The sequence below is a fragment of the Equus asinus genome, chromosome 22 (genome assembly GCF_041296235.1).
Source record: "Equus asinus isolate D_3611 breed Donkey chromosome 22, EquAss-T2T_v2, whole genome shotgun sequence".
In the NCBI taxonomy this organism is placed as follows: Eukaryota; Metazoa; Chordata; class Mammalia; order Perissodactyla; family Equidae; genus Equus; species Equus asinus.
Genome location: NC_091811.1, coordinates 49,847,506 through 50,132,343, shown reverse-complemented (window position 1 = coordinate 50,132,343; position 284,838 = coordinate 49,847,506). Strand labels below are relative to the sequence as shown.

The 284,838-nt window shown below is 44.6% G+C and overlaps 8 protein-coding genes, 3 long non-coding RNA genes and 2 pseudogenes across 27 annotated transcripts; 9 read left to right on the top strand and 4 right to left on the bottom strand.

The window, feature by feature from the left end:
* The first annotated feature begins 12,011 nt into the window (after positions 1 to 12,011).
* Positions 12,012 to 12,968, top strand: LOC106836893 (olfactory receptor 10AD1-like). Its single transcript, XM_044755741.2, has one exon. The coding sequence runs from the start codon at positions 12,012 to 12,014 to the stop codon at positions 12,966 to 12,968; it is 957 nt and encodes a 318-aa protein (XP_044611676.2).
* Positions 12,969 to 31,392: 18,424 nt separating this feature from the next.
* Positions 31,393 to 32,339, top strand: OR10AD1 (olfactory receptor family 10 subfamily AD member 1). Its single transcript, XM_014850123.3, is given in 2 exon segments — positions 31,393 to 31,660; positions 31,663 to 32,339. Coding segments are annotated over 2 exon segments (945 nt in total).
* A 13,514-nt stretch (positions 32,340 to 45,853) lies between these two features.
* Positions 45,854 to 48,258, bottom strand: CCDC184 (coiled-coil domain containing 184). Its single transcript, XM_014850041.3, has one exon. It carries the CDS (start codon positions 47,657 to 47,659, stop codon positions 47,072 to 47,074), a length of 588 nt encoding a protein of 195 aa, XP_014705527.1. The 5' UTR covers positions 47,660 to 48,258; the 3' UTR covers positions 45,854 to 47,071.
* A 12,437-nt stretch (positions 48,259 to 60,695) lies between these two features.
* On the bottom strand, positions 60,696 to 73,463 carry LOC106836895 (ERO1-like protein alpha; annotated as a pseudogene).
* A 49-nt stretch (positions 73,464 to 73,512) lies between these two features.
* Positions 73,513 to 82,369, top strand: ASB8 (ankyrin repeat and SOCS box containing 8). Of its 5 annotated transcripts, none has more exons than XM_014850049.3 (4): positions 73,513 to 73,667; positions 76,671 to 76,830; positions 78,505 to 78,609; positions 80,467 to 82,368. In XM_014850049.3, the coding sequence occupies exons 2-4, from the start codon at positions 76,702 to 76,704 to the stop codon at positions 81,097 to 81,099; spliced, it is 867 nt and encodes a 288-aa protein (XP_014705535.1). In that variant the 5' UTR covers positions 73,513 to 73,667; positions 76,671 to 76,701; the 3' UTR covers positions 81,100 to 82,368. The 5 variants fall into 5 exon arrangements, with proteins under 5 accessions (XP_014705535.1, XP_014705534.1, XP_044612299.1 ...); XM_014850048.3 differs by having other exon boundaries at positions 73,517 to 73,667; positions 76,667 to 76,830; positions 80,467 to 82,369; XM_070494393.1 differs by having other exon boundaries at positions 73,622 to 74,009; positions 76,667 to 76,830.
* Positions 82,370 to 83,449: 1,080 nt separating this feature from the next.
* Positions 83,450 to 127,393, bottom strand: PFKM (phosphofructokinase, muscle). Of its 3 annotated transcripts, none has more exons than XM_070494388.1 (23): positions 126,759 to 127,393; positions 104,749 to 104,841; positions 98,039 to 98,112; positions 97,112 to 97,189; positions 95,541 to 95,730; positions 95,148 to 95,313; positions 94,095 to 94,139; positions 93,524 to 93,632; positions 93,315 to 93,410; positions 92,982 to 93,074; positions 92,227 to 92,352; positions 90,730 to 90,794; positions 90,170 to 90,233; positions 89,213 to 89,362; positions 88,719 to 88,789; positions 88,247 to 88,334; positions 88,021 to 88,173; positions 87,357 to 87,521; positions 86,240 to 86,301; positions 85,895 to 86,006; positions 84,421 to 84,520; positions 84,234 to 84,339; positions 83,450 to 83,991 (listed from the first exon to the last, which is right to left on the bottom strand). In XM_070494388.1, the coding sequence occupies exons 2-23, from the start codon at positions 104,831 to 104,833 to the stop codon at positions 83,847 to 83,849; spliced, it is 2,343 nt and encodes a 780-aa protein (XP_070350489.1). In that variant the 5' UTR covers positions 104,834 to 104,841; positions 126,759 to 127,393; the 3' UTR covers positions 83,450 to 83,846. The 3 variants fall into 3 exon arrangements, with proteins under 3 accessions (XP_070350489.1, XP_070350487.1, XP_070350488.1); XM_070494386.1 differs by lacking the exon at positions 126,759 to 127,393 and adding an exon at positions 107,962 to 108,260; XM_070494387.1 differs by lacking the exon at positions 126,759 to 127,393 and adding an exon at positions 107,945 to 108,013.
* Positions 125,837 to 174,268, top strand: SENP1 (SUMO specific peptidase 1). Of its 6 annotated transcripts, none has more exons than XM_044756363.2 (19): positions 126,009 to 126,144; positions 130,151 to 130,198; positions 131,652 to 131,782; positions 132,821 to 132,905; positions 133,766 to 133,807; positions 138,092 to 138,251; positions 142,562 to 142,733; positions 150,183 to 150,286; positions 150,369 to 150,655; positions 152,452 to 152,506; positions 156,461 to 156,499; positions 157,330 to 157,414; positions 157,632 to 157,787; positions 158,731 to 158,862; positions 170,257 to 170,460; positions 171,312 to 171,391; positions 172,304 to 172,388; positions 172,912 to 173,007; positions 173,946 to 174,267. In XM_044756363.2, the coding sequence occupies exons 2-19, from the start codon at positions 130,195 to 130,197 to the stop codon at positions 174,006 to 174,008; spliced, it is 1,980 nt and encodes a 659-aa protein (XP_044612298.2). In that variant the 5' UTR covers positions 126,009 to 126,144; positions 130,151 to 130,194; the 3' UTR covers positions 174,009 to 174,267. The 6 variants fall into 6 exon arrangements, with proteins under 6 accessions (XP_070350492.1, XP_044612298.2, XP_014705529.3 ...); XM_044756362.2 differs by lacking the exon at positions 126,009 to 126,144 and adding an exon at positions 126,595 to 126,721; XM_070494391.1 differs by lacking the exon at positions 133,766 to 133,807 and having other exon boundaries at positions 125,837 to 126,144; positions 173,946 to 174,268.
* On the top strand, positions 145,995 to 146,797 carry LOC139041562 (serine/threonine/tyrosine-interacting protein pseudogene; annotated as a pseudogene).
* A 40,007-nt stretch (positions 174,269 to 214,275) lies between the features above and the next one.
* On the top strand, positions 214,276 to 245,684 carry COL2A1 (collagen type II alpha 1 chain). 2 transcript variants are annotated; one of them, XM_014850050.3, is made up of 54 exons: positions 214,276 to 214,501; positions 218,633 to 218,839; positions 220,316 to 220,332; positions 220,563 to 220,595; positions 220,699 to 220,731; positions 220,830 to 220,883; positions 221,018 to 221,119; positions 222,118 to 222,195; positions 222,827 to 222,871; positions 222,970 to 223,023; positions 223,447 to 223,500; positions 224,245 to 224,298; positions 224,708 to 224,761; positions 224,888 to 224,941; positions 225,245 to 225,289; positions 225,845 to 225,898; positions 228,553 to 228,597; positions 229,054 to 229,107; positions 230,661 to 230,759; positions 231,044 to 231,088; positions 231,179 to 231,277; positions 231,451 to 231,504; positions 231,899 to 232,006; positions 232,399 to 232,452; positions 232,538 to 232,636; positions 232,840 to 232,893; positions 233,348 to 233,446; positions 233,812 to 233,865; positions 234,235 to 234,288; positions 234,645 to 234,698; positions 234,904 to 234,957; positions 235,196 to 235,240; positions 235,442 to 235,540; positions 235,759 to 235,866; positions 236,193 to 236,246; positions 236,562 to 236,615; positions 237,015 to 237,068; positions 237,461 to 237,514; positions 237,830 to 237,937; positions 238,557 to 238,610; positions 239,082 to 239,135; positions 239,879 to 240,040; positions 240,298 to 240,405; positions 240,547 to 240,654; positions 240,982 to 241,035; positions 241,207 to 241,314; positions 241,541 to 241,594; positions 241,749 to 241,856; positions 242,141 to 242,194; positions 242,638 to 242,745; positions 243,049 to 243,337; positions 243,792 to 243,979; positions 244,305 to 244,547; positions 245,096 to 245,684. In XM_014850050.3, the coding sequence occupies exons 1-54, from the start codon at positions 214,417 to 214,419 to the stop codon at positions 245,240 to 245,242; spliced, it is 4,464 nt and encodes a 1,487-aa protein (XP_014705536.1). In that variant the 5' UTR covers positions 214,276 to 214,416; the 3' UTR covers positions 245,243 to 245,684. The 2 variants fall into 2 exon arrangements, with proteins under 2 accessions (XP_014705536.1, XP_070350635.1); XM_070494534.1 differs by lacking the exon at positions 218,633 to 218,839 and having other exon boundaries at positions 245,096 to 245,452.
* Positions 245,685 to 249,064: 3,380 nt separating this feature from the next.
* Positions 249,065 to 254,607, bottom strand: TMEM106C (transmembrane protein 106C). 4 transcript variants are annotated; one of them, XM_014850055.3, is made up of 8 exons: positions 254,483 to 254,607; positions 253,744 to 253,955; positions 252,798 to 252,861; positions 252,159 to 252,318; positions 251,926 to 252,066; positions 251,430 to 251,479; positions 250,688 to 250,741; positions 249,065 to 249,815 (listed from the first exon to the last, which is right to left on the bottom strand). In XM_014850055.3, exons 2-8 carry the CDS (start codon positions 253,925 to 253,927, stop codon positions 249,719 to 249,721), a joined length of 750 nt encoding a protein of 249 aa, XP_014705541.1. In that variant the 5' UTR covers positions 253,928 to 253,955; positions 254,483 to 254,607; the 3' UTR covers positions 249,065 to 249,718. The 4 variants fall into 4 exon arrangements, with proteins under 4 accessions (XP_014705541.1, XP_014705542.1, XP_014705538.1 ...); XM_014850056.3 differs by having other exon boundaries at positions 254,487 to 254,602; XM_014850052.2 differs by having other exon boundaries at positions 254,378 to 254,548.
* A 3-nt stretch (positions 254,608 to 254,610) lies between these two features.
* LOC106836839 (uncharacterized) lies at positions 254,611 to 284,416 on the top strand. 2 transcript variants are annotated; one of them, XR_011496789.1, is made up of 5 exons: positions 254,611 to 254,765; positions 271,506 to 271,725; positions 279,504 to 279,561; positions 280,637 to 280,727; positions 282,133 to 284,416. It is a non-coding gene; the product is annotated as an uncharacterized lncRNA (long non-coding RNA). The 2 variants fall into 2 exon arrangements; XR_011496790.1 differs by having other exon boundaries at positions 254,620 to 254,765; positions 271,491 to 271,725.
* Positions 257,322 to 259,890, top strand: LOC139041510 (uncharacterized). Its single transcript, XR_011496792.1, has 3 exons — positions 257,322 to 257,452; positions 257,849 to 257,882; positions 259,765 to 259,890. It is a non-coding gene; the product is annotated as an uncharacterized lncRNA (long non-coding RNA).
* LOC139041509 (uncharacterized) lies at positions 261,497 to 265,306 on the top strand. Its single transcript, XR_011496791.1, has 3 exons — positions 261,497 to 261,721; positions 263,139 to 263,226; positions 265,177 to 265,306. It is a non-coding gene; the product is annotated as an uncharacterized lncRNA (long non-coding RNA).
* Positions 284,417 to 284,838: the final 422 nt, after the last annotated feature.

Below are 284,838 nucleotides of genomic sequence, written 5' to 3'. Positions count from 1 at the left end.
CATTTGTGCTTGTCTCTCAGTCCACTTGCCTGCATGAATAGTTTTCCGTTTATCTGCGTTTCTTCTTTCCTGCTCCTTTGAAAAACGATGACTGATGGGTCTCAAAGTAGTTTCTGAATATATTACAAAATAAGGTAAATAACATGAAGATTTATTTTTTCTCAGATCTAAAGAATAAATAAAATGAAAAGGAAGTAGGGCAAGGAGTCAGAGATGGGAAAGGAGTTTAATCTGCTATACAAAAGAATTTCCTGATACAGAAAAGTGATTTTTTTTAAATCATAGTTTCTACCCAGGAATTTTCCGTGGCCGTGGAATATTGGTTCAAGACCTTAAAAGATATCTTCCAACATATGATGTGCAAAGAAGAAAAAAGGGAGAAGAGAAGTAGAGGAGAAGGTAATATTAAGTGTCTTTTTCCATTGTCAATTAATCTTTACACCCACCAATGAGTCAGAGAGGTTATCCCAAAATGCTATTAGTTAAGTGGTAAAGTGAGATGTTAGCACTGGTTTATCTAATTCCAAATCCTAAGCTTTTTCTACACATTTGCCATATAAATGTGAGTTTCACATGTAGATGTTGGGTCTCAAAAAAGTATCTATTTCACCTCTTTATACTATCTATTTCATGGACCAGATAACTCTGTAGTTCTTACCAAGACTTTCAGATGTGACTATTTTATCTCCTTATCTTCATGTTTCTGATTATTTTTACAATCAGTACAATTCTTCAAGACAGCATAAATGACACCATAGTTCACATTAACCACGGCTGTTAAGACTGCTGGAAGAGCCAGCTAATGCTCAGTTTTACCTTCATCAATCACAAGGTCCTTTGGAATAATTTCCTACAAACCCATCTTGTACAAATTCCCAAACTCTTACTATTCGGGGACTAATTATTCTATGTGTGGATTAACTGGTCACCTTTTCATCCTGTATTCCTTCTACTTTTTAGGGTGTTTTTGGAAGCAGGGAGGGAGGAGGGTTTGGGGGGCTTGGGGACTTTGGTTTTTCCCAAATTATTTAAACCCTCTTCTAGGAGTGGCTATTGTCAGGAGGAGGAATGTATTCTCGGATTTATTTGGTTTTTGCTTTATATATAGTTTAGATTGTGACTCTGGCGGGGAGACTATGAACAATTATCAAGTATTTTAGTGGAAAGGATAAGTCTATGTGGGATCCATCTAGAATTAAGAAAATAGGTTAGGGGCCGGCCCTGTGGCCAAATAGTTGTTTGCATGCTCCACTGCTGAGGCCCAGGGTTTCACTGGTTCAGATCCTGGGTGCGGACATGGCACCGTTCATCAGGCCATGCTGAGGTGGCATCCCACATGCCACGACTAGAAGGACCCACAACTAAAATATAAAGCTATGTGCTGGGGGAATTTGGGGGGAAAAAGCAGGAAAAAAAAAAGAAGATTGGCAACAGTTGTTAGCTCAGGGGCCAATCTTTAAAAGAAAAAAACAAGAAACTATATTAAAATAAAGATCTAAAATAAGGTTATCTGTACTGTCTCTCATTCATGTGGATGCCAGAGAAGTATCCTTGTGACTAGAGCTTATGCTTCTGTCTTCTTCATATAGTAAAGATCTGTCATGCCAAACAAGGGCCCTCACAATGTCAGTCAGACCTTCTTTAGATATGTAGTTCAGGGTCCCTCAACTGCAGAGAGATGGAGACTGCTGTGGATCCAACTATAAGAGTGCAGAGTCTAAAATAGGCAGAGAAAATGGAAAGAAAACACATTTACCTTGAAAAATGTCTAGATTACATGACAAAAAATATTATTATAATTTAACAGGTTTGTTAAATTTGTCTACCACATGGTAAAGAAAAGACTGAACATAAATCTCAACATTTGCTGAAGCTGGGACAATGTATTTGCTCCATAATAAATGTAGATTAGACCTAGCCAGGCATTTGATAGCAGTATCCCTTTGAATTCCCATAAAAATCCCAAAATCTATTTAGATATTTATTCCACCATGGCCTAAAGGGAAGAAACTAAGTATCCTAAAACCAATTCTCCTGTGAGCCTAATGATTAATTTTCTCAATGACAGGTTCATCTAAAATTCATATTCATTAAATTAATAACATCTTGTGTTAATTAGATGATTTCAGGTCTTTCAGACTTTTCTATTTTTGCATCTGTTTAGGGGGCTGTCTTTATTTCTCTTAATTTTGATGACTAGGAAATCATCTTAGAATATGGTTGTCTAAAGTTCAAATGTCTAACAATTATTGAATTTGATGGACTTTTAATTACACCATGAGTTTAACTCTTCTAAATCATTTTAATCCTTTGAGATGTGTACTTTTAGGCATCTCAAGATTCTTTTAGTCAAAGCCATTTCTCACTTTATTTTCTTAATTGCAATGAAATGGAAGCATGTTGAAGACAATAATCTTGATCACTTGCTATTTCCCAAGTGTCTAAAACAGGGCCTGGCCCATAACAGGCTCTTAATGAGTACTTGTTGAGTGAATGAATAAATTAGATATTTATTAAGTTGACATTCCTTTTTAATATTCTCAATATATTTTAATTACATACATATGTAACTATGTATTTATTAAACAAACGTAATACACAATATTTGCTCAGTTTAAGAGGGGTATTTTAAACACTAAGAGTAGGAAGATTTATGGGTAAATGAGAAGTGTGTTTTCTTTGGTACACTTTATAACAGCTAAATTATAGAATAATAATATTATTACATATAATATCACTTTCTAACTTAAAAATGTGTATAAAGAAATATATAAAAGTAGTTAATGCTGAGTTTTAAATAAATAGAAAATAGACAACACCAAAAAAAAAAAATACATCTTTCTTAGCTCTACCATCTATAAGCAGCCACTCTTAACATTTTGGTGAACTTCCAAATTTTTATCGATACAAAGGAAATTTTTTTTAATTAATGTTGGCATGAGTATACCAAATATACTGGTTTATATTTTGCTTTTTGTTTCATTTAAAATTATAATAAGTATTGTTGAAAGTATTCAACATTATTACACAGAGTTCACAAACAATTTTAATGATTGCATAGTATTTTATTAGTTTAATTTTCTATGATGTAATTAACCATTCCCCTATTTTGCCTTATTTTTTGCTACTATTAATAATGCTATAATTTTCAATTTTGAATATAAAGCTTTTTTCTCAATTGGTAATTAATTTCTTAGAGTGAATTATAAAAATTGTTGAATCTATTCACATTTAGTAAACTTATATAGCAGTTCATGCCAGGAACTATTCCAAAAACTTCCCGAGTATTGACTCATGTAATCCTTGTAATAATTCAATAATGCAACTACCATCATTATTGTTCTCATCTTAGAGATAAGGAGACTGAGGCACGTTAATTTAAATCACCTCAGTTTACACAGTTGGTAAGTGGAGAAGTCAGGATTTCAATCCAGGTAATTGGACTCCAGGGCCTGTGTGATTTAAGGGAACTTACACTAAAAGGAATGAACGTTTTTAAAGCTTTTGAAACATATTGCTAAACTGCCTTCCAGTCAAGAGTACCAGTTAACCAGGACTGATGTTATAATTTTAAATTGTTTTTGGTTTAACGGATCAGAGGTGGTATCTAATTGTTTTAAAATTGTTGTTTGATCACTAATGGGTTTGAATGCTTTTGGATGGATTTTCCACTTCTAAGAAATATGAGTTCTTGTCCTTTTATCTCTTAAGATCTTGGTGTTTTTGATGAGCTCTTTACAGAATAAATTTAATATATCTTTGCCTCTTGTATTTGCATATTTTTCTAATCAGTTACTTGTTTAAAAAAGCAAGGTAGCTTTTTATTTTTGGTTATATGAAAGTTTTCTGTTTGATGTAGTCAAATCTATCTTTCTCTTTGTGATTTCTTGTATAACAAAGAAAACCAAGAAGCTCAAGTTCCTGGTGGTCAGATAGATAATGCAACGGAGTGATAATTGGGAGTCTTGAGAGTGGGAAGAACTTGAGGCTCGTCCAAGCAGGGAAACCACCACCAAACTCCAGTTAGTTGCTAATGAGAAAGGCACAGTATGTTGGGGCCAGCCTGGTGGCACAGCAGTTAAGTTCGCACGTTCCGCTTGTCTGCGGCCTGGGGTTCCCAGTTCAGATCCCGGGTGCAGACATGGCACTGCTTGGCAAAAGCCATGCTGTGGTAGGCGTCCCACGTATAGAGTAGAGGAAGATGGGCATGGATGTTAGCTCAGCGCCAGTCTTCCTCAGCAAAAAGAGGGGGATTGGCAGTAGTTAGCTCAGGGCTAATCTTCCTCAAAAAAAAAAAAAAAAACGGAAAGGCACAGTATGGCAAGATCTTCTGATTGGTTTTCCCCAAGAAGCTAGAATCTAGATTTTTATGGGATATATCCTCAGAGGAAAGACTGCAGGCTTCATAAAATGCACCTGTGAAGGCTAGAGGGCTGATGACTTATTACCTTAGGCTCAGAAGCGCCCCTTCATTCAAATTCAGTTTTATTTTCTTCCAGTTTTTCTGTGGGTTTTTGAAATATATTCAAAATTTTATACAACTCTCATTAGGTTGTGGTATGAAGCATCTAGTTGCTTCCTTAAAGCAAACTAAAGGAAAGGGAGTGATTTACATTTTTCAGTTCTCTTCCCTTTCCCTCAGGTTTCTTTCTTTCCTTCTTGGAAAGCAGAAGGAGCAATGAAATAATGAAGAAATATTAAACATTAGGATGGTTGTTTCTCTAACTTTAAAGGAACAACTGTCCCTTTTGCTCTTTATGATGGACTCATATTGAATGCTCTCATTTTCTGATTAATAGAATATAGTATGCTAGTTTCTTTGAACTTAAGGCAGAAGTGTCCATAGATAAATTAGAATTTAAAACTCCTTGAAATGCGCAAAAGAAAGCTAAATATAGAAAGGGAGAAGTACAGGAAGTAATGCAAAATTTTCAAAGAGAATTAAAACAATCTAATCATGTGTTAAATATTGCAAATTTGATAAATATAAATTTCAGGCAGATTTCAGTTAGTGGATTGTATAGTTTGAAAGTGACCAACAAAAACAACACTGTTTAAATATTCATTTATCTATTCAAAAATTGTTAATCAAAAGTTTACTCTGTGCTAGAGAATCTGTAGATATTTTTGTCTGTTATGATCCTGTGGTTATTTTTCCCTCACTGTTTTGTCCCTGGGATTGATTCTATGTTAATGAATGCAAACATTTAAATCAGAATTATACCAGCAGCAATGAATTCTTGATATGAAATTACTCTTTTTTCTTAAACCATCACCACAATTAATATAATGAATATATTCATGATCACCTGGAATTTCCTTGTGTCCTTTTGTAATCTCTCCCACTTACCCTTATCTCCCTGCCCCCACCCCAGGCAAGCACTGCTCTGCTGATATGAAATTACTTTTAATAATTAATTCCATTTACCCTAATTAATTCCTTGATCAGTTTTCTAGTACAGTGCTTAAAATATTTCCAATCTTGTCATGTGCATAAAAATACTGAAATTATTTTCATCCAGACTAATTCATTTATGTTTAACTTGTCAGCACAGTTCTATTACATCAGTCTTTTGTCCAAATCGAATTTTACCATAATAGCTTCTGCTACTCTGCATTTTCTTTTGTGGGCATTATTTTTATCCAGTCCAATTTTCCCAGATCAAAATGTGTAGATTTAAATCTAACCACATACAGGTCACCTATTATCAGTCTAATTTTGCATTCTTTATTTCTATCAGTTATATTTAGTATTTATTTCTAGGCTAATCCATGATAAAATTGTTAAATAGCTCAGTATTGGTCTATTGCCGAGAATTGTCTGTTATAAAGCCAATTTAATTCTTCCGATTATTTTTGGGGCCTCGTATAAACTGTCCACAGCACTTTGGCTCAAAGAGCAAGTAATAGGATCAAAAGAGTTTATTTCTAAAAAAACAATTAAGCTATTTTTATTAAAAGAAAGGGGGGGAAATGCTAAGTTATTGGGGAAGGCTTTGCTAAGGAGGTGGCATATGATCTGCATCACAAAGATGAGAAAGAATCCACCAGATAACAAAAGGGGTGGAGGACATTACACAGAAAATGACCAGCATGTGTAAAAGCCGGGAGGCAAGAAGGAATGGAATGTGTGCATAGTAGGCACCAAATAAAACCTGAATGAGCAAATGAATGGGTTTGTGTATGGTAAATAGTAACTGGAGTGTAGGGTGCATTAAGTTGGTGGAGGTGGTTGAAATGAGAGAATGAAAGGCTAATTGGATATGGAGATGAGTGAGGGAGAGTGGAAGAGGTCACCCAGTCTCCCACTTAAATGAGTGGATGTATCTTGATGCTATTAAACAAGAAAGCAAACACACAAAGAAGCACAGGCTCCAGTCTACTCTTTGCTTTTGGGCTATTTTGAGCTTAAATGAGACCTGATGCACTGGAATCTGTCCAGTTTCCAAAGACCAAGGAAAAGATTTTTCCTTACTCCTAGATCGGTTACTTTGATGCTTTCAAATCCCTCATTAAAGTCAGTAAAGTAGTCTTTCCATCAAACCTAATACTCTTGTTGCACCTACCTGTTTCCTGTTGTTCTGTCCTGTGAGAGTTGGAGAATAATTGTTCACCATATTTGAATAGGAGTATTTCCCTGAATCTTTTTTCTTAACCTCCTAAATCTCTCTTTTCAGTGTTCTTCTGATTCAATACCTTCCATAATAAATAATTCTTTGTTTCAGAGGTGATCTGATCAGTCTGTCAGCCAGGGGTATTATATACATTAAACTTTTTAAAATGCACAATATATGTGCTCATTTAGTGCTTATTATACATTCCTCCATGTCTCCAATCCATTTCTTCTTTAGTTTTTTTTTTCTTATTTCTGAAAACTTTTAAAGATAATGAGGACATAAGGATAGCAAAGCCTGGTCAAAGGGCCCATAAATATCTAGCTTGAGGAAAAAAGCTAAAATAGTTAGTAAACGTATTCAAATGTCAAAGGGATTTCCCCTTCATAATCAATCATTATTTACCATGGATTAAATTCAAAGAATGAGGAACATAACCCTAAGGCAATATGGATTATAACATATGTGTGTGTCTATACATGTGTACGTATTCCTGATTAAATGGGACATCAATTAATAGTATAACCTACAGGAGGTAGTGGCATCTCTGCCCTGGGCACCTTGGTATAGTTGAAAAGGTATTCTAAGGACTTAAAAGCCCTGGTCCAAGTCTCATTACTTTCATTTTTTAGCTATACGACCTTGGGCAAGTTACTTTAGCTCTCTGATCCTCAATTTCTTCATCTGTAAAATAGTGATAGTATCTACTTCATAGGATTTTTGTAAGAGTTAAATGGAATAATACATGTGAATATGCTTTGTAAACTATAAATTACTATAAATGGGTAAAGAATTTTTATCTAAGTATACATTCATCAGGAATGATTTGAGAGATTTCATGTGAGGGATTATATAAGCTAACAGGGGCACCATCTCTTCCAGTGAGGACCCCACATCAGATGTCCTCCCTGGGCTAGCTCACCCTCAGGCTCCATGAGATTGTCTTTCTTACTTATTGCAGGAATTTGGTGACAAACAGACCATTTCCAGCCACAGCAACAGAATGAGGTAAGACATAATTTCCACAAGATTGTCCCATTTTATGTATTACTATAATATATGTAACTAGTGCCCAACTGAGTGATATTTAGGTTATTTCTAGAGCGAAGATGAACAGTGGGGTTGGAAGTATTTCCTATAACGTTAGTCTCTCCTATTGGGAGAAGTTTAGGTAGAAATTCTGGCCTCCCTCTAGGCTGAGGCAGAAATATTAAGAGAGAGGGAGAAATTCACCTTACTCCTAGAAATATCTTCTGCAAATAATGATAATTCTGCCCTTTATTTTTCATTCCAGTGGCATACTGGGGGCAGTTGGTACCAGTTTTCAAGAGGCAATTGTTAAATTTTCAGGAATTTTGAGAACTGGTTTTTAAATACAGCTGCTATAAACAAATTATATAAACTTACTGCTAAATAAATTATATTACAAAAGAAAGGTAATAAATACTCAAAATTCATCACTTCCTAAGTTTTTTCACTACATTTTAATATTATCTGTACTCTTGAGGTTATTTACATCTCTGATAGCTATATGGTTGGAAAACCCAAGTAGAAGTGACCTAATGTGCATCCCTTTCTAACTCCATATTGAGTGGTGTCACACTTCTAGCTTGAAATAGGTCATGGTGGGAGTATTTACACCATGGAAATTGGCAAATGCTACAAATCAGGGCCCTTCCCAGAGCCATCTCTTAAAACACTTACCAACACACCACTCCTTTAATTCATTTGTCAATACTTTGGCTAGTATTTGTAGGACATCCCAAAGCCTGAAGCTGGGGACATTTTAAAACGCTTTAAGTGACTCTAATGTGAAGCCTAGGTTCAGAACTACTGCATTTCATTCATTTACTCAGAATACCAGTTTAATTTGCTTTCTATCTTTTCTTTAATGAATTTTAACGATTTATATTTACCTATAAAGTTATCTTTTCCTCCAGACTTCCAAACTGATGGTCATAGGGTTTTGCAAAGTACCGTTGCACAATTATTTTCATTTTCTTTGTGGCTGTGATTATTTCAACTTTTTAATTTCTAAAATTTGTATATTTGTGCTTTCTTCCCCCATCTAATTTTTTTTTTGCTGTTATTAGGTTTGCTGTTACTAGTTTGTCTATTTTATTGGCTTTTTCAAAGCACCAATTCTTGAATTTATTTATTGACTCTACTCTTTTCCTGTTTTTGTATTCAATTATTTCTCCTTTGATCTTTACATATTGTCCCTATCTGGTCTTCCTTAGATTAATTTTGTTTATCTGCTTCTAACCTCTTGAGCTTTTCATTTTGTTTCCTTTCATTTCATTTATCTTTCTTCCTTTTTGTTAAGTAATAGAAGTATTTCAGGCTATTAACTTTTCCTTTACCAAATAGCTGTGTATAGTATCTATTAATATATGCTACTTTTTATTAGTAGTATTTTTTAATAGTCTTCAATTGCTGTTTTGATTTCCTGTTTAATTTAAGAGTTTTGTTTTTCAGTTTTTAAGTAGGTGGGATTATTTTCATAATCCTGTCTAGGTGTATTGTCACAGAATCACTTCTGCGTTAGTTGGACAATCCTTCTAAAACATCCGCTTGATCTTAACTGAACGCGTGTATCACTAGGCACTTGAAAAACGAAAAGCAACTGATACGTTGAATTTAATAAACAGAAAAAGAAGTGGCGCCAGCTGCCTTTCCATCCCGGGCAGATTGACTTCCTGGATTGAACCTTCCTCTTGGGAAGGACGTGCTTGAGACTCAACGCGCCAGAATCCCAGGTGTGTGATCAGGAGTCAGGCCTCTTTCATTGCTTCCCTTACCTGCTCCTGACTATCAGAAGCAAGTCTACTCTAAAGTCATTACATTATGCAAGAGTCAGCAAACATTTTCAATAAGGGCCAGATAGTGAATATTTTAGGCTTTGCGTGTTGGGTTACTAATATTGCATGGAACATATTTATAATAAAAGATTAGTCATTATTTGTCTGAAAATGTCATGTAACTGGGTCTGTTATATTTTTATTTGCTAAATCTGACAACCCTGTTTGCATACTATATGGTCTCTGTGGCAACCACGCAGCTCTGCCATTGTAGTGGGAAAAGAATTAGAGACAATACATAAGCAAATGGGTGTGGCTATGTTCCAATAGAACTTTCATTATAAAAATAGTCAGTGGACTATATTTGGCTTGAGGGCCATAGTTTGTCCACCCCTACATTAAACCAGAAGTTTTAAATGTCCAATGTGCATCAGAATCACATGGAGGGAGTGTCAAAACAGTGATTGCTGGGCCCCATCCTCCGAGTTTATGATTCAGGAGATCTGGGGGAAACTCAATAATCTGTGTTTCTATCAAGTTCCCAGGTGATGTTGCTGCTGCCTCTGGTCTGTGGACCACACTTTGAGTATCGCTGCATTAGCAGAAATGCCTACTGCCTTATTATTCCTAAAACCCACTCAGAGGAACCTAGGCTTATTTATTATTATTCGTTCAAAGACTTCATCAATCTTATGAGACAAAAAATTTTAAGTGTTGAAATTTGAATATTCTCATGGCCAGAACTTCCTGACCAGCAGGACTTCCTTAACATATATATGGTACCTTTAAGCTTATTACGAAAAGTCACTCCCTCTCAGAGAAGGATTAGAAAAAAGGCACCACTTCCTCTGAACTCATACAACCCCTACCAGGGTACATAGGTTGGTAAGTTGAGCAGAGGCTGCATTTCAGCATTCACTGTTCCCTTCAGGAAACTTTGTGTAGTGCACAAACTGCACAACACTCCTGACAGCCCTGCTGATCAGAAGAATGTTATCTATGATTTATTTATCAAAACAGCACATTCTAAATTTAAAATATTCAGTAAGAGTTTACTTCTTTCCTTGATGTTAAAAAAGAAAGCAAATGATATTCTTTTTTTTTTTCCACTTGGATTTGACAGAGTTTTTCAGCTTTATTGAAGTATAATTCATAAAATTAGAAGATATTTAAAGTGTACAATGTGATGAGAAATAATATTCTAAAGGAAAATCCTATATACAAGCCAACACCTGTGCTCTTTTTCTCACACCTCAAGGAGAGAAAAGAAACAGAATTTTAAGAAATCTCCTCTATACAGAAATTTAAGAATTTTAACGCCTCATTGTAGTGTGGTGAATATGTTATGAACTGTGTTGGCTCTTTGGAATTCATTTAAGGTTTCTTTATACTCTAATATATGAACAGTATTTGCAAATGTTCCATGACCCTTCAAAGGGTCCATTCCCTCTATGGAGGCAATAGAGTTTGAAATATAAAGCTTATAAATGTATATTTTTTGTTAATATTATCCATATGTTATAAGGATTCTCTATTTTCTAACTTATCCCCCTGATCTAATGACTTGGTATATTTATAATCTCCAGGAGGTCAGGGAGGAAGTCCTCACACATGATTTTATATCCCAGGTACTTAGCTCAATAAACGGAGCACAGTGGGCACTCAGCTATTAAATGAATAAATTATTTTTCGCTGTAAATTGGGGTGGAGTGCAATTGTTCCCAGTTCCCCATTCAAATAAAAAGATGAAATTTTAGCCTTTTTGCTTTCTCCCTATTGGACTTTTAGCAGATCCCCCAACCTGGAATCAGCAACTGCTGCATTTCTTCCTGAAGATACACTTCTCGCCAACAGTTAAGTTCTTATGGCAGGTTCTACTCAAGCCTTGGGTTGGTCTTAAAAGCTTTTAAATATAAACAGAAAAACAATCACTGAAAAGAAAAACTAAAATATTGAAGTGGTTTCTCTCTGAGTGATTCTTTTTATTTATTTATTTTTGCTTTTGTTTTTTGGTTTTCCAGATGTTCCCCAATGAGCAGGCATTACTTTGATAGTTAAGACAACAAATAAAGTTTATAATTAGAAGTATTAATAATTTTTTCTCTGGTATTTCCATTCTCTGGTTAGAGTTCTACTCATTAAGATTCTACAGAAAAAGTAAATTCTAAATGGAAAAGCCATTAACATTTAAAGAGCCCTCTCAGATTTTCTCTGAGTCTTCCCTTCAACATTTCCTGCAAGGTTTGTCACATGGTTCCTAGATCCTTCACCATCTTGTTTGTCTCTGAACATAGTCCCATTGGTGGATAATCGTTTAAAATAGAGGTCCCAGAACTGGGTACAATATTTCAAGTGTAGCTTGATCCACACAAAGTACAATAGGATCTCCCTTGGTTCATTATATGGTTCCACTATTGCAGCCTACAATAGCACCGGCATTTTTTGGTGCCAACGACACTGCTGACCCACATAGAGTTTGCTGAAATTCCTGTTTTTTTATTCCTTTGTCCTCTCTGTTTTTATACACATGGGCAGCACCTATGCACAACTATCTCATCTGTGTTTTTCCTGTCCTCCCTCCTCAAGCAGGCCCCAGATGGTGGACCTAAGGAACGGGAGCACAGTGACAGAGTTTATCCTTGTGGGCTTTGAGCAGAGCTCCCCTTCCACTCAGGCATTGCTCTTTGCTGTCTTCCTAGCCCTCTACAGCCTTGCCATGGCCATGAATGGCCTCATCATCTTCATCACTTGGACAGACCCCAGGCTCAACAGCCCCATGTACTTCTTCCTTGGCCACCTGTCCTTCCTGGATGTCTGCTTCATCACCACCACCATCCCACAGATGCTGATCCACCTGGTGGTCCAGAACCACACTCTCTCCTTTGCCTCCTGCTTGACCCAGATGTATCTGGTTTTTGGTGTGGGTGTGGCCGAGTGCATCCTCTTGGCTTTTATGGCCTATGACCGTTATGTTGCTATCTGCCACCCTCTTAGCTATGCCCAGATCATGAGCTGGCATGTCTGTATGGGACTGGTGAGTACTGCCTGGTTCTTTGGGCTGATCAATGGCATCCTGCTTGATTACATGACATTTCGTGGTCCATTCTGTAGAGACAACCACATAGAAAACTTCTTCTGTGAGGCCCCCATCGTGATCACTCTCTCTTGTGGAGACCCCCAGTTTAGTCTGAGAGTGATCTTTGCTGATGCTATTGTGGTGCTGCTGAGCCCCATGGTGCTCATTGTCATCTCCTATGCCCGCATCCTGGCCTCCATCCTCAGCAGAACCTCCTCCTCAGGTCGGGGAAAGACCTTCTCTACTTGCGCCTCCCATCTGACTGTGGTCGTCTTTTTCTACACCTCAGCCATGTTCTCGTACATGAACTCCCGCAGCACGCATGGCCCTGACAAAGACAAGCCTTTCTCCCTCCTCTACACCGTCATCACCCCCATGTGCAACCCCATCATCTACAGTTTTCGAAACAAGGAAATGAAGGGGGCCATGGTGAGGGCCCTTGGGAGGACCAGCCTTGCTCAGGCAGAGTCCATCTAGCTGGAAGGCTCCCGGAGGGGAAGCTCCCTCCCCCTGGATTATCTCTCCCCTAGCACTGACAAGTGGGAAACTCACTGAGCTGAAAAACTTCAGGAAAGAACATTCATGTCTTTCTTTCCACTAGCAGCAGACCTGGACGTTCTTGTTGAGACTGAGAGCCACAAGGAAAACAAAGAGATATGCAGAGATAGGGAAAAAGCAATTGATTGAAGAAATATGCTGTGAGGTATGTGATACAATCCCTAAATGGTGGCCCCAAAATTCTTCAAGAAAGCTCTCAGAAGAAAATAAGAACTGATTAATGGAATTTCGTTACTTCTCAAATGCAGCAAGAGGAGGAGCTGTATGCCAAATATATGTGGATTATTAATGAGGAGAAGGAAGGGCAGAAGCAAGAACAGGGAGACTGAGAAGAGCACCCATTTGCCCAGGTTGTAAACTAGGGGTAAGAGTTATAGAGCAAAATCTCCTAGAGTCAAGGAAGCTTTGAGTGACAACTGCATTGTACAAGAAAATAAAAAGAGCAGTTTAACTTGTTTGCACATTTATTTGCCTCCACTTAAAAATGTTGTGACTAGGCTGGAGGCATGTTGTGCAATTTAAATGTATGCTTTATTGTTTTCATGAAGATTCCTTCCTACCTCTCATTTTACTTACTACTACGTTTCCTGAGACTCTCTACTCACATCTCTATCTTCTTTCCCTCCTACCCCTATTCTGTTACCTAAAGTCTAGAGCAGGGGTTCTCAGTGGGGATAATTTTCTCCCCTGAGGGTATTTGGCAATGTCTGAAGACATTTTGGGGTTGCCAAAACTAGAGGAGGGAGCATGCTACTGGTATCCTACAGTAGGTAGAGGCCAGGGATGCTGCTGAATATCCTACAATACATAGGATAGTCACCACAATAAAGAATTATGTGGCCTGAAATGTCAATAGGGCTGAAGTTGAGTAACCCTGGTCTGGAGATGAGGTATTAAAAGGGCAGAATTAGGAAAATAATGAGAAGTATTGATATGGGAAGAGAAGAGATAGGAAGAAATCTAGAAGAATTTAGGATACAGACTTCTATTCACAAAGCCATTTTCTGGTCAACTGTGGGGAGCTTTCTGCTGACACTGCCACGGCAACGATCTGTATAAGTAGTTGTGACAAAACCTTCTCTAAAATCTTTTGTCTAAAATCTAAAATGTTTGTCTCTATCTGAGCCTACCTCTACCTCTCTGGTTTTCTCAAGTTACAGAACTTTTCCTACCCAATTACGCCCTTCTGTCTGCCACTAGCATAGACTACTACTTAAATTAGGCCTTTTCCTGTTACTTCAAAGCAAACTTCATCCACCTAGCAGTCATCCTTCCCTTGTTCCCACCAATCTCACATTCCTGCCTCGCTCAGGCCCACTCCTCATCATTTCCCACCCACTTTCATTTGCAGTGGGACTCCTACAAATGCCATTTTAGTGCAACCTGTGGAAACCATGTGCCTTCTTATGGAAATAGTCCCTAGAATTTCAACATTTTTTTCTCATTCACTTTACCAATATCCGTCTTTTACCAATGCTTATATTTCCTCGCCCATATGCTCCAACCACCCTGAAGGGCCTGTTCTACCTTTCATATGTGCTGGATATTTTCTTTTGCCCCTCTAGAAGTACATATACACCTTCTCCCCCTGATCTCTGTCGTGGTAGACAGACCTTGGTTGACTGCCTCAATGGACTTCATTGCCTTCTAGGTTCTAGTTGGGTTCAACCAATATGAGTTATTTAGTAGGATAGATTAAGGCAGAAGGAGAGTGAATGAGGATGTTGATTCTCCTGGCTCCTTCCCTGATGTCCCAGAGCCTCTGTCAGGTGGCCTTTTCCTACAGCTCCCTTCCCTGCCCCTGTAAGGTAGTACCTGCTCCCTGCTCTTGAGAGCCCAGGATGCCTCACCAACCCTCTTTGATTCCCCTTAAGCCTGTCCACTTGGGAAGCCCCCTCGTTGGTCATATTTAAGTGTGCCAGTTATTTCCTCCCAGCATGCTGCCTGATTCAGTAACAGGTACCCAGCACATATCACCAAAAACAAATGGAAAATATCTCAAAATAGACCATATGCTAGTCCATAAAGCAAATCTCAAAATATTTCAAGGAATTAAAATCATACAGACCATGTTCTCTGACCATAATGCAGTTAAGTTAGAAATCAGCATCAAAAAGATAACTGGTAGGGCTGGCCCCATGGTGTAGTGGTTAAGTTTGGAGCACTCCACTTCAGCAGCCCAGCTTCATGGGTTTGGATCCAGGGCATGAACCTACACCACTTGTCAGCCATGCTGTGGTGGCATCCCACACATAAAGCGGAGGAAGATTACCACAGATGTTAGCTCAAGGCTAATCTTCCTCAAGCAAAAAAAGAGGAAGATTAGCAACAGACGTTAGCTCATGGCTAATCTTCCCCAGAAAAAAAAAATAAAGATAACTGGAAAGAAACCCATATGTTTGCAATTTAAGAAACATAATTCTAATTAACCTACAGACCAAAGAATGAATTATAAGTCTAGTCCAACATGGAAAGGGTAAAGGGCTTAGAAGTTGTCGCTCTCACCCTTTAAAAATGAAAAAGAGGTGAGGAAACTGAAAATGAACAACACTTTCAGATCCATCAGAGAACTGAGGTCACAGGAACTACCATCCCAAAAACTGGGAGACAGATGAACACAGAGAACCATAGCTTCCTGGGAGCAGAAGCTGCACCTGGAGCCTGATCAGAACATTTAAAGGGAAATTGACTAATTCATGGGAGCTGAGCTTGGGCTAGCTGGAGTGATAAAAACTCCCAGAGGCCCACCTTTAAGGAGGCCTCATAGTTTCGTCAGTTTTGCTTCCAGCATCCCAAACCAGATTCTCAGGGTGAAGATCAGAAAAAAAGTCCTTGTGTACTTCAGCAGGGGGCAAGGAAAAGTAACCATTCTAAAATAAACCCAGAGAGCTCTGTTCTCCTTAATAGCCTGCCCTCAAGGAAAACTATTTTATGAGAACCCAACCAACATGCAGAAGGATCCAAGAAAAAAAACAGCTGAGAAGCACTCATGAAGGTCACAGCCCAGGGATATAGGCTCACTAGAAGAATGAGACCTGATCATAGGACTGTACGATGTTCCCACTGCCCCCATACCTTACCACCACATCAACAGGGCTGCAGGATTTCAAGGGTTATAGCTGAAAGAACGACAATCCTCAGATTCTATTTAAGAAGGAGTCTCTAGGGAAAGAAAAAGACAACAGCAGAGGCAAAAACAAAAGGACATTTTGGCCTCTGACAACACAGCTACAACAAACGTTAAACACAGCCTAACATCTAACCAGAACAACATAAAACCTCCCACTAAAGGCCTATTTACCTCACTTACTTTCACCTCATAGCTCATGTTTAGCTTCCAACAAAAGAATTGATTATAATAAAAATTAGAAAATTTTACAAACACAAAAATAATAACGAAACTACATACAATTTTATGGGATGTAGCTACAGCAGTATTTTCTTTTATTAGGAAAAAAAGAAAAGTTAAAAAGTAACAAATTAAATTACCAACTTAATCACAGAATAATGGATTATGCTAGGAAAGTAGAAGGAAGAAAAATGCATATAATAGATTGATTCAACCAAAGCCGAAGATTGATTAAATTAATACAGTGAGAAGAAATTAATAATTGTATAGGCCTGGGGCATGACTGATCAAAAATAAATACACTTAAACAAGAAAGAAAGGGGCACATAACTACATGTGTTGCAGACTGAATTACAAGAGGGCCTTTTGTTTCTAATATTGATGTGCCAGATAACTTGGACCACCTATCTCACTAAGAACAACCAAAAGCTGGACAAATATTTTAAAACATCTACTTGAAGGCATTAAAGCACTAAAAAAGGCAGTGAAAACCTTCAGAGTCACGATCCAGGAACATTCAATCTGCATTTAAGCAGATTAGACACAGCTGATAAAAGAATTAGTAATGTGAGAGCTGTGTCATAAAGATGAAAGAAAGAATGGATAGAGCAAAAACAACATTTGAAGAGCAACAGCCAAGAATTTTCCAAAAACTAAAAAAGACATCAGTCCACAGATTTAAAATGTCCTAAACACCTCCCAAAATATGTTATTTATAAAAAGAAAAACACACCCGAGCACATCATTAAAATTTCTGAAAATGAAAGACAAAGAGAAAAACTTAACAGCCACCTGAATAAACAGACAGATTCCCTTCAAAGGAACCACAATTAGATTGACAACTATCTTCTCAACAATGAAAGTCAAAATATAGAATTTATCTTATATAAAACTCCATTGTCGCAGACTAGAGAGGGTTTGGAAGTCAAAGACAATGCTCCAGCTGGCCTGGAAGAAAGCAAACGTCCACGCTGTGAACTGCTGTTGTGGGCCATGTGGCAAGGAACTGTGGGCAGCCTCTAGGAGCTGAGAGCAATACTTGACTGACAGCTAGCAAGAAGACAGGAATCTCAGTGGTACAACTGCAGAGAAATGGATTTTTCCAACAACTAGTGAGCTGGAAAGAGGACCCTGAGCCTCAAATGAGAATCACAGCCTGGCTGACAGTTTGATTTCAGCCTGGTGAAACCCTGGGCAGAAGAGCCAGCTAACCATACCCCAGACTCCTGACCCAAGGAAATTGTAAGATAATAAATTTGCTTTATGTTAAGCCGCTGAATTTGCGGTGATTTGTTACACAGCAACAGAAAACTAATACAAGTTTTTAAAACTCTAAGAGAATGCTATGGAAAAATTTATGACATTGAATCTGCTAATTTAGATGACTTGCAAATTACTAGAAAATATTATTTTCCAAAACAGACAGAAGAAGAAATAGAAAACATGAACACACCTATAAGCATGAAATTAAATCAGCAATTAAAAAACATTTCCATAAATAAAGAACCAGACACACAATTTGAAAATAAATACTACCAACCATGGGAAAAAATTCTAATTTTAGATATACTGAAACAGAGGAAAAGACAACTTTTAAATGATAACTTTGATACAAAAACTTGATGAAGACAAAATAAGCTAATCTCACTCATGAACATGGTCACAAAATTCCTGAACAAAATTATCTCCCACAAGGTATTGAAAAGATAATACCTTATACCATGAACAAAATCATGCCTATCCCAATAATTCAAAGTTGATTTAACATCAGAAAATGAATTAATATAAATCACTACACTAACAGACAAATGAAGAAAAACTGCACAATCATCTCAAGTGATATGAGCAAAGCATCTATTTTATTGAAAATTCACACCTGTTTATAATTTTTTTAAAAAACACCTCTCAGCAGACCAGGATTAGAATTGGACTTTCTTAAGCTATTAAAGTGATTATACACCAAAATTCTACAGCAAACATTATCCTTAATACAGAAACATTGAAATTACCATTAGATCATAAACAAGGCTAGGGTAACCATTTTTCCCCATATGTTCAAGATTGTATTGAAGGTCCTAGACAGTACAATAAAGCAAGGGAAGGAGATAAATGGTATAAGAATCAGAAATGAAAAAGCAAAACTGTGTTTATTTACAGATGATATGATTGTCTTCATAGAAAAACTAAAGGAATACACAGATAATTTATTAAAATTAATGAAATTTAACAAGGTTACTGGATCCAAAATCAATATGCAAAAATCAATTGCATTTCTATATCCCAGAAAACAAATTAGAAAATTAAATTTTTAAGATACCATTTTAAATAGTATCCAAAATATAAAGTACATAGGAATAACCCAAATGAAAAAGGCTACTCTTTCATGGAGAGATGCATATAAATGTATGGAATGTCGCTAGAGAAAATCTGCATAAATCAAAATATAGAGACTTGCCTCACATAACATTAGTAGATTTAACAACTCTCTGCCTTAATGGCTCTTTTTTTTTTAAAGATTGGCACCTGAGCTAACAACCGTTGCCAATCTTTTTTTTTTTTTCTGCTTTCTTCTCCCTGAATCCCCCCAGTATATAGTTGTATATTTTAGCTGTGGGTCCTTCTAGTTGTGCTATGTGGGACACCACCTCAACGTGGCCTGACGAGCGGTGCCATGTCCGTGCCCAGGATCCAACCCTGTGAAACCGGAGCGGGTGAACTTAACCACTCGGCCTCAGGGCCGGCCCCTTAATGGCTCTTGAAGTTATACCACTTTGGAACATCTCTTTTTTTGGTATAATTATTTTTTCATCCAAATTTGAATTGCACATCATGTTTGGATTAGAATTCTATCAATAAAATGCTGTGGACCAGAGGTTATAGGGAAGTGAGGAAACCAGTAATGGTACAGAAATAAATGCTTTCAAAGAGCTTGACAAGTTTGCTTTTTTCTGGGAGTTTTTGAGTGGATATCTGAAGATCATCAAAAATCTGTACTGCAAAAGTCAATTTCCTGAAGCTTAGCTTTTGTGCCTTATGCTTAAAAATCATGCTTTCCTCCAAACTGAGTTATGTTACAAAAATGCCCCAATTATATTAGATTTTGTGAGACCCAGGCTTGGAGATGGTGGTGGAGGTACATGGCAGGGTGGGGAGAAAAAAGCCATCCCTGTCTTTTAGAATGAGTCAAGACACAAGCATCATAAACTTCATCTGTACAGGAGTCCAAGCACTCCAGGAGTGGAGAGAAGAGCTGCAGAGGACTGAGAGAGTGAGTGAATTACTGAAGTTCATTGGTTATGCACAATCTAATTCAGTACTAGGCAGGATTCTGGGTGGATCAGGGGAAAGAAGGTTATTCCAGATTTGAAGAACAGAACTGTGATAATGAAGAGGTAGAGGATGGGGGTTAGAAGGGGAGCACGTTATCAAATATGAATGCTCCATCAGGAGAGCTTTTGACTGTTTACCACCCTATCAGCAGCACTTAATAAGGTGACTGGCGCAGAGTGGGTGCTCAGCCAATATTTACTGTTGTGTTGAACATATGATGAAATGGAAAAATATTGAATTGGGGGCACAAGAATGGTACCTAAGTCATCAGAAACCCTAACTAGAAAATTAATTCAAAATAAAATTGGGAAATAGGTAGACAAGAGCTGAAGGGCTCCCAGATTTGAAGCTGAGGACATAGGGATAATGATACTTGCCAGGCTCCTTTATCAACTCATCTGGTAAACAGAACAGAACTTTTCTGGGAAAACCCAAGACTATTCTAGACCTTCCCAGCCACTTGCTACGGACATAGCCTCACAAGGGAGCCTTGGAATGAACTGGTAGGAGACTATCTCCAGGGAACCAGTTAGAATGGTAAGTCTTCAAGAAGAGATAGTTGGCCTTATTACAAGTGACTCCCAACAGTAACCAGTTAGAAGCTCATGCCTGCCTGAGTGTGTGTGTGGGGTGTGTGTGTGTGTGTGTGTGTACAGAAGGAGCCCACACTCCCTGCCCTATAAATGAGCAGCTGGTTCGCAGCAGAATTCACTGCAGCCTCACTGTGGATCCCTCCTCTGGGCCTGAGATCAACACAGCCAATGTCATCACCTATGTGTGCCGAAGCCTGTGGAGAAGGTCAGTGAGTATGCTCACTTCTGCAGTGAAAGGTGACCCTGACTCTGTTAGCATTAGTCAGAGATGAACACCCCCTGGCTCGCTCGGTGAGCGCCTGTGTTCAGATCACACCAGGGCTCTGCACACAGTGGCCATGGAGGAGATGTCACAGATCTTGACTCCGTTAGCATCCACTTTGTTCCATCTCTCCGTCTCTAGATGCCTGGCTCTGTCTCTGCTTTTGCAACTCTATCTAGCTGGTCTGTTCTCTGGATCTCCCTTTCAAGTTTCCATCAGACTCTCGGAGCCTACCCACCTGCCCTCCTGGCTCTGGCTGAGGGGCAGATCACTTGAATGTGTCTGACAGGGCCAGACTGGTTTGCAAAGACCTGTCTCCAGTTGCTGCAGGGAGGAAGACAATCCAGAAGCTTGATCTCTTGTTCCCAGAGCTTGAGGGAGCTGAGTCCAAGTATCTGGGTATTTAGTTCTGATTCCACATCACCACGGCGCCGTGCCCAGCCTGCCTAGTCAGCCTCTCAGTCTCTTTTCCATGTTTGGCCTTTCTTGTTCTCATTTTTTTTCTACGCCTAGTTTTGGGTTCTTCGTGTCTATGTCTCTTTATGTACCTATCTATATCCCTCCCCTAAAGGTCCATCACTTTTCCACAAATCAACCATCTTGTCACATGTTCACACTTTTCCTATCTCCCTCTATTTCAATCTCTCTAATTCTCTCTTTGCCTTTAACACTTTTCTTTCTTTTTTGGTTGGTGGAAGTGGTCTCTCTCCACTATCTTGAGGATTACTTTTTCTCATTTCTTTCTTTTTCAACCTTCTTCTTTATGTTCGTGCATGTCAGTATTTTCTATTTATCTGACTTTTTTTCTTGTTCCCTGGAGAAAGAGAGGCTGAGAAGTGACTCAAGGATGGTCCTCTCTTAGAGATTGTGATACAGAGCTTAAGGTCCATATTTTTTGCAATGTTTCTGGAAGCCAGAGTAAGAGAAAATGGGACTTCAATATATTGGGGGGAAAACCTGAGTTAGATGGAAAGACTCTCCTGGCAGGGAGAAGCAGGAATCATTAGGATGGGTTATAAAGGGTGGATGAGATCCTCTCGTCTCTCTACGTGTCTGCAGGGCTGGTTTGGCTTCCAAGAGGGAAGCTTGCCAAGTATTTTCAGTATTCTTTCCACATGTGCAGTGAAACTATAGGGAAAGGGAGAGGTAACAGAGATCACAACTAATGTTTATTTATTGACAATCTGTGCCAACCACTAATTACATATCACTTTAGTTATTGCTCATTTTATAGGAGAAAAAATTGAGACTCAGCTAGCCAATTCCACATTCCAGTAAGTGACAATCCTGAGGTTGAATTTCGGGTATGCCTGCCTCCAGAGTCCCTGTACTTTACCCCATGCTTCACTGCTTCCCTTTAAAATGATGAGATCAGGTTTCAGGTGTGGGTTTTGAATCTCCAAATATATAACTGTTCACGTCCTAAAATCATCTATTTCTTAGTCCAGGAATCTCTGTGTTTCAGCTTTTTTCTCTTCTATCCTATTGACACACATTCCTCTCTCTCTCTCTCTCTCTCTCTCTCATTATCCCTCACTTTTTCTCTCTCTTTATTCTCTTCTCTAAGCTATTTAGAGCCATTCCAATTTTTTTTCAGGCATTTTAAATAGCAAAATAGCTCAGATTAATTAATGCCACGGAACAGATGAAGTAATCCAATCCACTGATGTTCAATAATTCTCCTTGATTACTAAATTCTCCTCCCCAATTTCTTATTCATCCATCTTTGGACATATACATAGGCCCTGAATATTCAGAGAAAGATCATTATGGGTACCCTTGCATATCATTTCCTCTCTCTTCCCCTTGGTTTTCTGGTTGTTTTGCTCTTTGTTTTTAAGTCTTCATATTGAGGGTGGCTGTGAGACGGGAGAGGAGCAGCAAATCAGCCTGGTTTCATTACAGCTTCTGATGGATTAGTAAATTCGCTTTAGGGCTCAGCTGGTGAAAGAATAGGGACGATGGAAGGAGATCAGGTCTGAAGAGTTGGAGGGAGGCACAATATGGAGTTAGAACCTCAGTATCAAATGAAATTGAGGTTATTTCTGTATTTCCATTATTTATAGTTTCTCCCATTAGTACAGATCAACAAGAAGGTTCTTCCAGGAGAGTTTGTGACCTACATTTACCTTTTGGACATCACAGGGATCTGGCTCACCCCAGGCATCTGGTACGCCCAACCTTGGCACATTTATAACACTTGGCCCTGGCCAGGCCATCATCAGGAGCTGCAGGTATTTCAGACATCCTCAGTTTCAGAGAGTTATAGAGAAATTGAAGTGGCTCCAGCAGCAAAGAGGCAGATGAAACAAAAGACGGAAGAAGACTGAGAGAGAAACGATGAGAGAATTTAGAACATTTCTACAACTTAACTCAATTGGATAAATCTCTATTGCAAGCCAATTATTGGCAAGACACCATGAGGAGCAAAGAGTCTTACTCAGCGGCCATCATGCTTAGGAAAAGGGAAATAGGAATAAATTTAAAATAGAGAAGAGAGGAAAAGGGGAGCCCTATAGAAATACTTTTGGAGTGAGTTTGTAAGACATTGTGATGGGTTGCTAAATTGTAAAAGACTTGCCAGCAGAGGCCTCCAGGGTCTCACGCTAGGGATTAGTTGTCCTTCCTTAAAAGTCGTTTACCTCTGTCCTCCAAATGTCCTTCCAACCATGAATCCATATGCTTTTGTTTATACAACTTTATTTGGTAATACTTGGCAAAAATTTATTACCTGTTGTCTACCAATTTCATTCCTAAATTCCTCAGAGTTCATGTAAATGTGGTAGTGAAAATCATGGAGTTCCAAAGTTACATCTCAGATTTTTAAATCTTTAAAAATGCCATAATTCCAGGGCATTCTGAATAATATATAAAATCATGAGGGAAAACAATTATTCTTTTCTGACCATTTAAGGATTTGGTCAAAGCCTGAATTTCTAATGACAGAGCCAGTGCAATAGGACAGAGTGTCAGAAAGGCCTGGAGGACAAGGGCTCTGATCTTACAAGGTCTTCCTAATTTCTCTCCTTTTTGCTTCTGGAGAAGGGTCTCACTGTAGTTTTCACTCTTTCTGACACTCCTGATGTGAGACACCACCCATCTAGATAAAACTGCTTGGTTCTCTCCCTGCACAGATAGGTGGCAAAATCTTCCAAACAACCCTGCAACTTGTGCATTCTCTCTGATCTCTGGCCATAGATGACCCCAGTCTTGCTAACAGAGATCTCTGTAGATCCTGGTTGCCCTTCTGTTTTAACAGGGCTAATTCCGGGCTCATCCCTCATTGATTTCTAGGACTTGTCATTCTGTCTGTAGTTTTGAATGATTAATGGCCCTACTTTTGCTTTTTGAAATCTGATTTCTAAATTCTGTTCATTTTACCATTTAGTAAAAAGGTATATGTCCTCTCATTCTTGGTTAACAAAAAGAAATTGATTATGTAGAGTTCACCACTTTAGGGTGAACTATACATTCTCTGAGCCGGAATCAGGAGGATTGTTCATCCTGGAATCAAAGGACGCCTTTGCCTGCTTCACACAGGCTGCCTGTTAATATAATCTTATTTGGCTGGAAGAATTTTCAGAGATGAAGGAGGGAATACAAGCCTTTTAAATCCTAAGTGCTGGCTTTTAGTTCTCAGCTTGAGAAGCAAGAGAAATCTTCACTCAATTCTCAAATAAGCCCCAATGAATTTACATTTTTTATTTTATATATTTGATTTCAAAATTATTGACTATTGGCTATTATGGAATTTGGTACCTCCAATCTATCCACACATTGTCAAATTGGGGACAAGAATTACTATCTTTCTTAATAAAGATTGAAGAGACTGCTTTTCATCACTGAGTCTTTCCTTTATATCATGATAATCACATATTCACTAATAATTCAATTTACTAAAAGAACATCTTTTTATGGCTACTTTCAGCCTCTTAAAGTCTTCCCCAAAGTTTAGGTATAATTTTAACCCAATCTGAAGACTTTCTGGGCTTAATTCATGTTCTCACTTAATTGACCATTTTTTTCTTTTACAAAGACTCCGTTTTCTAAGAACAACCTCTTTGAATCTGTCAGTCATTAGCAGATATTTTTTCTTCTTATCCACATTTTTCCTGAGTATTTTATTATGTCATTACTCTTGAGACTCCCCAGTATTTTAGTGAAGCCAAATTAGAGCTCTTAACCATATCATATTATATTTAACTTATAAAATATCCGTACCTTCAACTGTGCTGCATGTTCTGCCAGAACTTACCAATGCTTAGGAAATACATTTTTAATTTATAGATTCACTTTTTAAGAGGCTTCAGGCATTTTGAGGATTACTGACATTTCAAAAGTAAATGTGGGGCTGGCCCATGGCGGAGTGGTTAAGTTTATGGGCTCCACTTCATGGCCCGGGGTTTCGCTGGTTCAGGTCCTGGGTATGAACACGGCGCCGCTCATCAGGCCATGCTGAGTCAGCATCCCACATAGCACAACCAGAGGCACTCACAACTAGAATATACAACTATTTCCCAGGGGGCTTTGGGGAGAACAAAAAGAAAAAAAAGATTGGCAACAGTTGTTAGCTCAAATGCCAATCTTTAAAAAATAAAAAAAGTAAATGTCCTAATTAATTTTTTTATATATCCCGTGACCTAGAAAAGGGAACAGTAAATTAAAATGTGTTGAGCACCTTTCCTATTGTAGATACTGTTCTGTGTGATTTACATGTACATATATATATATACACACACATTTTTTGATTGAATGAATGAATTTTCTCTTAATCGTCACAACAACCCTACAGACAAACACATTTTTCTTCATTTTACAAATGAGAAAACAGGTTTATAAGAGTTGATTTCTAAAGTTGATGTCACTGGCAACATTAAATAATGTAGAAAATTGGAACTCAAATGGTGATTTATCCTACTATTCTTTGAACAAATATATATTGAACAACTGCTATATGCTAGGCAATGTGCCTGGAACTAGGAATGTAAAATCTCTATAGTTAAGGAGTTCATAATATAGAGGGGAAGACATTATAGCAGGTAGTGAGTGTTTCCTCTAGCAGAGGCAAGAACAAGGGCAACTTCAGATGGGCTGGCATGGGCAAGAGTTACTGAAGGCTTTGCTATGCATGCAAGAGTGGAGGTTGGTCTTGTAGAAGCAGAACTTTGTCAAATGGAGAAAATGTGTGTAGAGTGAATTCCAAGATGAGAGAATAGCATACACAAAGACTTGCAGGCTTAAAAAACCATGGTGTGTTAGGGAAACATAAGTTATAGCTGGAGTATAGGGGGTCTGTAGGAGAGCAGGGGAAGATAAAGAATATTTATCAGCACTTAATAGCAATATAATATGGAGGCCGGAAAGAGGGGAGTGGAAGATGTCTTCTTAGTTTCTGACTTAGGTTACTAAGGATCCAATTAATACCATTAACTAAGGAAGGAGATTAGGACGAGGAGTCATGGATCCTCCTGGAGGCACTGATAACTGTGCAAGCTGCTGTCTGTCATTTGTCTTTGTACTGGACCAAAATTGACACACTGGAACTAGTGTGTCATTGAAATAGTCTCAAAAACCTACAAAGCAGAAAGTTATACCCCTTATCTGGTCATATCATTATTTAAAAGCCCTTGTGGGACAGGAAGTTCCTCTAGCTACCATTTCTGCTTATCCTAATCTTGAAAGAAATGGAAAACCACTGGTCACCATAAAGGTATTTCCCAAGATGAACTTCTTTAAGTGCCTTCAAGCTCCATGTTTAGTGGGGTTTTTTTAGTTCTGCCACCTCGTCCCACTTCCGTTTCCAGTAAAAAATATTAGTATTCTCTCTAGGCAAGGTCTATTTATTCATATGGCCAGAAGCACTGCCTCCATGGTGGTTTAGAATGTCATTTTCTGAACTTTTATCATAAATATGCTATTTAATTACTCATCTTGTTGCACGCTCCTCCTCACTCCAACTCAGTTCTCTATTTTCTTAGGTCAGTTTATTCTCATTTTAATTGTGATGGCAATTTTGGCATATGGGTCCAGGGAAAAGCAACAGGGAGGCTTCTCAGCTACTTTTAGCATTGTACGCCTTAGGCTGCTAAGTGGCCCAGGAAAAGAAGCTCACCGTGTGGTCCACCCCAAACATGAGAGCTAGGATCCCTCTTACACAAGAGTTGGGAGGCAAAGGCCCAGACAATAACAAACTATTTGCCTGGACTTCTCCTTTGAGACCTCCTGGGGGTAGCTATAGTCTCAAGAGGATCGTAATGGTGGAATTGAGTGCTCAATCATCTCTTGATCATTCTCATAGGAGATACTTTTCAGGAAACATTTCAGGGAGATACAAGAGTACTTTCATTTTCAGTCTAAAGAAGAAAAGTCTATGGGAACTTGTGACTGCAAATCTCTAAATCATGTTCTTTACCCCTTTTGAATTCCAACTGCCTTTAAGAAGTTGATTAAACTGTGGAGTCTCCAAGAAAAATGCTCTCACGCACACAACTGTTCCTACAATATTTCAGAGATGCACGGACACTCTGAAACATATCTATTGATTCCCTACAGGTCCATGAACCCCAGAATAAATATATCTACCATAAAGGTTTTCCACCCAGAAAAATGATGCTTTTCTGCTGTAATGTCAGGAAATGATGTATTTAATAAAAAAAATAAGGGATTAGAGTATACAGAAGAGAAACCAGCTTTCAAGCTGTGTAAGATCTGAACTTACTAGAGGCACATTTTAATCAAAGCATACCTGCACGAAGACAGCCAAGCTTCACAGAGGCTGAAGCTTTCTAAGAGAAGAAGTGACATGATTTAAACAAGGCTGGTGAGTTTGTTCACAATGTCAGTGAACCAACCTCCTTCCTAAAACAAACTTACTCTACAGAATAAATAAACAATACAATGCTGTATTATATTTTCTTTCCTGTGGTCATAGCATGCTGGGAAAGCAACAGAAATATTGCGGCTAACTGTTGAAATTATTCAATAGTGTCCTGCTCCTCTTCAGTAAATGTGACAGGAATCAGAGTCTTACGTTATAATGAGACATTTTCCCACCACTCTAGTCTACAATAGCACACTTTGTTCATTGTGCTCCTGTGGTCATGGATGTAGACTTCTTTCCCTTAACTCACTAGCACTGTACTTTGAGAATTCAACATACGTGTATCAGCAGAATTCTTCCTTCTTAAGATCTGCCAGACATTATTGTAACTCATAGTTTCTTTTTGCTATAATGAAAGCTCTATCATATTTCTTTGTTTACAGTTTTATTTCCATATATGTGATAATATTACTGATAATTGTTTGAGACTTTGAGGGGGTCTAGTAAATAACACTACTCGTCACATCTGAATCAACTAAGAAACAAGACAGAGTCTGCAGATGGAGGCTAAAATATCTCCCTTATTAATAACAAAGCAGATATTCAAGTAATTGGACTTCCTAATGCAGAAGCAGAGTTAGACAGACAAATAGACTTATTCCTCTGTAACTGGCATCACAGCACAACCACAGAGCCTCCCCGAACAGGAGTAGAACCTACCCTGGAGAAGGCTACTCACAAGGGGAAGGCAAAAGGAAAGGAATAGAACACATGTGCTCGGTTTCACCTTCTAAGATCACCAATCAGACAAGCCACTCCAGCTCCCATAAGATGGTGTGAATGAAGGAGAAAAGAAAGGTCAGTGGTGTGATGCTATTACAGTTCCATTCACATGGAAGGAAACAACAGGAATATGGAAGAAGTGATTCCCCACCCTACCCCACCCCTAACAGTATTGACATTGTATTCTCTTACCTCATTAAGTCTATGGTTAACCAGGGGTGTAGTCTATTAAGACAGTCCTACTTCCGCTTTCATGTGGCTGCTCTTCCGATGCAAATCATTGCTCTGTTGAGAGGCTCTTGGAAGTTTTGGGCAGTTCTATTTTGCTTGCAGATGGTTCTAAAATGAATCAGAACAGTAAGTTAATTAAATCAACTCTGAAGCCAGTTTACCCCCCACAACTGAAAATTCATTCCTTATTCTTTTCTCCTTGCCAAACTGTATTCAGCTACATTGTCCAGTATAACAGAGGTTCTTAAATGACGTCAAATTACATCATTAAATTGCAATAATAAATTGGAGGTTCAAATATCATGATGTGTGCTAACTACTTTATAAACTATTGTTAATTTAAATGAGATGACAGCCCTTTGACTCTTTAAATAAAAAACCCAAGGAGTCATGTGTGGTTATTTATTTTATTGCTGTACCCTTGGCAGAAGAAAATCAATGATCCTCTTCTGGTTTAACTTGCTTATCCTCACAAGTATGTATACCTTTCAGAAAACAGAAAGATATCAACTTAAATATTATCATGACTGTAATTAAGACCACCAATAAAAATTACATTTTAGAGGTTCAAGATGAGTTTTAGAGCACATAAGCAACAATTTCTGATGTCCAGTCTCAGAAGAGTCTTTGTCAGAAATAATATTTTCTAGGACATGTTTTGTGGTACAGAATGATATGATCTTATTTGCAGCTACAGGAGAATGAATGTTTTCTTCTTGTTGCTGGTATTTCTTCAACTAACAGTTAAGAGGACACATGATTTCAAGTCCAGGTGCTAGAATTCAATTAGCACTGATGGAAAAAAAAAATCCTGAGAAGGTCAAAACATACACTATGAAAAAGTGGGGGAAAAATAAGACTTTTAACAAATGGAATATGTGACATGTAAAGTTTCACACCTATTCTATAAAGTGCAGTACACGCATAACTTAGTAATATTATTTAAGTAGACATTTATCACCTATGTATAAATGTCGAAGAGCTAACAAGGTCATCAGAGACAATTTCTCTTCCACAGTGGCCCACCAGTTCAGACCATCCTCCCTGGACCAGTTCTTCTTCAAACACAATGAAATTTTTTCTGTTATTTGCCAGAGTGATTCAGTGACAAACATCGTTACCAACCAACAGAATGAGGTAGGATGTGATTTTCAGAGTATTGTCCCATTTATTTATACAAATGCTTGATTGGTTAACCCCTAATGGTAGTTAACAAAGCACTAGATGCCAGGTACCACAGAATATTCTTTCTGGTACGATGAACCACTAATAAGCATTTATACTCCTGTAGATCCTAGTGATTCCTCAGGTCCAACTTCAGTTTCTTCTTGGACAAATCCCAGCTGTGTGGAGTATAGCTCATTGACTTCTCTTGCCCAGACTCTGACCTCAGCCCCAATGTGTCCACTGGGCCCAGAATTCCAAGCCACATCTTGGGTTAAACAGCGCTCTCTGCCCCTCCCTGCCCTTTCTGAGCCCCAAAAGGAGAAGTTTCAGGTATAAGTTCTGGAGAAGCATCCCACAGTAGAGATGATGGGAACAACCTACTGCCCAAAAACTGCCTTGACCTATCAGGAAATCACGAAGAGGAAATTCAGGGGTAAAAGGAGTGGCAGTAATGGGGTAGGTATCTTCTAAAATTAAGATAGGCAACATGATAGATTTAAAGACATGGAGAAGAGAGGGGAGTTTAATCAGAGATGGCTGAATGGCAGACACTCCTCACCAAAGATGAGAAAGAGAGCGGGAGAATAAAACAGGGAGAAGCAGAAGTAAGTGGAAAAAGGGAGAAAAAGACTAACAGAGGGGGGAAAGTGAGGGTGTGTAGAAAAGGGAGTGGGAGAAGAGAAAACGAAGAAGAGGGGTTGGCAGAGCTGAAAGTTAAGAAGGAATATGCCAACCATCTATAAGCATCTGAAAGTGGAAGGGATCTGATATATCTTAACTCCAAAACATAATGACTTCCTAAAAGTTACGATAGTGAGAAAAGAGCATGAGAATTCTGAATGCTCATTCTCTGAAGATGGAAAAAGAAAAAGACTTACCCCTGGAAGCAAAGGAACGGCTTAAAATTCTCCGAAGATTATTCAGTAAGATTGAATTTGTGTGCTGCTCATAGCTTCCCTTTTCTCATCCGGAAAGCTGGATCCTTCCACCCCATGGCGTGTAGCCCTAGGTTCCAACTGCACCAGGAAAACTGTCTCCTGTTAGGAAGCAGACAAGAGCTCACAACCAAGCCCCATCTCCAGCATGCACCGCATGGGTGGGTGATGCAGCAGCAGAACCCCTGGGAGAGTGAGTCTGGAGAGAGGTGGGATGATTGGGAAGAGCTAAGCATGACTGTTTCCAGAGGTATGCAAATCATTTTTACCTAAAGGACAATCCTGAGGGTTAGAATATTTTTATTTTTCTCTGGAAATTCAACCCATTTATTATGTTAAATAGGTACACTAAGACGGAGGATTTTTTTCTTCTAGAAAAATACGTCTTCAAATATTTCTCAAGTGCTTCCTAAATATGCTTATCCGTAAGCTGATAGCCACCATACCCTCCCCTCAAACTCTCCATTCTTCAGTCTTTAAACCTTTGTTCATTAGACATGGGTTATGGACCCAACTATCTTATTTTTCACCTCTGACTACTTCTTGGTTAATGGCTAATCCCTCAATATTGAGGTCCGTGGAGCAGATGGAGGACTTCACTTGAGACCTGATCAAATCTGAGTAAATTGTAACCATCACTTCCTTAATTTTTGATATTATGATTCTATGTATGCAGCCTATGGTGAACCTGGCATTTCACTGCCCGATAACACTGCCAATTACATAGAGTTTATTAAAGATCCAAAATATTTACCACCACTCATCCTTCTTATTCTTTTATAGCTGATTTCTGGGCCCAAGTGAGTAACTTACATTACCCTACAGCTAAGTTTCTTCTGCTTTTCCTGTCCTCCTTCCTCAAGCAGGCCCCAGATGGTGGACCTAAGGAACAGGAGCACAGTGACAGAGTTTATCCTCGTGGGCTTTGAGCAGAGCTCCCATTCCACTCGGGCATTGCTCTTTGCTGTCTTCCTAGCCCTCTACAGCCTTGCTATGGCCATGAATGGCCTCATCATCTTCATCACTTGGACACACCCAAGGCTTAACAGCCCCATGTACTTCTTCCTTGGCCATCTCTCCTTCCTAGATGTTTGCTTCATCACCACCACTACCCCACAGATGCTGATCCACCTGGTGGTCAGAACCACATTGTCTCCTTTGTCTCTTGCATGACCCAGATGTACTTGGTCTTCTGTGTGGGTGTGGCTGAGTGCATCCTCTTGGCTTTTATGGCCTATGACCGTTATGTTGCTATCTGCCACCCTCTTAGCTATGCCCAGATCATGAGCTGGCATGTCTGTATGGGACTGGTGAGTACTGCCTGGTTCTTTGGGCTGATCAATGGCATCCTGCTTGATTACATGACATTTCGTGGTCCATTCTGTAGAGACAACCACATAGAAAACTTCTTCTGTGAGGCCCCCATCGTGATCACTCTCTCTTGTGGAGACCCCCAGTTTAGTCTGAGAGTGATCTTTGCTGATGCTATTGTGGTGCTGCTGAGCCCCATGGTGCTCATTGTCATCTCCTATGCCCGCATCCTGGCCTCCATCCTCAGCAGAGCCTCCTCCTCAGGTCGGGGAAAGGCCTTCTCTACTTGCGCCTCCCATCTGACTGTGGTCGTCTTTTTCCACACCTCAGCCGTGTTCTCGTACATGAACCCCCGCAGCACGCATGGCCCTGACAAAGACAAGCCTTTCTCCCTCATCTACACCGTCATCACCCCCATGTGCAACCCCATCATCTACAGTTTTCGAAACAAGGAAATGAAGGGGGCCATGGTGAGGGCCCTTGGGAGGACCAGCCTGGGCCAGACATAGTCTTTGTAGCCAGCAGCCTCCTGGAATGGAAGCTCCTTCCTCCAACCCTGGCAGAAGGGTAACTCTCCAACACTGAAAGGCTCCAGGAAAGGGCATTCATAGCTTCCTTTATACTAGCATCAGACCTGGAAGTTCCTACTGATGCCTAATGCTCATCTGTCTGACTTCACTTCTAGCATTGTTTTCTCTTGGACTTTCCTCGGGAGAATTGGAGACTTTCCTGAATTTTTTCCTTCTAAGTTCTCACAACAGGATCTGATAAATACATAAGTGCACTTAATTCTATTTTATTTTATTCGTGTAGTATTTTTACATGCTACTCCCAGCCTGAGTTCTGCTTATACATTGAGGAGTAAACTCTTTTTCTCTTTCAATGTATCACTTTAGCCTGTTTTTCTTTCTCACATTCCACTCTCGCTTTCTGAATCTGCCCTCAGCCAGTCCATTCCTGTATGAGAAAAAGTAGGGGAAGAAGTAAGAAAAAGGATGTTAGGGAGCAGTGTTGACCTTAAGGAAAGTCAGTTAGATAAAAGAAGAAAAACCAAGGATCAGCGGCCTGAACTCCATCTTCTTAGCCTCCACTAGCCCATGAAGGAGGATTTTTTGTGGCATTAAATTGCCAAAACTGCATCCAATTTATGTTTCTGCTTGTGTGTTGTTAGGGATGGGCAAGTGGGAGAGGCCAGGGTGTCAAATCTCTTCCCTACATTCTCTAGTTTCCTTAAGTAACATGACTGCTTGATCTTTCCCTTCAGATCCAAGTAGTAAGTGCTTCTACCAAGCTTCTCAGATTATCAGTTTCCTTCTCTGTTATCCTTACCTCAATTTAATTTCTCTCTCCCTACTGCCTTCCTTTCTCTCAACTATCTTTCATTTCATTCAGCTCTAACCTATTCCACTTTACCTCCTCCTCTTCAGTGGATCCATTTCATTCCCTGTGCTTTAAGGAACACCTCTCCACACTACCTCCACCATTGCAGAAGCCTTTCAATTTGCAACCCTGATCTCTCTGGCTTCTCTCCGTAACCAAACCTAGCATCCCTTGAGAGGGCATTATATTCACAGCTGTTTTCTTTCTTTGAAAATTGCATCTTTCTCATGCCCCTTTCATGACAGAAAGGAAAGAAAAGAGAGAGCCCATTAGGTTCTGGTGTTACTCCCGTAAGATGAACGCACCTCATTTAGGATGCCCTCAAACAGATCTACTACCCTTGCCACATCCTGAACATCACGTACTACCCTCTGCAGTGACTTAAAGCAGTAGCTTCAGTCCACAGAGCTCTAATCTTTTGAGTCCAAATGGGTGAATCTCTAGATATCAGAGGACATGTGACAAGCACTTCTTAGCGAGGAGGGAGAAATGAGACGTCACTGTAATCAAGAAAAAAACAGTAAGCGCAGAACCTAAAGATTTCCATTATCAAAGAAAAATTACACCACGCAAAGTTAAACAGGCAAGAAAGACTTTATTTCAGACTACTGCATTAGGAGATTGAACTCAACTCTGCTGAAGCAAGTGGCTGCAGAGTTTTTACGAGCTTGGTAGGGGAGATCGTAGGCCACCTGGACGTGGTCACTGGTCTTACCCAAAGGAAAAGTAAGCTTACAGGTGGTAGGTTTACAAGTTGGAGCAAGGCGCCCACTGAAGTTAGGCTCCTACCCTGCCACAGAGTCTAGGAAATAGGGGTGCTATCTTCCTTGAGGATTACATGTCAAAGGGATGGCTCCCAGGTCCTTGAGAAAGACATTCCTCCCCCTCCCCCCCACCCCTGTCTTAAAACTGGCAAGAGGCTTCTAAGATTTATACATATTTCAAAGGGGCAGAGAAAGAATTTGTAATTACAAGTTTTCCAAAGTAATTGCTCTGAGAAAAGGGAGGTCAGGGGCCTACAGTCAAGAAGAAACCTGTCTGAAGTTTAGTCAAGTGGAAATAGGAATATTAAGGCCTTCTTGGTCACCATGGAGAACAAAAAAAGGTTTATTTTTCCCCCTAAGATCTCAGCTTCTCCAAGTTAGAAAATTCCTGTCTCAAAGAATCTTTAAAAGTAAAAAAAAAAAAAAAATAGTGAAGGAAAGAAGAAAGGAAGAAAGGAAACAGAGAGGAAAGGGTGCTTTTTAAAAAGTTTTCTGAGAAATAATATCTTAGCTTTACACTTGCCCAGCACTGTTGCAGGCTGACATCATAAACAAGACACAGTTCCACCTTTCAAGTTCAAAGTCTACTAGGGCAGACAAGAACCAAAAACGGTAGCACAAAGGGCAAACATTATAAGAGGCCTATACAAATGCATTGGGAGGACAGTTAACAACAGCAGCTCACATTTATTAAGCACATATGTTCTAACAGCTTTGCGTTTAATCCTCGCAAAACCCTTGACGTACTAGGATTACCTCCATTCTGAGATGCAGAACTCGGGCTGAGAGAGGTTAAGTAAAAATCGCTCAAAATCACGCCGCATTTCAAACGATGCAGCCACGATTCTAACTCGGGTACCTGTCCCTGAGCCTGCACTCCTAAAGAGGTAATCGAATAACTGTCCCAAGAATGGGGCAGGCTTTATAGTGAGGAGGTGATATTAGAACTAAGCCTTAAAGAATGAACAGTAAATTGCAAGGTGGAAAACGGAGGGAGGGGATGCTAGAAGCCGGGGATAAGTAATTCCACGCAAGAGAACTGCCTTCGTTGTAGAAACGGTGCGTTCAACATGGGTGGGAGGGAGTGAGTAGGGCCAGGAATGCGGGAAAATCAGGCTGAGTGACCTAGAACTGTCTTCTCAAGGGCGAGCACTTTCTCGTTTGTTGCCCTGGGCTCCAGGAACCCTGCTTCTTCCGCACAAGAAGCCGCAGCCCCGGCCGCGTCCCTCCTGCCGGAGCTTCTGCCCTGGGCCCTGGGCCCGGGAGGCACACGAAGAGCCCCCAGGGACCTCGAAAACCCATGTAAATACAATAACCAGGAGCCACCCTGAAGTGCGCGTCCCTTGCCGGTCTCTTCTCATTTCCAGATACAAAGTCACCTGTCGCCGGGGGGCGCCCGACCAGGCTCCATGGGCCGAAAATGTGGGAGGAGAACCCAAGAATTCTATCCATGGTCCCCACGCAACCCGCCTTCACACCGCGGCCTGGCCCTCGGCTCCCTCACGTCTAAAGACGACGGCATGTTTCCCGGCCCAGTTCGGCGCCGCATCCCCCATCTAGCGAGGAGGCCCTGGGCCCTGACCTGGTGACAACCGAAAGAGGAGCTGGGCGTGGTCTGCGCGAAGAATCTGAGGCCAATCCCCAGCCTCTCGGATCGCCGCCATGGCAACCAATGAGCGCCTGCTCCTCGGTCCCCCGCCCGGGCCGGATCGCACGAACGCGACCGCCTCTAGGAAACACCAGCTATTCTGGGAGCCTCCGCGGCCACCCGCCCCCGCTGGAGATGCAGACCTTGGGCCTGGGATACCCTCCCAGCCGAGTGGAACTGCTGAAACGCCGCGCCCCTTTGGCGGAGGACGGGATGGGATGGGATGGGATGGGGGCGGAGCAAGGCTGGAGGCAGGCCTGAGCGGAGATCTTTACCAATCACTTCGAGTCACCTAGCTCCCAGCCTTGTCCACGGATCCGTGGCCTAATTCTTTCCACGTGATAGACCCTTTTAACGAATTGCATAATTGTTGGGCTCCTCTTCCCTCTTTTGGACAACGGCAGTGTTCTCTGAGCTTCCTTTCCTTTCCTGTTACCCACTTCAGGAGGCCTTCCCTGACCCCTCCCCCTTTCTGGGTTTGCTAGACTTCTTTGAGTTCCCTTCATAACCTATGCGTTTTCCTGACGCTGAACTCTTTCTTATTTTTCTGTCTTCTCCACTAGTCTGTAATTCATTTTTGAGTCCTTAGCACAGTCCCTGGCCATAGGAGGTGTTCAATAAAATTTTAAGCAGAATCCTGCTGTACTCCCCAAATAAAAGCAAAGCTGTTCTGATGGGAGTGGAGAGAGAGTGTCCAGAGCCCTGAACTCCCAAGGAAGTCCTTGAGGCACCTATTGTTAGTGACTTCAGCTGAAATATTCAGTTTAATATACAGAAGTATGCTTTACCCAGGACATGAAAATTAAATGTATCTAGAGCCTCCAAGAGCACTCTTAAGAGTCTCATCTTTTGGGACTTCCAATCTGATTACATGTGTTTCTTTTTATTTTCCAGTCTAAAGACCTAGATATCTGCTCGCATCTTCAGATCAATGCCTCACCTTCTTCACCCAGCTCTGGGCTTGGAGGCTGACCTGCAGGGACCGTGTCAACAGTTTCCCTTACCTCTGGCTTTCTATTGGGTTTGGCCAATGAGAAGCATAGGCAGAAGACCAGAGGGAAGTAGGAGTGTGAACTTAGGGTATGCAATCCTCTGGCTCTTGCCTTGCGGGGATTGTGGCAGGCCTACCTGTGTCTCTTTACTAAAGTCTCAGGTCCTGTCACGTGGCCCTCTCTACCCCGTTCTCTATTTCTAAGTTCTGGAACTGCCACCTTCTATTACCTCTTCAGGCTTAGCTCCTCTAATACAGGGTACTGTCCTCCCCTTGTGCTTTCCCTATACCCCAGCCACACCTTCGTAAATAATCCTTCATTAAACCCTCCTCAAACTGTCTTAATTTGAGTACGCCATCTTTTTCCTGAGGATACCCTGATACAAGACCGTTCTTTTTTACTGAGATAATGGAAACAGTTATCTCAAATGGAAACATTCCAAAGGCTATATGATGTAGTAGAAAGACCATGGGCTTTGAAGTTAGACAAAACTGGGCCTCCTGTCATTCAATCATTCATTAATTTGACAAATGTTCCCCTATTAGCTGCAGTAGACATTTTAGAGAGTGCTGTGGCCCACAGCCCATTCTCTGAGAACCTTCTTCTCTCACAGGGGTGAGGCCTGGCAATCGAGTTAGCACCAAGGTACACTCACCCCCCACCATCACCACAATCAATGCAGCTGAGCTGGAGTAATTTGAGTCCTCTTTCCTAGGAGTTTGAAATTGGTATGCTATGGGATGTGAGTCATTTCTCCGCTGGAACAGGCAGACACTCAAGCTAGGCAGCAGTTGTCTTCTCCCCTGTATGTGAAGAAGCAAAGAAACATGATGGGCAGAGAGAATAGGTTGAAGTCAGAGTACGGAGGAAAGCAGAGAGAGAAGACCATGTTTCCAGAGAAAGACCCTGAGATAGTGGCTGCCCTGTTTCGGTCAGCTTTGGAGGCCCAGTTGCTTTCTTGCTCTAGGGTTTTGTGGGATAGCCTTGCATCCTTATAATAAACTGTTTTTTCCTCACAACTATTACAAATGGGTTTCTATGTCTTACAACCAAAAACGTTTTAACTGAGACAATACCTACCTCAGTGTAGTTATGAGGAGTAAACGAGATAAAGTATTTCAGGCACCTAAATCAGCACCTCCAAAAATGTTACTTTCTCCCTTCCAGCTGTAAATAGCACCCCATATGCCCTGAGCATCAGACTTACCTGTTCTTTATACTTCTTATTCGGAATAACAAGCCCATTTGGCTGTTAATGTCTTTGCAAATGTTTCCTCATTCCAGCTTTTCCTTTTCAAAGTGCTGTTCTGTTCATGTTCTAGGTGCCGATGTATTTGTGTTTTGCTATGTTTTGTTTTGAAGTTTTTTGTTCCTCTAAGGATTGAGTTAATCATACTCCTTGGTTCATGACACATTATCATCGGTCCCGGCAAAGAAAGGCCCTCTTGCTTTATGTCTGCCTTTCTTTCTTTTATCCTTACACCCTTTATCTCCACTCCCACTTCCCTCCCACGATAGGCAATTTTCTAATGTTCTTAATATGTATATTTCTGTTTAAAGGTGTTATCGGAAGTTATTTTGTAGGCATGTATTTTTAAATGTACTCCAAATCTACTGAGTTATATGTTTCATTCTGTGTCTTACTTTTTTCACTAAGTGCTGGTTTTCATCTCCATTCACATTGCCAGATGCTACCATTTAATCTGTTACTTCACACTGAGGCCTGGTATTCCCTGGTGTGCACTCACTGCACTGTAACTATCCACTTCAGCGAGGAGCGCCCACGTTGCCCCAACTCCACGCCACTACAAATAACCCTGCACTGAGCATCCTCATATCAGTCCCATTATGGCCTTGTAAAGGATTTGCTTTATCTTATTTGGGAGAGGAATTGCTGGGCTATAGGGTATGAATATATTTAATGTGTCCAAGTAATGCCAGATTGCTTTCCAGAAGTGGTGGAACCAATCTTGCAGCAGTGCAAGATTCTGTATTTCTACATCCTTGAGAACGTTTGTAATTCTCTGATTTCTAATTTTTGCTGGTTTCATAGGTGTAAACTGATATCTCACTGTTAGTTTAACTTGCATTTGATTACTAATGGTTTTGATCAAATTTTCATATGCATATTAGCTTTTTCCTATTCTGTAAATTGCCTGTGACATCTTTTGCACCTTTTTTTCTATCGGGTTGCTGTCTTTTCCTGTTCATTTGCAGAAGTTCCCTGTTTATTCTAGGATGATATTACATCCTTGTCAGTTTTAGACAAAGCACATATTTTCTTCACTCTGCCATCTGACTAGTGACTTTGTCCATAGTGCTCTTCATAGAACATCTTTGTTTTGTAATCAAATTCCTCAGTTTTTGCCATGGTTTGTGCTTTTGAAAGTGTTGAAACATGTGGACTACTCTCTTAGTTATGCCTGCTCTCTGCCTCACATCTCTAAAATCTGATTTCATTGGAGAGGTCCCTGTAGTCATTCCATCCACTTCTCTTCACTGGACTCCAAAGTAATTGCACTGACTGAATTTCATTCTTAAGGGAATCCCATCTTCCTTGAGTTTCAAGCTGTGGAAACCATGTCTTCTAATTATTTGAAGTCAGTCTTCCCAAAGCCCTGGACACACTTCTCACCTTATCTCCTTGGCTATCAGGAAGAACCAAAATGGCATAGTTCCTTTCTCTCAAGATTTCCCTCACTCCCATTTCACTAATCAATTCCATCTTTGTGGGTCAGAATTAGACCCAGAATCACAGTCTCTGCTCTGCCATTTTCTTCCTTCGGAAGGATTATATCACGTTAAATCAACTTCCCCCTCACTTCTGGATTTGGCTTTGTGCCAGTTTTGTGATTTGTTCCTGGGATCTATAATCCACTTTATCTGTTTTGACAGACTCTAGTGCATTTTTGCAATGATATCACTTCTTTTCCTCTCCTCTATCATCACCTAAATAATTCTTTTCTTGCTTCCATTCTCAAGGATATAAAATCCCATACAAGACTCTATCTTTGTGATGTTAAGTGCTATTCTGTCTTTCCTTTTATCGTTTTCCTTTTTTTAAAATTTTATTTTATTCCTCTTACTTCTTTTCATCTCTTTTCTTCTTTTCTTCTTCCCTCTCTGCCCTTTTGCTTCCTCCTTTCCCTTCTGAATTTTACAAGTGCTGAGGGCAAGGGCTGACTTTCTGCAGATCACAGCAAAGCTGCTGCTTCCGTCCCAGAAGAAGGTTCCCCATGAACAAGTCGTGTGTGTCACGTGACTGGCAATTCCTTTCCAGTTGCACATCAGACCCCAGTTCTGTTTCTTTGGAGCAATGTACTGCCCTTTTTTCACTGCTGTGTTCCAGGAGTCCCATCCAACCAGGTCTCTTCATATCTGTGAGATTTGCTTTCCCTCATTGTATAAAATCTCAAGTTCTATTTGTACATTACCTGTATTTTGCGCATTGGTGTAGAGGCCATAAGTGCTGTTTTTCCCAACCCCTTTCTACTTACTTTTTCTGGAGAATTACAGGATGCCACGTCTGCTACTGCTTTTCTTCCAATGTCATACTTGATGTCCTCTGTAGTATACAATTTTGTGGGTCTTCTCAGCATTTTTTTTTTCACTTTTGTCCTCTCCATTTTATCTTGTCATCCCCATTCCCTGACCCCCAGCACATACACATCATTCCCATTTTAAAATTGAAGTCTTTTTAATTCAGTTGACAATGCTCACAGAAAACAAATTTTCCCTCCAATTTTCTGAGAAGCACTCTGTCTTAATACAAGAACATATCGTTATCTCATCATTAGATAGTGAGCAACTGAAGGGCAGGGACCATGACTTCTTGGAATCTAACCCAGCGCCTCCCACCTTCCATGAAACATAGTAGGCAGTTGGTAAATACTTGCTGGCAGTCATGGTTCCCTTTTTGGATGTCTTTTTCCATCATGTTTCTAAGAATAAGTCACTTTCTCTAGAAGGAATTTTGACTTTCCCTTCTTATTCTCAAAGCTAAATCCAAGCCACCATAAGCTTCCCTCAGCACATTGTAACCACTTACAGCAGAGTACGGTGTGTTTCTGTTTAATGGGGGAAAAAGCCTACTGATCTATAATTCAGATGAACAGGATTCTGGTCCTAATGCTGTCATTAACTGTGCAAGCTTGGCATGTCATCCCATCTATTTCTTTAGTTATAGGAAATGACATAATTAATATTTATTCACTTAAGTCTTCTTAGAAGGAGACTAGACTTTTTAATAAAGTACTTCGGAAAGAAAGAAGGTAAATTTTCCCCACCCGGGGGACTAAATGTGAAACTATTTTTCTCAAAATAAGTGGAAGAATTTCCTTGTTATTCTGGAGCAGGCAGGAGGAGGAAGAGAGTAAAAGAAGGAGAGGGTGGAGGAGCCTGTGAAAGGCATAAGCTCCTCCACGGGAACTTTCTTTGTCATCACTCCCCACTCTATTTTTTTATTCAAGTTGAGAGCAAAAATTTTAAAATGCATAGTAGAGTTGTATTTCTTATGGAAACCAGTAAAAGTGTGGCTTTATGTGTCCCAGAGTTGATAAGGAGTCAAACTGAGGCACTTGCAAGGACTCAGGGGTGTGGATACAGAGGGAAGCAAAAGCAAAATAAACCATAGGACACTGCAGAAATTGTATGGAATGTTGTGGAATTCCAAGATTTTGGAATTTGAATTGGGGCCAAATTTAATCAGATCTCTAAGAGACATGAGCAGTCTCTTCAGATATCTGAGTTATATATAAAATGGCTAGATGATCATCACTAAGGTTTCTTTCAGCAATAACATTTTTGAAGATTCTAGTGATAGTGACATTTTTTTTATTTCAACCTCTAAAATCTTAAAATAAAATCTTAAAATAAAAGTAAGTAAAAATATAGTACTTGTCCCATAAAGAGATATGAACAAAAAGATCTGGACATTTAAAGGAGGAAGAGATCACAGTAGGAAAGGACCCATGAAGGAAGGAGCATTTGAGAAGGGCCTTAAGAACTGGTAGGATTCCAACTGGCAGAGACAGAATGGAGTAGAAAGAGTAAAGAGAATGAACAAAGAATCAGATGGAGGGAAATGGGTATTTCTGGGGAATGGTGAATAGCATATTTTGACTATAGGGTTTGTTAACCTTTCTTGGCTTTATATACCCCTTTAAGAATTTGATGAAAGCTATAAACTCAATTTCTAGAAATAAAATCACAAATTCATAATCAAAAAGTTTTCCATGCTATTTCTGGGGATTTCCCATTTACAGGTAGCTTAGGAGAGAGAACAGGGAAAAGCAGCCTTGCTGGACACCCCATGAGAAGCTGGTGCCAGTGACTGAGGCTGCAGAAATCCCTTTTCTGGAGGAGAGATTTGTATCTGACTGCACTTGGGAAGAATGATGAAGAGAAATGGAATCAACGGCCAGGGGGTACACATCCAGTAGACTCATCCAGAGATTAAAAGAGCTGAGATATCTTTAGGAATCATTTCTAGCTGACTGGATATGGGCTGCTAACTGATGGGATAGTGGCTAGAAAATGTACCTGGGAAGTGAAATGTACAGCTAAAAAAGTATGCCAGGGCTTTATTACGGGAGACCTTGACTCCCCCTACCACCAGATTTTATGCTTAATCCAGGAGGTAATGGCAGCATGATGCAGATTTCAGAGGAGAATGAGTGTTCAGAGCTGTAGTTTAGAAAGGTTAATCTGTAGGATTATAGGTGTGTGAGAGGCCGGGCAAAACCAGTTAGGAGTTCATTGCAGTTGATTTTTATATTCTTCAAATAAATTCTATTTATTCAGTTTCCCCGGTCTGCCCCCACCACCCACTATTTGGCAGACAGCCAGGCCTTGAGTAAGTATTTGGTAGTGCTCGCCTAATTGAAAGCCATAAATTCACTTTGAGGGTCCCCTTGTAATGTCCCTATTCCTCGCCAGGTGGCACCATTACGGCATTATCTACAGGGCAGGCTTCCTTCTATAAATAAGCACAGTGCTTCCAAGCAGAAAGGCTGTGTTTCTGAGGGAATTCACCTTCTGGCGACAGTCTAGAAGTGGGGGGGAAATGGTAGCTGGAATAAAGGATTCAAGAGTCTTCCTTTCTTACTTTTGTATCATTTCTTATTGTAGCAGAGTATCTCGGCCAAATTTCTATTCCCAGGCATGTAGCTGGGGAAAGATGCTTAGGAAAACCTGTCTTTTCAAAGATGCAGTTTTCTGTCTGGCAAGAAGAACAGACTTCAGTCTACTTGGGAATGAACTGTTCCTTGATCCTTGGAAAACTTCTAGGTGAGCTATGTTGTTATACATATCAAGCAGGGATCATGTTCGGTGGTGATAGTGAGGTCACATAAAACTGCATATTTATGTTAGAGGCCAGAGTGCATCTCTTAGAGAAATAACTGTTTCTCTAGAACTAATTTTAGTTGTACCAGGCTAAAGTTGTAGCTTATTTCCACGAAGTTGTGTGTGTTTTCATTTTGAGGTTAAGAGCGAACCCTGAGAGATTTCCCTTAGACTGATGAGAGACGGGAGTGCCCGAAACTGAACGAGCTATGATGAGTCACACGCAGTGCTGTGTTGGCCCCACACATCAAGGGCAGCACAAAGTAGTGGAGGGGACCCCCTCACCTCTGTACCTCGGCAGTGGTCTGGCAAACTCCAAGTGCTAGAAGACTTGGAAGTGATGGGAGACAGGACTCTTAGCACATTCTAATGGGTGTCAGTATAATTTGAATTTGTTGAATTGGTGGTAAGTAATCAGATTTACGTGAAGATTTCAGTTCAGTGTAGAAAATACTCTGGAGGTCCCAGAAGGCAACGGCGTATTGCCAGTTCAGTCCAGTACCAGCTCAGGCTGAGTCATTCCTTCTCTGGAAGTTTTCAAGTTAAAAAGCCTCATTACCCTTTAGCTCAGTGATTCTTACCTTTTCACTTAATTCTTACCGTTAAGAATTAAGTTGAAACAATGGATCTTCTCTCTAGAGAATGTACGTACTTACGTGATTTTGCATTCAATTTCAAGGGGCTATAGCCCCCTGAAGTGCAGTGGTATTCCATCCATGGGTCCAGGGTTAGGAATCTCACCTGAAACTCACTCATCAGGAGCGTTCCAAAGGAGAAATGCAAGACGAGAGTGAGGAATAGCGAGGAAGATGGAGGTGGGAGACCAACCTGTGCTGGATCCTTGTAAGATGCTGGTGCAAGGGCCTGAAGAAAGCTGAAGAATCACTTTTTCTGGGGAGATTTTTATCTATTTGGACTTGGGAGGAATAGCTAGAGAACTTCTAGGAGGCCCTGGGCTAAAGGACTGATACACATTTAGGACAGTGGGCATAGGAAGGGGAACTGAAATGGAGTCAAGGGTTAAAGGGCTCAATCAGACCTTTCTACGAGATTAAAGGGTTAAGCTGCCTTGGGATTCACGTCAGACTCTGCAGAATCTGAGCTCCTGGGAACAGCAAAGAGGCACAAGAATGGAGCTGTGTTAGGGAATATCTAGGAGCATCGGCTTCTTCCTCTCAAGGAGGAGGTCCAGAAGGCTATCTTCTCAGTGCCATTATTGTATTATCATCACTACACTCTGAGAAGGGTCACTAACCAAAACCCAAACTGCAATTTCTTGTTCTAGCTGAGAAGGTGAAAAGTGACTAAAACTAACATGATTTCCTTTTCAGGACTCTTGGACTCTTGATGGGGGAAATAAGGGATCTCCTTCTCTGATGATCCAAATAATAGAGCAATGAGTGATTCCAATCTAGGGTTCTTTAAGTCAGAGACCTGGGTTTAATTCCTGGTCCTGCCAAGTACTAGCTGTGCGACCTTGAGCAAGTCTTGGAGTCTGTTTCTGAAACTGTTAAGTGGAAATAATAATCGTGCCTACTTCCTATGGTTGGTTGTTGGGAGATAAAATCGGGCACAGTGCCTGGTACACAGTAAGTGCACAATAAATGATAGCTGTCATTGTTGTTATTGGTGCTGAATGCCAGAACTATAACAGGAATCTCTCTCCTAGCCCTCAGGGACACTTCCCCACTAATATACTTTAGCTCTGCTCTCTAGGGCCCCAGCATACATGCCCCAAACACTGCACAACTCAAGGCTTCCTCTGGTCATCCTGTGTGTATGGGGCTGGGCCCCAAGACCTTTTTTGGCCCATAATTACAAGACATTTATGATGAAGAGGCCCATGTCAGCTTGGGAATCTCATCATCCCCCCACTTGACTATCCTGAAGGATAATGGTTCTTTAGATAGGAAAGGAGACTATAAAAAAACAGTTTCTAGAAACTTCCCTAGGTAGTTTTGTTTTCCTAGAAGAGCCAGTCACCATCATCATCCCCTCCCCATCCCAAGAGAACTATAAGAAAACTAACATTTGCACAAGACTTCCTAGGGGTCTTAGCTATTTTTCTCCCCAACAACTTTTTGTCCTCATTTTACACAGAAACTAAGTCTCAAGCAGGAAACCAAGTTTCAAGCAGTCATTCGGTGTTGGAACAGATTCAAGCCCTGATCTGTCATTCCAGAGCTCTTTCCACCTCTCTGCAGCAACCAACAGCAAGGATACAGACACACACACACACACACACACATACGAGCACATACACATGCTTACTCATACATACACATGCATGCACACACCCAGCACACCAGCTCATTCTTCTCCCAAATTTTGTTTGGGGCAGCCTTGGGAAATCTCTAACGCCCAAGGGAGCAGACCAGAGCTGATGTCAGTCTAAGCTCCCTGGGGAACACCTTACCAGCATTCTCCACTAGAGGCCTGAGGCAGTTATTGTGGTTTCCTTTGTGATGTGTCACTCTACTCCCAGAGATCCCCGGCAATCCCTCCCAAATAATACCACCTCCTTAACCCTCCCATAGAACAGGTGGCATGCCTGCCATTCCAGGACTCAGATTTGGAAACCATTTCCCAGGGGTCAGGTGCTTCACTGCAAAGAAGTCTCTTGTACATCTTGAGTTCTGGCTACTAAAAACCCTTGTTAGTTTGTTAGTTTGGGAGTCTCAATACATACTCTCCCCTTCCCAAGTCCAGCTTGAGGGTCAAGGTCCAGGACAGAAGGGAAAGCAGATAGAGTTGGCATTGTGTGTCCCAACCTGGACAGGGATGGTTAACTCCTTGAAACTGGAGGCAAGGAGAGAGGAGGGAAGCCCTGGTCCATGCAGTGGGCCCAGAAGCCCCACCCTGACATGCCCCTAGTACCAGTCAGCAAGGAGGGGAGATGACGCCTCTTTATTAAGGTTCACACCAAGGAAAGCATTGAGAAGGAATACAAAGAGGAGGAGAAAGGGCACACAGAGTCACCACTTGAGGTGGGAGGCACATCATTTAAGAACCTCAGGACAGCCACATGCTCCATGCCCTGGTTGTGGGGGGAAAGAAGAAAAGAGAGGAGAAAGTGCCATGATAGCCTGGGGCTCACAACAGGGTCTGAAGCCCCCTGAACCTAACACGAGAGCCACAAGCCCTGCCCCTCAGGGCTCACACACTACTACACAAGTCAACACACATAACACACACAGGACATTATGGAGGCAACACCGAGAGGCAGCGGGCAGGGACATATTGACAGAAAAAGGAACTGAAGTTAAGCAGGTATAGCCAATAGAGAGACAGTTTTTGGCTGCGGCCCCAAGAGTCCCTCAAACGTCCCCTAAATCTGGGCTGTTGCTGAGCACCCTCAAGTCTCTGCCTGTGAACTGGGCTCTTTGTTCTCTAAGCCCCAGTGAGTGGATAAAGCAATCCCAGGTGAAGTCAGTGACAAGGCAGGATCCGCTCTGCATGCAAAATCCTAGAGGTTGAGCTATATTGTCTTCATGCACATTCACAGCCAGCTCCTCCCAGCCCAGGGGCCCTTGAACCCCATTCACCCAGATTCCTAGGGCTGCAGTTCCCTCCTCAAGCTTCCTTTACCAATCAGCAGCCGCAGAGATCTGTGAGGGGGAGAGGCTTCTGCAGAGCGCTGAATATCTTGGATTTCAGCAGAAGGGTAAATTTTCTGTTGCCAGAACAGAATACCCCCAATTCCTTAATTCCTAGGTAAATCGTTAAGAGATTATTTGCCATAGTCCTAGATAAGTCCTTTTTCAGAATAGAAAAAGCAGGATTTTATTTACACAATTCAGGGGTTCTCCTGTTGACGGGGGAGGGGGAAAGGGCAGGGTAGGGGATGGATGGGAGTCCAGAGGTGGGGCGCTTCCTCTCCCGGAACCTCACCTTTCGCAGTTTGCTACATCTCGCTTGGTTAGGCAGAAAGAATTCTTGATGCTCCCAAAGTCCTTCACCCTATAATCCTTCCTTGAGGGAGTCTCTCTCTGCCTGACCCACAAGAGCAGCGGTCGGAGTAAAGCACGCTGCACAGCGCAGTTCAGTCCCTTCCGTCATGCACTCGGAAACCCAAAGCCAGCCCAGGAAAGTAGCGCCCCCTCCGAGTCCCCTCACAGAGAGGCCTCGCCCTCCAGCTGCAGCAGGGTGATGTCGGGCAGATCGAGGGGCTCCACAAGTGGCCCGTCCCCCACAAGGAGACCAGCAGAGGGGCTCTCGGGGCGCTCACAGTGACTAGTGGGTGTGGCGGACCTGGGCATCTCCTTCTCTTCTTCGTCATCGTCCTCCTCGTCCTCAGGATCGCGACCCAGTAAACCGCCGTCCCCGATCCCAGGCGAAGGGGTTTCCGTCTCTTGGGGGACCCCCGGGAAGCTCCCCTTGCCGCCGACCACGCCCAGGCCGCCCTGGCGGGGCGCGATGGTCATAATCCGGCACATGGAGACGATGGCCCGCTGGTTGGCGCACACGTCGTCCGAGAGCACCTGGATGTGAGAGGCCTGCTCGTCCAGGGCCCCCCGCATGGCTCTCACGTCCTCAAACAGGGCCTGCAGCTGGGCCTTCAGGTGCTCCATCAGTTCCTTCATGCCGCCGTTGTACTCCCCGGAGATCACGTCCCCCACGGCAGGCACGGTGGACACCTCCAGAGGTGCCGGCATTTCGCCGCCGTCCTTGGTCATGATCTCCAGCAGACCGTCCTCCATTGAATGGCAGAAACGGGCGGCGGCGGCTGTGGGTCCGGTCCAGCCCGGCGTCCCGGGTGGGGGAGGGGGTGGGGAGGGGAAGAGGTCCTCAAAGGGGCGAGGAGGAGCCGAGGGAAGAGGAGGCTCCCGAGAGGGGCGGGGAGCCGGCGTGAGGAGTCGAGTCCCGGGGGAAGGGCGCGGGCTGGATGGGCGGAGGCCGGGAAGCGCCGGCGGGACGAGTACCCGGCGAGAGTCCCAGGGCCAGCGTCTCTCCGACTCGCCCCAGGGCGAAAGCGCCCTGCCCTCCTCGCCTCCTGAATTGCGCCTGTGTCAGCACCGCCCTCCGGCCGCCAGAGCAGCAAGTGCCGGCCGGTTCCCTGAGTCACAAAAGCGCTCGCGGAGGGGCCCGGGTGGAGGCTGAGACCAGCAGCGGGTCCGCCTCGGGACTCCCCCAGCCATCAACGGGCAGCGCCCGCGAGTGTGGTCGGAGCGGCAGGGGCGGGTCTCCCAGCCGCGCCGCGGATGCTCCTCTGTTTCCAAGGCGACGCACAGCACGTAAATGACGTGTGTCTCCATAGCAACCAGGAAGTAGAGAAAAGGGAGGATGATCTGGAAGCTGCAGTGGGGTTCTGGAGTCTGAGCTGACGGGTGGGGCGGGCGGGGAGGGGACGCTGCAGTGACCTCAGCTGAGGCTGGAAAGAGCGTGTGGCTGCAGTATTTAATAGGGAAGCATGAGAGAGCAATTTGCTGCATAAACCCTCAGGTCTGGGAGAGATCGTCCCTCCACCAGGCTGGAAGTATCCTGAATAAACCCTGAAGTGACTGCCTTGGAAGGATTTTCACCCGCCTGCAATCCTTTTTCAGAAGAGGGCGCTACAGCCGGGTCCTGCTTCTCTGTCCTCCAGCCGTCCGCAGGAGAGCAGAGAGGGTAGAGAGGCCGACGCTAATAATCCCAGACTTGAGCTGGGGCACAGTGGCGCCCTGGAGCCGGCCCCGCCCGGCGTTGGCGATGCAGAGGCCCGGGAGGGTACTACGGAGGTTTCCCCTCTCCCTTCGGCTTCTGCAGTAAATCAGCCCCCTCACTGTAGATGGCACAGGAGCTGAGAAGGGATGGGATTCCCTCCCGTATGAGACCCAACCGCTCCTACCCGGGGCTCTGGGAGTTTTTCCAGGATGGCAAGGCAAAGTACTTAAATTTTGAGAACGAAAGCTCCATACAGGCAGAGATTTTTGGCTCCTCTGCGCCCTCCATCACGGAATCCCCAGCACCTAAAATAGTGCCTGGCGCGTAGTAAGTACGTAAATGCTCAATACATTTGTTGAATGAATACTTTTAACAAGAACCATTGTATCCCATTCCTTCATCTAGAACTGTCCACCTACACGTAGTGGATTTTAGGAGACCTGAATTCGGTTTTGTTTCTGCCACTTATTAATTCAGAGACCTTGAATAAATCGTTTTCCTGATGTGTTAGGGGATTGGACTGGATAATCTATTATTATTATTTCTAACCCTGAATTACAGTCTGCATCAGCTAACAGGTGAAAGGGGATGGATGCGATGGATGGGGGCGGGGGGACTGTGTGTGAGGGTAATTCCCCCTCCGCAGGCCTAGTGCCCCTGTACAGACTGCATACACTGATGTCTCAGCCTTTGTGACGACTCCTTTCCCTATTTGAGGGATGGAGCGGGAGGAGAGAAGGAGGAAGAAAAATAGAGTTTAATATATTTACAGATGACTTCAGATTAAGAAACAAACAGCACCTGGGCAGCAGTATACTAACTAATAATGACTTTAATTAATTGGAGACACCAAGTGGTCAGAAAGCAAAAGTGAAATTCACAAGAGCAAATCTGGAGAGGAGAAACAAACCATATTACTTCAAGATGGGCAAAAGCTAGGTATGGGTGAGCGTTTTGAATACTAGTGGTTCAACCATAGCAAATGATTTACCTTGGGGTTTCCCTGGTTGCATACTCTAGTGCTGAAGAGTGGGGATGGCCCAGAGAAACTTTTGTGGCACTAAAGAACTGTTTGGCCTATGCCTGTCTTGCTGCTATTGAAATAGAAATGAGTGGGGAAATGGTCTAAACAGCAGAATGTTTAATCTAAGGCCTTGCTGATATAATAAAGTATTATGTAGCCATTAGAAATTTGATTTCCCAAAACAAATATATGAACAAATTAAAAACCCAGAGTATTGAATTTTCTAAAACAAATGGTTCGGTGCTGTTTTCTTGCTCCTTCCTCCCTTCGTTCCACAAACTTGAGGTGCTCTCACCTTAGTTATTGCTCCTGCCTCCACTGTGTGCCCCACAGGTTATTCCTGAAGTTCAGGAGAAGACAGAAATGCTTTTCGTTGATTTTCCTAAGCACAGCCAAAGTGGGCTGGTATTTACAAAAAGCCTTTACCAAAAAACTATAGGAAAACTAGAAACAGAGACAAGATGCAAAAAAACAGCTGAGCTTACACAGCACAAGTTTCTGATCCTACTACAGCAAGCGTGTTCTCAGCACTTACAGGTTCAACCCTCCGTTCATCCTTCCTAGGAGAGCTCTGTTGCAGCCAGAAAAGACTGGCATGACTTTCATTTTTTTTGTCTGGGTCTGTTACTTCACATCTCTTGACCAGCACTTCACATGGATGATTTCATCTTGCCAGCTCTTTCACCCTTCAGGTGGGTCCCTGCCTTCTACCTACAAGAAATGATCCTGTCCCCAGTATAAGGCCTCCCATTTTAGCCTTAGCCATACATTAAACATAGCCCCCAGACCGTAGGAGCTGAGTTATGCCATCATACAAGGCCCTTTGCCACTATTGTTGAGGATACCATGTATGTCAAGGCTTTCAGCATAGGATTACATCATGCTGCCCAGAGGCACTGGCATGAAGTCTGCTGAGAGTACAGGGAGTCTGAGCCTAGAGGGAGGGGGAAGTATTGGAGAAGGAGGAAAGAACATAGGAAACAGGTGCAGAGATCAAGGGGTGTGGCTGATCCCATCAAGTTCCAGGTCAGACATTTGAGAGCCAAGAGTGGGTGAGAACTGGGGGAGTGGACTAGTAGCAGAACTTGAAAATATAAGGAGGAGATTATTGGTGCTTTAGATTCAGAACCAGATCATTTTAGGAATGCTGTATGGAAAATGAGACAAGGGAAAATAGGAGAAAGGTCTAGTCTCAGTAAATAAGGGGGACAGATGCAGAGTGTGAAGCAGAGCCTCAGAAGCTGGCTGGGTTACAGGGCTGGGCCCTCTGGATGCCAATGCCCTAGGATTTGTTGGGTGGGTCTATTCCCAAGCAAAAGGGGGCTAAATTGGTACTCTGGCCATGTCACTAGAGTATTCACACATAGCAAGTATGCCACATAACAAGAAAAATAAGCCCTGATGTTCCTTTTCTGCTCTTTGCCTTCCTGTTTTCCTCTGGGCATCACCTTAGCTATTACATTCCTTTATCCTAGTCTCATCAGCCAATGGGAGGAAGAGATGCCAAGCTGCATAGATATAGGTCTCTGTCAGGTACATCTAGTTCCAAACATCTCATTCTCACTAAAGGTGTGATTCTTAGCAGTCTTTGTCATTTTCCTCTATCTTGTGTTTATCTTGTGTCCAGTCTCTACTTTATATAGCTGGTGTACTTTTTTGCCCTATAAATGTAACAGTCATGATGAAGACGCTCACTTGACTTAGATCCAGAATGATGATCAAAATCAAGGAGCAGCTGACTGCTGCACCTTAGGGTCACAATCCTAGACAATACTCCCCAAATGTAAATTTATGAAGCTGAGCTGCCTTGTGGCCCACCTCAGCATGATATCACATTCAAAAGAAACACATCCAATCACCAAAAAGAATTAAAAAGCAATTCAGATTTTAATTGTAGCCTCTGGTAAAACTCTTAAGGGATTTAGATTCTTAGCACGGTGCAAAACATCTTAAACTTCTCTTCCCTCCTTCTCTATTGACCTCACACCTTATGGCATAGCTATGGCTGCCATTCTGTCTCCTTTCTCCCCAAATACCCCCAAACTTTCTCTCAAGCCTGGCCCTTGCTTTTTTGCTCCCGCATACCCTTCACCTCCTGGATATTTTCTTTTCCTCTTCTGCTAGAAGAAGCTCCTTGTCCTTGTTTCAGCTCCTTTGCTTCTGTCCTTCATTCCCCTGATTTGCACAGGGACCAGAACAATGACAGGGGTCTCCTTCTTAGAGGATAAGAAAGGCTGAGAGGCTGAGAATATTCTATTGTTGTGGGACTTGTCTGTCACATAGACTAAATTTTCTCAGCATGAGAGAGTGGTTTGCCTGGTGTTACAACCAACCTGGTTTGCCCATCTACTCCACACTTGTACAGAAACGGGCATGGTAGTTTGCAAGGACTCTCAGCCCTTGGGAGCCTCTGACTGAAGATGGGTTCCAACTGTCCACACTCTCAACAGTCTTTAGTGTCACACACATGGCCATGTGGTGAGCCACACACACACACCTCAGTTAAGACCTGAACTGGACTTTCAGTTGCTAGCTCTTTGCCCTCAAACTATTTTTAGGAGTCTTAAAGGCCACCCCTCCCCTGTTTCTTTCTCTTCCATATTAACTTTACTCAGAGCAAGAATTCCAGAGGACCTTCCAACTTCTCACACAGTCTGAATTTCTGCTGAAAATAACCAGTCATTCCAATTAAACTTGTTTTGCTGGTGTTCACCCTCTCACCCCTTTCTGTATTGCCCACTGCAACAGCCTTTCTTATGTCAACACTTGCAGAGGACTTTTCCCTGCCTGAGTGCATCTTCACTCGTCTATCCTGCGCCACTCTGACATAATTAGTTTCAGTCCTAGTGTTTCTGGGTAGGTGGCCACAGACACAGGCATTCGGAGCTCTGGAGCTACCCATGACCTCTGAGGTACAGGGCCTTATGTACCCTCCATCCGTTCCTTATATTTTCTCCCCCCAGGAAATTGCCAACAGCTCAGGGTCTGGTGTGGCCCCAAGTCATAGTCCTCCTCAGGCATTGATAATGCTGTACCACCTGAGAACACTCACAATTTCTGGCATCATGGGGCAATTTTGCTAGACAAATTGCTTCTCTCAAAGTATCAGTTGAGTTTGGAGGAAATTATGTCCAAGTATGTGGGCACGGTATGGACTGTGGTATGTCTACCACAGACTTCCCTTCCATTTAAAAGAGTGTTTCTCAATACTGACTTATGCAAACTTCCAGGCCCCTTCTCACTTGTCATATCTTGAGGAAGTCTGTGGTATTCTGTTGTAGACGATTCAAACAGAATTTTGTAGGTCTCACTCTTACTAATACATGAGTTACACGTTCTCCATACCTCTCAGAGGCCCTAAAAATACTATCAAAAATGGTTTCTACCACTTCCCTTTTGCTACAAGGTGGTATCCCAAGGACCAGCAAGGCACTGTCAACTGCAGTTTAGCAGCCACTGTGAGGGTGCACTCTGGTTCTAGTCAACACACACAAATGGGGAGTATACTAGTATTTATGATGGTATCATGAATAGGGCCCCCAAAATGTAACCCACATCTTCAAAGTACCAGTAACAGTGCTGGATCTTAGGCAAAAGTGAGACAGGCCCTTCCCCCAACTTTTCCACCCTGAACCCCCTGTTTTAAGAGGTCTTGCATGAAAGCAGCTCCATCTTCTATGGTCAACCACATGTTTCCAGTTATAGGCACAATGCCTGCTTTGAAGTGAGAGTTATCATCTACCCCCTCCCCGACGTGAACCCCCAGCGGCGTATTCTACCACTCTCACCAGCAAAGTCTCAAAGATATTGGGGCCAAGTTTTAGTCAGAACCTGAAGTCAGAGGACTGCATGCTCTCCGCTCCCCTCAGTGTTGTTTGAGAATGGGATGATGCCAAGCCCGTATCCCCATCCTGTCTGTCAAGGAGAACTCCTGATTCTACTACTAGAGATGAGCTCAAAAAAGTACCCTGCTACTGGTTATAAGATTGGCAGCTAACTGGGAAGGGATATTCTGAATAGAAAGGTTACTATGCTTTAAAGCTGGTGTTTCTCTTCCCTTTGAGTTCCTGAACTGGCAGACTAGTAATTTAGGGTAATGTTAGGCCAGGGTACTTTTTATAAATAATATTTTTATAAATTTTTATAAATAAAATTGAGGCTTTTTTGTCCCTTGTTTGTGCCTTCCCTACTTCTGTTCTAAAACCAACCCAAACAAAAACTCTCCATATCAATCAAATATATAACAAAGGAGATATAAAGATCGGTCTTTCCAGGAGAGTAAAACCAAACATCAAACATGAATCAGAAAACAATATTCTAGGAATTGAGATTAGTCTTTAAATAACCTTAGTAGGACAATTTCAGTAATAGCTGATATTCTCAGTATGCTGTCTGGGTCTCTAAGAAGCAGAGGGCAATTTCATGTGAAGTTCACTGATGACTGCCCAGACCAAATGCATTAAACTGGGACTCAGTTCCCCTCAGGGGGTTATCCTGAGTCACACACCCAATCTCCTATTTGTCCCAGCTCATCCATCACCATATCACACACTTGCTTCCAGTTGCTTCTTATATATTAATAATCAATTCTCTCTTATTGATGGCATTAGTGGCTTTTGCCGCTCAGCAAAATAATGAGTACCATCCCAGATACCTCCAGGGGTGACTGATAATAAACTGCCCACAATTTCACATTATTAGAACATTGAAACCACTAGTGTGTAAATTGTAATGAGATCTGTGGGACAGAAAGCCTCTCTGCTTCATGCTTGTGGACTTTTATTACTGTTTCGGGGGATATTGTTTTCATAGGAAAGACTGATTATGCACAAAGATTCTCAAGAGATGAGCATGGAGCACAGAGATGATGCCAGGGCTATAATTTGAGTCTAAGGTCTAATGGAAGAAAGGAAATAATCAACAGAGATGTGAGAGAGAAGGAAAAGCTAGAAAGAGCTTCTCAGTAGATTTTTAACTCTGAAATGAGCTAGCACAGAGGGTAGAGAGCAGCATTGTTCCCAGATTCCACCGTGAGGGCAAGAGGCAGGATGAGGCATTTAAGTAAGATTTCTTAAAGAACTTCTCAAGGGTGATGGATACGTGAGAGGAAGGAGCCTAAACTCCTTTCCAGGAGGACTTGAAAACAGGAGAATCTTACTTGTCTGAGAATGGCTTGGAAAGAAATAGATTTATTTACCCTCGAAAGCAGCTTTGTGATCTTTTGGCACCTGACTGCCCACGTTTAACCACAAACCCGAAGTAGAAGAAAAAGTGTAAATCTCATGATGCTGGCTTGTGTCTCCTCTTGGGAAATACAGTTGAATCTGTCTGCAGCCCATCCTCCCGGAGACAGGCACAACTGGAGTCCAGGCAATCGCCCTTCCCCGGCCCGCGGCCACATGCCCCTCCCCACTTTGAAGCCAGCGGAAGTCTGGGCACTTTTTCCTCAATCGCCCGCTCCAATCCCCAACCTAGTCTCACATGAGCATGAGGAATTCGTGTATGAGTAATGCTGCTTCAGAGAAGAGAAAACTGGGGCTTCTAGAAAGAGGAGGGTCTCTCATCCCACCACTGCACTACCTGACTCTTTGCCTTTATGCTGTACTGCCCACAAAACTTGGCTGTAAATTAAATTACAAAACATCAAATTTTAACATTTTCTAGGAAATAATTATATTTACAAAATTGTAAATAAGCTCCTTCACTCTCCTCTGGTTTTCCACCAAACCCCTCTTCCCCCGTTGCTGATTCACCTCCCTCTCTCTCAAAACCAAATGGATGACTCTAACTTCCTAGTTTTCTCTTCTCTTCCTACCACCACCTCCACCCCAACCACACACTGTCCGATAACAGACGAATACACAAAAATCAACAAACCCAGAATTCTCCCCAGCAAGGAGAAAGAAGCTGACCATCTCCAAAGAAGTTGGAACAATTTAAAAAGCTGATAAATTTAAAAATCTAGAATTGTGTTGCCTAAGTTAATTGGCAATGCTATAGCAACTTGTAAAAATTCAAAGACCTAATGTGCCTATAGACCTTTAGAGTTCATAAAGCCCTTTCACATCTCTTAATGCACTTGAACTTCACAATGTAGCACGACATAGATGCTGTTATTAGGTCCATTTTACAGAGGAGAAAACTGAGGCACAGAGCAGTTAGGTGACTTGTCCACGATTACTCAACAGGAGAGGGGAAGTCAGCTTTTCTGACTTGGGAGCCCCTGTTCTTTCCATTCTCCCATTTCCATTCAGATCGGTGCACATGTATTTCTTCTTTTCCCAAATGACAAGAGACGCAATTCAGAAAGAGCTAAGAACCTAGGGTTAAGTTTGTAGCTTAACTTTGCCTGCTGCCAAATTTAGAAGTCACTGACCTTCTTTCAAAACAGTGGAGGTTTCAAATCAGTGGAGAAAATATGGATTATTTAGTAAAAGCATCGAAGATAACTAGGAAGCTACTGGGGGGAAAAGACACTTGTATCCAATACCTCACTTTAATCACAAAAACAAATTCCAAGCAGATTAAAGACTTGAACATGAAAATGAAGCCATAAAAAAACTTAAAAGAAGACATGAGTCTTTTTTCTTTTTCTGTTTGGAATTATTAAGAATTTCAAGATGGTGATAGGAGAGTGTTAAACCAAGAGTGAGCTCTTCTGAGGGTGGGACCCCCACGTGACTGCACGAGCCACATGCCCATGGAGCTGTCCCTGTTGGTGGGTTTTTACTAATGACAACAAACACATGTAAACACATGCACAAGTCTCTAAGCTGGTATATAATTAACCAGAAATTCACATTGAAAACTTAATAATTTGACCTTACAAAAAAGTGAAAACATTTGTGGCAGTTTCCAATATACTTCCTGAGAATTCACTTATTTACCATAACTGACAGAGAAAATATTGTAATTCGTTACAGCACCTGGGCCAACTGATGAAGGGGGTGTTTTGGGTGACCTGTCTTGAAATGATTGTGTGTTTTGAAAATAGGAAGATTGCCATAGTCTCTGATACCCACAGGTATACCTCTAGTCCGTTCCCTCCTCCGCATTTCTGCCAGCAACGCCGTGCTTCAGGCCCTGGTTGCCTCCTGCCGGGAGGGTTGTAACAGCTCCTCTCTCAGCCTTTCCAATGCCCCTGCCCTTCTGTCTCCTCTCTGTGCTCCATCTCCTCCTGGCAGTTAGAAGAATCTACCTAAAATTCAGATTTGAGCCCTTTCACAATCCAGCTTAAAATATTCCCAAGGCTTCCCATAGCTTCCAGCCTCATTTTTTCCCACCACTTTCTGCCTCACGGTTTGCCTTACACCCATACACCCACCCAGCACACTTTCAGGCCTCTATACCTTTATTCATGCTCTTCTCTTTGTTTAAAATGCCTTTCTCACCTTACTTTTTCTCTTTCCTTTTCTTTTGGACTTTTATTAATTGTGAAATATTACACAAACGCATAGAAGTAAATAAACATACAAGTACAATTTAATGAATAAAGGCAATAGATGTATAATCGCTACCTAGGAACAGAGTGTTGCAAGCGTCTTCCCTCCCCTCCCCAGAGTTCCCCACTGCGGCGCTGGAGTCAAAACTCTCTCTCTCTCCTATGAGACACCACTATCTTGATTGTCAGGATAATAATTTTCTTGCTTATCTTTATGTTTTATCACATATTTATACAACCCTAAACAGTATAGTGCAATTTTGCCTGTTTTTGAACATTATACAGAAGGAATCACAAAGAATTTATACTTTTGAACTTTATGTGAATGATATCACACAATTTATCGTTTTGTCTTGCTTCTTTTTCACAACATCATCTTTCTAAAAATCATCAGTGTTTTGGGGACACCTCTGCTTTGTTCATTTTCATTGTTCTACTGTATTCCATTGTATGAATGTCCTGCAGTGTATTTATCAGCATTCTACTGTAGATGGACATTTCAGTTGTTTTCAAATTTAGGCTATTATCAGCAGTGCTGCTATGAATATTCTAGCACGTGTCTCTTGGTGCACACACCAGAAGTTTTTCTAAAGTTCATATGTATGATGGACTTGCTGAATCATAGGGTATGCTTATCTTCAGCTCTACTAGGAAATATCAAATTGTTTTCAAAAGTGGTCGTAATAATTTACATTCCACCATCAGGGTAAAAGTTTTCATTACTCCACATTCTCTCCAACACTTGATATTGTCAAACTTTTAATTATTAATCTCTCTGATATAAGCCCAAGTGCCTAGAACAGTACCTAGCTCATAGTAAGCGTGCATTAAATATTTGTTGAATAAATTAATATTTCTTAATTTCCAAACATGAGAATTTTCTGGTTGTCTTTTTGTTATTAATTAATAACTTAAACCCATTGTAGTTGAAAAACTCTTTCTGTTCAATATCAACCTCTTGAAATTTTCCTAATAGATAAGTTTTTTGTTTATAATTGTTACGTATATGCCCCATGAAAGAAAATGTGCTCTGCATTTTTTGGATGCAAGGTTTAAATATATCCATTAGTACAAATTTATAAATTGTAAGTGATTTTGTCTACTTATATTATAAATCACTAAGAAGGGGTTATAATAATCTTCCACTGTGTTTGTGAATTTATCCTTCTGATAAATGTTTTGTAGTTCTGATAATTTTTCCTTTATATATTCTGGTGCTATGTTGTAAGTGTAATTTAAAATTTTAAATTGTCATATTTTCCTGGTGAACTGAATTATTTTCATTATTATGTGGTTTTCTTGTTCACTAATAACGATTTTTGCCTTAGAGTCAATTTTCACTGATATTAATATAGCTGCCCCAGCTTTCTTTTGAATGAGGTGCACGATGGATCCTTTTTCATTCCTCCACTTTCAACCTCTGTTTCCTTAAGTTTTAAGTATATTTCTGGTAGATAGCATACAGTCAGATTTTGTTTTGTTTTGCTTTTTATCCGTTTTGGCAGCCTTTGTCTTTTATCTAGAGCACTCAGTCCAATTATATTTAATATTAATAAAATTAGTGTTTAGGTTTAAACTGTATTTCTGGATTTATCTATTTCTCATTTCTTTTAAGTATTGCTTCCTATTTGGTGAAGCTCTTTTATTCGATGTTTAACAATTTGGGATTGTTATGTCCTTTTGCTGAACTGACCACTTTATCATTATGAAATGGCTTTTCTTTATTCCTGGTAATACTCATTGCTCTAACGTTCACTTAGTCTGATATTAATGAAGTCATTTCAGCTTTTTTTACATTGAAGTTTGCATGGTATATGTTTTCCATTTTTTTCCTTTTGTCATATATGTGCCTTTATGTTTAAAGTGGGTTTCCTATAGACAGAATATACTTGGATCTTACTTTTTATCCAACCTGACTATCTCTACCCTTTCACTGGCATGCTCAGACCATTTACATTTATTAGAATTATTGATAAGATTGGATTTCAATCTATCATCTTACTGTTTATTTTCTACTTGTCCCATCTGTTCTTTGTTTCTTTTTTCTTATTTCCATTCCAATGTTTAGGTTAATTGAATATTAAAATGATTCCTTTTTACCTCCACTATTGGCTTATTAGCTCTTCCTCTTCTTTTCTTTCTTTTGTTTTGTTGCTGTTGTTATTATTGCTTTAGAACAGTTCTTTCCAATAGAATTTTCTGTGTTGATAGCAGTGTTCCATATCTGCACTGTCCAGTATGGTAACCACTAGCCACATATGGGTATTGAATACTTGAAGTGTGTCTAGTATGACTAAGGCAATAAATTTTTAATTTTCTCTAATTTTAATTTTAATAGCCACATGTGGCAAGTAGCTATTGTATTGAACAGCGCAGCTTGAGAATTTACAATATACATGTTTAACTTATCACAATCTACCTTCAAATAGTGTAAGAACCTTACGATAATGTATTTCCATTTCCTTCCTTAGGTCTTCTGTGTTTTTATTGTCATACATACTACTTCTTCATATGCTAAAATCCCAAGTGCATTTTCATTATTTTCACTTTAGTCATTTATCTTTTCAAGAGATTAAAATGTGAGAAAAAATTTTTTAATGTTTTTCCTATATATTTATCACTGCTCACGTTCTCGATTCATTTGTGTTGATCCAAATTTTTTATGTGTTATTTTTCTTCTGCCTGAAGAACTTCCTTTAACATTTCATCTTTTGTTTGCTTAAAATAGCCTTTATTTTACCTATATTTTTGAGAGAGATTTTTGCTAGGTTAAAACTTCTGGGTTGACCTTGTCTTCTGCTTTGCATAACTTTTATAAGAAATCTGCTGGCATTATTTTCTTTGTTCCTTTATAGCAGAATGGCAGACTTTTCTGTAAAGGGCCAGATAGTAAATCTTTCAGGCTTTGCAAGCCATACAAGCTTTTTAGGCTGTTGCGACTAGTCAACTCTGCCACTGTAGCACAGAAACAGCCATCGCAAATACGTAAATGAATGTGTGGAGCTGTGTTCCAACTAAACGTTATTTATAGAAACAAGAGGTAGGCTAGATTTGATCCATGGGCTGTAGTTTGCTAATCCCTGTTCTATATGTAATATGTGTTTTTTATCTACCTGCTTTTAGAATTTTTCCTTTACCCTTGGTTTTAGCAGTTTGATTATCATGTGCCTTGGCACGTTTTTAAGTTTATTCTACCTGGATTTCATTGAGCTTTCAAATTTGGAAATTTTTTAGCCATTAGTTATTTAAATAATTTTTTAGCCCCTGACTCTTCTGAAACTTCAGTTACACGTATGTTAAATTGCTTGATATGTGTCCCAGGTCATTTTTGCTCTGATCCTTTCTTGTTCAATCTTTTTTCTTTCTGTACTTCATTTTTGTTTCTATTTCTATGTTTTCAAGTTCTCTAATCTTTTCTTCTGTAGTCTATATAATTTGCTATATTTCCTCCTGTGAAAATTTTAAATTTTATTCATTTTTTAATTTTGACAATCCTGATTTTATTCAATATTAAGCTTTAAAATTTGTGCCATATTATCAAGGTATTACTTTGACTTACAATCATATTTTACAATTTAAACTCAACACAATTACAAAATAAAACTATTTACTTAAACAATATAATTTTTCTCTAATAAAAATAGCTTTATATAACAAGTTTGACTTCAAATTGTCATTACATTTCCACTCTTTGGCCCCCATTGTCCAGAGACAGGCACATTTCAACTCATTTCTTTAACGAATATTTTACAACAAGTTCTTAAAGTTTTCCATTTCTTTCACACTGTAGAAATTCTTCCAAATCCATTAAACAATGATACTATTTCTTCTCTGGTTAGATGGAATTCATAAGTGGGCCCACTTTCTGGCATGTTTGCTGTCAAGTTCTCTGAAAACAAAACCTTCAAAGCAGTGCCCAGATCTGAGTCTGAATGTTTTCCTACAGTCGACATTTAAACCAACCAACATAATCCATAATTTTTGAAACATTTCTATAATGCAGCCTAAAGTCTGCCTTTGGTTAGCTTGCTCCTTCTTCTATCCCAAGCGAAAAAAAAAGAAAAAAAAATGAATTCCATAAGACTGCAAAAGAAATGATTTGACGTCATGAAATATTTCCAGAGTAACTTTGTCTTCTGAATCTTAAACTTCATTTCTAGTGAATAAATGGAAATCTGGGTGCTCATAGAATCCTAGCACTTTAGATAAAAGCTTTAATTCTTTTACGAGGAGAAAATACAAGTTCTTGAGCCTTCTCAGACCTTCCCTTTCAGCATTCCATCAAAACTCATTTCTTTTCCAAACAGATATAGTAAAGGCTATCTTGCGCTTAAATGCACATTAATGCTTGCATTTAGACCAGATATATGTCTGTGGAATACCCCTTTTTTTTGCACAGAGACCTTGTAGCCATCTGTGAAAAATATTCTCTTCATGTTTCCCTTAACTGGAAGCCAAAATATTTAAAGTTATTTTAATTGTCTGTGACTTGAAACAGTTTTCTTCATAGATGATGATATTCCCTATCTTCCAAGTATCTTGTCCCTCATAGCTGTGTAGTGCTCAGGGTGAAGAACAATCTACATATGCAGCATCAGAGTACCATATGTCATCAGCTTCACAGAAGTCGTCTGAGGACTCATCACGCTTGGCCCACTGCGGAGCAGTCTTCCGCGTTTCCTCACCCGGAGATTCACTCACAGCTCCAAGTCATCCAGCTTGTTCATATTTTTCAGTGAAATTATTGCCTTCTTCAGAATACCTGTAGCTTGCAGATTTAATTTAAACACTAGAGTTTTAACTTTATCGATTTTACATTTTATTACTTCTTACACCGAATTTATTTGCTTTATCCTGTGATAGACATAAAACAGTTTCGTGATACTAGCATTAGTACTGACAATAAAACTACAAAGGAGGGGCTGGCCCCGTGGCCGAGCGGTTAAGTTCGCGCGCTCCGCTGCAGGCGGCCCAGTGTTTCCTTGGTTCGAATCCTGGGCGCGGACATGGCACTGCTCATCAGACCACGCTGAGGCAGCGTCCCACATGCCACAACTAGAAGAACCCACAACGAAGAATACACAACTATGTACCGGGGGGCTTTGGGGAGAAAAAGGAAAAAATAAATATTTTTTAAAAAATGCTATTAAAAAGAAACTACAAAGGAAATTTAAGCATTCTTTGCAGTTTGTTTTGTTCTTAGAATAGATCCCACTAAGGAAGGACGAAGTCCTGTGTTCAAAAGTCATTTGAAACAAATCCTTCTTTTCAGTTGTTACTGAACTCATACTCACCACTTAGATTCATTTGTTTTCCATTTTAAGGATTGCTTTTTTTCTCTTATTTTGGTTTAATTTACTTTTTGAATATGTAAAATAATTGCATGATTCTAAAGTCAAAGCTACATAAAAAGGGAGACTCAGAGGAGTCTCCCTTCCATTTCTATCCGTTGACCCCAGTTCCCCCCTCACCTCCTACAAATAACCATTTTTATTAGTTTCTGGATTATCCTTCAATGTTTCATTTTGTGCAAAAAGAAGCTATCATATACACCGCTCTGTACCTTGCCTTACATAATATATGGTAATGATCATTCTATAGCAACATATAAAAATAGTCCTCATTATGTTCATAGCTTCATAATACTCCACTATGTACCATAGTTTAACTATTCAGCACCTCCCTGTTAATCGTGTTTCTAGTCTTTTGCCATTAGAAATAATGCCACAGTGAATAACCTTGTGCAGATGTACTTTTAGTACAGATTCCTAGAAAATGTGGTTGCTGTGTTAAAGGGTGAATGCATCTATTCGTAATTTTGCTAGAGAGCACCAAATTCCCTCCTTAGGAGCTGTATCTTCCTACACTTCCCCCAGTAGCATATCAGTGAGTCTCTTTCCCAGACCTTTGCCAACAAAATATGCTCTCAGACTTTTGTTTTTTTGCCAACATAGTAAGAAATGCTATCTCAATGTAATATAATTTGCTTTTCTTTTTTGAGTGAGTTGAATATGTTTTACTCTTTTGACAGCTACTTGATGAATCTTTTTATAACTATCTGTTTGTGTCTTGTGCTCATTTTTCCACTGGATTTATGTCTTTTTATTTCTAGGAACTCTTTATATATTAGAGAGATTAACTTTTTCCTGTGGTATAAGTTGCAAATATTTTGTCCAGTGAATCATTTGTCTTTGGCCTTACTTATGGATTTGGGCCATGGCATTTAAAAAAAATATTTAATATAATAGAATTTATGTCTTTTTTGATTTTAGATTTTGAGTCATAGAAATGCTTTCCCCACTACCCCTGTGAGTGATTATACAGAAATATACCCATGTTTTCTTCTATAATTGTTTGCCATTTTGTTACATTTGGTTAACTGACCCATGTGGAGTTTATCTTGGTGTGCAGTATAAGCTATGGAGCCAGTCTTACCTTTTTGCAAATGGTACCCAGTTGTCTCAATAGCATTTATTTAAAAGTCCATTTTTACCATTGTTTTTCAATGTCTTTATCATATATTAAATTCCTTTATGTACTGGATTACTGCCTAGACTTTCTATTATGTTCTACTAGTGTGCTTATCTGTTCATGCGCCAGTTCTACCCCATTTAAATTATGTAGGCTTTATAGTATTTTAAATGTCTGGTAAAACTGGCCCCTCCTCATTGCTCTTCTTTTCAGAGTTTTCCTGGATGTTCTTGTTTATTTTTTCCAAAAGAACTTAAAAATCAATTTGTCCAACTAAAAAAATAAAATAAAAAACTTGAAATTTTTATTGGAATTATGTTACATTTACAAATTCACTTAGGGTATGTCTTTCATTTGCTCAAGTCTACTTTTGTGTCTTTGGGGAGTATTATAAAGTTTTCCTCATAGAGTTTTACATATTTTTTGTGAACTGTGTCCCCAGGAGTTTTATAATTATGGTTTCTGTTACAAATGGGATCTTGATGTTCTTTTCTATGTTGTCTTCTAACTGGTTTTCCTTATATCTATGAGGCCTATTGTGACTTGGCAAATTCTGTGAATTGCTTTCATACCCTGCTACTTTACTGAATCATATTGTTTGCAATAGTTTTTCCATTCATTTGCTTTCATTTTCTAGACACATCATCATATTGTCTACAATGCTCATATATCTAATTGCTTTCTCTGTAGCAATGCTGTGGCAAATACCTCCAACCCCATATTAGATGTATAGGTTAGTAGACATTCTTGTTTTGTTTCAGACATTAGCAGGAATGCCTCAGGTGTTTTCCCATGAAAATTGTAAGTAAATAAGATGCTGGTAAGCAAGATGCTTTATGATGTTAGAAAATACTCTTTTATTCCTCTTTGGAAGTTATTTTTTATGGGGAATACATCTTGAATTTTCTCAAATGTTTTTCCAGCATCTATGGAGATAATTATAAGAACTTTCTTCTTATATATAATAATATTATTAAATATATTCATGTCTTTTCTAACACTGAACTATCTTCGCATTCCTGAAACAATTTTCACTTGGTCCTGACATATCACGCTGTTTGATTCCATTTGCTATATTTTATTAGGATTTTTGCATTGATGTTCATGAATAACATTGGTCTGTACTTTTCTCTTTCGTGCAATCCTTAGCAGATTTGGGGTTCAATGCTATATTTATCTCATTAAATAATTTTTGAAGTTGTCCTTTTTCTATGATTTGGCATAGAATTAGGATTATAGGTCTTTAAAAAATCCCATTTGAAACCAAGTTGGATACTCTTAGGGAGATTTTTAAAAAATATTCTATCCAGTATTTTAATTGTTTTCAGCAGAATGGCTGCTCTAAAAAAGCTATTCCTTCTTCTTCTTTTTTTTTTTTTTTTTTTAAAGATTTTATTCTTTTCCTTTTTCTCCCCAAAGCTCCCCCAGTACATAGTTGTATTATATTCTTTGTTGTGGGTCCTTCTAGTTGTGGTATGTGGGACGCTGCCTCAGCGTGGTTTGGTGAGCAGTGCCATGTCCGCGCCCAGGATTCGAACCAAGGAAACACTGGGCCGCCTGCAGCGGAGCGCGCGAACCTAACCACTTGGCCACGGGGCCAGCCCCTATTCCTTCTTTTTCCTGGGGAAAAAAACTCCCACCTTTCTTTACCTTATTTACTCTTTCTAATCCTTCAAGACATTGTTCAGTCATAATCTCCTCTAAAAATTCTTCTCTGAACCTCCCCAGGTTGTGCTAAGGTGCCTTTTTTCTGGACTCCTGCTGGACATTATTCATTCTTGCAGAGCTATATTCCACTGAAATAATCCATTAATGGTATCATTATGCTCCATTCACCAAATTTTCTTGGCCAGAATCCTGTATTGCCTCCACTTTTTAAATTCCAGTGTCTAGTGACAAACACAGTACCCGACATATAGTAGGAGCCTCAATAAATATTTGATGAACTGATCTTTGATCAGATTTCTCTCTCTCTCTCTCTCTCTCACACACACACACACACACACACACATACACACACACATTCTCTTTCTTCTCCAGTTCTATCTTTGTAAATGGCTCCTCAATTCATCCAGGAGCACACAGCAAAAATCTAGGAGTCATTCTTAGCAAACTGTACCCCACGCCCCAACTTCACCTTGTCCCATCAATTCTTACTTTAAAAACACTTCAAATTCATCCACTTCTCTCCGTTTATATGGCCACCACCCTAGTCCAAGCACTGTCACTTTTTGCCTCAATCACTTAACTGCTGTTTTCCCTATTTTAATCCTTGCTCTACCCCTTCTATAATCTATTCTTCATCAGAAAGCCAAAGTGATCCTTTAAAAACACAGATGTGATTGTATCACTTGAATAAAACCTATCAATAGCTTCTTATTCTTTTAGGATAAAGTTTAGAATCCTTAACATGTCCCCCAAGACCCTGCCTGATCAGGAGCACCCCTACCTTTCCAGCCTAAACTTGTGCCCTTCACCTCCTTATCATTCTGGCCTCTTTCTCCTCTTCCAACTTCCTAAGCTCCTTCCCTCTAGGAGTCTTTGAACACTCTTGTCCACTTGCTGGAAGGCCCCCTCCCTGCACCTCCTCCATATAACCTTTGATCTGGTTATATCCATTCACCTCCCAGGTCTGTGCTCAGGGACGTTTTCCTGGACCTCCCAGTCTTCTTGAAGCCCTCTAAGGAATGTCATATTGCCCTCCACACTTTTCCTGCATAGAACTTATCACTATTGTGGTTATTTATACATTCAGGTGATTGTTTATCTAATGTTTATTTCTCACACTAAACTATAATTTCCCTTGAGCCAGGGACTGTGTTGATCTTATTTTCAGCTGGATTTTCAGCATCTATCAAAACAAACAGCACAGTAATAGAATTTAATAAGTATTTGTTGAATGAAAGGATGAATGAATGAATGAACAAAAGAACCGATGATTGAACTCTGAGCAAGGAGCCTGAAGGAATAAGTTCTCTATTTCCCCTCCAGGAGGAGACACATTCCTACTGGAAACAGCATGGGCCTCAAGAGAGCACAACATTCTGAGGTCAACCATAACCTGCTTCTCAAGCCCCTGAAATTGATTCAGAGAATCCAATCATTTTCTTGCTAGTCGGACCCTCCAGGTCCGTCTGGACCATCCAATGGTACCAGGCAAGTGGGCATTTCCTCTGTTAATTTCCGCCCCTTGAACAATCTTACAATTTCTTCCGCCAGAGTTTATGTACTCCGGTCTCTGTTTGGTAGGTAATTTAGCTATTACTGCCCACATTCTTGGAAAAATAGTATGATGTATGTGTAATTTAAATATTATCATTAACATTGTTATTTGTTATTATCATTACCATTGTTATTTGTATTTTACTATAATTTTTTTTTCAAAATCCCTTGGGTAATCTTTCCCTATGAAGTCTCAAGATGTTTTAAAGTTATCCTGAGAGTGGACATTGGTAACTTGTAAGGCGAAAAAGTAACAAGGTATTGATTAAAAGCTAGTTAAAAAAAAAAAACAGTGATTCATAAGTTTCCCTGAGACATGGGAAAAGTCAAAATGAAAAAGAGAAAGAGCAGAGTTTGAGTATGGAGAGCGTGTCTGGTTCTGAGCAGTTTCTGAGAGAAGTCCTTGTCTGATCATGATGCCACGTCTGGGGAGATGACCCCTGCTGCACATTAACGCTGTTCTTTTCTCTGCTGAATTAGTTCCTCCAGGACAAGATTTAAGTGGATAAAAAGTTTCATGAGGCTTACATTATATTTCTCGAACTTTTTTTTTCCCCTTGCTCTATTTCCAAAGTTCTCTTTCAATTTTCCTTTTAACTGTGCCTCTGACTTCTTCCTCGGGCATCCCACTACTCCTGTCTTTGGGAGATCAGTTTGCTTTAGTTCAATTGAGTTTGCACTTATCTCACACCTGCTGTGTGTTTGGGACTGTGCCATGGGGGGAGGTGAGTGCAGGAAATCTGAGTCTCTGCCCTAGCGGCGCTCACAGTGTAACTGGGAGGACCAGATATTTGGTAACCTCCTGGAACAAATACGAAATACAGAGATGACATAGATAAAAAACAACATTTACATAGTTTACAAAACAACTTTTCACAAACGTGATCTAAGTTTTGAGAAATTAACCATTTGGTAGGTGTTGTTACTCTCACCCTATTGTACAGAACAGTAGACTGAGACTTAGATAATGTAACTTGCTTAGACAGGTAAAGTAACCAGAGCTACTGTCAGAACTGGAACCTTGGTCCCTATGGTGTTTGCATGATTTTACACTGTTTTTAAAACAAGCAATACGCTTGTAAGTGATAACCCTAAAAATTGAAGAAATTCAAAGTAAAGAGAAATACACTATTACATTGAGGGAAAGCTATTTTTTTGCAGCTAGTCTGACATGTGGATCTTATTTTTCACCCTACTTTGTTAATTTTGACTGATTCCCTCTCTCTCCTTCACTCTTGGGGCATCTCAAACTTCCTTTTGTTTTTTTTCTTTTTCTTTGGTGATGGAAGAAGAGCTGGTTTGGAAGGAATCACTCCTTACTTGTCACCTTTCTCTAGGAAGGGTGTCAGGAAAACTTTGCCATCAACATCAGTCACATGGCTCCTGAAGACAGACAAGGCCATTTTAGACAGATTAGAAATTGATGAGTTCTGGCCAGAAGTCAGAAAATTTATTGTGAAAGCCTCATGGTACCACTTAAGAGAGGTTGTGAGGCAGAATTCCTTTCCTCCCGCACACCATCACTCTAGAGGGTCACACTCAACATCAGGAAAGGGTTTGGAGCCAGCAGGTGAAAAAAGGAGTTTTCCACTCCAAAAAGGAATTGCACAAAAGCCTGTGGCCATTAAATAGCTACAATGCTTAAAGAGCAAGACACTCAGATCTGTAACTTACGACAGCTCAATCGCATCCACCCACAGAGACTGGATATTAATATGTGTTGAACAGTGATAGCAGCAATCATTACAAGCAAAACATCGTTATCAAATTTCTAGTTCAAGTTTGCGCCAAGGTCTGAAAATAGGAACACTGGTTGTACTGTCAATCAACACCATCTAATGAGCACTTCTTGAGAGCAGAACTAGAATTAGCAGAGGAGAGAAGAAAAATAAAAGTCTTAGGAAAGAAAAAACACATTTTAAAAAATCAAAAACAACTCAGGGAATCACTTGTAATCAAAACATGAAGATCAGTAATAACAAACCAAAATGTACGGAGATGGAGTTGGGATGTTGAATGCAAGAGCCATGGTATGTGCTCAAAACACCACTCTATTTTTCGGCTTTTATCATCTTTTAAAAACATTTATTGGGAGGAGATAATCTTCCCCTGCCCTTGGATGGAAAATTGGACAGATTCCCTGACTTTTTCTTCAATAATTGACAATCTTTTAAGTAACAGTCACTTTAAGTCAAAAAAGAGTCTTGATTTTGTAACTGGAATGTGTTGAGTTCAAGAGAGTAATCAAATACTTCGGTCTTCATTCTAAGGTACTAGTCTGAGACTTCTCCCTCTCTCCTTCCCCCACGTAAGGCCCCCTGTGTCTGGTGGCTGCTTGCCTTCAGCTTTCTCCTCAACTTATCTCCTCCCTGACTAGTTAACTGCTATTTGATCTGCTCTGTAAAAGTGGGAGGAGGCAGGACAGCTAAGGAGATAGGGCGGTTCTGTTTTGATGGGATGAGTTTGCACTACCCGGGCTAGCAGATGGTTAAAGTTGACTCCTTTTCTTGTAGGGTTCTTTTAAAGGTTCTTTGGAGATTCCCATCATCAGATACCTCTCACTTGAGTCCCTTTGGCCTAGACAGATGCCGGTGGTTGCCTGCGAGAACCTCTGTGGGTTCTAGGATTCCTGTGTTCATCAATAGCTTCTGGTCACTGGGTCCCTCCACACCTCTAGACAGCCCTTTTGAATAGACCAAAGGTAACCCCATGCTGACCGTCCTCTATGTGGCCCATATCTGTCCAGGGAAACATTTACACATTCATCACCCTGACCGAATCTTGGGGTGCTGGTGAGTCCCAGTGCAGCCAGCCCTGCTTTGTGGCTACCTCCTTCTTTAATTTCTAGGCAAGAGTCAGTGCAGTTCTCTGTGTTTTACACCTATGGGAAACAATGTCCAAGCTCTCTGGTCCCACAGAAGCCCCTCTTTAGGCTTGAGCAGAAGGATGCAGCACGAGCACTGCCTCTCACTCTGGGTGGAAAGAGAGTGGGAACAGCACAAACAAATTTCTCCACAAGAAACCTCTTCACAGACCCTTTCTTTCCACACTCTCTTGATCTCACCATGAAATAGAGCTGTTCTTCAACATTGACTTAGTACATAAAAACTTTACTGAAATAATTATCTTTAATTGAAATCAACTATCTGCAAATCTGTCCCAAACCTTAATATTAAGGAATTGTGTCTCTCCATCTCTGTCTTCCCTGTACTGCTGAGCCCAGAGCCTGGAGCGAGGCAGGCCCAGTAAATGTTTGATGGATGTATGAATGAAAGAATCTGAAACCTCCTTTAGTTGTGCAGTGGGTTCTCAGAGACACTATAAAATAATCTTTATGGATGGCTTCTTTCATCACTTCTTGGAACACTAATTATTCTTATATTTATAAGATGCTGGGAGTTTCCCAGAATTTACATACCTCAGCATTTACCAACCAAGAAAATTTGAGAGATGAGACAACGCAGGGAAAAAAATTCTTCTTTTTTGAAGGAAGAAATGGATACATAAACATGAGATAGTTCAGGTTTTTAGAAAACTTATGGGATGTAAAATCAAACTTTCTCAGAAAAAATTTCCCTGAAAGCTGCAAGAACTGTGAATATTGTCTGAGTAGTTTATTTCAAAACCCTAAAGCTGGACAGAGCAACAAAGAAATGAAAAATTAGAATTAAAATATTTGGGTAAATGCTAATGTGTTAAGTATAGGTGATGGATATAAGAAGTTCATCGCACTATTCTGTCTAGTTTTTTGGTCTGCGTGAACATTTTTATAATACAAATAACATTAAAAAATTGAAGCAGGGAATCACTGCTGTCTTTACCCGCTTTAGAAACGACCTATCAGAAGAAGCAACAATGGAACAGAAACTATGTGGACTTTACCACCCTATAATGAAGCCTTCACAGGTCCCATTAATCTAGCAGTATTATGATAGCCATAAAGTCGTTCTTACTTGGACTAGGGATTAAAAATTTTGGAAGCAAAAATTTTTGCTTAGGAATTAGGTGGATTCTGAAGTTATAGAAATAGAAGGATGTTTAGAGATTATTTCAGCCAGTGCTGTCAGTTTACAAATGATAAAGCTGATTCCCAAAGAAATGGAATGAAATAACTATCACTCTCAGAGGCAGAACAAAAACTTAGGTCTTCTGTACTCTGGTTTCTCTTTCTACCACCCTGGTTGGTATATGACATTGAACAAGAGCTGCCAAGGCATGAAACCTCAGAGAAGGGATGGATGCCACCCCTCAGGTGCAGTACTTTCATTTGCTGGGTCCTTTGACTCTATCATTTCTGCTGATCTGACCAGCGGTGACGACCTCCTTCTTTTGTGCAGTGTATTGTCTGAGAGAGTGGTGGGCCCACTAGAGCTAGACTTCATAAGATGAAAGCCAGAGAAGCAGTCACCAACCCCTCAACAGGTCAGTGGTGTGAAGCTTGTGCCCCACTATGAGAAAGCTATGGGTGGTGCCAAGCAGAGCATCTCCTTACTGGATCGAGAGAGAGGGAGACTTAGCAGACCTGGGCCCACGGCATCATGGAATGAAATTTATTACATTTCTGCTTCTCACCTCATTAATTCCCCAGCCAAGTAGAATCCAGGGGCATCTGGGGGAGAATATACCATTGGGCTAGGTTGACGAAAATGATCCATAACCAATCTATAAATCAAAACTGGTGTGAGTTTATTATGAGCCAACCCCGAGGACCATATGGCCCAGGAGAGTCCTTTCAGAAAGGAAGGGACCACTCCAAAGAAGCAAGGAGCACAAAGTGGTTATATACTGTCAAAGAGCATATATCACATATGATTGGAACATCCCTTTTATAATAGTCATGAGATTGCTTTGCTGGCACGGCAATTCAGTGAACACAGCAGGTCAGTGGTCACAAGGTGGGTGGTCACGAGGTGAGTACAGCAGGTCACCAATTAATCTTTCGGGAGAGATGCTTATCCTTAAAGAAATGCCAATGTAGGGGAAGTTACATCCTTGTCTTTAAAGGCATTGTTCTTGTCTTTGGGACATAGTAAATATTTAAAGCAGATATAAAATGCATGCTCAACAGGCCATGTTAGGCCCCTTTGGAAAAACAAGGTCAGGCCAAATTAGTTTTAACTCAAATGACTTCCTCATATACTCCAATATATCCTATAGCTTTTCATTTATTTATCAGGCATTAATGTGAGTCATACAGTGCTACACACAAGGATGGGAGTTTGAGAGGTACTGGATGAAATGTTAAGTCTGGACAGGCATGTGGGCAGCTTGATTTTTCCTATGATCTTCCCTACTGGTGGCCAGGAAGAACTTAGGTTCACAGAATGAACTCCCCATCTTGGATAAGCACCAACACAGATATCTCTTGGCCCTGTGTTTGAAGGTTGAATATTCTTTAGGGCCCTGATACAGATTTCTGGTTTACAAGCAATGGGCACAGAAGCAAACTGTTTCAATTCACTGAATTTGATCAAATGCCTTAGAGCAGTTTGGGTAATTGAAGATGGAGAACTCTAGTCTCCATATAATCTCATTCAGCTTCCTGCAAGCTTCACCAAGTAAATTTATGAATTAAAAATAATGTAGTTAATATGTCGCTACAGCTTTAAGCCAACTCCCCAGACCCTCTCTCAATCAGATGGCTGCTTCTAAGGCCCTCTTCCACGGAGCTGCCAGTGACCAAAGCAGCCTTTAATCCAGTCTGGAATTGATGGTTTGCAGGTTGAATGTTGCCTGCTTTTAAGAATGATTCTTAAAAAAAAAAAAAAGTTACCAATATTTGCAATTTGGGAGAATTCACTTTTTTAAAAAATCTGGTCTTTAGCTTCTTTTGAAAAATTGGACAATCTCACCATAGCAGAGCTGCTGGAGGTAGGTAGGACACCTTCCCGAATGGCAAAAATCCTTTGTGTTTGGGACTCAGAGGAAACTCACTCCTCAGACAAGACGTAAACCATCCAGCCCCTCACTGACGTACATGAACTACCTGGGCCCTGCTTTACTCTCAAACTGGTTAGGTTTTGTTGCTTAGAGCAAGCTTTGAGGAGTGGGTGCTGGGGCACTCTTGGTTGAACGGGCTGCCTGGTAGATCACAGCGCGAAGTCTGCCTTTGCCCGCTGCTTCACTCTTTACATGCACCACTGTGTGCTGCTGGCTTGGAAATGTTTACATGTTTGCATGGAAAGTAAATCACTCAGAGGTGTCAGCTTCTCTCTGGGTGGGAGGGGTTACTGTCGGCAATGTGCGTCTTTTTCAGGCCTCAACATCTGGGCTAGTACACCTCTTGGGTGGTTATCTTTCTTTGGTATAGTTCCCTTTGAGGGAGGGCGGACAATATCCAGGAGGGTTCCGAGAAGCATCGATGCCTTCCAATATTATGAATAATGCTGGAAGTCTCTTTTATTTGCCAAAGACACCTCTAACTAACAGTTTAGTCTCCTATACAACTGAACCAGTGTAGCGAGGGTGGGAATAATCTGAGAATGAGGTGCCCAGGCAGATCTCTGATGGAGACAGTGGGAGGCAGCGCAGGGCACGCATGGCCCCATGCAGGCCTGGTCCTCCAGGCGCAGCCCCACAGAGTCGGTCCAACAGCCCGGCCGGTGAGGTTTTCGTCCACTTCAGCCGATCCGACCCCAGGGCTGCTGCCGAGAGGGCCACATCTTGCCTGCGCGCAAAGCCTGTGGACGAGGCGAGAAAGCATCGCGTTAACTGGGCCTAAGTAGGCTGGAGGCTGCTTCAGGAGTCTGCGCAGTCGCGTCCCGCCTACGGACACTGGTCGGTGCGCAGGCGCCCTTCCTAGTCGTGCTTTGCATCCTGTAAACAGAGGGCCCTGCTGGGGACAACTTCTGCTTCCGGGTCACGCCTTGACAGCGGCTTTCAAGAGCCAGCTCAGCCCCGCGGTTCGGTGAGTGCGGCCCGCTGGGGGAATAGCTGCAGCCAGGTTCCCTAACCCGGGGCACCTCGCCCAGTAACGCTTCCTCCACTCCCCGCTCGGGTCCGCGAGCCCTCGAGGCGGAGACATCGTTCCCGGCCTTGGGAGATCGGGGCGGGGGTTGGTCCTCTTCTGGGGCTCCCCTGGCGCAGATTGCGCGACCCCTTTTCAGTACTGGCCCCAGGAGACCTGCCGGGATTGCTGCGATCTTTGGCGCGCCCATGTGGAAAGTGACACCACTTGTCGCATTTAGTGCCCTTGCCCTCGCCCCTTAGCCTCGGCGAGACGAAGCTGCCGCGAGCCCTCCCCCAGCAGGTGCGGTGGGATTGGGGGCGCCGCTGGCTGGGCCGAGGGTCTCCCCGGCCGGGCGGGAGCCGGGGCCTCACTAGCACCAGAGCTGTTGAATGTCGTCTCTCTCCCACTTTGCTTCTAGCTTCGCAGTTAAAACCCCTTGGTGTTTTCTCTGGATCGAAGTGAAAGAAAACGGGAGAGAGAGGGCTTTCAGCTCCAGCATACGAAAGGGGCCACTTGGGGTCAAAGCGTGCACGGGCTACTGTCCAGAGATAGGTCGAGTTTAGATTTCCTTGACCCTTGCTGACAGTGAGTGTTGTCATGGTGCTCCGAAGTTTCACTCTTCACTGGGATCTTCGAGGCAGCAGCAGAGGACCAGTGGTCATATTCTGACTTAGGAGGCTTAGCCTGGAGTCCAAGGCGCCCCGAACATGATTGCAGGGTTTAGTTTCTTCAGATTACCGTCGCCCCGAAACGGTGAACAGCACCACTTTGGTCTAAGCCTTCCACTTTAGATGCTCTGCCTTCTGCCCCCATTCTTGGAATCGCTGACTCAAATGCACCTCTGCCTTTTTTTCCTTCTTCCTTGCAATAAAGAAGTATAAGATACAGACCCTTGTCTCTGAGGAGTTTAGTGGCTGTTGGAGAGATTAAAACATATGCCAAGTCTAAGCTATCTCGAAAATTTCAAAGAGACATATAAACAAATGTATAAGCTTATTCATTCATAGCAAAGTAGGGGAGGATACCCAATAATCATTGACACCTCTGAATTGAATATTTTTAACTTGTTTTCTATTAATTAGTACTATATATATTTTAAACAGATAAATGGCTACTGATTAGCAAAATAGAAACTATTAGAGTCTATAGTACGTTACAGAAGGTATAAGGAGGTACTCCAAAATAATTTTAGGATTTTTCCCTAGTAATCATCATATGCATAACAGGCTTAATTACTGCAAGTCTTGAATTTTTTAGGATCTAAAGTAATAAGCTTTCCATTGGTTCAACAGATATTTATTGAGAACCTGCCATGTGCCAGGCACTATTGAAAATAACAGTGTATTTACCCCCAAGGAGCTTATAGTTTAATAAGAACACAGATTCCTTAACACTTAACCTGTCATGTGCCAGGCACTATTGAAAATAACAGTGTATTTACTCCCAAGGAGCTTATAGTTTAATAAGAACACAGATTCCTTAACACTTAACCTGTCATGTGCCAGGCACTATTGAAAATAACAGTGTATTTACCCCCAAGGAGCTTATAGTTTAATAAGAACACAGATTCCTTAACACTTACGTCTAGAGAGCTGATACTGCATACTATATTTTCTCTAAAGTTTTTTTTTTTTTAAGGAAGATTAGCCCTAAGCTAACTACTGCCAATCCTCCTCTTTTTGCTGAGGAAGACTGGCCCTGAGCTAACATCCGTGCCCATCTTCCTCTATTTTCTATGTGGGACGGCTACTACAGCATGGCTTTTGCCAAGCGGTGCCATGTCCGCACCCGGGATCCGAACTCACGAACCCCGGGCTGCAGAGAAGCGGAACGTTCGAACTTAACCGCTGCGCCATCGGGCCAGCCCCTTCTCTGAAGTTTTTGATAAAGGTTTTTCATAGAAATGCTCCACCTGGTTTGCTGTAATTTTAAATGTTCCCCAACTGGTGTATTGCTCTTATACAGTCAAATCTTTTACCAGAGTTGAATTTAAGTGTACTGCATTATTTTCTTCTATCCTAGAACTGTCATGTTGTAGTTTCAACATATATTTGCCCAAATCCGTTTCTCAGTTGTCACAAATGGCCAGTTATTGAAATTTTTAATTCATTTTGCACTCTTAAATCTGCTTGTTTTCCTACAACTGCAACCATGTGTCATTGTTGTGAACTTTGAATTTTTTTTCTAATTTTATATAGTCACTCCAGAGTAATTATACTTTTGCATTCCTTCCTTATTTTAGACTATTACCTCAAATATTTCCCATTTTTTTCTTTGCTGAAGACATTTAAAACTAATTCACAGTTGCCTTATCATTATTAACATAGATGTATTTGTTCCATAGCTTTTCCCTCTCTTCTCACAGGTAACAATCACTTCCATACCCTTCCATCCGTCAATCAACCAATATTTATTAAATACCTCTTTTTGTGAGACTCTGTGGCTGGACTTACATGGGCAAAAAAGTAGAAGACAAGGGCCTTGACTTTCGATTGATTACAATTTAAACGGAAAACAATATGAACATAACTACAGTGCAAGGCCAAATGTAACCAGTAACTAAAGGTGGTGCTGATAATAAAGACCACAAAATTCAGAGGAGGAAAAGAGCATCTCATGGCATCTTCAGCCTTTAAACACTCCCCTTCCTTGCCAGGTTTTATTTTTACACTACACAGCTCCATGGGGATCTTTGGGCCTCTTGGGGAAAGCTTATGCTAGATCGGCTCAGAGAACAGAACTGCGATTCTGAGAGTCAGAGCATTTATGTCCAGGTTTACCCAGCTCCCAAGCAACTATTATAATCTATCTCCTTATGATTAAGAAAAAATGATATTCGTTAATCATCGATCTCTTTGAAATCTGCTTTTAGTATTGGGAAGGCCTCAGAGAACTCCTAACTCTAAGGACAGGTATGCTCAGTGATATTGTGAATGCCTAAAACTTCTTCGTTTCAGGCAGTTTGGAGCATGTGAACATAATCTGAACCTTGATGAGTTCCAGTATGTGGTATATTATGCAGAGTATTCAGAGCAAATACTCTCTCTCAGAGCGCTTGATCCGAACAATCGCTGCCATTCGGTCCTTCCCACATGATAATGTAGAGGACCTCATCAGAGGGGTGAGTGTGTTGTTATTGACACGAGAGTCCTTTGGGAGGTGAAGTGGGAAGGTTCCTGGGGAATCCTAGTAGATTACAGATTTGCAGTTTTGACTCAGCACAAGATCACAAGGAGTTGTACAGTCTTCCTAAATGTATTAACTTGACCATTAAAATATATTTTCCCTATGTTTTGCTTCTCCTCCCTTCTCCCTTTTGCTTTGTGCATCTGATATTTTCTTCGGGAAATATGTTCTAGATAACCCTGGTCTCCTGTTCTTTGTAAGATCTCCGTTTGGCTATGGTGCTTATGGGATCCAGCAAGCTCAGTCTTCTACACATGCAGTACAAAGGGAGGAGGGAGGCGAGCAAAGCAGAAGTGGTTTTCAGATCTTTGTGGTTTACAATAATTACGTGGAGAGATATCACTTGCCTTCTCTCTTAACAACAGCTGCCACTTCTAGTTCTCTAGAGAATATCAACCCCTAAGATGCATGGTAACTTTTAAGAAAACATCTTAACTATTTGCTGTCTAACCATTGCTATTGATCAATTCTGTTACATGACTAGTATCCTAGAAGGTCTTCGATACCTTTTTCTGTATATTATTCCTGTTGAAGAGAAGTTACAGGGTAATTTTTTGATCACTAGAAAATGCATCCAGATGGTTACTTCTGTACATTTTTTTTAACAACTTTAGAATCCTTATTTATAACCTGGAGCTCTGTAGCTGCTTCAGAGTTGTGTGGCACAGCTGTGAGAAGAAAGTCATACAGCATCAGCTCGTTCTCAGCAGAAGTGGGATCAGAAGACTCGGCAGTAGAAACTCTGTCACGTTCTAATTCTAGCTCTGCTGCTGAGTCATCTAGTGACTTTGGTCTGACTGTAGTATCTCCATCTCCTTTATCATATTTGAAATAGAAGTACCAGCAGGGGCTAGGTGGCAGAGAATGCTCATACTAAGAGGCTACTTTGAAGATATTTGTAAACAAAAAGATCTGGTTATGATGACCTTACTATTAGTGATGGTCATCTGTTGAACAGCAGAAAGAGCATGACAGTTCTCCTGGCTTCAGTCTGACAGACTCACTTTCCTGACTTTTTCAGAACCTGGTGGCCATAGAAATTGGATTGCTTTTCCACCTTTCCTGCCTGATGATAAGGTTCTGACTACTTTTACCATAAGGTTATGTCCTCAGTGATGTCCAAATGATCATCTGGCAGGCTACCTTGTGGAGAAACTTAATAGCTACCTTGTGAAGAAACTTAACAACTTGATCTAAGGAATTGACAGTTCCTTTCATTCATCTTCAGTGTATTCTCCTGGTTTGGATATTAGCATTACAATATTTAATTACAGTCATGCATTGCTTAATGATGGGGATATGTTCTGAGAAATGCATTATTAGGCAATTACAAACCTAGATGGTGTAGCCTACCACACATGTAGACTACATGGTACCAATCTTACGGGACCATGGTGGTTATGGGACCACTGTTGTATATACAGTCTGTCGTTGACTGAAATGTCGTTATGTGGCACATGACTGTAACAGGAATAGAAACTGGGACCAGTGGTATGTTTACAGTATGGTCAGAGTTAGAACCCTCCTTCCTCCTGGACTCAGTGCTTAGTCTCATCCTGCTTGGTGAGCCAATGCTGAGCACACTGATTGAAGTTTCCTCTGCCCATAGGGAGCAGATGTGAACTGCACCCACGGCACACTGAAGCCCCTGCACTGTGCCTGCATGGTGTCAGATGCTGACTGTGTGGAGTTACTCCTGGAAAAAGGAGCCGAGGTAATGTTTTTAACACTGTCACAGTAATGATTTACTAAAACCTGAGCTTCACATATTCTTAAAATTTCTTGTCTCTTCTCCCATCTCTTCCCACTTTCTGGCTCATGGTAACATCAGCATAGCCAATATTAAAGCCAAAAATAACGATAAATATAAGAAGAAATGATCCTCAGGATTTCATTACTTCGCCTTTCTTTCTTAATGCTGTTCATGGCTCCGGGAAGAGGGAATTTTATCTCCCCTTTCTCTCCCAGCCTTCCTTCTGGGGTTGTTTATATTTCCATTTAATCCTCTCATTGCCCGCTGGACTGTCCAGGAGCTGTAAGTGCAGAGGCCCCTCGACTCTGATTAAATGTAAACCATTCGAGACCTGCCATGAGACGAGCACTTCTAATACCACTGTCCCTGGGAGATAAATATCATTAGGCAATCCCTTCCTCGGGACTGGGCCATTTGTGCCATTTCCACCCACGAATTATGTTCTGTTTTAGTATATCTTGTTCCTGTTTTCTTTCTAATGTGAGCATCTTAACATAAAAAACAGATTAATTTATGTTGGCATTAGCAAGAAGCAGCATAATACAATAAATGATTAAAAGAATAGACTCCGGTGTCAGACTTCATGGATTTGAATTCCAGCTCTGTCACTTCCAGCTGTGTGACCTTGAACAAATTATCTAACCTTTCTTTCCCTCAGTTTCCCCATCTGTAAAATGGTGATGATATGTTATCTTCTTCATAAGGTTGTAAAAGTGTTTAGAACACTAGCATGTAGTAATTGCTAAGTAAGTACTTGTTAAATAAATTAGCAGTTTGGACTATTTGTGAGCAATCCCAAAGGTGCATATACTGAAGCGCTAATTTGAATCAGATTTGCCGTGAAGATGATGTACTGTCCCCAAACACACTGGTCAGTAAGCCTAAGGGGCCAGCCCCCAGCATCCTCATCTCCACACAGCCGTGTTATGCTCTACTTTTCATTATCTATTCCATAACTTTTGTGAGTGACCTTGAGATGAAAGCCAGTGACTGACATCAATGATGAAAGTGAAAATATCCTGGGAGAAAAAAGTTTTGGCTAAATAGAAGGTTAAACTCAGTTAAATCAGTTTTCTTTATTGCATTTTATAAGGGAAGATAATGTGCTACTTATAAATTTGGGTTTGAAGTCTTTGTAGTCTTCAAAGCTTATGGGTGATGTTGAGTTTTAGCAGCCAGCTGCTTTTCCAGCATTGGCAGATTTGTGCTCTTTCCTCCACATGCTTCCATCTAGGTTGTCTTGTGACCCCATGGCATATTTTTTGCTAGGGGCTGGCTTGGATTAACAATTTGAGCTTCTGTACATGGATAAAGAGCACAGCAAAGCTATATGGGCAGAGCTCTGGCCTCATTATTTTTCAGCCTGGTTGCCATTAGTCACAGGATACAGAGTGAGTCGGGATAAGTAATATATTCCAAAACCTTTACTCTGGCTAGTAAATTCAAGCTGCTGTCCAATAAATGTCTGAGTAGTGTCAAAGACATAGTCTTCATCTTCTCTTTCTTTACCCCTTACTCCATGGTAGAGATTCTAGTGAATAGTAACTAAGAACATAGCAGCAAAAACTAAATAATGTAGGCCAGCTAATCAAGGCACGTGAGAGTGTTGGTTGTTTTGGGGACAGTTCCTTTCCTGTTTGCTAAGCTCTTGTCATATCTCCCTCTTGATCAGCAGGACTCCCTGGGAAGTGCTTGTTGACTCTCTTATTCAGAAAATTACACAGCAAAGGTAGTGGATAAACACATGCAAGCTTCTCTGCCTGCCTATCTTCCTCCTAGTAGTCTATCTATTGTAATATAGTTCCTCCCTCTTTACAGGTGAATGCCCTAGATGGTTACAACCGAACAGCCCTCCACTATGCAGCTGAGAAAGATGAGGCTTGTGTGGAGGTTCTGTTGGAGTATGGTGCAAACCCCAATGCACTGGATGGCAACCGAGACACTCCACTCCACTGGGCAGCCTTTAAGAACAATGCTGAGTGTGTGCGGGCCCTCCTAGAGAGTGGGGCCTCTGTCAATGCCCTGGATTACAACAATGATACCCCGCTCAGCTGGGCTGCCATGAAGGGAAATCTTGAGAGCGTCAGCATCCTTCTTGATTATGGGGCAGAGGTCAGAGTCATCAACCTAAAAGGCCAGACACCTATCTCCCGCCTGGTGGCTCTGCTAGTCAGGGGACTTGGAACTGAGAAAGAGGACTCTTGCTTTGAGCTCCTCCACAGAGCAGTTGGACACTTTGAATTAAGGAAAAATGGCACCATGCCACGAGAAGTGGCCAAAGACCAGCAGCTATGTGAAAAACTCACTGTTCTGTGCTCAGCCCCAGGAACACTAAAAACTCTCTCGCGCTACGCTGTGCGCCGTAGCCTGGGACTTCAGTATCTGCCAGATGCGGTGAAGGGCCTTCCACTGCCAGCTTCTCTGAAGGAGTACCTGTTACTCGTAGAATAGGCTGGAGGAGATATTTGCATCATCACGCAGAGAACTCTGGGTGAGGCTTTTGCCTGTAGTACTGTCTGTCTGTCCTGAAAACAGGAAAAGCTGTTGTTCCTGTTGTGTGGTTTCTATTTCAAGGCAACGTGTCCCAACAGTAACATCTACATCACCTCCCCTCCCCAAACCAACAACCAAACAACAACAAAATCCCCCACTTTTATTTTCTGTTTATTGCTTTCATGGCTTTTTATATTGTACTCTGCAAAAGAAGAGGTCTCCCCCACCAACCCCTTTAGGGAAAAAGTCAACAGTGCAACTGAATTTCTCTAGGGAGATGGAGAGTATTTAGAAGGTGTGTTTGGTTTTCCTTTGGGGACATGATTAATGTTCAGAAGAATCCTTCTAGAAGCATTTTAGTTGATCTGTGAAGAAGTTTAAGAAAACTTCAGCTAACAATTTCAGCCCAAAGATGAAGATACTACGTCAAATGGTGTGCAGATTCAGAACTGGGCTGGATGACAGCCCTAGAGGGCCACATCAGGGGGCGTTCGGAAGAGACTGGCTCCCCTTCTCGCCATCCAGCAGCCTTTGCCTCTTTTCCACGGGTGTGCCCAAGGGTTACAGTTCAGCAAGTTCATTTCAGAAAGATTGTCTTGCTGCTTTCCACACAGTAGAAGAGACAGCAGGTTCTGAGCAGTCCTAAGAACTTTTCTTCTAGCGCAGTTCTCTCTCTTCCTGAAAGCCAGTTTGCCCTAATGGCTTCGCCGGCATTTCCGGAACCACAGGCAGAGCAATCTGCTCTAGGGGAGGAGAGGGGCTGGCCTGCCTTTTCCTGTGGTCTTCATTCTCCACAGGAAGCTCTGCTAAGAATTTGGAGTTATTTTTCTTTCTGTTGTTTTGGAACCTTTGCTTTTTACTGATCTATACAAGGCGTTGGTGGAGGGGGTAGACTTGGGGAGTGGGGCAAGAGCATTCTAAGAGCTGCTTTTGAGATGGCCCACCTACCCCGAAAGGATCTACTTTAGTGAACTATACTTAGTCAACAGTACTCTTCCTTTTCATGTTCCTAAACTAGATCAAATTATTACTGATCTTAGATGACCTGTATGCAAATTTGAAAAACTTTTCTTTTTTTTACAACTGATTGGGAACTACAAATAAAAATGAACGGAGTCTGCTGACACAGCTAATTTGAAAAAGTATGTCTGCTTTTGTCCTTTTGCTGTTGGTGTTTTTTGCTCACTTAAGAAAAAAAGAAATAAACACTTCTAAAAGCAAGTCTGGCACTTTCTACTGTTCCTACTTTCTCCATATCATTTTATCACCCTGAGCCCCAGTGTCCTCAGCTCTGAAATGGGGTTGGCACCACCGCCCTCATAGGCTCTGTTGAGGACTCAGTGATAACAGTGCTTGACATTTATTGTTAATTTCCCTTCCCCTTAAAGAATGTACACAGAACATTTGGCGGCTTGAATTCTGGACTCTGACAAGCCTTCTCAGTCACTATTTAGAACTGTTCTCGGGGCACAGCGGGTATAGTTTGGACAGCCAGCAAAACTGGTGTACCAGAGAGAATCCCTCTCCCACCCCTGGTAAAACCTTGACCCTCGCCTGCTTCCTCAAGCAAGTGAGACTGGCTGGGGAGGAATACGTATGCCTGTGTTGGGAGCCAGGATCTGGTTACCGGAGGCTAATCTTAAACCTGCCATTGACAGGGCACCATCCTGTCAATTTGGGGTATAATCTGTAGTCCCAATCCTGAAGACCAACTGCCTTACATGGGCACTTGGCTATGAGGAGGGAAAAGCTATTGTTATGGAAGAAAAAACAAACTGAGCTGAATAAGAACTAACAACTTCCCAAAGCAGTACTTCAACCAACCCACCAAACCAAGTCCAGACTAGGTGTCTCTATTTCCCAGGCTTTCAAAATGTACATATCTCCCCATAAACGGAGTCTGGCTTTCATCCAGGAAGAACAGGGGGAAAATTGAGAAGGAAGAACCCTGGGTTGTCAGAGGAGGGGTAGAGATTGTGGGATGACTGGAAAAAAGCAACCCTGGGTAATGGGTACACGATCAAGAGGTGAAATACAACCTTATGCCAAAGGGATACTGGAGCATCCTGTTGGTGGCAGAGGAAGCAGGAGAGAGTAGTGTGGGAGGAGGGTAAGGACTGTGTATTGTGTTCTAGGACCCTGTGTGCCAGGTCAAGTGATGCTGCAGAAAAATAATCCAAGAGGTAGAGAGAAGTACACGGGGTGCTCACGTGGGCTGCATTTCCCAGGTGTGTCAGGGCAGAGTCTGGGGCTTGGGGCTGAAAGTGTTACATTCCACTTGTGAAGATGATAACAGGAGAACCAAAAGCACAGTGACCAGTTGGCATTTATTAGTGTAGTTATTGTCTGTCACTGTAGTAAAAGTACTAGAGGAACCAAGACTTTGTTATCACAAAGAAATAAATAAAGCTTATTTTTAGGAAAATTCTAACCGAGTAACTGAAATCTAGCAGTGGCACTAGAGGAGCCCAGCCTTGTGTGATGGAGGAAACTGGGGTAGAAGTCTTGATAAATTCTACCTAAAAGGAGCTTCCACTCACTGCCCCCTGCCCTAGCTCCCTGGGCAGAGCTGATCATGGCTGCAATTACAGAATAAAAGGAAACCTAATGAAAAATGAGCTAAACACTTGAGAATACGTGGACTTGGATCTACCAGGGGGTGAGCTGACCATGATCAGACAATCCGTTCCTCTCACTCCAGAGGTTTAGGCAGGAGCTTCTCCAGACCGCTTCCGACTGATGTGCTCCAGGTGGGCGTGCTCTGATGTATCCAGGTCAATCTCATACTTGGCTAGGATCTTGAGGATGGGCCTCAGCTTCAGCCACCACTGTTCCTTGGGGATGCGGTGCCTACAGAGGAATGAGGAAGAAATGGTTTAATCTTTCAGCACCCCAGCCAACTTCTATCAAAGGCTTATGGGAAGAGGTTGAGCAGAAGAGGCTACATTTAGGGCACTGGCATCAGATCTGAAGTAGGTATGCCTACAGGTGTTACTCCTAAGAGAGAAAGATTGACGACAGTGCACAGGCTGGGAAGAGTAGATCTTGAAACAGCCAGGGAGGGAACCACTCCAGAAAGGAGATGTACTCACTCGAAATCCGTCTGTTCCTTCAGCTCAGTCACTGGTTGAAAGACCAGGGCCCTCTTACGCATCCCCAGAACACAGCCTGAGTCTGGGGTATTGGCAAAGATCCGCCCTGCAATAAGGGATGGTCAGTCAGCTTCTATACTGGGGAACCAGGCCCTGTGGAGGGGGCTCACCCTCTTATCCCACCTACCATTACGGTAACTCTCTTTGATTTTCCCAGACATCCAGTTCATAGCCTTGGCACCCATCTTAGTGGCAAAATTCCTATCAAATGGAGTTGGGCTCCCACCCTGGAAAAAGAATCATAAAAATTACAGAGGGAAGGATTCTAATGAAGTGGCAGAGATACCTGAATACACAGAGAAAAAGGAAAGAATGGGCCCCTGGCTTATAGCCAGAAACGGGAATCCAAAAGTCTAACTATGAAAGGAAATCCTAAAGCAGGGCTGGGAACCAGGGCAAGCTGGCCCAGCGTATTTGGCCATTTACCAGGTATGAGAGTAACTAGTTAGTTAAAGGGGATGGCTGGTCTCACAATTGCCTCTTCTAGCTCCATAGTTGCCAGATCCTGTTCATTTTACTTCTGGTTTTGTTGGCCACTCAGTCAATTCCCTGCCCTTCTTCAGCCTAGCAGCTTTTGTTGGTCACCATCAGCGATGACATGGAACTGTTCCTTGTGACCCAGTCTGGATGCCCTTGCTAGCACCTTAGAATAATACAAAACATCATGCAGAATTTTCTCTGAACTAAGGCAAAGTAAGTGGGAAAGTGGAAAGGAAGGACAAACAGGAAATAGGTCTTCATACATTATCCAGTAGCACCCCATTCCTGCAGGGGCTGATAAGCTCATACAAACTGAGATATTGGGAATTGATCTATGGGGAGAGAGAGGCCAAAGGTCATCAGTGCCTAAGAGGCATCAGCTGGAGACATCTGGAACGGGAGAGGCCTTAGATCACTAGTACAATCTGTGAGTGAGGCCTACCTTGGGGGAAGATTGAATGTGGGTGGTAGAAAGGAATTCCTTTGCCCTTGAAATCTCAGTTAGTGGAGATGGAGCCTAACACCAGCAAGGTGCCTGCACTTGTTCCACAGGTTCCTCATAGAAGGCAGCATGCAAGGTGTGGTGGGAAGAGCACTGGACAAGCTCATTCTAATTGTCACCCAAGCTAGATGAGTGTCCCTGAAAAAATTATTTCTCCTCTCTGGGCCTCATTTTCTTCATCTGAATCAGTGGTTCTCAACTGGAGACAATTTTACTCTCCCTCCCCCCAGGGGATATTAGGCAATATCTGGAGACATTGTTTAGTTGTATAACTTGGGAGGAAGGTGCTACTGGCATCTAGGAGGTAGAGTCCAAGGATGCTACTAAACCATCCTACAACGCACGGAACAGCCACCCACAACAAAAGAATTATCCAGCCCAAAATGGCAATAATGCCAAGGTTGAGAAACCTTGCCCTAAATGAAGAGGATGGACCACATAATCTCTAAGGCCATTTCCAGGACAAAGATGTTTTGATTCTATGACTGTAGAAGATTGCAGGCCCATGCTCTATGGTGGCACTGAGAGCCTCCAGCAGATCAGAGGCCAGTGGGAACCCCAATAGCTATTGGGGGTTGTGGCTGCCTGGTGAAGGCCATGACTGGGGTGTCTTCCCTACCTGCTGCATGTGGCCAAGCACATTCTTCCTGCTGTCGAAGATGCCCTTCCCCTCCTCAGAGTACAGGTTGAAAATGAAGTCAGTGCTATAGTTCTCATTGCACTTCTCATTCCTGCCAGATGGAAACCAAAAGCCTGTGACTTCGGTTGCCTCCCCATCCCTCCACTCCCTCTCTCCCTTTGTAGGTTTTGTTCTTCCCTTTTCTATCTCCTCCCCTGGTTCAGGTTCTCTCCCTCTGTATCCACAGATTCCTCAGGGTGTCCCAAGCATGGACCCATTCTGTGGGCTAGGGCCAAGCCTGACTACTTTCTCTCTTTACTTAGGAACAAATCATGGATGAGGTACCTTAACACCAAGCCCCTTTTCACAGTTGTTTTCATCTTTTGCACCAGATGTTCAACATTCACCTGAAAATGAAACAGTACGTCCTAAGCCTAGCTGGGGGTGGATAAGGTTGGGCAAATGCATAGATCTCTTCTTCCCCGCAGGCCTCTCCAGGAGGGGAGAGCCACATGGAAGGGGCTGTTTACAGTCAAGGGCCTGAACTGGGCCAAATCCTTTAAGAAGTTCAGTACAGACTGAAATTTAAACAAAGGCTCCCTATGAGAAAGGCACAACTAGAAAAGGTAAAGTTCGAGACAGCTGTGGTAACCATTACTTTTCAGACCCTTTCTACCCACTCCCAATTTCCCTTTCCAGGGGTTTCTGGTTCCCCTTCTCTCAGAGGGCCGACTCTGCTCTCAGTGTCAATCTTTAAGTGGGTGGCTTGTATGTACAGCAGTGATTCACCTGGGAGGAACCAGCCCCTGCATTCGAGCTGGGGGTGAAGGTGGAAGACACCCACCCTCCACTCTTGGCAAGGGTTGGCTGGGTTCCTGGATTAGGGAGTTCCCTCCACCCGCTGCCCTCCACTTTGTAGCTCTTTTTCCTCCAGTGAACTGGGATCTTGGAAAATAAGGATCATATGGTCACCCTGTGAAACAGCAGTCATAGCCCCAGCCAGAGGTGAAAGAGGATCCCCCTCAAAAATGGAATGAGAAGGATCTGCTTTGGTAGCAAGGGAATCTGGAGGGCAGCAAGATACAGTAGAAAGATCACCGACTTTCTGAGTCAGTTAAACTACCTACTCAGGAGTTTAGAAAAGTTTTTTAATCTCTCTAAACCTTTCTCATCTGTGATATGGAGATAATATCTCCCCTGCACGTCTGTTGTGAATATAAGATGCAAAAGTGCATGTAAAGGGCTTAGCAGCATGCCGTCCCTCAAAGAGATGGTTCCCTCACAGCTGCGGTCATCGTGCAAGGTCACCGGGGATGCCAGCTCTGTGCTCTGTCTAGTCTCCTCGCAGGACTCCACAGACCAACTGGGTCTGTCCTCATCTTGAGCTCAGGTGTCTGTAGGGACAGTGGGGACAGACATGGGCAGGGGAGAGCTATGTAGCAGGCTCCGGGTAGCCATCTACCTGCAGGTCTCGAATGGTGAATGGCTCCTCGAAAATGTAGGCTGCATCGGCTCCAGCTGCCAGTCCTGCCATGGTAGCCAGGTAGCCACAGTAGCCACCCATGGTTTCAATGATAAACACTCGACGCTTGGTACCTGCTGCTGACTGCTTGATGCGGTCACAGGTCTGCACAGACAATGGGTCCCAGTCAGAAAGACAGGGCCAGAGATCTGATTCTTGTCACTTTTCTGGCCCTTGCCACAACCCCACTCTGGAACTACATCCTCCCCAGGCCAGCAGGGCCCCTGCACCTCATCAAGTTCTTGCTTTCAGGGACAGCAGACACATGCCAACCACACTGTGAACTCCTCTCTGGGGAAGGAAGTTGTACCTACCCCTTCTGTTGCTCAGAGTAGGGAAATGAGGCTGTATGACCTCAGAAAGGAAAGAACATCTGGTATACAGAGTACGGATGCATTTCTAGGTGAGAGGACTCACACAGCAAGGAGAACGAACACCACATGTGGTTAAATAATGTCTGTGTAAATGCCTGGGCCTGAAGAAGCACTTTTCAAACACTGCCATTCGGTTGGGGCATAACAAATAGCTCACTTTCCAGGACCAGACTCGGTCCAGGGACTATGCTCCCGGCCAGAAGGCCCAGGAAGTGGAGGGGAGCTCTCACCATGCAGATAGTATTGAGTGCGGTGTCAGCCCCCACGCTGAAGTCTGAGCCAGGGACGTTGTTGGAGACCGTGGCAGGGATGACCACAAACGGGATGCAGAGCTCGTCGTACTGCTTCCTGCCCTCCATCAGCTCCAGGCCCCCTGTGTAAGCCTGAGGAGAAAAGGGCAGTGAGTGGAGAGGGAAAGGTGGGAGGGAGAGAGGGAGAAACAGGAAGGGCACTCACCTCGAAGCCCCCAACGATGATCAGGCCTTGAATGTTGAACTTAGTGATGTTGGCACTGATCTGCTCGAAGCTCTTCCTGGGTAGCGTCCTAGTTGATTGAGCGGGGGGTGGTGTGAGGTAGTGGAATTTGGGGAAGACACAGCAAAATTAGCAAAATTGAGCGAGAAAAATGCTAGAAAGCTGAAGGTGCTTTATTTATAATTTCCTGACTTGTGCCCACTCCCCTACCCCACCTCTTACCCCTGTCCAAGGACACACACGGGGCTCTAAATCCCAGAGCTGCTATTAGATATCTGAACTGGCACGTGTGCCCTCACGGATGCACATGACGTGAGCTTGTGGGCTGAGAGGTGTTCACCACGAGACAAGCATGGTGGTCAGAGCAGACCCTGACCTAATGAACTGACATCCAATTTCCAAGGGACACCTTTAAGGGGTGGTTAGGAGGAGGTGCTCCTGTAATGCCACTTACCTTTTAGTCCCAAGTTTAGAACCCCCTTGGCCAGTCCAGCCACCAACGTAGCTCCAGCCAGCTTCCTCAATCTGCAGGGAAAGGCCACACAGGTCTACGTCGTGGACTGACACCACTTCTTGAGTTTAGACCCCGCCCGATACGCCCTGGTTGGAAGAGGAAGCATCAGCTTTTGCCCAGCTCACTGAACCTCTTCCACCCTCACTGCTCATTCACAGACAGAAAGCACCTACTTATGCTGGGCACGGTGCGGAGCTTTGGGATAGAGAATTAAATAAGACGTGTTGTTTGGAAAGGGTTCACATCAGCAGCTTCTGTCTGTTCCTACTACCCTAAAATTAAATATCTACTTCTGCTTGAACCCTGAGAGGAGAGAAAGGGGGTGACGGACAGAGGAAGGAAAGAGAACGGACAGGTCACCTGCTACCCTCCTCGTCCCCGTGACTGCTCCTTGGCCCCCAGGTGTGCACCCTCCTTCCTCTGAGTCCCCGTACCTGGCCCTTGGCCAGGCCCTCGAAGCCATCATGCACAACCAGCACTCGGTTGCCCTGGATGAGGCCAATTCTCACAGTGGAGCGGACGGCAGCATTCATCCCTGCGGCTGGGGCCCCCACATTCATCACAGCCACTGTATGTGCGCCACTCTGTGGAGAAGGAAGCAGAGAGGGAGCAGGGGAAAGAGGGAAACAGAAATGCCAGCGGGGGCGGGGGGCAGGCCAGTAGGGGAGGCTGAACTCTGAGGCCCTTATGGTCCTGGGATCAGGACATCTGCCTGACAACCCACACCCCTCTCCCAGGGAACGCCAGCCCAGCTTGCTCCCTCATGCAATGGAAGGAAATTCTACCACAAGTCAATAAATAAAGCTGCTGTCCTGGAGCCCAGACACTGTGATATAAAGAATAAGAGGCCTTCCAGAGCAGCGTTTCCTGAAGCGTGATCCTTGGACCACCTGTATGAAAATCCACCTAGAGAGCCTGTTAAATGCGCAGATTCCCGGCCTGTATCCAGAGCTGAATCTCCTCTGAGGGAGGGGCCCGGGAATCTGCATGTTTAATAAGCAACCCAGATAATTCCAGTGTGCACTAAATATTGAGAACTGCTACTCCAGTAGAGGAGGTGGCTTAAATACACTTAAGACATGCTTATTCCAGAGTTTCCCAGAAGAAATAATACACAAGCTCTCTTTTCCATTCCTTGCGTGCTATCTTGTCAGCCCTGAACTGGATGTGGGTCTTGGGTTGGAGACATTAAGGGCACACTAAGACCATGGGGCTGGGACCTGGAGTGGCTAAGAGAAAATTATTTTAGTAGGGTTAGGAGCTCAGCACTGAAGATTACAGGGGGGCAAAGAAGTTGGCAAGGCTGTAGGTTGTACAGATTACAGGTAGCACTTCATAAAAGGAGACTGGGGGAGGCAGAGGGTCAAGGGGAGAGAGCACCTTGACAGTACCTTAGAAACAGGGGGTCTGATGTGAGCCAGAAGCTTGTATACCTCCCAGTTGTTCATGAAGCTCCTGTAAAAGGTACAAAGAGAGAGAGGTGTCTTCAGGCCACTCCCCTCAGCCAGGAGCCAAGGGGATCTGGTCTGAAGTTTTGCTCCTGGCATGAGGTTTTATGGAACAAACCTCTAAGGACAAAACTGGGGCACAGCAGGCATTGGGCAGGGGCTGCCAAGGGGCTACTCCTGATCAGGCACCCCCTGAGCACTCTGCTCCCAGGCATGGTGCTCAGCACAAGAGACCGCCCCTCGCCTGGAGAACTCATCATCCAGCTGGGTCCACACACAGGAATAACGATTATAAAAGGCAGGGAGTCCAGGAGAGCACCCCTGGGATGAACTGAGCCTCCTGGTCACCACACAGCTAATTCTTTTGGGGAAGAAACTGTTGCAGAGACAATATGAAGAGGAAGGGGCAGAGGCTCCTATTTTGGGTCTGGAGTTATGTCGATTTTTGGCTTCATTCCAGCATCTGATTTCTGTGGCTAGCGAGCTTCCAGTCATTTCCTTACCGGCCTCTCAGCTTCATGGCCTCATCAAATTTCCTCTCAGCCATGGCCTTGGTCACATCTTTGGTCTGAGGGAGAAGCACAGCAGCAGTCATGACTCCAGGGTGAGGGTCCTGCACAGCAGGATTTCCATCCCATGGTGAGACTCCACCATCTCTGGGCTTGTGGCTGGATCCTGCCCTCTCTGCACCCCACCTTTTCTATGCTCCCGAAACTTTCACACAAGGAGAAATATCTTTGTTTTTCCTTAATTTTCTGAATAATGAGCAGCAAAAGAAAAGGATTGATTCAATGCTCTATTAGAATATGAGCAGAGTGGAGGAGCCCTCAAAGGGCAAATATCATCTTCCTCCATTCAATACCCAGAGCCCCAGCCTTAAAGAAGCTTCTGAAGGGGCCCAGCCCAGTGGCACAGTGGTTAAGTTTGTGCACTTTGCTTTGGTGGCCCATGGTTCACAGGTTTGGATCCTGGGTATGGACCTACACACTGCTCATCAAGCCATGCTGTGGCAGCATCCCACATACAAAATAGAGGAAGACTGGCAGAGATGTTAGCTCAGCAACAATCTTCCTCAAGCGCAAAGAGGAAGATTGGCAACAGAAGTAAGCTCAGGGACAATCTTCCTCACCAAAAAAAAAACAACAAAGAAAGAAAAAAGAAACCTCTGAGTTAATGAGTACACAAAGAAGATGCTGCAGATACACCAGTCAGGAAGAAAGGCTGGTCCTTGCATGTGCTTCCCGACTACTGATTTCTGCTGTGTGTGCCAGTGCTTCAGCTTTGGGACTGTTAGAGACACAGTTCCAAGCAAGGTGGAGCTTGTCTGGGCTGTAGGTCATTAGACCTCCCAAGTCACAGAGAGAAGCAGGCTAGGAGATGGGGAAGCAGCCCTGAGCACTCAGACCAACCCTGAGAATCGGGCCAGACACCTCACTCCCAGCCACACTGCTCACTCTGTGGTATCCAAGGAGCGATTCCTTTATAAGAGGTACCGTTCCCTGAGCACACAGCATTTCCAGGTACTACATCAGACCTCCTGCATATCTTCCCTCCAATCCTTATAATAACCCACAGGGTGAGCATTAGTAACCTCAGGTTGGTCAGAGAATCATGTGCAAGGTAGAAATCATAGAGAGATATAAGCTGCCCAGCCGGATCCTAACAATATCCCCGTGCTTTTAATAAAGTTTGGAAAGAGATTGCATTTCTCCTCCTACAAAGACACAATGAAAGGTGTTGAAATTGGATATTATGAGATACTGGGTCTCATTACTAGGTAGGATGGAGAGTCTCCCATCTTCTTTGGGCACATTTTCCAGATGGCTACAGCTCCAGGCAAAGCCCACTGTGATCTTGCTCCATATGTCTCTCACTACACCATACTGCCTTTCCATCTGCTCCTGTCCCAGAGACCTTGGAAGTCAGTCTGTTTCCCAATAAGCTCCAGCTCAGACAGGGGCTTAGGGCTGTTAGGAAGGGGGATTGGGGTCAGTACTCACCACCTGGACACACTCCATGAGGGGCAGCCGCACAGCCTGATTACCAGAGAGGCTAACCACACAGGCTGGGGTGTCTGGGGTCGCCTCCAAAAGTGCCATCACTGCTTCCACACCCATCCTGCTGCCCTGCAGGAATCCAGAGAACAAAGACAGTCTGGTTCAGGCCGCCCCATCCTGGCTTGGCTGAAAAACCAGGCACTCAAGGCCCTTTCCAAATCACAGGGTTGAGTTCCACATTTAAGGACTGCGGCCAAGAACTTCCGGGGCTTTCCCTCCCCACCCAGATTTCATCTAAAGCTTGATGACTCTTTGTCCTCTTGCCATGAGAACCCCAAGGATTCTACCTGACTCCAGAGAAACATATCCACTATAGTAATCCAGGGGATCACTGGGGCTTAATAAGATCTTATTGATAAAACAAGGAAGGATAGCGCCTTTCTCTTCCAGTGAAGGTAGCGTAAGGGGGTTCAAACTGAGTGTCTGAAGTCAGATCTTAGTGATTTCACTAATGCTCAAAGCTCTAAGATCTTAGATCTCACCATTAGGGGAGCCTACAGTTTCCAGTCACCTTTAACGACAGAAAAGAGCTCTTGAGAGTATGAGAACAGGTCAAAGGCCACTATAGTCCAGCGGCTGGTGACAGGGCAGCATGACCAATGGTTTAAGAATTTGAGCTCATGACATGCAGTACTTCCTGGAAAGAACAGCAAGTCGAGGGTCCTAAGGTGTGAGGGCCACAGAGTCCCATGACTTACCAGGATCCGGTCAAAGGCTGACGGGGTCCCACCTCGCTGTACATGCCCCAAGACGGTGACCCGGGTGTCATATCCCAGACGCTTTACCACCAGCTGAAGGGACCAAGAAAGAGACAGAGAGCGATAGAGAGTCAAGGAGAGAAAACAAGCAGAGACTCAGACAAACCAGGGACGACTTAGCCTCTTATCTTGTAATGATTCCTGGAGGGGAGGAGACCGGGGGCAGGAAACCTGGGAGTGATGTGCAGAGAGACTAAGGGGCGACTCAGAAATCCCCGGGGAATGGGGCCAGGGGTGGGAAGGAGGCAGAGGCCTCTCCGGCTTCATACTAACATCCTTGATGGATTCTGAGGTGATTGGTTTCCCATTCTTGTCAATCGCACCCTCAGCCACAATGATGATGTTGAGACGAGAACCACGGGTCCTTGTCTGGTGGAACAAGGAGAAAAATTGTCAGTGTTATGAAACTGATGAACAGGAGAGGAATCATCAGTGGAATGGGGTGAGGCATTTTTTTTGAAGGCAAAATAAAATGACAGTACCTCACTGAGCCGACGACAAAGATGATCCTCCCAGTCATCATCTGGTGGACATTCAGGAATAAAAACCCAGTCGGCCCCACAGGAGAGAGAGGTGACAAGGGCCAGGTATCTGTGATGAGAGCCAGAAGCATCACGTGGGGAGCTACCCTCCACAAATAGCCTCGCCCATACCCAACGAGTTCGCCTGGTCCCCACAGCTGGTGAAAGGTCAGAGGAGCCTCCATCTCATTCTCGGGCTGAGAGTGACAGTACCACTGGGACAGCTTCTCAACGAGGTTCTGTCCCTGAGGAGCACCTTCTACTCGGGCTCACTGGCCGCACTGGCTTCCGATCTCAGAGCACTGTCTGTTCTTTCACATCGCACGTGTGTCTGTGCATGTACACACATGTACACATGTGCACAGGTGGGTATGTGAGGGAGGTGGAATCGAGACAAGGAAAGGGGGCCACATCAAGAAGAGTATGTACACCTCCTGATCTACCACCACTGGGAGACCCCTCTGGACTCTCCCGGGAAGAGGAAAGGCCTATCACTGGTTCACCGGATAAGTTCACAAGATGGGGGTCTTACCCACAGTGCCGGCCCATCACCTCTAACACGAACGTCCTCTGGTGGCTGAAAGAGACAGACATAGGACTTATACAGTGCAAGTGTCCCTATGGCCGGGATCAAGCCACCGCCCACATCTAGGACAAGTAACCTCTCTGGGGGATGCATTTATGCTGCAAGGCCTTCCAGCAGGTTTCCTACGAGACCGGGAACATTTTAGCCACAGGGTGGCTAAAACACAGCAGTAAAAGGTGTCAATACTGAGGCTCTGCTCCAGGGAGGGATGGGGTCCGGGAAGGGAAGGAGAGAAAGGGAAAAGACATGGAGAAGAGAGGACTTGATGAAGCTGGAATCCTCTAGGATTACCCTGGGGTGCACTGTGACCCTCCATCCTCCCATTCTCCTACATTGGCTCCCCCACGTCCCCTAACCTCTGAGCATGGTGGTGACGGCCTCTACAATCTCAAGGACATCACTGGAAAGGGAGGCTCAGGTTTTGGGCTCCCTGGATCTGTCTCAGTCTGGACAGTAGTCATTTAGGAGACCCCAGAGGGATGACAGACCTCCGAGCTTCCTGTTTGGACAGTGGACTAGATAGTGGCAAGAGGCAAATCTCACAGTATTTAGAGAGTGGCGCAATTTCAGCGCTCTAGGGGTAACTCTTAGTGAGAACTAGTGCTCTGGGGGCTGGCCCCGTGGCCAAGTGGTTAAATTCCATCCGCTCCCCTTCGGCAGACCGGGGTTCGCTGGTTCAGATCCTGAGTGTGGACCTAGCACTGCTCATCAAGCCACGCTGAGGCAGCGTCCCATAGAGAGGAACTGGAGGAACCTACAACTAGGATATACAACTACGTACTGGGGAGCTTTGGGGAGAAAAAAAAAAACAAGAGGAAGATTGGCAACAGATGTTGGCTCAGGGCCAATCTTCCTCAAAAACAAAAGTGCTCTGGCCCTGGAAAACTGGTCATTAGAGTCACCATAGCTCAAACACTTCAGTCTTCTCTAGCCCCTAGCCCTTTAGCCTATCCCAGCTGCCATCCTCCCACGCCGCCCCCCTCCCACCAGCCCCCTTACCTCTGAGCAGTAGTAGTGATGGCGTCTACAATCTCTATGATCCGGTGCAGGGCAGAGTCAGTGCCAATGGTCATATCAGTGCCGCAAAAGTCATTGTCAATTGAGCCAACCAGGCCCACGATGTTCAGGTAGTTGGACTTCGTAGCCTCCTCAGCTGTGATCTTACCTGACAACGGAAAGCAAACCAGGAGCCACCAGGTGAGGCACCTGGCACACCTAAAGAGCAGACGACTGGAGACAGAAGGAACTGCAGCCAACGGGAATTGTAAGCAATGGCAGAAAAATGAGGACAAAGCCTGCCTATTTGTGTCTGGGTAATGATTCTCTCCATCGGGAGGAAAGGGGGGTACGTGTGCACATGCACAAACAATACTGATGAGAACAACATCTCACCCGCTTTCTGGAGGTCACTCAACAAGTCACTCCACTCAGAACGGAAGGTGTCAGCCCCAGTGAGGCTACCATCGCCCCCAATGACACACAGGTTGGTAATCCCAAGCTTCACCAGGTTGTGGGCAGCTCGGAGTCGTCCCTCTCGTTCCCGAAAGTCCTTGCACCGGGCACTTCCAATCACTGTGCCACCCTTTGGGGAAGAGGTAGAAGTCAGCTACCCGGATGACACAGCCAAATTTGGGCTCAACACGCTAAGATATTCCCTATTCCAACACTGTGATGGGCTGTCATAACCATGTGACTCTCTAGGAAGTTTCCTGACATCCTTAAGAGTCATCCGTCCTTCTAAAGGAAGGGGAAATGATGCTGGCTGAGATTTCATAGGGTCATTCCTATAGTCTACTACACCTTTTAGAAGACTGCTGATATCAGCCCATTTCATTGAAGGCTTTGTAAGCAAAGTGATTACCCTCAAAGAGAACAATACATGCCTGTCGGCTTTGGAATAACCTCCATCTTTCACATCTTCTTAGAAGTGTAAGAAGTAGCAGCGACTTCAGTCTATGGAAATTCTCCCTAGAGCCTGACATTATTGGATTGTGTTCATCCCAATGTGCTTGGTGGTATTATTTTCCCCTCTCTAACACACTGTGATTTCTAATTGTAACCAGGCACCGCTAATCCTTTCCCCTTTCCTTCTTGGCATCTTTGGTGCTAGCAGAAGGAGTCACAATATCCAAGTATTCACAGGAAAAACAGCTCTGAGTATAGAAGAGCTTTCTGGATATAGAAAGCCTTAAATTCCCAGCAGCTTATGGATATCCCAAGAGAAGTGAGTATACTTATGGTTCTTGCAAATCATATAAGCTCCTGGCATCCATGACTTTGGGGGTATTGATGCTGGCTCATTCTCAGACTACTCTGTGGCAGGCACCATTGCCTATATAGAACATTCACTAAGCACTGCACATTAAATTCTTTCCCATGTATTTTTAGGAGATTGAGGTAAAGAATGGGGATACAAATGTAATTTGTAGATTTTTCAGTAAGTCAGAAAATGGGTAAATAGTGACAGAGGGAAAGGAGCAAAAAGGATTGTGGATACAATCAGGATAATCTTGGGGTTTTTTTTTAACTCTAAAAGGCTCTCTTGGTTCCTTCTTCCCTTAAACAGTCTGGTCTCAGGTCGCCTCATCACATGAGGACTGGCACACTGCAGCTCTACCTCTGGCTCTGGCCCCAGGCCTCTGGTAAGGTTATTTTCAGGGCCAGACCTTTCCCATGAACCCAGAGCAGGCCTTGCTTATGTGCCAGTTCCTCAAGCCTTGCCTATGACCTTTTGATAAAGAGCAAACCGTCCTGTGATCACATCCCCAACCCACATCCCACCCCAGGAAACCAGGCTGATGTTTTCAAATGCAAAGAGTAAAGGGCACACACAGCCGCTCTCTTGTCACGGAATCCCTTCACATCAAACCACGTGGCAGGGAACTTGGGAAACCATGATCCCAAACCAGAGTGGGGTGAGACAAGGGCAGACAAATATGGGACAGGAGTCCTCTGGAACATACCAGCTGAAGCATCATCGAAACGCTCTCCCAGGTGGCCTCCCTGATGTGGTCTCCACCATCCACCAGGCCTTGATAACCCTGCGGGGCACATTATACCCATTCAGCCTCCGCTAGCCTTCCCCCTAAACTCCCAGGATTAAGACAGGATCCCTGGGAAGAAGTTCTCTGAGAATCAAGTCACCTCCCCCCATGACTGAGTCCTGGACGTTCATGAGACTATTAGATTTAACACAGTCCAAGGAAGGAGATGTCACCTTTTTCAATACCCTCTTCTAGTTTCTCTCATTCTTGAAACATCAGGATGTCCTTCCTAACATTTAATGTTAATTCCTCTTGTTTTTGGCTCATCCCATTTCCTCCAGTCTGCTTCTCAGGGGAACTAGATAACAGATGGTTTTGATAACACAGGATAAAGAGAGGGGATGTTGGAGGGGAGGAGGGAGAGAAATGTGACTTGAAAAGATAAGAGACTACAAAACTTGAGAGAAGGCAGCTAAACCTCACAGAAAGAGGAGTGAACAAACAATAAGGAGGGAAGGAGAGAAGGGTATCAAAGAGGAGTTAGGACCTCAGAAAGTTAGGCAAACTACAGAAACCCAGTGAGATGCTTCCCTCCTAAGGCTATGTCTCTGGATATACTAAATTTGCCGTGAAATACTCACTCATTTCAGCTTCTCTCTCTGTTTAGGGAAGCTGAAGAGAAAAGAGAGAGTAACTTCCTCCTTTAAATTGAACAGGCAACATGAGGACCCAGTGTGGAGACCCTTAAGTCCCACCATCATTACTGGAGACAAGAGTGGGGAGGAGTGACTCATGAAGATAGGGAGCCCAGACAAAGCAATGTAAATGGGAGGTAAGGAAAGAGAAAGTGGGGAGGTGGAGCAGAAAACAGAGAAGGAATGATGGAGAACAAAGTAGAGAACCAACCTCATGGACAAAGAAGACACGGGCACCAGTGAAGATACCAACTCGAACCACAGCCCTGACAGCAGCATTCATACCTGCAAGGAGGAAAGAAAGAAGTCAGGGAGAGCTTACTCCTAAGAAAAGCAACCTTGGACTCCACGATATGAGACTGTCCTTTTCTGAGGCTTTTCTCTGAATCTAGAATATTCCTCTCATCAAGTTTTCTGGACTCCCCACTAACACTGAATTATTGTGTTCAATGATAATGTAGCTCTAGATATGCTCATTCATCTCGCCCCCTGCAAAAAAAATCCTGTCTTTCCTAAGACCTTTCCTTGCCAGGACAATCTGGAGAATAATAATCCTAAATGCTTATTGTGGGGTTAGACACTGCTAAATGCTTGCCAAACGTCATCTCATTTAATCCTATCCACACCCCGGGGTTGCCTCCATTTTACAGATTTGGAAATTAAAGTTCAAAGAGGTTAAGGTCACAGAGCTAGTATTCTTAGAAATCTCAGATTCGAATGCAAGTCCTAAAATGCTTAAACCAACTCCTTGACCTTCATGCTATGCTTGCCTAATCCCAATGGCTGTACTAGGTTTTCCTTGCCTTCTACACTGAATCCAGACATCCAGCTTTAATAGGCTTTTCGAGACAAAGATAACGACTCTCTGAGGCTCAGTGACCTGACCAGTCCCAATCTGCTCGTGAGTGTGTCCATTACTGGCTGGTGGATTCTCCCATCTCCACACATACACAGCTTTTTAGTGTCCTCTGGGTTGGTGCATGTCCCAAGTGTACCACTCAGTTGAGATTCCCTGGCTCCTATACTACCAGAAGAGGCTGTGACCAAGTGTACAGGCAGAATTATGGAGACTCTGTGCTCTCACTGCCTCCTCCTGTGACCCTATCTATAAGGTGTGTACAAGGAACTTAAAAATTACACTGTAAATTATTCTGTTTCCACTGGAAGAAACAATTAGAACTAACAGAGAGAGGACAGCCTTTCCCCTTTTTCCCATATGAGTATTATCCCTCTCCTGGTAGCTACTCAGTGACAAGAACTGTCTCTCCAAGAATACTGTGGAGGAGCTCACCTGTCACAACACACAACACGTGGTGGAAGTTGTGGACACTTCCATATTAGACACAATGCTAGTGACACTGCGCTAAGCAGGGCTTCATTGGTGAGAGATAGGAAACATTCCTGGGTCTTGACCCTGGTAACCCTGTCCTACCTTGGAATATGAGGAGGGGCTCATGGTGATGCTCAGGGAATCTTAGACCCATGATGGATTAATTTGTTGTGAACCATTTTAGCTACCCTCCCTCAGACACCCCAGTACAAATTTTTGTTTCAATCTAAAATCTATTCATATGGTTAGGTTAAGGTTAGCTTAAGGTAAATCTATCCTTAACCCTGCCTGGAGAAATATCATATACCAGTGAGCACTTGAGAAGTCAGTAATTCAAAAAATCTGCAGCAACAGAGTAAAATCCATCATGAACTACTGCATAATCCAAAGCTATCTGAAATGGAATAGAATCAAAGAGACCAGAATGTCTGTTTTGGGTTTTTTTTTCCTTGCAGGTTAACAAAGGTTGGTACTATATGGTTATGAGCTCCAAATCAAATTCAAGGTCCCAGTCACTCACTGAACAAATATTTACTGAATAGCTACCATGTTCCTGGCACTATGTAGGCACTGGGCATACAGTAGTGAACAATACTGAGTCTGAGAATATAAAGATAAGGACTTGGTAATGGTCCTCAAGACTTGCGCAGAATTATAATATGGACCCTTATGAAAGAGATTTGTACAAAATACAGTGAACAAGGAGAAGGAGCATCTAAGCTACCAGGAGGATGTCAGGGAAGTTCACACAGAAAAGACAGCATTTGTCCTCAGACCTAAAAGACAATTTCCTTTTAAATGTTTTTGTCAGGTGGATAATTTGTGGGGAGAGTGCTCTAGGTGGAGGGAATAGCACAAATAAAAGTGAAGGCCAAAAAACAACTTTAGGTAATTCAGTATTATGAAGAACAAAATGTAAGATAGGAAGTGGTGAGAGATGAAGCTACAGGGGTGGGCAGGCCCCTGTGTGCCACATGAGGAAGTCTGGCTTTTATTCTACAGGCCAGGGTTTGATTGGGGATCCATGAGTGATGGTTCCAGGGAATCCATGAACTCCATTAAACCATATGAAAAGTTTTGTGGGCATAGGCATTTCATCCGGGAGAAGGTCCACAGCTATCATTTGATTCTTAAAGGGGTCTGTGACCTAAAAAAAACCAGTTGCAAATAATGGAGAATCTTGGAAGAATTTTGAGAGTGGAGGGACGTGATTAGATCTCCATAGCAGAAAGATCACTCTGGCAGCAATGTGGAGAACAGACTGAAAGAGGTGACTCTAGGATTAGGTGGCTATCTGGCAGCCTAGACAGAAAATGATGAGGGCCTAGACTGGGAGAATGGCATTTGGGACAAAACAGAATACCGGACAGGGGACATCTAGGAAACAGAAGCAACAGAACTTACATCTAATTGGCAATGTGATTAGATTTCAAGGCACTGGAGAGGAAGAAAGAAATGCCCCATGACTGACTTAGGCAAAGGGTAAAACTGTGGTGCAATTAACTGAGGCAGGTTTTGATTTGGGAAGGTAGGGGTAGGGATGATACGTTCATATTTGGATATGTTGAGTTTGAAATTCCTGTTGGACATCCACGCGGACTTCGAAGAGACTGTCTCAAGAGAATATCTAGAATTAGAAGGTACAATGGCAAGGAATGGAACCCTGAGGAAAACCAACATTGAAGGAATGGGCAAGGAAAGAGGGATTCCATGAAGAAAACTAATAAGGAGCAGTAAGAAAGACAAAAAGAGAACCAGGACTTAGCAATGTCTTGGAAGCCAAAGAGGACACTTCCAAGAAGCAGGCATAGTGCCAAATGCTTCTGATAATTGATCTAAGGTAAGGATTGGAAGGTTGGACTTGTGAACAAGAGGTCGTTGGTGAGCACTGATGTCAATGCTCACTCATGACATCACTGAGGCAAAGCCTCATAAAGTCTAGAAGTCTAAGTTCACTGTCAAATTGAAGGAATCAAAACTGAAAATTCTGAGAAGGGAGAGAGCTTCTCAGAAGCTTTAAGAAAAGCCTGTGTGTAAGAAAAGAACAAGGACAGAGTCAATGCAAAGCCATTAATGCTTTAAATTAAACTCAACTCAATAAGACCAAAACAGGTATGAAACTATTACTTGTTTGTTTATTTTCTAGACTTTCACAAGGCCTGTGGAATTCTCTATCAGATAGCTGGAGTTCTGGAGTATGAATTTGTAATCTTAAGAAGTAAGGAAAAAACATTCTTCTGAAATGTATAGGTTTGAATGCTGTTTCCTGCTCCCAAGCTGAGTAAGGGTAGAGGAGAAAAGATTTAAGAAAAACAAATGACTTAGAAGGTTTTAAGTGTAAAGCAAACAATAAATAGATGATGATGGACAGTAAATATCCAAATCCATTGGGCCAAAAGAAAATCCCACAAAAAAAGAAGATTCTCTTTTCTCCTCCCACTGCCTTCTTCCTACCTCAACACTCCCAACCTCCAGAGGTCAACCTTCTTACCTCTAAATTGGATATTTGAGTGTTTTCCTAGAAATCAAGTTTTCGGACTCCCTCTGTGGCTCTGTACCTGTGACTCAAAACCCTAGTTGTCTACAAATAATAGACTGGGATGCACACATAGCTTACACTAGAGAGTCCCAGCAATTCTCCTATCTAACATAACTGGCCTGTTCTGGCCCCAGGCCAGTCCTGGCCAGGCTCTCCTTGGCTGTTCCATGTTGCCCTAAATAACCTTCTATGAGCAGCTGTCTCACTTATTAGAAGCAAGACGATGGATAAGATTACAGGCACCATCCAGGGGGTATTCTGGGTACAGTCAGGAGGCACTCTGGAGAACATCAGAAGCACGCACTTTGGAGTCTCCAATTACAGCTTGTAGGGAAGAGGCTTTAGGGAGAAGAACTGTGGGTGATGGGATTCTACGAGATGAGACAGAAAAAACTGATTAATGACTTGGTCACTACCTTTTTGAAAGCAGAAGCTAAAAAGTTTCTTTCTACCTTAACTGAACTTTGAATAAGAAAAAAAGTTATTTAATTCCAACATGAGGAACAGATGTTTGTTAGCTGTGAATTATACTTTCTGATAGATTTGTAATTAAAAATTATAAATCTTAGAATAGCAATCCAGACAAGTAATAGAATCCCTGTTCCTGTAAACCTTTAAAAACAGGATAAGCATGTATTTGGAATGGACCGCCTCTGTGAAGACAGAGAGCTAGAGCAGATGACTAAAGTCCTTTCCAGCAGAATATGCTGAATTCATAAGGCCAAATGTGGTAAGGTTTAGGGTGGCTGGGGCCTTTCCTCAGCTAAAAAGGGAATTAGGATTTGATATCTAGTCAGCCCAGCTTCTGAGCTGAGGATTTCTCATTGCTCACCACTCTTCTACTTTCAGAGGTTATTAGCTTTGCTAAACTCAGGGAATGACAGAGCCCAATTTCACTTTCCCATGTGACCCATAGGAAGACTTTAGGGAAAAATCATTCCTGTGCCTTCTCCCTGGGAGAACTAGGGACCATCAAATTTAACTTTGGGCAGGCCACTTCCGTATTTGAGCTGAGCTTCCAGTTGGGACCTCTCAGCTCTATGTTGGGTTTTCTGTTTTACTTCCTTGCCTCCCTAGAATTTCATCTTCTATCGCCTTCGGTCCCTACCGACATGCCCCTGTGATGTTCTGTGGACTTGCAGGGGGATACTTTCCTGGGTACACTATGCCTGCCACAGAATCCCGAGGCCTTGGTCCAGCTGGGTCCTCTAGAGATCAGCTTATCAGTTGCCCCTGCCTGCATGGAAGCAGGTGACGGTCTCTGCTGAGGCTCAGAAGCTGGAAGGGCTCTGCTCCTCTTAGACCCAAGTGAAATCCTAGGCCTCTCTTTTTGTTTTACTTCTTTCCCTCTCCAGAGAGCTCTGCTTTTTCATGATTTCATAACTCTGTGTGCCTCACTTGGATTTTTTAGCAGGCTCTCGTTTCCTCTAATCTGACGATCCAATTCCACAGGCCATCCTACCAAGGTTTTAGGATCAACATTCAGAGTTTACATGGAAGAACTCAGCTCTGGCATGGGATTCTTTCCAGGAGAGAAGAGAGAAGCGACAGAAGCCAGGTCACCAGTCTCTGCAGCCTCAAGTAGGGTCTGCATTCCTAATCCAGCCACTATTCCTAAACTCAGGACTCTGCCCTCCTTCCTCAGTGTCCTCATTCTAGCATTCTCCTAGTCATAATATACATCACAATTATAATTAAATAAACATTAGCTTAAAAGTATACCTAAAGTCCAGCTCTACAAATATACCAATAAGAAGGATCATAAGAGCAAAGACAATGTGTAACTTTTCTATTGATATATCCCTAGCACCTACCATCCTGCTTGGCATATAGCAGATGCTCAGTAATTCACTCTTTATTTAATTAGTAATTCATTTATTGAGTACTTACAATGTACCAGGCACTGTTCTAAGCACTTTACTTAAATGAAGAGTTCAGTTTCTATCCTTTCGTTATATAAGTGGATTCTACTTGCTGGTAAGGCACACTTAACTATTGTTATTTATGCGCCTTACATAAGAATTCTAGTAATGTATGATATCTTTTCTCATTAAACTCATTCCCAAAAGAAATCAACTTCTTCACGACACATGAGACAAGGCTCGATACAAAGTGGGTGCCGAACACAAAGTCTAGGAGAGTCTAGAGACAGGGGTGCAGGGAAGGGGGAGACAAGCTGAAATCTCTTTCTTTCCCTCTTTTTCTCATCACTGTCTCCATGTCTTGGTATCCCTTTCAAAGGGATTTTGCCTCTCTTCAACACATTATAAATTAAAATATATAAGATCATCAAAGGAGAAAAAGAGTTTAAAAAAATTACACATCTCCTATCTCCCACTTCATTTTTCCCTATAAGTGATTTTTCTGACTCCTGAGTTTCTTGGACTCAATCCAGAGATGGGTTCTCTCTGGCTTTGCTTTCTGCCCACCATGGGTCTGTCCTGATTAACTGCTGCTGTTGCTGTTTGCCTGGACTAAACGGATAGAAGGGGAGGAAAGGCCAGAGAAAGCAGAGTGTGAAGCAGAACTGTGTGTACTGGAAGGAAATGTGCTGTAAGAGGAGGTGCCTGACCCTGCTCAGTGCAGGAACTCGGCAGACGTCAGAGTGGATACCTACAGATCTAGCAGGGCCCACCAAATACCACTTCTGGGTCTCCCCCTTTTCCCATCATTTCCAATGTACTTGAAGTGGATCCACCTACTGCCTTCTCAACAATTTTCTCTCTTTAATCTCTTTTTTCCAATGTTGCCTGAGAAAACAGCAGTCTTTCAGGTACCAGAGGACCAAAATGGTCCCAAATCTTCAGAGAAACTTAGAAAGAAATTTTATGAAGATTTGAGTAAATAAAAATAGAGCAAATAAAATCCAAAAGCACTTGGGGACTTAGACCAGATAGAGATTTTTAGGAAAGCCCAGGATTCCAGTGTGAATCTACAACCGGAGGATATTAAGGAAGATAGTTCTGTTCTACAGGATAAGAGAGTCAAGAAACTCAAGGGGGCCTACTAGCCATGTTTTTTGTCCCTTGCCAAGCAGGGCCCTCCTCCATACCTTGGGCATCTCCACCAGAGGTTAACACGGCGATGGCTTTGCCGATCCCCAGGGTTTTGGCTGCATGGTGCTCTTCATGGGTCATGATCCACTCTAGAATTCAAGAAAACGATCAGTTAAGACACAGCCAAACCAAGGCTCTACAAGCTCAGGAAATGGCTCTGTTAGACTGGCTAGAGCCAGGTTCTCCCACTGTTCTAAGTCTGGGCTTTGCAGGCTGGGAGCTTTGGACTTCTTCCAGAAGAGAGCCACACCCCTGCAGAGTGACAAGCTGAAATGTCACAGTAATCAAGCCCAAGACTGCAGAAGTCCTGGCTAATCCCTCCCATCCCAATTGGAGCCTATTTGGAGAATAAGCTAAGGTCAAGGAGAAGTTAGCCTCAAGGATTCGTCCCTTTTAATGAAGGGAAGGGCTGTTGCAGAGGATAAGAATTAGACAAGGTTTGGGCACTGACTGAGAACCAGCAAAGTGGAAGCAGAAAAGTCAGGGTATGTTAGGTTATGGTTAATGTTAGGGTTGAGCGTTATGGAATTGGGCTAAGTTGGAACTGGAGTTTGAGGTTACAAAGGCACATTAGAACTTGGGCAAATTAATGTTTCAGGCTCCGGAATGGTTAGGGACTTTCTACGGCTTTCCCCATCCCTCTCAGGCTCTCTGCTTCCTGAGTAGCTCTTGATTCTTTATCTTCAGGCCTGGCCCCTCACACTACATGCTATCAAATGGGAAGAGTAACACAAAGTTAGTGCCACATATACACAGATATGTACACATGCCATGTGAACACCTACATATTTTTGTCTTTAGGGCTTTATTCCTCTCAAAGGAACACACAAGACATACTTCTATATCCATAAAATGCCAGTAGAATCACCACTCTCCCAGTTATCCAGGCTAAAATACATTATTTTTAAATTTATCTCCTCCTTAGTCTCAGAATCAAAACAGTTACTAAATCCTATTATCTTCCCCTCTTATTATCTCCCCCTCTTATTATCTCCCCTTAGCTTTCTTGTCCTTTCTATCTTCACTGCCTCCTTCCACCTGAATTGCTTACTACAATAGCTGGTCTCTCTCTGCTTGTTTCCTTTCTCCACTCTATTAGAGACACAAAATAAACCTCCAGGGGAAGGTCATAGGCCCCTGAGGCCTCAGTGGAAAGAGGATTCATTCACATAAACAGGGATTGCTGACCTTTAAGCACAGCTCATGTTTCTGCTGTTAATCTGGGGAAATCAAGGTAGCTGCTGATAAAGACATAGGTCACAAAAACACACAAACCCACACACATGCCAACAAAATACATGCAATGAGACACTCATGAAGCCATACATACACAAACACACATAGTGTTATGAAAAGACACAGATTCACAGACACACTACATATATAATCAGTGCTGATAGATAAAGTCCAAACTTCTTGGGTTGGCATTCCATGATCTAGCCCTTTCCTAGAGCTGCAACCTTAGCTCCTGCGAATTCTCTGCTTCATCATCACTTGAACATTACTTGCTCCCTCCCCCACTTTTGTGCCTAGGCACACTGCATCCCTTGTCCAGGAGGCCACCCTGGCCCTTCCCACAGATCTATATCCCACTCTATCATTTAAGACCAGAGCTAGTTACACTCCTATTAAACCTATGAAGCCTTCACTGATTACCACAGGTCAAGGAGGGCTTCTTTTTGGATGTCCTCTATTCACTATTGATAATCACCATCAATATTGTCTGGAACTGATTCATTCATTTAGCACTTAGTTACTACTTTATGTGGTATTTTAATTGCTTATGGTGTACTGAAGAGAAGGTTGGACTAGCTCAGGGATCGGCCACCTACAGCCCACGGGCCAAATCCAGCTCTCCTCAGGTTATTGCATGGCAGCAAACCAGGAAAGGTTTTTACATTTTTAAATGGTTAGAAAAACAATTTCATGACATGTGAAAATTATATGAAATTCAAATTTCAGTGTCCACATCACTCCCATTCTTTCACGTATTATCTACGGCTGCTTTTGTGCTACGACAGCAGAGCAGATCATTGTGACAGAGACCAGATAGGCCGCAAAGCCTAAAACATTTACTACCTGGTCTTTCACAAAAAAAGTCTGCAGACCTCTGGACTACGTGATTGCTAAAGTCATTTCCCCTTGCTAGACTGAAAACTCCTCCAGGGAGGGACCATGTTCATTTTTTAAAACTCTCCCACAGCCTACCAGAGCCTAGCAAAGTCTGTGCATGCAGCATGAGTTCAATCAATCCTTGTTAGAAGCATGAGTGAAATGATGAACAACACAAAATGCACACAAATATCTGGAAAATGTAAAATATGCTTGGATACAGATATAGCTCCAAATTCTCTCTACTTCTAACACACAGATACAAATAGGACTTAAGAAAGCATATGGTGACAAATAGTGAGAGGAATATAAACACACACGGATAAAGACACTCTCCTATTTAGAGTGTTCCATGTCCCAGTTTCTGCGGTCTCAGAAAAAGAAAGACTAAGTGGCTGGTGCCAAGAAGAAGGCAAAAATTTGGAAAAGAAAGAACAAAACATACGAATGAGTATGCAGATCCCTTTCCCCTGAGTTTTGCCTTCTCATTGACTCTGGGAGCTCATCACTGATAGAAATCCACACAGGGATCTTCCACCCCTGGAGGCCTCAGTGGATGGTCAGGAGTGCTGACCTGCAGAAAAACAGCTCAGATTCTTCTCTTGCCTCTCTAAGACCATTATAGAAGCACAGGACAAAGAAATGTGCGCAGACTCATATATAAGTATCCTTTACAGACCCACAGTGACACACACGTAGAAATACACAGACACATATTAAAACCTATCACGTGTGTAGGTAAGCACGCGGGAGGGAGAAACACAGAGAGGCAGCATCATCGGTGCACTGATTTGAATTGGATGAGTGCCAGGATAAGAGTCAGGCAGCCAAGGGCAACGAGGGCCGAACACCACCCACCCATCCCTGATTCCCAGGGAATGGGGCAGTGCGTGCAAGTCGAGGACATGAGCCAAAGGGCTAGGATTCTTCACGACTGCCCTACCCATCCCCCCATCTAGGCTCCTGCTTCTAATGTCATACCACCTCTTCTTTTCCCTTCTGCTCCTTTCAGTTCTCCCCTCGCCTCCTGCCAGCACGTTCATTCCCACCTTGCTCTCAGCTTTCCCCCTCGCTCTTTACCCAAGAGCCCCTCTTGCCTTTCAGTCCTAGCTTTCCTCCGCCGCGGCTTCCTTGCAGACTGTCCTTGGGGAAGGGGGAGGGGAGCTTGGCGAACACGGGGAGGAGCCAGGTGGAGGCAACAAGGGAGGGGAAAGAGGAGAGGCTTCCCAACCTCCACTAGCCGATGCTGGCCAGAAGGCTCCACCTCCGCCTGCTCGCCTTTCTCCTCCCCTTCCTCCGCCCCCTAAGAACACAGTTCAGCTTCGGCGTCGGCTTAGTTTCTTCACTCCCCAGAGGGTTCTGGGGTCCCCACATCTATCTTGGGAGCCATCAACTCCTGTATACAGTGGGAATCAGAAAGTATTTAGTTACTTCCCTTATTGTCAGCAAAGACAACTTCTTCCTAGCCTGGACTGCGTGAGACTTCTTGCATTCAAACATCCTCAGCAACTAATAATAAACCTCTCCCTCTGATCCTGTCCATTGTCTCCCAGATCCATCAATCTTTGAACAAACATTTATTGGAATGTGTGTGCCAGGTTTGGTATTAGGTGCTGAGAGAGGAAAAGATAAATGAAACAGAGTCTCTACCCTTGAGGAACACTGAACACTGGTATTTTTCTATAGAGGGACCTCAAAAACTCCTTCTACATATGTAAATGTGAAATACAGAAAATACAGAAAAGCTGGATAGGAATGGGAGTACCAAGAGGCAAGAACACTGCTGTGATAGTCTCTTCTCAAGCCTGCAGTTGGAGGAGGTGCAGGATTCTGACAGTGAAGCAAGCATATCTGTCGGGCTACAAAGCGAACATGATCCACTCTGCGAACATAGGTCAAGTACTCCCAGAGCAAGAGGTGATCCTTTATTCAGATCCTTTTTACTCCTTCCTCTGCTCCACCCATGTCTGTTTCAATGCCTCTCCACAGTCATGTCTCTTCTCCTTGCTGTTTCTACTGCCCTTCCTCTTGCTTACTTTTGTCTCTTCCCCTGCACATTCTGGCTGCAAACATAAGAATACAAGTGACTAGAAAATAAAACCATTTGACCACACAAAATAACTTTTGTGCTATAAATGTTGCCATCAAAAAAGTGAAAAGACGACCCATAGAATGGGAGAAAATATGTGTAAATCATATATCTGGTAACGGACCTGTATCCAGAATATATAAATAACTTGCAACTCAATAATAAAAAGATAATAGCCCAATTAAAAAATGGGAAAAAGATCTGAGCAGATACCTCACCAAAGAAGATACACAGATAGCAAATAAACACATGAAATGATACTTAACATCGCACGTCATTAGAAAACTGCAAATTAAAACAAGTGAGATGCCACAACTATTAGAATGGCTAAAATCCAAAAAACAAACAAAAAAACCCCCAAACTTGACAATACTAAATGCTGACAAGAATGTGGAGGAACAAGAAGTCTCATTCTTTCTTGGTGGGAATACAATGTGATACCGTCACTTTAAAAGACAGTTCAGCAGTTTCTTACAAAGCTAAATATAGTCCTACTATATGATCCAGCAATCACACTCCTAAGTATTTACAATGAGTTGAAAACTACATTCACACAAAAACCTGCCCATGAATGTTTACAGCAGCTTTATTCATAATTGCCAAAAACTGGAAGCAACGAAAATGTCCCTCAAATGGTGAATGGATAAATGAATTGTGGTACCTCCATACAACGAAATATTATTCAGCAATAAAAAGAAATTACCTATCAAGCCAAGAAAAGACCTGGAGGAAACTTAAATACATACTGCTTAGTGAAAGAAGCCAGCCTGAAAAGGATACATACTGTATGGTTCCAACTGTATGACATTCTGGAAAAGGTGAAACTATAGAGACAGTAAAAAGATCAGTGGTTGCCAAGGGCTTGGGGTGGAGAGGGAGGAATAAATAGGTGAAGCACAGGGGATTTTTAGGGCAGTGAAACTATTCTGTATGATGCTGTAATGGTGGGTACATGACATTATGTATTTGTCAAAACTCACAGAACCATACAACACAAATAGTGAACTCTAATGTAAACTATGGACTTTAGTCAATGATAATGTATCGATATTGGTTCATCAATTGTAAAAAAATGTACCAAACCAATGCAAGATGTTAATAATAGGGGAAACTGAGCAGAGGAGAGAGAGGATATATGGAAACTTTCTATACAATCTGCTCAGTTTTCTGTAAGCCTAAAACTTCTCTAACAAATAAAGTCTATTAATTTAAAAAATATATTCTGTTCAGTGAAATATCAAATAACATTGCGAATATTAAAAACAAAATAAAAGCAGGCAAGGGTTTGAATAGACATTTCTCTAAAAATATACAAATAACTGATAAGCACATGAAAAGATACTTAACATCACTAATCATTAGGGAAATGCAAATCAAAATCACAATGAAATTCTGTCTCACACCTATTAAGATAGCTATTATCAAAAAAAAAAAGGAAAATAGTAAGTGTTGGAGAAGATGTGGACAAATGGGAACTCTTGTGTTTTGCTGGTGGGAATGTAAAATGATGTAGTGACTATGGAAAACAGTTTGGCAGTTCCTCAAAATGTCAGAGTTACTGTATGGCCCAGCAATTCCACTCCTAGGTATATATCCAAGGAAAATGAAAACGTATGTACACACAGAAAGATGTGTACACCAATATTTACAGCAGCATCATTCATAATAGGCAAAAAAAAAAAAAAAAAAAAAATGGAAACAGCCCAAATGGCCATCAACTGATGAGTGGATAAATAAAATGTGGCATATCCATACAATATAATATTACTTGGCAATAAAAGAAATGAAGCACCAGTACTTGCTGCAACATGGATGAACATCAAAAACATTGTGCTAAGTGGAAGAAGCCACTCGCAAAAGACCACATATCACATGATTCCATTTATATGAAATGTCCAGAATAGGCAAATCTTTAGAGACAGAAAGTAGACTAGCAGTTGCCTAGGGCTGCGGGGAAATGAGGAGTGACTTCTAATGAGTACAGGATCTCTTTTGTGGGTAATAAAAATATGCTAAACTTAGAGTGGCGGCACCATTCTACAAATATACTAAACACCATTGAATTGCATACTTTCAAATTTTAATGAAGTTGAGCTTATCAATTCTTTCTTTTACAGATCATGTCTTTGTTGTTATATCTAAAAAGGCATCACCCAAGGTCATCTAAGTTTTCTTCTATGTATCTTCTAGAAGTTTTAAGTTTTACATTTTACATTTAAGTCTATGGTCCACTTAGAGTTAGTTTTTGTGAAGGGCATAAGGTCTGTGTCTACATTCATGGATGTCCCATCACCATTTGTTGAAGAGACTATCTTTGCTCCATTGTATTGCCTTGGCTCCTTTGTCAAAGATCAGTTGACTATATTTATGGGGGTCTGTCCCTGGGCTCCTTATTCTGTCCTGTTGATCTATTTGTCTATTCTTTTGCCAATACCACACTGTCTTGATTACTGTAGCTTTTTTTCTTAGTTAGCCTGCTAGAGATGTATAGATTTTATTGATCTTTTCAAAGAACGAGCTTTTGGTTTTATTGATTTTCTCTGTTGACCTCCTGTTTTCAATTTTATTGATTTCTGCTCTAATTCTTATTATTTCTTTTTTTCTGCTTACTTTGGATTTAACTTGCTCTTTTATAGTTTCCTAAGGTGAAAACTTAGATTACTGATTTTAGATTTTCTTCTTTTCAAATATACACATTCAATGCTATGAATTTCCCTCTAAGCATTGCTTCTGCTGCATCCCACAAATTTTAAGTTGTATTTTCATTTTTATTTAGTTCAAAATATTTTTAAGTTTCTCTTGAGATTTCTTCTTCAATTCATGTGTTATTTACAAGTGTGTTGTTTAATCTCCACATATTTGGTGATTTTCCAGTTATCTTTTTGTCATTGGTTTCTAGTTTAATTGTAGTCTAAAAGCAGACATTGTAGGATTTCTGTTCTTTTAAATTACTTAAGGTGTGTTTTATGGCCCAGAATGTGATCTATCTTGGTGAATGTTCCATATGAGCTTAAGAAAAAGCTGCTGTATTCTGCTGTTGTTAGATGAAATGTTGGTGTCAATTATATCCAGTTGATTGATGGTGTTGTTGAATTCAACTATGTCCTTACTTATTTTCTGTCTGCTGGATCTATCCATTTCTGAGACAAGGATGTTGAAGTCTCCAATTCTGATAGTGGATTTATCTATTTCTCCTTGCAGTTCTATCAGTTTTGCCTCACATAGTTTGATGCTGTGTTGTTAGTGCACAGACATTAAGACTTGTTATAGGGGCTGGCCCCATGGCTGAGTGGTTAAGTTCATGCACTCTGCTTTGGTGGCCCAGGAGTTCATCGGTTTGGATCCTAGGTATGGACCTACACACTGCTCATGAGGCCATGCTGTGGCAGCACCCCACACAGAAGAACCAGAATGACTTACAACTAGGATATGCAACTATGTACTGGGGCTTTGGGGAGAAAAAAAAAAAAAGCAGTTTAAAAAAACAAAATTGGGGGCCAGCCCAGTGGTGCAGTGGTTAAGTTCACACGTTCCGCTTTGGTGGCCCGGGGTTCACTGGTTCAGACCCCGGGTGCAGACATGGCACTGCTTGGCAAGCCATGCTGTGGTAGGCGTCCCACATATAAAGAAGAGGAAGATGGGCACCAATGCTAGCTCAGGGCCAGTCTTCCTCATCAAAAAGAGGAGGATTGTCGGCAGATGTTAGCTCAGGGCTGATTTTCCTCAAAAAAAAATAATAAAATAAAAAATGAATAAAAAGAATTTGTATATCTTCTTGGAGAATTGACCTCTTTATCATTATGCAATGCCCTTCTTATCCCTGATAACTTTCCTTACTTTGAAGTCTACTCTGTCCGTAATTAATATAGCTACCCCTGTTTTCTTTTCATTAGTGTTAGCATGGTATATTTTTCTCCCTCCATTTACTTTTAATCTATATGTGTCTTTATATTTAAAGTGGGTTTCTTGTAGATAACATACAGTAGAGTCATGTTTTTATCTACTCTGACAATCTGTCTTTTAATTGGTGCATTTAGACCACTGACATTCAAAGTGATCATTGATATGGTTCAATTAATATCTACCATATTTGTTACTGTTTTCTATTTGTTGCCTTTGTTCTTATTTTTGTCTTCCACTCTTTTTCTGCCTTTTGTGGTTTTAATTGAGCATTTTATATGGTTCCATTTTCTCTCCTTTCTTAGCATATCAGTTATACTTCTTCTTTTACTTTTTTTTAATGGTTGCCCTAGAGTTTGCAATATACATTTATAAATAATCCATGTCCACTTTCAGATAACACTATAAAGCTTCATGGGTAGTGTGAATACCTTATAATAATGAAATAATCCTATTTCCTCCCTCTAATCCCTTGTATCATTGCTGTCATTCATTTCACTTATATATAAAAATACATAAGCATGTATAGATATATGATAGATACATGAACATACATAATAAAATACATTGTTGCTATTATTATTTTGAACAAATTGTTATATGTTAGATCAACTAAAAATAAGGAAAAATAAAAGTTTTTATTGTACCTTCACTTATTCTTTCTTTGATACTCATCCTTTCTTTGTGTAGACCTGAGTTTCTGACCTATATTATTTTCTTTCTCTCTAAAGAACTTCTTTTAACATTTCTTGCAAGGCAGGTCTACCGGCAACAAATTCTCTCAGCTTATGTTTGTCTGAGAAAGTCTTTATTTCTCCTTTGTTTTTGAAGGATACTTTCACAGGGTACAGAATTCTAGGTTGGTGGATTTTTCTCTCAACACTTTAAATATTTCACTCCACTCTTGCTTTCATGGTTTCTGAGAAGTCAGACGTAATTCTTATCTTTGTTCCTCCATAGGTAAGGTGCTTTTTCCCTCTGGCTTCTTTCAGGGCTTTTTTTTAATCTTTGATTTTCTGTAATTTGAAAATGATATGCCTAGGTGTAGTTTTGTTTTGTTTTGTCTTTGCATTTATCTTGTTTGGTGTTCTCTGAGATTCCTGAATCTATGGTTTGATGCCTGACATTAACTTGGGGAAATTCTCAGTTATTATTGTTTCAAGTATTTCTTCTGTTCCTTTCTCTCTCTCTTTTCCTTGTGGTATCCCCATTTCATGTATGTTACATCTGTGTAGTTGTCCCACAGTCCTTGGATATTCTGTTCTATTTTTTTCAGTTCTTTGTTTTCTTTGTTTTTTGGTTTTTGAGGATTATATTGATATATCATCTAACTCAGATATTCTTTCTTCAGCCATGTCCAGTCTACTAATAGGCCCATGAAAGGTATTTTTCATTTCTTTTACAGTGTTTTTTATCTCTGGCATTTATTTCTGGTTCTTTCTTAGGATTTCCATCTCTGCTTACATTGCCCACCTGTTCTTACATACCACCTATTTTATCCATTAGAGTCCTTAGCACATTAATCATAGGTGTTTTAAATTCTCAGTCTGATAATTCCAACGTCCCTGCCATGTCTGGTTCTGACACTTGCCCTGTCTCTTAAAATTGTGTTTTTTGCCTTTTTATATGCCTTATAATTTTTCTTGATAGCCAGATGTACCAGGTAAAAGGAAGAGCTGTAAATAGGCCTTTAGTAATGTGGTGCTAAGGTGTGAGGGGAGGGGAGGCATTCCATAGTCCTATGATTAGGTTTCAGTCTTTTACTGAGCCCATGCCTCTGGACTGTGAACTTCACAATAGTTTCTCTGGTTTTCTCTCCCCACTTAGGTGGGACAGGAGGGCTAGAGGGGGCTGGAGTTGGGTATTTCCCTTCCTCAGGTCAGTTAGTCTCTGATGATATCCCAGCAAGTTAGGCTCTACTTAGCCAATCTCCCCTGAAAGCAAGACTTATTAAGAACAGAGTGCTCTGGTGTATTTCAAAATGGTTCCTTTCCTCCTTCCCCTGCCAGAAGCCTGAGGGGATTTTTCTCTAATATTTACTGTGGGTATCTGGTCGAGTTCCTGAAAGTAAATCTTCCAGGATTGTGGGGCCCCCTTTCGACTGGGTCTCCCTGTAGTTTTTAACTCCCAGAGTTGTCTGCATTGAGCTTCCAGCAATTTGTCAATTACGGTTCAGCTTTTCCTACCCCATTATTGGTTCCCAAGGAGGTTTCTGCTGGTGGGTCTCTGCTCAGGTAAGCCGCGATGAACTACATTCACCTCTCTCCAATTTAGGGGTGAGCAGTTTGCTCTGTGCCTTCCCCTCTCTTATGGATCCAAGAAGAGTTGTTAATTTTTCAATCTTTTTACTTTTACTTATTGTTAGGTTAGAGTGGCGACTTCCAAGGTCCCTACATGGGGAACCAGAAAACAGAAGTCCAAATTAAACACTTTAAATGGGTGAATTTTATGATATGTGAATTATATCTCAATAAAGCTGTTTTTAAAACTTGAAAAAGAAAAAGCTGGAAAAGGCCCCCACACATTATGGGGTTTCTAACTCCAACATGAAGATAAAGGCTGAAACCTGAGAGTCAATCCATCCCTTCCCCCTCTACCTGCTGCCAACTCCGGTGTCTTCATTGAAAGTGTTCTTAATGTATTACTGCATTAAGGAGTCTACTTTAATTAGGTGAAGGCAAGGAAGCGTCGTTCAGTTACTCAAAGCCTTATCCCAAGACACCTGATCATGTGGATCCCTTTTTCTGTCCCAGGATCAGTCATCCTCAGGAGTTTCCAGAAAACTAAATGAGCACAAATCAAGAAAAAAATCCTCTCAAAAGGCACCTAGCGAACCTTCAGGTCAGTTGGGGGTGGGAGTCCCAGAAAAGAAGAATTTTCTCAGACGTACTTAGGCCTCACCTATGGTTATCTTAGTGCAATCCCCGAACTTGAAGATGTTACTTTCTGCAAGTTAAACAGTAAAAACCAACACAAAATAGAGAGTAGCTAATGGAAGAAATATGTCATTTTAACAAATGGCTGTAAATGTCTTCAAGATAAGAATCTGGACAAACCTCTATTCATTATTAATTCATTTATACATTGAACAAATATTTATTGAGGACTCATTATGTGCCAACCACCGTTCCAGGTACTGAGGTATAATAAGCACTCATGGAGTTTATAATCTAGAGGGACTATCAAAGTTTCATAGGAAGTTTACATTTCATTAGACCTGGGATATAATTGAAGAATTAACTCAATTAAAAATTTTAATGTATCAAATTCTTATGATACAAATACGCTAGTTGAAGATAAATGGAGAAAAACAAATAGGACCTGGATAGTAAGAATTTGGCAGTGTTTATTTAGTACTGTTTGAGAGAAAGACACCAATGCATACAAATATTGCAGCATTAGAGATATGGATGATATGATGAAACAGTGATACCTCCTTAAAAATGGATTTTCCTTAATTTTAATCCTAAACTCCAAGACAATACATTTTACTTATTCCTAATTTTCTGTTTATCAAACAACTTTTAAATTTCAAATATAGTTTCCCAGGAACCTTAATAACATGGAAGGGGCACTTTAGCTGGCAATGGTTGACTTATCTTACGAATCAAAATTTGGATGCATAATTTGATGGTGGACTGATGATAGGGAAAAATATTTGAAATCTGAGCAGTTCCAGAAAACATAGTATCTGTAAAATCCTCATCTCTCTAATGGGGGAGGCTGAGAAGCATCCCCTCAGGGCAGGGTGTTGGTGCATGAAGCCTACAGGTAAACACAGTATGATGACTATGGAAGAGTGTGTTGAAGAAGGGGTCTAAACACTGCCGTGCAAGCTAGGATGCCTAAGGAAAGCGTCAGGAGTAGCGTACAGCCTAGCAGAGTTGGAGGACCCAGAATCACAAGGGCAAAGCAGCAAGTTAGATAGTCAAAGGAGAGACAGCACCAACAAATTCTCGAGGCAACCAAACTAAGGCAGTATCTGAATTTATACTCATCCTAAGATTATTTTCATTGCTGGTATGGTTTAATGGGGCTGAAAAGAACACTCTGGGCCCTTCCTCTAGAGGAGAAAGCTAAAATGTCATGGGTTTGTACTGGAAAAGAACATGGGGCCCTCTGATACGCTTCTCAAGAGGCCTTACATCCATTCTAATAACTCGAGTATAGGAATTAGCTAGGGTACTGCTGGAAATCTAGAACTTTGTCCAAAATATAATCATTTTCCTTCAGCTGTTGAGGTTGGTAGCTGGAATTCAAGATGTGACAGATTTTTGGGACCCCCCTCTCCCTGGTCTAATAGGTGAATCCAGCAAGCAAACTGCATAGGCTTTAAGTCAGTACAATAGAAATCCATGGTTAAGCAGCCATGCACGCTATCTTCAGCTTGTGTCAAAATGACCTTTCAACCCCACACCTCATCACTGAAGACACCAGCTAGACAGATCCACAACAGGAAGAGATAAAGGGGTACCTCACTCTCGCATTTCCCAGCTGCATTTCTTAGAGATTGAGGGAATAATTAACCACGCTGGTCCTTGCCTCCCTCCACACATAGATAATGTCAGCATCTCTGAACTTGTTTGATGTATAACCAAGGAATTCTTCTTTATGTTACCTTCAATGTATTGTCTAGAGAAAAGCCCAGATGTACTCTATTCTTTTTCCTTTTTTTGCCATATATGAAATCTAGTCATAAGTTTTTTTCTTTTCCTCTTCCCTACATATACACTACTTTGAGAAAGAGATATAAGCTGTACTTCAACTCACACACCTTGGAGCAGTTCCTTCGGAGCACTTTGTTGACCTGTTTTCTTGGGGTTCGAACCCCTCATGTTGATTATTGAATAAACTCCTTCACTGATATCACCTAGACTCTTTATGTCAGTCAACAATGTTTAGGGGACTTGGCAGAGAGTGAGGGAAAAAAAGGACTGACCCCATAAGAAGGTCAGTTGGACTCAGAAAGCCATGTGATCAAATGCCACTATTCCTCCTACCTTGTACTACTTGGTGGTGGTCTTTCTTGTTTTCAGCATGTCAGGTAAAGCTAATGTGCACAGAGAGAGTAAAATGATATCTCACCTAATATGTCATAACTTGGTACCAAGAATGAAAGTCATATTCTTTATATTGATCCTCACTATACAGGAAGGGGTTTAGAAGGTCCTCTTAGGCTTCCCAGAGGTTTCCAGGTATCAGTCAGCTATTAGGATGTTGGCATGAAGTCCAGGCAAACAGTAGGGACAAAAGTTATGATTATTATGAAAGAAGGCATTCTAGAGGAGAGAAGTATAAGATGTCTAAAGGGAACTCTGCAGTAGCTAGATACGAAGAGCACTTGAGTAAAGCAGCTGAGGTATTCTAAAGTTCCTGGTTCAGATGCTCTGACCATTAACCCTGTTAAGTAGTAGATAGGTAAATGAAGATGTAGAGAGCTTTAGACAGCACTCTCCAAAGCAGGATAAAATAGACATTACTGCCAGGAAGTTGAGTAGTTCACAAAGACAGAGGATCTCTTTGACAATGATTACCAATGGCTAGCAGAGATGGGGGGGCAATAAGGAGGATGTTGTATGCCATACTTATGAGTCCATTCACTACCACTAGGACATGTCATGACTACTGAGTGGGTACAAGATCTATTTAGACCGCTGTGATGAGAAGATGATGTTGATGATGCTAGTGATGGTGTGCCAGGACATTTAGCAATGAGAAGTAGGTAGGACAGTCATCCAGGTGTGACTCTAACCCAGAAGAGCAGGAAATATCATACCATAGGTTTCATGTATTCAGTCAACAAATCCTGAGCACCTATTGCATGTTAGGCACTGTTCCAGACTCAAGGAGATCCAGGATGGGGGAAAAAACTGTCTGTCCTCATGGAGCTTACATTCTGGTGAGCAAAGCAGATAATAACTTAGTCAAGTAGTGATAAGGCTCTGATGAAGAATAAAGCATGGTAAAGAAGCAGAGTGACAAGGGTGCTATCTTAAGTAGGGTGGCCTGGAAAAACCTTGTTGAGATGACATTCTCAGAGGAGATCTGAATGAGAGAGAAAACCATGCTACCACTTGAAGGGACATTTTCAGATAGGGAGAATAGCACATGCAAAAGTTCTGAGTCAGGAACAAGCAGGAGTGTCATACCAGAGGAGCACCAAGTTTCCTTTGGACTAGAACCAGAATAGCAAATGGGCTACAATGACTTCATGGGTTGATGTTGTGGAGCATATGCAGCAATTAGGTATGGGCCTCCCTCTGGGTTGAAACAAATTTCTCTGTGGTCCTCTCACTTCTATACTACCTCTGGATTTAATGTAGCCATTACTTGGCTAATATTCTATTACCTGTTTTCCTCCATTAAAATGTAAGCTCCATGAGGACAGACCATGGGTATAGGCATGAAGTCACTGTCTGCACTGGAAAGCCATCTTTAGCTCTAGCTGGGATTGGATGACCTATGAAGATAGAGCAGCCTCTACTAGCCACTAATATTAAAGTTTCTGACACAGGGTACTGGCTTAAGACAATGTGCCTCAGTTCCAGTCCAGCAGATACCTGTCAGAAATGCAAATTATTGGGCCTACTGAATCAAAAACTCTGGGGGTGGGGCACAGCAATGTGGTTTAACAAGTCCTCTAGGTTATTCTGATGCATGATAAAGGTTGAGAACCATCGTTCTAAGCTGGGGAGGTTCGAAAACACCATCACTTGAAGAATAAATCTGCACTCCTCAAAGGCGTGGATGGCTTCAAAGGTGTCATTTCCACCTATTAGGATCAACTTCTTGAGAAAGCTAGCTCAAGGAAGAGGTCACAGGTAACAAGATGACTCCTACTGCAGGTTGAAGGTACCACTTTCAAGTCTTCAGGGCAGAAGTAAAGAAACTCTTCAGCTGAAGTATGCAGCCTCAAGCTTGGACCAGATAAACTTATTTAAAGAATTAAGCTTTTGGGGATATCAAAGCAGAGAAGACGATCATTATATAAGACAATCCTGGGAGTCTTCCACTTCAAATATGCTAACACCTCATTAGGCATAATGTGGAAGGCTCAGCTGTTTAGTAAGTTCATGGTCTAAGGAATATACCTTTAGTCTCTTAAATACATTTCCCTGGGTTAAGTGAGAAGGAGTTTAATAGGGGACTACCCAGAGTAAGGTGGTCCAAGAGCATATATAAGATCATCTCCATTAATCAATGGAAGATGAAAAAAGTGTTCCACAAGTCAACTGGTATCCTTGCATATATGACTGGAAGAAGAGCATCTATAAGGCTATTTTCCCACTCAATGATCTTCCCAATTCAGTTGACATTATAAGAGGATGAGAGTTTTAGCTTCAGGAAAACTCAAGTTCTCTGGAGCTGGTCCTGGAAGGTTGGGATCAGGAGGTCAATACCGAATGGTGATTAAGACAATCTTGATAGAGGCAGAATTCCCACTGATTTTCCTTCACCAAGAGTACAGGTTCTTGGATCACTATAACATAGCATCTCTATAAGGAGAATCTTGTCTCTGATGCACAAAGCAAGTATACCTGCTTGGAAGGAACTGGGGTGTGGGCAGCAATCATCTCTACATATCAGTTGCAATCAGTGTTGGAGTAACTTTTCATCGTGGTATGCACAAACCACCTAGGTGTGAGTGTACTGTCAAAGGAACAGAAGGGTGGTGGGGGCATGGACAATGCTGATGACAGATAGCCTAGATGAAGTAAGGTTTTATGCTTCCGGGGAGAAACTGTGAACAGGTGGCAGATGGGTGTAACATTACTATCTTGGCATGCTCCCCAATTTGCAGCCCAATAAGAAGTAGTCTCAGGCGTCACAGATTACCCAAGGCAGGTTGCCCATCAGTGAACACGAGAAGTTTATGCACAGGAGAGACTTCAGGTCTAGTGGGCAGGTAAATTTGCTGGAGCAGAGCCTGGCCCACAAAGCTGCCTGCTGCCCCTGAGCCTTTGTCCTAGAGGTAGTTTTCTCACACTCTTGGCTATCTGGGAATGCTAACCACTTCTTTTTTACAAACGTTAGGGGCCTAGATGACTCACTGCCTTGCTGTGCCCCAATGCAGGACCAAATGGCTTCCTTATGTTGGGAATCGATCCTCTATAGGCCAGATACACACACACACACACACACACACACACACACACACAGGCAGAGTTGTCTGTACCGATGGGCAGGGAGTTGGAGAAAATAGCAGCTGCAGCTGCTTCCCTGCCAGGTGTGAGACTAGAAACAAAATGTATTCCATTTTTCTTGAGGACTAGAGCTCAGCATCTCTCTATATAGCTTCACTTAGAGCAAGGAGCAGAACGTCCAGGAGGGAGTCCCTATAAATTTTTCAGGCTGTCAGCAACAGCAGAGGGACATCAGGCCAGGGTTTTGGGGTGTTTTGGCATCAGTAGCTCTTGGCTCATCTCTGCTAATCATGCTATTTGATGGCATGACTTCCTTACTCCTGCCCTATAGGGCTGCATTGCCTAGATGTGAGGAATGGAGCAAGGCAGTGGCATTATCCATTCCACCAGAGCAGATAACCACTCTTGTCCCCTCTAATCCATACTCAAGCCAGGACCTTAAATGATCTTTTGAAAACCCAAATATGACCTGTCACTCTTCAGTGATTTCCCATAGCTCAGGAGTGGTAGGAACTAGAAGGCATAGCATGATTTGGCTCTTACACTAATCTTATAGTTCACTCTCCAGCTACTCTTCCCATCACACAAGTCGTACAGGCCTTCTCTCTTCTTCCAATGAGCCAAACTCCTCCTTTCAGAGCCTATCGTCCCTTTTTCCAGAAGGCTCTTCTTCCCCCGTTGCCTGGCTAATGAATACACACCTCTCAGGTCTTCCTGAGAAGGGGTTTTTCTGCCTTCTCAGGCCAGATTAGGTCCCCTGTTTTACATTCTGATTACATGGCATTATTTTCCTTCATTGCACTAGCACCATTCTAGAAATCTAACCACGTGTGAGTATGTGATCACTCTCTGACTCTCACAAGACTATAAACGTCATGAAGGAAGGCAGTGTGCCTGTTTTGTTTACTACTTTATTCCCAGCGCCAAGTACAGTGCCTGACACAGTATGTGCTCAACAAATTTTCTTGGAAGAAATGAAAAGAAGGAGGGACAGGAGGAAGGAAAGGGGGGGAAGGAAGGAAGAAAGAAGGAGGGAATGAAAGAGGGAAGCAGGCAAGGACAAAGGCAGAAAAGAAGGAATGGAGGTACCAGTAGGGCTAATTGGGATGATATTTGCTTCTCCATCTCTAGTGGGAAAGCTGGAAGGGTTAAATGTAGCTCTTACCTGCAGCCTCAATGCTTAAAGGCAGAAGTTTAACATCAGAATTTTGTCCATGAGGTAATGCTGAGTTCAAACCACAGAAGCAGGTCCAAATGGATCATCAGAGCAAAGGGGGTCTGAGATGAGTATTAGGTATAGAGCAAAATGAGAACGGGAAAAGAAGAGGAGGGAAAATAAGAAATAAGCTATACAAATTCAGGAAACTGTAGGACAAGGCCATCAGCTGGGCTTATTTCTTGAACCTAGCAGCTTTTTATGCATGGGCAAAGCAAGTCTGATTAAAGGGACACAGACCACACACAATTGCCATATATAGATGTATATTGCTCCAAAAACTTTTTTGGTATTCTTCTATATAAGCCATTTTCTTGTGAGTCTGGTTAACTCTGGGTACACTATTAAGACTGAGTTAAGTTAGAGTTTATGTCATTTCAAAGCTTAGGACTGGATCTTGGGCCATGGTGCCCTGCCTACATGCTGGAGCTCAGTGAAGCTCTGCCTGAGCAGTCAGAGCTCCCTTTCTACATCTCCATGGCATCCTCCTTTGAAATTCAACATTTAGGAAGGCAACCATACTCGCCCTACACCACCAACAGTGAAATTCAACATTTTGAACCAAAGTTATCAAGCTCTTAACTTACACAATGTCTCATCTCCATTCTTGTTCGTCAGCTTCTGGGGGACAGGGAAAGTGTTTTCTCATCTCCTACTGAGCCCAGTACAATGACTTCAAATAGTAAGTGCTCAAAAATTATTGAATAAATATTGCTATATATTTCATAAGTTCTGGGAGTGATGACTCCAATGAATTTAACTTTTTGAGGAAAACCCCTTTAGACCTGAATTCATTCTGAAAATATAAGGAGCTGGACTAAATAATCTCTAAGACACTTCCAAACTATAAACTACTGGGACAACGATAAGGTTATGTCATATATTTTTTTCAGTCTCTCTATCATTTCTACTATATTATTGGGCACATAGTGGGAACTCAATAAATATTTGCAGTAAGCTGACTCCAATATAGATGTACTTGAGTTGAGAAGAAACACAAAGATGTGTTTCTGAAGTTTCACATAAACTGCTTATGAGTTGAACACTACTTAAAATATACAAGAGAAATTTATTAAATGGATTCCTAAGGTGAACTTTTCATTTTTTTATAATTACCACTTTTTTTTTTTCTGGGAAAGATTCACCCTGAGCTAATACCTGTTGTGAATCTTCCTCTATCTTTTTTTTTTTTTCTCCCCAAAGCCCCAGCACATAGTTGTATATTCTAGTTGTAAGTCATTCTAGTTCTTCTATGTGAGCCACCGCCCCAGCATGGCAACCGACAGACGAGTGGTGCGGTTCCGTGCCCAGGAACCAAACCTGGGCTGCTGAAGCAGAGCATGCTGAACTTTAACCACTAGGCCTTTAGGGCTCACTCATAAGGTGAACATTTTTTACAATATTTGGAATCACTGTGTAATATAATAACTCCTTAATTTAATCCTCACACTTTTGCTTATCAAGGTTGCTGATAATAGGAAAAACCAGATTAGTAGCTTATAGTTATGAGGGAGCCAGTTGACTTACTGTGGACTAAATTAAGCTATTCCTCATAGAGAAAGTGTCCCTCTTTCTATATTTTCCTAGATGATCTCCTCTCTCTCTCTCTCTCTCTCTCTCTCTCACACACACACACACACACACACACACACACACACATATACTTTCTACCTTGTCTTAACTCATAAATTTTGTAGGTCTATTCTAATTTATAATGCTGGGCATAAACTTTTCATTTTCCAATACTCCTGTCCATATTCCTCCCCCTTGTTTAACCACATGCCTCACCATTTTTCAAAACATGTATGCCTTCCATGGTGTCTGGAGCATCCACAGTATCTAGAATCTTCGAGGCGTCTGTCTCAGGTGGTGGCTTTTGTATGAGCATGCTGGAAGTTGAAGCTTCCCCAGCTGAGAAGCAATACCTCTAGGTCACCCTCAAGGAGGGATTCAGGGAAGGGAGTGCTCTTTATTCTCTTATTTTCTCTATGACTCTCAGCTGTCCAGGGCCTTTTCCCCACAAATCCAATGAAAAACTAGTGAACTGACAACTCTTCTTAACAACAATCTTACTTCAAAATGTTCTACTCCTTTCACATAAATGGGGGGAAAAGCAAAACACACAACTAGATACTTTGAGACTGGGGTGGAAGAGAAGGCCATTTTTGGGGCGGACTCTATTTATCTCTTTTGAAGAGTCAATTGCAATGGTGACAAGGACTCCCACAGATGAGCCAGGAAAGGTTGAAATAATTCACAAAGGACAGACAAATCAACTACCAGGTCATGGGCTATACATTTTGTTCTCCTTCAACTCTCAAGTCCTCCTTATCTGCCTGGTGTTTACTCCCACATACCAGGCCAAAAATCTCACCAAAATCTACTTGTACAAGGAAAAGACACGATTCAGTGACAAATACTTTATCATAGTGGAGATGGAATAAACAACGTCAGCTGACCCCTAAAGCCTGTCTTTACACTAGTAATTCTCACATCCTGTATTGAGACTTCCTGCAAGAGAACCCAATCTGTCACTGGAGTATTATCAGGAGACAATGGTACCTGTTCTCTGAGGAGTCCTGACTAATTGGCGAGATTGAATCACACACATGAAAAATTTCAGATGTAATTCCTCTTTACGCATGGCTGTCTCCTGGAAATAGAGACAGAGTTTAATCCAAATGAACATATCTGTGGAACAATTAAGATGGACAAAACTGACATGGACCAGGTATGCTCAATATTAATGGGCCTTAGGAATGACAGTATAAAATATCAGCATATAAAGTGATACAAATAATCTACTTTTATATAGTTGACAGGGCAGGATCCCCTGAACTGGGTAAGCGTCTCCTTTTTCCAGCTGCTGAAAGTATCTAAAAGGCTGGGGGCTTCCAGAGGCTTCCCTTCTTCAGTCTGAGCTCAGATTGTGCCTGTCATCTGGCTCTAGAATGCCTGCTCAGAAGCATTTCTCCAAGACTTTTACACAGAGCCCATCAAGTTGAAGGGCCTCGTAAACAGTCTGAATGAACAGACATATCACTTCCCATTATTTTCTCTTAAAACATATGACAGATTACAGGTTAGTCAGTTCAGTTCCAGGAAAACACCAGGACCATTTAGTTCTTCACAGGTCAGATTCCTGGGTCCTTTCCTATTTTCACTCAGAAAAGTAAATAGTTTTTCTCACACCTCTGCCCGTGTTTCAAACTCCTCCAGGGCTCTGGAAGGTTACCTGTTTCCAGAGTCTAACCTAAGCCAATCCCAAACTGCTTCCCCCCTCCCCCCCGGAATAGTCAATCAAGCATAACATGGTGCAAAGAGTATAGGACTGCCGGTTAAGAAACTTGTTTCCTAGTCCCATATCTGCGATGCACTTTCTAACTCTGGGAAATAACTTCACTTCTCTGAACCTGTCAGACTAAAATATCTCCAATAACCTCTACCAGCAGTAAGATCTGGGATTCTCAATAAAACACGATATAGCCTGGGCTCGATTTAGCTCTCAGGTCAAGGCGGCCAACATATTCCCGCAGATCAAGAGCCACAATGAGAAGCTGCCATGGCAACTGGAGGGTAAGGAAATCGCCGGGCGGAACCAGAAAGCGGAGGGTGAGGGAGTCGAGGGAACAGAGAAAAGCGAAGGACGAAGGGCACACTAACAAGAAAAAGCTCAAACTGAAAAGGGAACAGCGAAATTATGACTACAGCCTTAGATGCTCCCTTGGCTTCTCCGGCCTCGCCACACTGCGCAGGCGTTCCGGCGGTCCTCAACTCTGCTCTTTGACCTACCGCCCCACCCCCCCCTCCTCCGCGGCCACCTAGCGGCTCTTCCGGTGTTGTGGAGGCGGTTCCGGTTCGCGGCGGTTCCCGGGTTTTGCGTTCCGCGCCCGGCCGGAAACCCCTTCGCATAGCAGCCGGTTCCGGTTCGGTGAGTGGCGGCGGGAAGCTGGGGGAGGGGTGAGGATGGAGGGAGCCTGGGCCGGGAGGCAGTGCCGGTCCGGGCCCGGCAGCCTGGGTTGGGCTGGGCGGAAGCGGGGATTCCTGTGGGGACGGCGCTTTTTCCTCTGCCCCGCCCCCTGGGACCACCTCCCCTCCCCCCTGCTGTCGGCCGCCCGCGACGGGGTCGGCGGCCGTTAGCTAGGCTTCTCGAGGCCGTTCCTTCAGGCCGCCTTCTCCCGGGCGGGAGAGAGGCCGTGTCCCTGCCGCTCCCGCAGGCCCCAGCCCCGCGCCCAGCCCCGCTTGCGGGGAGAGGGCCGGTTGGGATTTCGGGGCTTTCCCGCCGGAGCAGCGTCTTCTCTCAAGGGAAGGCTGTTTCCGCCGGGAAGCTCGGCTTTCTGTTACACCTGCTTCGCCTCCCGCCTTCCGTGAGACCTGAACGCTATTCCTCAGCTACTTCGGCGTCTCACGTAAACATTGCTCCAACTCTTTTACTCTGTGGTGTCTCCCTGAGCTGTGATATCGCTAGTGCCACCAGCAGAAAGAAACGTCCGGACCCTCCTGCCCAGGTTATGAAAATCCCCTTAACGGCCCCCGTTTGCTTACCTGGCTCATCGCCTCCCGGTAATTCCCTTGAACCGTCCCTCTCTTGGTGAACCCCAACGGGATCTCTCTGGATGTCTGTCCAGCTTCTCCTGAGCTTGGTGATTTCTGTTTATCGGCGCCTCTGCAGTATTTCCACTATCTTGTGGGCAATAACTTGCTCCTTTATCGCTTTCAAGTCAGCCTTGTTAAAGTCATTTCACTTCACGTTTGGTACACTTACTATATCTGGGGTGGTGGTGATTCTTGTAAAATTTGTATAAAGGCTTTCCATAGGCTACCAACTATCTGACTTGGGGTCCTTGTTCTAATTGGGTGTTCTGGATGGAGTAGGTGGCATCGTCTCCTAAATCTTTATAAAGATAGTTTGTGTGAAGGACTCGTGTTGAAATACAGATTACACTGAATTTGAAATTACAGTTAAAGTGAAACCTTAAGCATCTTTTTAAGCATGATCCCTTAACCTTCTAACAATTTAGAGACTCCCTTCCTTTTTTTTTTCCCCCCTAGTCCCTTTTTGGAAGCCTCATTCATTTTTATCTTGAGAAGCCTCATGTATTTTTACCTCATTTCAATTAATTATCCTGACTGCAAAGATGGTCTTCATCTCCCCGGTCTGATGAGTTAAGTCTAGAGGGATCAAATAGATTCAAAAACAGGTTCTGCTACTTCAGGCGAAGGTGATGTAACTCTTGGCTACTGCTTTGAAGTGTTACCTTTTCTTCCCACGACTCCCACACCTCCTACCCATTGCACCAGTTTTATTGTTTTGCTGTGTCTGTTTATGGATCTGGTTTCCCCCAGTAGACAGTGAGCTGCTCAGCAGCAGTGACCAGTTCTTACTCATCTTTGTATCCCCAATGCCCTGCGTATACTTAGTGCACAGTAAGTGTTTGTGTAGGAAAGAAGTTGAATACTTAGTGTTAAGGTGTTTGAGTGTTACAGTGTTTAAAGTGTTAAAAGACCAATTGAGAGAGGTTACATGTAAAAATATGAAAAACAGAAACAAATACATGATGATATAATACAAACTGTATCACATACATGATTGTTTTCCGGGTTTCAGAGTAGGGTGTTTCACATGATCACATCCACACCCTTCTCCTGTCACAAATTATTCCAACCACATCTTGGTCCTGGATAAAGCTAACTGCACAATGCCTCTCCTCAATCTATGTTTTCTAGTAACTTCATCATAGCTGTAAAGATTCTCTTTTATAATCACCTCTTTGAATATATGTAAGCTTGTAAATGTTTTACCATACTTGTTACATTCTGTTGCTTTCAGGACTTTGCCATCTCTTTTTTTCTTTCAGATTTCCTATTATCTTGTGTTCAGCTACTAACCTGACTTCACCTGAATACCTGTAACTGCATATGTTCTTTCAGTAAATTAAATGACCCATGTGAACTAGGAAATGAGTTGTTAGAATACTTTTCTTAAAAGCAAAATATTCTTATGCTTGCAAGAATTTTGTGGCATCAGAGATTCCAGATCCAGCATTTCATGTTGAATCTTGGGGTAGAATATCTCTTCTCCCAGTGTAATTGCAAAGTGGCAAAAGGAAAGTACCATAAGCATGCTGAAGAAGGTGGATATATTTGTATTAAAATGTAAATGTGGGGCTTTTTTTTTTTTTGAGGAAGATTAGCTCTGAGCTAATATCTGCTGCCAATCCTCCCCTTTTTGCTGAGGAAGACTGGCCCTGAGCTAACATCCGTGCCCATCTTCCTCTACTTTCTATGTGGGATGCCTGCCACAGCATGGCTTTTCCCAAGCGGTGCCATGTCCGCACCCGGGATCCGAACCGGCGAACCCTGGACTGCCGAAGCAGAACGTCCGCACTTAACCACCGCGCCAACGGGCTGGCCCCTAAATGTGGAGCTTTAATTATTAAAATTATAAATCAGTGTGGATTCCCCAGAGTTAGCTAGTAGTTACTTTTATGTTGCCAAAGTGTATGAATCCTTGAATGAGGATGTGTTAAAGGATGTGAAGTTTTGTGGTGTTTATTGAAAAGCACATTTGCTTGGGAGTTAGGATGCCTGGATTTTTGTCTTCCTTTTGACCTGTGTGATTTCAAGCAAGTCACTTAATCCCTCTGGACATAATCTCTAAAATTCTTCGATTTCTTGCTTACTCCCCTCTTCCCATCTATCTTAGCAGTGCAAAGGAGGTTAACATGGGATTGTTCTACTAGGCACCAGGCTTTTAAATTGACATTCTTAATACAACAAAAAAGACTAGAGTGAAATAGGAAAAAGCCACTGCTGTTTTATTGGTTGATAGGATTTTTTTTTCCTTAATCTGGGACCCAGGGAATTCTACTTTATTTATTAAAAATGAAAGAAAGGGAAAGAAAAACCTGGAGAATTTCTATGTAGAAGCCTTTGGTTAAGTTAAGCATTTGGAAACATTTGAGACCTAAATGTAAGATTTAAATTCTTTGGGAGTCCTCCCTGGCAAGACTAGGTAATCAGATGATTACTCTACTTAATCAGTAGCTGCGCCAAGAAAAGCTCAAGCAGCCGTCCTTAGTGTGCACACTTCATTATTGGGACTATAAAGAATACCTGTTATCATCATCCAGTCTCAGCAAATTGAAGCCCTGATATTGCTACGTAGTTGACGAAGTGTTCAGTCTTTTAAAAGTATGGTGATAAGTCAGATTATGAAAATATACAAGTGTGACTATTACCATCCCTCATCTCCTCCTCATGGAAATCTGCCAAGAAGCATGTGTGCCAAGGGTATGTTTATTAAACTATTCCCGGCAACTAGGCCTTTAACTTCCCTTTTCTGTGAAAATTAGATACATTAGAGGAGGAAGTAATTTCATATAGCAAAGAGGCTTTGATTTGTAGCAGTTTGATTAATGATAAGGGAGAAAGTACTTAGTGCAACTGAGAAGTATTCCTTGATTGTCCTCAGAATATTTGGCCGCTGAGTAAGACGTATGGAAGAGAAGTGTCAATAGGACCACCACAAGATCTATGACTTGTGTATAAAATGGTTTAGCGTGAAGTAATAGAGCAATGGATTTGGAAGAATTTCTAGGTTATAATTTCAGAGTAGTCACTAACTAACTTTATGACCATATGCAAATTAATCTCCAAAAGTTTGACTCGTCCAGCTTGCTTCTTGCTGTAATACTCTGATTCTGTGGATAGTCCGTAATTGCTGTTTAGTATAGCATGGGTTACAGAAATGCTTAGAACTACCTCAGGCTAGTTTTAGTTTCCATTCACTTCCCATCAAGTCAGCTTTCCTTACCACCTTATATTTTTCTCCACTAAGAATACAAATATCACTTGTGAATGGCTTCCTGTTGTATAATTATTTGAAATAGATGTTTCAGAATGTAACATTTCTGTTTTCTTTCTTTTTTTTACAGGACTTTGTATCTTTGCTAAAGTCAGTGATGTGAAAAGACCTGACATGGGTAAGACTAACTGTGAAGTATTCCTTCAATCTTTTAGTTACTCTGATTAATTAAGCTGGAGTGAAAGAATGGGTTTTCCTAACATTTTCAGTATTTGCATCTTTGTGCTTAACAATAATTTTAAGGGAGATCTCATGCTAATTATGTATACCAAACAATTTTCTTTTGGTTGGAACATTGTTTATAGTGTCATTTGGGAGCATTTTCTCATTCCTTGTATTGAGAAAGCTAAATACACACTAGCAAACATTTACTATATGCAAGGCCCTGTTTTAAGTGCTTAAAATATATTAATTCATTTAATATTTAAAATTGCCTTGCAAGGGCAGCTAATAGTACCTACAATATAGGTACTGTTATTATCTCCATTATGTCAACAAGGAAACTGAGACCCAGAGGTTAAGAAACTTGGCTAGGGTCACACAACTATAAGTGGCAGCGCCAGGATTTAAACTCAGGCAGCCTGGTTCCAGAGTCCTTGTTCTTTAGCACCATGTTATACTGCCTTCTATATGATAAATTGTTTGAATAAGGTAAATTTTTTAATTTCATTTAGCTAGTGGCATTGAGAATTAATTGTGAGTGGAACGTTTTCCACTATTCATAGTATTTTTATGTCTGTAAAGGGGATCAATACAGGTCAGGACTAGTAGCCAATTTAGGAATAAGTTGAAAAATTTGTACAGTTAGATCTTATGACATCCCATACGCTCCTTTTAAATTCACATTGGTCTTCTCTCTACTTTCTGTTTTTCCCTTTTGCTTAGTCTACCTTCTCTCTCCCCTGGTTGGTTGTTTCCCTTTTCTGTCATTGCTGATGCCAGTGTAAGTCACTGAGTTCCCTTACTCTCATTCGTTCCTATATAGTTCTTTTATAGTAACAAAGGTCTCAAAAATGGTTTTAAAGTAAGTTTCTGCCATAGTGATTTAGTAATTGAGCTGATATCTGTTAAGAGCTATATAAATAAATTATGCTTTTTGCTGAAAAAAATTTGCACTTGGGTAAATTTTTACAGCACCTTTCTGAGTTAAAACAGAAAATAAATCAATGTTAACAGTGTTTATGTCTGAATGGTGAAATTTTTTCCCCGTGTTTTTAATATTTAAGATTTTTTCCCCACAGTTAAAACATTCAGAAATTTCTTTTGGGAAAATTGCATTGTTTTTAAAACTTTGAATTAAGCTCTTTTTATACTAGTACAAGTTTTGAACTATTTGGTAGATGATCTCAGTGAATTCCAAATAAGCCATTTTCTGCACATGGACACCTTTTTTTTGACAATGACATTTTGAGATTTCTTGCCAGTGGTTAGTTATGAAGGAGAGGTTTTATTTGACTGTAGAGTGTAGAGATGTTCTTGGGGAAGCATTGTTATTAGGTGAAAATGTGATTCATGGGAAAGTACTTCCTGAGGAATTATGTGACTTGAACTAATCTGGACTCTTTCCCCAGATGATATTGCTGATAGGATGAAGATGGATGCTGGAGAAGTAACTTTAGTGAACCACAACTCCATATTCAAAACCCATCTCCTGTCACACACAGGTTTTCCAGAGGACCAGCTTTCACTTTCTGACCATCAGGTTAGGAATAGTTTTCTTCTGTTAATTATATTACCTTTTTAAAATCAATAATTTTGGTGTTTGGAATTCTATTTGATATATTAAAGTTAAGACAAGAACTAGGCTGTGCATGAGTTCTTTGAGAACTGTGCCTTTTAGAAAACTCTGTATTATTCCTCTGAATATTACAGTTACCAATACACAGATTAGTGTTCTTTCAACCTAGTGTCTAAAAAATGCTGAGCATTAAATGGGGGTAAATATGTAAATATACAGTAGCTCTGAGATTTCTCTGTGCTATAAAGCTTAGTTTCTGAAAGGACCAGCAGCAGCAGCATCACCCGTGAGCTTGTTAGAAATGCAGAATCTCAGGCTTTACCCCAGACCTACTGAATCAGAATCTACATTTTAAAAATTCTCCAGCTGATTTATATGCGCATTAAAATTTGAGGAGCACTATTAATAAAGCAGTCTTTCTCAGGAGGAAAGCCATTACTGATTCGGATGAGACAATTCTTTGCTGTGTGAATCTGTCCCAACTATAGCAGAATGTTTAGCAACCTTGGCCCCTGGGCACTAAATACCTGTAGCATCTGCCCCCAGTAATCATTCTGATAACTGAATATCTACAGATTTCCAGATTTATGCTGGAGTGCAGCACTAACCCTGATTAAGAACTATCTCTGTAAATTTATCAAAAGAATCAAAAACAGGTTGATTTTGTCAGCCTGTTTGACATATGATATAACTCTCTTTCAAAACAGGGTATACTACTAAATGCATATTTACCTTCAAATGAGCATTCTTTGAATTAAGTTGTATAAGAAATATTTTGCCCATTTTCCCCCTTGAAGCCTCGATCATTTCATCAGATTGTGTGTGTGTTTTCCTTTCTTATTAGTATGTAGCTTAATTTATTTATAATATGTATAAATATAACTATATTGAGTTCTGAAGTATGTCGTAATGTTGTTTAATGATGTATTTTTCCTAGTATAAATTTTTATTCCATTTTATTGTCAAAAATATGATTTAAGAAAGGTCTTCTGCTTTCTTTAGATTTTGCCTTCCAGGCAAGGAAATTTGGACCGATCTTATACATGTTCTACGAGAAGTGCAGCTTATAATCCAAATTATTATTCAGGTATGACACATTACTTGGAGTCAAGGCATTTATACCTTTTGGATTTCTTCCTAGCAAATTCTTTATGTTTACCATCTCTAAAAGTAAAAACATTATCAAAAGCAAAATGGTATTTACTCCACTAAAACATCATTTTAATAAGTTTTATGTGTGTGTGTATGTGGTTGCTATAATACTTTACTGATCTAGTCTCAACCAAGTATTTTCTGATGAAAAAGTTTTTTTGGCATCCATTCTCCTACTTGTTCATTATGTCATTATAAAAAGCAATTTGTTTTTGGCTTTTTTTTTTGGATATATGTATGTGATGTAAAGGATATTTATTTTGTATGGATTTAAAGTACAGACCTAGCCTGTTTCTATTCTGCTTGAAACCATAAATCCTGAAAATTTATCTCTGTGCTCAAGCTTGTCCCTCTGTCAGGGCAGGAAATGTTAATAACATATTTCTATCTAGCACCTGCCACAGCCATGCTTGCGTATTCAAGGACTTGCCTATTCAGCTTGTGATCCATGACAGAAGTCAGCATTCTCTAGGCTATTCCTAGCCCCTGGCCTGCCTGACTTTCATCTGCCCCTTTCCTAAGGTTTAGGTCTCCAATGATCTTCTGCCTCTGTCTTGGGGGAAAGGAAATTAAGAGTTTTTTGTTGATTAGCTTCCTGGAGGTATGACCCAGGAAGATTATAGTGGTCTTCTTGTATCTTTTCACTCCTGATGCTTTAATCTCTTCACCTTGCCACAAGTATGGGAATACTAGTAATACCATTGAACTTGCCCCAATGGGATTTTTATAAGAATAAATTGAGATAATAAATATGAAATGCAAATAATAATTATTGTTGTTATTTGGCTTCCTCAGGATTCTTTGTCAGCAAGATGAGATCTCCTCCCCTAAAAAGACGTTAGTATGATGCTCTTTTAGATTTATATTATATTCAAATGTCATTTAGGTGGGTGGTACTTTACCCTGGGCACTGGGTTTCCTCTTCTGGGATGGGAAATGGTCTCCACCTGATATGTGCAAATTTGTATAGAAAAATCAGTCAATTTGCTCAGAAAGTAACTCTGCCATCGTTATTATTGAAAAGGCCTTTCTGATGAGCAGAGAGCCTGAAATCTGATTTGATAGCTCATGGTTAATCGTAGGGGAAGGTAGTTGAGTGGATAATGAAATAAGATCCTTAATTTTTTCATTTGAACTCAGGCTGTGTTTGCTTATAATTTCATATGTTGATTTACCATTGGCCAGAATATTTACTTTTAGTTTATAATAAATGCTTAATAATAAGCAATTATATATAAAAAATTTCACTCAAAATCTCCTGACTATAACTCTACTCTTACTTAACTCTGTGGCCTTTTCTGATTTTTATCTGTGTGTACTTGCATGGTATACATTGTATGATTCGAAACATATAATCTTTTTTCAGCCCAATGTTTTTGTTTTTATTTTTCCATCTGTTTACATTAGTCTTCATATTTACCTTTTTCTGTTAATTTCTAATAATCCATGGAATTGATATGCACATTCACAATGCTTTACGTGCAATTCAAAATCCCAAAAGCTCTGAAAACCAAAAATTTTTTCACGATTCATTTGGCATCAAAACCTGAGCTGACCTGAATTCATTTCTTAGCAAAGACCTATGTAAACTGACATGAAGCTATTTACGTTTTGTGTTTTATTTTTTTATCTTTGTAAGTATGAGTATACATTTCATTGTAGATATATCAATATGTTTGATTACAGGGTGCTGCTTCGGATTATACTTGGAAGCATTATATAGTAGTGTATACCAGGTTATCTTTCTAAAATTCCAGAACTTTTTAATTCACAAACATGACTGGGCCAAAGGGGCCGTGATTTAGGATACTGGGCCTGTGCCTTCATTTGCTTCATTATTTCCCTTGGTTTAAGTCCCCTCACCTCACCATGTTCAGCTGTCATAACTGACATGACTTAAAGACATTTGCATGTATATAGCTGTTTTCTTTTAAATTTCAGTAGACCCTTGATATTCACTAAGGATGTATCTGAGATCATCTCAAATCCTCATGATCTTGACTGTGATGATATTTAACCAGTTTCTTGGCTTTCTACTCAGTTACATGATTCTTGAGTTACATTTTTCCTACATTTGTCCTCATACCACAAATTGATCCCCATATCAAAATCTTACACTGAAGGTTTATCTCTCACTTGAAGGCCATTTTTTTAGGAAAAGAAAAAAAATTACTTTATAACAGTTACTGTATACATGATGATGAATAGAAGTAACAGCAGTGACTAATAAAGCCGTATCATGATAGGGCTGCTGAGCTGTTAGATCCGTTCTCTAAATTATAGCCTGAAGCAGAGGATTCAGATTTGTGCCTCTACCAAATTTCATCTAGTCCCTGACCAAGCAAACTTACATGTCACAGACCTCCAAGGTTGCTCCATAACAGTCAGAATTTTAAATCTGTGAATGCCAAGGGTCTATAAACTTTTTTCTTATAGTAAAACCTTTAATTCAAATCTAGTTTTTACTGTGTACTTTAACTTTCTTCCTTTGCCACACCCATTCCAGTTCGTTGCAAGTCCTGCAGAATTTGATCTCTGGTATCTCTTTTGGATCTATTCTTTTTTGATAATGCCCACGTTGATGTCTGTGGTCAGTCACCCCTAGCCTTTCCTCTTGATTGGGCTAGACGTGGGTCCCCAGTTTACCTGCCTTAGTCTTCTCATTCTGACTGTATTGGTATTTGTCTCCTCTCTCACCTTGCTGTCCTCTTCTCCACCAAGATGAAAGCAAATATAGGAAAGGCCCAAACCTTAGAATTTAGGGTCTGGAGCTTCCCATTTACTGCTTTACTGAATCTGCCTCTCTATAGCAAGCTTTTTAAAAATCTGCTTCTTAATCCACTCAAGATTAGACTATTAAAAACATTGACTTTTTAAAAAGAAATTTTAGAATTTAGAAAAATGCGAGACTTCTACTTTAACAACTTAGTGCTAGTCTGACTTCAAGAACTCTTGATTTTATTAAGAGCGCAATTGAAAAGCAAACTAAAACTTTTTAAATCCTAAACAAAGAAAAATAAGTTAAGATGAAAAGAAATTATTTTGCTCATGCTTAGAATCATTATCAATGTCTTTTCTTTAGAAAATATGTTAAATTAGGTTGCCAAACTGGCATTCGGAAGGTAAGATGATTTAAAGCATTCTGCTGTTTACAATAACTAAGTAAATCCAAAAGTTAACAGGAACGACTGATGGTTACTTTCATAGTAAGTGATTGCCTGACACACTTTTTTAAAAATATCAAGTTTATTTCATTGTGTCCATAAAAGTATTTCGTGTCCTTGTAGAAAATTTGTAGAGAAAAGAAGAAAAATACCCATCAGTCTATCATTGGAACACAACCAAAATTAAATTTTTGGTATATTTCCTTATAGTTTTGTGTGTATGTGCACATAATAAGTAATCTTATTTGTGGCATTTGCAATCTGATTTCTTAATGATGGCAGAATACCAGTTTAAACCATCACTAAAAAAAGAATGTCTGCAGCCCCCTTTGGTCCCTATCTGGCTTTGCTTGATCGTGTCAGCAATAGAGGACTAGTCAGTGATTTCATTGAGTGGGAATGGAATCACCTTATTCTGGTTAAACAGACTGCCTGATTCTGTGCTTTTCCCTTGCATTTTAAAGCTGAAACCTGTGTCAAATGCCATTGAGGATGCTACTCTGGCTTATCTTTGCTCTCAAATTTCACACTTGTCAGGGTAGTTTGCATTTTTGGTAGACTTACTCCTCAAGTTTGAGTAGACATCTCTGGTTATATCATTCCCTAATCAAATTCTGGCAAAAAGAGTGTGAGAGACAAAGATTTCTACTGTTATTACTTTGCATTTAAAAGATAATTTTATGGTCCTTTAATGAGACTCATTTTCACTAGCCTCATATCTCTATCCTTAAAGTAAAAGTAATAGATGCTAAGCATAGATATTGATTGCAAAGGAAAAAGATTATTCATTTTGACAATAAATTTTAATTTAATTAGTAGATGAGGTTCATCTACTGTGAATCAACTGGTACTAATACCACCCTGACTACTTCTTTTTTTCTCTTATTTACTCTAAATCCTGATAAACCTGATCAACTAAAAAAAAAAAAACACAAAACTTATATTTTTGTCGGGTGCCTTACTTTTTGGATAGAGTATCAAAAGCTGCATTAAATATTTTAAATAATATAAATATATGATATTGTGCAAAGTTCTATAGTAATATGCTTTGAAAAAAGATCTTCAAAATGATGTCATCATTAGATAAAAATTCAGGAAGTAGAGAATTACCTTTCTCATTTTTCTACTGGTGCTCCTCAGAGTTCCATAGCCTAACAATTGACGTATTTTCAAGGTGCTATTTTAAATTATTCAGTCCTGCTGAAGGGTGAAGAGGGTATAGAAATTATTCAACTTCTAGCTGAAACTTCAAGAGATTTTTATAATCCCCACTTGTAAGCCACAAGTCAGAAAATTCAAATAATAAACAAATAATCCTCACTTAGTCTGATTGCAGTAGCAAGCATCAGAGTATTGATATGTCTGATGATTATGGCATTAAGTGACTGAAGGTTATCATACCAGAACCAGATGCATATGATGGGTCATTCCTGCCAAAAGCCAGCCAGAATAAGCAGCAATTAGGTTATCTCTGCTCTTAGAAGAGCCCCTGAGTTGTGCACATGGTAATTAAAAACAAGAAAGTGACACCAGCTGCTTATTAAGCAATAACTGTTGTTCATTTGAATTACAATTCTCCTTGGCCCTCCACCTGCTTTCTTACTGGTCTGGCCTACCTTCTTTCAGGCCCAGGCCTGGGAGTGCTTGCAAGATATAGTTGGGGTAAAATGTTGACTTTTGGTGGACACCACGGAGTCACATTGATGCAGATAAGGCACATGGCTGTGGCAGGATTCAGCTCCTTCATCAATTTTCAGGTTAGTATGGCTGAATCAATTATAGTTTATAGAAGTTCCCTTACTGCAGACTTACTGGCAGTTGAGACTGGGATCTTTCTTCCGTGAGAGACATGGTGGTATGCCACATTACTTTGGAATACAATGTTGGACATGGCTGCAGTCATATGGAGAACCACTATAGGTATTTGTTTAATTTATTCAAACTTTTATTCTTTTAGACAACCCTTCCTCAGACAGTTTTCTTGGCTCAGGAGACTTAAGAACCTTTGGCCAGAGTGCAAACGGCCAGTGGAGAAGTTCCACCCCAGCATCAAGTTCAGCTTTACAAAAATCAAGAAACAGTCGAAGTCTTTACCTCGAAACCCGAAAGACCTCAAGGTAGGTATTCTGGCTGCTTAGTTCACAAGCCCTTCCTTCGAACTAAGAGAAGATGGCTATAAGATAGCTGTTACATTGGCATTTTATAAGAAGAACACCATTTTTGAACTTTAAACCATAGAACTAGGGACAAATCTATTTTAAACTTTCAACTTTTAATTTACTTGGTGCTGAATTTTGGTGGCAGCCAAATCTTATCATTAGAGGAGAGAGTATTGAAGGAAGTCTTGATGGATATGAGTATATTGGGACCCTTCAGGATGAATCTGGCTATTATGAATTTTAAGGTGAAAATCGGTCAATTTCTGCAACTTCAATAGCAAAGAAACCAGCACATTTTATAGGCTCTCACGAGCAGAGACCTAACTTAAACCAAAGCAGCTCTGCACCTTATGGCCTTAGTCAACTAGACGTAAAGTCACGAAGAACTTTATCCTATTTAGCCCAAGTTCATAAGCCCTAGCTATTCCCTCACCAAGCTTATGCTGATTGTTTAGTCAGAGGAAGTTTGGCTTAGAAACTTTTCCCTCAGGCACTTTCTTATATTAGTAAAATATTTGTTTTTTAAAATAGTATTTGTGACTAAAATTTTACTCTGGTGACGGATTGTAGGAATGTGGGATGACTTAATTTCCTGCAAGTTTAAGCTTTCTGGTGTTGATTGAAACCAACAAGATGGCTTTTATGTTATGATTATCAGCACATGGACTCTGGAATCGTGTGTCAGTACTCCCAGGGATTGTCTTCCCCACTTCTTAATATTTTTTTAAATTATACAAGAATTCATTAATACATTCACATTGTAAAAATTAAAACATTGCTGATAAAGCTCAAGATCTCTTCACCACTACCTCCAATCTTATTCCCCACCCCTGGTGTGTTTCATTTCAGACCTTTTCCTCTGCTTGTTTCTCTTTCACTCTTTCTTACTCAGATAGCATGATATATATGCTATGTATGCTATGAAATGTGTAATATTATTTTGTCTTCATTAAAGATATTCTATATGCATCATTTGGCAAGTTGCTTTTTTTACTTAATGGTGTCATACTGTTAGTTTTTAAAAACATTATTACAGAAACAGTACATGTGCTTTGTAAAAAATTAGAAAATAAGCAAAGATAAAAAATTAGAAGATAAGAAAAAATAAAAAATAAAAACATCATGTTCCTACCAGCCAGAGAGATCACCTCTGTAATATCTTAGTAAATATCCTTCCAGATGTTTCTCTCTGCATTTTCACACTTTTTAAAAAAAAAAATGAGTTCATACTGTGCATACTCATTTGTAATCTACTTTTTTAGTCAATCATCTCCTCTTTTCCATTCAGTAAATTTTATCATGTACACTAACTGAATTATATTTAAATTTTCCTAGTTGACCCAAAAGTATCCTTTACAGCTAATTTGTCCAAATCAGTATCCAATCTAGGACTGTATCTGGTAGCTATTGCCCTTAAGTTTTCTTCAACCTAGAATAGCCCTTTTTTTTAATGACATGACTTTTTTCTTCATAATCTCCCACCTTTTGGATTTGACAGGTTTCTTCCTTATAGTATGGTTTTATTCTCTATATTTTTTGTGAAGTAGATTTTTGACTTGAATAAAAGCTGATGTTGTGTTGCATCACATTAGGAAACCTATAATATCTTAATCTTCTATCATTAGTGATACTGGGTTGGCCTCTGGCTTAGGAAGATGACAGTCTAGTCCTTAATTGTACAGATAAATTTTTTTTGCCCTTGTTTCTAGAATGTAATCTAAATGATGTTACTTTGGCATTATATGAATGAACAGTTTCAGGTCAGCCTAAAACTTATTAGTATCAATTGATAATCCTTACCACATAATAATTTTTTTAATTGCGGTATAATTGACATATAACATTATGTTAGTTTCAGGTATACAACATAATGATTTGATATGTGTATATTGTGAATTGATCACTGTGGTAAATCTAGTTAGCATCTATCACTAAACACGGATATAAAATTTTTTTCTTGTGATAAGAACTTTTAAGATCTACTCTCTCAGCAACTTTTAAATGTCCAGTATAGTATTATTAACTGTAGTCACCATGCTGTACATTACATCCCCATGACTTTATTTTATAACTGGAAGTTTGTACCTTTACACCCCTTTTGACCTGATAATTTTATTAGAGTTCATGAAATATTTTTCTAGTTTTATCACTTCTTCTATGCTTATTAATTGGTCCTCTGCTATAAAGGTGAGCTTTTTCCCCTCATTAGCTGGGGCTATTTGATTACCCCGAAATGTATTTCCTACTGGGAAGGCAGGACATAGGATTAGATATTTCTTTTTCACTACCAATTTTCAGGGTAAGTTTTTTTCTTTTAATAGCCACTCCATGTGGTTCAAATGAATTTTTCTCTTCTTTTTTTAGTATAATTATGGATTCAGTGTGTTTCAATCCACTACAATCATTGTTCTTTTAATGTTCGCATTCTCACAACTTTGGCCACTAGGAGCTTCTTCAAGCTTACGTCTGTGTCTGACCCAACCTCATTAATTGTTGGTAGCACCCTTGCTTTCTGGCATTGCAAAATGCCCTCATACTGGTTTTTTTGAGCAAGATTAGCCCTGAGCTAACATCTACCACCAATCCTCCTCTTTTTTTCTGAGGAAGAGTGGCCCTGAACTAACATACATGCCCATCTTCCTCCACTTTATATGTGGGACTCCTGCCACAGCATGGCTGGACAAACAGTGCATAGGTCCACACCCAGGATCCAAACAGGCAAATCCCTGGCTGCCAAAGTGGAGCATGCGAGTTTAACCACTGTACCACTGGACTGGCCCCTTCATACTGTTCTTTAGAAAAAAGGATCTTTTGCATTAAAAACACACACACATACCCTAGGAAGCATAAATACAAAAGACATCGTGGGGAATTTATTATATTTTTATCAAACAAATTATACTGCCCTTACCATCTTTTCCTAGCTGCATGCACCCATCCTGAGAAAATAAACCTTTCCTGAAATTGAGTCCTTGCTTCTTTCCCCACTCTAGCACACATAGAAACCATTAGAGTTTGAAGAGTTAAAGACAGTGAGTATATGTGCTTTTTGATTTTCTTTAGACTTAGTCTGATTCATTTGGATCCAGACCACATGTACTGATTTGATGAGTTGATTTCATTGAATTCAGCTTAGTCAGCTTTGTATCTCTGTTCTGCATCCTCAGGGAAAAAAAGAAAGAAAATTCATTATGCTGAGAGCAAGTCTCTCAGATTTGCTGGGTGATGACAGATGAAAAAGAGCGCATAGAAAAAGCTTTAAATTATTAACCTAGCCTTACAGACAAGACTGGATTTTGAGTTCACAAAAATATTTTTCCTGCCGATTTTTCCCATTATTTGGGGGCACAAATGGTATGAAGAAACAAAAACAAAATTCTTCTTCAGAGGAGATCAGTACTGAGGCTAGAAGGAGAATTCACAGAGAATGATGCAGCCTAATAAAAAGCCTTCTGGTTGTTTTTAATGAAAGGTGGGAGCCCTCTGTTGGTCTTTTAGAAAATTTTAAAATCAGTTTAAAAACTTAGTTGAGAGACTTCAGCTTTATTCATCTTTGCTTATTTAATTTTAAAATAATTCCCTCCAAAGGGCTTGTTGGAGGTGGCTGCGAGGAGTAAACAGAAAGTGTGTGTGTATCCTAGCCTACCTGGAACCCAGAATTTCTGGAGCAGTCTGATCTGATATGCTTTCTGTCATACTACACAGGTCTGTGGTTCCTGACCAAAGGAACTTATAGATTGTGAAGCTAATAAATACAGTTTTAGGTGTTTGATAATTATATAGTTTAGCAATCTAAGACCTCTTCAGTGGCAGAACCTGATTCAGCAACCCTTGTGTCATCTCTTATATATTTCCTCCAAATGGTACATCTGTCATTCTACCTGTTAATTTCTTGTTTTTGTTATTTCTTTTTATTTATTTATTTATTTATTTTAAATATTGGCACCTGAGCTAACATCTGTTGCTGATCATCTTCTTCTTTTTTTACTGTTCTCCCCAAACCCCACAGTACACAGTTGTATATTGTAGTTGTAAGTGCCTCTGATTGTGCTCTGTGTGGCACCACCTCAGCATGGCTTGATGAGCAGTGCCATGTCCACACTCAGGATCCAAACCGGCGATACCCTGGGCCACCAAAGCAGAGCACGTGAACTTAACCACTCAGCCACGGGGCCAGCCCCCTGTTATTTCTTAAAAGTGAAAATAATCACTAGGTTAGATTTTCTTACTGTTGTTAACTTTTCTTATAAACTCTTTTATTTTTTTAGTGGATTATCAAACACTTTTATGGGAAAGTCAAACCATCACTGCCATGTGTCTGCATATGAAAAATCTTTTCCTATTAAGCCTGTCCCAAGTCCATCTTGGAGTGGTTCATGTCGTCGAAACCTTTTGAGCCCCAAGAAAACTCAGAGGCGACATGTTAGTACGGCGGAAGAGGTAAGGAAAACCTTTAACAAAAGCTTCTAAAGGTTAGAATCTTGCCCTACATTCAGCCATTTGTTCCCTCTGATTTAGATGTTTATTAACCATTCCATTTACTTAATCTATTCTGTACTTTTTCTTAATTATTTGTTTTGAGTGCTATCTTCTGTTCTAAAGAAATTAAAGAGATATTTTAGCAGGACTTCATTGTTTTTCATACCATCTTCTATTCCTGTTGGACAGCAGACTTAATCTTTGGTATTGTCTGAATGGCTTCTCATACATCAAACTCTCTCTCTTTTTTGGATCCTTCCTAAACTCCTGTTTCATGTGGCGAAAATGTTAACTTTGCTGGATTTAATAAAATACCTGCTCTTACTAGGACAGTTTTTCCTCAGTATAAAAGAAAAATTAAGAAGCCAGATAATTTATATCCTTTCATTATGAATAAGATCTTTGAGATCATAGACTTTCCCCAAAAGAAGGATGTTCTGTTGACACTTGGGTTGTTATATTCCTTCAGTAAACCTACAGGAAAAAAATCAATTCTGTAAATATAATATAGCGTATAATTTATGCAATAGGAAATGTGCTTATACCTGTTCAATTAAGTATTTATTATGTATCTGGTCAGCTTTGGACTGGTTGCTGTGGAGATACAAATGAATAAAAATAACCTCACATTTATATAGCATTAGAGTTTCCAGCGTGCTTTCCACACGTATTATTGTTTTGAATCCTTTTAACCCTGTGGAATAGGTAAGAGAGGAGGTGATATCCACATTTTACAGATTTGGAAAGTAAAGGTCAGAGGTCACACAACTGGTAAGCCTGCAACCCAGGTCTTCTGAAGGAATCTAGCCTGGTATGCTTTCTGTAATACAACACTGTGATGTGGTTCCTGCCCATTGGAGCTTACAAATCATGGAGTTAAGAACACAGACATGTGTCGCTTAATGACAGGGATGCAGTCTGAGAAATGCATTATTAGGTGATTTTTGTCATTGTGCAAACATCATAGAGTGTACTTACACAAACCTAGATGGTATAGCCTTCTATGCCTAGGCTATATGGTGTAGCCTATTGCTCCTAGGCTATAAACCTGTACAGCATGTTACTATACTGAATACTGTAGGCAATTGTAACTCAATGGTAAGTATTTGTGTATCTAAACATATCTAAACATAGAAAAAGTACAGTAAAAAATACAGTATAAAAGATAAAAAATGGTGTACCTGTATATGACGCTTACCATGAATGGAGCTTGCAGGACTGAAAGTTGCTCTGGGTGAGTCATGAGTGAATATGAAGGCCTACGACATTACTGTACATTACTGTAGACTTTATAAACACTGTACAGTTAGGCTACATTAAATTTGTAAAAAAAGATTTTTCTTTCTTCAATAATAAATTACCCTTAGCTTACTGTAACTTTTTTACTCTATAAACTTTTTAATTTTTTTGACTTTTTGACTCTTGTAATAACACTTAGCTTAAAACATAAACACATTGTACAGCTGTACAAAAATATTTTCTTTCTTTATATCCTTATTTTGTAAGCTTTTTTCTATTTTTAAAATTTTTAAACTTTGTTTATGTTTTCAACTTCTGTTAAAAACTAAGACAATCACACATTACCCTAGGATCAGAATGATCAATAGCACTGTCTTCCACCTCCACATCTTGTCTCCCTGGACGGTCTTCAAGGGCAGTAACATGCATGGAGCTCTCATCTCCTATGATAACAATGCTATCTTCTGGAGTACCTCCTGGAAGACCTGCCTGAGGCTCTTCTTGAGGAGGTGTCACTTTTCAGAAATGTGTCCTTGGTAGTTTGCCTGGTCTCTTTCCTTTTTTTCATCCTAGATTTGCTTGTAAGCAGATAGTGCACGAGGAACATTCCTCTCTATTAATGAAAACCTTTTGGTGTTCAGGTCCATTTTTTCAAATTTTTTAAGGAGCTTGTTGAGGTCTGCAAAATCTGCTAAAATCTTCACTGTGAATTTTCTTGGGAGTTCTTCTTTTTCTTCTCCTGCAGTTTCCTTTTCTTTGCCTCTTCTTCAGCTTCTTCATTCCTGTTCCAGTTCTTACAACTCCTCATTAGTCAGTTCCTCTGGAACCAACTATAGGAGCTCCTCAGTGTCATCCTCATCCACACCCAGGTTAAGGTTGTTCGCCTTCTCAACCACAGCCTTCTTGATTTTTGTCACCTCCTCATCCTTGGCAAATCCTTTGAAGTCACTGATGAACCTCTTGAGTATCTTCTTCTGGATGCTATTCATACACTCCTTGATAACATCACCCCAAACCCAAGCAGGGTTCCTGGTACAGTCATATATGTTGGAATCCTCCCAGAATTGGATCAGTGTCTTCCTCAGTTGCAGCAATAGCCTAGGCAAAGGTCCTCCTCAGGTAGTAGGCCTTCAAAGCTGCTATATCTCCTTGATCCATTGGTTGGATCCAGGAGGTGGTGTTTGGAGGGAGAAACACCACTTTGATATTGGGATGAAGGTCACCAATAAAAGGAAGATGTCCAGAAGCATTATCAACAATAAGCAAAATCTTGAAAGGTATGTTATCCTCCAAACAGCACTTCTCTATTTCTCTGGCATGGCAATTCGGAAGGGCGTCTTGGAAGAGGAACTGAGTCATCCATGACTTCTTATTGCTCCCATAGTATAGCATCACTAGACGATGGGAATTTTTAGCTCCACTTTAATGTTACAGGATCACCATTGTATATGCGGCTCATTGTTGACTGAAATGTCATTGTGCAGCACATGACTGTATGGCAGTATGTGCCAAATAATTATATAATTTGGTAATGAAGATCTCTTAGATGGCAAAACTTGATTATTTGTGAAATGGTTAGTAAAAATGCTGTACACTTTTTAAGTTTGTATTGAATCTAAAATATTCAAGCAGAGGGTGGCAGAACCAGTAAATCATATTTAGCAGGCCAAAGGATAGACAAGAAACTGGCAACAGTTGTCTTTGGTAATAAGAGCTGAGCAAGTTATGAAAGGGATATTTACTTTTCACTGTACCTTTTGTGCCATGTATGTAATAGTCATTATATACATAATTTTTTTTTAATTACTGGAGTTGTGGGGATTGTGCTTCTGCTGGAGCCTAGGCAGCCTATGGATACAGAGAGACTTGTGGGGAAAGAGACAGCAACAGCTTGGCAGCTGGATTCAGGCCTCTCAGACCTCCCCTGCCCCATGTGGCTGCTGCTGGGATCACCAAAATCCTTTAGACTGTTCGTTGTAAGCCCACTGTTTTAGTCACTAGCCAGCCTGTCCTTTGGACCACTCAGCCCCTCTGCCTTCTGCTTCCACTTCCAGCCTGAGGACTTGGGCTGGCCTGGTAATTTTATCCTTCCAACCAACCCTCCAGGCCACAGGCTGGGGCAATGGAGGACATGAAGCTGGAGTTCCCCTTCCTTCTACAATGTTAAGAAGATGCAAAGGATTGAACCTGTGCTATGAAATGAGATGCAGGAAATTTTGCTTCAGTTGTTTTTAGGTCCATATTCTGCTATGAAAAGCAAGTCACTCATAGTACAGAAACATGGAATAACCCCTATACTATGAATAAGATGAACTATTGGACCAAACTTTATTAAACTTTCCACAGATTATTTCAATATTTAGTCTTGGATATTACAGATAATCCAGATTAAAATATACTTTTTTCCCTGGCACTAAAGAATTTATTGATGGCCACTTACAAACTAAAGGAAAAGTTATTTTCCATGGAAATGTTGGGATCTCCAAGGGAGATGCAGTTGCTTATGTTAAAGAAGGAAAGTTATGTGTTAATCTTACTGCTGGATTTGTCCGTCACCTTCAGGAATATGAAGCCATCTACAAAATTAACATGATGATGTCACCACTGCACTGTTCAGTCTTACAACAGGGGTTTGAAGAGAATACGTGAAGAAAAAGAATTTGGAAATACACAAGTGGTGGCTGTACCACCACTTGGCTGATGGATGATTCAAAGGCATCATTAAAGAGCTGTACTTTCCAATAAGAACATGTACTTTTTATACTTGAGATTTATTCATGTAGTATAAAGCTATTATTTTAAACAAAATCAGGTTTAGGGGATTTATGAAGTTATTTGGGTGATCTATAATAGGATTTACTGGTTTGCTAAAATTTATTTTATGTTCTCTTAAATTTTTATAATTTTACACTTGAGTTTTATGATGGCGCCTCTTACAGACACATCTAAATACAAGAATCTGTCCATTTTTTTCTTAGTAGAATTCAGCACCTTTATAACCCTTACACTGTTTTAGAACTTTCCTTGGTCCTTTATTAGGTTTAAAATGTAACATTAGCCAACTTCCTTTACTTAAACAAATTATCCAATTATTGCTTCCTTTCCTCTTAATTTCCTAATTTGCTTACTCAATAGAAACCAATCTAATAAATAATGTACAGAGAAAGATGTTTTCTTTACTTTATAGTACCAAATGCTGCAAAAGAGGATTGTTTTTAAAGTTTCAAGTGACTTGATGTCTTTGCATTTTCTTTGGTAAAGCCAGGTGTTATGTATGTTCTTTTGAGAGTTGCCTAGACTGTCTTTTATTTGTCTGAGATGGTTCCAGATAAAGTATAACATACCCAGTGTTTTTTGTTTTAATGAAACCCAAAAAGGAAAAGCACCTTGTATCATTTTTTTAAAAAAGATAAATTCTGGTGATCTTCAAATTAGCATGCAGAATAGTGAAAAGTTCTTAACCTTTTTTCTGTAATTTCTTTTTTAAACCATAAATTAGTTTAAACTGAAAGTATGAGGCTTGAAGAGACCTCAGATAATTATTTGGAATATGGAACATCTATTCCTGTCTATTTTATGTTGTCTGATGACTATGAGATTGTCCGGGCTCAGACGGAAGCTTTCTTTCAAGGTATATTTATTGGGGAAAATAATTTGTGGGGGGCTTTGTGTTAAATTGATTTTAAAAGATCAGTTCTTTACATCGAATTAATCTATATTTCTTGTTATTTGCATTAGCTGAGTCACTTAATGGCATCATGGTTCTTCATGTTTTATGTATAAGTATAAAAATTTATTCTAAGAAAACATTTCGCTATGTAATGTGAGGGAGGAGGGAAGTGTTTTTAACTTTTTATGGTTGAAGTCTTTACCACAAAGATCCTTTCTCTTTTCTTTCTATTTGTGCTCAGTCTTCTTTTGAGGTTTTTATGTGATGGGGATAATTCTTCACATTCCCTTGGTTTGCAAACTAACCTCTTACACCAGTTTATCTGCTTTACTTTCCTCCCTATGATGTGATGATACAGTCAAAGCTTTTTAAAATGTAGTTTGGTGGAACCGTGGAAATGAACTAAAATGATTGGTTGATTAAGAGTTACCTTCCATGACCCAGGTGGTATTCCTCTTCTGATTTCCCTTCCCTCCCTCATATTTACCACCTCTGAAAATAACATATTGTTAACCCCCTTGTATTGTGGATTAGGTTATTTGGTGTAGTGGGAAAGTGGAGTCAAGATTTACAGTGTGGGGTATGCAAAAATTCCACTCATTAAAGTGCCACATAACAGATTTCCTATCTATGGATCACGATGGAGTTGGTTGGCAAAGATCTTTCTTACAATCTAATAATCTGTAATGATGCTTTATTCTTTAGACTGTCTACTTAAAGAATCTTCATAATAGCAAATTTAGCTTTTAATAAAGAAGGATTTGTTTTCATTATAGTTTTTAAATTTGTTTCTCAAATACTCATATCCTTTTCAGTAGCATAGCCGAAAACAATAGATTTGGTTATTGGTATTAATTTATACCCGATAATTGTCTCTTTCTAACCAGTGTAATTTTTGTGCTTTCACTGAAGTACACCCAATGCTGTAAACAGTCTCTTCACAAACACTAGAAAAGAGGACTGCCAACATCTTGAATATGATGTTAACATCCAAGGGATAAAATAATGGGGTTTATTTTCTTCCTATAGAACATTGCAAATTTGTTTTTTCTCTTGGATCTATTTCTCCACCAAATGCTCAACTAGTTCTACCTTTTCTTATCACTCAGCTATTCAAATTTAAGGATAGCTCTTTCTCATAAGGAGCTGTCATGCCTCACAGTTCAAGGTATATCTTGCTAGATCAGTAACGTTATACTAACAATGTGATTGAAATTTACTTTGTTGCAAAAGTGATTCAAGAAGAAAAAACTTAGTGTGTGTTTACCTTTGGATAGATAATTGCTTAATTCATTTTGCTTTTAACAAACATTTGTAATTGAATAAAATGTTTATGTACATATTGAAATGTTACAGTGCAAGATGTTGCTAGCCCTGGCACAAAGTATTAAAATTATTTTGTGAAGATTGGTGGTTGTATCAAACTGTATATAAGACTGAAAAAATAAGTACTGGAGCATGTTATTTAGTGAATGCAGCCCGTTGCTTCAGGGATCTGTATAGAGTAGATACTTTACCATGGTTACAAGTTCTGTAATCAGGTTCTCTGCTAAGTGACTTCATCTCTTACTACTCTTCTCCTGATTCCCGGTGACCTTACTCTTCCGTGGCCACATCACATTCCTGTCTCAGCCTTTGCATTTGCTGTTCCTTTACCTGGAGTTGTCTTTTATAAATTTCTCTTTCTTCCTCCTTTGACTTAAGTTTCTGTTCAAATATCACCTTTTTAGACAGGTCTTACCTATTCCTGCTGTTCTCTCTCCATCATTTTCTATTCTCTTATCTTTAATTTTCTTTATACTACCTCACTAGTTTTTTGCTTGTCAGTCTCTTTAACTGTAACGTAATCTCCACAAGGGCAGAGACTTTATTTTATTAAATGCAGTGTTGCTAGTGACTGGAGCACAGTAGATGTTTAAGTTAATAAATGAATGAATGAATGTTATGGAGTATGTGCTTTTCCCTAAATTCACTTTGGGGACTTAAGAATAAACGGTAAATAAATGTTGGTGATGAAAACCATCTCTGGAAAATACTTACACTCTTAAAAATTAGATAGAAAAGAAAACTGTTAGCAAGGTATCCCACTCTGATCTTGACTGTTCTGGTTACTTCCTTGTGATTGTTCTAACAGATATCAGGAACCAAGAGGTTAGTTGGAATCCTAATTTAGAGGTCCTCAAATGTTTTATTTCTGGGACTCTGTCAGTTGACTCAACAGTGATTACCTACTAGCCTTCTGGTTTCATATCCTATAGCTTCTCTGCACTATTATTTACATATGTGCCCCATAATTTTCCAAAATATGCTTTCTGGTATTTACTTCCTTCAACTCCTCTTATATACACTTTATAATTTTCCAGAATATCCTTAATGAACCATAAATCTTAATTATCTTGAGGACTCTGCTTGAGCTTTGGCAGAGCTTCTGGGAGGCTAGATGTTACTTTGAGAAACACTTGCCTTGTTGGATGTGTTTAAGATTCTTTTTTCTTTTATAGACAGTACAAGAAGAAGAAAGAGAGATTTACAGACAGCTGCTACAGATGGTCACAGGGAAACAGTTTTCTGTAGCCAAACCCACCACACATTTTCCTTTACATCTGTGAGTCACAGAAACATATTTCAAATGAATTTAATTAAACATTTTATTATTTGGTATTGAAACTATATTCTTCTCTTGCTAGGTCTCGATGTCTTAGTTCCGGTAAGAATACTTTGAAAGACCCACTGTTTAAAAATGGAAACTCTTGTGCAGCTCAGATCATTGGCTCTGATACTTCATCATCTGGATCTGCCAGCATTTTAACGACCCAGGAACAACTGTCCCACAGTGTGTGTTCCTTATCGTCTTATACCCCAGATGTTGTTGCATTCGGATCCAAAGATTCTGATTCTCTCCATCAACCCCAACATCACCACTCTCTTCCACATCAGCCAGATATCTTACCGGCTTCAAATACACAATCTGAAGGTAAAAAATGATAAGTGTATACCTATATTTTCAATCCTAATTGCCAGTTAACTGTTTATGGGAGCTATATGAATTATAGGCAAGGTTGTAATATGCATGTAACATATAATTGTTGTTGTTGGTGCTGTTGAGTCAATTTGAACTCCTAGCGACCCTGTGTAGAACAGAGCAGAACCCTGCCCACGCTTTTTGCACCATCCTCTTACCTTCTGCCGATATATCAGACTGAAACCTGTCAACCCTGGGTAACCCTGCTGATATTTGAAATACTGGTGGCGTACCTTTCAGCATCACTTCAGCACGCAGCTGCCACCATATGACAACCAACAGATCGGTGATGTGGTTCCCTGACTGGAAATGAACTCGGGCCGTGGCGATGAGAGCCCCGAATCTTAACCACTAGACCACCAGGGCTGGCTCATTAACATATAAGATACCTTAAATACATATAATTCGGTTAGCCATGCCACACGTAAACTAAACCTACAAGTAACTTACCTTTTTCTTACATGGAGATGCAAATGACTTCACATAATATTTTATTTAAAATATTAACTTCCTGGCAGAGTCTAGAGTCAGAGTACACTCAGCCCAATTTCTTGAGTACTTTCTCTGTTTTTAATACTTTATAATGAAAATTAAGTACTCTGAAGTTCTAGGAGTTTTGGAACATCAATTAAGTATTGAAGTAAAAGTTCTTAACTAGGTAATATTTACAAAACCTGTATAGGTTTATGCATTTTAGAATGATCATCAGCAAGTTTTGGAAACAGAGAGTTTTCTACCCAACTTTCAGCCAACCAAAATATTCAGTCTCTTAGCAATCCAGTTAATTAAGGTTTTGCTATGATAATTTTCTTTGCTTAGTTTTCCCCTTCTTTAGGTATGTGTTATGTGTGTATTTATGGTATGTATGTATTATGTACCTTAAGTTTTAGGTTAAGTGGTTAGACATTAGGGATCTTGTGATCAATTTCTGAGCCTCCTTCCTCAGATTGTTTTATTTATCTATTTATTTTTTTTTTTACTCTAGTCCTCACTTTCTTAAAATTCTCATTTGGGGATTAAAATTGTTAGTGGCATCATTATATAGCTACACATATTCATAAAAACTTGTATTAAATTTTGTGAGGTGATTTACTGAGAACTGTTATAAGAAAATGCCTTTCACCTCAGAAACATACACTGTATGGCAGATGCTTAGATACAACTCACCTGGAACAAACATACTACATTGAACTGTTCGATTACTTTCCTTGTACCATTTAATAAATATTCTAAATGAGATTCCTGCCTTTATCAACATAGAAAATAAATGATCCGATTTAATTTGTACTTTTTAGACTCTGCTACTTCTCCTATTGCTGTTTCTCTCTCTTTCTGCCTTCCCTCTCCTTCCTCTCCGGTTCCCCTTTCCTCTTTCACCTTATCCAATTTCACCGTAGTTCAAGGACTAAAGACTTGAGAAATAATGTCATGTTCTTGTTCCCCAGAAAGAGGAAAAGGAAGCACAGGGAGAAAGTGCAGCCTAGGAGTAGTTGTTGACGGGCAGATAGACTTGCAGTTTAGAGTGACTGCTTCACTTGTGGGGCAGGCTCTTCACTGAGTCCTATTTCTGGCTCAGTGAAGATGGACCTGCTTCTCTTTCTCTTCCATTGTACCTTTATTCTTATGCTATGTTATTTTTATGGAAATGGAATGTAACAAAGTATGAGAGCTTAAACTCCAGACATCTAGAATGTATAACTCTGTGGAATTTTATTAATAATGATATGCTCTTGTGTTTCTTTGTTCAGGATCAGACTCTGTGATTTTACTCAAAGTGAAAGATTCCCAGACTCCAGCTCCCAGGTAAACTGTGAAAAAAGGACATTCTTAACATATTGTTTTCCCTCTTTGATCACAGCTTCTTCACTAAGAGTTACATAATATAAAAGTAAAGCTGCCTCAATTCAGACTTCTCTCACGTGTTATTTGAATGATTTCAATGACTGTCTGATTAGTCTTCCTTCTTCTGGCCTTCATTTTGTTCTTCATTTCATCTTCCACCGTGTTCTCTAATCCCTTATTTGCCTTCTTCTTTAGTCCGTCTTCCATTCTGCAACCAGAGTGATCATTCTAAAATGCATGTCTGATCGTTAAACTCCCTCCAGGGTGGCTTATCAGACATAGAGTCAAGCCCAATCTCCTTAGTATGGTACAAAGCACTTCCTCCCAAGCCTCACTTCCTATCACACGTTCTTTCCTTTAGTAAGTAAGTATTTATCCGTAGCCTTCTATGTGCCAGGTACTAGTACGGACATCAGGGATAACAGCAGTGAACAAAATGAAGTCCCTGCTCTCAGGGAGCTTATTAGGTGTACAGGGTGTGTGTGTTGCGGGGGGGCGAGGGGGAGGGGTGGCGCAAAAAGTGAACAAACAAACATATAGGCCTAGTGGTGATAAGTGCTGTGAAGAAAAATAAAGCAGGGTAATACATAGACTGGGGTTGTGGGGTGCTATTTATCTAGTATGGTCATGGCAAGTCTCTGATAAGGTGACATTCGAGGACATTCATGATGGAGGTGATAGAAGGACCCATGTGGAAATATGAGACTCTTTCATGTGTTTATTATATGCTGAACTGTAATATGATATGTACTTTCTTACCTTCACATTCCATGTCCCTTCTGCCTGGTATGTCCCCCCCACCTCAACTTGTCTGTCTGGCAGTAGTCTCTTTCTTTTCTTTTAAATCTCAATTCAAATGTGATCTGTATGAAACCTGACCCCTCTGGGAGGTATTAAGTACTTCTTTCTCTGTAATCCAGTAGGTTGCTGTTTAGATTGCTATGTCTTTGCCAGATAGAGCCTTAGCAATTCACTTGCTCGAATGATAGTAGTATCAGTTTTCCATTGAGAAGATTAAGGATAATAAAATGTTCTTTCTCATCTCAATTCCTTTACTTCTTTGCAACTCCCCTATATGTTCTAAACTTTAGATCTTTAAAAAAATTCTCTGTTATATTTTCTCAAGGAGATTTTATAGTTTGGATTCTTTATTCTTTATACCTTTTTTTTTCAGTCAGACCTGGATTCTGATCTTGCCTTTTCCAGGCTTCATGTAACTTTGAACAAGTTACTCTTCTGAACCTCAGTTGCCTTATCAATAAAATGCCAGTATTAATGCCTTATTGTTGAATTATGTGAAGGTTAACTTACAGATAAAGCACTTATAAAGATGTTTCACATGTACTGCACAAAAGTAGGCATTTTTTCTTGGGAAAAAGTTAATCTCATGTAAAGAGTGCTTTCAGTTCTTTAATCATTCTTTACTAGCTTTTCCTATGGAGAATTTCTCCTGGTGATGACCGAAAACTAAGATGAAAAGAGAAATGGTCTATTGGGTAAGACTGATTGAATAATGCTGTTCCCAAGGCTTCGTTGATTGGCTCTTTATTCTTAATCTCCTACCACTGCCTCTCAGTTCCAGCAATGAATAGATCTGCCGTTATTTCCCAGAATGTGCCACGCCATTTCATGCCTCTGTGCCATTGTACGTTCTGATTCTTTGGCCTGGAGTTCACTTTCTCTCCGTGCCCACTTGTTAAACTCTTATTTTGCTTTCCAAAATCTGACTCAGGTATTATTTTTTCTCGGATATTTCTCTGACTTCTCCAGATAGCATTAGTCTTTCCCTCTAGTACTTCCATTCCTGTACCTCGTTTGTTACTATCACCTGGTGCCGATCGTAGTGCCTGGCACATGATGGGTACTTAGTAAATAAACCTTTGTTAAATAAATGAATTTCCTAGAAAACCCAAAATACTCCCTTGAGTAGCCCAAGTACTCATCATCTCCATTTTGATTCAATGCTTTGGTTTATTAAAAGGCACTTTAGAATGGTAGAAAGAACACAGTTTTTAGAATTGGACAGACATAGTTTCTAATCGTGGCTCTTCCAAGAAAAATTATCCTTCTGAAACTCAATTTCCTTTTCTGTACAGTATGAGTAATAATTCCTCATTATATTGAGGTTTAATTAATAGGATTATCTTGAGGCTTAACAAATATGTAAAACCCCTAGAGCAGAGTTTTACACATGGAACACTAAGTAGGTGCTCAGTAAAGAGTTGTGGTTATTAGTATTACTGTATGCTTCAATTATATGAGAAATAATGAATAATCACTGTGAAAAACAAAGAGATTTTGCTTTTTCCCCCACATTTTGCTTTCGTAAGCCATCAGATCCCTCGATCTATTGAAGAGAAATGCTGTCCTGTACATTATTTATTTCTTCAATAAAGACTGAGTGCCTGCTATATGCCAGGCACTATTCTTGGTTCAGAGGGTACACTAGTAAATATGAAAGACAAAAATTCCTATCCTTATCAAGTTTATATTTTAATAAGGAAAGCAGACGAATTTGAATAGCATGATCCAATATCATGAAATTCTATATAATTCTTGTCACTTCTTTATATTGTGCAATGATCTCATGTTCATTTGCTTTTAGTATCACGTACTAAGTAGCTCCTCGCAGTGCTCCCACTGATCTCTGTGACTTTCTGTCTTGGTTGTTACATCAGTTATTCACTGTACCAAGGGAATAGGCCACCTCCTCCTGTGTTCTCCCCTTATTAACCTCAGTGACAGTGGGAAGGCAATAGAACAGCATTTTCATTGCCAAACCCCAGCCTAAGTTTGATTGGGAATACTAATTCTCAAAAGTTAAGCTGAGGAGCAAGAGATACCCTCTGAGCCTTTACTAGGACAGATGGTAGAGATTTAAGAACTAAAAAGGACTCTATTCTTTCTTTTTTTTGAGGAAGATTAGCCCTGAGCTAACGTCTGCTGCCAGTCCTCCTCTTTTTGCTGAGGAAGACTGGCCCTGAGCTAACATTTGTGCCCATCTTCCTCTACTTTGTATGTGGGATGCCTACCACAGCATGGCTTGACAAGCGGTGCATAGATCCGCACCCAGGATCTGAACCGGTGAACCCCAGGCCGCCAAAGCGGAACGTGCGAACTTATCTGCTGCGCTGCTGGGCCAGACCCTAAAAGAGATTCTATTCTTCATATTTTGTAAATCTAAAAACTAAAGCCCAGGAAATGAAGAGACTTGCTCAAAGTCACAAAGCTGATCAGGGACAGCTCCAGGAGATCCAGGTCTCTTAACTTCCAATTTGATGCTCTGTTTACTGTTCTACATATCTGAAAGTATTTGGAAGAGTGTTCACTCTTCCATTTGTTTCTGTGAGGGAATAGAATTGGTCTCTCATCTTTTTAATGGAATTGTATTGCTTATTCTCCACTTTCGTTCTTCGACTCTAGCCATTTGATGTGAACTATTCTGTGGGTGCAGATTTTCAGTATCTACTGTGATTCGGTTGAATATGTTTTGATTCAAGTAGACTGCCAAGAAGCCCAAGAAGCCATAAAACTTGACTAAATCATTAATAAATCTGTCATTCTGAACCATTTGGGGAGAGTAATGCTCTAGCTTCATATCTTAACAAATGATGTACTTTATCACATCATGTTGGTCTCTTGTGCAAGTAAGAAGCTAAGCTAAACTTAATTTCTCTGTTGGACTTTGGATCATCTTTTTAACTTATATGTGTGCAAATGACTCATATTTGTTTTCCTTTAGTTCCCAGTTACAATTATTTTATGTAATTTAGGTCCTTTTATTAATTCCATTCTTGTAAAGCATTCTTATAAACTATTTAAACTATTTAAATAATTGGTTTTCTTGGTGAAAATATTTGAATTTTCTTATAAGCCTCCTGCTCATTTGACACATTTTTCTTTTCCCATCCATAGTCCTACTTTTTTCCAGGCAGAGCTGTGGATCAAAGAATTGTAAGTTTTTATTTTTTATATCATTTTTCCTTCTCCATCACTTCCTAGAAGAAATCAATTAGCCAATCACCCTATTTAGTCAATAAAAATTCCCTATTTATAAAACAACTTTTAAGTTGTTGGATTTTTAAAATTTTGCTGGAGTTGGGGCATTTCCATGCTCAGGTTTATTAAATGTATAACAATTATTGGAGCTAAATTGGAAAAATTTTCACGGTAAGTTATTATATAGAAAGAAAAATAAACGCCCTTATTTTCACATCAATAAAACTAATTTATTGAATAATTCATATTTCTGGAGTTTGCAAAATCACTGAAAGCTTTTAGTCTCCAATTGCAAGAACTCCCTCTGAGATATCCAAACGCCCCCTGGTCTTGTTGATTTTTTTTAAAGAAAAAATAAACCCATATTTCATCTTTTGGAACACAAATGCAATGTTTGAATTAAAATGATATCAGTGATATCTTGCATTATTTTCTCCTTTGGAATTCAATCTCACTTTTGGATTTCCAGAATGAAGCTTTACGTTCTCTATAATCTTAAAAGCATATTAAAAAAAAGACTACACATTTGCACATATCCACAGAAGTCATCTGTTCACACTTAGCAACAAACTAATCATTTTAATCATTTCAGTAAAAATAGGATAGTTTCAATAATACCATGTGGTTTCACTCTGTCTTAAAATATAAGTGTAGTGATAAATTAGTGTAAGAATTTTAGACTTTCTTTGTAAGTGTTTTATATTTAATGCTCATTATGCATCAACAGTGTGCTTGGTGCTAAGAGAGTGGTCTGCTTTTGTATGACATTCCTTTTCATTTCCTAGAACTAGTGTTTATGATTCTCGAGCACGGGAAAGATTGCGCCAGATTGAAGAGCAGAAAGCATTGGCATTACAGCTTCAAAACCAGGTAAAAAACTTTGGATAAGATTATAAATAGCACATCCAAGTTGAAACTAATTTGAAAGGTTACCTGGATTTGGGATCAGAGCTTTTGTAATCACAAGATTATATGGTAGCGTAGCATGGTATGATAAGTGCTATATGTTCTTGGTCTCTCCATCTAGTGCTACAGGGTACAGAGACAAATTTCTTCATCGCCCTTATTCTAAAGTTCTGTCTTTCAGAGATTGCAGGAACAGGAGCATTCAGTGCATGATTCAGTAGAACTGCATCTTCGCGTACCTCTTGAAAAGGAGATTCCTGTCACAATCACCCAAGAAACGGGAAAAAAAGGTCATAAATTAACTGATAGTGAAGATGAATTTCCTGAAATCACGGAGGTAAATTACGTATTATGAATTCCTATGCTAGCAGTGTTGTGTTTAGAAAGAATGCTTTGGATGAATTTCAAACATGAAGGTAACAGAACACCTGGCATTTAAGATGTATTGAATACTCCTGCTTTCAATTGTACTATACACCAATCTCAGTTTTATTTTTAAAGGATTGTTCAAAATTGAGGAAAGAATTATGGGTGGCTTTTAACGACTTCAGCGAATTTAGTAGATTTGTGTTTTGTTTCATGTGCATTTTTAATTAATGTACACACTTAGTAGTTTGACGTCAAATAGTAGGCTGAGGCTTACTATTTTTTTAATAAAAATTCAGTTTAAAAATTTGGAAAATATATAAAAGTCGTCTATGTACATTTTTTTTTTTTTAAGATTTTATTTTTTTCCTTTTTCTCCCCAAAGCCCTCCGGTACATAGTTGTATATTCTTCATTGTGGGCCCTTCTAGTTGTGGCACGTGGGACGCTGCCTCAGCGTGGTTTGATGAGCAGTGCCATGTCCGCGCCCAGGATTCGAACCAACGAAACACTGGGCCGCCTGCAGCGGTGCACGCGAACTTAACCACTGGGCCACGGGGCCAGCCCCAGTCTATGTACATTTTAAAATAATCTGTTATTTTTGGAAAGGTTCTATTTCTTAGGAAATTGTTTGGACCAAAGATATAAAATATAATTAGGTCATCTCATGCACTTAGAAAATTTGAAAGCAGAAGCTTATTTCAGACTTTAGGAATAATATAAAACAAGGATGTGAAATGTGCTGAAAAAGAGAAGGGAAGACAAGATGGGATGGAAGGAATAGAAACCAAAATGTTAGAAGTAAACAGTGGGTTAGTGATAAATATAGTCTGGGGGATTGTATGGAGCCTGGTGAGAAACCTAGTGCATCTGAAGCCATCTATGCTTGATCTCTGACAACTCTTGGTTTCTTAGGAAATGGAGAAAGAAATAAAGAATGTATTTCGTAATGGCAACCAGGATGAAGTTCTGAGTGAAGCATTCCGCTTGACTATCACACGCAAAGATATTCAAACTCTAAACCATTTGAACTGGCTCAATGATGAGGTAATCTCACACCCGTTTTTATATTGAAATAGTAAGTGAATATTAAGTGGAAACTAAATCAAGGCATTATCTCACTGTTTCTCAAAGTGTGGTCCTCAGATGATCTACGTCAGAATCAGCTCTCACAGGCCTTTCCATTCTCCTGAATAAGTATGAGGCAGTGTGGTGGGGATGTGCATTTTAAACATCTCAGGTGGTTTTTATATACTATGAGGTCTGAGAACTGCTGATTTAGCTTTTTATGTATGGAAGATTTGGACACTGAGGGAAAGGACTCTCACTCGTTGGTATTCTCACTCTCTAAGGCACTGCCCTGTAGTTCACATCTTCTAAGCAAATATTTCATAGTTGACCATGTTGCACAATGAAGGAATGCTTTGGGATTTCCTTTTCTGCTTCCCTTTCTATCTCTACTTGTTCTAGGTCACTTAGATTATTATGAGTGATAAGCTTTCTGAAATAGCCTACACTTATACGTGATATTTTTAAACCAACATTGAAAAACTTTGTTAAATATTTGATGTATTGGGTTAAAAAAAAGTTGTGGGCCTCAGCTCCTGAGTTCTAATTATTTTAAGTAGATTAAGTACACTATAATCTTTAAACCGCTATGTCCTATTCCTAAATATGAAGGAGCCTCTTTTATTTCAGAAAGGATATTTTCACAGCAAAAGAAGAGAACTGGATTGGGTTTTTTCCCTAAGTACCTGCCTTCTTTCTTAGGCCCACTAGGAGCACCCCTGCCTGATTTTGGGTGTACTCAAGCTTCACAGCTATGGAGGATTTTTAGGTTCTTAGTGTAATAAGCACTAGATATTCTAGATACTATGTCTTGATATTGTACCCTTAGGACCTTCCAAATTATAATGTTGGCTAATACCTAGAGAGCCTTTACCTCATGTTAGGCACTATTCTAAATGCTTTATGTGTTCTACTCCTGTAATAGTCACCACAACCCTTGGAGGTAGATACTATAGTTTTATGATCTCCATTTTATAGATGAAGAAAAAAGGCATAGAAAGATTTAAGAAATTTGCAAGATTACATGGCTGGTAAGTGGCAGAGCCCAGGATTCAGATCCAAGCTTTGAGTCTTATCTATTACGTCATACTACCTCATAATCTTAAGTTGGATTCTGTTTTAGGATTAGATGTATAGAATTTGAGAGTCATGTCATGCCCAGCATGTTAATTTTTCTTGGGGGCCAACTGGACTAGCCCCATTCTCTTTGTCACTGGTGAGTTTATAATATATAAACTTCAGAAGTTCATCACTCCCTGAATAGTATCTTTGACTAAGAATAGTAAGAAAGACATGGTTTGACACTTTCTTGCTTTAGGGAAACCACCCTTGCTTCTTTCAGCTCAGAATAGTGATATAAGAACATTGGATCAAATAACAGAAAAAAAAAGAGCTCACCAAATCAAAAGGCAAAATGAAAATCAAGGACAATCAAAACTATCCACCAATTAAGTGTTTTTGATTTGGAGACATTAATCTGTGGTCTCTTTCCATTTTTTGGCTGCCACTGCTAAATGGGAAGGGATCACAATTATTCTAAAGAGATTATAGCCCATTTGTTGTAAATTATGCAAAACCTTCTAGGGGGCAGCAATGAGTAGGATATGAGCTGAGTTCTTGCTATTTTCTATGGCATTTACCTCAGTGAGATCCCTTACAGAGGCGGCATTCATCAGGACATATTTTCCATTCCCTGGGCCCATCAGAGACTGGATTTTTAGCAAGCAAAGTTCATGGAAATTACATTATTTAGAAGAGCTGAGGGGAAGGAAAGATTCCTTGTCTACTTTATCTCTACCACATCTACCCATAACTTTTATAGGGAGTGCTTGTCTTCCTATTTCAGGATAATGTTAACTTTGAAGGCAGCTGCCAGTTCACATGTCCATGATGATGATGATGAGAACTATTTTAAAAAGCACCCTTTCAAAGTACTATACTTCTCAGGCTTTCAAAGTTATTGCCCTTGAGAAGCTAACATTCTGATGGGGAATTAATTTCTTAAGTATTCATACATTTTAAAAATGCTTAACTCTGTTTCTCAATTGTGAACTCCCGATCTTCTTTGGCAAGTAATTTGTTCTCTCTTCAATCTTATTCTTCTCTCAAATAGATATTTTCAGTAATAACCATTTCTCTTCTTTTTATGTCTCCCATCAGTTTTATAGGCCACATTAAAATTTTATCCAAATAAGGTTACTGGCACATTATTCTTACCATTTTATAGACAAGGAATATAAGGTCCTGAAAGTAAAAAGGATCAGATTTAGTCTATAAGGAAAATAAAATACAGAAGTCCTATTTTTGAGATATGCACAGACAATTATTAGGCTACCCTTTCTCTGATCTCTTTCCTAAAAGGAGAATAGGCCACAATGCCTGTTCATACAGTAGGCTTTCAGAACATGTCTTCATGAATGGATTTATATATAGGTCAATAGTTAAATTCTTTCTAACTTCAAAGGACTAATGATTGACAGGATTGACATTTTACCTCAATATAAGAAAATGAAATTTCTTGAAATGGAATGTGGGAACTGGCTGCCATATATACAAAAGGAGGCTGGAAGACTGATAACATCAGGGACATTATAAATCTGGATTTCTCTACTGGATCTGGTGATTAATTATTAATAGAAGTATTGAATAAAGGGAAGGAAGATAGGGTTAAACAGAAGAGCAATTAGTTGCAAAAGTAGATTGAAAGCCACAATCAAAAAACAAAAGGAAATTTTTTTTTTTTTAAAGATTTTATTTTTTCCTTTTTCTCCCCAAAGCCCCCCGGTACATAGTTGTGTATTCTTCGTTGTGGGTTCTTCTAGTTGTGGCATGTGGGACGCTGCCTCAGCGTGGTCTGATGAGCAGTGCCATGTCCGCGCCCAGGATTTGAACTAACGAAACACTGGGCCACCTGCAGCGGAGCGTGCGAACTTAACCACTCGGCCACGGGGCCAGCCCCCAAAAGGAAATATTTTTAAACGGATGTCAGTATTAGAAATTACTTTTTAATTCCTGGAGATTGAATTGGATGATTTCTGGAATCCAACTGTCAGATTCTAGGTTAATGATCCTAAGGAGAGGACTGCTTTGGTGTTTATGTTTCTCTTTATGGCCTTTATAGTTCTGCTTCTTAGAGGGCTTTAAAGTTGTTTTGTAAGACATCTGATACATTTAAAAATACATGGAAATTATTTAGACATACAAGTAAATGAATCTGACTTCTGCTTCTGGTCATAATAGAGTAAAACAGATCAGATATACCCTTTCAGCCTAACTAGAAAACTAGACAAAACATGAAACAACAATTTTCAGACATTGGATAACAGCAGTACAGGGCAGTAATCCCTAAGAGAAGAGAAATGAAAGGGGTGAGCCTATGATTCCCCCAGCTTGCTAGGATGATGCGTTGAGGACACAGAGCTAGTAGAACCTAGCAGGGCCTCACAGTCTTGCTGAGTGGAGAAGACAGAGTTCAGAGTTTGGGGAGGCCAAAGTGGCTAAGATTTGTAAGGTAAAATACTGGAGGGGAAGGTGCTGCACAAAGAGAAAGCTCCAGAGGTGTGCAGAGGAGCCCGTGTCAAATCTTTGCCTGAATACTAATTTGTGCATGTATAGGAAGAAACTACCAGAGGCTGGGGAAAGAACCACCAGAAAGAAGGAATCAGAACAAACCTCAGAGCTAAGACAGGTTGCCAAGAATAATTCATGTTCCAACCAGTTAGAGTGGAAAAGTCACAGGCCATTGATTAGAGTCCTCAAAGGGTATTGCCTCACAGGTGGGACCAAACTGGCCTAGAATAAGTCTGCTCTGGACCCATGGTAACAAAGCTTAAAAACTAGGCTTGAAAGCTTGAAACTGATCTAAGTAACGCAACTATGTCACAGAATGAAACCCAACAATATTTAAAGGAATACAACAAATTCTAATAACAACAAAACCCAACAGTGTGAAATGCACAATGTCCAGCATCCAGTCAAACATTACCAGGTATGCAATGTGAAAGGAATTATAAGGGAAAAACACCAATCACTAGAAATACCCAGAAATGACAAAAATGATAGAATTAGCAGACAAGGATATTAAAACAGGTCTTGTAAACATATGTTCGGAAGGGGGAGGAAAATGGACATTATGAGGAGAGAAATGGAAGATATAAAAAAAGACCCAGGGGTCCAGCTCCATGGCTAAGTGGTTAAGTTTGCACGCTCAGCTTTGGTGGCCTGGGGTTCACCAGTTCTGATCCTGGGCACAGACCTACACACACAGCTCATCAAGCCGTGCTATGGCAGTATCTCACATAGAAGAACTAGAACGACTTACAACTAGGATATACAACTATATACTGGGGCTTTGAACTTCTAGAGATGCAAAATATAGTATCTGAAATTAAAAAAAAAATACATTGGATGGGATTAACAGTAGATTAGACACCACAGAAGAAAAAATAGTAAACTTGAAGATAGAGCAACAGACACCACCCCAATGAAACAGAATAAAGGCTGAAGAAAGATGACTAGCGCTTCAGTGAGCTATGGGACAATATCAAGCTACCTAAGCATGTAATTTGGGGTCCCAGAAGGAAAGGTGCGGTGTAAGTTGGGTCAGAAAAACATATTTGAACAATGGTGGAAGATTTCCAAGTTTGAAAACTTACACTGACAGATCCAAGAAATTTAGCATACCCCAAGTAGAAGACATACCACACTAAAATGCATAATAATCGAATTGCTGAAAGCCAGTGATAAAAAGGAAAAATAATAAAAGCAACCAGAGGAAAAGAGACACATTATATACAGAGGAATAAAGATAAGAATAGCTCTGTCAGAAACCATGTAGGTCAGAAGACAGTGTAGCTACATCTTTAAAGTACTGATGGAAAAAAACCCTTGTCAACCTAGATTCTATGCCCAGCAAATATATCTTTCAAAAAGTAAGGCTATACTTTTTAGACAAACAAATGCTGAGAGAATTCATCACCAGCAGACCTGTACTGTAAGAAATATTAAAGGATGTTCTTCAGGCAGAAGAAAAATGTGAGGTAGAAATTTCAGTCTACACAAAGCAATGGAAATGCTCTCATTTTTTAATATCTCTGGAAGACAATTGGCTATTTAAAGCAGAAATAAAACAGCGTACTGTGGGGTTTATAATGTGTAAAAGTAAAATTTATGACAATCATAATATAAAGGGGGAGACAAATGGAAGTACATAGTGTAAGATTCTTACATGATACCTGAAGTAGTATGATGTTATATGGAGATAGACTGTAATAAGTTAAAGACTTAATATTGTAAATCCTAGAGCAACCACTAAAAGACAAAACACAAAGAGGTATAGTGAATAAGCAAATAAGGGAGATAAAATGGAATAAAAAAATACTCAATCCAAAGGAAGGCAGAAAAAGAAGAAAAAACATACCAAGAACAAATGAGATAAATACAAAAAAAGAGCAAGATACTAGATTTAAGCCCAACTATATCATTAATCATATTAAGTGTAAGTAATCTAAGCCAGCACTGTCCTATAGAAATATGTTAGCCACATATGTAACTTAAAATTTTCTAGTCATCACATTAAAAAATGTAAAAAGAAACAAGTAAAATTAATTTTAAAAATTTATTTAACCCAGTATGTCCAAAATACATCATTTGGGCATGTAATAAATATGAAAATATTATTAATGAGATATTTTACTTACTCTTTAAAATGTGCTATGCATTTTACACTTAGAGCACATTTACATTTACAGCACAGTTTGGATTAGCCGTATTTCAAGTGCTCAGTAGTCACATTTGGCTAGTGGCTACCATATTATACAGTAGAGATTAAACATTCAGTTAAAAGGCAAGGATTGTCAGATTGGGTGAAAAAGCCATCTACAAGAAGCCCATTTTAAATGTAAAGAAACAAATAGGTTAAAAGTAATAGGATGGAGAAAACATACCATGCACACACTAGTCAAAAGAAAGATGAAGTAACTATACTAACATCACACCAAGGAGATTTCAGAGCAAAGAATATTACCAGTAATAAAGAGAGACATTTCATAATGATAAAGGGGTAAGATCATCAAGAGTATTTAACAGCCTAGATTTGTACGCACCTAATAACAGAACCTTGAAATACGTGAGGCAAAACTTGAGAGAACTGAAAGGAGAAATAGACAAATCTATAATCACTGTTGGAGGTTTCGACGCTTCTCTCAGTAATCAATAAAGTAGACAGGAATTCATTAAGGATATAGAAGACTGGAACAGATAAATGGATCCCACATACCCAAATGTCTGTGGGCAAAACATACTTCCTCCTCTACACAGCACGATATGCCCTATCCCACCTGGAAAAACAGGATAATGTGGCATTTCCTCTCTTTATTTTCCCTCCAGGACCCTATCCTCCTTGTCATCCCTTACAACTAATTACATGGAAGAATTGGAAAAATAGCAAGCAAACATGTCTTTTTTCTGCTTGCGTTTCACAAATCCATTTGTACCCAAAATGGAAAAGCATTGGACTGCTAGAGTAGTATATTTCCAACTTTACTGGCTAGGGAAAGGCCATAAGGAATAGACTCATAGCAAATATGGGGAGTGAAGAAGTGCAGGAAGAATTAGGGTAGAACCTATAAAGCAGACTGTAACTACACTGAAGACACAGCTAACAGGCTGACTGATTACCTGTGTTGTAAGTTTCATCTCTGAAAGGAAAGGGATGTCTTTCAGCTATTTAGCATCACAGTAGCCTTGTTTATAGAGAAAGTATTCTTTCTTATTCATAGTGGCAAAGTGAGAAGGCTTTATAAGGGATATACCAAGGTCACCTGATTTTTAGTGCAGAATCAGGATCTGGAATCAGAGCACATAACTCTTTGTCTAGCATTCTCTTTCAGAAGACAAATCTTTAATGGAAATGGGGAATTGGTTGTGCTCATAGTTTTCTAATTGTTTCCAAGGAGCAGTTCATTCTAAGTGATGCTCAGTAAAGAAGGAACAGCTTACAAAACATGTCCAACTTGACAAACCTAGCACACGGAGTAGGTTTTCCTTAGGGAGTAAAAACTGATTACATAAGAAGAATAAAACTTGAAAAAATGAGATAAATTAGTTAAGTGAATATGCTGGATCTACCATATGCCATACACTCTTACATGTGGAATAAAATGATCAGAATAGAAATTTTAGTGTTTCTAACATGACTCATTGGTAAATTCCACATCGTTCTAGTTTACCTCTTTAAAGTGTTTCCTAATAGAACTAGTCCTTTTGATAAACCAGGGATTTATGCAGGGAGGGTCACAGGGAGAGTAGTAATTACAGTTGTCATAACTCCAAAAAAATAGGTATTGCCTGCCTGTCTTTCTCTACAGTAATTCTAATAGCTTGTTACTTGAATTTGCATGTGAGAAAAAACCCTGGGTCCATGTTCACCACGAGGGATGCAGTACACAGAGCTTACCTGAAGTCTGCCTTCTTGGTTTCTATAATATTATTAGGTTAGATCTTAGGAGTGAATGACCTTCTCACTCAGTAGCATTCAAGTGCTGCTGCTTTGTTAGTCTTTGGGGCTTTGTGATTAACAAGGAGAGATTTAATTTAAAAATCAGAATGGGAAGGTCAAGGTGAAAATCTAAAGAGGTAAAGGGAAAAATGGCTTCTTTTCCCTTAAAAGTTGTCTTGGTTTCTGCTCAGGAGCACTGTCATGCCCAGGACTTCTTAAAAATTTTTTTGGTGAGGAAGATTGGCCCTGAGCTAACATCTGTCGCCAGTCTTCCTCTTTTTGCTTGAGGAAGATTGTCGCTGAGCTAACATCTGTGCCAGTCTTCCTCTGTTTTGTATGTGGAATGCCACCACAGCATGGCTTAGTGAGCAATGTGTACGTCCGTGCATGGGATCCAAACCGGCGAGCCTCAAGCCACCAAAGCAGAGTGCACGGACTTAACCACCACGCCACTGGGCTGGCCCCATGCCCAGGACAATTAGAACATTTTTTTCCTAAGCCAATTAGAAGGGTTCAGAATGTCAAATTGGGAAGGGTTAAAAGTCAAGACTTTACTGTTAGTGAAATATTTTATTTCTAAATGCATGAGAAAACAGTAGTTTGGCTGGTTTACTGGATGAAAAGGAAGATACAAATAGCAATGGTCATATATGTCATTGTGGTAACATACAGGGAAAGGATTGAGTCATTTGTTTGAAAGCATTGTAGGCTTTTCTTTTAAAGAAAAGTTTTTTTAGCTTCAGCCTGGCAGCTCTTCAAATAAAATCACAAAGGAACAAGACTCTATAAACAACCATCCCATCCCCAACAGGACTGCATAGACAAGCAGGCGCCCATGGCTAAGGCTGTGAAGGCAGCAAGAAGGCAGCTCCTTAGGCATCAGGAGCCACAGCAAGCAGAGGCAAGCATGGGCCCCAAAAAGAGTGACCAGTGGACCAACACTGGCGGTCGTCCTCCAATGCTGGTATACTGGCAAGGCAGACAGTAGGCACAGGCCTGGTTTACTACTCTTAGCCCCCTATTTCAAAGGGTATTCAAGATCTTCTGGAGCTAAGAGAGTCTTGTGTGCAGAAAGGCTCTCACCATGGGAGGGGAGGCACCCTTGTCTTCACAAAATACAGCCAAGTGCTGTGACCATCACTGCTTCTCTTTCATCTTAAGCACTGTGATCCCTTCTTTCATTTCTTTTTCCTTCATCTTCAGCCCTCCTCCATAAGGTGATGTGTGGGATTCTTTTTGTTTTCTAACTCTTAGCTTGTTTTTTTGGTATGTTTGTGTCTTGCCTAAACTATGGCAGTTTTCCTCATTTGGACACAGTAATAGCTGAAAAATTGAGGAGAGAAACTTGTCTCTAAATTCTGCCTCAGATGTCAGATTACACATCCTCACCTAATGGGAGGGAACATTGAGGCCACCAAGCTCCCTCCTAGTAGGATACAGGGAAATGAAAAAGAACCCAGATCACTCCTTCGAGCTAGTTAGCAAGCTGACTTCGGAGGAGTCCCTTTCCCTCTCAGTGGAAAAACTTTGGTTGGAGACAGAGCTAAAGCAGTGGAAGAGGGATTCTCAAAGGAAACAGACAGTGTGGTATCCTGATTGCTAGCTCTCTGTTCTTGTTCAGCTGGGTTTCTTTAGCTTTATAGTCTACTCTCAACAAAATAAGAATAAAATAAAAAAAGAAAACAAACCCAGACCGTGTAAGTCCCACTAAACTTCACTGGATTCTGGTACTCTTTCCTCCTGAAAAATAGGATAGACGTGTGTAGCGTGACACTCAGGGTAATGATCCTAAAGGTGATAGTCCTCTGATGGGCACCTGGGAGAGATCGATCTCCATGGCTTTCATGTGCTTAGCTCTCCTTATTTCTCCTCCTGATTCCTTTCACCTCCCCCTTGAGTCCTTACTGCCTCTTATAATATATAATTTGCCCCATGGAAGGTTTGGCTTACAGTGACTGGCAGGTCATCTGCCTATTCACTTCACGCCTTGGATTGAAGAGTGTAGCCTTGTGATAGGGCTAACATTGTGGGATGGGTAGAATACCAGAGGAATCTATCACTTCTTGCTGATTCTCTCTCATTAGAGAATACAGTTTATAGCCTAGAAATCTGTGCTTGCTGGGCAGATCCTCCTGCATTTCTGGCTGCTGCCTTCAGAAACCTAGAAGCATCTTTTAGCACCTTTATCCTCGAGGACAGGGTTAGATTGAAATTCAAGATTTGAGAAAGCAATGATCCTAATTGTGTCTGATTCATTATCATTATTTAAAATAACTAATCTCTAGTTATCTATTGGGCATCACACTAAGCAGAGAGTGGGCCACAACCTGAGTCCTCTGGGCCTGCTGGGCCTGTTGCTGAGTCTTTAGAGGTACAGGCAGAACTGTGTCTTTCTTCAATCCTAGCCTTCCTCACCCGTACCCTCCCAGAGCTCTGCCTCATGGCCAGTGTGGTTTCCCTGCAGCTGCCTAGGCATCCTCGTCTATAGGCCCTTTCTCTAGTCTAGACCATGCTCCGGTGTGTTCTTGGCAGAGTTTCCTGCTGCCTACCCAATATGTAGTTGCCTACTGTTGGGCAGTAGCTCACTGCTCTGGCATCCTAGTGTGTAAATATTTGTCAAAGGACGGGGGCGTTTTCCCATTCCCCAAAAAGCATTCTGAAAAATGTGCCTGTTTTCTTAGTCATATTTCCAAGCTGTGGATCTGTTAGCCCATTCATTCCTTGCAGTTGACAGACATTGGCCTGGCCTCAGCTGGCCACGTAAAGTAAGTATGCGGTAACTTCCGGCACAGTAACTTTCAAGCTTTAGTACCAAGGAGTCTTGGACCTAAAGGAACCATAGAGGACGTAGTCACTATTAGAGAATGTGTTGTTTTATTAATAGGAAGAATCACATCACTCCCATATCCAGCATTTTAGTTTCTTTCACTTGTACTTGATACTGAAGGCATAAATGGAGTCAACAAAAATGGGAAAGCTAACCATATAGGTTCTAGGGGAGAACTTCACTCTTCATGTTTGTGACTTTACTTCCAGGTCTCGTGTAATGTAGGTTGTTTTTTTTTTAAAGATTTTATTTTTTTCCTTTTTCTCCCCAAAGCCCCCCAGTACATAGTTGTGTATTCTTAGTTGTGGGTCCTTCTAGTTGTGGTAATGTAGGTTTTTATACTACATCCATGTCTGCCTCTATAAAGATGACATTGCTGAGCTGCTGTCAGTTTAGGGTATTTCCCAGTGCAATTGATGGTTTATCCTGTCACTCAGTTCTCCTTGAGACCAAAACAGTTTGCCTCTACAAGATGGTTATTAGGCTGAAAAGGCAGTCTTCAGCCATGGAGCAGTTTTCTATCTTTGTGCAAAACCAAGTGACCTACTTAAATGGATTGAATTGTTGATCTTAGCATTATTAACACTAGACTCTTAACTGACAGGCTCAGGATTTATTTAAATTGCTCATACAGTCCCAATAGCTCAAGTAACTGCAAATATGCCTTATTAAACTGCTTTCTTTCTTCCTTTTCTTTTCTCTAAGTCTCACCTTCTAGTACCCCTTCTCTTCATTCTCCAGTTTTTTGAGTTAATCCTCAGTCTTCTACAAGTCTGGCCAGCATCTGCCCATATGTATCCCCAACCCATATATGATATATATACATAGTCAGCTTTTTCTGTTTTCACTGTTTATATCCACCTCAGCCTTCTTCCTTTCTAGTCAGAATTTGCTATAGGAACATGAGACTGTTGGGCGTTGAAATCTTAACTGAATTGATTAGGAAACAACATATACTGTGCAATATAGCACTTGCTTTTCCTTCATACAACACAACTCTTTTGAAGGCCTTAGTAGCTGTTTTAATACATACAATTTCTTCCCACAGATCATCAATTTCTACATGAATATGCTGATGGAGCGAAGTAAAGAGAAGGGATTGCCAAGTGTGCATGCATTTAATACCTTTTTTTTCACTAAGTTAAAAACGGCTGGTTATCAGGCAGTGAAACGTTGGACAAAGAAAGTTGATATATTTTCTGTTGACATTCTTTTGGTGCCCATTCACCTGGGAGTGCACTGGTGTCTTGCTGTGAGTACCTCTTTTATTTTTGATAAAATTGAAAAGAAATCTATATAATTATAGAATACACAGAGAGTAGTGAGTAGTTCTACATTTTTTCACTGGATGATTAAGAGAAAGAGTAATGTTTAGTTGGCTAAAAATTGGGTAGATCAATGAACTTCCTGTTAAGAGTGAGATACTTAGACTTTGAAGAAAGTAGTGGAATTTCCTTTCCTGGAAATATTTAAGAGAGAGTTATAAGTTTAAGCAGCCTCATGGCAGTGCATGGAGGGAAAAGGTGACTTCTTGATGATGCCAACTCAGATTCTGTGACTATTATTTTCTGCCTAATCATGACTTGCCTTGCATACTTGGTAATTTAATATTTTTTTGATGCTGAAAACATGGATACGTTAACTGAATGTATTAATAAAAGTGTAAAAGTTATTTCAGTCTATTTTTAATTATATTTGAAAAGCATGAAGCCAGAAGGAAATTCTCCAGGTAAAGAAACAACACCCAGAATCTTTTACCACCATTCTGAAACTGTGTGGAAATTATCTAACTCAGCTTACGTTCTCTGAAGAGTACGTTGTGTCTTCCCTGCTGCCCACGTTGCAGATGGAGAACCTGATTACTTGAAAAAGGTTTCAGGGCAATTAATGGGGCCACCAGTCAATCGGCCCCCATCATAGTTCTATGTCAATAATCCCCCTGTTCTTCTTTCCACTGCAGATTATGCATGGTGTAACGCAGAGTATCAATCAGACTTGTCATGATTTCACAGGAAATCTAGCAAAAGCCTCCAAGTTCCAGGGAAGGGAAAAGCTGAGAATCCAGTTTTCTTCACTTTATAAACACAGATTTTTTATTTCCAGGTTGTGGACTTTAGAAAGAAGAATATTACCTATTACGACTCTATGGGTGGGATAAACAATGAAGCCTGCAGGATCCTCTTGTAAGTAGGGAGTTGATGACAGAAGAGTTTGGTACTGGGTATATATTATGTTTTTCCAGCTATTGAACTCAGTTCTTTGATATCTTCAATGGAGTGATTAATAAAGGAAATCTTCATATTAAGTAAGAATGGATATTTTACATCTAAGTAAGTAAAGTTTAATAATAATACAAAAATATGCCCTATTGGGGACAGTTACTGTCCCAGTGCACTAAAACATAGAGTGGATATATACATTCAGATATAGAAACTGCTTAGAAATCTTCTAATCCAACATCCTAATTTTTTCAGATGAAGAAACCAAGACCCACAGAAGTGACTTTAATTTGCTCAGGTCCTTCTAATTAGTGGCTCAACTGGGAACCAGAATGCAGATCTCTTTATACCCTATCTGTTTCTCTTTCCAAAACGCCTATTCCTCACTGTACCACTCTGGTGGCAGGAGGAGGCAGGTTCCAGAATGGTGAGCAGTTTGCGCTTAAGAAGAGTGCTCTATTTGAGGTATACACTCAACAAATTGTTGGTTTGGATTGAATTTTCACACAGGAGAATGAATCAAGACTAAAAATAGTAAACACTTCAATATTGCTGGAGAAACATTCTTCTTCCATTAGACTGAGTTTGAAAGTACCACATATATACCAAGGAAAGGAATCAAAACTCGTTCCTCAGGAGGAACCATAAGTAGAAGGGTCTTGGGTATCAGAGGCAGAGGTCATGTTTCTTGTGAGTTGACAGTGGGGCGTGAGTTGTAGTGGCTGCAGTCCAGAGAGTCCCGGCCCAGCATTGTATACTGTTTCCCTCAGAAGTGCAGGTGAAAACTCTTCCTAAGGACTATCAGCCGTGTTCTTATGGTGGCAGCTGTCATCAGTGTTCCCCACAGTTCATCGCATTCTCTCCCAATACCTTTAGGCAATACCTAAAGCAAGAAAGCCTTGACAAGAAAAGGAAAGAGTTTGACACCAATGGCTGGCAGCTCTTCAGCAAGAAAAGCCAGGTACATTTCATCTTGATGAGATGGAAATCCTGATATGAGGACATTTGGGAAGGAAAGAATTTTACTGCTTGATTCCCAGGGACCTTCTTTAGTGTCCAGCCTGACTTCAGCTTGGTCGTTTGCTTCCTTGGGGAAGGTGGAGTAAGCTCTCTGTGGGAAAACTGGTAATGTGTTTCTTATGTAGAACTAGGTTTTCTAAATACCCAGCTATTTTGCTAAGCTTTTCACTCCTGTAGGAAATGTTTGCTGATTGTTTAGCTCTTGTGAGAGGGACCAGTTTTTACATCCTTAGGTGCCATGGAAGTCTACGATAGTCTCCTGTGTGGTTTATACGAAGTCCACAGGCCAACTGAGATGCTATATTTTTTTCTGTGAACCTCTGTTCTGAGTGGGGTACCAGGGTCATCTCTTTAAGATTCAGGGAAACCTGTAAAATTTATATCCTTTGGTTCTTATTTATAATCTAATAAAAAGAAAGAAAGCTTGGAAAGATGTCACCTTTTTGTTGTTTTTGGTCTTTCAGGAAATTCCACAGCAGATGAATGGGAGTGACTGTGGCATGTTTGCCTGCAAATATGCTGACTGTATTACCAAAGACAGACCAATCAACTTCACACAGGTGAGCTGAGCCTTCAGGAGCGAGCTCTGTGACCACCTGGCCTCCCGGCTGCCTGGTAGATGTTTTTCTCTCCACTTGCTCTGCTTCGGGCCCTCCACGTCAGCCTACGGCTCCTAACACTGGTGCTTCCTGCCCATGTCACGTCACAAAAAAAAGGATCGTTCTAGGCCACATCCTAGGTTACCATATATCACATAGTGTAGTCAAGGAATCCTGATCAGTAGTAGAACATTCTCTACCCATCTTCCCCGCCTACCTCAAATCCTATAAGAAACAGAGACCTGGAATCAGAGCAAGTTTTCTTCAGTTTCCCTTTATTTGGTTAGCAGTCAGGTTTTGGAACAGGCCACACTTTGATCTCCTGGTGCAATTTGTTATGCTGCCCCCCTCCCCTGCCCCTCACTTGATGCAGCTGATCCGTCTTCTCTTAGTTTGTTCTCTCCGTGTGGTCCTTCAGAGACCAAAGTGGATTGAGCCTAGAGAGTATGGTTTATTCTATGTCCTCTACTTAACTCTTGACTTCTGTCTAAATTAATAACTTTACCAAATTTTTCCTCCATAGCCATTGGGTGGAGCTTGCAGTTCCCATAACTCTTCCTCTAAAAAGTGAGCTTTTGATTTTCAGGCCTCACATGTCATATCCTCTTCAAAGTTCAAAAAGAGGACTTGATGGACACCATTCTAAAATTCTTAGAAACATTTGGGGACTCCTGGCAATACCCAGTAAAACTTCTAAGGCTACAATAATGGAAAAATAGCAGTAAAGATAGCAATAGAAAAAGCAGTAGAAAGAAAAAAAGCACATGTAATCAAGAATGAGCACTTTGAAAAACCAGAAATGCAACTGAGACTATTTTAGTTGAAAACTTCGAGAAGGAAGAGAGTATTGGGTCTGGATAAAAGAAATGAAAATTAAGGTTATCTCTGTGTCCCTGCAGCAACACATGCCGTACTTCCGGAAGCGGATGGTCTGGGAGATCCTCCACCGAAAGCTCTTGTGAAGACTGTCTCCATTAGCAGACATTGACCTTGTGGGGACCAGCTCTTTGTTGTCTACAGCCAGAGACCTTGGAAACAGCTGCTCCCAATCCTCTGTTCTTGTAAAGCCCTTGATCCTGGACCAGGCCCTGGCGAGATGCATTCACAAGCACATCTGCCTTTCCTTTTGTATCTCAGATACTATTTTTGCAAAGAAACTTTGGTGCTGTGAAAGGGGTGAGGGGACATCCCTAAGCTGAAGAGAAAGACTGCTTTTCACTTCTTCAGTTCTGCCATCTTGTTTTCAAAGGGCTCCAGCCTCACTCAGTCCTTAGGGGACTGAGAGAAGCTTGGAAAGACTCTTGGTTTCATATCAACTCTTGTTGTTAGGCCTTACTAAGAGGTAGGAAAGGGCATGGGCAAAAAGTTAGGGATGACAACCACCAGCATATACACGCACACACATACATGCACACAGGATTTCCAAGACATGTTGTCAGGAATGTGACTGTAAACTGGACTTTGGGGCACATGCATAAGTCCCTCCTTCAGGACTTTTCCTATTTATATGCCCCTTTGTGAAATCTGTCTGTTCTGTACAAGGCTGTTTTATCATCTTGTAGCTTCCTCCCATCTTGAGGCACAACACACGAGCCATGGGTGGACCCCAAGGTCCCAGGCAGTCCTTTCCTTAAAAGCAGGAGTTTGCATGTGCTTACAAGACATAATATGGGGAAGACCCACCCAGGGAGCGGTTTAGTGGAGCAACAAGCACCACTTTGCCGCCTACTTCTGACCAAGATGAAGAAGGACCTCAGTCTTTAGCAGAAAATTCCAGCATTGTATGAATGCAGGTCTAGTTTGGTCTGTGGCTGGTTAGTTTAAATATGCTTCTAACCACAGAGAATTTAATATATATATATATATATATATATATATATATATTTCACAGGGATATGCTTTTTTTTTAAAAGGCTGAATGTGTTCACCATTTTAGCCTGCAGGTTTATTTCCATTTTCCAAATTTAGCTCTAGCACGCACAGATCCCAACCCCTCTGTGTAGGGTGTTTGTGGACTTCCTAACAGAATATTTCAAGGCCTGGATGATCTTTGGCTTAGGGGGAAGAGGTTACAGAGGGAGATGAGATTTTCAACTGGAAAACAGGTGGAATTTGGACTGAGCAACTTGAGATTTTAAAACTCCTATTCCTTTTGTTCTTTCTAGCATCTCCCCCACCCTCTGAGTGGTCCTCAGGCTAAATAGTGAAATGATCCAATGCCAGTGTCATTTTGTACTTAAGTTCCAAAATAGGAACGTTTTATACTTTTTTCTGTATTGTAATAGGTAGTTTTGTATGAAATCTTTTCTCCTCTTCCCACGTACCCCATCCTTTCCAGCATTGTGCTTTCTCCCTGGGCTTATTTGAAAATTTTACTCTGTTTTATACCAAGCTTGTTTAGTACATTTTTCTATGTTTTACCACAGGTTACAATTTGAAAAGAAAACTATTTTTTTTAAATATTCCATTGTTAACTGAATGTTACTGTCTCCACTCCAGCAACTAGAGGGTCCTACCTTTTCATAACTGCCTGCCTTCTCGGGGAAGACCACCTTTTGTTTGTTTTCTTTTCTTTCTTTCTTTCTTTTTTTTTTTTCTTTTGGTGTTTTCTATAGGAAATAAATAGCTTTCTATATATGAGTTGGTGGGACCTTTCACATTCTCTTTAGAAAGCTATGGCATGCAGGTCCATTGTAGGACTCCTGAATATTGATTCTTGGTACTTAATGTATTTAAGTGACAACTTGAAAGGTGGCAATATGGTATAGATTGGGACTATGAATTGAAAGACCTGAGTTTCTCAGGCTCTCTTGCTATTGTCTGGGGGACTCAGAACAAGATAGTTCTCTGTGTTTATTGTTTGTCCATTTAGATAACATCTGTCTTACCTTCCTCACAGACTTTTTGTACAGACCAAAGGAACAAATATTTATTGCCATGTATAGCAGAAAATGAAACATGCAACAAAAGCACTTTGAAAAATACATAAGGAATTGTGGAGCCTGTCTGAACTTGACCGCCCTTTCTGACCAATGCAGTTTTGTACAAGGTGGAGTTAGTGATCCTGAGACCACCCTGCATGGGTGGGCCAAGCTGAGACATAGGTTGTGGCCCAGAGTGGCTCAGTGGGAAGCAAATATAGACTTATATATTGGGCCATCCGTTCCAGAGGGCTGGCTAGCCAACAAGAGGAGGCCTAGCATCTGGAGAATTCCTTTCTCCTTCATTTAAGGGTGGGCTTTGATGATGGGAGAAGAAGAAAGATGTTCCTACATTCCAAGGCCAAGGGCATGTTACCAGTATCTTGTTTAATCTGCTATAAACTAAAGTCAATCACTTTCCTTTTCTCCTCTCCTCCCCTCTCCCCTGTGCTCAGTGCTCATAATCACCTACCTCCCCCAAAAAAGGAACACTGGAGGGATGATAAGCTCTAGATGCCAAATACAGAGCCTTCAACAGAAACCACAGTCCCAGCAATCACTTCTGGACCCTGTACAGAGAAAGTCAGATAGACCGTTCCTGCCTATTTGAGAATACATGGTCCAAGGCACGGAGGCTAGTTCCATCCCATTTGTCACCTGAGACCCACTGTTGCTCCTGACAGTCCTCTCCCTCTGAGAATACCCTGCAGCAGTGGGGAGTGCGGCTTTTTCAGGAGATTCAGAGAAGCAGGGAGTTGAAGGAGAGACCCACTGTTGCCCCCAGAAGTCCTGTTTAGGGTTGAATGTAAGAGTACTTTTCCCTCTGCTGGCCTGGAGACTTTGTGTACGTTGACTTCTCTCTATATGAGGAGCTTCATACTTCTCTGTGGTATCAACTTCTCTCTTCTTTAGCCCCTATAATTGTACTCGCATCTTCTACCTACTGCCCCTAGCAAAGTTAGCCCCAAGTTTTTGTGACCTGGGGTAGAAACAGGTAAACTGGAAAAGCACTGCCAGCAGCCCCATCCCATAGTCTGTCCCTCACCACCTGGTTTTACATGGCCCATAAAAATCTCTAGTGGGTGGAGAGGGAGAGGTTCCTATAAAAGCCCCAATGTTTTTAATGTTTCAGCCTCTGGTCCTTCTGTGCCACCCCTCCAGCTCTCAAACATGTCTTGCCAGAGTAAGACAGACAACTGACACTGGGCTTCGTCTTCTCCCTTGCTTCGCCTGGATGGGCCAAGGTGAGGTGGAATGATGCTTGCACCCTAGGAGTTCACATACCCAAGAGAGTCAGAAAAGGAGGCATAAGGCTATCAGGCCCTGTTGTTTACTCAAACAGGCTACCTGCTGAGCTGGGAAAGTTGCCATATTTCTCTGTCCGGGAGCAATCTATCCACAGCTTCAAATTCATCCTAAAGTTTTGGAAGGGACAAGTAAGGCTTGGCCTGGCATCCTTCCTTATACTGCAAGCCTTATTTCACATGTGCTGAACCCAACGTCTGTCTGTTAAGACCCCATCACTACCATATCCAAATCTGGAGGTGGGGAAGGACAAAAGGGTATGTCGGGTCAGGCTGGTCACCCACTAAGATAAGGGAGAACTTACACGTGCATCCCCTGTGGAAGGGAAAAGGGAAAGTGGGAGACTGAACTAGAAGGTAAGCCTCGAGGAAATATTAGTGCAGGCTGCCTCTCCAGCCTGTCAGGGCCAGGCCAGGGATAATTCCAGTTGTGAGTGGTTGGACCAGATGTCCAGGGTCTTGTTAAAGTCTAAGATTCTGAAATGTTATTTAGGGTCATAATGCTGTTTGGAATAGGAATCAGTCAAGGTGGAGACTCAAAATTAAAGTTTAAGGCCAGTGTTAACTTTTTAGAGCTAAGGCCCAGGTCAAAGTCTTATCCTAATGGACAGATGGTAGCTATAGACTTTTCTTCGTTTTAAGGTGAGGAGTAGCCATCAACTGCTTGACTTCTGGAGATTGTCGTTCTACCCTTCGCAGAACACAAATGCTGGGAAGGGAAAGTGTGTGGGAGAGAGGCGCACAGGAGCCTAGAGTCTTCAGTCTGCTGGCCACCCCTCATTCAATTTTCTCTTTTATTCCTTTCAGAAATATGTACAGAGCACACGCACTAAACCCCTCTCCCTGAAGCCTTCCCTGATCACTGAACATGTCCTATCTGGATGTCTGCAGCCCTTGTAATCGGAAAATAATACAACTCCACACGCTATTTGTATTGTATTCTGTCTTTTGCATCAGCAATGGACTGAGACATGTTGCCACTAAGGGCAGGTGAATGATTTGGTGCTTTTTTTTCAAACCAGGAGTGCAAGCTACTTCTCTCCAGCCTGCCACAGCAGAGAAGGGGTAACTCTATAAAAGTTTAGAAAGACAGCATGTGGGAGTTGGAGGAAGAAGAGCTACTCATGACTAGTGAGGCTGCACCTCCTTTGAGGTCCCAAACTTTCATCTCTGGTCCAAACCTCATGCCCCACTCTGCCCTTAACGAGAACACCTTCCTCAGCAGTTCAGCATGCCCCTCAGGGGTCTCAGTCTATCCCAGGGAGCTAATCAAAGTATTTTTTTTTCTAACCACACATCTTTCTGTTAAATACAGTTCTCTCCATCCTTTTTACATCCTTATAGATTGAGACCATGGGTCCCTTTCTGCTTGCCTTATCCTTTAGATGGACTGTTTTACATGCTGCCTGCATCTTGTATACTAGCCAGAGCTAAGTTCCTGGAGGCCATTTGTCTCATCTGATACTTCTGGGGAACCCCTTACACTAGATGTTTAATAAGCGTGTGTTTAAGCCCTGGGCTTGGGAGCCATGAAAGGCGGTGTGAGGAGATGGTTTGACCAAGGAAATAAAAGCCACCTGTTCACCAGGACCTTAGAGTCTAACTTGGGAGGCCAGGCAGACACCAAGCAATGGACCTTATCAAAAAAGCCAGCTCATGGGCACGTGGTCCAGTTTGAAGCTTGATGTGGATGATGGAGAGGAAGAGGTAGCGGTAAGTCAGGGATGATGTTGCCTTTTTCTGTCTGTGACTCTACTTTTTAAGTTGATTTATTTAAAATTCTGTGGATTTTGCTTTCTTGCTTTGACTGGAAACTCCCTGGTAAAAAGGACTCGATGGTGTTTGTCTCTCTAAGACTGTCTCTCTGTCTCTTTGACTGTTTGTTCTGTCTCTGTCTGTGTCTATGTCTCCTGATTCAAGCTGGACCAGTGATTGGATTCTCAGTGTGGTCTGGATTCCTGAGTTCACCCCTTAACCAGGAGTCTGAATACTGTTCATTCATTTATTTCATTCCACATACCTGGAATTGAAGCCTGGAACTCAAATAACATGCAAATCCGTGGCTCCCTGGCACTTTTTAAAACCAGACCTGTCTGTGGAGCTGCCCAGAGAGCCCTCCTGAGCCAAACACACCAGTCAGGACTTCCAACCCACCCTGCTAACAGCATCCCTTGTCTCCTTGCCCCTCTCTCATACCCCTTCCTCCTCACAGTCTAACAAAGAAGGGCTCCCACTGCTTGCCCCTTTGAAGCTCACACTCCAAAGGATAGAAAGCAAGAAAACACCAACTTCTCAAAAATCTCCCTCTATGTTGGTGAAACAGTTATATCTGTGTTGAGTTAGAAGAGCCCCTTGTAGCCTCCAGGACATTCTTGAGTTCTAACGTTTTTCTAGGCATGGTTAAGATTTTTCACCCATTTGAAAATGGTTGGAGTGAGGAGGGAAACCTTCCAGCCCCTCTTGTTTTCTAGTTCCTGAATGTGGTTAAAGATAGCTGATGATTGTCTGGGTCTGTCACCGAAAGGGGAGAAGACTTCCTCCAAGTGGAGACCTAGAGTTGACCATGAGTCAGAGCCAACCTCTGTCTCCACCTGGGGATAACTACTTCCTGGGTGCCTGGTTTGGTCTTGGGTGCAGCAGAAAGTTACAAAGGGAAGGGGGGTAGGGTTTGTGTTCCTCAAGGAATTCGTGTTTCAGACACTTCTTGAACCCCAGACAAAATGTTTTGCTTCCTTGTGTGCCTGTGCCCAATTTCCCATCAGCCCATCACCAGCTTATGATGGCCTATGAGGCCCTACACAATCAGCCCACTACCTCTCCATCAGCATTGTCTACCCCTCTGCCCTGGCTCACTAGCCTCAGCTGCGCAGGCCTCCTTGGTGTTTGTCTAACAAACCAAGCTTGCTTCCACCTCACAGCTCTACAGTCATGCGTTGCTTAAAAATGGGGATGCATTCTGAGAATGCATCACTAGGCAATTTTGTCATTGAACATCATAGGTATACTTCACAAACCTAGGTGGTGTAGCCTACTACACACTTAGGCTATCTGGTACTAATCTTATGCGACCGTCGTATATGCGGTCTGTTGTTGACCAAGATGTTGTTATGCAGTGCATGACTGTACTTGTTGCTTCCTATGTCTGGAGGGCTTTTCCCCAGATATCCTCCCTCACTTCCTCCCGCTTTGGTGCAGTATCATCATCACACCCCAATTATCATACTTCCTAGCTTCCTTACCTTCATTTTTTTTCTCCATAGCACTTAACGTCTATCTCATTTACTCGGTTTGTTTTGTCTGCCTCTCATCAAAATGTCTGTTCTGTTCATTCTGCATCCCAAGTGCCCAGAGCAGTTGAAGGAGAGAATTGTTGGAGTGAATGAATTACTATTCAGCATCTCGGACTGTGCTTCCCTTCCGTTTTGATAGTCTCACCCTATTCAAGGCCTCACCTCTTGTCTGGTCTCTGGTTTCAAATGCATCATCCACTTAGCAGTTAGAGCTATCTTCTTCCAATAATATTAATAATAAGAGTAAATATTTATTGAGGCCCTGGCCCCAGCCTTATGTACCAAACACTATATGCACGTTACCTCATTTAATCCTCACAAGTGTATGATGTAGATACTATTGTCATCCCCATTTCTCAGATGAGAAAACGAGGAGCGTTTTGGATATTGATAGATATTGGATAACTTGCCCAAAGCCTCACAGATTGTCAGTGATAGAAGCAGGCATTCCAAGCCAAGAGCATACATCTCCAAAGCCCTAAATAGCCCTGTGGTTTGCTACTTCACATGGCCAGCACTGCTTTGTCTCAACAGGGCAAGCACCTGACCTAGATGACATGGGGCTCTACCAGTGGGAAACCAAAGAAAAGAGATTCCAATGAGGGCCGCAAAGTCCAGTCCTCCCTCTTTTCTCTCAAGAGTAGGATCAAGGTTCTTATTTGTCTCCTCACCTTAGTTTGTAGTGTCAAGGGGAATGACAAGATCCCTCTGCCTTTGGGTTCATTTCCTCTTGGCTTCTCCAGAAAGGGGTACCAGGAAATTCCTTTCACCCCTGCCATGACAACCTTTCCCCAACTGTCCCTTTTCTTTTTGCCTCCCACTCTCATCCCCAATTCTAGGCTGCCCATATTAGCAAAACTTCCTTTGAGGCCTTTGGTTCTAACCCAGGAAGGGGAGGCTAAGGATTGGGGGTGGTAAGTAGGGAGACATCAAACAGATCCAGCTCATCCCCACAGGGTCTCAGGAATCAAGGAGAGGTGTTGCTGAGGCGGGGACATTTGGAGACATTTCTGGTGCTCCACAGTGTTCCATTTTATCTTTTCACTTCTGTGTCTCTTGCCCTGTCCCCTCAGTATGGTGTTTCCACTGCCATTCCTACTGGTTGGGGAATCTCAGGAATGCACAGCCCTGTGCCCTCCTGCTCTCCCCTCCCACCTCGCACACAGAGCCCCTGTAGAGGTGCAACTCAGTTCAAGCTAGAGGCCAAGGGGGGAGGGGCCGCTCTCTTCCTGGAGAAGAAAGACAACACAGACTCTCAACCCTTCCTCCCACCCTCTCTCTCCAATTTCTTCCCCAAAATCAGCCTGCCACTTTCAGCTTCCTCTTAAACAGACAGCCTTTCCCACCCTCACCCCTCACTGGGGGCCTCTCTTGATGGTAATTACTCCTAATTGTTTTCCCTTGGCTCACCAGGCCTTTCCTTGCCTGCCCTGAGCCAGCAGTCTTCCTGTGTCTGCTCAGAAAATGGCTCAGCTCAAACCAGAGGCAAGCCCCTTCGAGCCTCAAAACCCAGGCTTTTTAGATTTAGTTCAGAGGGCAGCTTTGACCCAGGTTAAGCTTTGAGGGAAGGCTCCCACTTGGACTCTCTCATGGCAAATTGTAGTGGGGAATAGTGATCAAACTTCAGGAGCCTCCCAGCAGCAAGGCCCCTGAGGAGCTCTGAGCATTTCCTTCCATGAAGATCTCAGCACCAGAGAAGAGCTATTAGGTCTGGCCTGGGGAAAAGGACTCCTGAATGAGGTCTTGGAGCCCCACAACTCTGGCCTTGGTCATGTGGAGCTGCCTATCTCATCAACCAAGCCCCCTCCCCACCAGAGGACCACCCCCTCCCACCCCCAAACCACCAGGCCTATACTCCATCCTCTGCCCTAGCCAGTGGGCTGAGGTGGCCTTTTGCCAGAGCGTGAGACCATTACAGCCACACACACATACAAACACGCATGTACATGGTGGCTTTGTGTTGCTCCCTCCTGGTGTCCTCAGCTCCTGGATCAACAACACAGTAACTAGTGTTGGAGCTGGAGAAAGAGGATGGGGCCACCGTGGCTAGTGAGGGGAGTGAGAAGAGCTTGGATGGGGGTGGAGATGCAAGCATTGTTCCTTTTTCTCTCAGCAGGGCTGCTGACCCTGACTCATTCTACCCCTTGAGGAAGGTCCTTAGCGGTCTAGAGCTCTTGAGAATCCTATATGCCCCTTGGAAAAGGATTTTGGAGTGTTAGCCAGAAAGAAGAGGTCATAGAAATGTTTTATTCATTCAGTCAGTAAATATTTACTAAGTGCCTACTATACGCCAGGTCCCTGTGTTAGGTGCTAGAAACATCCTCTATCTCCTGGTCCAAGCACATAACACTTTGCTCCAGCCTCAGCCTAAAACATTTTGTCCCCAGGGCCTTGTTCCATGGCACCTGCATCAGCCTGAGCCTCACCCTTTCCCACCTACCTCCTCCTGACTCAGGGCTACCTTCCCCAGCTGCAGAGTACCTTTCCTAGTGAGCAAAGAAGACCCTGCAAGAAAGAGCCTGAGGGATAGACATGAGGATGGAGAAAAGGCCAGTTTCACCCAACTGCAGACCTCCAGGGAGTCTCAAAGACATGCTCTAAAGGGTCTGGGCTAAGAGATTTCCTTTAGATTCAGGAATAAGATGGCTACACCTTCTGAACCTAGTTCGTTCCTTCCTTCTTTCCCATGTTTGGACCAAGGAATCGGATCAGATTTTTATCAGAATGTCTACTTGGATTTAAGAGTCTTCATTTGTTTATTTATTCATTTACCCCTTTACCATGTGCTTATCCATCCATCCATCCATTCAACCATTCACTCACTTATTTTTTTAGGACCTACTCTGTGCCAGGCACTGGGGAGAGAGGGATGGATATGGCATGATCATTGGTCTCTGTGAGCCTATTCTTTGGTCCCCAGGGTGTCTCTGTCAGCCTCAGCTACTTTCTCAGAACCCAGATCTTCCTTCTTGCCCCTCACATAGGGACCAGACTCCAACTGAGGAGGTCTCCCAGTGGGTAACTAGAAATCCTGAACCAGAGGCCACTGATAATCAGGGACAGCCAGGATGGAGGCCAGCCTAGTGGTTGGAGGGATGAGGAAGGCACTCAGCCAGGCCACTGAGCCCATCACTGTGGCTTGGCTCCTTTGGTGAAAAAAATAGCAAGTTTGGACAAGTGTCTCCCTGTGTCCTGAGCTCTGAGTTGCTCCCAGACAGGAGTCGCTCCCTTAGACAAACCACAGCCAAGGGCAACAGGGGCCCAGAGAGGACTAGAAGGGGGAGTAGGAACATGGGGCTCAGGACATGTCCAACACAGGCACAATGGTGTAAGTGAGCCCTGCTGGCTGGGTCGGAGGTATGAGCGTGTATCGCGGGAGCTGCAGGTGAGGCAGAGGAAAGAGAAGCCATGCTCAGGCTCACAGACAAGGAGAAGACAGACGCACATAGTATAAAACTAAGACAGCTACACAGCAAATAGGGGCAGCTCTCTAGAATCTGTTTTAGGAACTTAGGCGAGTATTCTTCCCCCAGAGTACCCCAGTGGCGAATAGGAGGTTGACGATGGGGTTGAGAAAAGAAGATTATGACAGAGCGCCAGAGGGTGTGTGTGTATGCACCTAGTCATATATGAGTTTGGGTCTGTGTAATTTTCTTTCTTCTGTGTCTCCTACTTCATTCTAAAACCAGAAGGACTCTGAGTGGTTTGGGCTTCTCCGGGCCTCTCCTCCCCTTTCCACATGTGGCTGAGGGTGAGTTAATGGGACCTGCACACACAGAGGCTCACACAGCCTTGAAGACAGAGGCCCATTCATACCAGGACACTGTGGCACCTCTCTCTCAGGCTGGCCTGCGGTCCTAGTCCTGTAGCACCAACATGCGCAAGTGAGAGACGTGCGCCTTTGCACATGCAACATTGCTCTCCAGCACACACACACAAAGCCACACTCAGGCTCTGTTAACCCTTCACCACCACATGCAGGAAGTTCTTGGCTCTGGCTTTGCCTTTCTCAAGGCCTTTTACCCAACTGTGCACCCACCTGAGTTAACCCTTGAACAACCTTCTTGGAACCCCAGGGAGCCCACAATGGGCTTGCCTAGCCTCCCAGTGCCTGGGAGGGGAAGTGAATGCAATCTCAGCCAAAGAACAGGATGGAGGTGTTTCCTTCCAGCAGAGGAAGAGAGAAGACTACTAAAGTCTGGGTTCAAGTGACAGCAATGCCACCTGCAAGCTGTAAGTCCTCAGACAGTTTACTTAATCCCTCTGGGCTTCAGTCTCTGAACTCTAAGATGAGAAGAGGTAAACCTGAGGTCCGTAGATAAACCTACTGAAATTATATGCAAAACATGTAGAATTCTACATTTTGCTGGAAAGAGGTTTCATAGGTCCCTTGAACGCCCTCAAAACTTAAGGACCAGTGAACTTCTTGAACATTCCAGGACTGTATATGAGTCAAGTGCTTTGTAAGTGATGCCAATGTGGCCATTGTAAGTCCATTCAATCATCTAAGATGAGTGTCAACCTCACCCTGCACCTAGTGCCTGAGGTTCTCCCACAAGAACCCCCACTCCCATAACCCCAGGCTGGGGAACCACAATAACCCATCACCTCCAGGAAGAGCCAAACTCAGGCTCAGACTGAGGCACTCTCATCTGATGGACTCATTTGCTGGGATGGAGTCTTCTGGGGTCAGGCTGGAGGGTCAAGCCCAGCAGGAGTCAGGGGCAAGGAAGAATGGAGGATGGGGTAGATGTTAGGAATAATAACCATACTACTCATGTCTATTGAGTGCTTACTATGTGCCAGGCATTGTGTAAATAGCCAATGAAGTCAATAATATCATCGTTCCCATTTTACAGTTGAAGAAACTGAGGCTCAGGGAGATTGTCAGTTCCTCAGGATCCCTTGAACAGTAAGTGGTAGAAACACTGAAAGCAGGTTTGTCTGACTCCAAAGTATTTACTTTTAGAAGGAAGGAGAGGACATTGAGGGGATGTCCCTATTCCTGGTGACGTTTCAGATGAATTGGGCACTGCACTGCAGCATTTGGGGCACAAAGCTGTATAAGGAATCCTCTCTGGGGCGAAGGGGCCAGAGCCACCACTCCACCCGAGCCAGTCCTTGGGGGTCTGAGGGCAGAGAGGAGGCTGAGCCGAAGGCTCTGGCTCTTCAGAGCTCTCGCCAAGGCCTGGCTCAAAGGCCTCTTTGTTCACTATACCAACGTCTACAAGGATCTCTCCATCCCCAGGGTCCTCAGGGACCTTAGGCCGTTCCACCAGCATACAGGGGTCTCCAGTCCCTCCCACCCTCAGTCAGAGAACAGCTAGCCCCCATCATGCCATGGGGTCCCTAAAAGGGTGGGTGGCTCAGGGACCAAGGGCATGGGGTGGGCAGAAGGGACTGTGTCAGGGAGAACCAGAGTGGAGGGGCTGCATGCAGCCGCTCTTCAAATATATTTTATTTTTTTTTGAGGGAGAATCAAAGACGACTTAGCTGTTTATTTTTACATTACTTAAAAGAGTTTTGCAAGTTCTTATCAATTTGCTGCTAAGGGCTCAAAACTTCCCCCAACCACTTCTCGATACTGCTCCTCTGTCCTCTTCTTCCCATAATCCTTCTCATGGGCCCCTTCGGCCTCTGCAGTATCAAAAGGAGTAGGGAAGATGGGAAAATATGCCAGGTGGCTTCTTGATTGATGGATACCCCTGAACTTAATTCCAGACACTTCATCCTCGGGCTGGAGTCTAGAAGGAACCAGAGAATGCAGGAAGGAGCCTTCGCCCTAAGGAGTTCCGGATGATGGGGTCCATTCCACTAGGGAGTGGGGAATCAGGGACTCCTCAACTCCTTTCCCAGTCCCCTTGAAGGACACTCCCAGGACTCCCTTCCTCTCACATTTTTGCCTTGACCCTTCGGGATTTGGGCTCCAGCTCCTTCCTGAGGGCAGGGATGGTGGTCCTTGTTGCATTCCCCAAGCCCAGGAAGAATATGACTTCCAGCCCTGCAGGAGCCTTCATTTCTGTGGCCTCATTTCCTTGTCCCCCTTTGCAAGGGAGAGCATGAAGCTGTCCCTGGGTAGGCTTGGGTCCTCCTGCTAACCTGGGCCCCACTCATGGAGCACCTCCCTCAGGTGTCTCTGCTTAGCAGTCACCTCCTGCTCTAACACAGACTTCTTCCTACCCTAACAGCCTGGCCCAATTTCATAGACAATTCTAGAGATTTCCTTTCAGTGCAGAGCAGTGTGGCCTAGGGGCCCAGGGGCCTGTGATGGTGGGACGTTTTCAGGGCTGGGTGGTCCAAAGGTGGGCTGGAAACTACTTAGGACACCAGTAGGGCAGGGACACTATATTAAAAATTAATCATTCAATTTCCAATATTTGATTTTTTTAAAGCATAAAAGTAATCATCCTGGTAAAAGTCTAAACTTTGTTGGACTTCTTTACACTCACTTTACCATTAGAATTGCTTCTGTTCTGAATACCAATCTTTTCAAAGCTGACACTTGTAAGGGTTTTAATCCGGTTCCAAGGACTCTGCTTTGTCCCTAAGAAAGAGGAACAGTAGCCTGGAAAAATCAGTCCTCTGTGACCCCCAAAATGGGGGTGGAGTGTCATAGAAAAGGAGCATAGGATTGGGAGCCAAGGGCCTTCGGTTCAGGCCCAAGAGCCATCATTTGCTACCTGAGGGACCGTAGGCTTGCCCTCTTGAGCCACCATTTTCTCCACTCTATATGGGCATAATATTATCTGACTGTCTACTTCAGTGGATTATAACGAAGGTTAAATGGGACTGCAAATGTCAAAGCACCTTCTAAAATGTCACTACATCAACCTTAGTCATCATTAGAGCAAAGGGTTGAGGGAATGTCTTGAAGAGACCACCATAAGCTTTCTGATGGCATCTTGTCCACCTCTTGGCCTCTAGGCCAACCCAAAGGGATGGCCTAGATCCATCCCTTCAATCCAGGGAAGGAGACCCCAGACCTCCTCAATTCAATTCTGGCCTCACAGCTTTGTGAGGTGGTCTCTATATCACTGAATAAGCACCTTTGAGTTCCGTGGACGACGGTGGTTTAAGTTTAATGAAAGGCAAATTTCCAAAAGGACTCCCTTTGCTAATTATAAACACAAGCCTCCAGGGGAGGGGAACCCACTTTAGGGAACCCCAACCAGGCAGGGCTTCTTAGTCCCTGTGGTGTCAATGGGGACTGTCATCTCCAAGCTCACGGTCTTCCTTCTGGCCAGGGCTGAATACGGCCCTGTGGGCTGCTTCTGTCCTCTGGGCACACCATCACAGCCTACTAGTTGAAAATGGGCCCTCTTTGGATGGCCCTCAAGCACTACATTTTTTTCAGCTACTCTCACCAGCCCCACAGATGAATTTATCTTCTCTGCGTGTGCCATTGGGCTGTTTCTGTTTCAGGGAACCACGAGCTCAATGAGCCCCACTGTTCTACCAAGCGGCCAAACAGCCATGTCTCTGTTCTCTCAGCCAGACCTTCCCTGGGGCCTGGAGTCCTGCCTCCGGGAATTCCAGAACTCGAGAATGTTAGAGCTGGAAGAGACCTCAGCCCTCACCTAATCCTGCCCCAACCGCTGTACAGATGGGGAAACTGAGGCCCCGAGAGGGAAGGGCTTTAAGGAGTATAGAATGTATAGAGTCTTTTCTTTAAAGACAACATCTGCCTCATGCAGGTGCCAGTTGTCTCTGCAAGCCCTAGCCTGCTGGCCTCTCAGCCATGGAGAGCTCCGACTCTCCCAGGCAGCCCACTCCATTGCAGGAACAATAGGAATGTGCTTCCTAATATTGGGCTAACATGGGCCTCCCGCCTCCTTTTGATGCTCACCTATTTGTGCAATCTCCATGGAGAGAGAGGACTGACCTGGATAGAAAAATTGGAAGTTGATTCATCCTCAAAGGGAGTGGAGCAGGCCATCCTGGGTCATTTTCAGGTAGCCTCTGCCCACCAGATTGGAAAGAAGGCCCAGGATCCTGATCACAGAGACCTGGGTTCAAATCACACTCTATTGCTTAAGTGCTGTGTGATGGTGAGCACGTCACTTAAACTGTTTAAGCCTCAGGTCCCTCTTATGTAAAAATAAGGATCAGAGTAGTTTCCACCTGCAAAGGCTGTTGTGAGGATGCAATGAAATAACATGAAAGGGATTTAGCACAGAGCTGGTGTCTGGTCAGTATGCAGCCAGTGTTGGTTTTATTGATGCTGTCGTAAGAGCATAGGCTCTGGATTCATATTGCCTTCATTTGAATCCCAGCTCCCTCACTTATTATGTATCCTACTTGACTTTGGACAAGTTCCTTAACCTCCTAGGGCCTCATATTCTGCATCAGTTTGGATACTTTCGGTTGCAAGTTACCAAAAAAAAAATCCAACTCAATTAAACTTAAATAGTAATGGACTTTACTAATTCACATAACTGAAACTCTCAAGGTCATGAGGATTTCAGGAATAGTTTGATCAGGGCCTCAGCTTATTCTCTGTGATTCTCTCAGCTTTGCCTTCCTGACATGTTGGTTCATCCTTACTGTGGTTCGCCTACAATCCTAAGATGGCTACCAGCACTTTTAGACCTCAGACCTGCACATATCACCATCTAACATAAAAAAGGAAAGAGAGGGCTTTCCTTGGCTCATCATTAAATCAAGTTCTGCCCTACATTTCATTTGGACCCAACTGAAGAAGCTCCTCTGGCGTGGGTGATAGGATTATCCTGATTGGCCCAGATCAACCAGGGCCTACCTTGGAACTGGGACAGGGGTCAACCCTACCCAAATTGTAAGTCTGCTACACAGTGGGGGTGGGGTGTGATGGACACAGGGGGAGGCAACCACCATGTCCTCTGCAGAGGGCATTTGTAAGAGCTAAATGCAATAATGTATGCAGAGTGTTTAGAGCAGTGCCTGACACACAGGAAGTGTTAACCATTTTTTATTAACTATTGCAACTCATAGTATCCTGAGCACATGCCATGAATAACTTCTCAAATGCAGTGCTGAGGCCCAGTGTGGGGTATAGTTCCGGTCACATCACCTGCTCCTTCCTATTTCACAGCCGCCGTGTTGCTGCAGCCCCCTCCATTTCTTTCTCTCTCGGGCCTCTGTTCAGCCTCAGGCCACTGGAACCCTTTAGGCCCTGCCGTGCCAACAGCCTGCTTTTGATAATGGCTTCTGCAGCTCCCTAGCCCTCTCCTAGCTTTGGTGGACAGTTATACTGCCTGGTTCTTTGTCCCCAAAGTAGAGCTTCCTTTATAGTCTCTCCACATTTTAATTTCTGCCTCCAAAAGTTGCTGTAAGGCATCCTGATCCTCAGCTCCACTCTTCCCTTTGATCGTTGTCACTCAAACACCACCAACTCCAAGCCCCAGGGAAGACAATATGTTAGCCTCTGCTGGCCCATAAATTCTCCCAGGAGAGAGAAACCTTCCCTCCTAGATAAAAGTCTCCAGAGTGTCTTCAATGGCACGCATCCTACCAACCTCTGATTCTATGTGGATCAATCCCAAGTCTCGATGAGGAAAAGCTGTGGGAGATTTCATACAGCAAAGACTTCGCTCAACAGGGTTCATATCTGAACCCTCTCTTCTCCGGGTGGCCAGTGCTGGGGGCTTCTCTTTGACCTTCTTACTACAGAAGAGAGCGCCTCTCCTTCAGCTTTCAGGGTGCTGGTTGCTAAGACTTCTAGGACAACACCAGCTCATTATCAGCACCTGGAGAAACGTATTCACGTGAGTCATCCCCTCTTGTCATCCTGCTGGCACCATACAACTTACAGAGCCCATTTGGATAGCCTTCCACCAGTCTCCCGATGACCCTGGGAGGTGGTGATGGGGGCTTATTATTTATAGTTCGTGGGTAAGAGAACCAGGCTGGGAGACTTTAAATGATTTGTACAAGACCACCCAGCTAAAAAGTGGGAAGACTAGGACTTGAATCCAGGCCTCCTGAAGCCAGTGCCAGTGTTCCTTCACTCCTGCAGATTGACACCTTGCCTTGGGACCTGGCTCTTGGGGAGGAACACCTTGAGAAACCCGAATCAGGCCTGTGTCTTCCTGCCTAGCCCAGCCTGAGCCAGAGCAGGAGCTGGGCCGTGCAGCTAAGCGGGAATGGGCTGTGAGCCCAGCTCTGACCCTGCCACCTTCTCTCTCTCGGTGGTGGGGAACACAGTGGGGCTCCCGGAAACTGGAACAAATCCTTAGCTAGCTCTGCAAACATGTCTGCAGTCTCTTTCTGATCCCTTGAGCTCCACATCTGTCTGGGTGAACATCTCTCTCTGTTTTCTCTCTCCTTTGACTTCACTCTCCTCCCCGTGTCTCTCCTCTCCACTGGATTTGGTTTTCCTGTGTCTCCTGGCCTCTTGGTCTCTCTTGATATCCAGTGTATCTCGATTGGTTTCTTTCTTGCTGCTTTGTCCTTTCTCTCTTTCTCTCACTTGGTTCCTCCTTCTGAACTTTCTGGGTCAAGCAGGCTTGAGCAGGCTCAGGGAGAGGGTTTGCTGAGCTGCCTCTTCTGTCCCCCTCCTCCCCACCTACCCCTGCCTCAACCTCCTCCCCTCCCCCTCCCCATCTCCTCTCCCTCCCTCCTCCCCCTCAACCTCCTCCCCCTCCCCCATCTCCTTTCCCTCTCTCCTTCTCTCTTCCTCCTCCCCCCCCACCCCTGCTACTGCCCTCCTTTGGAGGGAGCCGCCCTGCACCCCTCCTGCTTGGGCCCTGGCCCCTCATCACCTCAGTCAGCTCCTCCTTGATACCCGGGGCCGAGAGGAAGGCACAGGGAGGCCGTTAGAGCCACTTCTCTGGATACAAAAGCCTCTTTCTCCCCCTTGGAGATGAGGTTTCCAGGCAGGTTATTTTTATAGCAGGGCTCAGGCAGGATCCTTCAGAGAAAATAAACAAAGTCATACACACCAGTCCTTCACACCCCTCACCCCTTCTCTGGAGAGGGGCCCGGCCCAGCTATGCCGACACAGGGACGCCCACCGCCCCAGAGGGGCCGCGGAGATGGGAAGAGGCTGGGAGGTCCGGGCTGGGGGAGGGGCGCTCACGAGGGAGACAGACAAAGGTCCTCTGCGGCTGGCCCTAAGCGGGGTCAGAAGAAGGTTGGAACCCCAAGGCCCATCTCACAGTCTGGGCCAGGGTCTGGGGTTCTGCCTCTGTAGGGGAAAGTCACATCAAGTTGAGCTTTATCCCAAATTTTCTAAATGTCTGCGAAGGGCCAGGCACTGTGCTTGGAGCTTTCAGACACGTTTCACTTATTCCTTGTCACTGAATCCAGTAGGATTCAGTTCAACAAATCGCCATTTTGTAGCCACTGTTGCGTGCCCTGTGTTAGGTGCTGGAGAGACAGGAGTCAACAAGACACTAGAAGCCTCTGCTCAGACAGCTTTCCAGTGGGTGGGGTTCACATGTCCCTACAGGAACTTGACAAGGTGTTGGAATGCTCATTTTGCAGGTGAGAAAACGGAGGCTTGGTGAGGGGAAGTGATTTGTCCAAGGGAGGCTTGGGCCTTAGAAGTCCAGGGCATCAGGGATCAGGCACTCAGAGATCTCTCGGGACAGGTTTCTGCTTAAAGGGTGTAGAGAGCAAGAAGCCTGAGCAGGGATCAGGGGACGAGGCACAAATCCATATCCAGTTTTCCTGGGGTCCCTGATCCCTACCATTCCAGACCTGGGGTGGGGCACACACAGCTTGAGAGCAGGCAGGCAGCCATGGCCTGTCTAACAGATAGAGGGCCTTTCATAACTGGGTTCCCCATGGTCTCCTCAAAGCTCCTTTATGAGAAGCCTCAGGTTAAAAAGACTTCATAAATCCTGCGAATTCCCCATTGAGCGTGACAAAAATACACAGCCCCTGCGCAGCCCTGCCCGGCGAAGGACAGCAGAACTCACTGAAGCAGCACAGGAGTCCACGCGGGCCGGCCACTGTCCCCAGCCTCCCTGGGCACAGCCTGTCCCCCAACTCAGGGCAGCGCCTTCTCCTGCTCAGGACGGGGAACTCCAGATACCGGCTGCCCCCTTCAGGAGCGGTAATTTCAACGTGCTGCCTCAGCCCCACTACTCATTCTACATTGTTGTGACTAATCGTGGAACAGAGGAACGTGTCCCTGGTTCAGAAGTTCCAGGTATCAGTAGGTGGAGTTCTAGAGAGTTCTTGAAGAACCAGCGGAGCCCTAAATAACACATTCTGGTATCTATACTTCCTTATCTTTAAAATGGAGCTAATAATACTAAGTGGTGGCATTACTAAGAGCTTATAGATAGGCCGTGTTTAGCACAGCGTAGTGAGCGCTCAGGAAAGTCTGAGCTATTGCTGGCCCTCTGCCTGGGAATAGGCTAAATATTTATTCATTCATCAAACGTTTGTTCAGCACCTGCATGTGCTGAGCAGGTGCCGGGTCCTGGGGGTTCAGAGTCTCCTGAGGCCAAGCCTCCATCCTCCAGGAGTTCACGTAATGGAGGCTGGTCAGACCTCACCTCTGGGACTCCCAGGATCAGGCAAGAGAAGCCGGTGGCCCCTCCCATCTCTGCCGGGGTATCCCCTTTAACTCCCCAGTTCACTTTCCACCCCTCTCCCTGGTCGCAGTTTATTGTTTTCATTCCACCAGGGGCTGCCCTCAGTATGGTTTAATGGCCTTTTCCTCCCGCGGCCCCTCTTAACCGACACCTGGAATGCCGCTCTGGGCTGCCTCGCGCCTTTCTGTCTCTGCTAATGAGATTTCTAACAAAGCCGTGCATCGCTGGAGTCTGCTCCCAGACGGCCTGCTGGATGGCAGCCTGGGGACTGGGCTCTGTGGGAGGAAGGGCATGGGGCAAGAGGGGAGGGCGGAGGGAACACAGCATTTCTTTCAGAGAATGCTGAGGGCTGGGCGGGGGAGGGACGCAGGCTGCTAGCTCCAGGCGGTTTGGTGGCCCCAGGCTGGTCACTGGAGAATTCATCCTAACCCCAGCCTCTGGAGCTGTCTCTGTAACCAGTCTGAGCAAGGGCGGAAGGGGCCACCGGGCCAAGGAGCAGGGCCTGGATCTTGTAGGGAGTGCCTAGCACAGTGCCTGACCCACGGAGACCCTGGGTGAGGTGTGCTGGTGGCCTCTCTCCAGGCCATCAATGCAAATGGGCTTAGGGGAAGATGGCCTGATGTGCACCCAGGCACTGTCCCCTCTGTCTCCACCCACCTTCATGGAGCTTCATGGAGAATCTTCGTGGGCCGCCTCCACCAGCCTTGCCCACTCCTGGGAAGACCAGCTGTTAGGCCAAACTTGAAGGAAGAAGAGACAGCTCCACAAAGAGCCCTGGAGACCAAAGATGACTCAGCTCAGAGAAAGGAGGCCGTGAGACGGCCCAGGAATAGAAGACCTTCAGGGCTGCAAAAGGCCCTTAGACCCAGGAAGGGGAATGCTGTTCTCAGGCTCTGTGGAGCCTCAGATCCAAGAGAAATGTGTAGAAAACACATCATAGTACATCCACAATCAATCGACAAATATCTATCAAACACCTACTCCCTGGAAAATGAGTGCCAAAAGGTTGCTCTTGGCAAGAATTAAACCCAAGTTCAATTAAGGCACCCCACCACAGTTTACTGGCTCTTACTGTGTATCTGGTGCTCTGCTAGGAGCATCATCTCATTCAGTTCTCTCAACAAACCTGGGAAGGGGTAGATGTTGCTGTCCTTACTCCCTTGTTACAGATGAGGCAATTGGGTAACAGAGAGGGTAGGGAATCGGCTCAAGGACACACAGCTGGTAAGCAGTTATGCTAGAATCAGAACTCAAAACCTAGCCTTGAGCAATAATGCTGTACCAGCTGTCCTGTTAGCAGGGAGGAGGAGGTTTGGGGGTCTGCGAGAAGGTTGAGGAGGAGCAAGACAGGTGGGAGGTGGGTGGGCAATTCACACCAGCAGAGCAGTGGCAGCGAAGGGGAGACCAAAGGGAAGAGGCCAGGTGTGCAGGCAGTGAGCATGCCGGGCCTGGGCCAGAGACTAGAAAGACGATTGAGAAGGACCTTGAGTGCCAGGCTGAGGAGCTGGCCTCTATCCTGTAGGCGATGGGGAGTTACAGAGGGCTCTGAGCAGTTTGAGATGTGAGAGTAGTGTTCAAGTTGGGCCGGGTGCAGACCCGCAGGGGACGGACAGAACCGCGATGGAGGGAGCTGTGACTTGTCACTGGAGCTCTTTGGACATGGAGCAGCCCCTCTCTCTGGCCAGCCGAGGGCAGGACCATCTTATTTAGATCAAAACTGTGTCTGTCAGATGGCCATGTCTAGGAAGCTCTAGGTGAGGGTTGAGATCAAGGGTACAGTGTCCCCAGATCTGTGTGTCAGATCTGAGGATCACCTAGATTATTATTGATCTAACAGTTTCCTTAAATCAACTCTCGTTCACCTTTGCTTTACTCAAGTTTCCCTGAACTGAAAACTCTGTATCATAGGGTTGATATTCGACCTGTTCCTCCAATGCACATTAAAGTAAACACATTTTAAAAATAAATATATCATTATTAAAATGAAAAATGTTTATACACATTCCACCTGAAACTCCCCCCAGGGATCTCTGCACTTAGGAAATACCGCCTTGGTGACCCTCCCTCCCCGGGTGAAGCGACCTCATTCAAAGATTTCACGTTTGGAAAAAGCAAGTCAGAAATCCCTGAGAGCCAGGGCAGGGGAGAAGGCCGGGCCCTGCGGGGGGCCTCTGCCCACCAGGCCCAGCGGCCGCTGTGGGTGTGAGACTGAGGGGCTGGAGGCAGCCGAGGGAGCCGAGCCGCCTGGGGAAGAGAATGAGGCCTTGTGGAGAGCCAGGGCAGCGAGACGGTGTGCAGAGGCCGTGCAGCAGAAGCACAGTTTCCAGTAACTTTTATGGATGGTTTCTCAATAAACATCTGAGCTGTCTGTTTGGACTGGGAGATGTATTGTCCCAGGCGCCCAGGGATGGGGCTGGTCAGGGGCTGCTGGATGAGTTTCAGGCCCCTGCACTCCCTCCCATGTTGTCCCTTCTCCCCATCCCGACTTGTTCCCTTGTTCTTTCCATTTACCGTAATAAGAAAAGCTTCCATTTGCTGAGCACTGACTGTGAGTCCAGCACTGTACTAAGCTCTTTCTACCTTGTGTCTTACTTAATCCTCACCATCACTTTATAAGGCAGGTGCTAGAATTGTGCCACTTTTACACGCCAGCAAACATGTGAGCACATCAGGTTGCTCAGCTGTAAAGTGGCAGAGCCTCGCTAGTCTTTTGGACCCAGATCCGTGTAACCCCAGAGCCACCTTCCCCCTGATGACTTCTACCTCGTTACCCTTCCTCGGCCTCATCAACACACCACCTTCCCCCTCCTCCTCCACCTCTTCTCAGAGCCAACCTCACCTTGTGCCTCCCCTCGCAGAAACATCACTAGGGAAATAACCTCCTCTCCAGGTCACCTCCATCAGAGCTGGCACCCTCCTGAGTCCAGCAGGCCTGTCTGCAGGTCCACTGAAATTTCTGAGATGGGCCTGATTAATCTAGGCTGAGAAACCTTCTTAGTCATTGAAAGCCGTTTGGATTATTGGCTCTGGCTTCAGACAAACAGGAAAAATAAACGTCAGCCAAAAAGGAAATGATTTCTGTGGTCTTTCTCTGAATTTGGTACATCAAAGCCAAGTTCCAGTTGGAATCCTGAACTTCTCACAAGCACCTTGCAGTGATGTCCTTGCTTTGTTTAGTTGACATATCACAGTCTATATGAAATGATAATACTTTTTAAAAATTGTAGATGCTCAGTGGCCTTGTTGGGTCTATCCAAAGATAGAATGTTATAGGAGAAGAAAACATCTCAAGAAGAAGTTTCTCAGATGTTAAGAGACAGAAACAGTGGCCTTGAAGCATTCCACCTATGGCCCCAGCAAGCACTCAACGCATCGCTCATAACGAATTCATCAGTGTGTTGCATCAGCCCCACTAGAACAAACCAAACTGACTTCAATCCTATATTTCTTGGGTCTGGAGCCTTTTGTAAGGCCAAGTTGATCTGGAAACATATAATTTTCAAAAGCTCTCAACATGGAAGCAGTCTGCTGGTAATTCTAGCTCATGAACAAGAGGTATTCTGGTCCTCTGTGCAAAGGAAAGTCCATTAGGATTATTCAAAACCTTGGATTGACCAATGCGTACACATGTTGTCAAAAGTAAAGAAATAGCAAAAGTAAAGCCCATGAATCCCAGAAGTAGTAATTAGTAAAAGTTTATTGTGCACACACCAAAAAGACAGTTCTTAAACCAAGAGTACCCAAACCAAAACATGGAAGGAGGCTCCGGGTATATTATGATAAAGCAGCTTATATAGTGAGAGAGAGTGACTGTTTATTCTTCACAGTGATTGGTCATAATATTAGAATTTTCTTAAGTGATAGAGAATTGGTCAGTGGTTACCTTATATCAACCTTGGGAAACAGTTCAAGTTTTGCCTATGATTTCCAGAGGCATAAACAAGAAATGACCCACGTCAAGTTAGCCCTGCAAAAGAAGCTAAATTAATTTTTGTTTGTATGACTCAATTGGTTTCGTCTGTTCAGGGAATTTTCAAGATTGGTGTCCATTGTTTTTGATTTTAACAGTGTGCCCTCAAACACTGCCTTATGACGTCTCTCATTTTATGTCTGCAGGCAGATTATAAGCTCCCTGAGGGCAGAGACCATAGACCAGGGATGTCCTTCTTCTTCCAAGATGGAGATGAGTGCAGAGAGGGCCAGTTGATGGGGGGCCTCAGGCTCCATGGGATGCCATGTCCACACTTCACGCTCTGATTTAGCATCTGGCTCACAGTGGAGAACCCAACTTTGTTCTACTCCAAGACAATCAAGAAAGAGAAGAGAGAGAAAGACAAAACATTAGCTAAAGAGTCTCAACAGCCCATGAGCCCAAGGTCTGGCCAATCCATTGAATGGGGCGAAGACCTGGCTGGGAGTCAGGCCTGAGAACTGGTCCAGTTCTTATTCTTTGCCTCATCTGGGAAGGCTGCTCAGAGGAAAGAAATGTGGACCCAGGCTCTCAACGGCTTCGCTGAAGGACAGAGAGTGCCTGTTACGGCAGTTCCTTCAGGGGTGAAATTCCACTTGAGGTCTCAGCACCTCAAGTCATTTTTCTTCCTTATTTATGTTTCCTGTGGAAAGTCTGAAGAAAAACCCGTGGAGCATCCTTTGAGTTTGCATTTGGAAGGGAGAAAATATGCTCCTTCTCTGCTGGGCAAACATTGCAAACATTGGTGCTTTCACAACTCAAACACAAGCTGGTTTTCAAAGCCTCCCGCTTGGCGGCCCTGCGGAGCTCATTGCAGGGGAGGGGAGGGGTGCAGCCGCCGGAGCTGGGGAGGTTTGCTTTGGGAGCAGAGCTTGGAATTTGTGAATTTTCGACTATAAGCACATCCAAAAGGTGCAGCTGCAGCCCCCTTCTGTATAAGGGGTTGCCTTGCTCAGGCAATCGGGGCTCCATCTGCCTGGGGAAGGGATGGAGAGCCAAGGCCCTCAGATGACTGGCTCCCTGCCTCCACAAAGCCTGCAGTGGGTGTGTAGGAGGCTTAGCAGACAGGATGCAGTTGAACAAAGATGGCCTTAGGGACTCTAGTCCCTCTCTCTGGGTGACACTGAGGAAAGAAGATGGAGGTGAGAGTGATGAGGACATGCTTCTGCACCCACAAAGTTTTCCAGGGTTCTAAACCCTAATCAGGGAAACCACTGGGCAGAAGTCGTTCCTGTAAAGCTAGAACTGTGAGACAGCAGCTGCGCACCACGGGCTGTCTGGTTCTTTTAGCGTTGTCTGTAGAAAAGTTTTCCTTCTTTCCTTTATTTCTTTCATAGGAGAATAATATAATAAATCCCAAGCACCCGTCACCAGCTTTAACAATCATCAACTCATGGCCAACCTTTTTTCATCTATAACTACACCTACCCTCCCCGCTCCCTGCCCTCCAACCGGGATGTTTTGAAGCAAATTCCAGACATCACATCATTTTATTCATAGATAGTTAGATTTATTTTTTTAGTACTGGACTCTGATGAACACCAAGGACCCTCCTCCCCTACCCCTTAGAAAAAATGCTCCCCCTAGGTTACGTATAAATTTTGCGAATCACTACAGGTATTCAGGGAACTTCTGAAGCACATCCGAAGACCTTACATTTAAAACCTCCGGCATACAGGATAATCTCTAGCTCCAGAGGAACACTTTCCTTTTGATAGCTTAGAACTATTAGCTGTTCCTTCTAAGGGGATTTACTTTTGTTTTATTTGCAATAGCTATTTGTTGAGTGCATGGGTAGCCATGCCGGGTCATTGTGGGGAAAAGGGAGAGAAGCCAAGGCAGGGCGTCTGCCCTCCAGGTGTTTGCAATCCAGTTGGGAGAGCTGAGGCCAAGAGCCACAGGCTGAGGGAGCAGGACCCCAGACGTCGCCCCCGAGGAAGGAGGAATCTTCTGCATTCTCTCTCCTGGGGGTTGTTTATTGGCCAGCACTATTTAAATCTCTTAGTGGCTGTTAATGTGTTTGTTTAGGGTCTGTTGTAATGTCTCTAAGATAAGGACCAGCTCAATTTACACCCCACCGTCAAGTACCAGGCTCTGCTGTAGGAACCTGTGAGGGAAGCAGCAATGGTCCAAACTCCTGCTTCAGGGCCTTCCCGGCCTCCTGAAATCGGAAGGGAAGGCACCCGAGAGAGGATCAGCAGAGTGCACAGAGGAAAGGGCGTTCTCTCTGGGCTAGACAAACAGAGTTTTTAATGAGGAAATGAACTTCTTTGTTCTTTTTGTCTTTCTTTTGAGAGGAGATATGAGAGCAAAGCTATGCTAGGTGTGGGGTTCTTTGGAGAGAACTTAGAAGCGTTCTGACATTAAGATCCAAATCTTTTGTTTCCCCACTCCTGCCCTTTCCGGCCACAGGGCCTGCAAACGCAGAGACCTGTAGTCAAGTCCAGTGACACCTAAAGAAAGAGGGAGAGCGTGGTGATGGTGCATGAAAATGTAGGCCAGGGGGGCACCAGAGGAATTGCTGAGAAAGGTGCAAACAAACTTTGGAATTTACAACATAGTGAAGACGGCATTTCAACCAGTGAGGAAAGACAGACTTCCCAATGAATGCCCTGGAACAACGGGCAAGACACTTGGGGGAAAAATAAAGTCACACTCATACCTCATACACTAAAATGAAATAAACTGCATGTGGATCAAGAGTTTATATGTGAAAGTTAAGGTCTAGAAGAAATTAAAGAAACCATGAGAATTTTTTTTTAATTTATGAATGAAACTAGAAACCATAAAATCAAATAACGATAAATTTGACCATAAAAATTTTAAAAAATGTTTTGCGGGCAAACAAACGAAAAATCACCATAGGCAAAGTTAAAAGACAAAATGTCAAATCACAAAGAAGTATCTGCAACTCTTATCATGGACAAGGTCTAATGTTCTGTACTGAGTGTGTGCAAATCGAATATGATACAAAATACAAAACAGAAAAACAGAGTAGAAAGTGGACAAAGCATACGAACGAACAGTTCCTAGAAAACAAAACTAAACCCAGTCTTAATAAGGGAAATACAAACCAAAACCACACTGAGATATCATTTTTCACTTTTCAGACTGGCAAAGACTGGAAGGATTAATCACGGTAGGGAGTGGCAATTGGGGTGAGATTTCGCCCTTGTAAGTCGGGACAGCAGTGGCTGGCAAAGGTTTGGTCAAAGACATGTTCTCATACATTGCTGGGGGAAATGCACATGCAGTGTTGAAGGGAATTTAGCAATACCCATCCAGCTTTTTAACGCACATCAATGTTGACCCAGCCATTCTGCTTCCAGGAAATTATCCTACAGAGAAACATGCGCCTGTGCAAAACGACATATATACAAATATTACTGCAGCATTATTTCAGCAAAGGACTAGGAATGGTCCAAATGTTCATCAAAAGAAGACTGGTTAAACAAATCGTGGCATATCTATACAATGGAATACTAAGCATCCATTAAAATCATGAGGACATTTTCAATGTGTGGATATGGAATCATTTCCAAGATATGAAAAATGAAGTCCTGTGTAGATCAGTGTGTGGAGTATGTTACCATTTGTGCTAAGAGAGGGGAGGGGTGGCTTTTACCATTTGTAATGGGAGGAGGAGACTCTATGCACAGTTGCTTGGATATGCTTGGAATCTCTCTGGGAGGATACCTGATAACGAGTGATGTTGGTGTCCACTTGGAGAGGAAGTAGGTGGCTGGGAGGAAGACTTCACTTTTTGTACCTTTGGAATTTTGAATTATGTGAATGAATTACCTATTAAAAATAATATTAAAATTATGATTTTTTTCTTTAAAAAAAAAAAGAGAAGAGGAAAGGTGGGGGGAAATGACGCAATAAAGGAAGAAGAGAAAGACCAGGTGTACTTTCGTTTCTTTGTAGCTGATGCAAAGTTGACCCAGGTTGGTTCACGGTAAGATGGTGCCTCACCCTGCTCTCCTCCCTCCTTTCTCCTCGTTTATGGGCTCTCCCAGCAGCCATGCTCACAGAGATGTTTAGGGCATGAATTGTCTGTAAAAGCTCACCACCAAACCATGATTTCCACAAATTTGGGTGTCTAAGCCTTTCCTTTGAGTAGGGTACCATTGACCCCATAGATATAGGACACAAATTGCAAGCAGCACTGATTCTGAGCAGGGAACATGTACTCTTTCTGAGAAAATTCTGTGCATTACATGACTCTGCAATGGAGAACCCTGGAGAAAAAGAAGAGGGACTTATCCCCAGCCAAAAAGTTCGGGGGAGAGAGAAAGAGAGATCGAGAGAGAGATGGTAGGGGGAGAAGAAGGGGTGAGGGATAGAACAAAAAGAAACAACTGCATGTCCATTAACAAGCAATGGTGCATCATGGTGCATCCATACCCAGAATGTCACGCGGCCCTAACAAAGAAAGAAGAGGTGCTTAGTTGGTGAGTACTGTTAATTTCCTATGTGCCTGAGGCTGTGCCCTATCCCAGGAGCATGGGGTGAATGAAAGAACCATTAGTGTGGTGAAGCATGATCAAAGGAACAAAACTCTTCTGAAGAATGTCAGCCTGGGTTTGGAAAAGATAGAAGGGGCTTCCTCACTTCCAAAGTAATGCAGGTGAGAGAGGGCTGGGTGAGGAACTGGTCCACAATTTGGCACACATTCCTATATCTCTTGTTATTTCACTGCAGCCTCAACATTTTGATACTGTCATCAACAGCAATCTCTTATTTAGGGAAAGATTTTGCAGTTCCTTGAATTTTCAAATACTGCTTCACCGGCTGGGCAATAACCACGCAAGGGTATTGTTTTTCTACAAGTTCAGCTCCCTGTCTGCTGGAGCTCTGCACTTATTTGGAGAAACATGACCTTGCATTCAAGGCGGAGAGAGAAGAAGGAAGTGGACATAGTTGGAAGATCCAAGTTCTTCTTTTGCCGCTGAGCAAAACTTGTGTTGCCTTGGGCAAATCTCTACCCTTCCTTCCAAGTCCAGGCCTAGGGTAAGACGAGCCAGGCGTTTGCCTCAGGTGCACACTTAAGGGGCAGCAAAAAACTCAGTAGTCAAGACAAAGAGTATTTTAAAGGAATATTTTTAAAATAAATATTAATACAAAAAGTCCATGATGAATAAAATATCAAAATTTTAAGTAAAGATGTGAGCAGTATTACTGATTTATGCTTTCGTTTTAGGCTCCAATATGGCTCACAGCACTACTCCCTCAGGCTCATTTCCCCATCACTAAGTCAGGACGGCTGGATCATTTGACCTTCAAGTCGCCTGCTGGGCCCCGATGCTTTATGTTGTGCTAATGAAGTGCCACTGAAGAACTAGGGAGCATTTAGCAAAGTGCTAACTGTACAGCCCAGACAACATTGCAGGTGTGTGACAGGAAGTCTTCCTGTAGACTATCAGACAGCAAGAGAGTTGAGACAGCTGGAGGAGATAACATCTGGCCAGCTTTCTCTTTCTGTTTCCACTGGGCACAACCTCACCTATGTAGCCAGGAGGCAGAAAATCCCGCCCCTGACTCTTTTCTGATTCTCCCCTGCAAATGGGCTCGTATTCACAGCCAGAGCACAGAGAGGGCCTCATTCAGATGTGGCTTGTGGCCCTGGGCCCTGCTGGCTAACAAAGCTTTCCAAGGATATCTGGATATCTGCAAGAGGCTTGGTAACCTGCAGGTAGAGGCGGAGGGGGAGAGGAGCCAGCCGAGGCACCTTCTCTCGCTGTCCTAGGACACTCTCAGTACTGGCCCTTACTCCTCTCTTACCCCAAGATGGGCAAAGCATCGTGGCTTGCTCTCTTGTAACCTTCCTGAGGGCATCATTGTCTTGACTAAGGCTTCTAAGGTAGGCATGGAGTGCAAGAGAAGAGCTGTGGATACAAAACTGAAGAAGCTCTATGGACATGTCAAGACAAATGAGCTAACAATCGTATAGTTGGAGATCCCATTTCCAAAGTGGATCACTTGCATCTCCACGCCATCCAAGTCAAGGATGATACTCCTCGGTGACACTCTGGAAATCGACGTGGGAGCTGCAGCTCCATGCCTTGGGACAGCCTTGCTGCTTGTGGAACCCAGTTTCCTCAGAGCCTGATTTCAGATGTGCTTTTGCTGAACCTTCGCCAGCTGGGGTATGAAGACTCATCTCTGCAAATAGTCATCACTAGAAAGTGGTTGGGGCCTCTGAGGTCCTCTTTGGATCAACAGGATGACAGAATCTGGCTCTTCAGGAAAACCCACCTTTTCTCGTTGGCCCCAGTGACCCTCCAACACTTGCTGAGCTGTAGGGAGGGGCATCTGAAGACAAGTGGTGTTGGAAAAACCAGCCACCTCTACCCTGGGTGGGAAGAATAGCTCCCTTCATGGGGCTGCTCTGGGACGCCAGGGTTATCCAGGTCCCCGGTGAGGAAGTGAATCAGCCCTTCCCAGGCTTCAGCCATCCTGCTGGTTCAATACCCTTGGGTGGTGTGGCATTTGGATGTGTTTTGTCAAAAACTAATGAACATCTCACTTAGGCGTTGGAAACAAACATATGCCCCGGCCAGTTCTTACACTTGCTGAGGATGAATAATTCCCTTTGGCTTCCCAGCCAGCCAAGGCGAGTGAATTTAGAGACTGAGAAGTGAGTCTCTGGCCCTCACATGGACTCATGCATCATGGTGTGACCCAGGCTGGCTACGCGGCCCAAGTGAAGCTGTTCTCAACCTTGGGTGCACATTGGAACCACCTGGAGGCTTAAACAACACTGATGCCTGGGTCCCACCCCCAGAAGTTCCGATTTAATTTGTCTGGGGTGCAATCACAGCATTGGGAGTTTTAAAAGCTCCCCAATATGTAAGTGATTCTAATATGCGGTCAAGCTTGGAAACACTGCCCTAGACTAGTGCTTCTCAAACTCGATGTGCAAACAGATGACCTCAGGACCTTGTTAGAAATGAAGGTTCTGATTCAGTAGGTCTGGGGTGGAGCCTGGCATTCTGTATTTCCAATAAGCTCCCAGATGATGTGATGCTGCTGGTGTGCAGAACACACTTTGAGTAGCAAGCCCATGCTGTGTGGTCCAGTATGGCAGCTACTAGCCACGTTTGGCTATTTAATTAAAATTCAAACCAATTAAAATCCAATAAATGTAAAAATTCAGTTCCTCAATTGCATTAGCCACATTTCAAGCACTCAGTCACCACATATGGCTGGCGGCTACCATATTGGACAGCACAGAATCTTCTATTAGGCAGCTCTGTCTTAAAGCATCTCTTTGTCTCTGAAACCCTCTTCAAGTGGCCATCTCTTGAAGTGTGATAGAAGCTTTCTTGGTAGCAGGGACAAACATTTCTTTTGCAATCTTCAGAGTGCCTGTGCACTAGACCTGTGGTAGGTGCTCAGTTAATGCTAGCTCAAGTCAGGGCACTCATGCCTCTGTCTACAGACTATTGCCATACCAACAATGGCTGATCAACTGAAGTCTACTTGGGCACCAATTCTCATAGAGCTGTATCTGGGACAGCTCAATGGGCATGTCAGCTTGGCAGAGGTTCACATCAGGTTGCACTTGGAATGCCTCCCCTACCCCTGGCTGGCCCATAATTCAGGCAATAAAATGCAGAGTTCTGGGTTACCTCTGTCAGAGCATCTGTTGTCATGAGTCATTATTGCAAAGAAGATGTGCTGAGATGCCCAGGTACAGCTGATGGGACTCTTCATCTTCCAAGCCCAAGTCAGAGGAGACAAATCTGGACACGTTCTCCCTCTCAAGGCATTTTTCCTGGGCCTTGGGGAAAGGGAAGTGCTTGGAGATGGCCTGCTTCCTATTCCTGGGTAACTGCTCTGCCTCTTCTTGGGCAACTGGCATGGACCTAGGAGACAGATGGAGCTGGGAGAGGGGTGTTGAGTTCCAGAGGTAGAGGGGGTACCATCTGACCTACCGGGTGGAAAAGTTAACCCTTTAGCCAGTGGGTCTCTTGTTTTAGCTTCACAGTGGTTGATTCTCAGATTCAATGGATGGGTCATTGGCAAAACCAAATTCTGCTAGGATTAGGGTAGAGTGGTGGAGGAAAAGAAACTGGAGCTGGTGCCTCTCATCACAAAAACTCATCAGCCACCTCACTTTACAGATAAAGCATCTGAGGCCCACAGAGTAAAGCAATTTGATCAAGATCAGATGGCAAGTTGGATACTTAGGTGGGTACAAAATTTAAGTTTCCTGACTCAAAGGCCAGTATTCTTTCCACTGCTTCATGCCAAAGAGATTTGTAAGAATGTATAAGGCATTCAAGACAAGAAATAGAGTATTACATACATTTGTATCTCTAATACAATACACAATATGGGTGTTCTTTAAATATTTGTTGGAAAGTATGTTAATAAATTGCTTTTTCCCTGTCTCCTCATTCCTACCTACAACATCCTACTGCTGGATTCAACTTGCACATGCTCCCTCTGGGATGACTAAACCTCCTCTCCCTCACACATATACCTCAGCAATAAAGCAACATCTTTAATGAGTAACTCACCAAGAGTAAAGAAAGGTGAAGCTATGAGCACCATCACAGGGACTGTTTCCAAGCTGGTAAAGAAGAGAAGGTAGCTTCTTTTGTGAGCCTATAGAAACACCTCCCTGCACATTTGCAAGCCATGCAGCCCAAGCCACCAAAGTGGCAATCAGCCTGCTCTTAGTAAATGCATGAACTTGCATCAGCCATCATTTCTGGTAATCTCCTTACCTCTTCCCTACCCCAGCACTGGTCACGTTGCTTGCCAGTTCTCAAGCTAGAAAACTATCCCAGGGCTATCATCATTCAGTGTTGTCTCTACTGAGAATCAGTGCTAGACAAAAGTAATCGCTGCCCTTTAGTTTAATGTCAAGGACTAACACACCAAAGTGGACAGACACTTACAAAGTATTCATCTTAGGGGAATCTAACATTTCCTCAGTGCTCTCATTTGATCAACATCAGTAGGTGTGGTCTCACCAAAGAGTAAACATATGAACTAAATTCGCAAGTAAAATGTTAGGTATTTACAACCCTTGTAGAAGAGGAGAGTAGTGTGATTGATGTTTGCTGTCAAGTTGTATTTGCCAGGTCAGCACTCAGGCTATTTGCTCCTGGAGGCTTTGCCTGCAATTGCAACCCTCTGCCACCAGGTGGATGCCCTGTCTTACCTGTGGACAGTCTGAACAACCTGGCACATGCAGTTGTTTATTTAAATACATCTTTCCTGACAAACTACAATCCTTTGTTAACACAGTTAGGTATAAAGATCACAGAGAATCAGGATAAGTAATTTACAAGCTACACAATTCTAAGCAAGATTTAAAGAGATGGAAACACATGGATACAATCAAGCATCCTTTCCACTCATTGTGAACTGTACTCCACACCTGGGAAATACTGCGTTGGTGTTTTCCTGACATGAGAAGGACCAGCGTCTCCCTCTCATGTCTTTGACTTAGATCCTCTGGAGAGTCTCAGAAAACCAGATCAGAAAGTGTCGCAAGTAGTTTCCCCAAATCTTGATCTTTCCACAGGGATATCACACTTGTCTTTTTGTTTAAGCTGATGGCGGCTGAGAAGGTCAATAGCCATCAGAGTCTTCCCAGCTTTCAAGATAACCTTAGAAGTTCCTCTTCTGTTTCCTAGGGAAAAGTTGTGCCCAAGTCTTGGATCTATTTATCCCCAGTGCCCAGTTTCCTTTCCAGGTAATATTGAAAGTTTGTAAATCCAGAGTTTGTGTTACTAACTGATTTTAAAGCAATTAAAAGGTCCTCACTTCTACACCTCAAATTCCAGGGATATTCATCAATCAACCTAGATCCTATCAGTTGTAATCCAAACTCATGGAAACATAACTGGTAAGAAGAAAATGTTAACGGGACTCAACCAAATTAAAACCAGAGAAATCTGATTATTTATGGGATGGCGGGCAAGTGGGACAAGGGTAAATAAATAGGTGGAGAGACCAAAGAAGGCAGTGCTGACAGTAATAAATGTGACTCTGAGCCTCTGCAAAGCGCTCTGCTGAGGCTCCCCATCTGTTCCTTCACTTATCCTCACAAGGAGCCCATGAGCAAATTGCTATCATCCCTGTTTGATGGATGAGCTTCAGAGAAGCTGAGTAACTTGCCAAGAGGACAGAGCTGGGAAGTGCTGCTGCCACGTCTAACCTGGGCAGGTTGAAGGGCAACTCTTGTTTGTTTTTGTATTTACCAAGGAAAACATTAAGCCTACGGTGCGTTTCTAGGTGCTTTAAGGATGAAACCAGACAGGCCTGTCGATGGGCTGGCATAGGAGAGAGCTGGGTGTGAGCAGGATGCTTTACTTTTGTTCCCAAGAGAATGGAGCCCTTATACAACTGGTTGAAGATTCCAGGGCAGGGTCCCCACGTGACAAGGAACAAAGGCATTGTGGGGGACTCGCTGGTATCTTAGTTAAGCTGCCAGAGGAAGAAACTTATAATTGGGGATGGAGGTGGGGGGTGGAAGAAGGCAGATCTCTGGAGATCCTAACAATTACTACACCATGCGACAGAGGAGACCAAGCTGCCCTCACAGCCCAAGGCTGTGTCAAGAAGAGCTAGTCTCATTTAAAGGCCAGAACAGATGGTTTGATACACAGTGCTGCATTGTGTGCATCACACCACATCACAATGTGTTATATTACAACTTGTTTACCTCATGGTTTGGCTTTTAGGTGAATATCTCCCCTGAGGAGGTCATCTCCTTGAGGACAGAATCCACATCAAACAGATCTTTCTTTGTGTCCCCCACACCACCAAGCAAAGTGCCTTGTTCATAGTTGGCGCTCTACACAGCGGAGCTAAAGGAATGCTGGCCAAGGACTGGGAGAGGAAGGGGACAGGAAGGAAGACAGAGTGAGGGGAGATGGTCAAAGAGGACTTCAGGGTTTTGAGCCCAGGAGTCTTGGAGGTGTCAAGGGCAGTGGGTGGGTGTCAGCCGATGAGGTGACCTGCAGAGTAGAGTAGTGCCCGGCTGCCCCTGGACAGGTGCCTCGGCCGGGAAGACAGGCGCCCTCACTGGGTTTGTGGCATGGGGAAGGGCAGCACACACTGTCTGTCTGCTCCTTCCCAAGGTTGTTTTTGGCAGAGGAGCCCACTAGAAGCTTACCACACGTTCCCTTGAGCTTTTCAGGGACTTCCGGGAGGGTAGACTCACCCCATCCACTGGGGCAGAATAAACTGGGTTTCCAGGCACCTGGCCTTCTCTGAGGGGTTATGTACCCTACTAGGCTCAGCGGCATCCCAGTCTAGCTCCCCGCTTTCTGTAATATTTCCCACCAAGGAAGAGGTCATGAGTCAGGGGTGCCCCAGAGGTAGGGCTGAGGGGCTATGGGGAAAGAGCTAAGACGTCAGCCTTGGCTCAGATCTCAGCTCTGCCCTGACACTCTCTCCATTGGAATTCGGGACTTGAGCTCTAGAGGTCAGTTTCTTCCTAGCACTGATCCCATTTCCTATCTGAGAAATGAGACATAAGAAAAGAGACCTCCCATCTACTTCAGAAAGACGCAATCTTTCAGAGTTAACACACTTACACCCCCAACAGCAGGTTTTTGAAAGTCCTGTCACCTCCTCTACAACCCTCTGTCCATCCCTCTCTCTCAACTCACTTTCCCTTTCTCAGGCCCCTTAACTCAGGCCCCCTCCCTCCCATGCCTGCAGGTGCAGTGCACGTCCGACCCCAGCCATCTGTAACTGCAGACCACACCTGCTCTGTTAATCACGAATAACTATCTGTCAATCAATATTTAGACCAGCACTTCAGCCTTAACAGGGCACATGAGTTATCTGGAGATCTTGGTAAAATGCCAATTCTGATTTAGTCAATTCTGTTTTTCTAACAAGCTCCCAGGGTAGGTTGACACTGCTGATCCACAGACCACACTTCCAGTAGCAAGAATTTAGAACATTTACTGTGTGATGGCGCCATGCTAGATAGACTTTGTGGGGGAAACTCTAAATGTATAAGTTATGGCCCCAGCTCTCAAAGAGGTATGTGAATAGACTCGAATAGGATTTCTCTACATGTTTGAGGGATAGATAAATGAATGAACGAATGAATGAATGAATAACTAAGGGCACAACGCCACAGTACTCCCTGTATATAAGTGCAAAAAGTTCCAAGGTGGGGAGAGAAATAGATGATAGAAGCCACCCACCTTCACATGTCTGGTGGGTTGCTGGCCCCTCAAAGGGTGTCTCCTGGAGCCACTGCACTGTGCCATTGCTTGGTGAGTGCCCAGAGCAATTGCTCTCCGGCTCTTGGAGACAGCTGTGGCTGGACAACCATCTGATGTGGAACTGACTACTTCACATGGAACCTCTGCTGGGAGTGCTCAGACATCTTTGCATCTCTGCATCTATATTTCTCCCTTTACCCCAGAACCATCAAGAGCTGATGAGAGAGACACATGTTCCTGAAAGCCAGAAAGCCATGCACTTCAAGAAAATGCAAGATTTTGCATGGAAGGATTTTGTGGGGGGAAAAAAAGTGAAATGGGAAGATCATTTTTGTGTAAAAGTACAGCCATTTAAAAAACCCAGGCATCAATCTGTTTTTCCCCAAAGGCCTATCTAGTAGGAGATAAGTAGGAGAGGGAAAAATGAGAAGTTAAGAAAGGTGGGTCTGAGCCAGACTCAGTGACAACTAGTGGCATTCATGGAGTCCTCTGTGTCTGGCCTCAATTTCATCCCTAGTGCCACATTGATTCCCAGTGGCCCCCATGGCTGACTCCACACTGTTCTGGGACCCCTGCCATGTCTTCTGGCTTCATCTGCCTTTCTTTGCTCTCTTATAGGAGCCATCCTGCCCTCTCACTCTACCTCTGCATTTCAAAACCCCACGCATCCTTGGAGACTCGCTTCTCCCGGGAAACCTTCCTCAGCTTGCTCTATGACTTCCAGAATGCTATTCTTTCTTTCTTTCTTCTTCTTCTTCTTCTTTTTTTTTAGGAGGGAGGAGGGTACCTTTCTTGCAGCATTTTTTACAGTCGTTTTTTTCTTATTTCCCCTACAGATTCAAAGATAGTTTCTTAATCCTCTCTGTAGCTTCATTTCATACAGAAGCGGATGTTCAGTCGGAGTGCTAAACTGAACTCCTGTGGCTCTGGGACGGGACAGAGGAGACTGGGTGGGATTCTCAGCGCTGTTTGCATTTGAGAATACATAGTAACACAATCATGCTCCTATGGAATGGAATGTACACCGTAAATCTGGAAGCCCTGTCCTGGACAGTCCTGATCCTGTTACTCTGCCCAAAAATGCCAAAGGAAAACATAAACACATCTTGAAAGGCTGTCTGAACTGAGCGCAGCCAACAGAAGCTGAATGTCACTGAGTGAGCTGGACGCACGCTCCCTCCACCACGGCTGGCTGTGTGAAGTGTGGCTGGAGGCTGGGTGAAGTGTGAGCATTCACCACCTGCCATATTTGGGCTGGGCTTACCTCTTTGGAATGTACATCCTTCCTCACTTTATCACTATTTTTAAATGAGATTTGTGTAGAGGGAGAAAGAGATCTTTTCTTTGCAGTCTACCTACAAATATCTTTCCCAATAAGGCTGTGTCTACGTAAGTCTAAATTTAATACCCTCAGAAAAGAGAGAAAAATAGTGAAGCAGCTATTTTCTCTACACAACACAAAATGACTGGTTTAATCCCTTTGTCTCATTGAGTTGGTGTGGTTTGAGATCGATACACTGATTGTGTCTGTATAATTTCTACCTGTTCTACCTACTGCTAGGTATGCTGTACTGAAAGGTGTAAATGAATGACGAAGGCCACGTGGGACCTTCATCCTCAGCCAACAATGCCCTTCTTCCACCAAGTGGGGAAAACAGCAGCTCTTTGATTCCGGTTCTACAGTTCTAGGAATTGCAGTGCCTCTTCATCTATCTAAAATGTATATACGATTTATATATGTTATATACATAGATAGATAGATGGGTAGATAACATATACAGAAGATATAACATTTTTCACATTAAGCGAATGAACATTTATTTTCATTATGTTTAACGGAGCCTTTCTCAAACGGAATACATATTTCCCTGTCTCCTTGAAGAGACCGTATTAAACTTAAATTAACATTTTATTGGACATTTAAGCTCATCATTATGAACCACAGGGACGGCAGCAGATGCCATGAACCAGGATACTCCCTGGAACCACTGAGGACTAGAGAACTATTGACTCCTACCTTCTTGGCTGTAGGCTACGATGCTTTTCATTCATTGAGTCAACTTCATAATGCTTTTCTATCTCTTCTCTTATTGTCCCTTCTTGCTGTTCTTATTGTGTTTTCATCCAACAGCCGCTTTCCTTTCTACCTCCATTTTCCTGCATCTAATTGGTGAGGTCAGCTGACACTACTTGTTAAAACAATATCTAAGCTATGAATTAATAGACACAGAGTAAGGGACTCTACTATGCACAAAATGCATATGCTTTAGTACATAGTAACATAAATTCTGGTAGCTCAGAATTCTGAGTGGTGTCACTCTTCCAGCTCAGGTTTATTTCCCCTTTTCAGTTTCTCGGCTATGTTCTAGATGGTGAGATTGCTGGATAAGTAATCTCCAAATCAGTGATATTTTTTTTAGCCATATGTATGTTCAGTTCCAGTCTGAGTCACAAATTAGAGGTTTAAAAATTGTAGTTGTTTGGATTTATAGATGGGTAAAATACTAATACTTGTGTTTAGTTGACTTTAGAATTTAAATAATTTCCATAGTTCATTTTGGTTTTGCCAACTTAAATTTTATTTTGCTTTTGTCAATTTTCATCTCCGATGAAAACCCTCTTTTTCCACAGGGAGTGGAGAACTAAACTATGTATTCACAGATGGGCCATAATTACTGGAAGGAATCTAGACCGCTTATACGTTGATACAGTTCTCTAGCAAAGATGAATCACAGACATAGAGAATAAAGTCAAGAGCAACTTAGTAACAGAAGTGTGCATCGCATTCCTGCCCACTGAACTAGACCACTTTAAAATAGGCTTCAATTTTTTTACTTATCTTAGTGTTTCCAACAAAAGTCTTTTTTTTTTTTTCAGTTGAATTTTTATGGCCACTTGTATTTGAGGTCAATTGTATGAATGTCAAGCTTTATAGCTGCCTATGTATTGCTTTTATCATAAAATAAGTCAGATTTTGCATCTAAATTCATTTGTCCATAGAGGTTTAGCTAAATCTTCCCATGCGCTAACATCGTGCTAGGCACTGTTCTTGTCCCCACCCAGCTTCCAGGCTTGCTGGTAAGATAAGATCAGTGAATATAAGGGGGGAAAGTGAAAACCACACAAAAAAGTATATAGCTTAGAGTATAATTGTGGATACAGGCTGTAAATGCTAGGGGGTTTCAGAAAGCCAGCAACATTGTGTCCTAGAGATGTCAGGGAAGTCTTCTCAGAGGGGTTTTGGAGGGTCTTGAGAAATGTGTGGGATTTGGTCATTCCACCTTCTAGGTGGAGAAGACAGGACCCATGCCCCATGCCAGCTTTCTCCTGGCAGAGGCGAGGGCTGGGGAAAGGCTCAGAGCTCAGTGCAAGGCCTTGAACAGGCAGATGGGAAAAGAGCCAAGGGAGGCCCACGGCAAGTTGAGGAGAAGGTGGAACCAGTGGTTTAATCCTTCACCCACCGCCATCCAGCCTGGACAAAAGGTGGAGGCTTCTCTTTAAACAATGAAAGTTCTTTCCCTTTCCAGCCAGCACTCTTGCACAGAAGCTAAGTTCTGCACACCTGGAACTGGAGTCTCTGAGAAGATTCACAGCATGAGGAGGTGGGGAGGAGAGAGGAAGCCTAGAGCTCCCTGTGGAAGCAGCTTCTTCTAAGTGCCCTCAGCTTCCTGGAGAAAGGGCTGCAGAAACCCCACTGCTGGTGAGGGGAGTTCTGGTTAAGTCAGACCCCAAATTCTGAGTTTCATAAAACTTTGCATTTTGCCTAAAGTTCTTTGGGGGATCTTAAAATTCTCAGGGACAGAAAATCATCTTCTCAAGAGGAAGAAGGTCTGTGTGGGGGCTTTTCCTCCTGGTATCAAAGGAGACACCATGAGTCAAGAGAGGAGCACACCGGAGTCCAGACGGCAGAGTTTGGGTCAAGGTGCCAGAGGGCGCTCACCGGGGAAGGTGAGGTGAGGTGGGGAGCCGAGGGCCAAGGGGCCAATTAGGAAATTCTGGCTTCTCCCCTGGCTCACAGAACTCGGTCCAGCTGGAGCGGCGGCCTCGCTCCCTGGCCAGAGCTGCTCAAGCCGGGCCGGCAGGGCCCACTCCCCCCGGGACTCCGGACTGGGGCCAGGAAGAGCAGACACCACGTCTGAGCCTGGAACTAGACAGTCCCCCACCTCGGCAGCGTGCACGGTTTAGTCTCGGCAGCCTCCGTCCTCTGCGGCTCCTCGAGCCCCCTTCCCGGGGCCTGCCCCGCCCCCACACCTTCACACAGGTCTCCCTCTGTGCTGTAACACACTGGCCCCTTTCCTGGCGATCGGCTTGGGCCAGCGTCTGCCGAGGCTCTTTCACCGCATAGCTGGACGGGGGAGGGGTTGGGGGGCTGTCGTTACGAACCTCCAGGTGGGACCCCCGGGGCCATGTACTCGGGGAAGGGGTTAGAAGACAGGTCGGGGCAACCTCCCAAACTTGGCCTTGCTTGCCAGCCTCCAAGATCTAGGTAGGACTCCAGATACCTTCGAGGTCTCCCCATGCGCCCTACCCCCCAACCCCGCCCAAGGTCCCAACGCAGTGCCCCCTCTCCTTTCCCTGCTGCTCCTTTCTACCACTTTCCCTCCTCCTTCCAGAGTCTTTTCCGTCCACGGTCTGGGGCTCGCGGCCTGCGCCTCTGCAAACAGCCCCCGCCCCTCCAATCCGGGCAGAACTCCGAGAGGAGGGGCCGGAGGTCCCCCTTCCCGCCTGTGGTCGAGGGGGCAGCGCTGCAGCCCCGGGTGGGGGCAGGACAGGGGCCGTCTCTGCGCCCCGCCTGATCAGGCCACTCGGCACACTAGGGGTGGGGGGCGGGAAGCAGGGCTGGCGGAGAGGGGGGTCCGGCCCAGGCAGGTGCGGGCTCTGGCTGGGCCTGGGCGGGCTCCGGGGGCGGGGTCTCAGGTTACAGCCCCGCGGGGGGCCGGGGGCGGCCCGCGGTTTGGGCGAGTTCGCCAGTGTCGAGAGGGGCCCGGCGCATATAACGGGCGCCGCGGCGGGGAGAAGACGCAGAGCGCTGCTGGGCTGCCGGGTCTCCTGCCTCCTCCTCCTGCTCCAAGAGCCTCCTGCATGAGGGCGCGGTAGAGACCCGGACCCACGCCGTGCTCCTGCCGCCTCGCTGCAGGCCCCGCAGTGAGCCATGATACGCCTCGGGGCTCCCCAGACGCTGGTGCTGCTGACGCTGCTCGTCGCCGCTGTCCTTCGGTGTCACGGCCAGGATGTCCGTAAGTCGCCCTCCGCCCCTGCCTGCCACCCTATCGTGCCGTCCCTCTGCATCCTCCTTCCCGGCCCTCTCCCGCTCTGAAGCCCGCGGGTCCCAATTAGAGCGGCTCCCGGGGGTCATAGTGCGCCGAGACTTGGGCGCAGGATGCGCAGCAGCTCGCCGAGCGGAGTTCTGCGGGTGGGGGGCTCTGTCCGAGCGTCCTCGGTGCAGGTCGCTGTTGGAGGCATTTGCAGGTCCCGGCGTTGCGCAGGAAAATTAAACATGTAAAGCGCAGGATCGGAGAGGTTTGCGCACAGATTTAAGCGCGCTCTTTTCCACCAGTTTGGCTAATTAGGCGCACACGCACACAACTCGCCTCGCTGAAGCACTCGGAGTTCAGCAAAACAGGTCCGTGGCCCATGGATCTTTGGAGGAGTAGGAGAGCAAGAGCAGGAGCGAAGGAGCGAGTAAGCTCCAAGGGACTGACTTCGCAGTCGTGTCCAGGGGTTGGTGGCTAGGGGTTCAAAGGGGATTTAGACAAAGGAGATGCTCTGAAACTGGTGGGCTGAAATCCGAAGCCACAAAGAAAGGCTTCGGAGAGGCGCTCTGAGACCTCAGCACCTCTCGCGGGTTCCCTCCGCCTCCTGGCTGGCCCAGGAGCAAGGTGCAGCCCCCATTCGCATCTCGGCTTTCTCCCGGCCTCTAAAGGGGACAGAAACTTCCCGTAGGAGAGGCCATCTGAAAGGCGATAACATTCCAACCAGACTGCTTTTCAAACGTCCCGGAAAATAGCGCCCCCTCCCCGCGGTCTTTCCCTCCAAGCCGGCGGAGGTACTACAATGAGTTATTTTTCTAAGTTTTTGAAACTCTACGAGCCAGGCTGCGGGCTGTGTGTGTGTGTGTGTGTGTGTGCGTGTGCGTGTGTAGCAGGGGAGGGAGGCACGGTTGGTCGATTGCTATAACTATGTCAACTGAATATAGTTAGAGATGGCAGTTTTACAGTGTGGTCCAAAGGCGGCTCGGGCCGCACCTTTCCGTCGCCTCCTTTGGTAGAGTCCCTCTGTCTGGGATTATATTCAGGACAAACGAAGCCTGGAAAGTGTATTAGGTAGAGAGGATTTTTTTTTTTTCCCCACGTGTTTGGGCACGTTTCCTACGGGGCTGGGATTCCAGCCCTGTCTTTGTATGTTACAGATTGTAAATCAATCGCAGGGGAAACTTTTTTTGGGGAGGTAGTGGGGAATCAAACTCCCTTTGCCGACGAAGCTCTATGCGGTCTCGCCTGCCACCAGCTGTCTCCGGAGACGGTTTGGAAGGCTACGCGCCCGGGAGGACTTTCCGTTCATTAGAGCGGCTGACCCGGCGGGGGCAGGACTGGAGACCGCGGCGCAGCCTCAAGGAGCCCGGGGCAGGAGATTCTGGCCGGTCGTCGGGCGCTGCGCTAAGCTGGTGGCGCGCTCCCGGACACTTGTTGGAATATGGTGTGTCTATTAGTGGCCCGGCTAGAACTGACTATATTTCTTGTCCTAAATTTGCATGAACACATCCACAAAGCTGTCTTCTTGACTGACCTCTGCCTTAGTGCGCAATGGAATTAGCTAGGTGACGTTAAAATAATTCCCAAATTCTCCATCTGGTATTAGAGGCGCTCATTTAAGTGGCAGAGCGCTCTCACCGCCGCAGCTTTCTCGGGAGGGAATGAATTCCACCGTTCCTTGGGCCCGAATCTTCCAGTCGCTCCTCCTCCCCAGGGAGGGGAGCATCCGAGCGGCCGACTGTGCGCCTCGGCGAATCTCAGCTGCGTAACCCCCTCCCCAGGTCAGGGGACCCAAAGATGTGACGTGGGGAAAGGCGCAGTCTGCGTGGACGTCAGGAATGTCCGAAACCTAGCGCTGGGGCACGCCCCTCCTCCCCATCTTTCCACAAGGTTGAGAAACTTATTGGCGGCGGCGTCTTTGACCCACATCTGCCCTTCGCAGCCTTCGCCTCCGAAAGTGCTCCTCGGTTCAGGGGAGAGACCTCAATCCTCCTTTGTGAGGCTTGTTTGCGTTGGGAGATTGGCAGCGATGGCTTCCAGATGGGGCTGAAATGCTGCCCGTATTTATTTAAACTGGTTCCTTGCGGAGACCTGTGAATCGGGCTCTGTGTGCGCTCGAGAAAAGCCCCATTCATGAGAGGCGAGGTCCAGTGGGTTCCCCCGGACTCCCCGACCCCCTCTCCCACAATGCCCTCCTGTGCCCGCCCGCCGCCACCTCCCGGGCTCCAGCCCTGCGCAAAGCGGCGGCGAAGCAAAACAATTCCCCGAAAGAGGTAACTTTTTAATTGGCCTGCTACAAAGAATCACTTATACGGCGCTGCGGTAATGAGCGGAACCCGATCAGGCGCGCCGGGATGCTATCGGCAGCCGTTTGGAACTGCAATTATGGTGGTGCTGGGCTCCTCCGTCCACACCTAGGGGATCCGGTTACGGTGCTGGCTCCTTTCTGGGGCAGTCATTTAATCCCACTTTTCACCCTCCCAGTGTCTGTGGGCGAGCCGTGTCCAGAGCCGCAGCCATAAAGAGTCACCCAGCGGCTCTCACACCCAGCGCTGCCCGGCCCCGCCCCTGCGCTCGCTCACCGCGGGGCCGCCCTTCCAAGGGAAACCCGATCCGCATTCGGGGTGCACCGCCCCCCCAGCATTTTCCTCTCTTTCCGCCCAGTGCCCTCTTGGGTGAGGGTGGGCTCTTCCTTAGTCCGGACGGGAGACCATTAACCTCTCCTCCTTCCCTTTTCCCATCGCCTGCTTTCTACAGCTCCTTCTGTTTTAGCGGTGGGTGTGTCCAGCAGCTTCCGTACATACTCTTGGATCCCCTACCCTCCCCGCGATTATTTCGCCGAGGGGCTCAGTGGCTTTCTTCTAGTGGAAAAAAAAAAAAAAAACGAGAGAGAGAGAGAGAGATTTATCTTTACATTTTTTAGTGTCTCCTTAAAGAATGAATGATATCTTTAAAAAAAATCGTTTTCAAGTTCTCTACGTTCGTGTCTTCTCCGCCCACCTAGTTTATGGCTCTTTCCTATATTCATGCCCTGCAGCTGCCACTGCTTTGGGGATTCTGATGAGAAAAACAGCGCTGGGCGCTCCCTAGCACGTGGTGCGGCCTCTTCAGCCCTTGGCCTCTCCGGAGCGCTCTTGTCAGCACAGGTTTCGTTTGCAGGGTGAATTCCAGACGGCAGGGCGCTTGTGGAGAGGAGCTAGTCCGTGCGTTCTTGGTCTGCATTCTTGGAGGCCCGGCCTGGACTGGCTAGTCTTAGCCTAGGCCGGGCATCAAAGCCCCCTGCACCCCCTCAAGTTGGGGTGTTGTCTTCAGGTGGAGGCAGGGTCTCTCCAGGAAGGGCTACAGCTGGAGATCAGCACTTTGGTCTTGCTTGTGTCCCAAGGCGTTTTATTAGTCTGCTTAGGTCCCAAGTGTCTTGTTTGAAAGGGCCTATGCCCCTCCCCCAATTGGTCCTAATCCTAATATGGTTTAAAGAATGGGACAAGATCCTAATTCTAATAGCTCCTCCTTTCACCAACCCCCTCCTTCATATATCCACTTTTGGAGCCTGGCTGTTTATAGATTCTAATTTTTGTGGGCAGAATTTTCTGCCTACCTTCTGAATTTTAGCTGTCAGTTGTATTCAGCAAATCCCATAATTTCTAAAGGAAGGCAGAGAAAAGAAGGCCTGTGTTCCTGTGCCAGGGGGGTCTCTCCATTTTCCCCTCTCCTCTATCTTACAGTCCCCGAGTTTCCGCTCAGCATCCCATCTCCTCCTGCTCCCACCCTAACCTGCCCCCCACATCATCAGGTCTCCCCCATACTGGATGCATGCATGAGGAGAATACCGTACAGTAGCCCCCCCTCCCCCACCTTCATTGCTGGGTCAGGGTTTTCACTGGTGAATAGACAGCAGAGTGCAAGGCACACAATAGGTCTTTGTTGAATATGTGGAAGAATGAATGATGTCTTAGAAAAATAATTTTCAAGATCTCTATGTTCCATTGGCCCAAGCCCACATTCTTCAGCATTTGAATTATGTCAAGTTGACTGCAACCTCTTTCTCTTTTTCTCTTCTGGCTTCCCACCCTCTCCTTCCCGTCACTCTCTGCTTCCCTTGCCCCACCCTTGGTGCAGAGAAGGCTGGCAGCTGTGTGCAGGACGGGCAGAGGTATAATGATAAGGATGTGTGGAAGCCCGAGCCCTGCCGGATCTGTGTCTGTGACACTGGGACTGTCCTCTGCGACGACATAATCTGTGAAGACATGAAAGACTGCCTCAGCCCCGAGACCCCCTTCGGAGAGTGCTGCCCCATCTGCTCAACTGACCTCGCCACTACCAGTGGTCGTAATTTATTTATTTCCTGTTCCACATAAATAAATTACTTGCAGGTGCAGCAAATGCCCTCCCATGGATGCTGGTCGTCTCTGCTGAGCAGAGGGACTGGTTATCCATGGGACCCCAGCAGCTGAGGCTGAAAGGAAAGGCCACTTCTCGTTTACAGGTTGAAACTGAGTGAGCTTGAGGCGTTAGAGGGGTCCTTCCTCATTTACCTCCAAAAAATACACTTCCGAGACACACAGAAGGAAGGACAGAAGTCATTCCACAAAAGTATCTTCTCTGGAATCATCCCTAGAAACTACTGGAGCCGCAATGGAGATCGAATTCTCCATCTGGCCCAGCCACAGATTAATACCTCCTCTGTTACCACACCTTGTCTTCTCCATAGAAGATCTTTAAATATACAGTTTTCAGTGTGGAGAAGCCTCTGCAGCCAGCAGGGAGACCCAGAGGGCAGGCTCCCTCCCCGAGATGTGGAACATTGGTGGCACTTTCCTTCTGTTTTTACCACTCATGGTGTTGGCTGCCAATTAAGAATCAAGTTAATCGGAGCAGGAGGAGCTGGGCTCTGGGAGTGCTGGTGGTGAAGGGTGGAGATGGCGCTGGGATGGAGCTACAGGTGCCTGCGCTCCAGCGGGTAGTTACTAACTCCCAGCTGGAACCAGCACTGGTGGATGACGTGTGTGCAGGTGACCTCCCCAGCATTCAAACACGTGCCCTGTCCCCCTGCAAGGTGGGTGGGGACACATGTCTAGGACTCTTGGGTGGCTCTCACTATTCCCTTCGTGCTCAAGTAGAGAAGGTAGTTGAAAGAGAAGCGAGAAGTTGCCTTTCCTGAACACTTCACCAATGCCGGAGAGCTGCCCTTAAGGTCCAGATTCCCAGAGCGTTTCTGGGGGGCCTCTGTGAGCGAAGTGTTGATTGCCTTTACGGTTTCATTGTTACAAAGGGGGAAGGGGTTACTGATTTGGGATGGCACTGGCTGCAGTGCCCTTTATAACTCCTATGTCCTGCTGTTTCTTTTTGTGCTTGCTTCAAGGAGACCCAGCTTGAATGTAAGACCTTTCTAACCACCTAACTCTTCTTCTGGGAGGGCTTGGGCTGTGGGAAGGGCTTCCTACTCTGTGGGGGAAAGAAGAGACGGAACCTTCTGGCAGTTTCTGGTGCCTTCTTTCTCCAAGGCTGATTAGATCTTGAGCTCTTCACTCTGCTCCACTCTTTTGCATGCTGACTGCTTTTTGAATAACAAAGTCTGGGTCATCTCTATTCCTCCTGGGACCTCAACAACCCCCAGGACCCCAGTGACTCTAACACCCCAGCAGAGGGGTTCAGCAGAGGGGTTCAGCCGAGTAACAGGAAGCTGCCTCCTTCCCTGGTTGTGTCCTTTTCTTTGATCACTTAAAGAGTGTTTGAGTAACAAGAGCTTGTACTTACCCATCTCAGGAATCTTACATTCTTCTCTGTTTTTTCCACTCGCAGGGCAGCCAGGACCGAAGGTAAGGGTTTGCTTTTTGTCTTTTGGGTTTTTTTTTTTTTTTTTTTTTGCTTTTGCCCTTATATATCCTTCCTTGGAAGCAACACTGTGCTCACCCAGCCTGTGAGGTCTTAGGCGTCAGTCGAGGTCTGTCTCAGAGGGCACCTGGACTCTGGGGCTCCTGGGCAGGGTTTTGTGCTTGGGGCTTGGTGGGCTTGCTCAGCTCAATCCTGCAAATGTGTCATGTTTCAGGGACAGAAAGGAGAACCTGGAGACATCAAGGATGTAAGTACAAATTATTCTCACACCACATTGCATCTACTTCTCTGATTGAGTCCTTTCCCTGGGCTCCCTCTAACCTGCCACCCTGTGGGTCTCTCTCTCACAGATTGTAGGACCCAAAGGACCTCCTGGACCTCAGGTGAGAAAGGGAGAAATCCCTTCCTCCGTCCCTTCCTCAAGTTACTGCTCTGCAGGCCCCTGGTCTGGCTGTCATCTCAATGTTTTCTTCACCTTCAGGGACCTGCAGGTGAACAAGGACCCAGAGGTGATCGTGGTGACAAAGGAGAAAAAGTGAGTAGAGAAACAGTGCTGCCCAACTCTTGTAGACCCCCCCATGTGCCTGATCACCTCAAGGGCAGCCCTTGGACAGATGGTTCTTGCATAAACACTGCTTCAAATTGGTGCCTTTTTCTCTTTCTGCCAAGGGTGCCCCTGGACCTCGTGGCAGAGATGGAGAGCCTGGGACCCCTGGAAATCCTGGCCCCCCTGGTCCTCCTGGCCCCCCTGGTCCCCCTGGCCTTGGTGGAGTAAGTATGCTTCTGTCCCCTTCCTTCAAGTTGTCCCTCCAGAAATGTGGCTTCTAAATTGCCACTCACACTTACCTGGCTGGCTCCAAGGGCTGCCGGCAGTGTGTACATAGCCTGTCCATGGGCTTCTCCCCCCGGCCTATAATTTAGTTGAATCACATATTAGGCATGAGACTGTGGTGCGAAGGGCTGACTTTTTTCACTCATTGGGTTTCTGCAAAGAAAGTCTTCTGTTACCTGGTTCCCTGGAGTCTGCACTATGTGGTTGATTCTTGGGAGTGGGTGTGGGGGCTGGGGGAGAGGATGACTGGGTACTTGTAGTTCCCTGGAAGAAGAGTGACCACTGTCCTTGGAAGACATTTAATCTTGGTCCCTGCCAAGTACATTCCAAGCAACTATTCATTCTCATGAAAGAGCCCCACTCAGTGAAGGTGTGTGGCGAAAGTCATTTTTGGAATCAAACCAATCAACAAATTATATTATTGCCCAGTTTATGCAGGTTTGCCATTTTGATGTTTGCTGTGTTTTAAATTTTTAAACTTAAATGGCTCACAGACACCTACTACATCCCTTGTTAAAACATTTCAAGACTATTGATTTTGGTCTTTTAAGGCTGGGCATTAAAGTCTTAGAAAATTTAAAAAAAAATCTCCTTTAAAAGTGATGTTTTAGTTCTATTTCTCAATATATGTTAAACAATGTATTTAAAATTTTAGAATTAAAAAGATAATTTTATAAAACGAAATGCAAGTAACTGATACTCCTCCAAATAACACTTCGTCTTCCAAGGAAATGATTATGCCTCTGTCATCTAATAACACATTTCTAAAACTATTTTTCAAGAATCTTTGGTAATTCTAATCAATGCCAGGTTAATCTCCAACAATTAGAGTTTATCTAAATAGAGTTTTTTTTTTCTATCCAGATATATCTTACCTAAACAAGTAGGAAAAACCTAGGGCCTCTCAAGGTCCTAATGTTGTTGGGTTTATTTGCAGAACTTTGCTGCCCAGATGGCTGGAGGATTTGATGAGAAGGCTGGTGGCGCCCAGATGGGAGTAATGCAAGGACCAATGGTAAGAAAAGACATCAGTTCTTTGCAGCCAAAATGGCAGGAGGTGGCCCTTAGCTGAGCCAGAGACTCTGACAACCTCACTTTCCATATAATTGCTTAGAGCAGCCCTTCTCCATCCGTTATGTAACCTCCCATTTAGTTAGCCCAAAGCATTTGGTTTTTAATGGCGATGGATGCCAGTTTTAATGATGCGCTGGAGTGACTAAGAAGAATGAGGATGGAGAGCTGCATATAGGCTAATCTGTTAGAAGGCCAGTTGCTATTGCTCTTGGAATGAGAACTGAAGAATGCAGACAGCAGCCACTGTTCTCCAGCATCCACAAGACTTCCAGCAGGAAATCTCAGCCCTGGAGCTCTGACTTGGCACATGCTAAATGAAACTCAGACTTTAGTAAACATGGCTGCTGTCCAGGAGAAAGCAAGGCCAGCTTCTCTGTCCAAATGGTGCCTATAAATAAAAATAGATTGTTGTGTGGGGAGGGGGAAATGAGAGGGAGCAGCCATGGTAGGCCCCCTGCCCACAGAATAGCTCCTTGTCCTTTGTCTGGGCTGTTGGCCGGGAGGAGGTGGCCCACTGGAGGCTGCTGTTGAAGCATTGCCAGTAAACCTCCTCATTTTCTGTTCCAACACAGGGCCCTATGGGACCACGTGGACCACCAGGCCCTGCTGGCGCTCCTGTAAGTACTGGGTCTTTCTTCTTGGCATTGCAGTTGCTTTCAAGCTCTCTGATGTCAGCTTGTGGTGGTTAACCTGGTATCCTCACTTTCCGTTTTAGGGACCTCAAGGATTTCAAGGCAACCCTGGTGAACCTGGGGAACCCGGCGTCTCTGTGAGTACCAGCACAGCCCTGCCCTCTTCCTCAGGAGCCTCCGATGATGTACCACTCAGACCCCAGCACTGTCACCTTCCCGGCTCTATCTGGTGCTTCCCCACAGCAGAGGGCCCAGAGGAAATCCAGATGTCACTTCTTAGCTATGGGGGATCTCTGACAGAACCAAAGGTGGCAAGGACCACCAGGAACTCTGTTCTACCAGTCCCCTTTCTAGGTCACACCGGTCTGTGCTGTCTGCTACCTCCCGCTATGATCTCTGCTATGATGTGTTTGCTTTCTCTCAGCACAAAGTGGTTTTTTCATCTTTCTTCCTTATAGGGAAACCAGCTTCCCAAAGCTATAGTCCCAAAGTTTTGTTCCCTGATTAGGTGCCTTCTCCCTCCAACTGTCTCTTAAACTCTCTTACTTTGTATTTCATAGGGTCCCATGGGTCCCCGTGGTCCTCCTGGCCCCCCTGGAAAACCTGGTGATGATGTGAGTATACCTGAGCCATCAAATGTGGGGCTGCCTCATCTGAAAGGGCCTGGAGAGGGTGTGTGCTGGGGCGGGGAGGTGGAAGTGCCCTTGGGTTGGCCCAGCAGAGACTCAGACTCTGTCTACTGTCTACATTCCCACTTGCAACTTAGCTTGCAAGTGCCCTGGGGATGGCTTTGGACCCGTTAGGAAGGGAAATAATTAAAACATCATTAGCTCCAGGAAGGGAAATTGAGAAGTGAGAGAAGGGAAGAGGGAAAACACAAGGGGAAAGATGTAGAGAAGGAAAAACAAAGAAAGGAACACTCGACCTCTCAGCGTTATCTTAATTGTAAATGAGTGACGAGAAGCTCAGCCTGACTCAGGATGTCTGTGAAGGATGCAAACGAAATGAAGAGACAAGAGTTGGCACTGGAGCTGTTCTTATGACTCGTCTTAGACAGTAGAAGACTCTGGAGGTTAGGGAGTGTAGCCAAGTCAGTGGAGCCGAGGAGAGGAGACGGAAAGCCCACTAGGGGAGCTGAAGGTGGTGGGGATGGAGTAGGTTGCCCAGGCAACATGCAGCTGTCCGGAAGAATACATGGTGATGCAGGAAGGCATTCAGGGAAGTCTGGAACCTGAAGGAGGTGAGGGAGATGAGGAAGCAGGTGGGCAAAAGGCAAGGAGGGCTGGGAGGAGAGACTCCCTCTGGAGTGATGCTAATGTGTCTTCTGAGGAAGCTGAGGTGCGTCTCTCCCCCTTCAGGGTGAAGCTGGAAAGCCTGGAAAATCTGGTGAAAGAGGCCCTCCTGGCCCTCAGGTAAATCCCTATCTTTCCTAGCCTCGAACCTTATTCCCAGAGTCTCCCTCCTTGCAACCAAGGCAGTTGCCTCACGGCAGCTCATCCAAGTTCAGTTAGCTCACTTCTAAAACAAAATTCCAACAGTCCCAGCGTATGACAGCCCTCCTGCTGATGATCAGGTTTATGAGCCTACCACAGGCCCATGTGGGAGGCTGGGCTGTTGTTGTTTATACCCACTTTGCATAAGATAAGGTGAGGCACAGGAGGGGGATTCTGGGAGGTACTGAAAGAGCTGTCCGGGTGCTGGGCTTCTCGCCTGCTCCTTGGCTGCCGCGGGGAGCTGGCTCTGAAGGCTCCCAGCAGCCCAGAGCAGCCTCTGCCCAGCTCTTCTGCTCTGGGCCCTGAACATCTCCTCTTTGGATTGCAGGGTGCTCGCGGCTTCCCGGGAACCCCAGGCCTTCCTGGTGTCAAAGGTCACAGAGTAAGTATCATGGGTGAGGGTGTTAGAAGGAAGGGAATGCCAGGGGAGAGAAAAGCATTTGGGGGCATGAATCTTCCTATTTGGGTTCCCCAGAAGTGTGATTGAACATTTTCTCTTGTCTCCTAGGGTTACCCAGGTCTGGATGGTGCTAAGGGAGAAGCCGGTGCGCCAGGTGTGAAGGTAAGGCCCGAGAAGCACAGGGCATGGGGGATGGAGGGAGACAATGAGGAGCTCTCTTTCCAGTCAAGGAGATGCTATTGCACTTAGTGGAGTTAGGTCATCAGAGCAGCTTTGGTTGGGAACACCCAGTCCTATATCCTGATGGATGAAGAGCAGGCCTGGAGAGCTGGAGGAATTGTCCCTCATAGAACAGAAGTTTATGGGTGTCAGTGCTAGCTGAGATGACCAGAGCTTTCAGCCTCTTCCTTGGGAGTTTTCTGGCAACAGGGTCCCAGTCACTGACACTGTGCATCTTTTTTCCAGGGCGAGAGTGGTTCCCCGGGTGAGAATGGTTCTCCGGGCCCAATGGTGAGTATAAGCATCACCCCTGGAGGACCTCCAGATGCTTTTCAGATACCTCCGAAAGCCTAGCAGCTGGTTCCACTGTGAGCACACTGCTCCCTTTGTGCAAAGTAGATAGTTGATTTTGTAGATTTGAACCAAGTATGAGCAAAAAGTGAAATGTATCAAGTAGATGATTTGTTCAAGGTTTCACCAACACATCCTTGAAATAGCCCTGTTAAAACACTTTTAAGGTGGGCTTCAGTTTTTAAAAAGTCTGTTTATTCTCAGTATTTCGGGGAGCTCATCTATTGCAAGAAGCAAGATGTGCCTGTAACAAGGCTCCCAGTAGGTAATGCCAGGAGCATCTGAGTGTTCTCCTTGGGCAGAAAAGCCTTTGGTGTGAAAGGAGGAGTCCTGGATGAGTCAGGAAGGTGGAATCAGGGGCATCCGCACCTTGGCCTCCTGGGCACGTGCATGCTCCCTCCCCTCCTGTGTCTGGGAAGGGCCCACAGGTTGAAGTGATGGTGCAGAGTGTCATTGAGCCAACTCATGCTTACGCTGTCCTGGTGTGTTTTCCAGGGTCCCCGCGGCCTGCCTGGTGAGAGAGGACGGACTGGCCCTGCTGGCGCTGCAGTGAGTAATTGACACAAGCCACCATTTGCCCAGCACTTTACAGTTTACAAGGCATTTTCATGTAGTGTTATTTCCCTTGACCCTCAAAACAACCCCGTGAGGTGTAGAGTACTGTCATCCCTGAGGATTCCCTCTGAGTGTGGCCGTCACAAATTCCAGGCCGGGTCTGCACAGTCGAAGGAGAGGGGTGGCCTGTAGGAGAGTTGGTTAGTGACAGCAGACTCTCTCTTAACCAGTCTGGATTATTCAGGTAACCCCCTTAACAGCCCCCACCCACTCCCCAGTCAATCCAGTTTGAATTTATGGACAGACTTAAATTGGCTACAATACTGTACCACCTTTTGTTGTTTCTCCTTGCTCAGATGATGCTCTAGAACACTATAGCAGCCTAGCATCCGCTCACAGGCCTTTATGCTTGATGCTGCTGCTGCTCCTGGTGACACTATGATATCACGCCAGGGGCCACCATCTCACAGGCACTTCCTATATTTAATACCTTATATGCTTTGTCTCATCTAATCTTCCCTCAAATCCTCTGAGATAGATTCTGTTATTCTCCCCACTTTAGTGAAGAAGAAACTGAGGCACAGAAAGCTTAAATAGCTTAAGAGAAAAAAATGCTTTGCAGCCTCAGACTCCAGCAGCCTCTCATTCACGTGGGAAGTTAAGAGTGTGGGGATTTGCATCCGATGGAGGGTGCAGGTGTTCAGCTCTGGTTCTTAGCAACAGAGAGCCCTTATAGGCGCTTGGTCAGGCGAGTGATATGATGAAAGCATGTTCAAGAAAGATTATGCTTTCTGTGGATTACATACCCCAACCACCCAGGCTCTAAGGCCCCTCCCCACAGGTCCTTGCAGGGCTGGCCAAACTAAATCAGCTTTACTCAGTTGTGCTACTTTCCAGATAACGTATCTGTTTGGCAGAAATTTCCCTCAAAAGCAGATCTGTTAAATAACAGGCAGCCTCAACCTCCATTTGTCAGCCAGAGCTGCTGAAGTGCCTTATCCCCAGGTCACTTTGTGTGAGGGGATTAGAGAGTGCTGGGCCTGCCAAGAAACACTGCTATTTCTGCAGATTAGCAAGACCTGGCTCGTGGCTTTTTGGCCAGACTTGGAGCCACGGTGCCCACGCCCCATGAGGGGCAAAAGCGAGCTGCATCCCCTGCTCTGTTCTTCCTCCTTCTTGGGCACAGCGGGTCCTGCTTCTTTGTCCTCCTTGCTGGTTGCTGCCCCCATGGTAGTCAGGTTGGCAAGCTGTGCATTGGATTTGGCATAGAAGGTTGACAATGTCACGTAGTTCCGAAGGCGGGCCTGGTGTGAAGGCTGGGCCAGGGACTGGGCTGGATTGACCTCCGCCTGCTGCAGTCATGTGCCCCTGTTGGGCCAGACTGCTCTCTCCCCAGCCTTGCTGCAGGAAGAGCTGCGGAAGCCAGCCCAGCCCTGGCCTCTCACAGCAGTACTGCAGCTCCCCTTCGCTCATGCCCAGCCCCGGGCCTCTCCTCTGGCCAGCTCCTGGAGGGAGGGTGCTCCAGAGCTTCCAGAAGCAGTTAGGCCGGTCCAGAGGGGCTGTGGCCAATGCCAAGGCTTTATATTCCCTCTGACATTTTTTCTAAGTCTTCTCTTGCTTTCCTGTTTAATGCCAATCTGGAGAGTCTCAGTCAGGAGAAATGGACCATAGCCAGAAAGAAGACCTGAGTCTTATTTAAGACATGAGCTCCCCCTAAAGCATCCTTGATCTTCAGCTTCTGAGGAGGGGCAGAGGCAGGCAGGAGGGGCTCAGCAGGGGAAAGGTCTCCTTCTGGCCTCTCCGGTCCCCTGCCAAGGACCAGGTGCCAGGCCCAGCTCTGCCTGGCCTGATGGTTCCGAGTTTGAGTAGAAGTTCCTTAGGCCCTGAGGGGCCTTGAGAGAGAAACTTGGGGGTGCTCACCACAAACCTGGGGAAAAGACCCTCAAAGCTCAAGTCATATAGAGAAAGAACTGGCAGCCTTGCCTTTCTGTGTGAGGAGTCTCAGAGACACGAGCTCAGATATGGTTCTCGGACCATGCCCAGTGCCCTGACCCCATCATGAGGCCTCTTCCTGGGCTGGCGGCAGACATCCTGCGGGCATCTTTGCGTTCCTTAGGAGCAGGTTGTGGAGGTGGCAGAGGGGTGGAGGCAGAGTGCAGAGGCATCCTGGAGTTAACCAAGGAGAGGCGTTAACCAAGGAGGTCAGACAAGCCTTAACCAAGGAGGTTAACCAGGCCCTGAAAGTACTTCCCACTGTGAGCAGGCGGGAGGAAGTGAGTTAGGGTGGCTGCTTGGCTGTTTCGTTTTCTTTTGTCTCAATTTGTTGTCTTTAAATGATAACTCAGCCTTGGAACTGGGGATACTTGGGGTCTAAACGGAAGTTTAGAAATTACCCAGGCTTCATTTAAGCTGAGAACAAGCCCGCCACTGTCCCTGAGCACCCATTCTCACAGCCACCGTGGAGGGGGTCTGGGGCCGCTCCCTCCAGAGGAGCTGTCCTGCAGCTCACACCTCGCCAGCTTCATGCTCAGCGCTGGGGCACCCTGGGCATGCATCTCCTACATTTTCTGTGTGGTTCGGCTGTGGGCAGGGGGGGACTGGATGTGTGGGCACCTCTCACATGGGTACTTCCTTCTTCTCCCTCATAGGGTGCCCGGGGTAACGATGGTCAACCAGGCCCCGCAGGGCCTCCGGTAAGTGCATTCTCATCCTCATCCTCATCCTCGGCAAGTTTTCTAGAGTCTCATTCAGCAGCCCAGTGAAGTCTGCAGTGTTTATTCAGTGTAACCACAGCAGTGCTCTGACTTATACTGGAAAGGAGGAAGAATAATGTTTCATTCTTACGTGAGCACGTTGATAACAAGCTTTGAAGCAATGGTTCTCTTTTCTCAGTTTTTCTGAGGAAGGATAGATAGGGAATCATATACTTACCATATGTAGTCAGAAACTTGCTTTGCCTTGTGAACCCAGGCTTGGGGACACTGGCAGTGGGGATGGTTTTCATCCAGGGACTTTCAGCCACAATGGATGTAGAGCAAAATCAGCCCAAAGGTGCAAGGAGTGTGAGGTGTCAGGGTGGCTCGCTTTGGAGGCTGGAGAGATTCTGCTGGGAAACGACATTCACCTCTCCACCCTCTCCCTTCCTCCAGGGTCCAGTAGGTCCTGCTGGTGGTCCTGGATTCCCTGGTGCTCCGGGTGCCAAGGTACGTGCCCTCCTGGTTAAGTCGGGAACTCCCCTTTCCCCATAACCCTTGCTGATTGCCCCCTAAATGATCCCCCCTTCCCTTCTGAGGATTCCCCGCCCCACTCCACCCTCCCACCCCCTCCATCCCACCCTCCCACCCCCACCCCCGCTGCTCTTCTCATGGAGGCAAGGGAAAGAGTCAGGCATTTCGCAGAGTCACCAGCTGGAAGGGAAAATAAGATGGAATGATAAAAAGCTGGAGGTACAGTTACAGCTTCAGAGAGGGGAAAGGCAGAAAAAGATGGGGAGACACCAGAGCGCTGGGAGGGAGCAGAGATGAGGAACCAAAAGCATGCAGAGTCGGCAGACCCCAGACCTGGCTAGACCCGGAAGAGAGTTGAGAGAAGTGGGCAAGGAGCTGTTCCATGCTTCCCCTTCTCCCCTGCTTCATTTGAGGGGCTTGGCTTTTCCAAACTGTGTTACTAGAGTTCTTCCGAGGATTAATAGAGGCCAGTGGGAGGCCAGCCAGTTCAGGGAAAGGCTCCTGTGGCCCAGGAGGGGTTCCAGTGCACACATCCCTGGGAATTCTCTCCCGTTGTGGCCAGGAGATGAATAAGGAGCCTCCATGTGGTCACTGGCATCAGGTTGCCTTTCCCCTCCTGGGGGTTTCCATGGCAACCAGACAGTGTCTGAGGCCCAGGGAGCCAGCCGGGTGAAGGAGACCCATTGTGAAGAGGGGCAGCGGAAGGTGACGGGGCCTGACCTTTAAGAAAATAATAATTACAGAAGTGAGGCAAGAATGTTCTGAGAGGAAACCTGAGGAGGCTCCGCCCTCCCTCCAGGTCGGCAGTCCTCCCCAGGGACGCTGCTGGTCAGAGAGCCCAGGTCTCAGCCAGTTGTAACTTTCAGGAAAAAACGGAAGTAAAAGCAGAGGCCATTTTGGGGGTTGGGGAGGTGACAGAAGCCGAGGAGCATTGGATGCAGACACAGCCGGGAAAAATAGAGTTGGGGCTCTTGTCCTAGCTTGTTTTTGCTCTGGCTCTCTGGCTCACTTCAGAACAGGCTTGGGCCAGAGCCTGGGGCCGTGGTGTTCACACATCACCAGATACAAGCAGAGTAGTGGCCTGAGCTGAGATGCTCGAGAGCCTCCATTTCCTCAGAAAAAGAGAAAATAGCTGCAGACGGGGAGGTAGAGGTGTTTGCCCATCTCAGCCGTCCATCCCTCTCACCACGATGCTAGGCCAGCAGGATCCCCCAGCACAGGCTTTTCTGTTGGTGCTGATGGGACCAGCACCATGCCCACTGCTGTAGCGTGTAATTGTGCATTTGCTTGAGGTGGTTTACAGCATAGAGGGGAGACGGAGAGTAGGGGAGGCAGGGAGAGGAAGTCAGCAGGTCGGCGAGCTCAGTCCTGTGGCCCGTGTGGAAACACGTGTGGGAGCAGGTGTACTCACGTGCAGGGTGGGGGCAAGCGCATGACGCAGCTTGTATACGTGCATGTATACTGCTGGCCCGCAAGAGGTCCATGTCCCCCTGTTGTCTCTTCATTCCATCCCTCCTGTCTCTTCCCAGGGTGAAGCTGGCCCCACTGGTGCTCGTGGTCCTGAAGGTGCTCAAGGTCCTCGTGGCGAACCTGGTACTCCTGGGTCCCCAGGGCCTGCTGGTGCTGCTGTAAGTGCAGCTTCTCTTTGCCCTGAAGGGTCTGGGGTCTGTCACCTTGGCACTCTTGCCTCTGTGCTTAGCTGTGACGCCAGTGGAGCCCTAATCACCGGACCTTCCTTCTGGCCCAGTGCCTGCCCCCTGATCTCTAGAGACGTGTTTCTCTCCATTCCCAGTCCTCCCCTGGAAACATCCAGCGGGACCATGCCTGGAATGGACAGCTGCGGGGAGGGCTGGAGGTGGCTGGGATTTGTTCTTTGTTGTTTATTTTATAATGACACCATCTTCTTTTTCAGGGTAACCCTGGAACTGATGGAATTCCTGGAGCCAAAGGATCTGCTGTGAGTGTTACCTGGCCTTGGCTACTCCAGGTGGGGCCGGTCCTCCCTTGCTCCCTCTCCTGATGCCCTCTCTTCTGCCCACGCTGACAGGGTGCTCCTGGCATTGCTGGTGCTCCCGGCTTCCCTGGTCCCCGTGGTCCTCCCGGCCCTCAAGGTGCAACTGGTCCTCTGGGCCCGAAAGGTCAGACGGTAAGAGCCCAGAGTCAACCCCAAGTCCTATGGACACCCCTGGAGTCAAACCCCACCATCCCTCCTTCCTGCGCTCACACCAGTGTCCTCGTGGGCATCTTTAAGGGTTTCCTGAGGTGGGACAGGGCCATGGTGAGAACCCAGTGTGAGACCCTGCCTCTCTCTTTGTCAAGGGTGAACCTGGTATTGCTGGCTTCAAAGGCGAACAAGGCCCCAAGGGAGAACCTGTGAGTACCTGCCCCCTTGAGACCAGCCCTTGTCTTTCCACACTTCTGCTCTGTGGGCCCAGGGCTGTCCCCTCGCCAACTGCCCACCTCCTCTGTAGCCCCATCTGCTAATCTGGGACCTCTCGGGTTGTGCCCGGAGAAGGGGACGTACTAGGTTGAGAAGCTGATACACCTCCAGCTCCCATCTTTGGCTTAAGCAATTTCAACACTGTGAACTTTACACGCTCTCTCTTCCCACTGGGCCACTTCTGTTCTTCCCCAGCTTTCCCTTTATGGCCTCCCTTCCCCAAGTCCCCCCCCAGCCCTGAAACAATTGCCGAGGCCACGCTGGGCCAGTGCTTGCCCCAGGGCCAGGTGAAGACTCATCCTTTTTCTCTTTCGTGTCTGTTCTCAGGGCCCTGCTGGTCCCCAAGGAGCCCCTGGGCCTGCTGGTGAAGAAGGCAAAAGAGGTGCTCGTGGAGAGCCTGGCGGTGCTGGGCCTGTCGGTCCCCCTGGAGAAAGAGTAAGTGGTCTAGGGGTCCCCACTTTTGCTGGGTGTGACCTAGAGATGGAAGCCGAGTCCTGTGGCTTTGTGTTCTACCAAGTCCTGTGGGCTTCTAGATACCATACTTCTCTTTTCCCACCTGCCAATAGGGGCATAGGGATCCCTTCTCCTTATTTGTGTCCCCCACCCCCAGGATGACATGAAACAGTTTGAGCTCCTTCCCAGGAAGGTGGGGACAGGCTCAAGGAGTTAATCTCTCAGAATCTCACGAGCTGTAGCTACTGCTCCACAGAAATCGTGGTTGGTGCGTTGGTGGGATGGATCCCCTGGACCCTGGCTACACTCTCTGCAGCCATGGTTGGGTCAGGGGCCATTCTAACTCACTGCCTCTCCATCTCTCTTCTTCCTAGGGTGCTCCTGGCAACCGTGGTTTCCCAGGTCAAGATGGTCTGGCCGGTCCCAAGGTGAGTAGGGGAAGAGGGGTGGGGATCCCTTCCTGCATCCCTGTTAAATGGCCTCCTGCTGACCCCCTTGCCACCTCTTGTATAGGGAGCCCCTGGAGAGCGAGGGCCCAGTGGCCTTGCTGGCCCCAAGGGAGCCAATGGTGACCCTGGCCGTCCCGGTGAGCCTGGCCTTCCTGGAGCCCGGGTGAGTACCAGAGCTGCTATTGCCCACGACTTCCTACTTTTAGAGCAGACCCCTCCTGTCCCTTCCCACCTGCTCCCTGCAACGCTGTGCTTCCAGGATTGCAAAGTCTTGGGGCCTGCCCTGACCCATCCTGTTTACAGCCATACCACCCTGAACTCGCCCGAGCTTGTCTAACCCCATCGTCTTCTCTTTCCTTAACACAGGGTCTCACTGGTCGCCCTGGTGATGCTGGTCCTCAAGGCAAAGTTGGTCCCTCTGTAAGTCCATCATCTGGAGTCGTTGGAGGGGTTGGGGGAAATCCTTAGGGAGGCAGGTGGGAAAAGAGACAGGAGTTTGAGTGGGGGCAGCCTGTGCATTTTGAGAACTGGGGAGGGGGACAGATGGTAGGTACTGGGGCCAGTGGCTGGGCAGTGGCTGTGAGGTGTGAAAAATGCCACCCCCTTGTGTATTTGGGCCTTTCCTTGGGCGAAGATAAAGCCTGGTGTGTACTTGCACGGGCAAAACTTCTAAGCTAAGCAGTGCCTTGTCGCTGATAGAGTCTATGTGTGTGGTGTGGGCTGCTGGCTGCAACTTTGGTCAACCCTCATGCTGTGTGCCTGGCCGGTGCCTAGCCCTGTGCTGGCCTCATAGCAGGCACTTAGTAGATATTGGATGGACAAATGTGGTCAGAGACGAATGTCTCTGTTCTGAGAATGATGTTCTCTCTTTCAGGGTGCCCCTGGTGAAGATGGTCGCCCTGGACCTCCAGGTCCTCAGGGGGCTCGTGGGCAGCCTGGTGTCATGGGTTTCCCTGGCCCCAAAGGTGCCAATGTAAGTAACAACTTGCCCTTCCATTTCCTCCATGTGGCGCTTCCTCCTTCCCTGCCCCAGGGAAAGGGCTGGCTCCTGAACAGAGTTAACCTAAGGGCAGTGAGGGAGCCATCAGCAGCTCGGGCTTCCATGTCCTGCAGAGGTGCATGTGGCCTGGGGAGACCCAGGGCTGCTTAGAGCCTCAGGGCATCTCAGCCATGACATTGTTCCATGGGGCAGTGCTGTCTCACCTCTGAGCATAAGAGAAGGTGGTGATACTTGGCTTTAGCCTTTGCTGTGGCCCCAAGCCCCAGTCTTCCCAGTCTGCTCTACCCCCGACTCCCACCAAAGCCCTCCACCTCATGGTCCTGCACTCTTTCCTCCAGGGCGAGCCTGGCAAAGCTGGTGAGAAGGGACTGCCTGGTGCTCCTGGTCTGAGAGTAAGTACCCTCCCCACTGCCTGTGGCTTGGTGCTGGCTGACACCTGCGAGGGGAGAGGGGTCCCTCTGGCATGCTCCCAGGCTCCCTAGTTAGCAGTGTGGATGCCTGTGGCTGAGCCCATGCTGCTCTGGCTCTTTGGGAGTCCACATAGGGAGATGAGGAAGCTGCCCATGCTGAGAAAGACTTAGGGAAAATGAGGGTCCAACCAGGGAAGGAAGGAAGGGAAGGGGTGGAAATGGAGTTCGGGTGGGGGATGGTGGAGACCGGAATCTGGAAACTCTGGACCACAAAGTGCACCTGCCCAGCCCTGGGGGTCTGCAGACTGAGGAAAAGTGTGTCCTTACACCACCCTTTTCTCTCCTCTCTAGGGTCTTCCTGGCAAAGATGGTGAGACAGGTGCTGCAGGACCCCCCGGACCTGCTGTAAGTACCTGGCCAGCCTCTCCAGGTGGCCCTGTGGGCAGGGGCTTGGTGAGATGGAGGTGGGAGGGACCTCAGGCCCACCCAGTAATGAGCTGACAGACAGATGTGGATCTGGGCTGATCCAGGACACCTGACCACCCTGAGCCGAGGCAAGGTGGCCCAAGAGGCAGTGTGGACCCCACCCTCGTTGTCAGGGTTGGGTCATTGGTGGGAGAACAGGGAGGCATGCACATCTTGCTTGGGCAGTGTGGGAGGATGTCTGTCCTGCCCTCCTGCTGGCCGCCCTGGGCCCCCCCAGCTGAGGCTCTCAGGTTCTCTGGAGCGCTGGCTCAGCTCACCTTTGTTTTCCTCTGCAGGGACCTGCTGGTGAACGAGGCGAGCAGGGTGCTCCTGGACCGTCTGGGTTCCAGGTAGGCGGCTGGACCAGGCTTTCTCTTCAGTCCCTTTCCACAGCCAGGGCTCTGCAGGGCAGCAGTGGGCAGCGGGCACCATGCGCGAGGGACCGGGGGATCGAGGCTTCCCTGCACCCCTGGCTCTGGCCCTGTGCCAGGCCTCCCTGGAGTCCTGGGGCAGCCAACTTACTCCTTTTCTAACGCATGTCTCTTTGGGTTCTAGGGACTTCCTGGCCCTCCCGGTCCCCCAGGCGAAGGTGGAAAACCAGGTGACCAGGTGAGTGTGGGCTATTTGAACCTGCAACCTGTTTAGATGGGAAGATCTATTCTGATGCCCAGGAGACAAGGGCAGGAGGGCACGAGGAGCCCCAGGAGGCCTGGGAATGTCTGGGACCTGCATCCCAACTCTCCTCAGATGACAATCTGAACTCAGTCCCCTGGTGGGAAGGATGGTCAGCCAAGGCTCTGGCACAGACAAGCCTTCACTCTCTCACAAATCCTTCCTTGTTCTTCAGGGTGTTCCCGGAGAAGCTGGAGCCCCCGGCCTCGTGGGTCCCAGGGTGAGTGTCCTGTCGGCCATTTCTGGGGGTCTCCTTGGGCCTCCTCTCGCCCAGTGCAGTTCTGCCAGCACATCCCAGCAGCCCGGCAGCCCCGGGGCCTGGGGCCTCACTCTACTCCACACCTCCCTGCTTCTCCCCTGGTCTCCTCTCTCCCTGGGCCTCCGCCCCATCTCTTGCCTGATTTTGGTGTCTCTGCTGCAGGGTGAACGAGGTTTCCCAGGTGAACGTGGCTCTCCCGGCGCCCAGGGCCTCCAGGGTGCCCGTGGCCTCCCCGGCACTCCTGGCACTGATGGTCCCAAAGTAAGTGAGGCTGGCAGGGGTCTTCTGGGTGGGCCCGGGAGACCCTGTGGAGGGAGGAAGAGGAAGGGGAGAGGGCTCAGAGGAATGAAGATAGAAGGATGGAGGGTGGAAGACATGACAGAAAGGTCTTGACAGAAGAGGAAGGGAAGGAAGGGGCCTTGGGGCACGTGGGTCCTGGCGGAGGAGCTGCCCACCACAGACTCCCTCTTCCCTCACAGGGTGCATCTGGCCCAGCTGGCCCCCCTGGGGCTCAGGGTCCTCCAGGTCTGCAGGGGATGCCTGGTGAGAGGGGAGCAGCTGGTATCGCCGGGCCCAAGGGAGACAGGGTAAGTACCAGGTTGACCGTGCCTCCTCCAAAGCCATGCTTCCCTGCCCCCACACTCAACCCTCTCCCCGCAGTACCTGGGGCTGAGGTTCCCAGGTACCCCTCTTGAGGAACTTGGAGACCCCCCTCCAAAGCTCTCTGTTTGCCTTTTAGTGACATGCTCCCCGACCTTCCCCTCCATCTCACTCCTGTTACTCCTGAGACCACAGTGAACCCCTCTTGGCCAGGGTCTGAGCTCTGCCTGGAGCCCCAGCCAGGGAGAGACTGAGCTGACAAAGGGTGGCTTGGAGTGCGCCCCTGAGGTGGCCCGTTTTCTCCATTCCACAGGGTGATGTTGGTGAGAAAGGCCCTGAGGGAGCCCCCGGCAAAGACGGTGGACGAGTAAGTGACTGCGGGTTGCAGGCTCCTTGGGAACTGGGATGGGGACAAGTGCAGGGGGCCCCATGGTCTCCAGCTCTGCACCCAGGGGAGAGAGGGGCAGTGTGTTAGTGCAGCCCCTGGTCCTATCTCAGTTTTGCAGATTGGGCAACCGCAGGGACTTCCCTGTCTAAATCGGGGGCCACAGGGTGACAGGGAGATCTGGGGGCCCTGGAAGGGGGCACCACGTCCATTGAGGGTGGGACCCCAAAGTCCCCGCTGGGCTCCAAGTCCCTGGCCGACTCTGCCTCACCTCACCTCCGCCGTCTTCTTCCCCAGGGTCTGACTGGTCCCATTGGCCCCCCTGGCCCGGCTGGCGCCAACGGTGAGAAGGTAAGTGGTGGCTCCCTTCCATCTCTTTGCTTCGTCTACCCCATCAAGCTTCCCTCACATCTCCTGCCAAAGGCTGCTATTTCTTCTCCTTACTTGCCCTCACGCCCACGAGGGGCTGCCCACAAGAAGTGAAGGGTGGGGGTCTTCTTAGAATCCAAGTCATTGGCTGAGCCCTGTCAAGTAGTAGTTGGGTGGGGGTGGGGCAGGGGGGAGTGGGTGTGCATCCAGCAGGGGCCCTGAGGAGGGTGCAGGCTGAAGCGACAAGGAGAAGACAGGCTGTGGGGGGATCCAGAGCCCCCATCCATTGTCGGGGCTTCCTGGGTGCACTGTGCTCTTGAAGGGCCACACTCTCAACCACACCTCCTCACCCATGGCTCTTGTCCCCCCGCCCCACCTCAGGGAGAAGTTGGACCTCCTGGTCCTGCAGGAACTGCTGGTGCTCGTGGTGCCCCGGTGAGTATCTGCCCCTGGGCCTGGCTCTGTCCCCAGGCCCCTAGGAGCCAGGAGAGGCTCTTCCTCTCAGCCTGGCCCTGCAGCCGCCGGGCACTGGCTCTCTCGCTGCCCTTTGGGTCTGGGGGTGGGAAGAGAGATGAGAAAGGACGGGAGAAGGCATGTCACCCCCATGATGTGGTCAGGCTAGAGGGCCTTCTGCTCACCAGATCCTGTGACCAAGAGAGGCTTTCTGACCTGGGTCCCTTTATTTTGGACAGAACTTCCTGAAGGCTACTCTTCGATGCCTTGTCTCAGGGGTGGGGAGGTTACCGTGCAAGAGGCTGGGCTCACAGGAGGGAACAGAAGCGGGAAGGCAGCAGGGCCTTACTCTCCTGGGCCCCTTTCTCTCACAGGGCGAACGTGGAGAGACTGGACCCCCCGGACCCGCTGGATTCGCAGGTCCTCCCGTGAGTATTCCTGTCAACCCTCTCTACCACCCTCCCTCTCAGGCCAGGCTGCATCCCTCCCACCCAATGGCACCCTCCAGCCTGTGGGAGAGGGAGGGACAGAATCTAAAGAAGAGGGAAATGGCCTTTCTCGTCCTCTCCTTTCACATCCCCACACTGATACAACAATCCTGTCTTAGAGCCAGCTTTCAGGCCCTGGGTGACACACACACACACGCACACTCACACACACTCACTCAGAGCCTCTGGCCCCTTTGGGGAACCTCGAGTATTTGGCTTGCCCCTCCCTCACCTGCTTCCTCCTTCCTGGGACAGGGTGCTGATGGCCAGCCTGGTGCTAAGGGTGAGCAAGGAGAGGCCGGCCAGAAAGGTGATGCTGGTGCCCCAGGTCCTCAGGGCCCCTCTGGAGCTCCTGGGCCTCAGGTGTGTAGTACTGAGCTCCCCCAGGAGCTGTTCCCATGGGTTAGGGATGGCTGGGTGCAGGGTGAGGGGCCTGGATAGGCAGAGAAGGGCTGGGAGGCCTGGGGGACGCCCTGCCTGAGTGGAGGGCCCTCTACCCATCAGACTCTGGAGCCTGCTGCTGCTGTTGCCACAGGAGGGAGAGGCTGTGGGGAGGAGGACTTTGTACTCAGGGATGAAGGTTCCTGTAGCTGAACTGGCTTTCATTGTCTTGGCTGTGGGTGCGGGATGTGTGGTGGGGGTGCTGGGGGACTGACAGACACTGCAGGCTGTGTCTCCCTGAGGACAGGCAGCCCTGGACGGAGCAGCCAGTCTCCTGGGAGGGGCAGGGGAGACCTTGGACTGGCTCCGTGGGTGCCTGTTGGGCTTCTCCTCCTTGAGTTCTTCTAGAACACTCTCTTAGAACACAAGTCTCCTGTTGGCCAGGGTGGTCGGGCTGCCTGTGACAGCTTCTCCAGGCTGGGATTTTAGTACCAGGAAAGTAATATCTGTGAAAGCCTAGCCCTGGGAGTCCCTTATTGGGGCCCAGACAGGCTATCCCCCAGGGAGATCAGGTCTCACTGTTTCTCTCCTTCCTCCCCAGGGTCCTACTGGTGTGACTGGTCCTAAAGGAGCCCGAGGTGCTCAAGGGCCCCCGGTAAGTGAGGCCCAGGTTCCCTCCTGGAGGGTACTGTGGGGGCAGTGTCTTCTCTCCTGCCCCTCACCTCAGGCGTGGCCCTAGAGGTTCCTGTGGTGGTGGTCTGGGAGTCACCCACTTCCTTCTTTCTCAGCCCTGCTTTTGCCCCCAGCCCAAGCCCATCCCACAGCCAGGTGGGGGAGAGGGTGCCCCCTCTGCTGGTGCACAGTGATCCTGGGGGGCCCCAGGCCTGGCTTGGCCCCTTGCCCGCCTCCCCGAAGAAGCCCTGAATGCCCCGGCGTGATGGCCCCCTGCAGGAGCTGGAGGCAGAGAGGCTGCAGCTGCCCAGTCCTATGGCTGGACCCCCTGGAGCGCTTTCTCCCTCTCTACCTCCCCTCACCCTTTTCCACACCAGCCTCTGAGACCCCCACGTTTGATTCTTGGACCTCCTGTGGACCCGAGGTATTCAGGGGCTCTCCTCTCTTCACATAGGGAGCCACCGGATTCCCCGGAGCTGCTGGCCGTGTCGGACCCCCAGGCTCCAATGTAAGTGCTGCTCCTGGCAGGTTCCTACCTTACTTCTGGTGTGCAAGGCACAGGCAGAAGCCAAAGAGTCTGGCCCGGTCCCCCGAACAGGGCCCAAAGAGCCTAGGCTGGCCTCCACCCCTTGTGACCCTTCCCACTCCCGGGAGGATAATTGGTTGACCATGGGATCTAGCCCCCTGTAGATAGCTGGGAGCAAGGGTGTGAGCCCCTTCTTGGCCAAGAGCAACCTTCCCTGCTGGCTTGGGCTCAAACCCTCAGACTTCTGACTCAGTGGGCAGGACGGGGCTGGAACAATTGCCTTCATGGACACGCATTTCTTGAGCATGCATGTGCAGCTGACCCTGTACAAGTCGTGCACCTTGCCCTGGGGATCCTGCAGTGGAGGGAGAAGAGATGACAAAAAGTCGCCCAAATCACCAACACCAAGTGCAGAGGGAGCAGGTGCAGAGGCTTAGGGGTCAGAAGAGAGAGGTTTGAGCTGTCCTTGAGAAAGGGGGGATTGAGGCTGAAGGGGAGGAGGCAGGAGGGGTTCCAAGTAGATCAGAAAAAGTAAAGTGCACAGGGGCTGGAACAGCTAGGCTGGCTGCCCGGAGCTCTCATATGAGAGAGAAGATCCAAGAGGCAGCCTGGGGTGGGTCAAGCCCCCAGAGGGCAACCGCTGTCCCTGGGGCCACGGCTTTGGCAACCTGGATGGATAGAGAAAGGTGAGATGAGTTCTCATTTCCCATGTTTGCTCCTTCTAGGGCAACCCTGGACCCCCCGGTCCCCCTGGTCCTTCTGGAAAAGATGGTCCCAAAGGTGCTCGAGGAGACAGCGGTCCCCCCGGCCGAGCTGGTGACCCTGGCCTTCAAGGTCCTGCTGGACCCCCTGGCGAGAAGGGAGAGCCTGGAGATGATGGTCCCTCTGTAAGTTCCTCACCAGGCCGGGCCAGCCCAGGGCCAACATCCCTGAGGCCAGGGCTGTGAGAGGCTTCTGAGTGACTCGAGCAGAGAGTGGGAGGGTGCAGGGGTTTTGGGGGTGCCGGGGAGGGAGCCCTGCAGGCGGAAGTGTCCTGTGAGGGCAGGAAGAGCCGATCCCTGTGGAATCAGTGGCCAGGCAGGTGTGGGCGGCTGGGCTGCTGTGTCACTTCTCAAATTCTCATCTCTCGCCTCTCCTCTCTTAGGGTCCTGACGGTCCTCCAGGTCCCCAGGGTCTGGCTGGACAGAGGGGCATCGTTGGTCTGCCTGGGCAGCGTGGTGAGAGAGGATTCCCCGGCCTGCCCGGCCCATCGGTGAGTGAGGGATGCCCCTCCCTCTAGACGAGCTGGGCCCAGCCTGGCTCAGGCCCGAGTGCAGCCTTTTCCCAGGAAAGGCCTAGCGGGGCCCTGGGCAAGGATACTTAGTGCGCACTCATCCCTGCCACTGTCCCTCAGGGCGAGCCTGGCAAGCAGGGAGCTCCTGGAGCATCTGGAGACCGAGGTCCCCCTGGACCCGTGGGTCCTCCTGGCCTGACTGGTCCTGCTGGTGAACCTGGACGAGAGGTGAGCAGTGGGACCCAGCATGGGGTGGCCCTTACTAGGGAGACAAGTGCCAGTGGCCAAGCCCTAGTGCCCTGGAGAGGGGGATAACAGGATGGGCCGATAGGTGAAGCACCTGGGGGCGACGGAAGGTCATGATGGGAGAGAAAAGGACATGGAGGCTAAGAACTGGGTGAAGGGGGAGGAAGGCAGAAGGAGGCTTGGGGAGAAAGCTTTGGCTCCAGTGGTTGGATGGAAGGGAACAAGCCTGGGGCTTCAGAGGGGAGGACGAAGGAGCAGAGCGGGAGCTGGGTGGGCAGCTCTAATGGCGTCCTGTTTCCCTTTGCCCAGGGAACGCCTGGTGCTGATGGCCCCCCTGGCAGAGATGGTGCAGCTGGAGTCAAGGTGACTATCTGGGTGTCTCTGTGTGGTGGGACAGGGAGCACATTCCCTTGGGCCTAACAGGTCAGCCCAGGGTGGCAGGTTGGGGTCAGTCTTGTGTCAATCTGGAAGGACCTTCTCTCCTTGCCTCTTCTGGAACATTCTTCTCTGAGCCTGAGACCTCTCTCCTGACAGGGTGATCGTGGTGAGGCTGGTGCCCTGGGTGCTCCCGGAGCCCCTGGACCCCCTGGCTCTCCTGGCCCTGCCGGCCCAACTGGCAAGCAAGGAGACAGAGGAGAAGCTGTGAGTATCCTTAATTCAGTAACAGCTGGAAAGAGGAGGGCGGCTGAGTGAGCAGGGAGCTCTGTCACAATCCCGCCTCCCCACCCCAGGCCCTGGAGGCATAACTGGTCCAGGTGTCTCTGGGCCATGGGGGCAGCAGCCTCAGTGCCCAGCCCAGGGCAGACGCAGAGGGAGGGCATCCGTGTCCTGGCTTTGCTCTGACACTGCTCCCACTCTCTCCTCACAGGGTGCACAAGGCCCCATGGGACCTGCAGGACCAGCTGGAGCCCGAGGATTGCCAGTGAGTATCTGCGTGTCCTGTGCTGGGTCCCTGACAAGGGCAGCTTGGAAGGCAACAGGGACCATGGATCCTGGATCTCCTTGGCTTGGCTGAGGCCAGCAGGAGGCTCTTGCCCTGACCTGACCCAACCAGTGTCTGTCTGTCTTCTTCCCAGGGCCCTCAAGGTCCCCGAGGTGACAAAGGAGAAGCTGGAGAGGCTGGCGAGAGGGGACTGAAGGGACACCGTGGCTTCACTGGTCTGCAGGGTCTGCCCGGCCCTCCTGTGAGTGTTGCTGTCTGTGCTTGGCTCCCCGTGGCGTCCCACTGCTCAGAGCCCACTTGAGTTTCCCATGCTGCTAAGACAACTTGGGATGATCCAAAGAAATTTCCAGGACTCCCTCAGGGTTGGAGGGAAGAGCAAGTGGAAAAGGAATGGGGGTGGGACATGGATCTGCTCCCCCAACTCCCAAGAGAGATATATATATATATATTCAAGGAGGCCTTCCATCCTGGAAGATGGAGCCTGTCTGTGCTGACGTCTGACCTTTGCCTCTTCCTTCTGCACAGGGTCCTTCTGGAGACCAAGGTGCTTCTGGTCCTGCTGGTCCTTCTGGCCCTAGAGTAAGTGAGATGGAGTGAGCCCCTCCTTGGAGGGGTGGGGCCGGGGCACTGGCCACATGTTCTGATGGGGAGGGAACCATTGCCGCTTCTCGGGAAGCCTTGGGCTCAGGGGGCCTCACTCCGCAGTGGAGATGGGACTGGCTTAGGGTGACTGTGGTCAGAAGAGCACCCACCATCACAGGCAGACAAACATGAGCGCAGCTCTCAGCTGTCAGACAGACTCCCTGTGAACAGGATTTTATAAGGAGGAGCTTAGGAGCCTAGGAGAGCCATGAAGCCATCCTGCTGGTTCTTGGCCAAATAGAGACCAGTTTGGGGTTCTATGACTGAAAAATGTGAAGAATTGGGAGCAAAGTGGCTGGTGCTATCAGGATGAACACCTACCCAGCCCCAGCCACTCTGACCTGCCCATTCTCACTGCCTCTCTCTCTCCTGGCCTGCAGGGTCCTCCTGGCCCCGTCGGTCCCTCTGGCAAAGATGGCGCTAATGGAATCCCTGGCCCCATCGGACCTCCTGGCCCCCGTGGACGTTCAGGCGAAACTGGCCCCGCTGTAAGTGTCCTGACTCCTTCCCTGCTGTCTGAGGCATCCCAGCATCGGAGGCTTGAGCGTCCTGGTGCCAAGGACCTCTTTGGGGCATCAGCCTGAAGCTAATGGCCAAGGCATCCTTTATCCTGGGGTCTCAAATGAAGAAATAGGAAAGGCGCTATGGTTTTCTTGGTCCTGACCTGCTGCAGCCCTCTCCACCCATGAGACTGGAAAGAAGACACTCCAGTACACTCTGGCACATGGGGATGGATGTAAGAGGGAAGTCTCCTCCCAATTCCTGGCTGATTTCTCTGTTTCCTGCTGCAGGGTCCTCCCGGAAATCCTGGACCCCCTGGCCCTCCAGGTCCCCCTGGCCCTGGCATCGACATGTCCGCCTTTGCCGGCCTGGGCCCGAGAGAGAAGGGCCCTGACCCCCTGCAGTACATGCGGGCTGACGAGGCGGCTGGCGGCCTGAGACCGCATGACGAGGAGGTGGAGGCTACACTCAAGTCCCTCAACAACCAGATCGAGAGCATCCGCAGCCCCGAGGGCTCCCGCAAGAACCCTGCTCGCACCTGCCGGGACCTGAAACTCTGCCACCCTGAATGGAAGAGCGGTGAGTCTAGAGGGCCGGACGCCTACCCCAGAGAGTAGAAGTCAGCCTGTGGGGCAGGGACCCCTTCCAACCAAGGGGAGAGATGCCCTTTAGCGCAGGGCAGAGCTAGGCCTGGAAGGTCCTGGCAGATGGTTACTCCTCCGTTTCACAGCAGAGAAACCGCTGCCATGGCTCCATAGGAGAAGTGACTTTAGTGCAGAGTCCTATCCACCAGCCAAAGTGCTCCTGTCCTTTTGCTTGTGTCCCTGGTTAGCACTGGATATTCCCATTCAGGTCTCCTTGCCCCTGGATCCCTTGTCTCCCCTCACCCTGGCCACACGTGGCCCTCACACCTTGCTCCTCTCCCCCTGGTGTCCCCGGAGGCCTTTCTGTCTCTCCCAGGCAGGCCTGGCCTTCCCGGGAGTATGTGTCTGTGCTTGTCTGAGCCTTGATGGGGTTGCCTCCTCCCCTGCAGGAGACTACTGGATTGACCCCAACCAGGGCTGCACCTTAGACGCCATGAAGGTTTTCTGCAACATGGAGACTGGCGAGACCTGCGTCTACCCCAACCCAGCGAACGTTCCCAAGAAGAACTGGTGGAGCAGCAAGAGCAAGGACAAGAAACATATCTGGTTTGGAGAAACCATCAACGGTGGCTTCCACGTAAGTACCTGGTTGCTCTAGGCCAGAGATGGAGCCTCAAAATCTTTCTCTTCTTTCTCTCTGGAAGTTTTTAGCACCTTGCCCACAGTCTCACCAGTTTTCTTTGGGGCTTAAGAGGAGGAATGGTACTCTTTCCCATTAGAGGTGGAGGAAGAAGCCCTAGGAAGCTTGGTTCACACCCTGGAAGCAAAAATGTCCTCCCAGCGACCCACTTCCCCAGCCCCCTTCAGCTTCCCTGACCCCTGGACAGTCAGCAGCCCCTGCAGCCCCCCATTCCATTGAACGCTGGTCCCAGGCCTCATCCCACTGCCTTCTGCCCTAACAGTTCAGCTATGGAGATGACAACCTGGCTCCCAACACTGCCAACGTCCAGATGACCTTCCTGCGTCTGCTGTCCACCGAGGGCTCCCAGAACATCACCTACCACTGCAAGAACAGCATTGCCTACCTGGACGAAGCAGCTGGCAACCTCAAGAAGGCCCTGCTCATCCAGGGCTCCAATGACGTGGAGATCCGGGCTGAGGGCAACAGCAGGTTCACGTATACTGTCCTGAAGGATGGCTGCACGGTGAGTCAGGCCAGCTTCAGCCACCAGAGAGATGAGCTGCCTGGGACCTGGGGCTCAGACTGGAGTGGGCTGAGAGGTGGTCCACGGCAGGTGCCATAGTCCTAAAGTTCTGGGATCATGAGAGGCGTGAGTGTGAGGGATTACGTAGACAAGACATGCAGATTAACAGGAGAGGGAAAGGCGCATGTCGTTCTACCTCCTTCACTCCCTTGGTTCAGGGGAAATAAGACCCTACCGGGCATGTCCAGTGACTCTTCTAGGAGTATTCATGTAATGTGTCTTGGCCTGCCTACGAGATAGAGCGAAGAGGGAGTCCCAGGCAGGGAGCTCACTGTGGGGACTCTAGGGGAAGAAGAAGAAGGGCAGGGTGGAGGAGGCCCTGCTGCTAAGGACAGGAGTTACAGCGGAGGGGGCATTGGCAAGCTGATAAAGGTCTAGGGAGCCCCCGAGTGAGTTTTGTACTTTGTGTTCTATGATGCTCACTCAGTTCAGCTGGCACTGGATAGCAAGGCATCCAATGAATACTGACTGCTCTCTTTCTCCCCTAGAAACACACCGGTAAGTGGGGCAAGACTACGATTGAGTACCGGTCACAGAAGACCTCGCGCCTGCCCATCATTGACATTGCACCCATGGACATAGGAGGGCCTGAGCAGGAATTTGGTGTGGACATAGGGCCCGTCTGCTTCTTGTAATAACCTGAATCCAGAAACAACACAATCCATTGCAAACCCAAAGGACCCAAGTACTTTCCAATCCCAGTCACGCTAGGACTCTGCACTGAATGGCTGACCTGACCTGATGGCCATTCAGCCCACCCTCTCACAGTTTGGACTCTTCTCCCCTCTCTTTCTAAGAGACCTGAACTGGGCAGACTGCAAAATAAAATCTCGGTGTTCTATTTATTTATTGTCTTCCTGTAAGACCTTTGGGTCAAGGCAGAGGCAGGAAACTAACTGGTGTGAGTCAAACGCCCCCTGAGTGACTGCCCCCCAGCCCAGGCAAGAAGACCCCCCCTTCAGGTGCTGGGCGCAGGAACTGTGTGTGTCCTACTCAATGGTGCTATTCTGTGTCAAACACCTCTGTATTTTTTAAAACATCAATTGATATTAAAAACAAAAAAATTATTGGAAAGTACATATTGACCTGTGCTTTGTTCTTTATTTGCCATTAGTCCTTGATTCCATCTGCATGACCGAACAGCTCTCCCAGGCTGCCTTCTGTTGACTTTTCAACCAGAAGGGAGGACACTGAAGCCACACTGCCTGGTTTAGGGACCTCACCCAAACACAAACTTGCCTCTTTTTGTAAACTTTGGTGCTGTGTGGAAGCCAGGGGTGAACTGGGACCAGAGACCAAGATGTGGGAAGGGAGGCACAAAAGAGGGATGGCCTTGTTCTTGAGAGTAGACATGGAGCATGACTCTAGGGCAGATTGGTGGAAGAGAAGCGAGGCGCTCTGAGCTCAGGGGATGGGATGCTGGTTGGGAGAGTTGAGAGACGCTGCTGAGGAGAGGGGTGTGGGGTAGGAGAGGAGGGGAATGAACCCACAGGCGCCTGTGATAAGGGCACACTATCAGACGATCCTGGTGACCTACTTCAGTGTGTCTTCTTCTAAGACTTTCAGGGAAAGGTGGAAGTATTAAAGGCTCCCCATCCTTATCCCTTTGCCCTCCCTGTCCCTCTGGCCCTCATTCTTCACTTCCTGGGCCTCCACGTAAAGCTTCCATGGACTCCTTCTCAACACCAGGCTTATGAATGGACAGACTCCCATTTTTCCTGACCATCGGGTGTCCCTTACTTTCCAAAGACTTGTGTCTGTGTGGCAAAAACTGAGGACTCTGTCACCTCTCCACTAGAGAGGGCTAGTTTGTGACAAACTAAAAGAGTAAAATGAAAACATAATTAAGGACACATAATTAAGATACTATCTCACAATCTAAAATAAACAACCCTACTTCTACCCAGACAGCTAATGAGGGCAAAGGGGAGAGCCGTGAGGTGTGCAGACCATTATGAAATCCTTTCCTTAGACAACAGGTGGAGCTGAGCAGTTGCACAGTTGAGTTCCAGCCCATCAACCCCACGCAGAGCGCCCATCCAGCTTCCTAGCCCACCTCACTGCCCACAGCAGCATCAGAGCCACCTACCCTCACTAAAGGAGGTCTGTAGATTGTGACCATCTCCTCACACCTTTGTAAGAGAAGTCCCATTTGCCCTAGGATATCAAGGTGATCCCCCACCACCCATCACTTTCTGGGTACCTAGTAAAACCTAGAAATAATAGCACCTGCTGCATAGGTAATTGGGGAGTGAACCAGAAGGCAGAGCTCAAGGCAACTGAAGCAGTGGACAGAAAACCCTGCATCTGCGGTCAGATGGAAATGCATGACCCTGGGCAATGCACGACCCTGGGTGGCAGGGCTGTACTGCCCCCTTGTCCCAACCTGGCCCCAAGGAGAAGGTGAGAGGAACCAGGTTCGTTGCTAATTCCCGTGATGCCCTAGGAAAGGCAGAATAACCTCTCAGATAAAATCCTGACTCCAGCAAGACCGAGTGGACAGACCTGGCTTACCAACTGTGAGGCCTCAGTCAGGCTACTTCTCCTCTCTGGAGCTTCCTCACCTCTATCAAAGTGTCCAGCCTCAAAAGGCTTTAACCAGGATGCAGGAGTCCGAGCTCCAGCTAAGACTTAGTCAAGCCCCTTGGATCCTGGGTAAACCATAGAACAACTTCTGAAATAGTTTCCCCTTCTGAACAAGCAAAGGAACACAGAATCTTAAGAGTGCTCTTTAGGTGATGAAGAATCTTACTTATAAAGGCAAAGAATAAGGATTATTTTGTCCAGAGAAAATACTTGGGACCCCTTAGATTCATGTAGAGCTTTGATAAACAGATTGATTCTTTTCATCGTTTGTCACACTTGGGCTAGAATCCCCAGAAGGAGAGTTGACCCAGACATCTCGGGGATCCTGCTTCGGGGTTACTGGAGTAGGAGAATAGATGGTGGAGGTAAATTGTGGCCTCTATGGGGCCTGGTGAGCAAAGGCAGCTTGAGATGGAGTTTTAAACTTCTAGCTATATCTCTGGACAAAACGCATCAGCAAATGCAATCCTTAGCATACAGCAGGTGCTCAATAAATAACGTTTTTGGAATGAGTAAATGAACAAATGGAGATTTCAACCAGGTGACATGGTGTAAGTAGTTTGAGAACAAGAAAGAGGTCACAGTAGGGCCAAGCCAGAAGCCACAGAGAAGAGAGCTCTCTGGCGAAGCCTCATCTCCAAGAAACACATTCTTCCCAAATCTCAGTTCACCAGAAAGACAATGGTGACATCAGTGACCCGTAAGTCAACCACTTCCCTTTTCTATTTTGGTGTTGCAGAGGGCAAATTCCATGCATGTGCTGAAGAATTGACAGATAGTATGATACAACTATGCAAAGCATCCCCAGGTGCTGTTTGGGATGCTAAAAATATAAAGAAGTATGAGAATTCACAGCAATATGAGATGACACTGCTGTATGTTTAAAAAATGTAAGCGCTGTCATCTGAATATCACAGCTGGATTTAAAGGTCATATTGAGAAGAAATGCTATTGAGGCACATGGCCACAAAAAATTATTCAAAACTGAAGTACCAATATGAGTAGCTTCTTCAAAATTATGAAAAACACGCTAGAGGCTCCAGTATTTAGAAAATGGGACAACTACAGAAAAAATGTAGCAATGTGAACATCTTCATGTGTGCAGGGCAATGTTCTCAGAACTGGTACATAGCGGCTTGCATACAAGTCGTGTTCCATCCTGAATACACAGAACAGTCGTTGCTATCACGTACCTACAGACCCTTAAAGGGTCGAGTGTAACGCTGAAACTCAGCTTTCAATCCCCAGCTTTTGGGTTACTTAATCGTGGTCAATATCAGCCAAGTAGTCATGAAATTTAGCCTTAGTTTGAAGATTCGGGGTGCAAAAAGCAACAAGCAAATATTGAAAATCAAGCTATGGGAATGGGGACAAAAACTAATACAGACCCCCTGTGTTGCTGTTCCCGAGGCCACCAGTGCTGGGGAAGGAGCTGGAGCCCACTCAGTCGAGTTCTGAAACCTGATCACTCAAGCTTTCCAACTAGATTCCCTGCCATCGTGGGGCTGTAGTCCACTTGGTGGAGGCCGAGACAGTGGAGACAGTTCAAGAAACTTTCAGCTTCAAACCAGGTCCTCTTCATCAGCACTACAGCCAGGGAAGCAGCTTCTCATTCCTCAGGCATCTCTGCCCTACCTCTCGCAACCTCCAGGGGGCATTGATTGCTCTTTTCTGGAACAGCCATAGTGCAGCCTATCACCACTAGAGGTAGAGAAGGAAGGGACGCTGCTTTGGCAGGAAGCTGCTTTCTGTGACAGGAGCTCACGTGACAGCACAATCAGGGCTCCTTCCCTTCCATCCTGTGCTGACCCACTCAAGCAGCAACTACTCTATGGTCCCCCAGGCATCCAGGCAATCAGAGGAGACGCAGATGAATCAAAAGCAGGGTTTATTTTTCTACCAAATCCCCAATCCATGTTCCAGCCAATGGATGAAGGGTAAATCAAAGCCCATAAAGGTTCTTGGTAAAAACAAGTGTAACTCTCTACAGGAAAAAGTTTGCTTTTTTTTTTTCAAAGTTCCTAGGCATTTGGGAACACATGAAAAAACTTCATAGGCTGAACGGTCTGTGCTTGCTTCTACTATATATTCAAACATTCCCTCCCCACTGCCTCTCCTGGGCAGATGAGGCCCCGAAGACAGTTCTGGAGCTGCACTAACTGTCCTGTCTCCATGTCACTCTGTGGTCTGATAACCTAGAACCACAGTATGATTTCAATTTATAACGGCCCAAGAACAGCTGAAAAGATCTGAATTACATTCTTCAAACCTTCTTGGAGTGCCTATTAATTTGCTGGGCATATGGCCAGGCACTGGGCAGTGATTCTGCTGGTTCTCAGAAACAGAAATGGTGCTAGAGAGAGGAGTTTTCCTCCCAAGTGGTAGGAGGATGTTTGCTGGGGATAAAAAGAACCAATTTCTCCTCTCCTTCTACCACCTGGGATAGGTATGGAACTCAGGTCCAGGGGGAACAGAGGCCGTGTTTCTCCTCACAGGTGCTGCCATGGAAGAACCAAGAGAACTTTCTAAACAGCTGTAGAATTTGCTCCACAATCCACATAGTGATGGGTCTCCAAGGAGCTCTGGGTCACATGGCCAATGTATGAAATCTTCACTGAAGTTCTACGCAAAAGAAACCAAGAAGAATTAATTCTGGTTTTTAGATGAAAAAAGTAAGAAAAATTACCCACATAATTTCTTGCAAGCTCAGGCAACAATATCCAAGGTCCCAGATGCATATCTTTATGGTTATGTAACCAGGGGGCCAGAGGATCTTTCCATATCCACAGAGCTGCTATGGCATGAGGTGACCTTCTGAATAACTGATTCTCAACAGGGGACTTCTAGCAACACCTGGAGACATTTTGAGTTGTTACAACTGAGGGGGAAGGAGGTGGTGAGTGTTACTGGCATCTAGTGGATAGAGGCCAGAGAGGCTGTTAAATATCCTACAATGCACAGCACAGCCCCAACAACTAAGAAGTGTCTGGCCTAAAACGTCCATAGTGGCGAGGCTGAGAGACCCTGCTGTAAACTCTCATATTTCAAATATCTGCAGCAGACCCTGATCACTTGCAAATTTAACAGTCATGGTTCTAGGAATAACCCAGAAGTTCCGTGACACGGTAATTTGTGTGGATAGAGTGCAAATCTGGCCAAATGCCCAGTACTTACGAATTGAGAAAGCTTTTCTGTTCTTTACTAGCCTCATTAGGATTCTTAAGGGGTCACAAAATTAGACCCCATTTCACGGAGAAAATTATATGCCTAGCTGTTCACTGTGAAACTGATGATTTGTGAAAGGGACTCGGACACTGCATCTAGAGGACACCAAGGGTCCTCTGTGTCTGTGCCTGGAAGGCATCCCCTCTTTGGCTAGGTGCCTCTGCCTTGTGGGTCACACAAGATCTTCAAGCAAAGGTGGCGAGCTCACACAGCCTGACGGTCCAGGCTCAAACACAAAGGCCATGGGGACAGGGAGAAGTGTGACATACCGCATGAAGATCACTATGTTGTGAATCAGGATATCTGGCAATGTGCAGAAGAAGCTACCAAACAGCAAATATGGAAACGGTCAGTGTGATTTAAAAAACGAAGCATCAGCAGAAGAGTCCTGAGCTACACTGTCACATTGAAGAGCAGTCAGCCCTGTTTGGGGGCCTCCCCTCCCCCACATCTACCTTCTGATCTTAGTTCTGCCATGGCTCACTAGTTCCCTGTCACCACACATGTCCTTTCACCCTCCCACATCATGATACTTTGGGTTTTTGTTTTTTCTTTTTTTTTGCTGAGGAAGATTCACCCTGAGCTAACATCTGCTGCTGATCTTCCTCTTTTTGTATGTGAGCTGCCACCACAGCATGGCCACTGACAGAGGAGTGGTATAGGTCTGCACCTGGGAACTGAACCCAGGCCACCAAAGCAGAATGCACTAAACTTAACCACAAGGCCAACGGGGCTGGCCCAATACTTTTGTTTTTTCATACACATCATATAAATGCTGGAGTGTGGAAATGGAAATGTTTCCAGTGACCTGATGTTCTCTTTCAGAAATTCCAGCATTTCAGTTCCACATCAAACAACACATCCTCCAAATAAACCTGTAGACAGCCAAAGCCAGGGAACCTACAGGCCAAAGCCTGGGACTTAAGCCAGGACCAGCCCCAATCAATTGAGTATAATTCTGAGTCCCTTTCACCCAGTGGAGAGCACACATATAAAGAATATTGTCCTTACTACACATAGGAATACGGTCCTCCCATCTCAGCCTTCACGGTAAAATTCACCTGAAAATAAGACACCAGAGTCAGTCTGTGGCCAAGCGGGCTTGACACAGAACACTACTATCATTAGCAACCCAAAGACCTGGGAGCATTCTTCCATCACATATAAAATATTTCCCCAAGACTGTCCACCGTAGACTATGAGCTGCTAACAAATGCGTCCAGGCTCTCCCCTTTTGAGAGGCCAACGGACCTGAGACTATCATATTGCCTCTTCTTGATTTGCAGCAAATTGTTTCTCTTAGAAATTCTCTTGTTCCCTTAATACTTAAATGCTAGCTGATTTTTTTCCCCAATTTTTCATAATTACAGAGCCCGTCAGGTCTTCCTCATCAACTAGTTCCTACAAATAGAAATGAGGAGAGGAAAAGGAAAGTAACGAGGTTCTGGCATCCCCACCACCCCTTCTCTGAGGCCTGTGGGGCAAGGATCCTAAAGGAACGGCATACCAGGTGCTCGCTCCGAGGTGGAATAAGGGAGACATTTGCTGTCACGTATGACCCAACCACGGTGTTCATGTACTGAACCTGGGTGGACAGGCTGGTCACGGCCACAGAGTAGAAGTTGGAGTTCCTGATTTTCAGGGTGGCCTGGATCAGGGCAAAAGAGGAAACAAGTGTTAAGTGTCCTGGGTCTGAGACTTGCAGGTGCACAACCTGGGAAGGGAGGCCCAAAGTCTTACCGTGATGGCGAGGATCACCAGGGAGTCCTGCTTATTAAACGTGACTTTCACCACTTTGATGCCGTCGTCATCCACAAGGACTGAATGTGGAAAGAGGAAGAAAACCACCAACCCAGATGCCAGGAGACACAGCAGGACAGACAGGAGTACATATTGCTTACTGCAAAGGACACAGTACATGAACGACCCAGGCAGTCAGATATCAAGGTCCAATCCGTCAAGATTAAGTGCAAAACCAGGAAGGATGGGGGAGGGACAGGAAAGTACAAAGAGCCAGGAATCACAGCCCATGCGGAATGAGTGGAGTGGGCGAAGCCTCTTAAACCCATGTGAATGCCGTTTTCAATGTGGGATGAGAAGCTGAAGACAGGAGTTGTGTGGACAGAAACACTTCACCTCCCAGGCCACCCCTTTTCTCCAGTTCCTTCCAATTCAATTCCTTCACCTCAGAATGTTTCCAGCTTCAAGTCTTCTTCCCCAGATTGTGATGGGGGCAGAGACATCTTGCTTGAGCAAATAGTATTAAAGGAAATAGGGAATTTACAAGACTAGAGTTTTCAAAAAGTTAACGGGCATTGGTAAGTAGAAAGAGACTAGGGACAGGTGTAGGGATTAACAGGGGAGAGGCAGGTGACTTACGTTCTCTGAGGGCGCAACCTCTGATCACTGTGTGGGATCAAAGCCACCAATTCATTTACTTGCTCTAGAAAAGAACCAAACAATTATCTTGGTAAAATAAATCCCAAGTGTTGGCAGCACTTCCCTCCACATCGCACACCATCCTGCCACAATATGCACGTCTGCAATTAGGCACTTCTAAGATACTAGCTTCACATTTTGGGTCTAATGAACAAGGAACAAGTAACTCAATAAAGAGTGTCAGAGATGATGTGCCAGAGCAGTGACAAGGACGCTGAGAAATCCTGGATCTTGTCTGGCTTTACTGCATGGCCTTGGGGAGGTCATTCCCTCCCTAGGCCACTATCTCCTCATCTGTAACACAGATTCAGACTACATGGTTTCTAAGGTTCTTACCAGCGCTAAAGCTCTGTGACTCTTCATCGAAACTGTTAAGACTTTCTGAGAGACAACTTAGTAACAGACGATCCTGCGCCTAATCCAGGCTCCACTCCTGAGCAGTTGGTTTTTCTCTTCCCACTTGATATATTTTTCAGACCTTAGGTTGTTAATGATTCACAATCTGCTTCCTTGAAAAGACGCTTCCAAGATGGTTCCCACCACCCCCAAAGCCGTGCCAGGCCTGACGAGTGAGAACAATAAACAAACGTACCTGTCAACAAACCCCACAAAGAGAGCAAACCAAATGTTCCAAGCCGAGGAAACAAAGAACAAAAGAGTAGAAGTGAAGAAAAGAAAGGCTTTCAAATATAAGGAAATCAAGAGAAGTTGTGGAACCTGCCCACGTTTATCAAGTCAGCTGAGCCGGCTCCTGTTCAGGGCATGGTCTATGATTATGGTATTGCTGCCTAGAAGAAAACTCTGTCTAGAAAACAAGAGAAGCCCTGCGGTACCTTGGGATTCTCATTGGGGAATCATCCTTCCCCTGATCACTAAAGATTCTCACCTGTTGGAATGTAGCCGGTCCCTTGGCACGTGAGACAGGTGATGCTATCTCGACCAGTGAACTCCACATACGGAAACTGAGCGATGGCTTCTTCCTGCTCCCGTTCAGCCAGAAAATCCTCCCTGTCATCTTTCTTTCGCCTGCAGGAAGAGGGGCGAGCAGAGGCGGAATGCTGGGACCCCATGTCCGGGATGTGCCACTTGTGTCATGTCCTAGGATGCAAAGAGGAAGTGAGGGCCCGTTAGTAGCCACGCTGTGCCAAGAGAAAAAAAACTGCATCCTTCTACGAGAAAAGTGAGAACACAATCACGATCAAATTGCCGGCCTGCGTGTGATCCCAAACACCTGCACAATTTCTACCAGGACCCTCATTTTGTTCCAGTGCTCTCCACCCGCCTCCTACCCGCTACATACAGCTGGAGAAACAGGGCCCGCTTTCGCCAACCTGCCCAGCCTGGCAGCTTCCTGTCCACTACTTGCAAACTCTGTGCTTTCCTCGAGAAAACCTTCCTGGGCAAACCACCTGCACCAAACGGGTTAACAGGCCTTAGAGGTCCCCATCCCCCTCCACTCACAGCCCCGGGAGGCGGGCTCAAGTCACGCCCCCTGACAAAAAGCGACGCTCGGAGCCCACCAGAGTTGCCCAGGCGGGAGCGAACACCGGACTCGCCGGACCTGCAAGGCGCGAACTCCCGGCAGCTTCTCGGCCCCCGCCACCTGTCCGCTTCGGCGGCTTTACCTGCCTCTTCGGTCCTCGGAGCTGCAGGCACTCGGTGCGCACGCGCCGAATGGCAAGCTGGCCGGGGTGGGGGGAGGGGGGACACGCCGGCGTGCGCTCGCGCGTGCGCTCTTCGCAGCCCAGCTGTCTGCGCCGGTAGAGGGCGGCAGAGAGCAGAGGAGACCGGGACCTCGCGCGGCTTGTGGGAGGGGGACTCGGGCGAGAGGGTGATGCTCCGTGGTTCCTCAGAAACGCTGGGAAAGGCTCCAATCAAGTGTCCGAAGCAGAATGTCTCTCCGCCAAGGTGGGGAGGTGGGGGGTGGGGTGTAGAGGGGTGGGGGAGGTGTGGCGGGGTTGGCGGGGGTAAGGAGCTGCCGGCGACCGAAGCCATTCTCAACAATTCTTTGAGCGCAGGGGCTGTGTAGACGCTCAGGGGACAAAGATGCAGAAGACAGAACCTGCCCTCATCCTGCTTCAAGGCCTCCCCTTCCCCAACACTACACACACACACACACACACAATTAGAGATTAGAGAACTCTTTTAAAAGCGTGGGTTTCTTTGTACAGACTGCCAGGTTGAGCTTCGCCTGCAGCAGAAGGAAGTGCGGCAGACATTAAGCAGGTGAAGTTACTAAAGATGATGTTGGAGGCCGGCCGGTGGCATAGTGGTTAAGTCTGGCGCGCTCCGCTTCGGTGGCCGTGGTTCCAGGCGGGCGGCGGGCGGCGGGCGGCGGCGGGGGCGGCGCGTATACCCACACCACTCATCAAGCCATGCTGTGGTGGCCTCGCACATACAAAATAGAGGAAGATTGGCACAGAGGTTAGCTCAGGCTAATCTCCCTCAAGCAGGAAAAAAAAAAGAGGCTTGGCAACAGATGTTGGCTCCGACAAAGACAAACCAAAAAAGATGATGCTGGGGGGTGGAGGGGGGAGGAGAGAGAGATTCTTAACTGGGTGAGTGAGGGGCCTGCCTGGCAGGGCAGAGTGAGGTTGGCAATCTCAGAGGTCTCTCCCTCCTCATTCTCCTGTGGGAAAGGCTGGTGCCCCTGCAGCTGTCTAGCCACCTGCCCAACTGCTGGTCAACCCACTGAGCCTTTACAATAGAAAATGTTGAAGAGAAAAATATCGAATGACAGTTGTTGAAGATTGTAAGGAAGACCCTGTTCAAGGAGGCCATGTTAATAGTTGTAGGGACCAGGGCGATGGGGTCTTTGCAGTGAGAGAGAGAGATTGGGCTCAACTCTGAATACAGCATGAGCAAGTGGGAATTTATAGCCAAGGGTAAGGGTCAGTGGACGGAAAATTACTAAGAGGAAACATCAGGGGTGAGGGGAATTCTGGCTAAACCGACCTAACAGGATTCTTGCTGAAGACAGGCCAGGCTGATCAGGTATCACCTGGGGGGTGGTGGAGGATGAGGGACCCAATCAGATATGGAGGGTGACGATCAGATATGGAGGGTGGGGGGTTCTTGCTAAAACTGGATTTTACAAAGAAGCATGCAGATGGGCCTAGGAGAAGATTCAGGCGCCTGACTAAAGTTTGGTCAAGCAAAGAATCTTCGTCAGAAGCAACAAGGAGCCGTTGCTCCTCTTTTCCACCTCCACCCCACACCTTCTCCTTCCTGAAATCTAGTCTTCATCTCGCTCCACGCAAACTCTATACCAGTTTATATTCCTTACTAAAACAAATCTGCTTTTCTTGGGGACAGCAATATGCTCAATTAAAGACACTTCCCAGCCTTTCTTACCATGTGACACAGTTCAAGCCGATGAGAGGTAAGCAGGGATTGTATGGGACTTCCAGGAAAGCTCTGTAAAAGAGACGGAGACTTAATTGGTGCTTTGACCTTCCTCTTCCTGTTTGGAATTTGGTCTTGATGTTGGAGATGGGACAGCCATCTCGTGCCCATGAGGCAAGAAGTGCATGCTAAGGAAGGCTGGGTGGAAGGATAAAAAGGAGCCTGGGTCTCTGATGGCATTTGGAGCCACATGCAAGACCTGGATTACCTCGCTTCTGACTTCTCATTACATGAGAAAAATAACCACCCCCCAAAAATGTGGGGGTTTTAATTGCCTCTTTTTCACAGTGGGGTGCAATCCCAAAAGATACAGACACAGAGCTAGAGAAGGGGAAAGCCTGGATTTTAACACCAGGAGTCTGACTGCTTTTACCGCACGCTGTGTAGGCCACACTTAGGTTTCTGTCCTCTTCTAACGTCTGCCCTTAGGGCACACACCCTTAGAGAGAGGGGGGCCCCTTTCCTGTCCGAGGCCTGTCTTCCAAGTTCGACTGGCTTGTCTGAGGGGAAGTCACTGGGAAATCTGACGGGGAAGTCACCTGGGAAATCTGGGGGCTGAGCCCATCCTTCAGTCACAGGGGTGTCACCTCACTTTGTTGCCTCTGTTGGAACCCTGCCAAGGACGGAGGGCATTAAGCTAATGTCTACACTACAGGTGGACATTACAGAGGGTTGTCCAGGCTGTCCCAGAATCGGGGAAGGTGAGGTGGCAGCAGCCTGATTCATTCCACCCTAACAGGAAGAGGAGGCCCGAGGAGACTGAGGGCTGTGGGTGCTTTGGAAAGGACAGGAAACCCGCTAAGGGCTTTGGCCTGTGGTGAGGAAAAGACAGGACTTCGCCTGGCGGGGACTGTAAAGGGGGCCTGGGGCTTAGCCAGCAGAACCCTTGAGGCCTTCTGACAGCCTGCTTCCCGAAGTGTGTCTGGGACAGTAGACTGTTCTCTCCAGTGTGGCTCTTGTTCCTCCTCGTCTCCCCAGCACCCGGCTCCTGGTCTGGTGCATAGTAGGCCCTTGATAAATGCCGGCAGAACGGCTCAGCCTGGAGGTGGGCCAGCACTGTGTGGGGGTGTAGTCCCAGCATCCGCCAGAGCCCTCCACCCGCCTGAGCTCTCCATCCGGGAAGCAGTTTTAATTGGGCAGCACATTCCTGAGGAGACACCCATCACTTCTCGCCCATGCCTGGCTTCCAGGTTTGTCTCAGCATCCTGGTTATGAGCCGTGGGGTTGCTGCAGCCATGAGCTCACTGGGGCTCTCCAGATAGGCTGGGGAAGAGTGGGGCCAACTGGGGACCCCTGCACTCCCAGCATCCTCAGTTTTTCTCCATAGGCATTGTGTACCGCTGGACCCTCAGACTGAGGGGAGTAGAGGCCCTGAAGGAAGGCCTGTGGTCCTGAAAGGCCCTGAGGGGTGGGGGATGGTCAGGGATGAGCTCTGCTCTGCACCCTGCCCCCTCACGCACAGGACAGGGCTGTGCAGGGGGATTTAGGACTGAGGTGACCTCCCTCTGCACTGACAGGGAGGCTGAGGGCTTAGATTGGAAGTGTTCTTCATGCTCTTCATTCTGCCTCCTTTCTTTATTCCACAGTTGGGAAAACTTGCTTGAGGTTAAATGACACCCGGTAAGTGAAAGAATCGGGATCAGAACCAAACCCGCCACTTCCTTATTTGGTATACTTTCCAAAGTGATGGGGAGACTTGCGAGAGCTCGGGGACAGTCCGAGGCTGAGCCAGGTCCCAGCCCCATTGCTGCAGCCTCTGTGAGACACAGCTGGCATGGAGGGGCACACGACCCTCTTTATTTAATAGATTCTATGTCTATTCTAATGTGAATCTGAGATCTCAGTGTGCAAAGCTCTGGCTCATGTGTTGTCCAGATAAACAGGAAACAGTCCCTCCCTCTGAAGTTCCAGGGCCAGTTCTCTAAAGGGGGCAGGGGCAGTCGGTCCCTTGCATTGAGAACCTCTCACAGCACTGGAGCCATTCGCCTCTCCCCATGGCCTCTCCCTGGTGCTTCCTTTCATGCGAAGCAGCTGTTATTTCCATTTCACACTGAGACCCAGGGAAGCTGATTGCCCCGGCTCTAGTGGTCAGGTAAGAACGGCATCATGGGTTTTCTGCTCCCAAGTCCTGTCTCTTTGTACTTTACTGTGCTGTGAAGAGTGGTAGTGGGAAGAAAGTTTACAGACCTGTTCTAGGAAAAGGAGAGGCACAGGGGCTGCTTATATACGAAAGGGGTCTAGGCACGGGCTGCACCTGTGGGCTGTGCCTACAGCGTTGGTGGCAGGGAGCTTTGCTCAGAGAGGTCATCTATGATGGGGAGACACAGTGAGGGTGCAGAGGCTTGTGTATCCAAGGAACTGACAATCCACCACGACCTGGTAAAGGGGAACCCTGAAGCTACAGTCAACCAAGGTGGTCCACAAGGCCAGGCTTGCTTCAGCTCCTTCCCTTAGGGTTGTAGAGGCTGATGGTGGGGCTCACATTCACCTGGCTCAGGGATGCATCCTGGAACAGCCAACAAAGTGTTCTGAGTGCTGGCTGCAGTAGAAGATATGAATCTTCCTCCATAAACCCAGGTGGACAAAAAGATGTCCTATTTGAAAAAACATTGAGACCAACCTAGCTCCAACTCAGAGCCCCATGCTGACTGGTTGGCAGGAAATTTAATCCCCTCTGTTAGTGAGCTGCCTTCCCTTTCCCAAGGTCCCACAAGAGTCCTAGACACTTGCTCCTAGAGCCCAGGAAGCAGGAGAAGGAAGGAGCTCTCACACTCAGCCGATCGTGTCACGCTCTCTCCTCCTCATCCAGGGCCCACAGGCCTCTGATTTGGGTGATGTTGATGCTTCCTTAGGGCTCAGGAATCCTTGCCCAGGCTGGCAGTGTTGGTGTCCAGGGTCGGACATGCCCAGTGCCTGGTGCAGCCACTTCCCACGGAGATGCCAGGGCCAGGGTTTCAAAACCTCACGGACCCGCCAGCAGGCTCGACCACAGAGGTCCCTTCCCCGCCTGGTACAAGCCCCGTCTCCCCCTGCTCTCACCTGGTTTTCCTTTCTCTCCTCGTGGCACCTCAGGAATACCCAATATCATCTCTCCAATGAGCTGAACCATCCATGGAAGATAGTTTAAGGGGTGGCCTCAAAGCAATCTTTAAGAGATATTTCTACCCTATATAAATCAAAGAAAGCAAACCAAAGGGCTAGTATCTCCTTGGAACAGGGGACAGAAATACAGGGAAAACCAAAACACAAACTAACACCTTAAAACAAACCCCTGAACCAGACTCTCTGGTGGAGGGACTTGCAGCCGAGGAGACTACTGCCTGGCCCCTGACTAGTGACAACAGTCCCCATGATCCATGTGATGGCTGTGGGGGCCTTGGTCCTTAATAGTTGCCCAAAGTCCCTCCACAGCTGGCAACCTCAGATGAACACATGCTCTAAGTGGCACCCACAGGCTGCTATACACATGTAATGCAAACTGCGTGGCCTCCTCCCCTCCCAGGATTGCCAACCTTGAGCACCCCCGCCCAGAAGTTCTGGATGACGCTCTGAGTGGGATCTGTGTGAGGAGCTGGTGCCCTCGAGGCAGGTGAGGGAGGAAGGCTGCTGGGCTGGAGAATGTGGGAAGCCATGCCTGAGGGGTCGGCCAGGGGGGCCTGCTGGATTTTTGCTCTGCAGTGAGCATTTGATGAAACCAGGAAGAGTCAGCCAGCCTTCCTGGTGGTCCCAGCCCTGCCTTTCTCACCCCCTCTGTCAGCTTCTGGGACAAACCTGGTGGCTGAGCACATCCACATCTGATTGTTGTCAGGAACCGCCATTAAACTTCTGTGTCTGCTGCTGACCTGGGCCTCGTGCCTGGGGCCTCAGCCAGCAGAGCCTCTGCCCAAGCAGCTTCTGCTGAGACCCAGCCAGACAAATGAGGGGGGACAAGCATGGAACGAGTGAACACCCTGTGCAGAGCAGGCGGCGAGATGCACGGGACAATGATAGGAATGAGGAGCTGTGGGGCAGAGCCTGAGGACTGAAGGCAGAGATGAACTCCAGGGGGCTTTAGAAAAACAAAGTCCATACTCAACTCCATCCCCAAAGTCAACTGTCTGAACTAGCTCCTGGTGTCTTCTCCTCCCCACCCACAGTCAGCAGTTGAATTCAGGCCCTCTACATCTTTTGCCCAGGCAATTGCAATAGCCTTCTTAGTAGGCTTTCTGGCTCAAAAAAATTATAATTCACTGAGTATCTTTTATGTGTCTATTATGTGTGTTTGATGGATGAGGCGTCTGTGGCTCAGAGAAATGGAGTGGTTTGCCCTAGTAACACCCAACTGGAATACAATTGCCACACCATCTCTGGCCGCTTGCCCTTTGGCCCTTCCTCCACACTCTACTGGTCTAGTGGTCTGTCTAGTGGTCCTTTCCTAAAATGCAGATGTGGTCATATCACACTGTTTCTTAAAACCTTCGGTGGCTCCTCACAGGCTGCAGGAAAAGACCCGAACCCTTTCCACAGCTTGCGAGGCCCTTTCCACTCTCCTGCTACCCTCTTCCCGCTAACCACACACTCCGGCCACAGAAGACTATTTGTAGCTCCCTAAACATGCCGGTACTTCATGTTCTCGCTCATTCTGTCCTCTCTGTGTAGGATATTCTTTTCTCCCTGCCCCACCCCACTCCACACCCCATTTCCTGCACCCAGGGAGATCCTACCCAACCATCAGACCAGCCCAGATGTTGCTCTGGAATCTTCCCTCAAACCCATCTCCTGCCACCCCTACACACACTGCTCAGTGTCGCTACAGCTGTTCCCGCATCTGTCTCCTCTGTTGGACTCTCCTCTGGCACCTGTGCTTTTCCACTATATTATAATTGTCTGTGAACCAGTCTGAATGCCCTGTTAGACTGTAAACTCCCTGAGGGCAGGGATGGCATTCCTGGTGCCTAGGGGAGAGCCTGGCAGACAGTCAAAGCTCCATAAATGTTTGTTGATTGAGTTGAGTGAATGAATGGGAAGCACCTCAGGACAGGGACAGTGTCACAGTCGTAGGACACAGTCTGTGTCCTCATCTCATGGCATGTGCCTGGCACCCAGTGGACGTGCAGTCAGGGTAAATGAATACAGGCGAGAGAGGATGGAGAGGAGGAGGGGAAGGGAAGGCTGGATTCAGAGGCAGTACAGGCACGGACACAGCTCTGTTCCTTCCGCCAGGGGGCGCGGGAGGCCCGGGATCTGGGACCTCCAGACTGGAAGTTCTCTTCTCCCTGAGGCTCAGCTTTAAAACCTGTGGAGGTTTGGGTTGTTCACCTCTGCAGAAAGGATCTGAGGGAAGGAGCCTATCCCAAATTGGGTTAGCGCAGCAGCAAGCCCAGGACTGGCCTGGCCTGCCCGTGCCTGGTGGGACAGGAAGGAGCCAGCTGTCCATCCTGGGATCTGGATGCACCTGGGCAAGGCTCACCTTGGGACAGGTAGGTGCTTGCAGCTGGAACCTATGGCTGGAGTTGAGTTGGTCCAGAGCTGGGAAGGCCTCAGAGCCCTTCACATTGTGGGTCTCGGGGGAGGTAGTTTGCACAAATTCCTGGACATTAGCAACCCATTGGAACTCAAGCTTTGTCTCCCCACCACTCCATGCCAGTCGAGGCCAACCCAGTCCCCCAGGGAGTCAGGGCGGGAGACAGTAACGAGCAGGACATAGTCCCTGCCTTCTAGATGCTTCCTCTGGATTGAAGCCCCCATGTTCTTCCAGTGGCGGCTGGAGATAGGCTGCCTGCGTGGGAATCCTGGCTCAGCCCCTCACTTACTGTGTGACCTTGGGCATCATCCTTAACTCTTTCTGTGCCTCGGTTTCCTCATATGTAGCATTGTTGAAATGAGGTAATAAGTTATTCCATGAGAGCCTCTGAGAATCGTGCCTGTGAGGGCATAAGCATTCAATCTGTGGCAGTTGAGATCATGGTGATGCTTCTCTAGCAACAGGCCCTTAGAAGCTTGCAGTTGAAGGCACACAGGAGACCGGCCAGGGCTGCGTCCTGGCAGTCTTGCCACCATCTTTAGATCAGCCTCGAGCATCCACCCAGCTGGTCGTTCTTTGGCAAGTCGTTAGGCATGGAGAAGAGGACTGAGTACTCTGAGCTCACAGGGCTTTCAGACCTGAAAGAGAGCACCCCAAACTGATCCAGAGAGAGAACTGAGGCCCACAGATGCCAAGTGACCTGGAAAAGATCACAGAGACAAGTGGAGGGAGGGCAGGGAGAAGATGGGTCAGGTCCACATGGCTGTGTGGCCGCCTCCTGGGCCATCCATCCCAACCAGGGCAGCCTGGTGATTTCTGTCTAAATTAGATGCTACCAAACATTTGTATTACAAAGAGTTTTTAGAGTGCTGTGACTTTTGTCTTTCCCTCATCCTCATGAGCAGGTTTGCAAGGGACCAGTACAAACAGAGGGAGAGACTTGAGCAGGCAGGGAGGTGTCGGAGGCGGCTGAGAAAGCAGCCCGGGGTGCTAGATGGATGGACCATGAATCTGAGTCACTGTCCACAATGGCTGAGCCTGGCCTGGCTGCTCATCCTTCCCCTCTGCTGGGCTACTGTGAGGACAGCCTCTCGAGTGATGGTGGTCACATGTTGGGAGCTGGGCCTCCTGGGTCCTGTTTTTGCCTCTGCTCCTGCCTCAGCTTTCTCTGCTATATGCCTTCTGGCCCTGGCCCTGAGCATAGGCACAAAATCCCCAAATTGCTTCCAGAAGCAGCACATATGTTACTTCCTCCGTGAAGCACTCCTAGATTCTGACCCTCTGTCAGAGACCATCTCTCCCTTCTTTGAATTCTCGTTAATTTGTTTATACTTCTCTCCTGGGGGATTGGCCCCCCTTGCATGATCCTACAGTGGCGGCATAGCACAGCGGCTGAGAACATGGATTCTGGCCTCCCTGGGCCCAGAGCCTGACTCCACCACTTACCAGCTGGATGATGGGGTAAGAATTTCTTAACTTCTATGTGCCTCAGTTTCCCCCTCTATAAATGGGGAGAACAATAGTACCTTCTTTATAGAGTTGATAGGGCTTTACATGAGTTCCTGCATGTAAAGTGCTTAGGCAGGGACCTCGTACTGTCTAGGAAATCCTCTAAGTGTATGCTGTTGTCGTTGGCGTGTTTGTGTCTGTGCCTTACCTCCTCACTAGGCCTGCAGCTCCTTGAGGAGAGGGTCTGTCTCTTTAAATTAAGCCAATTTGTGTCCCCCCAGGGTCCCAGCACAGGGCCTGGCCACAGTGGGTCCTCACTGACTGTTTGTGGAGTGATGATGGGGTCCGGGTGCCCTCTCCCCTGGCCTGCTGTCTCCCGCGGGCCCCTGCAGAGCAATGCTGTCTCCGTGGCTGAGGCCCTTCCTCCCACAGCCCCGCCTGAGCTCCTTCAATTTTCCCTGGCAGCTCCCACGTTCTGGACTAACTTTAGGGTTGGTTTCCAGCTGTGGTTGGATTTTTCTGTTTGAAAAATATTTTAAGCAGCTGGTGGGGAAGGGGTGGAGAGGTGGGAAAAGAATAATAAATAAGCTTGTGAAAGGAAGATTGTCTAAATGGCTTGGAGCCACCACTGCCTGCAACTTGGTTTCTGGGTCGTGCCCAGGACTGGGGAGCTATCAGGTGGTTGGGGGTGGGGAGGGGGCACCCTGGTGGCTTCACAGGCTGAGGAGAAAGACTCTCCGCCCCTCACAAGCACCTCTTGGACATGCTTTCACTTTATGCCCCGCATGAATTCTGAAAATGCAAGAAATAGACGGGAAAGAGTGGTTCTGCAGCAGCCAGGATTGAGGTTAGACACTGAAAAAAACTGACTGTCAGAACTATCCCTGAAGCCCCCCTTTATTTCACCCAAGACTGATGTTTCTCCAGAACTCAGCTTCCTTCTTGGCTCCTATAATGAGACCTCACATAGCCTCCCACCCACCCCAGCTGCTCTTCATTCCCTGACAACATCCTCTGCTCCTGAACTTCCCTAAAGGGAGGGTCCCTCCTCCTGCGCCCCAGTTTTCATCAGCTTCCTCTAAGACCCTTTTGGCTCTGCTCTACCACTGAGGCCCTCAGGCTCTTTTCTGAAATCTTCACCTCCATCGCCTCCCTGGGTCGAGGTGGAGAGACCTCCTGAGCGGGCAGAGGCTCAGGCCCCCCCAGAGGCAGATGGAAGGTTCGTGCTACCCCTGTGCTGGCTGGGGAGGATGGTAGAGACAGAGACCCACAGAAAATCAGAGATGGGAAAGAAACTAAATCATAGAGTGGAACAGAAGCCAAGTCAGAAAGCGAGTCAGATGTGGGGATAGGGAGTTGACAGTCACCAGGCAGTGCCCCTGGCCAGGCCCGCATGGAAATTCCTGTGGACTCTGATGGCAGGATGGGCTCAGCCCTGAGGGCTGCCTGGTGCCATCGTGTGCTGGGGCCCAGGGGTCTCGGGCCTGGGCGGCAGGGAGGCCCTGCCCTCCTTACCCAGTTCTGCTGAGGACTCCCTCCACCTGAGTCAGAGGGGAAAGTGGGTGATGCGCTTGTGCAGACGGGGCTCTGGAGCCTCGGGGAGCTATTGGTGGCAGAGCATCTCACTTAGAAGTAGGCGGCTGAGCTTCCAGGGGCAAGGCAGGAGGCCAGTGGAGCCAGGAAGTGCTGGGCCTGAGGACCGAGGATGGGGCTGTGCTGTTGAGGAATAAGGAGTGATGGGTGAGGGTGGAAGGGAGCCCGTCTGGGGATCAGGGAGCTTTGTGGGGGCGAGGACTGCCCCCACCAGGAAGTCTGGGTGGGGAGCTGTGCCTACAGTCCTCAGCAGCCTGCAGTGGGGAGGAACCCTGGGGAAGGGCAGGCTCCGTTTTGACTGGATTGAGAGCTTTCTTCAAGGTCTCCCCAGTAGCCATCCACACCCCTTCCTCCCCTCTGCCCTCCTAGGTTTCCCCCAGCAAGGAGGACAACATGGGTCTAAATCTATCACTGACATCTCTGCTTATTAGCTGATCCTTGCCACCTGGCTAACTCCGACCACAGCAAAACTGAGAGTTCCGAGGGCTTCTCAGAGGGTATGAGAATGGGGGTTGTACTTCCTAATACTACTTTTGCTTATGCTGAATGTGAAACTTTCCAAAGCATTTTTTTCTTACTATGAAACATACCAGACATATATTAAATATAGATGTCCAGTTTAGTAAATAATTATAAATCACACATCTGTGTTTCCACAGCCCAGGTCAAGAAATAGACTACTGTCAGCACCCCAGAAGTCCCGTGTCCTTCCCTGATCACAGCCCCATCCTTCCGCCCTGGAGGGAACCAGTGTCCTGACTTTTGTGATCCTCATTTCCTTGTTTGTCTTCCAAAGCATTTAGTCTCTTAGATGTTATCATCTTTGAGTTTCACAATAACCTTCTTATTCCCATTTTACAGATGAAGAAACTGAGGCTCAGAAAGGTTAAATAACTAGTCCAAGGCCACCCAGCAAGTAAGTGGTAAAACCAGGATCATATTTGGATTGGCTGATGCCCAGGGCAGTTTCTTAGTCAAACCAGAATCCACAGGAAACCCTGAGACAACCTTGGTGTTGGAGCCCGACACCCCAGTGCCCCTGAGAAGGGGAGGCCACCTTCACAGCCTGCCCAGGTGCTCCCCTCCCAGATGTGTTGACTCACGTGACTCCGCAGGGTCCTGCTGTATGAGTACCTGGCAGGATGTGATAGAGCCCATTGGAAGTTGGGAGAGCAAGAGGAGCTGGGGGCTGATCTGGGACGGGACCGATGCCTAGAGAGAGCTTTGGGCCCTGCCTGACACATGCCCAGGGAACCCGGGACTGAGAGGATGTGCCTGAACCAGGTGTGTGCCCAAGTTTTTGCCAGAATTACCAGGTGTGCCCTCCTTGGTGGGCCAGGTGTGCTTGGTGTGAGCATGCAAGTGTGTTGTGCACCTGGCATGTCCGTGTGCATACCCAGCTCTAGCTACACACTTGGATTGCTCTGAACCATTTTCCCCATCCTCATCTTTTTTCTGTTAATTATAAAATTATATGTGCTTCTTATAAAAAGTTCAAATGTAAAGTCTCTCCTCTTCTCTAATTCTAATCCAAATGATCCTAGACTTAATTTCTTTGAACAATTTGGCATTTATCCTTCTTTCTAAGCACATTCAAATATATAGTTATTTAGAAAGCCACATCCAAATGCAGTAGTTTTAGGTTTAATTATTTTTAACAAAATAGTATCAGAATCTACAGATTGTTTTTCAACTTTTTTTTTCACTTCGATTCCTTGGTCGTCTTCCCTGTCACTGTGTATGGATTTACTTCACTGTTTTTAACAGCTGAAGAATATTCCAGTAAATGGATGTTCCATCGTTCATTTACCTGGGTGGACCCCTCTGTGTCCTGGCTCCCCTGTTCTCCCAGAAGCTGAGAGAGTAGGTGTAAGAGGAAGGGGAGGACAAGGAGACTGGCCCTGCCCTGGGAGGCAGCCCATGCCAGCTGCCCTTTGACCTCCTGCAAGTAGATTCCCTTACAACCCCCCCAGCCCAAGTCCTCATCTCCCTCCCCTGTCTCCTGTCTCCGGTCCCCTTCCTTCTCCCTCCTGGCCCTTGACCTCTGCGCAGTGCTGCAGGTCTGCACAGTGCTGCGCAGTACTGGGCGAGTTCCTGGCCTCTGAGAGGGTCTGATCTCCGAGGACTGGGAGGAATTTGGCTTGGGGGACCCAGAGTTCAGGAGGTTCTGCACAGCCAGCCTGCAGGACAGGGAGCGTGCCTCTTGTCAACGCTGCCCCTGGAGAGGGCACCATGCTGAAGGTGAGACTGGCACTGCCCCCTGCCCAGATGGCAGCTTCCTGCTTCCCAGAGGGCATGGGTGATGGGAACTGTGCCAGATAGGCATGGTGCCCCCACCCTGCACAAGAGTCATGGAAAATCCAGAGCCTTGATCTTTGCTCTTGATCACTCCTCCCCAGTTTTTACAACTGGAAACTTGCGGCCTCTTTGTTCAGGTCAGCTTGAGAGGGAGGTATTGTGGGGGGGAGGTGGTTGAGTCAGCAGCGGGGGATACAGAACTTGGTGCTTCTGAGGACCAGCCACGACCCTTCTGTCACTCACATTCCAGTTTACCTGTAAACAGATGGCACTTCTGGGCACTTCTGTGCTGGGAGCAGAGGGGGCAGGGATGGGCACAGCTTCTGTGTCCTTGCTGGGGGAGTGGTCTCCTCTCATCCAGCATCGGACCCCCAGCTGTACAGAGCCATGATCCCCTCTGCTCCAAACACCGCTAATTCCTCCGACGTCCTGGTGGCACGTGGTTCCCGGCCCTCCTCATTCCTCAGGGCAGGTCCAGTGTGTCTGTTTGCCGTGAGATCCTATTAGAAGTTTATGGTAAGGAAACCACTTTACGAGGTTGCTTTCTTCCTCCTGCGCCTTGCTCGGCTCCTGCTGCCCTCTCCCCCGCCTTCTCCCTCATAGCCAGAGTTCATGGAAACTTCTCAGGTCACTGATTCTCACCTTCCTTTCCTCCTCAGGAGAGAGGGCCCAACCCCCTTCTCTGGGGCCTGCCAGCTTCTTTCCCCCAAGCCCTGCTCTTCTTGGGGGGATGGCATGCCCTCGGGGCTGGGGGGCTGAACCTAGAGCAGAGCGGTGCCCTCGGCCTTACCCTATCTTCCAGCATTGTCTGCTGGATGAGCACATGTGTCTCTTGCTTCCTGTGATCTTAGAGGGGACCCTGGGGAGGGGAAGGTGAAGCAGAGAGTTGTGGCAGCCTTCACCCTGAGGTGAGGGGGGACAGGGGTGCTGAAGCAGAAAGGGAGGTGGCCCGGATCCTCACTCGGCAGCTTCTGCCCTCAAAACCGACCCATCACTCAATCAGTTCACTGATGCTGTTAGATCAGCACCCCCTCTGAGGAACCTGTAATCCAGCGGTGTGTATAGGTGTGGTGGGGGGACATGTGGCACAAGCTTGTGGACCTCCGAAGAGGGAGATCTGAGAGAGGCTGGAGCAGTCAAGGAGGGCACGAAAGTGAGCTAAGACTTCCAGCTGGTGTGGTCACCGAGGGGTGGTAAGTGGGGTTGAGGGAGGTGGTGCTGCTTATCTGGAACCCTCTGCTTAGGCCTTCCCTGCCTGGCTGGGGCTTGGTGGGGCTCTGCTCTGTCTGTCTGGGTGGTACGCTCACCTGGAGTCCAGAGCAGGCAGTGCAGGGCAGGGGCAACCGAGCTCACAGGCCTGGGCTCTGAGTGCATGGCCTTAACCTGATGCTCTGTCTACGGGGAACCTAGGCTCCAGGCCTGGCAGGAGCAAGTCTGAGAAGAGCACTACTCGCCCCTGCAGGCCAGGGAGGGGCACTGGGGGCTGAGGGACCGCAGGCCGGGCCTCTCCACCCCCCACATCCGATCCGCCTGGCTGCCCAAGCGGGACAGATTATTTTTGCTCCTTCAGACTCTGCCAGTGCCTTTGCCCCCTTTACAGGAGTTACTCAGTTACCAGTGTTGGTTTTCTATTTCCAGAACAAGGCAGGGCCTCCCCTCCCAGCTTCCTCCACCCTGGGCCTCGACATTTCCCCTCCATCCAGCCTGGGGAGGAGCCCTGTGCCTGTGTCCAGGCCCAAGGGCAGGGACTCCCTCCTCTCTGATGGGGAAGGCAGGGGAGTGAGGGAGGGTTCACCCCCCCTCTCCTTTGCACCCCCCTCTCCTGCTTCCTCCCAGACCATTCCCATCAGCCAACGTGCTCTCTCTCTCTCTCTCCCAAGACCCTGGCCCCTCCAGCCACAGTCCCACTGCTCAACTCCTTTTGCAGCCACTCTCCTCACAAGAATGGTGGACACTTGCTGCCTCTGCTCCCTCTCCAGCCTAGCTTCTGCCCCACCACCCACTCTGCCGCCCCTGTTCATTCTAGATTCACCAAACCCGAGGAGTGCTTCTCGCCTCCCTCCCTCCCTCTGTCAGCAGCATTAGCTCAGCCGACCCCCCCCCCCCCCCCTCGCCTCTCTGCCTGTCTGCACTCAGGGCTCTCCTGGTTTCCTTCCCGCCCACTGGTGGCTCCTCCTCGGCTTCTTCTCAGGTTCCTCTTCAGAGTGACCTGCTGCGAGTGCCCTTGGTCCTCTCTCCACATCTCTGTGGCTGTAGACACCACCCGTGGTGGCAGCCTGCTTTTCTGAGTCTAGCCCAATCCTCCTCTTTGGGTGCCGACCTCCAAAAGCTGTGCCCCCCTGACATTTCTGCCTTGGGTCTCCTGGACGTTTTCAACTCAGCCCGTCCAGACAGGACCCTTGATTTGCCCCTGTTTCCCCTAGGTTTCTATCACCTCTACCTTCCTATAGTTACTAAGGACTGATCCCTGAGTCCTCCTCTTCTTTCACAGCCAATTTATCCTCAAGTCTAGCAAATTCTACCTCCAAAGTCTACTTCTAATTCCACCATTTCTTTCAATTGCCACCATCACCCTTTTTTTCTAAACTACCATCATCTCTTACCTGGATTCTGCAGTGGCCTTGTAACGGGTGGTCTGCCTGCTTCCAACTTGAGGATCCTTCATTGCAACCTCCACGAAGCATTAAGAATTGTCAGGTTAAATGTCATTCAGCCTTTTAGTGTGCGTGTGCATGTGTGCATGCATGTGTGTGCGTTCATGCGTGTGTGCATGTATGTGTGGCTGCATGCGTGTATTCAGAACGTTCCTATAGTCTATTAGGCCCTGAGGGATTCTGGACCTTTCCAGTTTCCCCAGCTTCATCCTATGCCCTCCCCACCCGCCAGGCACTCCTTCTTCTTTCAGTCAAATTTCTTTTCCTCCCTCACAGCCTAGAATTCCTCCCCTGATCCATAGCCAGCCCCCTTCTCATTCTTCAGGTTGGCTGGGGTGTCATCTCCCGAGAGAGATTTTCCTCACTGTCCTGTCCAAACCAGCCCTCTCCTTTTCAACAGTCCATTTAGTTTATTTTCATAATAGCACTTGTTACATTTGTAATCATTTCATTTATTTGTTCACTTACTTTTATTTTATTTTATTTTTTTTGGTGAGGAAGAGTGTCCCTGAGCTAACATCTGTTGCCAATCTTCCTCTTTTTGCTGGAGAAAAGTTGTCCCTGAGCTAACATCCATGCCAATCTTCTTCTATTTTGTATGTGGGATGCCCACCAGTGTGGCTTTATGAGCTGTGTGTAGATCCGTGCCCAGGATCCAAACCTGTGAACCCCAGGCTGCTGAAGCAGAAGGAGTGAACTTAACCATTGCACCACTGGGCCGGCCCCCTCACTTACTTTTACTTTTGTCAATGACTAGAATGTAAGCCCCATAAGGGCAGGGACTATGACAGTTTCACCATTGTACCCACGTTGTACCCCAATGTTTAGCGGAGGGCTTAGTGCTCAGTAGACATGCAATACAAGTTTGTTGAATGAGTGAATGAATACATGAATGAGTGGTCTCAGCTGTTCAACTCAGTTAGGTCCTGGTGGGGCTGGAAGAGAGGTATGGAAGAAGGGAAGGCTATGGCTGGTAGAAAGATACTCCCTAGGTGGCATGGCCAGATTTAGTAAGTAGGATGCCCAGTGAAATTTGAATTTCAGATAAACAATCAATCCTTTTCTCTCTCCCTTTTTTTTTTTTTTTTTTTTGCTGAGGAAGATTCACCCTGAGCTAACATTTGTTGCCAATCTGCCTCCTTTTTTGCTTGAGGAAGATTGTCCCTCAGTTAATATCTGTACCAGGCTTCCTCTATTTTGTATGTGGAACACTGCCACAGCATGGCTAGTGAGTGGAATAGATCTGCACCCTGGATCTGAACCCACAAACCTGGGCCACTGAAACAGAACATGCAGAACTTTAACCACTCGGCCATGGGGCCAGGCCCAACAAATCATTTTTGTATAAGTATGTCCAAAATTAAAATTTAATTGGGCATGCTGTATTTTATCTGGTAACAAAGTGAGTGAGGAGAGTAGGGTGGGAGGGGGCTCAGAGCCTGATGGTATAATGGGGCCGAGGGACAGTATGCAGGGAGACTGGAGTTGGCTGGAGCTGTCCTGAGACCTAATCAGGTAGGAACAGAGCACATCAACAGCACACCGGTGTGCAGGCCCTCAAGACGAGGGGAAGAGACAGCTCTGCGAGACACCGACTGAGACCTGGGCGGGCGTAGGGGAGCTGGTCCTGGGCTGGTGGTGGGGATTCAGGTCCTTGCCCTTCTAGGGTCACGGGCAGAACCTGGCAGACCCTCCCTTTTCCATGACCTTCTGACTTGTTCTCAAATTTAGTTCGTTTCAACACAGGTTTGCTGGATACCCTAGGGCATGCTGGGCACAGCGCCAGGTATTGAGGGCACAAAGATGGGTAAGACTTCCCCCTGCCCTCCGCTGTTCGGTGCCTGAGCTCAGGACAGCATGATCCGGCTCCGGGAGGAAAGCCATCACCAGCACCCACTGTTCCCAGACACAAGGCTGGGCGCCCTCCGTGCTTTATCTCATTTAACCCTCCTAACACCCCCGCAAGGTAAGGTGTTGCTGCTGCCATTTCCTAAACAAGGAAATAAATGTTCAGGTGATTCTGTGACTTAGCAAAGGAAGGGAGCGATGCGGCTGGATACAAACTTGGTTTTCTATCCCTTGGAGAAGAACTCATCCGTCGTGGAGGGTCTCGGCTGTCAGAGCCAGGGCAGAGTTTGGTGGGGCTGGAGGAGGCGAGTGGAGGGAGGACGCGCCCGGACGGACCACTGCTGTCCTGCAACAAGGGGCAGAGCACAAACTTCCTAATGGCCTCTTTACACGCAGGCCCAGCAGAGCTGCTGGACACTTGATAGGGCAGCACACATCCCCTGGTGTCCTGGTCTCACTGGCCTCTCCTAGTGACATTAAACATGTTGTCCAGTGACCTCAGTACCCTTGAGGCTTCTAAGCCTGTGGAGGAGAGGCAATATAGGGGAAGGCGCTGGTGAAATGCTAACCCCACCGGACCCCTTCCCACCCCAAGGGCCCGCATCCCTTCTGCCTCTGGGGCTACAGCTGAGCTCACATTCCTTTGCTTGGAAATCCCATGTCTCATGGACTGTCGGATCAGGTGGGGCTCTGAGAGGGCTCCCTTGCCCTTCTCCCTCCAGGAAGGCCAGGCCCTTCCCCACTTTGACAGGTAGGCTATGGTTTGCAGAGATCCCTGTGAAGGAGAGGCCGCACAGCCCATCTTGCTCGTCCTTCCCAGGGTCTTCTGTGCCTAAGGAGTCGAAACTTCTAACCAGCTTTGTCCCTCCCACTGGTATTTGTGGCAACTTACAAAGCCCAGATCTCTGAGAATCTCGATGACCTTGGAAATTGCCGTTCAACGAATTCTTTTTCTTTAAAATTATTTTATTGAGGTCATATCAGTTTATAGCATTATGTAATTTCAGGTTTACATTATTATACATCAGTTTCTCTATAGACTACATTGTTCTCACCACCAATAGTCTAGTTTTTATCTGTTACCATATATGTGTGCCCCTTTACCCCTTTCTCCCACCCTCTACCCTCTTCTCCTCTGGTAACTGCTAGTCTGTTCTCTTTGTCCATGTGTTTGTTTATCTTCCACATATGAGTAAAATTGTACAGTGTTTGTCTTTCTCTGTGTGGCTCACTTCGCTTAACATAATACCTTCAAGGTCCATCCATGTTGTTGCAAATGGAACCATTTTGTCTTTTTATGGCTGAGTAGCAGTCCATTGTTTTATATACCCATCTTCTTTATCCAATCATCAGTTGATGGGCACTTGGGTTGCTTCCATGTCTTGGCTATTGTGAATAATGCTGCAGTAAACATAAGGGAGCACGGGTCTCTTTGTATCATTGATTTCAAGTTCTTTGGATAAATACCCAGTAGTGGTATAGCTAGATCATATGATATTTCTACTTTTTATTATTATTTTTTAAAGATTGGCACCCGAGCTAACATCTATTCCCAATCTTCTTTTTCTTTTTCTTCTCCTTCTTCTCCCCAAAGCCCGGCAGTACATAGTTGCATATTCTAGTTGTAGATCCTTCTGGCTCTGCTATGTGGGACGCTGCCTCAGCATGGCCTGATGAGCAGAGCTAGGTCCTCTCCCAGGATCCAAACCGGTGAAACCCTGGGCCACTGAAGCGGAGTGTGTGAACTTAACCGCTGGGTCACAGGGCCAGCCCCTCTATTTTTAATTTTTTGAGAAATCTCCATACTGTTTTCTATAGTGGCTGCACTAGTTTGCATTCCCACCAGCAGTGTATGCGGGTTCCCTTTGTTCCACATCCTCACCAATATTTGTTATGTTTTGTCTTGTTAATTATAGCTATTCTGACAAGTGTAACATGATAGCTCATTGTAGTTTTGACTTGCATTTCCCTAATAATTAGTGACATTAAACATCTTTTCATGTGGATGTTGAATATCTGTATATCTTATTTGGAAAAATGTCTGTCCATATCCTCTGCCCATTTTTTTGATTGGGTTGTTTGGTTTGTTGTTGTTCAGTTGTATGAGTTCTTCATATATTTTGGAAATTAACCCCTTGTCAGATATATGATTTGCAATTATTTTCTCCCAGTTGGTGGGCTGTCTTTTCGTGTTGTTCATGGTTTCCTTTGCCTTGCAGAAGCTTTTTAGTCTGATGTGTCTCATTGTTTATTTTTTCTCTTGTTTCCCTTGCCCAAGTAGGCATGGTATTTGAAAAGATGCTGCTAAGATGCTAAGACCAATGTCAAAGAGTGTACTGTCTATATTTTCTTCTAGGAATTTTACGGTTTCAGGTCTTACATTCATTTAAGCCATTTTGAGTTAATTGTTGTGCATGATATAAGATAATGGTCTACTTTCATTCTTTTGCATATGGCTGTCCAGTTTTCCCAATACCATTTATTGAAGACACTTTCCTTTCTCCATTGTACATTCTTGGCTCCTTTGTTGAAGATTAACTGTCCACAGATGTGTGGTTTTATTTGTGGGCTCTCATTTCTGTTCCATTGATCCATGTGTCTGTTTTTGTGCTGGGATCATGCTGTTTTGATGACTATAGCTTTGTAGTATATTTTGAAGTCATGGATTGTGATGCCTCCATCTTTGTTCTTTTTTCTCAGGATTGCTTTTGCTTTTTGGGGTCTTTTGTTGTTCCATATAAATTTTAGGATTCTTTGTTCTGTTTCCATGAAGAATGTCATTGGGATTCTGATTGGGGTTGCATTGAATCTGTAGATTGCTTTAGGCCATATGGACATTTTAACTATGTTTATTCTTCCAATCCATGAGCATGGAAAATCTTTCCATTTCTTTATGTCTTCTTCAATTTCTTTCAATAATGTCTTATAGTTTTCAGTGTATAGGTCTTTCACCTCCTTGGTTAAATTTATTCCCAGATATTTTATTCTTTTCGTTGCAATTGAAATGAGATTGTATTCTTGAGTTCTCTTTCTGCTAGTTTGTTATTAGTGTATAGAAATGCAACTGATTTTTGTAAGTTGATTTTGTAGCCTGCAACTTTGCTGTAGTTGTTGATTATTTCTGGTTTTCTGGTGGATTCCTTGGCGTTTTCTCTATAAAAATTCATGTCGTCTGTACAGTGAGAGTTTTACTTCTTCCCTTCCAATTTAGATACCTTTTATTTCACTTTCTTGCCTAATTGCTGTGTCCCAAACATCCAGTACTACGTTGAATAGGAATAGTGAGAGTGGGAACCCTTGTCTTGTTCCTGTTCTCAGAGGGTTGGCTTTCAGTTTTTCACTGTTAAATATGATGTTGGCTGTGGGTTTGTCACATATGGCCTTTATTGTGTTGAGGTACTTTCCTTCCCATTTTATTGAGAGTTTTTATCATAAATGGATGTTGGATCTTGTCAAATGCTTTCTCTGCATCTATTGAAATGATCATATGATTTTAATTCCTCATTTTGTTAATGTGGTCTATCACGTTGATTGATTTGCAGGTGTTGAACCATCCCTGCATTCCTGGTATAAATCCCAAATGGTCATTGTATATGATCCTTTTAATGTATTACTGGATTTAATTTGCCAATATTTTGCTGAGATTTTTGCATCTATGTTCATTAGCAATATTGACCTGTAATTTTCCTTCCTTGTGTCATCCTCCTCTGGTTTTGGGATCAGGGTAATTTTGGCCTCATAGAATAAGTTAGGGAGCATTCTGTCTCTTCAATTTTTCAGGATATTTTGAGAAAGATGAATATTTACTTTCCTATGAGTGTTGGGTAGAATTCTCCAGAGAAGCCATCTGGTCCTGGGCTTTTGTTTTTTGCGAGGTTTTTGATTGCTGTTTCAATCTCTGTACTTGTGATTGGTCTGTTCAGATTCTCTGTTTCTTCTCGATTCAGTTTTGGAAGGTTGTATGAATCTAAGAACTTATCCATTTCTTCTAGGTTATCCACTTTGTTGGCATATAGTTTTTTATAGTATTCTCTTATAATCCTTTGTATTTCTATGGTATCCATTGTAATTTATCCTCTTTCATTTTTAATTTCATTTATTTGTGCCTTCTCTCTTTTTTCTTAGTGCATCTTGCTAAGAGTTTGTCAATTTTGTTTATCTTCTCAAAGAAACTGCTCTTATTTTCATTGATCCTTTCTACTGTTTTTTAATGTCTCTTTCATTTATTTCTGCTCTAATTTTTACTATTTCCCTCCTTCTGGTGACTTTGGGCTTTGTTTGTTCTTTTTCTAGTTCTGTTAGGTGTAGTTTAAGATTACTTGTTTGAGATTTTTCTTGTTTGTTGAGGGAGGCCTGTATTGCTATAAATTTCCCTCTTAGTACTACTTTTGCTGCATCCCATAATAGTTGGTATGTTATGTTTTCATTTTCATCTGTCTCCAGGTATTTTTTGATTTCTTCATTCATCCATTGGTTGTTCAGTAGCATGCTGTTTAATCTCCACATATTTGTGCCTTTCCCAGCTTTTTCCTCATAGTTGATTTCTAGTCTCATAGCATTGTGGTGAGAAAAGATGCTTGATATAATTTCAATCTTCTTAAATTTATTGAGAGTTGCCTTGTTTCCTAACATATGGTCTATCTTTGAGAATGTTCCATGTGCACTTGAGAAGAATGTGTATTCTGCTGTTTTTGGATGGAATGTTCTATAGATCTTTTTTCTTTTTTTGAGGAAGATTAGCCCTGAGCTAACTGCCACCAATCCTCCTCTTTTTGCTGAGGAAGATTGGCCCTGAGCTAACATCCGTGCCCATCTTCCTCTACTTTATATGTGGGATGCCTACCACAGCATGGCTTGTCAAGCAGTGCCATGTCCGTACCCAGGATACGAACCAGTGAACCCCAGGCTGCCAAAGTGGAACATGCACACTTAACCACTGTGCCACCAGGCCGGCCCTAAGTCCATCTAGTCTAGTATTTAATTTAAGGCCAGTGTTTCCTTGTTGACTTTCCATCTGGATGATCTCTCCATTGATGTAAGTGGGATATTGAAGTTCCCTACTATTTTGTGCTGCTGTCAGTTTCTCCCTTTAGGTATATTAGTAGTTGGTTTATATACTTTGGTGCTCCTGTGTTAGGTGCATATATATTCATGAGTGTTGTGTCCTCTTGGTGGAATGTCCCATTTATCATTATATACTGCCCATCTTTGACTCTCATCGTCTTTTTTATCTTGAAATCTGCTTTCCGATATAAGTACGGCAGCACCTGCTTTCTTTTGCTTATCACTTGCTTGGAGTATCATCTCCCATCCCTTCACTCTGAGCCTACGTTTGTCTTTAGAGCTGAGATGTGTCTTCTGGAGGCAGCATATTGTTGGATCTTGTTTTTTAATCCATCCAGCTACTCTGTGTCTTTTGATTGTAGAATTCAATCCATTTATATTTAGAGTGACTATGATATATGAGGGCTTAATAGTGCCATTTTATCTCTTGTTTTCAGGTTGTTCTGTATTCCCATTGTTTCTTTTCCCTTGTATTTCTGACTGCCATTTCAGTTTGGTGGTTTTCTGTGATGCTTTTCTCAGTTTTCTCCTTATCTATGATTTGTGGCTCTGCTCTGGTTTTCTGTTTTGTGGTTACCATCAGGTTGGCATAAAAGATCTCATAGATGAGATAGTCCATTTTCTCATAGCCTTTTATCTCCATTAGCCTAAGCAGGTTCCATCCCTAGCCTCTTCCCCTTCTGAGTTTTTGTCTTCACAAATTCTTTTTGTTTTGTGAGTTTGTGACTAAATTGAAGTGTTTATACTTATTTATTTATTTTTTGCTGAGGAGTATTTGCCTTGAGCTAACACCTGTTTCCAATCTTCCTCTTTTTTTGCTTGAGGAAGATTAGCCCTGAGTTAACATCTGTGCCAATCCTCCTCTATTTGATATGTAGATCTCTGCCATGGGATAGCTGATGAGTGGTGTAGGTGCACACCCAGGATCTGAACCTGTGAACCCCCAGGCCACCAAAGTGGAGTGCACTGAACTTAACCACCAGGCCCTGGGGCTGGCTCCTCTAGTTATTTCTGATGCTTTACTTCCCTTTATGTTTTATGTTATAATTAAGTGTTTGCTAACCTGTCCTGATAGAGAGCTATGGTTTTCCTGTTTTGTCTGTCTATTTATCTCCTTGCTCAAACCTTTGTAGACCTTTGCCTTTTTGTTTCAGGTATGAGGGCATCCTTCATCATTTCTTGTAAAGTATGTCCGGTGGTGATGAGCTCCCTCAGCTTTTGTTTATCTGGGAAAGCTTTTATTTCTCCATTGTATCTGAGGGATAATTCCACTGGATAGAGTATTCTTGGCTGAAGCTTTTTTCTTCAGTATTTTCAATATATCATTCCATCTCTCCTAGCCTGTAAGGTTTCTGCTGAGAAATCAGCTGAAAGCCTGATAGGGGTTCCTTTGTAGCTTATTTTCTTCTTCCTTACTGCCCTTAATATTTTTTCTGTGTTGTTGACTTTTGCCAGTTTTAAAAATTATATGCCTTGGAGAAGGTCCTTTTGCATTGATGTAGTTAGGAGTTCTATTGGCTTCATGTACTTGTAAGTCCAGTTCTTTCCCCGGGTTTGGGAAGTTCTCAGCTATTATTTCTCTGAGCAAGCTCTCTGCTCCTTTCTTCCCCCTTCTCCCTCTAGAATACTATAACCCTCAGGTTGCATTTCCTAATTGAGTAGGATATTTCTAGAAGAATTTCTTCATGTAAAAAGAATCTTAGTTCTCTCTCTTCCTCCACCTGAAGCATTTCTCTATTTCTATTCTTTAATTCATTAATTCTATCTTGCATGATGTCAGCTCTATTTTTTTTTTTTTGAGGAAGGTTAGCCCTGAGCTAACATCTGCCACCAATACTCCTCTTTTTGCTGAGGAAGACTGGCCCTGAGCTAACATCCATGCCGTCTTCCTCTACTTTATATGTGGGATGCCTGCTACAGCATGGCTTGACAAGCAGTGCATAGGTCCGTATCCGAGGTCTGAGCTGGCAAACCCCAGCCTGCTGAAGTGGAACATGCGAACTTAACTACTGCACCACTGGGCCAGCCCCTGTCAGCTCTATTTTTTATGGTTTTTAGATGATTTTTTATCTCATTAATTGTGTTGTCATATCCAGAGTTTTGTTTGGTTTTTTTTAGAGCTTCATTCTCTTTGGTGAAGTATTCCTTCTGCTCATTAATTTTATTCCTGAGCTCACTGAACTGTCTTTCTGAGTTTTCTTATAACTTGCTGAGTTTCTTTATGACAACTATTTTGAATTCTCTTTCATTTAGATTGTATACTTCTGTGACTTCAGGATTGGTTTCTGGAGACTTGTCATTTTCCTTCTCCTCTGAAGTGTTACTGTAGCTCTTCATGGTGTCCGATGAATTGAGCTTTTGCTGGTGCATTTGTGATAGTGTCAGATCGCAGATTCCACCTGCCACTGTTGAGGGGGCAGGAGCTGTGTTTTTTGATTCCACCCTGTCTGCTGCAGTTGTGCCAGTAGGGCCACTCTGCATTTGCACAGACTGGCCACAGTCACTTGGCAGGTTGCATTCACATAGGTAGGGCCTCTGCACTTGGTGGGTGGGTTGTGCACTGCAGGCAGGAACTCTGTTCTTGGCAGGCAGGTCGCTCTTGCGGGGGCGGAGGGTGCCATCTGCACAGGTGGGCCCACTGCACTCAGCAGGGGACCAGCTGAGCTGCAGCACTTGGCAGGAAGGGTGCTTTGCAGGGACAGAGCAGCTGCCACTCAGTGGGGAGCGTTCCCGTGGGTGGGGCCACTGTGGCATGATGGGCGCTCATGTGGGCTAGGCTATCCCTCCAAAAGCATTCATGCATGGCCTGTCTGCCCCACTCTCCACTTACAGTTGCTCCAGGCCACTGTGTGAGGATCCAAGACCTGGATTGCTGCTGCTGGGGAGTCAGGTGGGTGCACTCACCTAGTTGCACCACTTCCTGGGGATCCAGTCCACCCACCTTCAGATGTATGGCTGTGTGGATCTCTCAGCTGTCCTTGTTGTGCTGTGTAGGGAATTTTCTGTTATTTAATGAATGTCTGTTTAGTTTTAACTTGGAGAGGAGAGACAAAGGGAAAAACTTATTCCGCCATGATGCTGAGATCACTTCTCCAAATAATTCTTTTTCTGTCTCTCCAGTTCCCTATGGCCCTACTTCTTTATTTTCCTTTATATCTCTATGCTTTTCCCCAGTTAACTAATTAATTAATTAATTTTCAAGGAGATGTAGCTTGGGTGTGGGGGATCCCCTCCTTGAGGGCTTCATTGGGCTGACACATGGGATTTCCTGGCATTGGATCCAATACCTAATGAATGAGTCTGGACACACACTTTACACATTTTCCCAATCACATTTGGTCTAATCCTAGGGCTACTCCCCACATGTGTGTGCACACACAGTCACATATATAGATGTTTGCATACTCATATTCTCCCACACATGCTGGCACATATATTCACACACAGATACCAGCATCTGGATGCCGTCCATCTATTTATCCTGTAACAGAAGGCATCGGTGTATCAGGACAAGCCCTCTGCCATTGGCAGTCTGTGGGAGAATTCATCCTTGGGCGCTTTGTTGAAAAACATCATGATGGACAGTTTGGATCATGGAAGGCAGTCCTTGAGTGGGATGGGCTTGAATGAGATGAAGATAATCGACATAGGAATTTGTGGGTGAGGGCTGTTTACCTTAGAAGAAGTTTGGATGAGAAAGGAGCCACAACATATTAGGAGGCTTGAGCCCAAGTAGAAGACAATCCTCCATGGTGGGCATGTGGAGAAAGGGAATCATTGAAAGATTTTTAAGGACGAAGATTCTGTTCATCAACATGATGATCTATTTGATTTTGTGGCAAAGAACTGCGCCTTAGTTTCTTTCACATCTATAGGAAAAGTCTACTGCAGCTGCTTAACTTGGTGAGTGATGTTTTGGAGAAATCATGAAGACTGGACTGAATTAGATGTTTAATTCCATGCAGGTGGAGAGTGGAAACGTCCGTAGAAGGCAGGACATAAGAGAGAGAAAATTCCACAGAAGCAAGAACTTGGATCCACAAGTGACTATGGGAGGTGGGGACGCAAGGCCAATTGCCTTCCCACCCTAAACATTCCTAGAGATATTGGGAGAGACCCTGCATTTCCCACTGCCGTGGGATGAATGTTTGAGTGGATATTATTTCCTCTCGAAGAACAAAATGACCTAAGCTGAGTTACATGTCAATGCACATATTAAAACAAGTGTGTGTTCACACTCACATGATCATTTCTTTCTCCTTGATAGAGTGTGAATGAGGCAGTGATTTGGCAAGTGTCAGGTTAACTTTATAAACAAAGAGAGCCAAACCAGAATATTTAGGTTCAAAAATCTACTGGTGGCCTGAATTATCCGGTTTGGCCATCTAGACTCAGCAAATTAACCAGAAAATTGCCAGGATCCTCATTTGTGCTGGACAGACACAGTTTTAGGGTGGCCTGCCTCCATGCAGATACATAGATATCCCTCCACACATTATTATTAAGTGTATCTCTCCACATGTTATTATATCTAATATATATTTGTAACCAACTCAATAATGTCCCAGATTATCTGGAACCAATCTTTCATACCAGACTGGTTTTCTACAGCTACCTATCGTGTGAGTGAACCAAACACTGAAAAACTAGGACATGCTAAACAAAGAAAAGGCCATTACTGCTTCTCTTCTCATTATTGTTTTCATTCTCTATTAACGTGAGCTCAGAAAATGCAATGAAATCTATTACCCAAATTACATATAACTGGCAAAGAAAGCCTACTTTGAAAACAGAACCCCAAATAAAAAACGCCAAATAGGAAAATAAAAAAATGAAGGAAAAAATAGGAAGAAGCCAGGTATGATGGAAACCTTTTGAGCCAAAAAAGAGGAGATTCAGGTTTGCACCTCCATTTTGCTAGGGCCTTGCGTTTGAAAATTTCGGTGTTATTGCTGTTACCCTGATGGAGTGGGTGTAGGTGCTTTTGAGAAGTTCCTTCCAACTCTAAAATACTGAGACCCCAAGAGTATAGAACTCAAGTGGATCATCAGATGTTTGTGAGGAGTGGTCTGATATGGTGGAAATAATGCTTCTCAAATTTTAATGTGCATATTAAAAGTTAGTTGTCTGAGAATCTTGTTAAAATGCAGATTCTGATTCACTAGGTCTTACTTTGAGATTCCTTATTTCTAACCAGCTCCCAGGGTAGGCCGATGCTGCTGGTCCGTGGACCACACTTGGAGAAGCAAAGGCATAAAACATGCTGGGTCTGGAATGAGAAATCCCAGGTCTGCCCATAGTTTCTTATCTTTGCTGAACCTCGGTTTCCTCTTTTGCAAAATGAAAGCAGTCTTAAATACATACTTCCCAGAGGATCTTGTGAAGCTACAGGAGATAACACATTTGAAAGCCGTCTCTATGTTGTAAAGTGCTTTACAAATGTTTGTTGTTATTGTTTCAGGGTTGCCAGCTTTACCGGGTGTGCTGACACGGCAGGTGGACTGATGGAGCGATAGTGGTGCGCATCCCCACATCCGCTGCATGGCGCACTCACGTGAAGCTGTTTCCTTGGAAGCTGTTATTTACAGCGCCAGATGCTCTGTGTGTCTCCCTCTGCCCTCTGATTGTCGGTCTGCCTGTGTTCCTGGCCCAGGACCCAGAGAGGCCGCATGGCTTCCAGCTGTGCTGGGGCATCTGTTTGCGTTCCTCCCCCTCCCTGCTTGTGGGTTCTCACCGCACAACCAGGACTGGCCCTGAGCAGAACTCTGCACTAGGCAGTTTTTCCTCCCTGATTTCCCCTCAGGCAGCCAGTGCCATCACGCCCTCATGCTCTCCTGTCCTCAGCTCACTCCACCCAACCCGCCCCCATCAAACCTCATGGCAGGAAAGCATCTGATGCTCAAACTCACCGAGTTAGCAATGGCTGATAAGGCAGGGTGACCTCTCCCTAAGGGACAAAGCCAAGCTGGGGGTGAGAACCACAAAGCAAGGGTTCAGGCCACAGTGCCTGGAAAGGGCAACAATTTTGGAAGGGGTTAGGAGGCCTCTCCAGTACCTCTGAAATCTGAGACTTCTGTGTCAGATCTGTACGCCTTGCCATTTTCCATTTCCAGCCAGAAATATCCCAACCTTGTGTTCCTGATCTTGCTCCTGACCCGCTTGGTTCTTGGCCACATAGAAACGTGGGCACAGACGTCCACGGGGGTTCTCAACAACCTCGGCAATAGGTATTCACGTGAGGGCACAGTCTCCTCCAAGTCCACTGGGCAATGAGTACCACCTCTCAGCTATAACTCTATCCTTTTCTTTCTTATTCAGGCCAATCTCATCCAAATAAGGGAGGAGAATATTATTGTAAAGATAACCTTGATTTGCTCTGATTATTAGTTTTTCAAGTACAGTGTTCCTAAACTTCGATGCTTTATTTAACATTAATAACAAAACGGTGACATACAAATACTCCGTGGAGAACTAGACTCTGTTGCTGAACATTGAGGCCCCGGACTGCCCGCTCGTGAAGGGGATTTGACTTGATGCAATAAACCCACTGCATATCTATTATGTGCCAGGCTGCCAGCCTTTAAAGGTACAAAGGTAAATAAGACATGAGCACAGTAGCCAGCTGGAAAGGGAGGCAGCCCTGCCCGCCCAGGGACACGGCATTCTCTCAGGCTTTTATCTTAGGACACTACCTTGGGTCGCCACTAAGGCTGTTTCTAACACCTCTTTCATTCTTTCTTTTTTCTTCCTTAATGGATCTTGCTATTTTATTTTTCTTTAAGTTTGTCAGGTTTAGAAATCTTCTCAGAAACCGGCATCTGAGTTTGTCAATTATGGCTTGTATCCGGATTCATTAATTTTTGCTTTTATTTTTATGTTTCTACTTTCTTTGGATGTCCTCTTGATTTTTTTAATTGAATATTAGCTCATTGACATTCAGTCTTATTATCAATGGATTTTAGACTATACATTTTCCAATAAAGACAATTTTCACTGCATTCACAAATTTTGGTGTGTATTATTTTCGTTATTATTGTGTTGTAATTTTCACAACTATAATTATTTTTCTTTGACCTGTAAATTATTTAGGAGAGCACTTGAAGTTTGCCAAATAAAAATTTTATTTATCTTTTTGAAATTGAATTTTTATTTTACTTCATTGTGGTCACAGAACATATAAAAAATTTTTTTGTTTTTTTTTGAGACTTGCTTTATGGTCTTTTGTAAATATTTTGTTATGTGTTCTTGAAAAAAATGTGTATTCTCCAGTTTGGGCATGCAAAATTTTGTATATGTCCTTCAGACCAAGACTTAATAGTAAGTTCTATTTTAATGATTTATGATTTCTGTTCTTATTCAATTTTTGACTTCTTAAGCTTTGAGTTTATGAAAAAGATGAAAGGAAATCTCTTACTCTGGTTGTGGGCTTGTTAATTTCTCCTTGTAATTCTGTCAATTTTTGCTTCGTGTATTTCAAGACTATATTGTTAACTGCATGCAGATTTAGTTATTATTGTATCTTCTTGATATAATATCTTTAAGTAATGATCCTCTTTAGCCCTGTAATGGTTATTTTTTCCCTTGCTTTAAAATCTATTTGGTATTAATTATGAATTAATAATATTATTATTGCTGATATTAACATTGCTACACCAATTTTCTTTTTATAGCATTTCACTTTCAACACTTTTGTGTTATTATGAATTATGAACAAAATATAGACTGACTTTTAAAAGTCCAATCCGAAAATCTCTGTCCTTTAGCAGATCCATTGTATCTATTCGCACTATATACATTTAACTTTTAGTATCCTTGGGTTTTAAACAAGAGGTATCCAGAGGAACTGAGGATGCCAGTGCCATTCCCAGGAAAATGAATGTGAGTTCTTCTCTCACAACTCTCCCGAGTCCTGGCCCTGGAAGCTACCTTACCTTGCAATGATTTTACCTTTATCTTCCATCAAAGGTGCGTCATCTTCAGTCCAGTGTACCTCTGTCCCCCACTGCTTGGTTCACACAATCCACAGGAGGATATTTCACTGGGGTGTGCATTTCCTTCAGCACGTAGGAGGGATGCACAGATGGGTTGACTTGGTTCAGCACAGTGAGCCCCACTGGCATCAGCAAGTCTGAGCTAACCTCTCGGCTCTCCCAGCTATTGTCCACCT

Coding starts and splice junctions, on each gene's coding strand:
- LOC106836893 (XM_044755741.2), top strand. CDS start 12,012: ATGGTGGACCTAAGGAACGGGAGCACAGTGACAGAGTTTATCCTTGTG.
- CCDC184 (XM_014850041.3), bottom strand. CDS start 47,659: ATGGAGGACGGTCTGCTGGAGATCATGACCAAGGACGGCGGCGAAATG.
- ASB8 (XM_014850048.3), top strand. CDS start 76,702: ATGAGTTCCAGTATGTGGTATATTATGCAGAGTATTCAGAGCAAATAC. Junction 76,831..78,504: donor TAGAGGACCTCATCAGAGGG/GTGAGTGTGTTG, acceptor CTCTGCCCATAG/GGAGCAGATGTGAACTGCAC. Junction 78,610..80,466: donor TCCTGGAAAAAGGAGCCGAG/GTAATGTTTTTA, acceptor CCCTCTTTACAG/GTGAATGCCCTAGATGGTTA.
- PFKM (XM_070494388.1), bottom strand. CDS start 104,833: ATGACCCATGAAGAGCACCATGCAGCCAAAACCCTGGGGATCGGCAAA. Junction 86,007..86,239: donor AAAAGGGGCTTGGTGTTAAG/GTACCTCATCCA, acceptor TCCATCTGGCAG/GAATGAGAAGTGCAATGAGA. Junction 83,992..84,233: donor AAGGAACAGACGGATTTCGA/GTGAGTACATCT, acceptor ATTCCTCTGTAG/GCACCGCATCCCCAAGGAAC.
- SENP1 (XM_014850043.3), top strand. CDS start 126,725: ATGAAAATCCCCTTAACGGCCCCCGTTTGCTTACCTGGCTCATCGCCT. Junction 142,734..150,182: donor ATGTTAGTACGGCGGAAGAG/GTAAGGAAAACC, acceptor TTTCTTTTATAG/ACAGTACAAGAAGAAGAAAG. Junction 152,507..156,460: donor TCCCAGACTCCAGCTCCCAG/GTAAACTGTGAA, acceptor TCCCATCCATAG/TCCTACTTTTTTCCAGGCAG.
- COL2A1 (XM_014850050.3), top strand. CDS start 214,417: ATGATACGCCTCGGGGCTCCCCAGACGCTGGTGCTGCTGACGCTGCTC. Junction 235,241..235,441: donor CCGGCCTCGTGGGTCCCAGG/GTGAGTGTCCTG, acceptor TCTCTGCTGCAG/GGTGAACGAGGTTTCCCAGG. Junction 244,548..245,095: donor TCCTGAAGGATGGCTGCACG/GTGAGTCAGGCC, acceptor TTTCTCCCCTAG/AAACACACCGGTAAGTGGGG.
- TMEM106C (XM_014850055.3), bottom strand. CDS start 253,927: ATGGGGTCCCAGCATTCCGCCTCTGCTCGCCCCTCTTCCTGCAGGCGA. Junction 252,067..252,158: donor TGGTGATCCTCGCCATCACG/GTAAGACTTTGG, acceptor GCCCTGATCCAG/GCCACCCTGAAAATCAGGAA. Junction 251,480..251,925: donor CACCTCGGAGCGAGCACCTG/GTATGCCGTTCC, acceptor TCTTATTTTCAG/GTGAATTTTACCGTGAAGGC.